The sequence below is a fragment of the Eurosta solidaginis genome, chromosome 3 (assembly GCF_040869045.1).
Source record: "Eurosta solidaginis isolate ZX-2024a chromosome 3, ASM4086904v1, whole genome shotgun sequence".
Lineage (NCBI taxonomy): Eukaryota > Metazoa > Arthropoda > Insecta > Diptera > Tephritidae > Eurosta > Eurosta solidaginis.
Genome location: NC_090321.1, coordinates 67,912,433 through 68,174,542, shown reverse-complemented (window position 1 = coordinate 68,174,542; position 262,110 = coordinate 67,912,433). Strand labels below are relative to the sequence as shown.

General features: G+C 38.2%; 4 protein-coding genes across 27 annotated transcripts; 2 read left to right on the top strand and 2 right to left on the bottom strand.

Moving 5' to 3' along the window:
- Positions 1 to 26,695: 26,695 nt before the first annotated feature.
- Patronin (calmodulin-regulated spectrin-associated protein patronin) lies at positions 26,696 to 134,710 on the top strand. 20 transcript variants are annotated; one of them, XM_067772163.1, is made up of 27 exons: positions 26,696 to 26,758; positions 27,204 to 27,825; positions 42,712 to 43,023; positions 47,784 to 47,872; positions 47,939 to 48,077; positions 48,142 to 48,392; positions 48,463 to 48,563; positions 51,147 to 51,296; positions 56,726 to 56,803; positions 61,863 to 62,009; positions 64,891 to 64,953; positions 66,488 to 66,637; positions 66,707 to 66,836; positions 67,072 to 67,307; positions 67,371 to 67,516; positions 67,604 to 67,714; positions 67,837 to 67,983; positions 69,677 to 70,855; positions 72,266 to 72,814; positions 95,687 to 95,923; positions 95,987 to 96,179; positions 101,983 to 102,060; positions 106,293 to 106,364; positions 109,791 to 109,889; positions 115,292 to 115,480; positions 126,285 to 126,567; positions 126,646 to 134,710. In XM_067772163.1, the coding sequence occupies exons 2-27, from the start codon at positions 27,796 to 27,798 to the stop codon at positions 126,788 to 126,790; spliced, it is 5,304 nt and encodes a 1,767-aa protein (XP_067628264.1). In that variant the 5' UTR covers positions 26,696 to 26,758; positions 27,204 to 27,795; the 3' UTR covers positions 126,791 to 134,710. The 20 variants fall into 20 exon arrangements, with proteins under 20 accessions (XP_067628264.1, XP_067628263.1, XP_067628265.1 ...); XM_067772162.1 differs by having other exon boundaries at positions 26,697 to 26,897; XM_067772164.1 differs by having other exon boundaries at positions 26,697 to 27,825; positions 115,298 to 115,480.
- Positions 134,711 to 150,320: 15,610 nt separating this feature from the next.
- On the top strand, positions 150,321 to 153,684 carry LOC137246427 (U3 small nucleolar ribonucleoprotein protein IMP3). Its single transcript, XM_067777528.1, has 3 exons — positions 150,321 to 150,549; positions 150,607 to 150,818; positions 153,282 to 153,684. The coding sequence occupies exons 1-3, from the start codon at positions 150,413 to 150,415 to the stop codon at positions 153,479 to 153,481; spliced, it is 549 nt and encodes a 182-aa protein (XP_067633629.1). The 5' UTR covers positions 150,321 to 150,412; the 3' UTR covers positions 153,482 to 153,684.
- A 12,143-nt stretch (positions 153,685 to 165,827) lies between these two features.
- Positions 165,828 to 198,630, bottom strand: CtsK2 (Cathepsin K2). Its single transcript, XM_067772161.1, has 4 exons — positions 198,500 to 198,630; positions 187,413 to 187,624; positions 166,727 to 166,923; positions 165,828 to 166,668 (listed from the first exon to the last, which is right to left on the bottom strand). Exons 2-4 carry the CDS (start codon positions 187,617 to 187,619, stop codon positions 165,963 to 165,965), a joined length of 1,110 nt encoding a protein of 369 aa, XP_067628262.1. The 5' UTR covers positions 187,620 to 187,624; positions 198,500 to 198,630; the 3' UTR covers positions 165,828 to 165,962.
- Positions 198,631 to 213,770: 15,140 nt separating this feature from the next.
- Positions 213,771 to 252,447, bottom strand: nw (narrow). Of its 5 annotated transcripts, none has more exons than XM_067772156.1 (4): positions 252,137 to 252,447; positions 227,230 to 227,605; positions 223,112 to 223,264; positions 213,771 to 216,899 (listed from the first exon to the last, which is right to left on the bottom strand). In XM_067772156.1, the coding sequence occupies exons 1-4, from the start codon at positions 252,186 to 252,188 to the stop codon at positions 216,023 to 216,025; spliced, it is 1,458 nt and encodes a 485-aa protein (XP_067628257.1). In that variant the 5' UTR covers positions 252,189 to 252,447; the 3' UTR covers positions 213,771 to 216,022. The 5 variants fall into 5 exon arrangements, with proteins under 5 accessions (XP_067628257.1, XP_067628258.1, XP_067628259.1 ...); XM_067772157.1 differs by having other exon boundaries at positions 223,112 to 223,261; XM_067772159.1 differs by lacking the exon at positions 213,771 to 216,899 and having other exon boundaries at positions 222,603 to 223,264.
- Positions 252,448 to 262,110: the final 9,663 nt, after the last annotated feature.

Here is a 262,110-nt window from a genome sequence, read left to right as displayed (position 1 = left end):
TTATTTGGCCCATTCGATCCATCAACCTTCGCCCGATCTACTGCCTTTAACTTTGGTGGTTTTTGCCCAATCGCCTCCACCAGCACTCGCTTACTGCTGAACCCTTTCTCAAAACTGAAGTTCAGTGGTACATCCTGGTTCTTATAACGCATAATCCTTCTCTGCATATCGATCCTGATGTCATGGTCAACTAAGAAGTCCACTCCTAATATGACTTCAACAACAATCTCCGCCACAACGCTAAATATTTAGTCTTGCGTCAATTGGGGCAGCAAAAGCATCGTGAACAGCAGGTGTTGAATTGAATTCAAACAAAATTTCGGTAGTAAAGTCAGTTTGAACGGTAGTGGAGGCAGTTTGAACGGCGGTGACGGCAGTGGCGGCAGAGCAGACGGTAGCGGCGGCAGAATGGTCGGCAGTTGCAGCAGCGAAAACATCGTGAACTGCAGGTGTTGAATTGAATTCAACCAAAATATTGGTAGTAGAGGCAGTATGAACGGCGGTGACGGCAGTGGGGGCAGAGCAGACGGTATCGGCCGCAGAATAGACGGCAGTGGCGGCAGCAGAAACATCGTGAACGGCAGGTGTTGAATTGAATTCAACCAAAACATCGGTAGTACAGGCAGTTGGAACGGCAGTGGCGGCAGTATGAACGGCGGTAACGGCAATGGCGGCAGAGGACTAAATAGAAATGGCAGCGTTTATCTCAATCATTTCGTCCGGAATGTTCTCCAATATATTTGTGTTCGGAGTGGTATTCATCGTATTTGCGGAGCTATTATCTCCCACGCCAACTATATTTTTCAGTAATCTGCGTAATTGTATAATGTTGGCAGTAGGAGGAAAATCCACATTATTTTCAGTTAAAAGTTTAATAATGCCTTCTCGAGCATCCATTTATAGTTGTTTATAATAGTGCGCGAAGTTCGTTAACACACCTAAGATGTAATTTCTACCTTCGATGGTTAATAAAATAGCAGAAACGTCCGGATTAATTATCTTAATAATTTATTCTTCAGTCGTAAATCCAATAATGAACCGGAAGTCCACCATCTTTTCTTTTCTTCCTTTACAGTGATGTATTTTTGCTTATTCTATTAATTAGTTGACATGGTTGCATTTATGATCTTACAATACGTATACGTTAGATCTCATGCATAGGCTCAAAAATCATGAACTCTACTTATTCCTGAAGGAGGTACTTCGGTTTTACAACGGTAACAACGGCAACGAACGAGAGATCTTTTTCAACTCTTAGGCAAGGTGCACACGAGGCTACGTGTCATAGACGCTGCAGGCGAAATTTGTACGCTTTGATTCCGAACACATGTATTTGAATGGAGAGCTGCATACGAGGCGTCAGCTGCATGAAAGCGATGTGTAGCTAATTTTCGTGTAGCTAAGCGTACAGCAATGTTAGTCGCTGAGCATACGTACGCTTGAAAAAAGGAAGAACAAGATGTTTGTTTACATTTTTTTGTATGCAAATTTGTGTAATTAGTTAAAAAATTTTACTTTAGTTAATAAAAGTGCGTGAAAGGTATATTACCAACGTGAAAAAGAGTATTAAACACCACAACAGCTTGGTTAGACATTGTTGAAGCGTTTAAAAGGCTAAACAGTGTAGGTGTTACGGTCTGCTGCTACGGTCTACGGTTACGGTCCACTTGGGAGCGTGTCCGCGCGAACACATCTAGTGACTGGCGATGGGGCGAAAGTTGCGATACAAAAGTATCGAAAAACAAGGAAAAAAACAGACCGGCCATCATTAGCGAAAATTGCCACGAGTTTCCGGCAAGAAAAAAAAGAGGAAGGGTGGAAAATTTCGTGAGCGAAATTTTGGCGGCCCTACAATTATACAAATGGGAATATATAACATCTAGGAGCATAACTTCAGCAGCAAAGGCGTCAAGCTCCGCTAATACACTGCTTTAGTAACCTCATTGCTCACTTCGCATCCCCAACGATATTCAACTATACTGCTTTGGTAACCTTATTGCTCACTGCGCATCCCCAACGATACTCAACTAATCACAAAACATCCTCGCCGGCTGTGCGCGTAAGCAGGTAATTGTCCAGAAACTAGGAAAGAGTCGATAGCGCAAGGCACCGAAACCGTTCTTTCCGACAAATCTCGTTTCTAAGCGTCTATTTTGGGTGGTAATAAACCTTGCACCGGTTGTCTTGTGTGGACACAAGATCCAGTTGAAGTAAGTCGGCGTTCGCAGTCACACGTAGTGAGATAAACCCCTTCCTCTACGTTTACGAAGAACACTACCACTTGCGGAAAATCGTCCGACACCACCTCCGCCTCCAGGGCCAGCAGTACGCTGCCGCGTAATACAATCAACGTCAAAATAGCCAAGTCATCCGGCTCGTGAAGGGTAGCACGAAGCTTTATCGCCACCCGGTTCACTCGGTTACCTCGACCCAAAGCGCCAACCACCACCAACGGCGCCTACTATTATCACGGGCATCACCATCGGTAGTACCTCCCCCAACCCCTTCATTAGCGCCAACCACGAGCGCAACAACCACCAAACGTACCGCCACCACCTGTTGCAACGCACGCAGCAGGGCCGCGAACATAGGCCTGCGGCCACTAATGTTAACACCTACAACAAGCGGTACCACCGACAACAATACTAGCCGCAACCTTATCCGCTACGACCATAACGGCTACAACAATACTAGCCGCAACCCTATCAGCTACAACCATACCGGCTACAACAATACTAGCCGCAACCTTATCAGCTACGACCATACGGGCTACAATAATACCAGCTACAATAACAATCACAGGGCAGCGAACATAGGCCTGCGGCCATCCCAATTTCGACAACGAATATCAGCGGTTAAAGCGGTGAGTTCGTTCCAATACTGAACTAAATATACGTATTTGTAGCCTCAACCTTGTTCTTTAAATTTTTTTTTGACTCTGCAACAACATATATTGTTAATATACAGACATATTCAAATTCAAGGCTATCACCCTAGTATAGAATCTTAACACATAATACATATATACATGCATATACCTACGTTAAAGAGAGCAAGCTGCATCCACTTGTAGTAAAGTTAACTTATTATACCATGCAAAAAAAAAGGTAGACGTAACGCAAAGTTAAGTAGATAGGTTTAATTAACTTAGAAGCAAGAAAAAAAAAAAACAAAACAATACCAGCACTGACTGATAAATGCAAAACAGTTTACGTTTTACCTGAACATGTAAAACGATTTCATTAATTTTACTATAATTTTAAAAGTTCACATTTTGCCTGAACAGGTAAAACGATGTCGTTAATTTTACCATAAATTTAAAGGTTCACGTCTTACCTGAACATGTAAGCGATTTCGTTAATTTTTCTATGAATTTAAAGTACACGTTTTACCTGAACATGTAAAACGATTCCGTTAATTTTCCTATAAATTTAAAAGTTATGTTTTACTTGAATATGTGAAACAATTTCTTCGAGGAGTATGATTTATCCCAAGTTTAATCTTAATTGCGTTTATAACAAATTTTCTTAGTACATATTACATATTAGTGTCATACTATGCGCTATACCGAATTGATATTTTGTTAAACTCAAAAATAAGTGCTACTACAACAATATATTAATTTTGTAAGGGGGCCCCAATTATCGGAATTTTATCCAAACTGTATAGCCCTAGAATAGGTTTGTGAATGAAACGAAAACGGGCATTTAACCAAATTTTTACTTTGTATGTAATATATCTACTATTCATAAGCACATTTATTTACAATTTTTTTTTCACACCAAGCGCTTATAACCCTTGTCAAGAAAAAAGGGGGTGACATAAATATAGGTATAGCTTAAAATATTTCTTTTATAGCATACATACGTTAGTAAAAATGAAATTTGAATAAACTTGTAAATAATATGGGAATGCTGGCGTCGCCATTTATTTAGAAGGCACGTAGGGTCTACAGGTAAGGGGCCACCGAAAAATAGGTGCGTCGGTGGCCATGGATTTTGAGGGTGGGTAAAAGCACCGAGCGTCGCAACAACACCCGCGGCGCCCCTCTATATATTCGGCCCTTTTATTTGTATTTTTATTTTTCAGCCGCTTTTTTTTCATTTTGATTTTGAACTTGTGGTAACCGGTCATTTCCGGTTCGGTATTTTTTTTTTGCTGCGTTAGATATTTATACTCAGTTGAGCAGAGCTCACAGAGTATATTAAGTTTGATTGGATAACGGTTGGTTGTACATATATAAAGGAATCGAGATAGATATAGACTTCCATATATCAAAATAATCAGGATCCAGAAAAAATTTGATTGAGCCATGTCCGTCCGTCCGTCCGTCCGTCCGTTAACACGATAACTTGAGTAAATTTTGAGGTATCTTGATGAAATTTGGTATGTATGTTCCTGAGCACTCATCTCAGATCGCTATTTAAAATGAACGATATCGGACTATAACCACGCCCACTTTTTCGATATCGAAAATTTCGAAAAACCGAAAAAATGCGATAATTCATTGCCAAAGGCGGTTAAAGCGATGAAACTTGGTAGATGGGTTGATGTTATGACGCAGAATAGAAAATTAGTAAGATTTTGGACAATGGGCGTGGCACCGCCCACTTTTACAAGAAGGTAATTTAAAAGTTTTGCAAGCTGTAATTTGGCAGTCGTTGAAGATATCATGATGAAATTTGGCAGGAACGTTACTACTATTACTATATATGTGCTAAATAAAAATTAGTAAAATTGGATGAAGAACACGCCCACTTTTTAAAAAAAAATTTTTTTTAATTCAAATTTTAACAAAAAATTTAATATCTTTACTGTATATAAGTAAATTAAGTCAAAATTCAACTCCAGTAATGATATGATGCAACAAAATACAAAAATAAAAGAAAATTTCAAAATGGGCGTGGCTCCGCCCATTTTCATTTAGTGTGTCTAGAATACTTTTAATGCCATAAGTCGAACAAAAATTAACCAATCCTTTTGAGCATAGATTCTATGACGTTAACTGTTCTCTGTGAAAATGGGCGAAATCGGTGGAAGCCACGCCCAGTTTTTATACACAGTCCACCGTCTGTCCTTCCGCTCGGCCGTTAACACAATAACTTGAGCAAAAACCGATATATCTTTACTAAACTTAGCCCACGTACTTATCTGAACTCACTTTATCTTGGTATAAAAAATGGCCGAAATCCGACCATAACCACGCCCACTTTATCGATATCGAAAATTACGAAAAATTAAAAAAATGCCATAATTCTATACCAAATACGAAAAAAGGGATGAAACATGGTAACTGGATTGGTTTATTGACGCAAAATATAACTTTGGAAAAAACTTTGTAAAATGGGTGTGACACCTACCATATTAAGTAGAAGAAAATGAAAAAGTTCTACAAGGCGAAATCAACAGCCCTTGGAATCTTGGCAGGAATACTGTTAGTGTTATTGAATATATAAATAAATTAGCAGTACCCGACAGATGATTTTCTGGATCACCTGATCCACATTTGGTCGATATCGCGAGAACGCCTCCCATATACATCTAAGGGCCACTCGCTTTTAAAACCCTCATCAATACCTTTAATTTGATATCCATATCGTACAAACACATTCTAGAGTCAACCCTGGTCCACCCTAATGGCGATATCTCGAAAAGGCGTGCACCTATAGACCTAATGCCCACTCCCTCTTAAAATGCTCAGTAACACCTTTAGTTTGATACCCATATCGTAAAAACATTCTAGAGTCACCCCTGGCCCACCCTAATGGCGATATCTCGAAAAGGCGTCCACCTATAGACCTAATATCCACTCCCTCTTAAAATGCTCAGTAACACCTTTCCTTTGATACCCATATCGTACAAACATTCTAGAGTCACCCCTGGCCCACCCTAATGGCGATATCTCGAAAAGGCGTCCACCTATAGACCTAATGCCCACTCCCTCTTAAAATGCTCAGTAACACCTTTCGTTTGATACCCATATCGTACAAACATTCTAGAGTCACCCCTGGCCCACCCTAATGGCGATATCTCGAAAAGGCGTCCACCTATAGACCTAATGCCCACTCCCTCTTAAAATGCTCAGTAACACCTTTCGTTTGATACCCATATCGTACAAACATTCTAGAGTCACCCTTGGTCAACCTTTATGGCGATATCTCGAAAAGGCGTCCACCTATAGAACTGAGGATTACTCCCTTTTAAAATACTCATTACCACCTTTCATTTGATACCCATATCGTACAAACACATTCTAGAGTCACCCTGGCCCATCCTAATGGCGATATCTCGAAAAGGCGCCCACCTATAGAACTGAGGATTACTCCCTTTTAAAATACTCATTACCACCTTTCATTTGATACCCATATCGTACAAACACATTCTAGAGTCACCCTGGCCCATCCTAATGGCGATATCTCGAAAAGGCGCCCACCTATAGACCTAATGCCCACTTTCTCTTAAAATGCTCAGTAACACCTTTCGTTTGATACCCATATCGTACAAACATTCTAGAGTCACCCCTGGCCCACCCTAATGGCGATATCTCGAAAAGGCGTCCACCTATAGACCTAGTGCCCACTCCCTCTTAAAATGCTCAGTAACACCTTTCGTTTGATACCCATATCGTAAAAACATTCTAGAGTCACCCTTGGTCCACCTTTATGGCGATATCTCGAAAAGGCGTCCACCTATAGAACTAAGGATTGCTCCCTTTTAAAATACTCATTACCACCTTTCATTTGATACCCATATCGTACAAACACATTCCAGAGTCACCCCTGGCCCACCCTAATGGCGATATCTCGAAAAGGCGTCCACCTATGGACCTAATGCCCACTCCCTCTTAAAATGCTCAGTAACACCTTTCGTTTGATACCCATATCGTACAAACACATTCTAGAGTCCCCCCTGGCTCACCCTAATGGCGACATTTCGAAAAGGCGTCCACCTATAGACCTAATGCCCACTCCCTCTTAAAACGCTCAGTAACACCTTTCATTTGATTCCCATATCGTACAACTAGAGACACCCCTGGTCCACCTTTATGGCGATATCTCGAAACGGCGTCCACCTAGGGAACTAAGGATCACTCCTTTTCAAAATACTCATTAACAGCTTTCATTTGATACCCATATCGTACAAACATATTCTAGAGTCACCCCTGGTCCACCTTTATGGGGATTTCTCGAAAAGGCGTTCACCTATAGAACTAAAGCCCATTCCCTTTTAAAATACTCATTATCACCTTTCATTTGATACCCATATCGTACAAACACATTCTAGAGTCAGCCCTTGTCCACCTTTATGGCGATATCCCTAAATGGCGTCCATCCATAGAACTATGGCCTACTCTCTCTTAAAATACTTTTTAATACCTTCCATTTGATACACATGTCATACAACCACATTCCAGGGTTACCCTAGGTTCATTTTCCTACATGGTGATTTTCCTTATTTTGTCTCCATAGCTCTCAACTGAGTATGTAATGTTCGGTTACACCCGAACTTAGCCTTCCTTACTTGTTTTTTTTGAATTTAAATTGTGAATGTTAACGGTCTGTCCGTGACATCCGGTTCGGCCGGATGTTGTTTTAGTTTGAACTTATAAGCGTTTTGAGTCGGTCTCTGCGCTTCTGTCAGTTTTTTTTTTGAATTTGACAGCTGCTAGTTTGATAGGCATGATATGACTTTTTTTTTCTGTTTATGGCGCAGGAACAGTAAGGTTGGCAAGGACCCGCCCCAGCCGACAATGACTAGCCACTGTGCACCACAACATCATGCCGACCGCCTTCCTTACTGCTTCCACTGTAAATGCGTTTGCATAACAGATGGCGCCCAACGTGCTTTGGTGCCTGAGGCGCTGTCGCGCTGATCATTCCAGGTCAACTTGTGAAGTTGACCATCCCACCAGTCCGAGGTGAGCAGCCACAGGAGCAGCCACCTGCGTTGCGGTGGGATGGTTGGACGGATCAAGTTGTCTGGAGTGATCATCGTAGCACGTGGCGCCTGAGGCGCTGGCCGCGAGGGTCAGTCGGGTCAACCTGTGAAGTTGACCATCCCACCAGTCCGAGTGAGCAGTCACAGAAGCTGCCACCTACGTTGCGGTGGGATGGTTGGACGGATCAGGTTGTCCGGGCTGGTCATCTGGGGCAGTAGCTGACGGAGCCATGTGACTTAACGTCAGTTATCCGGACTATGTATTCACCCGGTGAGGCAGTGCTGCACGCACTTTATTTTTTTTGTAGTTGGGGTTTTTATGTTGCCGGAATGTTGTCTGTTAGTCGGCGTGGAATAATGAATGTCCGCTAATTGGGTTTATTTTTTTTATTTAAATTTTCTATTTCAGTCCCCATGCCGAATTAGTGTTGTCTAGGGTGAATGTGGGTGAGTGAGTTGTAGGACCCCAGCTCATCCCACGTCGCAGGTGGCAACCCAGAGCGCCACCTGGATTGTGACGGGTTGGGCTGGGATTCCAAGTGGTACCCCTTCCTGTCCCACCAGACTGGGGGTGCGGTTTCGAAACCGCTCCACCCATTGCGGCGGAGGCAGGAGGGGTGTCCAGAGAGAATGGACGGGAGGCCCCAACACCCCCAACCAGTCTCAGGGGCAAGCCCCTGGAGACTGCCCCTGCGTTGCGGCTGGGCGTGTTGAGACCTACCCGTGTGTGTCTGGAACCGACCCTAGTGGCCCCAACCAGTCTCGGAGGGGGGCCTTAAGACCCCCTCGCACTGCGGTTGGGAGCACTAGGGCCAAGTAAGAATGTATTTGTGTTTATTTTTTTTCTGTAGCCTACTGCCTTTTGGGAATGGGATGTCAGCATTCCCATGGGTTACTTAAGACATATTTAACTAATCATTTTTTCTTGCAGCTTGACTTTTTTTTTGTACGGCTATCAATCGTAGTAATTATTATTTGCGAGTTTTTTTTTGTATTTCCTCGCGCACCTGTAGATATATATATACAATTTTTTTCTATCAATCATCGTTAGGTATACTAGGTGAAGGGGGTGGACTTTAACTTTTTTTCTCCCTCCAATCCCTAACTGCCTTACGTGGAAAAAGTTTTTTTTTAATCTACGATTTGACCTTTTTTTTTAATATGTCGCGCGACCAGTCTTTCGGGCAACCGGGCCGGAATACTCCGTTCGGGAGTGCGGGGAATTTCCGGGGAAACCAGAACCGGGGCGGTAATAATAGAGGGGCTTTCTCCAAGGCCAGCGTCCCTTGGTGGTGCACACCCCAGTAGGGGGACAATACGGAGATCCCGCGGTAATGAACGTGGGCTCGGACCTGAATGACCCTCGAGATAAAATGGACAGACCTGTAAGCACCAGTAACCTTAATGCGCCCCTATTAAACAGGCATGATATTTCGGGGCTAATGACCAATGTGTCGACCTATGCACCGGATGGAGCTGGTGCCTTACCATTACACCAAGGAGTTGGAAACTCTGGAGAAGCTGCAGGGGATCGGGCGAATACCATAGGAATGCAGGACGAAGCTACTCGTGGAGGCTCGTGGGTGGACGTGCTACACCAGCTGTTCCAGGCTTCGCAGGAGGAAATGCGGAGAGAGATGGGGTCAATCAGAACCAACATGGACCAGCTCAACGCCGCTCTCGAATCCGCGCAGCAATCAAATCATCAAAACCGGAACGCAAAAAGGATGGACCGCAACCCACTTCCAACAGTAGCACCACCAATGTACCCGACTCCGAGCAGCATAGTAGTGAAACCGCAGGAGTGGAAAATCTCGTTCGACGGCACTGGGAGCGTAGCCGATTTCCTTTTTAAGCTGAACACCTTGTGTGAGCGCACTCAATGCACGGACGAACAAATCATGGCTAGTTTCCACCTGTTTCTTTCCGGGCGGCCCGAAGAATGGTACTGGCTGTTCACAAAACAAAACCCTAATGCGACATATGCCTTTTTATGCTACTAATTGAAAAGAGAGTTTGGCACTTTGAAAACTGACCACGAGATCATGATGGAGATCTCCATGCGGAAGCAGAAAGCAAGTGAGTGTTATGACGTGTTCCACACGGACATAATTTCCTTGAACGCGCGCTTAAGAGAACCCATGTCGGAGCTTCTACTGATTGACATAATAAAAAGAAACGTCAACAGTAGCCTTAAGCTGCTGCTTTTTAACGCAGATGTAAGGACCCTTCATGATCTACGCGATGTAGCACGCAGAGGTGAACAAGTGCTGAAAGAAAGCAAGCTGTTGGGAGCCACTTACCCAGGACGGCATGTAAACGAAGCACGCGTGACAGCCCCGGACATAAGGATGGAAGGCGAGGACGGCGAAATGGATCCACAAATAGAGGCGCTGGAATATCGATGCAACAGGAGACCGGACTATTCGGGAATCCAATGCTGGAATTGCCAGGCAATGGGCCACTCCTATATATATTGTGAGTAACCCATTAAAAATCCTTTTTGTTTTAAATGTGGGTATAAGGGTGTATTTACTCCTAAATGCCCTAGGGACCATCGCAGGCAGGGAAACCAGTACCCGAGCGAGAAGGCGGGGGAACCTCGTTCGGCTTCATAGCTCCCACAGCAGCCAGTGCTCGAGACGTCGTCCCGTGCACTGAACCAGAGGGTGATCTCTGCATGGAGGTGGTGAGCTTCCGAGGTGCAGTAGTACCCTGGCAGAAGAACCCTCAAATGTGATAATAACTTACCCTGACAGTACGGACAATTCGAATCGTTCTGAATCCGAGAGTCAAACGTCCTCATCCGCGATGGGCGAACCGACCAGAATTCTACAACGCCAGCATAGGGATGTCGCTTGCCAAACGCAGTTTCCACCAAACCTAGAAGAAAGGGAACATAGGTATGAACAAATAAGACATACCATTTTCGAACAATACCCGGTATCGGACAATATTTTGAAGTGTAGGAAGAGATACCACAGGAGAGTACAGGAGCGTAGACTGCTGCAAGCCACCACGTTAACGCTTACAGAGGATGAAAGGCCTCTCGTAAAGGCTAAAATTAGAGATAGCTGTCTTGTAGGGCTGTTGGACTCGGGAGCCAACGTCTCCATCTTAGGGAAAAATGGATTAGAATTCCTAGATAACGGCTTCGAATATCAGCCCTTACATGCGTTTGTATACACCGCGGGTGGCAACAAGCAAAAAATTTTAGGCTCAGTATCTCTACCGGTCACCTTTAAAAATGTCACTAAGGTTATTCGTTCTTACCTTGTCCCTTCACTTCTCCAAGAAGCCTACTTCGGGGTAGATTTTTGGAGAGCATTTGCGTTAGCTCCCGAAATATTCCCAAGCGTAGAAGGCATAGAGATTAGACTTGAAAAGGAAGAGGAACTTAACCTCCATGAATTGTCACCAGAACGAAAATTAGAATTGCAAAAGGTCATCGAGACGTTTCCTTCGTACGAGAAGTTAGGCCTAGGGCAAACTAAATTAGTGAAGCATCACATTGACACCGGTGATGCAGTTCCCATAAAAAGCAAACATTTCCCTCTTTCGCCACCGAGACAAGCCGAAGCTTTTAGCGAACTAGACAGGTTACTCGAGTTAGGAGTTATAGAAGAATCAAACTCCCTGTGGTGCAGTCCTGTAGTACTGGTCCGGAAACCAGGTAAAGTTAGGCTGTGCATAGTTTCCAGGAAGGTCAACGCGGTGACTAAGAAAGACTCGTACCCCCTGCCTCATATCAACGGGTTATTGAGCAGACTGAAGGATACGCATTTTATTAGTGGTATTGATCTGAAGGACGCGTTCTTCCAGATCAAATTGACAAAGTCCTCCAAGGAAAAAACAGCATTCGCAGTTCCGGGGAGGCTTCTGTACCAGTTCAAAGTAATGCCATTTGGTCTGTGCAATGGACCGCAGACTATGAGTAGGCTGATGGACAAGGCAATCCCTTCGCGTTTGCGAGAGAACGTCTTTGTCTATCTGGACGACCTGATGGTATGCAGCACTAATTTTGAAGACCACCTGAAATTGCTAGCGGAAGTGGCCCAATGTTTGAGAGACGCAGGGCTGACAATAAACGTGCAGAAAAGTAAATTTTGTCAGAAGGAAATACGCTACTTAGGGTACTTGATAGGCAGCGGGCGTCTGAAAGTGGATCCGGGAAAAATAGAAGCAATGCAAAACTTCCCGATCCCTAAATCCCCTCGGCAAGTGCGTAGGTTTGTGGGCATGGCGAATTGGTACAGGGCGTTTATTACCAATTTTGCTGACTTGGCAGGTCCCTTGACCGACTGTCTCCGTAAGTCAGCAGGCCCGTTCAAGCTTACCTCTGAAGCTATAGAGGCCTTCGAAAAGCTAAAAGTAGCTTTGAGTTCCGCCCCTGTTTTGACCCAACCAGACTTTTCAAGGGAATTCGAGATACAATGCGACGCTTCCAAAATAGGTGTTGGCGGAGTGTTGTTCCAGGTCGATGACGAGGGCGCTGAACATCCGATCGCGTTTGTATCGAAAAAACTGAATAATGCTCAACGCAATTACACGGTAACCGAGCTGGAATGTCTCGCCGCCATAATCAGTGTAAAGCGTTTCCGACCCTATGTGGAGGGATTACCGTTTCGTATTATCACGGACCACTCCAGTCTCAAGTGGTTAATGACACAAAAGGACTTGAGCGGGAGGTTGGCGAGGTGGTCGCTCTTACTGCAAAGATACGACTTTAAAATGGAACATCGTAAGGGCACCCTGAATGTAGTACCAGATGCGCTGTCGCGGTTTGATGCCGATGAGTTGACTTTCACTACCACACCCGGGGAAATAGATTTAGTCTCTCCCGAATTTAGCAACAACGAATATTTAGACTTGATTCGGACCGTCACCGAAAACGAGGAATCGCTTCCGGATTTACGAGTGGTGGACGGGGTAATTTTCAAACGAGTTAAATTTCGTAAGGGGGTGGAAGGGGAAGAAGACTCGCTGTGGCGATTATGGTTGCCGAAAGGGTTGACTGAGGAAGCAGTGAGATTAGCACATGACGCTAACCGGAGTTACCATGGCGGGTGGCAGAAAACCTTAGAACGTGTTAGGCAGAAGTACTTCTGGCCGCAACGGGCTAAGGACGTCAGGGACTACGTCCAGCGTTGTGATACCTGCAAATCAGTAAAACCTACTAATCAGCAGTCGAGACCGCCTATAGAGAATACCTTTGCATCCGAGAGGCCATTTCAGCGATTATATTGCGATTTCCTAGGGCCGTATCCGAGATCTAAGCGGCGAAATCAATTTCTTTTCATAGTACTAGACCATTTTTCAAAATACGTTTGGCTAAAGCCCATGCAGAGAGCCACCACTGTAAACGTTATAAATTACTTCGCTTCAGAAATTTTTCCGGCTGTAGGGGTCCCTGAGTTTATTCACAGTGACAATGGTAAACAGTTTATCTCGAAGGAAATGAACCAATTTTTTGCAAATTACGGGATGACGCACGTGAGGACGGGGTTATATTCTCCTCAAGCGAACGCATCCGAGCGCGTTAATAGAGAAATTGTTTCGAAGATTAGGATTTTCCTGAAAGATAAACCTGACCATACCGATTGGGATAAGCATATACCCGAGATTTTATCAGTTTTGAGAAGTGATTTTCATACGGCGATTCAGTGTTCTCCATACTTTGCATTATATGGCCAAAATATGGTCCAACATGCCTCAACGTACAACATTTTAGGGAAACTCGGCAGTCTTCTGGAAGACCAGGTTACGGTAGTAAGCCGAGCTGACAAGTTGACTAATATTCGTGAGCAGATCCGTAGAAACTTAGATCAGGCCAAGGATAGGGGAGTAACCACCTATAACAAGCGCTCTAGGCAAGTGAACTATAAGAAAGGTCAGGAAGTTTTTCGGAGAAACTTTACCTTAAGTAACTTCAAACGGCATTAACGCCAACTTCCTACCAAAATACCTGAAGTGTCGCGTGCTTCGAAAAATAGGCAATGCACTGTATGATCTCGAAGACCTAAACGGGAAATTGATAGGTCGCTTTCACGCTTCGGACATTCGTCCGCAATGAACCAGAAAGAACGTTTCCTTGCCAAATTACAATTTGAATTTTTTTTATATACCTACCAATTGGACCTTTTTTTTTTGTCTGGGCGTTTTGGCGGTCGGGGACATCTCGCCCAGTATTCTCCCCGAGCACTGACCTCATAGGATGTTCACGCGCGTACTCTCCGAGGACCGTGAACACCCTGGCAGTCCACGCTTGGGTCGGACTAGCCTTTCGGAGTTTGGACGAGTTCTCCAGATCAAAATGTCTACGCCTTTTTTTTTTGTTTTGCCTTCCTGTGGGAGCGATACCCACTAGAAATCATCTTTCGGAGTTTTGACGAGTTCTCCATAACAAATGTCTAATTGCCGCAAAGCCCTTGCAAACTAGGAAACAGAATTAATTCCCAACTTGACTTAGTTTTTTTGATGGACCTATGTTGCCCGGCTAGCTTCGTAGTAGGACTTTGAGACTCTTATCTCAGGGGTGAGTCGTGCCCCACGTTGCTTGTCGTCGGAGATCCCTGGCAGTGGCTTCTCACAGATGATCCGGTTTCCTGTTCGATTCATCGTCAGGTCTTCTAAGCGAAGCAGGTTTGTTAAGGTCTGCTGCTACGGTCTACGGTTACGGTCCAATTGGGAGCGTGTCCGCGCGAACACACCTAGTGACTGGCGAAGGTTGCGATACAAAAGTATCGAAAAACAAGGAAAAAACAGACCGGCCATCACTAGCGAAAATTGCCATGAGTTTCCGGCAAGAAAAAAAAGAGGAAGGGTGGAAAATTGCGTGAGCGAAATTTTGGCGGCCCTACAATTATACAAATGGGAATATATAACATCTAGGGGCATAACTTCAGCAGCAAAGGCGTCAAGCTCCGCTAATACACTGCTTTAGTAACCTCATTGCTCACTTCGCATCCCCAACGATATTCAACTCTACTGCTTTGGTAACCTTATTACTCACTGCGCATCCCCAACGATACTCAACTAATCACAAAACATCCTCGCCGGCTGTGCGCGTAAGCAGGTAATTGTCCAGAAACTAGGAAAGAGTCGATAGCGCAAAGCACCGAAACCGTTCTTTCCGACAAATCTCGTTTCTACGCGTCTATTTTGGGTGGTAATAAACCTTGCACCGGTTGTGTTGTGTGGACACAAGATCCAGTTGAAGTAGGTCGGCGTTCGCACATGCCAAAAAAAAAAGGTAGACGTAACGCAAAGTTAAGTAGATAGGTTTAATTAACTTAGAAGCAAGAAAAAAAAAAAAACAAAACAATACCAGCACTGACTGATAAATGCAAAACAGTTCACGTCTTACCTGAACATGTAAACGATTCCGTTAATTTTCCTATAAATTTAAAAGTTATGTTTTACTTGAATATGTGAAACAATTTCTTCGAGGAGTATGATTTACCCCAAATTTAATCTTAATTGCGTTTATAACAAATTTTCTTAGTACATATTACATATTAGTGTCATACTATGCGCTATACCGAATTGATATTTTGTTAAACTCAAAAATAAGTGCTACTACAACAATATATTAATTTTGTAAGGGGGCCCCAATTATCGGAATTTGTATCCAAACTGTATAGCCCTAGAATAGGTTTGTGAATGAAACGAAAACGGGCATTTAACCAAATTTTTACTTTGTATGTAATATATCTACTATTCATAAGCACATTTATTTACAATTTTTTTTTCACACCAAGCGCTTATAACCCTTGTCAAGAAAAAAGGGGGTGACATAAATATAGGTATAGCTTAAAATATTTCTTTTATAGCATACATACGTTAGTAAAAATGAAATTTGAATAAACTTGTAAATAATATGGGAATGCTGGCGTCACCATTTATTTAGAAGGCACGTAGGGTCTACAGGTAAGGGGCCACCGAAAAATAGGTGCGTCGGTGGCCATGGGTTTTGAGGGTGGGTAAAAGCACCGGGCGTCGCAACAACACCCGCGGCGCCCCTCTATATATTCGGCCCTTTTATTTGTATTTTTATTTTTCAGCCGCTTTTTTTCATTTTGATTTTGAACTTGTGGTAACCGGTCATTTCCGGTTCGCAAATTTTTTTTGCTGCGTTAGATATTTTCTTTTGAATTTAAATTTTGAATGTTAACGGTCTGTCCGTGACATCCGGTTCGGCCGGATGTTGTTTTAGTTTGAACTTATAAGCGTTTTGAGTCGGCCTCTGTGCTTCTGTCGGTTTTTTTTTTTAATTTAACAGCTGCTTGTTTGATAGGCATGATATGACTTTTTTTCTGTTTATGGCGCAGGAACAGTAAGGTTGGCAAGGACCCGCCCCAGCCGACAATGACTAGCCACTGTGCACCACAACATCATGCCGACCGCCTTCCTTACTGGTTCCACTGTAAATGCGTTTCCATAACATAGGAAACTAGAAATCACCCTTTTCTCTAGTCCGCGGTGGTTTAAAATTGCCTTTCATAATTTACAAAGGCACGGGGATGCAAACAACGTTTAATACCTATTTTCCTTTGGTTTCGGGGACGGATTTAGCTGAAGTAATTTAATTTTTTATTTTTTTCAATAATTGTTTGCTTTTTGTAGCGACGCTCGAAAGTAGCTTCGTGTGCAGATCTTCAGGCGTAGAGAAATTGTAGCTATATGAAATATCTTGTACGCGCCTATGATGCGTAGCCTCGTGCGCACCTTGCCTTAGGCTGATTAAAAACTATTTGAGAAACACGATGAGTGAAAATCGATGGAATGGCTGTGCATCCAAGCATCCACCGTGATCAAATTGTTACCGTTAATGAAGTTTTAGATGAAATGGCAAAGAAAAGCCGCCGCATGCGCTTGAGTTTTTAATGTAGCCTTTTTCATATCATATTCTAAATACACGTACTTTAATGTTAAAGCTAAACACAACATTTTTTTTTTTATTTATTTAACTGAAAAAAAAAAATTTTGTTTGAACTCTCCCCAAGGCAATTTTCTGGCTACGCCCCTGCTTAATGTTGTCGCCAAGATTGTAACAGGCTTTGATATATAATTGCAATTCGATACGCTTTGAAAAGAGGCCCATGTTTTTCATAAGAATTCGTCTGTAGGGAGTTTATAGGTATAAAATTTAAGAGTTACAGCAGCCAACCGACTTTGGTTTTTTCAAACTGTTCACGAAATATGAGCGTCTAAGGCCCGGGTTTTCAGTAGTTGGTTAAGCTAAGTTTAAACTAAGTTTGCTTAAACTCTAGTCAAATTTAAACTCCAGTTAAACTACTGAGCAGTTTTTCAGTCACAGTTTAAGGCCGCCTTTGGGGTATGCTTTTTTGTGCGGTAACATTGGTTTTTTATTATCTAGATAATTTGTAGATACGGCAACAGCTGGATTTTGTTTACCCAACAAACATGGAAAAAAAACTCCAGTGAAATTTATATATATATGTAGTTCCTGAAGTGATATCCAACTTCATTCTCCAATCACTATCCAACCTTTGAGAAATTTTGTAAAATTAAAGGTTATTAATGCACAGTCCTCAAATGAATATTCAACAAGTTTCTCCAGTTGATATCCTTCTCCAGATGGATATCGAGTTGAGGTGAAGTTGAAAAAAATCTCCTAGGTGGTACCACCAAAGCAAATAGCTATTTATTGTGAGAAATAAACACCTAATTGATAGCGTAAGTAATCAAAAATAAATTATATAGGCGGTGGCCGTGGTATGATGGTAGCGTGCTCCACCACCACATACCCCGAGCAAAGCAACAAATCAAGCGCCACTGATCAAATTCGTTAACTATAGTTGTCCCGATGACAATCTATCGTCGGAATAAAGCGCGACGAGTACACCAGCCAATACCGTGGTCGATTACGTACTCTCTTTTTCTACAGGTAGATTTTTGTTGAACGTAAAATAATCGACCGGCAAATTTAATGGAATGGTGTAAAAGCGAAGTTCTGGTGCCCAACTGTACCAGATCGTGGCCAACCCATTGCTTTTCACAAATGGTGGATATGACCAAAACATCATTCCGCAGGGAGCGCCTTGCCATCTTTAGCATAATTCCACCATCTCGAACGGTATTTCCAAGCTTACAGTAAAACAACTCAGGCCTTGTCATTAGGAAAATATGGAAATCTGGACAAAACATCAAAGTCGTATCGACCGATAACACAGATATTGGAGACGGTTCTGCTCCTGTAAAGCCTTTTTAGACGAGTTGGTTTTCTTTTGATAGGGGAAGATGACAACCTTTGAAGCACGTGTAACTTCCACTGCCAACAAAACACAGAGCCGCTACATTATTCCGAAATAACTCGCCTTAAGCATTTGAGCACAGAAGTTCGTGTCTCCGCTATTAAGCACAACTCGTTTTGTAGGGAGTTAGTTAACCACTACGGCGAGTCTTAAATAATCGTCGCTAGATGGATCTAGCTCTCCATTGCGCGCCTAGCTTAGAGATTTACAAACAAGCATACATACAAGTGAAGCTAATGTAAGCGTGTTAAAAAGAGACCTGGCTGGCTGATCATGAGCCGGCACATCATTGTAAAAGTCACACCAGCCATTTCGCGATAGCTGATGTCATTGGGGACGCCAAGGGTGCCAAGTCTTCTTCCACCACAGTCTCATAATCCAATGTAGGTTTTCCCTTTATCTTCTTCAAAAGCCAAATACTTTATCGCTAAAACAACAACCTCATCAGCTTTGCAAAAACTTTGCAGAGAACCCAAATAGCATAGAAGCAACTCTTTTTCGCGCTATCAAAAGCTGCTTCGTAGGAGTAAAAATGTGGAGAGTGTCACTTGTGAAGATGTTATGGTCCGCTTGGGATAGTCATCATTTGAACGCACCTAGTGGCTAGTGATGGCAAAGAAAAGGACCCAGGACAATTTTAATCGAAAACGGACACTAGAGGTCGCCACGGCCGCGAAAGCGATGATCTCTAGGAAAGAACACGCTGTTTCCGGGAGAGGAAAAAAGATTGACAGCGCCGGCAGGCAGAGGAAAATCGCGGCAAGGAAAAAATTAAACATTCCTGCCGAAAAAATCATATATTCTCATTTTCACATGTGCTACGGATACTGAAAATATTAGATTAGTGTTTGCAGCTGTTAAAGATACAATCCTTCAATCAAATCTGAAGGAATATAATTTGGTCTGAAGTGTATTCGGATGTACGGGCAATTTTTGTGATTTTATTATATTCACGATTCCCTTTTCGTATAAGAATTAACTAATTGGGTGCTGGCAGCAGAGTTTATAAGCCAAATTACCGAAAACGTACAATCACTAAGTTATTAGTGAACCGGCGTGGTACTGCTGTGGTTTTGGCCTTTTTACGCTAAACGACTTGTATTGCGCAGTCCCATTCCGACGCAGGAAAAGTTGAGAATCAGTCATAAGAAGACAACAGCAAACCGAAGTAGCCAAAAAGTAACACGACCGCGAGAAAATTAAAAATCAAACACTTTGTATATGCTTGGAATTGTCTGGAGCAAAGTTTAATCGAGGAAATCGGCAATTGGAATAAATGTTTGTCCAATCATGTTGAGGTACCACTTTCACGATTGAGTGTATACGGATGTAGGTAATCCCTGTGAACTGCTCCCGCTTTGCGCCCTCTACACGGCATACAGTATCCTTGTTAACCTATGAATACATATATGGGCACTCTTGTAGTCAGTGTTATAATACCTAAACAACGGTGGGGAACATGATAGGTGTTCCACGTTGAAACTCATACCAGCAAGATGTCATATCGAGCACGACAGCAATTGAGCATAAATAACTTAAGATACCCATACTGCTTGACTCACCACCCTAGAACGCAACTACCACCAACCGCGTGTTAACACCACCATTGCGTGCAACACCGCGCGCAACCACCAGCGGGGCTATAACATCGACTCTTACCACAACAACCGGCAGGGCCGACGCATATGGGCCGGCCGTAACAGCCACTGGGGCAACAGCAACCAGCAGACCCAGCCGTGACACCAAGACCAGCACGAAAGCGGTGAGTTCGTTCCGGATACGGAAAACCAAGTTTTTTTTACCTACCTTTAAATTTGATAACTTATGTTAGATTCAGTAGATAATACTATTTAAATTATGCTTAAAATTATGTATATACATGAGATGTAAAGGCGGGGGATTACTTGTACTTATACCCAGTCAGCATTTTGGAAGAGTATCGGGAAGTTGCTAGAAGACGCTCAAATTCGAAACTCAAGGTACCGTCGGGAGAAGGGTGTACCCTGGATGGGATTATTCTTGACTAATCAGTTGCAGGCCACATTTTCTTTTCCCCTTTATTCGTTTTATCATCATATTTGATATGACATTTTATTAGCTTTCACAATTTTTTTTATCGTATTTAACAACAATTATCAATCATATAAAGTAATGTTTTGGAATCATTTGTGAATATGATTACGATTCAATTTTCCATCATATTTAGTGCGTAATTCAATATTATATTGTAAACATATTTCATCAGCGGATGGAAGTGTCCGGGAGCTCGAAGGTGAGCAAATTAAAGCCTCAGGTAATTGCCGATAGTTAACTTGAACGAGGTTCACACACGACTACAACATCCAACATTATCTATGGTCATCATCTTAAATAATGGTAGTGTGATGTTTTAACAAGCGTAACCCATGTAGGATGTTGAAGCCGGAACATATCGAGCTCAAATTACCAGCGGTTCAAACACATCAGAGCTTCCGTACCACGGTTTCATACACTGTAACCTTTTTTTTCTTTTTTTTTGGAAGACGTGTCGACATAAATGCTATCGGACCTCGTAGTCTAGGAACAGCATCCACATTTCTTTAGGTCTAAACATATTTTTGGTATAGCCATAATTTTTTTTTTTTTTGTTGGTTCAATTGTTTAACAAAATCGATATTTAGTTGCAAGGAATAATCAAGGCGTATTGATACGGAAGTAAATTGGTCATCCAGATGCTGGGTGGGTATGAACTCCATTTTAGATTTTTCATGTATAAAATTTAAAGGAGTGAACTAGGCTCATTATAGAAGCGTAAATAATTACGGCATACCCGATTTGAAATCTCGGATTATTAAATTTTAAACTAAGGTTAACATAGTTAAGGAATTAATGTCAACAGCTGAAGCATGATAAGCCTATTAGTACGTAAATACATACGAACTTCAAACGTAAATTATGAATAAAAAGAATACTTCAATGTTTTTGAGAAACGTAAGAAGCGTTAATAAGCTTAAAATCTATAGCACTTGCGTTGTTTGCATATATACGGATATGCATACATACATGAAATTACATACATAAAAGTGCATATGTTCATAGACATGCAAACCTTATTATACATAACAGTAAAAGTAGGCAATTTAAAGACAGTTTCTGAACTTCCAGCCACAGATACAACTATATATTACAATCAAAATTAATTAGTCATATATGTTCAGAAACATTTTATTTTTAGAGCCGAATAAAATAAGATAAAATAAAATAACATAAAACAAAATTATATTAAATCAAAAGGAAATAAAATGAAATTAAATTAAATAAAACTAAGATAATATTACATGCCACAAGGTACAATAAAATTAAACCAAATATTCCCTAAAATCACAGAATAGATAGTAAATCACAATATAATGGGATAACTAAGACTATAAATAACAATAATAAAACCTTTATGTCTTGGCTTACCAATTATCTGTTGGTTATCTACGTATTAAACTATTTTGGAATTTTCACCTTGTTCTCTGTCACTGTTCTAACTATTAATATAAACTACTTTTGCCAAATTGTTGTGTTAGGAAGAACTTAATAAAATACAAAACACAAATACAAATCAAATGTAAATTATACTAAAATACCCTAAGATAGCTTAATATGCCTCCTATTTGATTATTGCTTGGAATTAAGTCGTACCCTAAGTTTTGTAACCTTGGATTTTTTTATAATAAGTTGTAAATAAAATATAGTAATAATGGGAATGCTGACTTCCTTAATTATGTAGAAGACATAGGGTAATACAGGTAAGGGGCCACCGAAATACAGGTGCGTCGGTGGCCATGGTTTTGAGGGTGGGTTATGTACCGGGCGTCGCAACAACACCAGCGGCGCCCCTCTATATATTCGACCCATTTCTGTTTCTTCTTTTTCCTTTTCATTTTCAGCTTTTTTTTTTTGTATTTAGTAACCGGTCATGTCCGGTTCGGTAATTTTTTTTTTGCGTTTAGTTTTTTTGAAGTTTTAGTTTCTTTTTGAATTTTAAATTTTGAATTGAATTTAACGGTCTGTCCGTGACATCCGGTACGACCGGATGTCGTTTTAGTTTGAATTTATAAGCCTTTTGAGTCGGCTCTGCGATTTTGTGTCAGTTTTTTTAAAGGCATGCCCTGAAGCAATACATAGCTTGGATTTTCTAGAGCGTCTTGAGAATACCGGCGAAGAAAGCGCGAGTTCCTTTCGAGTTGAAGATGCGCCATAATAATGGTCAATAAATTAATTTCTATGTATGGTATATTACTTAAGTTCTTGAGTCTCTTCGTTTCCGTCTTTATCTCTCCCTATCATACTTGTAAACAATCATTTATGTTGTCTTTATTGTTACGCATCGCAGAGCATTCTTTATATCCCATAGATAGTGATGGTCCTAGACTATAGGTTGTCTAGTTCCAAAGACTGCTTACATAGACTGTTGCGCGTATTCAGCAAACGTACTAAAGGGCTCAAAGTCTTCCATCTCAATGCGCAAAGCCTATATAAAAAGCTGGATGAATTGAGATTCATATCTGAGGGTTCTGATATAGATGTTATATGTATTTCCGAAACCTGGTTTTCTTCATGTCACAAAAATGATTTGGTGCAACTAAATGGATATCAAATTTTCACGGCTGATAGACGTGGTCATAGTGGTGGTGTTGCTATATATGTCAAAAGTAGTTTATCCTGTAAACTTTGCTGCAGTGCTAGTCCAAGTGATTCTGTCGAATATGTGTTCGTAGACGTGTTCTCTGTAAATAATGAAAGGCTTCTTATCGGCTGTGCATACAGACCTAATCGTGGAGTTGACTTCTCTGGCTTTATTGAATTTCTCGAGCCTCTACTTATAAGCTATGATAATATAATCATTGCTGGGGATTTCAACTCCAACCTTCTTGTCGACTCAACTCTAAAGCTAAGTATGGAGTCTCTTGGACTTTTTCCCACCAATTTAACTTCACCTACACACTTTACTGACTCAAATTCTTCTTTGCTGGATTTATTTTTTGTGAATGATCCCCTGAAATTGCTCCACCACAATCAATTGTCGGCATCTTGCTTTTCAAAACACGATCTGATATTTCTTAGTTATAACTTTCAAACGTCACACATCCAATGTTCCTTTACGTATCGTGATTTTAGAAGCATAGATTACAGTTCCCTTAATGCAGCGGTGCAGTCGGTCGAATGGAGCTTGATTCGTACGCTGACATCGGTCGATGATCAGGCATCATTCCTACAGAACCATATTAATAGGCTTTTCGACGACCATGTGCCAGTGAAACTCAAGGCTGCTGCACACAATAATACCCCTTGGTTTAGTGCCAATCTAAAACACTTAATTCACCGGCGTAACCTTGCTTACTCACGATGGAAAATTTACAAAACCCTGGAGGCTCACAACTGCTTCAAAGCAGCTAGGATCGCTGCAAACAAAGCTATTAGGTCAGCAAAGCAGAAATTTTATAATAACAAGTTTAGTGCTGCTTTGAGTTCGAAGGAAACCTGTAAGTCGATTAAACATATTGGTATCGGAAAATTCAAATGCGATATTTCTGTCCTCCCTGATGTAGACATTAACGAGATAAATATAAATTTTGTAAATCTGCCAATCTCAACTGACAATATATGTGCTGACAATTATTGTATTCGCGCTAATGTTGATTGTGGTCCTCTTGAGTTTGCTAGTGTCGATGATTGTGATGTTCTTCAAGCCATTCTTTCAGTAAAGTCTAATGCTATGGGGTTCGATGGTATATGTCCGAAATTTTTAAAAATAATTCTTCCTAAAATCCTTCCTCACTTAACCTACTTGGTTAACTCTGTGCTGACGTCCTGTGTATTTCCCAAATGTTGGAAAGTTGCTAAGGTAATCCTAATCCCCAAGCAAAACAAGGAGTATAGACCTATAGCTATTCTGCCTTTCCTTTTCAAGGTCGTCGAACGAATTTTGCACTGCCAGATAAATACTTATGTGCAGGATAATAACCTTCTCACAGATTCCCAGTCTGGATTCAGGTCAAATCGTAGCTGTAAAACGGCGCTCCTATCGGTGATAGAGGATACTCGAGAACAAGTTGACAAAAATTTTACTGCTTTCCTGACTCTTCTCGACCATTCAAAAGCGTTTGACTCGGTCGACCACACCGTTCTCTGCAAGAAGCTGGACAACCTATTTAATTTCTCCAACTGTGCAACAGCCCTCATCAGATCGTATTTGGCCGACCGAACTCAGGCAGTAAGTGTTGGTAGCAGAAAGTCTGACTTCGTCAGTGTTTTAAGAGTCCCACAAAGCTCAATCCTTGGTCCCCTGTTATTTGTTTTGTATATAAACGATTTGCCTGGTGTTCTCAAGTATTGTAATATTCACATTTATGCTGACGACGTACAATTGTATATGTGCTGTCCTAGTGATCGTACCAGTTCATGTATTAATAACTTAAATTACGATTTATGTCAAATTGGTACGTGGGCTTCTATGAACGGCTTATGTCTTAACCCTAAGAAGTCGAAATGTATAGTCATTCATAGAAGGTCACTAGATAAAAGTGGAATGGAAAATTTAATTTTAGACAACACTATTATAGAATACGTTGACACAGCAAAAAATCTAGGTGTAGTTTTTAACAAAACCTTGACATGGAAAGATCACATCTTCCGCACAGTGGGAAAAGTGTATGGGATGCTTCGTACACTCTGGCTTACACAATATTTTACTCCGTTACATATTCGTCTACTAATAGCAAAAGCGTACTTAATACCTACGCTGCTTTATGGTTGTGAGGTTTACTCTAATTGTGACTATGTATGTAATAGGAAACTTAATGTTGTTTATAACAACATTGCTAGATACGTCTATGGGTTGAAAAGACTTGACCACGTCTCTCATCATGCTTACAGGTTGCTAAACATTTCTTTCGATAACCTTATTAAACTTAAAACGCTCACTACGCTACATAAATTAATATATATGAAGAAACCTGACTATTTGTATCGGAGGCTAAATTTTCTCCAGTCGTCTAGATCTGTTCTCCTTACCCACTTCAGACATCGTATGCTAATATCTGATCGCCAGTTCTTCATTACTTCCATACGTCTTTGGAACTCGCTCCCTTCTAGACTTACGCTTATAAGCAATGCTCTGCTGTTCAATAAAGAATTACCAAATTTCTATAATAACCTAGACAATTAAAATACTGATTTCTTCTAAGCAAATGTACTCTATCATTCGTTTATATTATTTATTTACTATTTATTAAATATATTATTTATTGTAACCTTTTCTTAGCCATAGTCATTAGCTTTAAGTTTCAAGTTTAAATTGTTCCTATTTTATGCCTTTTACCGACTAGCACTGTAAAATAATTTTTGCCAAATTGTTGTGCTGGGATGAATTGCCTAATAAATACAAATACAAATACAAATGATAGGAACTTTTTTTGTTAAGGCGCAGGACAGCAAGGTTGGCAAGAACCCAGCCCAGCCGACATGACTAGCCACTGTGCACCACAATATCATGCCGACAGCCTTCCTTGCTGCTTCCATTGTAGATGCGATACCATAACAAAGATCTGGTTGATAGTGGACTTACCAGGTCTGAAACCGCACTGACAAGGTATAATTATTTCGTTGACTTTGCGCTTCAGTCCTTCGCGCAATAATCTATATAGAACCTTATAAGTCATACTTAGTAGACTGCTTTCCTGGTAATTGACGCGGTTTGCGGAATAGCTTTTCTTGTTGATTGCGCAGAGCACACTCAAATTCCAATCTGGATGCATGCGCTCAGATAGTCCGCCATTACCCGGCGCGATGTTATTCTCTCGACGGGATATTGCAATATTCACTTAGTCATAGTCGGGTGTCGGAACGTGTTTTCCGACATCGGCGATTAGGATATCGAGTTTGTCTTCTCCCTAGCTAGCTAGCAATGAGGAGAAGTGCTCCCGCCGCAACTTAAGCACACACTGTACATCAGTTATCAGGTTGCCATTATCATTCCTGCAGGAACCTGCCCTGGTCTTGAACCCTTCCGTCATCCGCCGGTTTTTTAGTAGACCTTTCGGGCAGTTTTTATCAATCAGCATTTGAAGCTCATCGCACTCACGTTTCTCTTCCTTCTTGGCGGCACGATAACGCTCCAATTTGACGCGCGTTAACGTACACGTACGCAGCGTGGGTCCAAGGACAGCGTGGCCCTTTAGACCGCATCTTTTTTTGCCGAGGCAGCGCAACATTTCTAAACCTGTACTATGCATGAACTAATTGTAAGTGCGGCGCGCAAATTTAGAAAATATACTAGTTACAGGAAATACAGGATTGCAAATTTAACATCCGTTCTATTGCCGTTTTTTAAAGCCACTTCCTGTTGTCAATTAACTGACATTTCTTATTTGCATATCTTACACAAATCTGGCAACATTACAGATGACGTTTTCTTTTACTTGATTTCTTCGTTCGACCAAAGAGGATAGATATAACGAATCGAACTGGCAAAGTTACATGAAAATTAGTAACATTTTGTGTGGAAATAAATTGTGAGTAATGGTGAATGAATGCTAATTAACAAGCGTTTAATAATCACTTGGAAATCGAAGTGAATTTGCAATTTTCTAATGAATTAAAGTAACTTTTCCAGCGGCCAAAAAAAATTTCACTACGCGACTCTCATTTCAGGTAGGGTCGTGCCTGGCGTATACAATGTATATGTGTAAGAAAGAATACGCCATTACATGCGATTTAATGTAATACGAGTGCGTGTGAAAGAGAAAACGAAGTGTTTTGTTGTTTTTTTCTTTTTGAAGGGAAGTTGAAGAAGAAAAAATTTTTTTTATTTGAACGAAGAAATTAATAATGAGATAATCTATGTATTAAAACCAAATATCCTAAACGAAGTGAAAGAAAAGCTTGACAAATTGATAATTGTTGATCTATCTAAGCGAAATTTGTATAAATATGTTGAATGAAGTGCATTTTATATAGCCAAATATCGATAAGTCGCAACAGCTGATGCACTGGTGCGTTTAATCTCTTGGTGGCACACACTAAACCCCCACGCCGGTGGGCACTGGCACTAGCTGGCTGGTTAGCTGGCATATTTGTAAAAAGCACCAAAGAGTGAGTGAATGAATGAATCATAAATTTTTAAAGCAGGCGTAGCACCTTTCCAAAACTGCACTACAGGCTATGTACTACAAACGCACATACATATGCTGATGTACCACTAAAGGTGGAATTTTGTTGTTGAAAATACCAATTAAGCAAGTTGTTTGTGTGTGAAATGAAAGAAAGTTTCGTTTAGGAAGGCTTTCTTGCTTTTTTTGTTAAAAATTTGTTTGTTGTTACATCAATCAAAGGATTGATTGCTGCTTGTTGGGATTACATACTCCGCTCATAACTGAGCGAATAACGATTGCTGCGTCAACAGCAACAACGACAACGGAGCTCACAACGGCAACCAACAACAACTGTGTTCACAACGCCAACCACGACAAAGACTACAACGGATCGGTACTTAAACGACCCGCTGCTGGTCAATTGGAACATTTAATCTGGCCTGGATATATATTGCATTATGGATGCTGGACAGCAAGAAAGCAAACAGGTATGTATGTATACATGCATATATACTCTTATCTATTTTTAAGCGACACCAATTCCGCCCATTGAAAACAAGCGCATAAATATTCAGCAAAACATTAAGCATATGCATTGCCATATGAAGAAGGTATTTGCGTTTGGTTATATGTTTGCACATAAATATGCAAAGCACCGCAGTCATTGGATGGCACTTGTTTACCTACGAATTTCGGTGCGGCAGCATAAAAGCAAAAAATATGATATCATCAAATGCCAAGCAGCACTTTTTTACTCTTTTTTGTTGGTCTATCTTGACTGAGCTTTTGTGAAGTTACTACAAGTGGATGGATTATTTGTATGTATTCATTTGTGTATGTGCTCCTCCTTAGTACTTATATACATACATAAAACATTTATATTGTGGGCAGCAGTTTTTCAAGTTGTTTTTCTTAATTGCTGCAGCTGCTGTGTGCTGATGGCTGCAGCTAATAAATGCATTTAAGAAAAATCTGAAAGCTATTGGGAAATCGCAAGCGTAAAGACTGCAACAATTGGTAATGTCAATCAAATTGGAGTGCTCCTACACATACTTACACACCAATACAAACATGTATTTACATATTTTATAGGTAGTGTGGTTCTTAAAAAACTACTAAAATATTAGATGAGTCCCGTATTCCATACTCTGACATTTTTTCAGTTCTCATCATTTGACATTGTCATATACCAAACCCACGGCCACCATGTTCACCACCTGGACCAAACAGATGACAACACTTGGGTTTGTTCAACTACACACAGGCCTGCTAGCAGCCATTTCTCTGTTGTTTAATGTGGTTGAAACTGATGATAACGTCTTTGCCGTGGTATTGGGACAAGGCCACTGTTCAGTTGTGTCAAGGCACTCGAACAAACTTGGATAACAGAAGCCCCATTTTGCCAGATAACTCCCTGACTCTCGGTAAGAATGGTACTGGTGTTTGTTCTCTTATAATCGCACTCGAGCTATTTCCGACAACCGTTCGATAACACTGCCAAAAACTTTGGAGCGTGTCTACATAGCTACAAAAATAGCAACACTTTTATAACACTGCTGTTGTAGCGATAAGGACAATTCCACGAAGATTGTTGTTGTTCCAGCGATAAGGACACTCCCCGAAGGCCGTGGGGAGTGTTATCGAGTTGATGGTCCTTTGCCGGATGCAGATCCGATACGTTCCGGTACCAAGCCCGACCATCTCGGGAAAGATTTGTTATGACCACATGCGACATTCGAGGCTCTCCCCCAGCGCATTGGGGGGGTCAAAATATACCCGCGGTAGGTATGCCTGTCGTAAGAGGCGACTAAAATACCAGATTCAAGGGGCTGTGTAGCGCAACCCTTCAGGTTGCCAGCGCAATATATAGCTTCTCCACACCCAATTGCCAACCTCACCTATCCGCGGCGAATTTTGTTCTTGTTGTTGTAGCGATAAGGTTGCTCCCCGAAGACTTTGGGAAGTGTTATCGATGTGATGGTCCTTTGCCGGATTTTCACTAACAGACGAGGCGACCCCAAGCTTCTGTTGTTGTTGTTGTTGTAGCGATTAGGTTACTCCCCGAAGGCTTTGGGGAGTGTTATCGATGTGATGGTCCTTTGTCGGATACAGATCCGATACGCTCCGGTAACACAGCACCATTAAGGTGCTGGCCCGACCATCTCGGGAACGATTTATATGGCCACATTAAACCTTCAGGCCATCCCTCCCTCCCCACCCCCAAGTTCCATGAGGAGCGTGGGGTCGCCAGAGCCTCGTCTGTTAGTGAAACGGGATTCGCCGCTCGAAGGTGAGGTTGACAATTGGGTTGGAGAAGCTATATATTGCGCTACACAACCCCTTGAATCCCACCCCAAGCTCCTCATGGAACTTGGTGCTGGGGAGGGAGGGATGGCGTGAAGGTTTAATGTGGCCACATAAATCGTTCCCGAGATGGTCGGGCTAACACCTTAATGGTGCTGTGTTACCGTAGCATACTGGATCTGTAGGACCATCACATCGATAACACTCCCCAAAGCCTTCGGGGGCAACCTTATCGCTACAACAACAACAACAACATTATCAAGTCCTCCAGGAAACTCTTAATTGAACGGAACCGCTCTCCTAAGTCATGCGGAGTGTCTTTATAGTTAACACATCAACGTCGGTATGGCCTAGAAAGTTCCATGTGGGCATATTAAATCGTTCCCGAGTGGTTAATACCTTAATGGTGCTTGCTACCGCAACGTACCGGGTCTTTATCCGGCAAAGAGCCACCAACATCGATAACACTGTTGCTGTTTTTGCTATAAAGACACGCTCCAATGTTTTGTGGAGTGTTATAGAAGGGTTGTTGTTGTATCGATGAAGACCTTCCCCGCAGGTTTTGGCGAGTGTTATCGATATTGATGGTCAGGTTATCAGCCCTTGAATTCCACTCTATGAAGAGTTCACTGCTGTTTTTGTTGTAAGCACAAAAAACAATGATATAAATCCGATACGGTTTGATCCTGTCGGCTTCTCATGCTAGCCCGCGTCTTCGGCTCTTTGAACTTCAGTCGCCTCTTACAACAGGCGAGCCTTCGACGCAAATATTTTAAGCGCCTTAACCCGCTGGAGGCTTATTGGGTCACTCGTTAAATTAATTTCACGAGAACGTATGGAAAGTATTGCCAGAAATCGTTAGGAAATTGATAGATGTGAGGTAGCCGCCTTTAAACGACCTGCTAAATGAAAAATTACGTGTGAAAAGCACAAGGGTTTTCTTATAAGAGCAAACAGTAAGCTTACTAGCAGAGAATGTCGTGTTATTTAAATAATGCTAAACAGTTGGCCTCTACCGGCCATATAAATAGTTCCCGAGATGGTCTGGCAAGCACCTTAGTGGCGCTGTGTTACCGGGGCGTGCCGGATCTGTATCCGGCAAAGTACCATCACATCGGGGGAGCAACCTTATCGCTACAACAACAACAACAACCTTCTAGGCCATAGCGCTCTCCCTCCCCCTAGATCCATGAGGATTTCGGGTTCGCCAGAGCCTCTGCTGTTAATGTAACAGGATTCGCCACGGATAAGTGAGGTTGACAATTGGGCTTGGAGAAGCTATATATTGCGCTGGCAACCTGAAAGGGTTGCGCTACACAGCCTTTTGAATCTATTTGGTATTTTATTCGCCTCTTACGACAGGCATACCTACCGCGTGTATTTTCTAACCCCCTTATCCGCTGGGGGGAAGAAAATGTCGTTATACGGCTGTAAACAAATCACCCGCTAATTACATATCTATACACTGGCAAAGTTGTTTTCTCTCTCCACCTACTTAACTTTGCAAGCTTGTGTTAAATATAAGCCAAGCACCTCATTTGGTATTCCACCTACTCATAAATGTGCCAGCGACCAGTTTAACTAAAACTTTTTCGAAATAATCTTTGTTATTGTTATACTCAGTTGAGCAGAGCTCACAGAGTATATTAACTTTGATTGGATAACGGTTGGTTGTACAGGTATAAAGGAATCGAGATAGATATAGACTTCCATATATCAAAATCATCAGTATCGAAAAAAAATTTGATTAAGACATGTCCATCCGTCCGTCCGTCTGTCCGTTAACACGATAACTTGAGTAAATTTTGAGATATCTTGACGAAATTTAGTATGTAGGTTCCTGGGCGCTCATCTCAGAACGCTATTTAAAATGAACGATATCGGACTATAACCACGCCCGCTTTTTCGATATCGAAAATTTCGAAAAATCGAAAAATTGCGATAATTCATTACCAAAGAGGGATAAAGCGATGAAACTTGGTAGGTGGGTTGAACTTATGACGCAGAATAGAAAATAAGTAAAATTTTGGACAATGGGCGTGGCACCGCCCACTTTTAAAAGAAGGTAATTTGGAAGTTTTGCAAGCTGTAATTTGGCAGTCGTTGAAGATATCATGATGAAATTTGGCAGGAACGTTACTCCTATTACTATATGTATGCTTAATAAAAATTATCAAAATCGGAGAACGACCACGCCCACTTTAAAAAAAAATTTTTTTTTTTTAAGTGAAATTTTGACAAAATATTTAATATCTTTACAGTATATAAGTAAATTATGTCAACATTCAGCTCCATTAATGATATGGTGCAACAAAATACAAAAATAAAAGAAAATTTCAAAATGGGCGTGGCTCCGCCCTTTTTCATTTGATTTGTCTAGGATACATTTAATGCCATAAGTCGAACAAAAATTGGCCAATCCTTGTGAAATTTGGTAGCGGCTTAGACTATAGGACGATAACTGTTTTCTGTGAAAAAGGGCGAAATCGGTTGAAGCCACGCCCAGTTTTTATACACAGTCTACCGTCTGTCCTTCCGCTCGGCCATTAACACGATAACTTGAGCAAAAATCGATATATCGTTACTAAACTCAGTTCACATAATTATCTGAACTCACTTTCTATTGGTATAAAAAATGGCCGAAATCTGACTATGACCACGCCCACTTTTTCGATATCGAAAATTACGAAAAATGAAAAAAGTGCCATAATTCTATACCAAATACGAAAAAAGGGTTGAAACATGATAATTGGATTGGTTCATTGACGCAAAATATAACTTTAGAAAAAAACTTTGTAAAATAGGTGTGACACCTACCATATTAAGTAGAAGAAAATGAAAAAGTTCTGCAGGGCGAAATCAAAAGCCCTTGGAATCATGGCAGGAATACTGTTCGTGGTATTACATATATAAATAAATTAGCGGTACCCAACAGATGATGTTCTGGGTCACCCTGGTCCACATTTTGGTCGATATCGCGAGAACGCCTTCACATATACATCTAAGGGCCACTCGCTTTTAAAACCCTCATTAATACCTTTAATGTACAAACACATTCTAGGGTCACCCCTGGCCCACCCTAATGGCGATATCTCGAAAAGGCGTCCACCTATAGACCTAATGCCCACTCCCTCTTAAAATACTCTTTAATACCTGCCATTTGATACGCATGTCTTACAAACACATTCCAGGGTTACCCTAGGTTCATTTTCCTACATGGTGATTTTCCTTATTTTGTCTCCATAGCTCTCAACTGAGTATGTAATGTTCGGTTACACCCGAACTTAGCCTTCCTTACTTGTTTTACATTGATTTTTTTTGCTGTTATGTATTTTTCATCACAGCTTAAATATGCTTCGTATTTGTATAAAAAAGATGTCATAGAATTCAGTCATATTAGATATTTGTAAAAGTAACAACAACATCTAATTTAACCATTAAAGTCTTAAAAGGGATTTGGTTGATACTTCTAAGTAAGCGAATTCGCAAAAATCCATTAAAAATAGATGAGTCAAAACTTGTATAGAATCAGAATACATAATTTGCATTTCCAAACATTTGTACATGTGCATATATGCACATACATACAGACATATGTATGTGTGTCTTGAACAAAAAAAAAAAATTAAAAATAGTTTACTAAAAGAAAAGCGTACCATCTTCAATATTAATCGTCATATGTTGTATATTTATATTTTCAAGTATTACATACATACATACGTCTGCGATAGCCATCAGTAAATTTTGGTTACACCCAAAAAATTAGCTTCATTATGGCATCCCAAAACAGACCGTGGTGCTCCCTTATTCGCTCCCCCCCCCCCCGCCCACTTCTCTTGCGCGCAAAAGTTGTATACAAAAACTTGCTTGTGTTGGTTTTGTTGTTGGCCATTATTGCCGGTCGATTTTTTGTTGTTGTGGCTCATTCTGCTGATTATGTCAACGTTAGCTGAAGTCTAGCGTTCGCAAAAAATATTCTTATCGTCAGTAATCGAAGAAGGTTCGTGGTGCGCAGATTAGGCACGTTTACGAACTATGCATTATTACATATTAATATTGGGTAGTTCCATATCAAATCGTCTTAAGCTTATGAGCATTTCTTGAAGTTTTGGGTAATGCTTCTGTTAATAATCAGCCTTGTTAAGATTTTCGTTCGAAGGTTAGGTTAGGTTGAACTGGCCGGTCCATGAGGACCTCACATAGACTGATTGAGTCAGTAGTGTTACCAGAAGTTTGTTTTAACGACCAAACTGAAAAACCCTATCAAAAACCAGGACCTACATATGTTATAAAATAACTCCGTCCTCTTGGCAAATACTAGAAGTTTCCTAGGACTTAAGCCACTTGCTGCTTCTAGATCTGACAGCTGTATCACTCCTAATAGCTGGAGTCTTAGCCTGGCAAGTGCAGGGCACGAGCACAGAACGTGCTCGATCGTTTCCTCCTCCAACCCGCACTTCCTACATCTGCTATCACTGACCAAGCCTAATTTAAAGGCATGTGACGCCAGAAGGCAGTGTCCAGCCAGAATACCCGTCATGAGTCTACAGTCCTCTCATTTTAATGATAGAAGCAACTGTGTTAGTCTAAGCTTGTAAGACCTACACATAATCTTCGACACTTTACGCGCTTGAACCCACGTCTTTCCCGCTTGGTCGATCATGTGCACCTCTCGCTTTCGCTTAATCTCGCCCAATCTAATTGGGACGTCTACGGAGCAAGCTTCAAGGGATGCGCCCTTTTTAGCTAGTTCGTCCGCTTTTTCATTCCCATCTATTCCCATATGCCCTGGGACGCAATATAGATGTATGCTTCTCCCTGTCCCAATTCTCTCCAGAGACTGCTTACACTCTAACACGCATTTAGATGCTGTGCTATGCGAGATTATTGCCTTAATTGCTGCTTGACTGTCAATATAAAAGTTAACACGGTTGCAGCTTAAGCTATTCTCTTCCAAGGTTTCTACTGCTTTGGTTACGGCTAATATTTCCGCTTGGAAAACGCTACAGTAATCCGGCAGCCTGTAGGATCTGCTTATTTCCGGATCAGCGCGGTATACCTCAGACCCTACTCCTTCCACTACTTTGGAACCATCGGTGTACACATGTATCGCCTCGTCCGCCATTTGCGCACCCTTGCGCAAACCGTCCACCTCTATTGTGGCCTTAAGATCTCCCTCGAAGTGCAGATAGGGAATCAAGTAGTCTTGTGATTGATGACGCTATACTACTATGGCCATATGGTCGGCGCTCAAGCTGCCCCGAAGCACCGAGCCTGGTTGCGGTCGTTAATGCTTTGTTCTTTGCTACCAGGTGTACAGGTGGAATGTGCAGAATGGCATACAGTGCAGCCGTCGGGGTTTTTCACGGCTCCCGTAATGCTTAGCATCGATAGTCTGCATACCCCTTCTAATTTTTTGAGGTATGTTGTTTTTTGTGTGGCTTTCCACCAAACAAGAACTCCATAGTATAGAATAGGGACAATCGCTGTAAAACCCCAATGAGAAAGAGAGGGTGGATAGGACCCACGTACACCCTAGCATTCTTTTACATGCATATAGTGCCGTTGAGGCCTTCTTGACCCTCTTCTCCACGTTGAGCTTCCATGACAGCTTACTGTCTAGGATGATTCCTAGATATTTTGTGCAAGGTTTCTCCTGTAAGGTCACCCCTCCTAACTTAGGCCTGGTCCAATTTGGGACCTTGTACCTCTTTGTAAACAAGACCATATCAGTCTTCTCCGCATTGACTTTCAACCCGACATTAGATGCCCAGGTATGAATATCCCGAAGCGCCCGGTCCATCAAAGAACTAATCGCAACGTGATCTGCGTAAGCCGTAAGTTTTACGGGCCCCTCATCGAATTGCCTGAGCAGTTGGTTGATGACCAGCGTCCACAGCAGAGGTGATAGTACCCCTCCCTGCGGCGTGCCTCTATCCACTGATTTCGTTCGAAACGATGAATACTTTTAACCTTAGGTTAAGGTAGGTTAGGTTTGGTGGTAGGTTCCCTGATAGGGGAAGCTCACTTGGACAACATGAAGGTCCGTTGTGATACCACATACAATAAAATAAAATAACGGTGACGTAGATATAACTAAGAGAATCGTTGTAGCGATTAGGACACTCCCCGAAGGCCTTGGGGAGATGTAGATATAGGGGCTATCTAACAAATCAAATTGTAAAACAAAAAAATTATTAGAAAAACTGCAGTGTTGGCTAATATATAAATTACTATTTAGTTACATGACCCTTATTCTTTAGAATTGCAACACAATCGAAATCGACTCACTTGTGCTTTTGACAGTTTCACATATTTGCGTATTCAATGTTGGGCTACTTCCTCCTTGACATCAATCCACAAATTTTCAATGGGGTTTATGTCTGGTGACTGTGGCAGCAATTTCACGACGTTGATCTGGCTCTCCTCAAACCATCTTTTTGTTACTTTGCTCGTATATTGCGGGTCGTTGTCTTGCTGGAACGTCCAAACAAGTGACATTTCATCCCTGGCATACGGCAGCATGATGAGTACTTGTGTATATCAACGTAATATGTATTACGAAGCACCAGTCATAATTCCCCTAACCCAACGAATGGGTTGCAAGCGTAGCCAAGAAAATCATGCCCACACAATTATAATGAAACATCCATATGTTAAGGTTTTTGTTGTATATGGTATTAGCTGCCCGCTTACATATTGGCGTGATCCTTTTCGCCATAGATGATAATCTACGACTCGTTTGGTCATAACATGTTGCGCAATTTGGACAATTCAAATTTTCTTAAGCAAATCTAAGTCTTTTTTACATGCTTTTTAGTAAACAACGGTACTTTTCTTGGACTGTGCGTACCCAGGTCGTGCACACTCAAATGGCCATGAATAGTCTCAACACTTGGAGACACCTTTAAGGCATCTTTTATCCCAGTAGCAGTCGCAAATAAAAACTACTTTGAGTATCTGACGACAGACCTTACTTCCCTTACCGACAGTGCTGTCTTTCTACCACGCTTTTTATCACGTGCTTGGTACTTGATGGCGTTGCGTAGCAAGCACTGATATTGTAACGAATTTTGGGGATTTCCTGATAATTTTGCACCTTCTACTAACGTTCGAATCGCTGAACTGTCGAATAAATAACTCCAATATTCAGTATTGCAAAATGGTCTTTATTTAGACTACTTTTTGAGTAGTACAATTATACTTCACAACTAATAGCGTGTTTAAATCAAACTGATTAGTTATTCCTCAGCTTGCGCTGCTTTTATACTCTCTGTTGCCTCGTTCGCATATTTCTCCTAATGTCTAGACTTTTCACGTACATGGAGCAGTTGTATCGCATACTTTGTTATTTAGCTCTATGCGTATGTATGTGTGAGCAACAACTTCTGCTCTTAGCTGATGACTACATGTGTGTATGTGAGGTGTCTCTTCACTTCGAGCTGCTGGTTATGTGTGTGGAATATTCTTCGTTGCCTTGTGCATAAGTGTGGCTGCTTGCTGTTTTTGTTGTTGTGATTATTTACTAACAGCATAGTGATGTCAACATTCGCCACAATATTTTGCACTTCCACATAAGTTTTGCCATAGCAATACTTTTTTTTATAATTAAATTTCATACAAGTTTAACAAAACCAAAAAGTTAAGCCTAAGAGTGATTGCATGCTTTGAAGCGAACTTCTTAATCTAATGTATTTTAAAGTGTATACCGGAAACCTGTTGTGATAAAAAACTTCCCAACTTAAATGGAACGAGCCATAAGCACTTACTACTAAGATTTTGACCGCAACTGTAGTTTGGCTAGATTTTCAGAATAATGGTTTTTTAACGCCTACCAATGTCATGCGATCATCGGAAGTTAATCTTATAGATAGTATTTTAAGCTGTTATATTATTCAAATTGATTCTATTTTTAATACGCTTTCCAGGTTGCTTGTTCTTGTGTTCGTTGACGAAAATTTAATAGTTTGTATCTCTGAGAGCACTTTTCCAATATATGGGTCTGATAAACATCATGTTACGCTTGATATTTTCTTGCTAAACTTTGATGCTGTCCCTTCCTCAACTCTGTTGAGGACTAATTCTTTTAATTTTCAGACGGCCGATTTCGATGAGCTAAACAACATTTTTAATAGATTAGATTGGGAACGTCTTTTTTCTGCCAGTAACTTCAGGGTCTGTTTTGGTATATTCTTATCGGAGTTGTGCGAGACATTTTCTAGCAAGATTTCCCTTTTTGAGCCTTAGGTGCGAAAGTCTATTCCGTGGTATAAAAAAACCCGTAAAAAGCCCCAAAATAGACGTAAAACGAATTTCATAAATATATAAGACTGTTACAACTACTGCTTTTCTTAGACAACGGTACACGAATAGTGTGAAACAATTTAATTTACTGGTTAAATATCTTTACAATAATTATTTCCAAAAATTTTAAAATGAGCTTAAAGATAATCCAAAAGGTTTTTTGGAATTTTTATCGGTCCAAGCGTGGATCTTCTTATATTCACATTTGCACGAATTTCAATGGTTTATGCTTCCATCGCTTCATGAAATGGTTGAATTCTTTGCTGAATTTTTCAAGTGCAACTTCGAAGAAGACGCTGCTGCTCAGAATTGCTCCCACGCCTGCTCAGGTCTTTTTGATGGCAACGATTTTGGATCCCTAACAATTTCCGAAGAAGATGTTAGCAATGCTATGTTCATCCCAAAACCCTTGGTAAAGTGCGACAGTGACGGCTTTGTGCGTCAATTTGTGTCATGTCTAATCTATATCTGTCATCAGTTGGCTTTGTCAATAGACGGCAGACAACTTTTATTACTCCGATGTGCAAATCCGTTAACAAAAATTATGCGGCAAACTACAGGCCTATAGCCTCACTACATGCTCTTTTTAAAAAAATTATATAAAGTACAAAGTATGTGTTGTGATCAATAGGATTGTTGAGGCTCACCAGTATGGTTTTGTAGCTGTCAAGCCTACTATCACTAATCTAGCATCATTCTCTGGTTTCTGCACATCTGCTTTCAAGGACGGCTGTCAGATAGATACCATTTATACAGATTTCTCGAAGGCATTCGATAAAGTTTCCCACCAAATTTTACTACACATAAGTAGTATTGGATTTCATTCTGCGTTATTAAGGCCCACTTGCAAAACGGCAAGTTAACTTTTTAACTCAGAGTTAACCTGACATGAGGGGTTAAACTCGTACATTTTTTACAAATTTTTATACTCAGCTGAGCAGAGCTCACAGAGTATAATAATTTTGTTCGCATAACGGTAATCCGTAACGGCATAAACTAATCGAGATAGATATAGACTTCTATATACATATCAAAATGATCTGTGAGAAAAAAGAAATTCATTTAGCCATGCCCGTCCGTCCGTCCGTCCGTTTGTCCGTTAACACGATAACTTGAGTGAATTTTGAGGTATCTTGATGAAATTTGGTATTTAGGTTCCTGGGCACTCATCTCAGATCGCTATTTAACATGAACGAAATCGGACTATAACACAACCCACTTTTCGATAACGAAAATTTCAAAAAAGCGAAAAAGTGCGATAATTCATTACCAAAGACGGATAAAGCGATGAAACTTGGTAGGTGGGTTGACCTTATGACGCAGAATAGAAAATTAGTAAAATTTTGTACAATGGACGTGGCACCGCCCACTTTTAAAAGAAGGTAATTCAAAAGTTGTGCAAGCTGTAATTTGGCAGTCGTTGAAGATATCATGATGAAATTTGGCAGGAACGTTACTCCTATTACTATATGTTTGCTAAATAAAAAATAGCAAAATCGGACAACGAACACGCCCACATTTAAAAAAAAAAATTTTTAAAGTCAAATTTTAACAAAAAATTTAATATCTATATAGAATACTTTTAATGCCATAAGTCGAGCAAATATTTACCAATCCTTGTGAAATTTGGTAGGGGCATATATTCTTTTTCTGTGAAAATAGGCGAAATCGGTTGAGGCCACGCCCAGTTTTTATACACAGTTGACCGTCTGTCCTTCCTCTCGGCCTTTAACATGATAACTTGAGCAAGAATCGATATATCTTTACTAAACTTAGTTCACGTTCTTATCTGAACTCACTTTATCTTGGTATAAAAAATGGCCGAAATCCGACTATGACCACGCCCACTTTTTCGATATCGAAAATTACGAAAAATGAAAAAAATGCCTTAATTCTATACCAAATATGAAAAAAGGGACGAAACATGGTGACTGGATTGGTTTCTTGACGCAAAATATAATTTTGGAAAAAAACTTTGTAAAATGGGTGTAACACCTCCCATATTAAGTAGAAGAAAATGAAAAAGTTCGGCAGGGCGAAATCAAAAGCCCTTGGAATCACCCTTGGAATACTGTTCGTGGTATTACATATATACCCGACAGATGATGTTCTGGGTCACCCTGGTCGATATTTCGAAAACGCCTTCACATATACAACTAAGGGCCACTCCCTTTTAAAACCCTCATTAATACCTTTAATTTAATACCCATATCGTACAAACACATTCTAGAGTCACCCCTGGTCCACCTTTATGGCGATATCTCGAAAAGGCATCCACCTATAGAACTAAGGCCCACTCTCTTTTAAAATACTCTTTAATACCTTCCATTTGAAACGCATGTCATACAAACACATTCCAGGGTTACCCTAGGTTCATTTTCCTACATGGTAATTTTCCCTTAGTTATTTTCCCTTCTCCAAAGCTCTCAGCTGAGTATGTAATGTTCGGTTACACCCGATCTTCGCCTTCCTTACTTGTTTAAATTAATTCTAAGCTAAAAAAGTAACTTCCCGTTCTGCAAGTGGGCGCAGGGTAGCATTCTTAGCCCACTTTTGTTTGTGCATTCAAAACTAAAATATGTTTCTATTGTCTGGAGTCATATCTATCTAAGTCATACCGACACATTAAAAAGGGTTCAAAGAAAATTGCTTAAGTTTTGTTTTATTCCATCCTATTACTTTCGATGCAAGCCTATTAATCTGCAGCCGTTTGAAACAAGGAGAAGTGTGCAATTGCTCATGTTTGCCTATGACCTATTTTCCGGCTCATTGGATTGCTCAGCTCTCATTGAGAAAATAACTTTTAATGTGCCTAATTTCTACTATTTCGACTCTTTCAGCTAGGATATTAAATTCTTTTCTGTTTTATACAATCTATTGGGGAATTCATGTGACCCTGGTTATTATGTTGTCTGCTTATGTCGTTATATTTTTTACACATCCTACAAAATACAAAATACACTGGAGACAAATAATTTTTAAGCAGATATGTTCATAATGCGGAGACTCGAATTCTTAATACATGTACTTACAGTTGCGAACAAGAAATTATCAGTGAAAATTCTTAGCACATTTGCACACTGAGTATATTAACTTTGGTAGCATACCGGTTGGTTGTAGAGGTGTGAAGGAATCGAGATAGATATAGTCTTCCATATATCAAAATCATCAGTATTGAGAAAAAATTTGTATAAGCGATGTCCGTCGGTGTGTCCGTCCGTTATCTGCACCCTGAACAGATTGATATTGAAAATGAGTGAAATCGGATAATAACCACGCCCACTTTTTATATATATAACACAAAAAAGTTGATTATTTAGTAAATAATACACCTAGATTGTGGAAATTTGATATGTGGACTTATATTGAGACTCTTTGTAAATTCGAAAAAAAAAAATATTTAAATGGGCGTGGTACCGCCCGCTTGTGATAAAATCAATTTTACAAATACTATTAATCATAAATCATAAACTGTTAAACCTACCATAACAAAATTCAGCAGAGAGCTTGCCTTTACTTTAAGGAATGCTTCAAAGAAAAATTAACGAAGCCTGTTAAGGACCACTTTTATGTACACGATTTTTAAAGGGGTCGTGGACGAATAAAATAAGCTATATCTTTGCAAAAAATAGCTTTATATCAATAATATTTCGTTTCCCAAGTGGATTTATAAAAAGAAATAGGAAAAATTTCAAATTTTTTAAAATGGGCATGGCACCGCCCCTTCAAGGCAGATGAGTTTTCATTGCAGAAATACATTCGGAGTGCTTGCCAAACACTGCTGAGGGGTGACCCCGCTTAGAAAAAATCTCTTCTAATTGAAAAAAACCTGTTTCTAAAATTTTGATGTTGCTTTTCCCGTGGCGTGAACCCAGGATCTTCGGTGTGGATGACGGAGCATGCTACCTGATGGTACCACGGCGGAGCCATAACTCGAAGAAAAATTACCGGATCGTGATAAGATTGGGTACACATATTTTCCTTATAGCAGGAAATATTTCTAAAAAAATTGACTAGATCGATTAAGGTCCACCCACATTTATATATAAAACTTTTGAAAAAGAGCTTAATATTTTTACTTTCTAAATGGAATTGCCACAAAAAGTTAGAAAATATTAACATTTTTTAAAATGGGCGTGGCACTGCCTTTTTTTGACTCAGCAATTACTGTGCTTCGGGAGCCATGACTCGAAGAAAAATTAACATATCGTAATAAAATTGGGTACACATATTTTCCTTATAGCAGGAAATATTTCAAGTAAAGATGGACGGGATCGGATAAAGACCACGCCTATTTTTATATATCAGAAGTTAAAAGCTTAGCGAAAATTAGTTTTGAATCAATGATATTTCACTTACCAAGTTTTATTGCAAGAGGAAATTGAGAGAATTTTTTTTTATGGGCGTGACATGTAGAAAAATAATTTGTCTGAAATGAACTGTACAATTGAAGCTCAAGCTGAGTATATAATGTACGGTTACACCCGAACTTAAAAACCGTTACTAGTTTTTTTTCTTATTTTTGTTAGTTTTAGATAAATTGTAATGAATAGTGTAATTGAAACTATGCAAACCAATTCCAAATCGTTGTGGAAAATTGCTTAAAAATCTGCATAAAAATTTCGAGTTTTCAGAGTTTTCTCAGCACGCAGTTTTAGAAATCGAAGTTGATCGATTCCAAACACTAATTGAAATTACTCTTTTATGATTTTTATTATACCTTTTAGTACTCACAAATTTGTTTCTTTCTCTTTCTTTCCCTACAGGCACATCAACGTGCTTCCGTAAAGTGGCTTCTAGCGAAAGTGTTCAATAATAATGTTCCAGATAATTTACGTGAACCCTTCTATACGGATCATGATAATCACGAACGGCTGAAACCACAAATTGTTGTTGAATTGGGCAATGCGACATTATACTGTCAGACATTATCCAATATATACTCGGATCCAAATTATCAAAGTCTGAATCATTGGTCTATATTACAGACATTAACACGTAAGGGTGTGCCAGTTGCTGAGTCACCAGAGATGCCATTAACCGAAACGGTTTTAATACAAACGAATCCTTTAAGGATTGTAAGTATTGCAATTTGGATTCAAATATTTTAATACAATTAAATTTTTAATGCTTGAAGTAATCGAGAGAAAAGCTCTTCGGAATATCCTGTACGATGACTACGGCTAGTATCGAAGGAGATTTAATGACTACCTGCATGCGCTTTACACATTAGCATAGTGCAACGAATAAAAGCCCAAAGCCTTCGCCAGCTAGTTTATGTTTTGATAATGAAGGAAGACACTCAGATAGTATTCCTATCGGCACCCGTATTCTGAAGTAGAATATAGGGGACACCACTGAGTTTGAGTGGATAGGTGGAGAAATAATTGAAGTGCCTTCTTCTTAGTGTCAGTTATCGGAAAACGGGTATAACCGGCTCAACTTGGTTCACAATGGGCAAAATTCAAATACTCACTTCAAATCCTTCAAATTTTATAGTAAACCTTATTGACAATGTGTAGAATGCCTATCGCATTTGTTGTTGTTTACAGAGTAACTGTCGGTGGTCCGATAGAAATACGTGGCTTTTCATTACTGAGCAATGACCACCGTAGGAAATCGAGTGTCTGGGAGAACCCTTGTGAACCTGCCCAGAAGGGGTATTGCCAATGTCGGACCAAACTCTGCCTTTCGGCTTTTGCTCAAATTCATAAAACTTAGATTGTAGCTTTGTCAAGCCGCCGTAGATATGGGTGATTACATATGGCGCATGCAACAGCAGGTGTTTGTTGCAACATTGCTTCTAGTCCTTGACATAGTAACAAAAAACTCGCGGTTGTTGAAGGCAAAGAAAGTGAAAAGTTCCCCTTTGGGTGTAAGCGGAAGAAGCAAACGAAATTTTAAAGAGTTCAGGAGGTCGACAAGTGGTAAAATTCAACTTCGGGTGGTGTACCATCCTTTTCACGAGACACACTGGCAAAAGTATGACCGTTTTCAGCATATATTTCTCTAGCCAGCAGATCCATTCGCTTGGTACGGGATTAGATTCGTGCCACAGTCGCGTGCAGGTGTGACTGTCATTGGCTGCCATGGTTCCAGTAAAAAGTTCCCGATGACTTTCTTAGTATTTGATTGATAGTGTAACGAATTTACTGCAAATCTTCTTATTTGCAACCCTCTGCTAAGTTCGAATCACTAAACTGTTGAATAAATAACTCCAATATGTAATAATGCAAAATGGCCTTTATTAAAGTACTTCACAATAACACTCAACTCAAATAACCATACTGATTGATAGCTCAAATGTAACTCTCCTATTACCCGCCAGATTGCGTGCTTAATCAATAACTGCTTGATAGCTCAACTCAAACTGAATTCCAGCGCCTCTACATTTGCTGCCTTTTATACTCTCTGATTTCAACATTGCATCTTCTAGGCGCTTCGTCCCGATCAGACAAATCTCTCGATCTAAACGCCGCTAGTATCTCCAGATGTACCACTTTTCTACTCCGTGGTTGCCCAGTGGTTTGTATGCGGTAGATGGTATCACTGATTTTCTTCACAACTTTGTACGGGCCTTCCCAACTGCACCGAATCTTGGATGGAACACCTTTCCGCCGGTGAGGCTTGTATAACAGAACCAAATCTCCTTCCAAGAAACCTTCCGAAGTTTTGTTCTCATTGTACCTGCGTTTCATCTTACTACTCATTATTCTTGATCTTTCCCTCGCACTCTGTTGTTTGGCCAATGAACTTCTTCGCAGAGCTTGCACTTGACGGATTGAGTTTACATCATCATTATCGTCTGGACGTTTCACAGTAGTGCGCGCTGGCTTGAAACCACCCTTGCATTCTTTCTGAAAAATTCTTTCAGTCGTTTTAGTGCGTCCATTAAGGTTTGTGGATGCCGGTCTTTTTCTCGCAGGTACTTTTAATTTCTCTTTATTTGACCCATTCGATCCATCAACTTTTCCTTTTGACTTTCGTGGCCTTTGTTGAGTCTTCTCCACCATTACTCGATTACTACTGAACCCTTTCTCCAACTTGAAGTTACGTGGTATATCCTGGTTCTCATAACGCATCACCCTTCTCTGCATATCGATCTAGATGTCATGGTCAACCAAGAAGTCCACTCCCAATATGATTTCATCAACGATCTCCGCCACAACGAATTTGTGTAAAACCATGACCTTCCCAATTAAGACCTCACAGATCACTTATTCCTGAACTTGGTTATACTCGCCAGTGACCGTACGCAACTTTGCTCCAGGTAACGGTTTTATTCTCCTGTTGACCAAGTCAGATCGGATCAAGGAATGAGATGCGCCCGTATCTACAGTCAGTACACGTTCTTTACCATCCACATTCCCTCTGACGGTAAGACTGCTCGATTTTCTACCAATTTGCAACACAGATATCACAGGGCATTCAATAGCTGAATCTAGCTCTCGATCTCTATCTCTTACTTGCTCTTGCTCATCTCCTCCAGCTTTGCGCTTACGGCCACCCACATTGTTGGAACTATTAGGACCAAGATCGCAATGACGTGCAATGTGACCGGACTTCCCGCATTTGAAGCATTTGATAACTCTTTCACTCCGCTTTTGCGATCTCTTCAGCGCCTCCAATATTGCGTCTACCCACTCTGGCCTTTCTACCTCCACACGGCGTGCTTTGAAAACTGGCTTACACAGAAGCAATGCTGTTTCTTGAGTCAGTGCATGGGATACCGTTTCTGCGAATGTGTATTTTGGGTTTGCATATGTCGCTCGCTTCGTTTCTACGTCCCGTATGCCATTCATAAAACTCTGGATTTTTACCCTCTCGGTGTACTCCACGGGTGCGTCCGCATTTGCCAAATGTGCCAACCTTTCAACATCCGAGGCAAACTCCTGCAAGGTCTCATTCGCTCTTTGGTGACGGTTTTGCAACTCAATTTGGAATATCTGTTTCCTATGCTCGCTTCCATAACGTCTCTCGACAGCGGCCATCAATGCTTCATAGTTGTTCCGCTCTCCTTCGGGAATCGTCTGTAGGATTTCGGCTGCTGGTCCTTTCAATGCCACGAACAGAGCTGCAACTTTATCTTCAGCATTCCAGTTGTTCGCTGCCGACGTCTTCTCAAATTGGAGCTTAAATACCTGGAAAGGAACAGAACCATCAAACGTTGGGGATTTTACCTTCAGAATAGACGTTGACGTTATTGGACGGTTCCCTTGTAACTCCTGAATACGATCTTTTAAAGCATCTATCTCGGCCTCCATTTTATCTTGTCGACCACTGAACCCTTCCTGAAACTGCGTTAGTTTCTCTTCCATACGCGATTCTAGTTGTGCAGAGATCTGCGATGATACCTGTGCTGAAATTTGTGTCGACATTTCTGATATACGTGCCTCTTGTGCTTCAATTTTAGATGTTATTTCTGAGATGCGTGCCTCCTGTGATTCAATCTTCGCTGTTATACGGTTCTCCTGCGATTCTAGTTGTTTTTCCATCTTGGATGTTATGCGGTCCTCCTGGGATTCCATATATGTCTTCTGTTCTTCCAGTTGTGATGACATGTTGGTGGGTATTTGTGAGGACATTTTGGACATTTGTGCCGATATTGCAACCAATATCATGTTCAAGTCTGTGTTCGCCATTGTCTGCGGTGTTTCATTTTTCTCCTCCAATTTTGTTGTCTCATCGCCATCAAGATGAAAGACATACTCTTCCACGTCAATTCCTTCTAATTCCATTGCCTCTCGTAGTCGTGCCTGAAGTTCGAGTTTAATGCCGATTGTATTCAATCCACGGCTCTCCAACTCCTTCTTCAGTTGCTGGATCTTCAATTCACTGAACTTTGCCATGTCCTTGTTGTCCTCTGGAATTTATTCAACAATTCCTCTTCTGACATCAATTGTAACGAATTTACTTGCAAATCTTCTTATTTGCAACCCTCTGCTAAGTTCGAATCCCTAAACTGTTGAATAAATAACTCTAATATGTAATAATGCAAAATGGCCTTTATTAAAGTACTTCACAATAACACTCAAACTGTGCAACGAATAGCTTGCTTAATAACCAAACTGATTGATAGCTCAAATGTAACTCTCCTATTGCCCGCCAGATTGCGTGCTTAATCAATAACTGCTTGATAGCTCAACTCAAACTGAATTCCAGCGCCTCTACATTTGCTGCCTTTTATACTCTCTGATTTCAACGTTGCATCTTCTAGGCGCTTCCATTTCCAGAATCTTCTAGTCCATCAGCTCTCAAACTTCTCAGCTGTAACTACAATTGCACGATTTTATAACTTTTCTCATTGCATACTTTCAGGAGTATCTCAGATATATGCATGTGTTTGTGCATTGACTCTCCGCTGCTCGTATACGTACATGGTACATATGTGTAGACGCAATTATTGTTTCGTTTATGTAGATACATAATGATTGAATTATTGATGTGAATTCACGTCACTGCTTAGCATCGGCTTAGGGATAGGAGCACCCCTTAGTTTTGCTAATATTCGTAACAATAGATTATCTTTCAATAAATTCTCCATTTCTGCCAGGAAAAGACGTTACATAAATAGTTAAACCACCGCGTTGCACGTCACTACGCTTCTGTTATTACGATCCATGCTGAAATATCTGCAAAAGTCATAATTTGTCCACTTACTAACTGCTAGTTAGAGGGCGATTTGTTTTTCTCCATTCTATTATGGCTACGTCTACTGTATGCCCTTAAAGGAACTAATTTCCCTCGCCCATGATTCGGCTTGACCTAAATTTTTTATATACATATATGTATGTATGTTTATTTAGTACAGTATACTTAAATTTACTTTGTTTTTCAGAACGCGCACATGTCTGTGATAAAATCACTAATGACATTGTATGCAAAAGAAATTACGTCAGGTGATCGCATAGCTAACGCTGTTGCAAGGTATGATAACTACAAGGAATACATTAAACCAATTATTTTTAATTCTTCTTATAATCATTCCTATAGAATTACCGGTAATAGTGGCCAAACTCTACCGCATGATCAGCCTTTCGAACAGTTGCTATTATTGTGGATCTCACATGCGTGTACTTCATTGAAGAAACGCATCTCGAGAGAGGTTGAATTGGGCGCAACAGATGAAAATGTATAATACGGCTGAAGTTATTAATAAATCTGCCATTCATTTTTCTATATTTCTACATTTACAGGGTGTACGCTTGCAAGTGCCCAATATACCAGCAGTGCATGATTATCAAAGTTTATGTGATGGCGTTTGTTTAGCTTTATTTATATCGTATTATTGTCCGAAAGCGCTACCATGGACGCTTGTGCGTATTAATTATTTGCCAGCCGTAGAGGATTCCATACACAATGTGTCTTTAGTCAGCAATTTTTGTCAAAAACATTTGCCATATAATGTGTTCCATATGAATCCAGAGGATGTTACTTACATGAGAAAGTAAGTATTTTGCGCGCTTTATTTTCCAATTTATACAGTTTTAATGTTATTTTTATTTTTTGCGTTACAGTTCAATGAAGCTAAATTTAATTGTCCTACTCGCCGATTTATTTCTCTTATTTGAAATACATCCAGCAAAATGTGTTTGTTATCCAGGCATGGATGCGCCAGGTAAATTAAATTATCAAAATAAAGTAACAGCTCATGCAGCATTTAAAATTCATATTAGCTGTAATTAGCGCATTCCCTATCAATCTTTCGTTTTATTTTTTGTTTGCACTTATGTATTTACTACATATTTACTCGTTCATGCGCCTTTATACAAATGTTGGAAGCAAAGCGAAGCGTGCGAAATATTGTAAAATACATAATTTTATTTTAAGTGATGCTTATTCTTGTTTGTCTAAAGTACGTTAGGGTTACTTCATGTCAAATCGATCCGTTTTTATTTTAATCCAGTGGGATTGAAACCTTTCTGTCATGTTGTTGTTGCTGTAGCGATAAGGACACTCCCCGAAGGCCTTGGAGAGTGTTATGTTGTTGTTGTTGTAGCAGTGCTTCGCCCCATCCAATAGGTCTGACCAATCACAAATTGTCATCAATGTCCTCTAACGGGAGTCCGAGGAAACTTGCTGTTTCAACAGGGGTGGACCATAATGAGAGAGGTGTTTGAGGCGTTGGTTCCACATTACAATTAAAGAGATGGTTGGTGTCATGTGAGGACACATTGCAAGCACGGCATACATTTTGCATGTCGGGGTTGATTCTGAATAGGTAAGAGTTTAACCTGTTACAGTATCCAGATCGAAGTTGGGCTAGAGTGACTCGCGTTTCCCTAGGGAGTGTGCGTTTCTCTTCCGCAAGTGGAGAGTGTTATCGATGTTGATAGTCCTTTGCCGGATGCAGATCCTGTACGTTCCGGTACCAAGCCCGACCATCTCGGGAACGATTTTTTATGACCACATGCGACCTTCTTGGCCATACCGCCCTCCCACCCCCTAGATCCATGAGGAGTTCAGGGTCGCCAGAGCCTCGGCTGTTAATGAAACAGGATTCGCCCCGCATAAGTGAGGTTGACAATTGGGTTTGGAAAAGCTATATATTGCGCTGGCATCCTGAAAGGGTTGCGCTACACAACCCCTTGAATGTGGTATTTTAGTCGCCGCTTACGACAGGCATACCTACTGCGGGTATATTGTGACCCTCTAACCCGCTGGGGGAACCTTTCTGTCATAGTTTGTTGTTATCTTACTAACTACAACAATATTGTGCTTTTTGAAGAATCCAAGGCGTTTGAAAAGGGTTTTCAATGTATTTAGTGTATCTTGTGATGAGGGTATCTTAATTTGTATCAGTATGTAGATGTTATTAAAAACGACCTGCAGCCCTTGATTAATATAAGATATCACAAAAAAAGAAAAAGCAATATCTAGAAATTTCCATATGGAAGTGAGGAATTATTTCGTCTACAAATAGTAGTACAGAAACATTTTTTTTGGAAGTAAGGGCTTAAGCCTATCTGTCCGATGTTTTCTCAACACGGAACCCAATTCAAGATGTATTTAGAGCAATCAAATCTCGAAACATCCCGTACCATTTTTTCGGGAACCATAATAAACCTAAACAAAAACATGGCAATATTACATGATATTACGCTGCCCTCTCCTTATATCGAAACGTCATTCAAATTAAATGTTCAACAGCAGAACGACACACTTTATTGAAGCCTCCTTATTAAGCTAATGGGGGGACCAGCCTACACTCTTGACTTCTATACAATAAAGTCATTAAGAATGTTGTATGGGAGGCAAAACCTACAAAAAATTTTAATTACAATTAAAAGACAATTGAATTAAAAGATAAAGGTGTCTAATGATCCCGAATGAGGCTCTCGCCTCGTTTCCCCTGCCCTTCTTACAGACTATTCCACTTTCTCTCCTACACTCTATTGTTCTCTTTTTCTTACACTTTTTCTTACACTTCCTCTCTCCATCGTCCCAGAAAAGGATACATAGATTGAAATGCATAACTATAAAGGAATTTCAAGACATTTCAATCGCTCGCCCTTCGTCTAACTCTCCCAGCCAAATCGTTTCCAAATCGAAAAGGGCCAGTTTGCCGATATGACGTGGAGCAACGTATTTCTAATATTCATTCAGTATTTATTATGATTTCTATTTAGAGGCTTTATTATTTTCCATGGTGGCCTGTGCTAAGATTACATAATTAAATTGTTAGAAAACAAAAACTTCAAATTGTACTAAGTGATAAATTTAACACCTACACATGTATGTAGATTGGAGACTGGTTTGCTCCAAACACTTCACCTTCACCTTGAATCATACGCGCGCTCATAATTTTTTTAATTTACTACCGAACTCACCTAACTTAAGGCTCGTCAAAAATATTTTTATCAATTGAGTTATTTACTAAAAGTAAACAAAACAAAATTATATATATCTTTCTTTTTCAAATAACTTTGCTTTCAACTTGTACAGTCACGATCCCTACTTCCCTTTTGAATAACGTTTTATAAAACTGTATACACCTTCGCTCTTCTTATCGTATATTGTCCACCATCTAAAGTGATAAGATAAATTTGTATGCTTTCACCATAAAAAATTTAAAAATTTATCTTTTTGTGTCCCAAATTCAATAAAAAAAAGAAGAAACAAATGCACACTTATATCACATATTTCTTTCTCTCCCTCTCTCTGTCTTATGTATAAAAATGTGTGTGGCAACCTATTGTAGAGGTCATCAGAAAACGTTACTTTGGCGTTAATGAGCATGGAATATGTCATCGCAGGGGCCTAACAATGCAGCCAGTTATACCAATTCCAGATTTGAGAAGCGATTCCGATTCAATTTATGGCTCGCCAACGAATCGACCTCCATTTCAAGGTCTTTACCAAAACAAAAAAACATACAAAACACCAAATTCAATATTATTCAATATTTGTTTAGCATTGTTCTGTGTTACATACTATATACACATACAGTTTTTTGTTCGTTACATAAATTTAGCTAATTGTTATTCAAATGTGTTGCAGTCTTTTAGTTAGTGCATGTATTTTTGTCTTCGTTCACTTGTGTGCATTTTTTTCTAATTTTGTTTTGATTCAGCACACGTGTTTCTTGTTACTTTAGTGCTTGTCATTGCGTTTCTAATACTTCTGTATGCGTTTAGAGAATTTCAATAACTTTTTTCTATTTGTTTTGTATATCAGACGGTTTTTTAATTCATTGAAATAAGTGAATTTTTAAAAATTGTTTTTATCCATATTAATATTTTCTCATTTGCCTATGTGAAGCATTCCGTTTTCATAAATGTTCGATTTTGAATGCGTTCGAATATATTTAGTAGCGTTTTTTGCTCATGTCAAAGCAGCCGCACTCACGAATCTTCCCAAATTGCCGCAATTCCTTTCGCACACCTTTTTCTCCGATATCTAACAGCTTTGCCAAATAGCACTTGCTGCGCTGAATTTGCACTATGACTCACTAAGGCTATTAACTAACAAATTAAAGAAAAAAATAAATATCTGCCAATCCGCACAAGAAACGGTTCAAGTGGTGTCTTAGTTATAATGAAATCACTGAAGTTCAGATTTACACATCAAACGTACATAACTCGAGCTTTACGAATTGTGAATGCAAGCATGGAATTTCAAATATATACTTCAAAGAAAAAAAGTCGGTTTTTTGCCTAAATTCTTACAAACAAACCTCGAAAAAGAGTGTACCATTTTAAAAAACTTCGTTTAAAATAGCTGAATATTTATAAAAATACAGAGCACTGAAATCAAACCTAAGAAATTCTGTTGGTGCCCTATTAAATAAAAATTTTTTTCTGAAACAGCGCTAAAAGTATTTTTACCAAGCTTTTATTATAAAAATTTTTCATACTAAACATTTAAAAGTCCAAATTCGCACATATTTAAATTTTTTTTCCAAGGTGCATTTTAAAATGTGTATGTATAAAACCTAATGTTCCGCACCGAACAACTTATAAAATCGACTCCGAAAATTATTCGAAATTCGAATTGTTTTCGAAATTATTGTATTTTATTTATTCAAAAGCTAAAATTATAATATGAAATTATAATATAGCTATAAAACCATAGCAGCAAGGGCCTTAGGCTACGAAATTATTGTAGCTTTCTCTTTTTTTTAATAATCAGTAAGATTTGGTTTAAAATCAAATGTCAATAATTTCGAAATAAGCGAAATTTTTGAAATTTTTTTGAAAATTTTCTCATTTTTCGATCATCATCAAGGCGTTCATAGCAAACTAACTTTCTGGTTTCCATGAGAAAATAAAAATTCAACTTCGAAAAAATTGTAATTATATTGAAACTATGATGAGTCAGTTTTTCTGTATAAGTAATTGGTTAACGTTTCGTATATGTTTGAAATATCCCAAATAGAGAATTTAAAAGAGTGTTCAAGTTCTATTATTAATTTGTTACTTTGTTAAAATTCAACGTCAACAATTTCCAAATAACTAAACTTTTAAACTTTTTATTTGATAAGTTAAAACCTAATTCCAATCTTCGACAAGCCCTTTCGCCTTCCAGGCCTTCCTGCTAAAATATTCGTTCTAGTTTACGACTTCGAAAATTTGTTAAATTTTTTTTCTGTTATTTAAAAATTATTTCAATTTTCGAAAAGTATCTACTATTATTATTGTAGCTGTTTTTTTTTTTTTTTTGATAAACTCAAAATAAGAATGTTTTCGTAAATGTTTTGAAAAACATAACAATTTTCAAAAACCATTTTCTTTTCCAGTTCTTAGCAATTTAGTCTGTCTAGCTTACTAGCCTTAGATATGATTACCGAATATGATCAGGAAAAGATTCCGAATACCGCATTAACTCCAAACGGTACGAAGATGGTTCGAATAGACCATTGCATAATGTTATTGTTTTTTGTTGTAGTGACAAGGATACTCCCCGAAGGTTATGAGGTGTGTTATCGATGTTGATGGTTCTTTGCTGGATATATGTAGATCCGGTACGTTCCGGTAACAAACACCTTTAAGGTACAAGCCCGACCATCTCGGGAACGATTTAATATGACCACATTGAACCTTTTAGGTCATACCCCCTATAGGAATTTGGGGTCGCCAGAGCCTCGGCTGCTAAAGAAACAGGATTCGCCACGGGTATGTGAGGTTAACAATTGGGTTGTTGTAAATTGCGCTGACAACCCCTTGAAAGGGTTGCGCTACACAATCCCTTAAACCATTCGGGCATTGAAGGCGCCTCTTACGACAGGTATACCTGCCGCAGTTCTATTCTAAGCCGTCTAACCCGCTGGGGTACCATGGCATGATCTTAAAGGGTCCGGAAACCGTTCCAATAATATGGTAAATGGATACAGAAGAATTCATTGTTGAAAATGCCCTCGTCGACAAATAGTCTAAATTAGGTGAGGCCACATAAGGTCAATGAATATAAGGTCAATTAACCTTATGACCATTAATTTTATAACCTTTTTTACTTTGATTTTATGATCATTTATGTAAATTCTGTTTGACTTAAGGTTTTTCGGAAAAAAGCCAAACCCATAAAGTTATTTACTGAGATCAACACAAGAACAAAAAAGCTCCGCAGCATAACTAGCTTTGACGTTTAGTTGGATATGTTTTTATTTTAAAGAAATGCTCACCGTGCCAATTAATTTAATTTCACTGCCATGAAACCAGGTATAGGAAAAAATAGCGTCGGATTTTAACTAAATTTTAGTTGAGTGATTTCTTATTAGTTCTGTACTTTATGTCCACCTAAGAAACTTACGTGTTGGCTTCTTGGCCATTTCAGTTTACATTGTTACCATTTAAAATTTGACGTTGTGAATATAACCACTTGGAAGTTTATATAAGGTCAATTGACGCTATGGCCGTTGACCTTATGACACCTCTCCCTAAATTATCAGAAAAAGATCAAAAATAATAATTCTGAGCTAAAATTCTTCCCTGGCCGTCATCCTTATCTGTCGGAAACTGTTCAAAAGGAAAAGTTTTGTTTACTTGCGCACCCTGTTAATGTTGTTGTAGCGATAAGGACACTGCCCGAAGGTTGTGGGTAGTGTTATTGATGTTGATGGTCTTTTGCCGGATACAGATTCGTTACGTTCCGGTAACAAGTACCATTAAGGTACTAACTCCACCATCTTGGGAACGCATTAGTATGACCACATGGAACTTTCTAGGTCATACCGTCCTCCCACCCCCTATATCCATGAAGAACTTGGGGTCAGACTCTCGGCTGCTAAAGAAACAAGATTCGCTACGGGTAGGTGAGGTTGACAATTCGGTTGGAGAAGCTCTAAATTCCGCTGGCAACCCATTGAATCAATTTGGTATTTTAGTTGCCTCTTACGAGAGGTATAGCTATAGGTTATAAGTTTTTTTTACAATATTTGTTTTGCTTTTATTACATTTTACATTTGTACGTATTATTTTTTATTATTCATTTGCAATTTTTGGAATTTTTTTTTTTGTTTAGATGTAATCAAGCGGCATGCAGTGCTCAAAGTATTATAAACGCTCTGAAAACAAAATAGTTTTTTTTGCTGAACAGTTACAGTACAGACATATTGTCATCTTAGAGTGGAAACCTGCTAACCGACGGAAAAAAATTTACATGGCAGACAAAAAACCATTTGACTTTTTCATTGAAAGCATAGAAAGCGAAGTCATGGCTGAATTATGCGGTTGGTGCATTTCATTCGATGATATTATTTTTTTCATTGCACTGGCGTAGGGTGTTAAAAGGATATACATTCAAAATGCAACCAACATTTCGATAATCATTTACAGTCATGGGGATCAATTCTTTATTAATAAGTAGTTTCACATCGGTTTAAGTTATTCTATTAGTAAATGCATCTTATTTAGCGCGCTATTTTCCCACAACAGACAAGACTTGCAAAGTTTTATGTTTTCTTTCCATTCTATTCGCCTAAACCAGAACCATGCTTTGTGTGTGGCCTGAATTTGATTTTCCTGTTATACCTGGTTGATAGAGCTATTGCTCTGCGAAAGTGGATCACAAAGTAATTTTTGGAAAACTCTAAGATCTAGTTTACATATAACGAGATTATGTTCATTTTCGTACTTAACTCCTTTTCTATAATTATATAACTAGATTTCTCATATAAATTTTTTCTCTGGATAATCGGTTATTATGAACAAATTGTAGATGCGGATTTTGTTTTATAGAAAAAGTTTCACCCCTAAAGTGTAATCTCTAATTGGCAGCACAAAATAAAAGAGAAACGTGAAAATTTTACAGAAAATAATCTAGTTTCCAGCGGCGGAGCATATGTAAACGCGGATATTATCTAATTACGATTTTTTGTAAATTATGGCATGTGTAAACGTGGTCTAAGCCGATGATATAATATTTGTTGTTGTCGCAGCGACGATTTATTATTGCTTTTGTTATAGTTTTTATTATGTATTTTTTTCCCTAATATTTGTTTTTTGTTTGTGTTATCTGAACTGTTTACTTTTATTATTTACAAATTCCGTGAGTATTTAATTTTTAATGCATAAACTTTTTTACATTTTGAAAACTTAAACACTATGTAGCGAGCACCGACTTACATTTTCTTGAAATATTCATCACCAATCAGCCCCAAGTGAAAATTTTTTATTAACTTCTTTTCATTAAAGCTTTCTTAGTAATATAGTACGCTGTATTCCTGAATAAAAGATTTAATTTGACGCCCCTTAAATCAATATAAACCATACCTCTCTCTTAATTGCTTTGCACTTTTTTGTGTACAATTTTTGAAAATCAAGTGTTTATAATTCCTACTGTGTAAATCTGTGCAAAACCATCTCGTACACACTGAGAAAATCCAAACCACTCGAACCGTTCCAAATATCTGTTTCCAAACTATTTTACACATAAAATGCCCAAGCTTATCTTCCGTGCTATTAAAATTAAAAACTAAAACTTGTTTTACAACTCCCTAAATCGATGTATTTTGAAATGATTTTCCCTAATCTTTTGCCAAATTTGATTTGGAGACAAACCTGTTACGGAGACTTGGCATTTTCAGTGTAATTTTTCTGTCGAACGAACGCGAATGACACTGAACAAACGCCGAACCCGCTTTGTCTCCAAACCAAATTTGACAAGGAATGATGGAAATTCGTTCCAATATCTTTACATCAATTATATACCTTGTCGGAAAATCAACAATCCCAAAATTCCTTTTCCTCAAACTCCCAAGTTTGTGCAAAGGTGCCATACTTTGTTTGCTTATGTTGCAAAATTTGAAACTTTTTTGTTTATTACTTTTATTTTTTATTTTAGTTTCTTATTCAACTACGGCAGAGTACGGAAATAGTTCGCCAGCGCAAAATATGGCGGTGAGAAATTTGGAGAATGAAGGTAAACAATTTTTGAAAATATGCAAGCGAATTTTTGATGGACATTAAAGCCCCGTCACATAAGCAGTTATTCATATAGATGCATTTAACACAATCTTATGCATTATGAGATTGCACGTATTTTTTATGGAGAACGGCAGATCCAGCGACATCAGCGCCATCTGACATGAAAAAGTAGCCATCCTCCAACTTTTGTAGCAAGCACAGCATAAGAAGAATAATTTGACATTTGATTTGGCTAAGGGCGCTTTCACACTTTGTAAGTGAAATTATTTTTCCGACTGGTTGGTAAATTTTCTAACATTTTTCGCAAATAAAAACTGCAATATAACAATCGAATACGACACAAACTACGTTAGCAAGTATTTTTGTTGTATATGGAGGATGTTTATAACAGTGCTCCATGAAATTTTGTATGTGGATGGGCAAGGCGAAATAAACTTCAATTGCCTGGCATGCATAAGAATGTGTTGAACGCATCTATTTGAAACACTTCATTGTATATCGGCCATTAATTATAGAATTGCCTTCCTTGCTTAATTTTGTTTAATAGATATGCATTTTAAATAGCTCACACCTATGTATGTATAGCCAAGCTTTTTTCTTACAATAACTAAATGCTCTGTTTATATAACTTAAGAATAATATGTGAAATTTTCATGGCGAGAGAAAAATTATACAAAAAATGTCGATAAGAAATAGTTTACAAACGCGTAAATGTCTCTGACTTATTTTCACGTTTATATGAGTACCATGAATAATTAAATACAAATAATAAGTTTAACTCGAAATTTCTCATAAGCTGTCCACCCAAAATCTGAAAATCTGATATCTTGTTTATCAAATTTACGGGGCAAGGTCACCTTCACGACCAAATAAGAGATTTTTAAATGAAAACGGAAAGATTGTTGAGCAAATTCAAAACAATAGCGTTAGTTGTTGTTGTTGTAGCGATAAGGACACTCCCCGAAGGCCTTGGGAAGTGTTATTGATGTTGATGGTCCTTTGCCGGATGCGGATCCGGTTCGTTCCGGTAACAAGCACCATAAAGGTACTAGCCCGACCATCTCGGGAACGATTTGGTATGACCCCATGAAACCTTCTAGGCCATACCGCCCTCCCACCCCCTAGATACATAAGGAACTTGGGATCGCTGTTAAAGAAACAGGTTTCGCCACGAGTAGGTGAAGTTGACAATTGGGTTGGGGAAGCTATATATTGCGCTGGCAACCCCTTGAATCAGTTTGGTATTTTAGTCGCCTCTTACGGCAGGCATACCTACCGCGGGTATATTCTAAGCCCTGTAACCCGCTGGGGTTAGCATACGTTAGTGTATTTATTGAACAATTTTCGGAATTATGGAAAAATAACGTGAGTATAGTCATTTGAATGAAGCCTCTCCAACAGGTCAAGTACAACTGGTGCGCAGTGTTGTAAGTTGTAGTGCTTTTTATTATAAACAGGCCATTAGCTATAGCCTGACGTAGGATTTTGTTAAAATTCTCAATTCTCTGAAAACTGCGAAGGATTCCACAAAAACCCTTTGGAAGAGCTTGGCCTCAAGCGTCAAAAAATCATTTTGCGGATCGGATCGAATTGTTCTAAATTAATAAACTTTGTGTATGCAGCATTTCGAGAAAAAAAAACGAATTTTCAAAAGTTCTAAGTGGCGTAACCCCTTAAGTTTTAATGCTATTTCAAACCACACCTTATGACCTTATGTTGTTGTTGTATTAACGATAAAAACACTCTCCGAAGGTTTTGGGGAGTGTTATCGATGTTGATGGTCCTTTGCCGGATATATATCCGGCACGTTCCGTTAAAAAATACCACTGAGGTACTAGCCCGGCCATCTCGGGAGCGATTAATATGACCACATTAAACCTTGTAGGCCACCCAAGCACCAGTCGCTACCGCGCCTCTCCCGCGACTTTTCTCGCACAAGCATTCGCGTGAGAGAAGATCATACGGTTCTGGCCCTTCACGCCGTGTGCACCGTATGCCAGCACTGTACTTATAGGACTTTGACCTCATTTCTCCATCGACTTCACTTTCCTAAATGCGTGTAGGTAGGAAGACTCCACTGAAGGATGCTTTTGGCGCGCCATGCTGATACATCGCCTACAGAAGACTAAGCGAATCATCTGAGAAGTACCTTAAAACGTTAAGGGAATAATTATTCGAATGTCGATCAAACCCTAAAAATAACAAGTAAGGAAGGTTTAGTTCGGGTGTAACCGAACATTACATACTCAGTTGAGAGCTATGGTGACAACATAAGGGAAAATAACCATGTAGGAAAATGAACCGAGGGAAACCCTGGAATGTGTTTGTATGACATGTCTATCAAATGAAAGGCACTAAAGAGTATTTTATGAGGGAGTGGGCCATAGTTCTATAGGTGGACGCCATTTAGGGATATCGCCATAAAGGTGGATCAGGGTTGACTCTAGAATTTGTTTGCACGATATGGGTATCAAATGAAAGGTGTTAATGAGTATTTTAAAAGGGGGTAATCCTTAGTTCCATAGGTGGACGCCGTTTCGAGATATCGCCATAAAGGTGGACCAGGGGTGACCCTAGAATTTGTTTGTACGATATGGGTATCAAATTAAAGGTATTAATGAGGGTTTTAAAAGGGAGTAGGGCTTAGTTCTATAGGTGGGCGCCTTTTCGAGATATTGCCATAAAGGTGGACCAGGGGTGACTCTAGAATGTGTTTGTACGATATTGGTATCAAATTAAAAGTATTAATGAGAGTTTTAAAAGGGAGTGGTGGTAGTTGTATATGTGAAGGCGTTTTCCAGATATAGACCAAAATGTGGACCAGGGTGACCCAGAACATCATCTGTTGGATACCTCTAATTTATTCATATATGTAATACCTGCCAAGATTTCAAAGGTTTTTTATTTCGCACTGCAGAACTTTTTCATTTTCTTCTACTTAATTTGGTAGGTGTCACAACCATTTTACAAAGTTTTTTCTAAAGTTATATTTCGCGTCAATAAACCAATCCAATTACCATGTTTCATCCCTTTTTTCGTATTTGGTATAGAATTATGGCATTTTTTTCATTTTTCGTAATTTTCGATATCGAAAAAGTGGGCGTGGTCATAGTCGGATTTCGGCCATTTTTTACACCAATACAAAGTGAGTTCAGATAAGTACGTGAACTGAGTTTAGTAAAGATATATCGATTTTTGCTCAAGTTATCGTGTTAACGGCCTAGCGGAAGGACAGACGGTCGACTGTGTATAAAAACTGGGCGTGGCTTCAACCGATTTCGCCCATTTTCACACAAAACAGTTAACGTCATAGAATCTATGCCCCTACCAAATTTCAAAAGGATTGGTAAATTTTTGTTCGACTTATGGCATTAAAAGTATCCTAGACAAATTAAATGAAAAAGGGCAGAGCCACGCCCATTTTGAAATTTTCTTTTATTTTTGTATTTTGTTGCACCATATCCTTACTGGAGTTGAATGTTGACATAATTTGCTTATATACTGTAAAGATATTAAATTTTTTGTTAAAATTTTACTTTAATAAAATTTTTTTTTTAAAGTGGCCGTGGTCCATATATAGTACATATAGTAATAGGAGTAACGTTCCTGCCAAATTTCATCATGATATCTTCAACGACTGCCAAATTACAGCTTGCAAAAGTTTTAAATTACCATCTTTTAAAAGTGGGCGGTGCCACGCCCATTGTCCAAAATTTTACTAATTTTCTATTCCGCGTCATAAGTTCAACCCACCTACCAAGTTTCATCGCTTTATCTGTCTTTGGTAATGAATTATCGCACTTTTTCGGTTTTTCGAAATTTTCGATATCGAAAAAGTGGGCGTGGTTATATTCCGATATCGTTCATTTTAAACAGCGATCTGAGATGAGTGCACAGGAACCTACATACCAAATTTCATCAAGATACCTCAAAATTTACTCAAGTTATCGTGTTAACGGACGGACGGACATGGCTCAATCAAATTTTTTTTCGATCCTGATGACTTTGATATATGGAAGTCTATATCTATCTCGATTCCTTTATACCTGTACAACCAACCGTTATCCAATCAAACTTAATATACTCTGTGAGCTCTGCTCAACTGAGTATAAAAAATAAGTCATACTACCGTCTTTGAAATGTAAAAGGTCAGCAGAGCACAAGGGCGGAAGGCCTAATAATATGCGACACACTAGACAGGCCTTTAAATTGCAATAGGTTGCCCATTACACCCGTTTGGGGTTGTTCTATTTCTCGTAAATTTTTAAAAATAATTTCAGATTGTAATTTGTAAAAGTGACAATGAAATTCGAAACACCAAGGAAAACCGTCTAGATTTTTCACTCCATTAGGCATTCATTGAAGCAAGCAATAATGAGATAATTAAGAATTTTTATTTTGTGTGGAAGATTGAGTCAATAGGAGTTTTAGTATAGAAAACTTTACTAATTGTTTCATTAACTTTCTGTTTGAAATTTCTCTTAAGAAATTAAACTAATAATAATAACAGACACATTTTTTTTATCGAGTCACGCTGAAAGGTTTTGATTTACGACTTAACTTTTGGAACAGTGGTGCTTACAAATGTGATACACGCAAAATGGTAGTAAATTAGACAAGCGTGAAGATACTATAATTAATATATTCGCATTTCATAAACAATTTTTACAATGCGGTATTACTAAGTTCAAAAATATTTATGTTCAAATTACGAGGCCGAATTTACTTAATTTTAGCAAGCCTCTCGGAAATTAATGTTATCTTCGCTGAAATCAATTTTAGCGACTCAGAAATATATTGTAGCTTAGACTTTTCTGAAATGCCGCTGCAAAAGGTATTGTTTTTTAGTATATAATTTTAAAAAATTTAAAAAAAATTTTTTTTTTTTATATTTATTTTGCAATGCTTTTTTAAAAACCTCGTATGTTATATATGTATATAATTAGCACCTTATTTATTTGTATGTATTTACGTTGCTTAATCACAAACTAGTATTCTTTCAATTTAAATTTATTTTATTTTCCTTTTTCAATTTGACCAATTGCATTGCGTAGCTTTTGTTGTTCATAAGTCACGTGGCATCACAACCCTATCATCGTTGCACTCACAACAAAACCAACAACAACAGGAGCCATTGGTTCCCGCACGTTTACGTCAAGCGAAAGAAAAGTCAAATAACGAGACAAAGGCTGATGAGAGAGGTTTGTAAAAATATATATAAAAAATCTGTTGGCATACATACATACACACTTTCCCAAATTGATAAAAATGTATGTGTGCATGTGCGCGATTAAATATTTAATTTTGTTCAAAATTTTTAAGTTCATTTTATTTGCTCAATAAGCTAAGCTTTCTAAACTGCTTTTTCAAATTTTTTGTCTTAAGTTAGTTGTAGTTAACTTTTTGTTTGTAAAGTCGATTTTTTTAATACCGTATACAACTTTTTCACTACTTTTTCTTTCGAAAGTGTTCGCTTAAACTATTATTACTTCTTTTTTGTAATTTATTGAGAGCTTCTTGGTTAGCATATAACAATTTTAAATAAATTATAATTTTTTCAAATATTTTAAACCAGATTCTAAAAATTTTATACTTTGTAGTTAAGTCAGAAAACAACATTTAACAATCTGAACAATTAATTTACATTAGTCAAATAAAATACTTTCTTGTTTTTGCTTATGCCGAAATTCGTTTACACTAAGTATTTTCTTAGATTAGCAATAATTGTATCTTACTCATAGATTGTAATAAGCGTAATTTAAAGCTCTGTGAAGGAGTCAATTAAGCGGTGAAAATATTACTGTTTTATGCTGTGTTCCAAAGGTATAGTTTACAAGTTTACTAGCGCCTAAAAGTATGTTACAATTACAAGCTATTTGGCCAGCGTTCTTTGGCTACTTCTTGTGTATCTAACTTTTAATCATTCAGAATGAGGTCTTATTGATCGACCAGTTCAATTTAGTGAATCAGTTCTTCCTCTTTATTGATTTTTAGGAATATCATTCTTTTTCTATTAGTACATCTTAAAAAAGCGTAGAAAAAATCTGAAGCGTCTTCATGTTAACGTATCAGCTGTGGCCTTAAATCTCTTCAAACAGAGGTCTTACAACAGTGATAGTTGATTGGGGAACAGTTGGCTCGTAAAGTGAACCTTTCGTGGCAAGATCTGCATTTTACCAACACTTTTAGGCTGACGACATAGTGAAAGCGAAAAATGCAAAAGATGTCAGAGTGTCAGAAACGTTTCAAGCTTGTAAAATGTATGAAAATAATAATAATTGCTTCGCGCCTAGCATTACTTATAGCGAGCACTCCTGTCAACCTTAGAAATATTTTGATTCGAATGCCATTTACCGGATACATTGTGATTTCATACAAGTGAAAAATGCTCTATTCCTACATTGCCTTTCCTACCTGTCAACTAATAGCTGACAGGGAGAATGGCTGTTGCGAATAGCCAGAGAATTGAGAAAGTTTTGCGGAAAAAGCAACATCATAATTTTAGAAACAAGTTTTTTCAACAAGAACAAAATTTTTCTAAGTGAGTTAGCACCTCGGCAGTGTTTGGCAAGCACTTCAAGTGTATTTCTGCCATGAAAAGCTCTCAGTAAAAACTCATCTGTCTTGCAGGTGCCGTTCGGAGTGGGCATAAAATAAGTAGTGTCCCGCCAATTTGTAGGAAAAATTAAAAGGAGCACGCCGCAAATTGGAAGAGAAGCTCTGCCTAAAATCTCTTCGGAGGTTATCGCGCTTTGCATTTATTTATAGTTCATAGATAAAATATGTGCAGCCAGTTTTTCAAATATGTAAAAAATGCAATATACCGGTCGTCTATAAAAATGTTTGAAAAACACTGTTTAGCAAATGGTTTAAGTAATCGAACAGCGATTGAACAGGTGATCCAGGCTGTTTATTATTGTGGACGTTTTTTACAAACATTTGTCACTTGTATGAATTCACAATGACCGGATACTATGCTTTACAGTCTTATATCCCATTTTACGTTTTCACATTTAAATACACGTGTTTCGCAAGCTAGTTTATATTAGAGGCGATATTGATGATATTGTGGCGGATGTTGACATCACTATGCTGTTAGTAAATAATCGCAACAAAAAAGCACAGCAAGCAGCCAAACTTATGTACATGCACACACATCACTAGCAGCTCGAAGTGAAGAGATATCTCACACACACACACATGTAGTCATCAGCCGAAGTTGTTACTCACACATACACACGCATATAGCTCAATTACCAAGCGGGAGATGCAACAGTTCTAGAAGGTTAAACGTCTAGACCTTAGTAGAAATATGCGAACGAGACAACAGAGAGTATAAAAGCAGCGCAAGCTGAGAAATGACTAATCAGTTCGATTTAAACACGCTATTAGTTGCGAAGTGAAATATAATTGTGAAATACTCCCAAAGTAATCTAAATAAAGACCAGTTTGCAATACTGAATATTGGAGTTATTTATTCGACAGTTCAGTGATTCGAACATTAGCAGAAGGTACATAATAACCAGGATTTCCCTAAATTCTTTACAATATTTAAGTGTAGCATACTTTTAGACGCATACTCTTTATGGAGAGCAGAACAGCTTCCTTTGTTTCTGTTATTCGATGAGCAGGGCAGTATGCTAGATGTTGAATGTATTGTCAAATCTGAAAAAGCATAATAGAAAGTCTTAATCCAATTGCTGTCAATTTTGTATAAAAAATATTTTTGTGTATCGATATTCAAGAAAACATTGCATTCATTGATCCAATTCCGCACGGATTTCTTGCTAATACTTGCTTTAACTACTTAACGCTTACTAATAGATTTTGCTTAATTTCAGTTCATAAAACTTATAATAAACTTTGTTGTCAATAAAGAAAAACAAAAATAGAACTTGCTTCTTAAAAGCTATTGTATTGAAATGCTTCGTTAGTTCAAAGAAACTTTGTTTTTAACTACTTATGACGTAATTTTTAATTCCCAAAATACAAAACATCACCTTTTTATACGCATTATGTACATATACAAGTATGTATGTACATACTATATTAAAAGTCGAACTCATCATTCCACTAAATTAGGTGATTACGTACCAGCAGGCAGACCCAGCAATTGGGAACAAAATCGGCGTCCCAGTTATGCAGGTAATTATACAAAAAGTATAATGCAAAATTTTTAGAATGAATGTATGTATGTGTATATATGTATATATTTTTTGTATAAGTAAAACTAGGGAGCGGCAAAAATGTGAAAAGATTTTACAAGGTGTTTCAGAAATCAGAAATATTATGCCCAGACCTCCGTGTAGTTCTCTTGCCACACATGCTAGATTGCTTTTTTTCGATGTCGCTTTCGAATACGTTAAAGCGGCTGTTTTAAAAGTACGAAGCTGCAAGTTTGAATATCTTAAAATAAATGAAGGATTGTGTAGCTTAAATAATCGATGGAGGGGGAAACACGGCCACAGTAAGAACGGAGATTGCCAGTATTAATAAGAAACGAACCGCCTCTATCATAAGTATGATGGTCCGAAACCAAAAAATATAAATGCCATTACAAGGTACTTAATGCTGAGGCTAAGTAATAAGATCATTTTCAAGAACACTTTCAGGAAACCAGACGAAAGAGGCTTCTATGCGCGTCAGTTTTCATTCTCCTGTAACCTATAGAAATACTATTTTGGAAGTAACGAACGGGTATTACCTCAACCGCAAGAGCTAGAGGTTCCTTTCGCTTACCGTGTTGGCCAGTATCATACTAATATGCCAGCTATCTGAGAAAGGAATTCACAAAATAAAGAGAGAAGTTGGCAGATAGGCTGACGTCAAATGCATGAACGCAATGCATTTGGCACTGGAAGCTGCAATTTAGTATTGGTACTGGAGGAAATTAGATCGAGGAACTCATTCAACACCTAGTTCACCTGGTAACGAGATCAGAATACCCTGTTTATATATAAACCATCTCCCGCTTCTACTGAAGCTAAAGAGAAAAAATACTTCTGAGAACATCGCCGTCGATAAAAATTATTTTCCGTAACAACGGCGCCCAACATAGGGCACCATATATTATGGGAGTAATGTTGGCTGAAGTAGGCTCTTGCCAACATTGCACTTCTTAGATATAATTCTACCCGATTGTTGATAAATTAGAGGATGGCATTTAGAAATGGATAAGAAACAAAAAATTTACTCAGGCCTACTCATAGTCCACAAGCTCCACCTTTTGGACAAATATACCGCTGGAAGCTACGTTGAAATGCTCCAACAAAATTTTATTTTCTAAATAAGTTTGACTATGATTACGCCAAACTGTATTGAAGATTTGCTTGCGAAAATCGTCCTTTTTTGCCGTTTTCCTAGAATATGACGTGAATGTCACTTTAAGTCCGTTTTATCACGGTAATCACTTAACATCACACATTTTTATATATTTAAGCACGTTACTTGCACTTTAATATTTAAGTAATGCACGCTTTTTTTATTGTCATGGTTTAGTTACTGCCAAACGCAAAAATTTTATTTTTATTTTGCTTTTTTGAATTGCATGGCATTTATATTTTGTAGAAAAATGCATACTAATTTTATTTTTTTGAAACTCAAATGATCTGTACAAATAAACAAAAGCTAAACAATGCTCACTCTTTTTACAATTTGTCTATATTTTTTCATATTTTAGGGCGTCGTTCGCGCAGAAACTCGTCCAGCGAAGATTCTCAACTGACAATTGAGAATTTTGGGGGCTCTCAAGATCAGTTGAATGCTGTGGGACGTTTTGAGCGTGAACGTGAACGGGAAAGAGAACGAAAACTGTCGAACGTTAATGTTGGTAAGCAGAAAACCTTTTTTGTTAAATAAAATAACTATACTAATCTTGAATACCTTTTTGTGTTTATAGAGCCTGCTGTTGCAGTACGCTCTTCCATAGCAGATGCGCGTGGTACTCTGCAACTAGGCTATGATACCGATTCTGGTTCGGAGAAACAAGACCGCGAAACCGAAAAATTTTTAATGAAACGGCATGCAAGGTAACTATATGGCAATCAGAAAAACCTACCTCAACTAACTCGTGTTCCACCATTAAATAAATAAATAAATGTAAGGCGCGATACCCTCCGAAGAGATCTAAGGCCGAGCTTCTCTTCCAATTTGCGTCGTGCTCCTCTTGATTTTCCCTACAAATTGGCCGGACGGGACCTACATGTGTTCCACCATTATTTTATACAATTTACACTCTGATCTTGTATTCTGTTTTCATTTCAGTACTGATAATGTCAATATGAATGCCTCTAATACTCAACTCAATAGCAATTTAAGCACAGTAAGCAGTCCAATACCCACGACACGTAGACAACATCCAATTGAAAAAGACAATATGGAAGACCAATATGCTGAACGCAAGGATAGTAGTACGAATGATTACGATCACACATTAACCAGACGATCCACACAAAGCTCTGGTTCGAGTAAGGTTGAGGCTTGGAATAACAGCAAAATAGGTATGAATTGCAACTAAAGTATAAATTAAGCAAACACACAAATAACATATTTTTCCAATACAGTTCCAGATCCCTATGATGACGATTTACGTACGCTTGAAAATGCTTCCAAATTGTCCAATATACGCATGAAACTTGAAGAAAAACGTTTGCGCATTGAACAAGATAAACGACGTATAGAAATGGCACTATTACGTCATCAAGAAAAGGTATTGAAATCATATATTATTTTTATATAATACATAACTAACATTACTTACTTACATAATCATATACATACACTAATAATTTTGAAGCTTGCACGCGAGGATATGGATGCCTCGTCTGAAGTATTAAAATGGGAGACTTTAAGTAATGATTCAAATCGTACACCAGATTTAGATCCGCTCGACTTGGATAAGTATCAGGTAGTGATTAAGATTTTATTTGTTTGGAAATATTTATGTACTCACAAACATCTGTGCATATGTGCTAACTAACACCTTAATGTATTAACATTTGTTCCATTTTGTTTTACTTTGTAATGCAGCAAAGTTTGGCTATTATGAATATGAATTTGCAGGATATACAACAGGATATTCAAAAGCTAACAGTCCAACAAAATCAAATACAAGCACAACAATTGCAAGCGCAACAACTGATGCACGCACAGCATATGGCCAACATGTTAAATCAGGTAGCATATTCAAGAAAAACAGGAAAAAGTAGTTCGGTTGTAGTTGCGTATTTACATAAATAGAAGTAGTAAGGATATGGATGAGTCAGTAAACAATGTAATAGAATTGGGGAAGGTTATTAATGCTGTGCCAAATTTCCAATAGTAGGAAAAAAATTAAGTATTTAGAATACTAACCTAACCTATAGAATAATAAAAACAAAACCAAAAATCAGAAGTGGAATCTATATAAGAGTTTTTCATCTATGTACGACTGGTTGATGTCCTTAGGAAAATTTAAAACTGCACTTTAGTAAACCGTGTCCTTCTATTAACTAGTCTCATATTATCAATTGGACAATTTGCTTTGGAGCTGAATTGTGAGCAATCGGCTTAACCTAGCAGTTTTCTTTAAATTGTAGAATAATGTTCGTGATTAAGGTTCGAACCAGTCGATTTTTTTACTGGTTTAAAAGATTTACAACGGTCGTTGAAGAGTTTTTCTTTCTTGCTGTTTTTGGTCTGAAATCGCGCGTAGTTATATTGCACTATATGCTATTTGAAGAGATATCAACGCTTATGAAGCTTAGCCTTAACATGACAGCGCCCTTGCGTTTTCAAATTATGTGTTAAAATTTGGAGAATACGACAGCAAAAGTGTCTTGAAAATTGTTGCTACTTTTTTGGTGCGTTGCTTCTTCGATGGCATTGTTACTTTTGTTTTGTCCTTTGTTAATCCCTTGGCTTCAAGTTTGTTAGAACAGTTTGAAGAGATCCGGAAAATAAATCTGTGTTATAATTTTGATGTAGCCCCGATATGAGTTGATATCCGTATGTTTCGTGTAGTCTCTTTTTTTTTCTATCTACATAGTCGAATATTCATGTTTGTTTGCTTCACTAGATTCGAAGGACAGATGGAGCGCTTCCTATAAATATCAGCGTAAAATAGATAGTTTTATTTTTTTTTTTTTTCAGTCATATTCCATGGGCAAGAACTGTCTTCTCGCTGACCTTTCCAAATTTCTACTAGACCAATGCTGAGAAATTCGCGTTACAGGCATAGCCAGCGCCGCTTTTTACTTCTAAATTTAGTTCTCAGTTCAAAGTCATACTTTTTTTACAGAAAGCTTAACAAACTTTAGAACCTATTTTATTTTGACTATGAATACTCGCTATTGATTCTACCTTGATATTTTAAGTTGACATTTTTTTCGCTGTTAACGCTGGTTCTTAAACAGACGAAGTTCTTGAATTTATGTCTGTCTTTGACGACAACAAGAACTTAGCATTGTCGTCACAAATGAAAGTGGCCTAGTAAGTATGTTTTATTAGGAAACCGAACTTTTTTCCGAAGATTTGAACGATTCCTTGCACTCGGGTAGTGCAAATGGAACAACTAAGAAGTGTAAATATTTTTTAAATGTTGCCTTTTAAAATAAATTAGGTGCCACTTAACCCTAAGCGAAATTTTATGTGCAAGTCAAACATTAATTGCTTATTACGTTAAGATTCATTAATGATTTTATAATATAAACTTAATATGCAAAAATAACTGGATAACACAACAATTTATTCATGTATTAATGTATATCTCAGCCACATATACCCCTAAATGCTTACCAGTAAAATGTGCACTTGCAAACTGTATTATTATTTACACTTCTCTAATTGGTTTTTATATTCACTAACATAATTTTTACTCTTCCCTTATCAGCCACCATATGGCTCACAACAACATCTCAGCGACAATTACAGTCAAATGCCAATGCAACACAATTTCGGTTCCACACCACATCTTGCACATTCCTCATTTAATCCGCATGCCAACCTCTACAATTCTCGTCCACCCAGTCGTGATCCCTATCAACAACAACAAATGCCATCAATGCCAATGCAATTCATTAATGAACATGGTCAATATGTGCCTCAACAGCAGCAGCAAGCTATGCCACCAATGATGCAACAACAACCGCATTATATGCAACAACAAAAAATGTACGCTGATAATATGGTTCCTTATAACAACCATATTTATGGTGGTGGCCCACCTCAAGGTCCCCCACAATATGCACCACACCATAATCAAACACCTCCGCAATATATGAATCGTGCTAGTATGTATGATGATTACGGGCGTGATCCAAGTTCACCACAACCAAATCCTATGTATCCACATGAGATGTCACCACAACCAACACACCCGCAACGACGCACGTGGAATCAATCGGTATATGAACAACAACAGCAGCAACAGCAACAACAGTATCAGCAATCACAAGCGCCATTGGTGGATGTGAATGCATGGCAACAACAAAAGCAACGTTCTTGTTTACCAATAGAGGGAAATTACACTTGGAAGAAAACGAATGATATGCAAAATAATCGTGGACGTGAAGGCTTCGTGTTGCATCAAAATGATGGTGGTGGTGAATATCAACATCTCTTCCGATCTTCACCGCAGCACAATAGTGATGGTGGCGGTAGCGGCGTATTCGGTAACGGCGGCGGTTTACAGCGTCAACATTCTATTAGCAATATGCCACTGACAACGAAACAAGCGGCAACGACAGCAGCGTCTTCTTCCAATTCTTCGGGTGGTCAACAATTATCCGACGATATGATGGCACCGCAAAGTATATGTTTTATTGGTGATGAAGATGATGTTGAGGAATTAGAACGTAATATTATCGAATCTATGCAAAATACACGTATTGCGGACTATGCACATCAACAGCAACAACTGCACCAACAGCATTACCAACAACATGGTAGTGATGGCGGCTACGATGGTGGTAATGAAATATTACCACAAAAGGTACATATAACGAGTGGTAATCTTACATACCGTATACCGTCACCGTCCAGACCCGCTGTAAATGCCAATAGTTTTCAGGTAAGACGAATGTTGAATGCAGTAATTGCTTTTAAAACAAAATTATTCCCTTTATAAATGAAAAACATAGATTTGGTAGAAGCTCCAAATCGTGTTGAGTAAAATTTGTAATAGGGTAAAGCAAACCAGATTTTCAAGGAGTACAATCTAGACGAAAGATATGTACGTAGGTAGTTAATTATCCTTTAAAAAATGTTAAAGGACCTTTCTCAAACTTTGATTAAAAAAAAATGTACAACTCCTGTTTGGAAAAACCCCCTATTATCGTTTTCCAAGCGGGATGTATTACATAAGGAGTGAAAATGTCTTGTCCCGATTATGGGGCTCGTAACTGTCTCATTATTTTTAACAACATTCGCTACCAGCTTGTCAAAATTTTTCTAAAAACACTTAGACCCATTTGCAGAACTTTTTAGCTCAAAGTTAATTTTCAAATTTGTCAAAATTATATCAGTTGAACCCATCATGAAAAGTTAAGTGCGCTGGCATCTCAGACCCATTTGCAGAACTTTTTAGCCCAAAGTTAATTTTCAAATTTGTCAAAATTTTATCAGTTCAACCCATCATGAAAAGTTAAGTGCGCTGGCATCGCCTATTGCTCTAAAATAATGAACGTATTCCTTTTCTTTAAAGGTCAAATTTAATCTTTTGTTAGCCAGCATATAGAGTTATTCTCAAAATTGAACGTTGAAGCGATTTTCGGCTGGAGAATAAACAGCCTTGGGAGGTTTTGCTTTAAGGCTGCCCTCCGATTATGGAATAATTATTATCAGTCATCTATATTGTTACGAATATTAGCAAAACTAAGGGGTGCTGCCATCTCTAAGCCGATGCTAAGCAGCGCCTTGCATGCACATCCATAAATCAATCATTATGTATCTACATAAACGAATCAATCATTATGTCCACACATATGTAGGTACACGCAGCTGAGAGCAACGCACAAGCACATGCAGATATCTTATCTGAAATGCTCCTAAAGGTATGCAATTGTGATTGTGGAAGTGTCGCTCACACATACAAGCGCATGGGGTATGATAGAAGCTATAAAAATTATACATATGTAGTTGTAGCTGAGAAATTAATAACTAACTAGTAAGTTCTGGAATTAGAAAAGCCTAGAAATATGCAACGAGGAGGTCGGACAGTATAAAAGGGCGACAACAGTGGAGGCGAGAGATCAGTTTCATTTAAGCTATCAGTCAGTTTGGTTATTAAGCCAGCTAGTTGCAAAGTATAAGTGTTATTGTGAAGTACTTTAATAAAGGCCATTATTCAATATGGGAGTTAATTATTCAACAGTTTAGTGATTCGAACTTAGCAGAAGGTTGCAAATAAGAGGATTTGCAGTAAATTCGTTACAATATTCTAATACAACTTATTTTTTATCAAAATCTTTTATCCCACCAGGATCCACGTGATGCGAAAACTGAAAAAGGCTTTTACATATCATTCGATGATAACCAACCTAAGCGTCCTAAGCCACCTTTGCGTGCGAAACGTTCACCAAAAAAAGAGAAAAGCATGGATAGCACTGATCATCAGATTGTCACTAAAATGGAGCCGCTCAATCGTTCGCATAGCATAAGCGAAGATAACAATCCTATTTATAATGGTAACAGTGGACGGCAATTTGGTGGTAGTGGCGCTGGTGGTAATATGGATGTGGTTAAAAATGGTGGCAATAAAATGAACGAAATTAATACGGCAACGTATAATAAATACACTGATACGCCAATACAACCACTACGCCATGATGAAGCTAATAGCCAAAAATCGTCAACGCAGCAACCACGTTCGCCAGTGCATCAATTTAATGCAGCTGCAACGGCGGCAGCAACACTCTCGTCATCACCTACACGTAATAGTCAACAAAATACGCATGCCGCTGGTATTAGTAGCGGTAGTAGTCAATCGAAAGCCTTGGTCATTGGCACTGATGTGAGCACTTTGGATCGGGTGAGTATGAATGGGGAGAAAATACTTTGATTTCGATTTTTTTAGCGATATAATTTAATGTGCTTGTTGCTAAGAGGGCACTCTGTCCAGTTTTTGCTTGAAGACACCAAATTTATTTTTTTATAATCAGTTTCTTTGAATAAAAGTCGTGATATATATAAAAAATAACAATGCTGAAATGGAATAGAAAGTTCACACCTCTATTTTAAAATTCGGTTAAAGAACGCCCTATCTCAGAGCTTACCCATACATGGGTATGCAGTTAGGGCATTTTTGAGAGAAATTCTGGTGTCAATCCTTCTTACATAGGGCGTTCTTCAAACTGGAGTAAGAGCGTTTTCAACCCGGATGCCAATGTGGGAAGTTGTTGTTGTTGTAGCAGTGCTTTGCCCCATCCAATAGGTGCGACCGATCACAAATTGTCATCAATATCCTCTAACGGGAGTCCAAGGAAACTTGCTATTTCAACAGGGGTTGACCATAATGAGAGGGGTGTTAGAGGCGTTGGTTCTACATTACAATTAAAGATATGGTTGGTGTCATGTGGGGACACATTGCAAGCGGGACATACATTTTGTATGTCGGGGTTGATTCTGGATAGGTAAGAGTTTAACCTGTTACAGTATACAGATCGAAGTTGAGCTAGAGTGACTCTTGTTTCCCTGGGGAGTGTGCGTTCCTCTTCCGCAAGTTTTGGGTACTTTTCTTTGAGTACTAGATTCACCGGGCAATTCCCGGCATAAAGGTCTGACGGCTGTTTGTGGAGTTCTCTGAGCACCTGCTTGTGTTTTTTGACTTCATACGGCTGAGTTCTCAGGTGCCGTATTTCCTCATAATGCTTACGGAGATGACTCCTTAAGCCCCTGGGCGGTGTTGGCTCATCAATCAGATGCCTGTTGGGATTCCCAGGTTTCTGGGTATTTAACAGGAACTGTTTGGTTAGCATCTCATTTCTCTCCCTGATGGGGAGTATTCTCGCCTCATTATGTAGATGGTGTTCTGAGGACATAAGAAGACAGCCCGTGGCGATTATGAGAGCAGTATTTTGGCAGGCCTGTAACTTCTTCCAGTGAGTAGTTTTTAGGCTGGGCGACCATATAGGGGACGCGTAGCACGCAAACGGCTAGCCAATTGCTTTTTATGTAGTAATGAGCGTTTCTTTATTTTTTCCCCAAGTACTGCCAGAAAGGGATTTGAGGATTTTATGACGGCTCTGGATTTTCGGTACAATTGCGGCTGCATGCTCACCAAAATGTAGATCTTGATCAAACCGCGCACCCAAGATTTTGGGGTGTAGGACAGTCGGTAGCGTAGTGCCATCGACGTGGATGTTCAAAATGGTCGACATTTGGACCGTCCAGCGCATCGGGCCTGTGGCCATTATTGTGCAGTCATCGGCGTAAGAAAGGATAGTAACTCCTTCTGATGGCGAAGGTAGTTTTGATATGTAGAAGTTAAACAAAAGTGGGGATAGGGCACCACCCTGTGGCACCCTTTGTTTAATTCTTCTTTATCTGGGTGCTAATGGTATTTAGCTCGGTGGTGGTGCTATGGAGTTTTCTAAAGCCATGCTGATGACAGGCTAGTTGCAAATTTGCTTTGAAATAGGGAATGGCTTCAAGCGTCTTGGCTACTGGCGATAGGAGAGATATCGGGCGATATGACTCTCTTATGTTAGCTGGTTTCCCAGGCTTTAGTAGCGGGACGACCTTGGCCATTTTCCATTTTTCGGGAATGACAAAGGTGAAAAGAGACAGGTTAAAGACATGTGCTAAATATTTGAAACCCTCTTTCCCTAGGCTTTTAAGCATCGGCATGGCTACGCCGTCTGGTCCCACTGCTTTGGATGGTTTAGCATGACCAATGGCATCCTCAACCTCTTTGGCGGTGATGGTAATTGGTGACGCGCTGAATTTATATTTATGTGCGTGTCTGTTGGCCCTCCGTCTATCTTTGTCGACCGTAGAACGCATTATATATTGTCGGCAGAAAGCGCTCGCTCATTTTTTCGCATCCGACAGCACTTTATCGCCAAAGGCGATACAAATTTTATCATTGTGCTTAGACGGATTCGATAGGGACTTTACGGTGGAAAAAAGCTTACCTACACCGGCAGAGAGGTTACAACCGCTTAAGTGCTCCTCCCATTTCGCCCGCTTGTGTTCATCCACAAGCAATCTGATGCGTTGGTTTATATCCCTTATTTGGGGGTCGCCGGGATCGAGCTGTTTTATAAGGTCACGTTCTCTCGCTAAAGTTGCGGCCTCCGCCGGAAAGTGGGGCCGAATTTCGGGAATTCTACCGGCGGGAATGAAGCGAGCCGAGGCGGATTCAATGACCTTGCGAAAAGCACGCTCCCCTTAGCGGGCATCAGTTGGGATAGGGAGGGCAGCAAAGCGGCTGTCTGTAAAGGATTTGTATTCGTCCCACTTTCCCTTTTTAAAGTTTATGAAAGTGCGTTTTTCTGCGATGAAGGCGGTGGTACGCTCGAGCGAAATAAGTATAGGCAGGTCGTCGGATGCCAATGTTACCATCGGCTGCCAGTTGACGCAGTTTACGAGTCCTGCGCTCACGATTGATATATCTGGCGAACTGTGACAGCTTCCTACCATATGTTTGGGAGCGTCTCCGTTTATTGTGCAGAATGTGGTTTCTTCTCTTTGATCCGCCAACATCTCACCCCTACTGTCTGTCTGCAAGTTTGAGTGCCATAGATCGTGGTGGTCATTGAACTCGCCCAACCATTAAGGGATACTATCATCTCTAAGCCGATGCTAAGCAGTGACTTGTATGCACACCAATAGATCAATCATTATGTCTACACATATGTACGTACACGCAGCGGAGAAGAGACGCACAAACACATGCAGATATCTTATCTGAGATGCTCCCAAAAGTATGCAATTATAATTGTGGAAGTGTCGCTCACAAATACAGGCGCATATGAGAAGATATACACATGCATCTGTAGTTATAATTATATAGCAGTAACTAAGTAAATTCTGGAAGAGCCTAGAAGTATGCAAACGAAAAATCACAGAGTATAAAAGGCCGCAACAGTAGAGGCACGACAATCAGTTTGATTTAAGACGCTATCTGGCGAGCAATAGTAGTGTTATTGTGAGGAACTTTAATAAAGGCCATTTTGCATTATTGAATACTGGAGTTATTTATTCAACAGTTTAGTGATTCGAACGTTAACAGAAGATTGCAAATAAGGGGAATTGCAGTAAATTCGTTACAATATGATATTGCACAGTGGTATATGATAAACACGAGACCGCCTCCATTTCCGCTCTTTTCTATGGACATTATACCCAGAACAGGTCTGCAGAGCAGATCTTGCTGTGAGTTTAGTCTCTTGAATCGCAGCAATGCGGATGTTGTGCCGCTTCATGAAATCAACTATCTCCGTGATCTTCCCAGTTAATCCATTACAGTTTAACTGCAGAATTCTGAAGTGCAACGGTGGAGACGTCGTCACTCTAGGAGTAAGTGATGGGTGACTACGCCTGGGTTGTGAAAGGCTAGGACGCAACTGCTATTGTAGGCCTTGGGACTGGACGTCCTTGGGTAAGCATTGGAGTACCCGGTGTATTTGGGTGGGAAGATCTTAGCCGTCGATATGTCATCGAAATGCAAAGTACTTACTTGCTGTATTTCTTCAAATTTCAGTTTAATTAATTTCCATTTGAATCTCGAAAATTCGAAATAAACGCATTTTTTCGGTCATGGAAAGTTTTTCACCAAAAATCAAAAGGACTGCCTCACTTGACGTAAATTGTTACCTCCTGCTACGTGGCCTTCTTTTTCTTGTAGCCAAAGTTGTTGTGAGTTGTTATCTAATTTGATGGTCCTTTGCCAAAATAGGTTAGGTTAGGTTTGGTGGTAGCTACCGTGATAGGGGAAGCTCACTTGGACACCATAAAGATCCGTTGTGATACCACATACAATAAAATAAAATAAACGGTGACGTAGATATAGCATCGATAATCATTGGGTAGCAACGATAAAGTTCCGAATGATACCGATCTCAGCCTTGGATATGGAGTCGCGACCGAAGTACTTTCGCCTTGTTCTGACAAAAGCTGGGCAATCAAGTATAAAGTGATTTAATGATTCCACCTCATCATCCTCCATACAGCTGCAGCAGCATGTATATACTCTATAGTAAAATTATACTCAGATAACTCTAAACGTATTCTAAACAGTTTTGACGTAGGATCTTTCATATTAAATAAATAAACTAACGGCCGACGAAGTCTATTGCTGCATTTTGTAAACATAAACAGAGATCGCTTGTGCTGTCGGATATTAATATACCTGGCTATGGATCTGTTTATATACATGAGAGTTTGCCAAAGAGACTAAGAGAAGTTATGTCTTATACTACGAAGATGAAGAAAAAGAGGCTTTTAGCATCTGCGTTCTCAGTTCGTGGAAAAGTTTTTGTACGATTAAAGCCCAATGAAGAGCCTAAATTGATAGCTAGCAAAGAGGAAGTGGATTCTCTTTTGAGCACCGTAGATCGAAAAGGAGCAGCTGATTAATATGACCATACTTTTAGTTATATTTCTTTGTTCTTTTGCATTAGGAATATTTATTAATATGTTTAAGTTTTTATTTTATTCTTTAACCACTTTTCATATGTACTCTCCTGTTGACCCTTCTCTGTTATGCACTCTAGTATGTTGGCAATTTGAAACGCACACTTGTGGATTTATTTATGAAGGTAAATAGCTCAGCTGTTGGCTCTAATGAATGCAACAATAAGATAGTACTGAAGATTTTGAGTGATTGTCATCCTGGATTTCAGGTTTGTCATTTTAACTCGAGAAGTTTAAATCAAACAAAACTTGATTACTTAAATCACGTTTTTAGCTCTGCGTGTATTGATGTCTTGTGTATTACTGAAACTTGGTTTCAGAATGATATGGCTGATTATAATTACCAATTTCTTGATTACGGTATTGTAAGGAATGACAGACAGCAAGACAAGCGCGGTGGTGGTATTGCGATCTATTATAAAAAGGCATTGCAGGGAAGAGTAATTGACAGGTCGGATCAACTTGATCCTGTGGAGTTTTTGATGTTTGAGTTCTTCAATAATTTTGAGCGTTGCCTTGTTGTATGTGTATATAATCCGAAAAAGTCATATGATTTGGGTAACTTTTTTAAGAGTTTCGATAAATATAGTGCAATTTATGAACACATACTCTTGTGTGGAGACTTAAATATTGATTTGCTTGTGGAAAACGATCGGTCCAAACATTTTGTTGATAGCATTTCAGGCGTAGGATTGGAAGTTGTAAATAAACTTGCTACTCGTTTCGGACCCCATTGCAAACCTAGTTTACTTGATGTATTTTGTGTGGCTGACATGGGCAATGTCTTACATTTTGATCAGCTTTCTCTGGGAGGTATTAGCGACCATGACTTAATTTTTTTGAGTTATAATGTAGTTTTGCAATCTACGAATACTATCTCCATTAGCAACCAGTACGTTCGTGATTTCAGTAGAATCAATATCAGAGCTTTAGCTGCTGAAGCATCTTCACTTCCTTGGAATGACAGTTGGTTTGAAGCAGACATAAATAAAAAAGTTGAAAATTTTTCCAATTTGGTTAACTACCTATTTGATAAATATGTCCCACTTAAGAAAATTAGAGTGAACAAAAATAAGCAACCATGGTTCAGTCGAGATGTACTTCAGGCAATAAAAGCAAGAAATAAAAGCTATTCACTTTGGAGGAAATCTCCTTGTGAAGAAAACTGGCAGGCTTATAAGATATTGCGAAACAGAGCTACGAAAATTACTAGGGATGCCAAAAGGGGTTATTTCCGAAGCAAACTTGATCTATGTCTACCACCAAAGATTCTCTGGAATAATCTAAAACAACTTGGTATTAAGAATGATTTAAAATCGGAATGCTCGATTGAGGCTGATGTAATGAATGATTTCTTTGCTACCAAGTTACCGAATGAGAGTGAGTCAAATATTTCCAACGACGATTCTTTGCTTGATTGGTGCAGTAAATTTAACTTTTCTAATATTACTGAATCTGAAACAATACAATCCATATTTTCAATAAAATCAAATGCAACAGGGGAAGATAAAATAAGTCTAAGATTTATTAAACTTATATTACCATATGTGATTGCGCCATTAACGCATATTTTAAATTTTGCTTTAACATCTCTAAGTTTTCCTGATGCTTGGAAGGTGGCTAATATTATACCTATTCCAAAAAAGGTTAATGCTTCCCAACCATGTGATTTTCGGCCAATAAGTATTCTTCCCTGCTTATCAAAAGTGATGGAAAAGCTCTTATCGAACCAGATTAGGAAATATCTGACTGAAGAAAATTTGCTTTCGGAAAATCAATCAGGTTATCGCATTGGACATAGTTGCTCAACCGCTATGCTCAAGGTTTTAGAAGACATACGACCAAAATTTGACAATGGCGAACTCACAATTCTTACGTTATTGGACTTCTCTAAGGCATTCGACACGGTCTGCCACAGAATTCTCCTGCATAAGCTAAAAAAATATTTTGGATTCAGTAGCGATGCTGTGAAGCTGCTTGAGAGCTATTTGACAAACAGGTACCAACGGGTAATATGTGGGGATCGTGGATCCAGGTTATTACCAGTAAAATCTGGGGTTCCACAGGGTTCTATTCTTGGTCCAATTTTATTTAGTTTGTACATTAATGACATAGAAAAATGCTGTCGTAAAGTATCCATTCACCTCTACGCGGATGATGCTCAGATATACCTTTCTGCCCCTCTTGGCTTAATAGAGGATTTAGTTTGCCGATTAAATGAAGATTTAGAAGCTATATTTCAATGGTCTAAAAAGAACAAGCTACACCTTAATGCATCCAAAACACAGGCGATCGCTATTTCACATTTTTCCTACAATCTGAATGGCATTTCTCCGCTAGTTATAAATGGAAGTGTTGTGAAATATGAGAAGAATGTCAAAACTCTTGGATTTATCTTAAATAAGCACCTAACTTGTGTTGATCATGTGAATTCCTCAATTAGTAGGTTATATTATATGTTAAGGCATTTATGGAAAACGGCTTATTTTATTCGAGAAGATATAAAACTTAAACTTGTCAAAAGTCTATTAATACCAATAATATCTTACCATGAATTGATATATGGTTGCCTGGATAAAGCTTCCATGAACAAATATCAACTACTGATTAATAATTGTGCCAGATATATCTATCTTAAACGGAAATATGATCATATTTCGAACTTCTCAAAAACTATTCTTGAATGCAGTTTATCAGCATTCTTTGACCGTCGTTTACTAATATTTATACATAAGATTATCTTTTCTCGTACGCCGGAATGCCTTTTTGTAAAACTTACTTTCGCACAATCATCCCGTACTTGCAATCTAATTGTACCGTATTTTAAGTATTCAGTAACATCGAGAATGTTTTTCGTTAGGGCTGTGCAGTTGTGGAATGCTTTGCCTAATAAAGTAAAATTAGAATCAAATCCTAAGTGCTTCAAATTAGCTGTACATCGCACCCTTTGTTCTTGAACATTCTTTTGTATTTTACTTTTTCTTTTTCTTTTTTACTTACCTCCATGGAACATATGCTGTATGGTTTGAATGTTACTTCTATTTTTGTTTCTAGCTTTTAAACTTACTTTGTACTAGTAATAAGAATAATAGCAAATATGGCACTGTAAAAGACTATGTCTTATATGTGTATTTTAAATAAATAAATAAATAAATAAATAAATAAATGATCTGATCTCACTATAAAGTGTGCACCATAAACGTATGGCCGAAACTGCTTAACTGCATAATATATTGCCAAAAGTTCTAATTCGATAATTGCTTTATTTTGTTCAGACTTGCTAAATGCTTTTGAAGCGAAACAAATTGGTAAATCGTTACCATTATGATCCATTATGACATTAAACTTTTTCTTAGTTTCTCAAATGCCAGCTCGCACGAGGTATCCCAATTAAATTCAACATTTTTCCGACTCAAACGATTCAAACGTGCCGCTAAACAAGCAAAATTAGGTATAAATCTCCTATAATAGTTTGCAAATGCAACAAATCTTCTAACTGCGTCTTTGTCACGCGGCTTAGGATACTTTTTAATGGCCTCTATTTTTGAATCATCAGGTAACAAACCCTTTGCTGAACATTTATGCCCCAAAAATGTTACCTCAGATCTAAGAAAATTACATTTATTAGGATTAAGCCGCAAATTAAACTTTCTACATTTCTCAAAAACTTTCTCTAAATTTTTTAAATGATGGGACTCACTACATCCAATGACTATAATATCGTCTATATACATAAAGGCTTGATTAGGTGCAATACCGGAAAATGCTATTGACATCATTCTTGAAAATGAGTTAGGAGCAACATTTAGTCCAAATGGTAAAACTTTCCAACGAAAAGATCCACGATCTGTACTAAATGATGTTATATTTCTCGAATCTTTATGTAATGGAATTTGATGGAAACCCGAAAAAAGATCCAAAGTCGAAAAATATTTAGCTCGACCAAGGTTATCCAAAATATCATCAACACGTTCCAAAGGAAATTTATCTGTAATAAGTTTTTTATTGACTGCTCTAAAGTCTACACACATTCGATATGCTTTTTGTCCAGTTGGGTCGTTTTTCGGTACTAAAATCAATGGGCTGTTATAATTTGAACAACTTCCTTCAATTAAATCATTTTTTAACAAATTATCAACCTGTTTATTTATTTCAGCACCCTGTGAATATGGCAATCTATAATTTTTATGTACACTGGTGTCTTGTCCGTTAGTCTTAATTTTTGTTCGTAAAAATTATTAATCGTCATTAAGTCTGTTTTTAGAGCAAAAATATCTGAATATTTCAAACATAAGTCAAGTAATTTATCTTTTGCATACGAAGGTATTTGTTTTACTAAAACTGACGTAAGCTCTTCTATGCGTTTTGAATCAACAGATGTTTCATTTATGCGATAGATAGCAAAATTGTCTATGTCCTCAGTTTGAATATTGAAGTTTTTAACATACTTCACTTCATCAGTAGTATTAATAATTTTTAAAATAGGATGTTCCGTATCAATGACACATTTTGCGGTAAAAACACCACTACACAGTTCATGAGAATCGACAAAAACTGGATTTTCCGATTTATTCAAACTAAAAACACGAAAAACTTCACATCTTGGTGGAATTACAAAAGTATCTGTTGAAGTGCTATGCAAAATTGAAATATTAACTCTTTCTCTCCCTAGTCCTATCGTTATTGTATCATTCGAATAATTGATTATACATTTGCTTGCTTTTAAAAAGTGTTTTCCTATTATACCATCCGAAGGAATATTAAAGTTGTCATCAACAACATGAATAGTCAGAGGAAATAATATATTTGAAACTACTATGTTCGTACTAACTCTGCCTAAAGTTGTTACTGTGTCTGTTGTTACACCTGTTATATTTATTACATTACTGTTTTCTACTATTACGTCACTTGCTAAACTAGAAATTTTTATAAGTGAAATATCTGCCTGAGAATCTACAAGAAAAGAACATATTTTATAAGAATCACTACAGTTGACTTCGATGAAGTCAGAATAATTTAAATTTTGACAATATATTGATTTAAAAGAATTTAACCCAATAGCACCTGCTCCCTCAGTGTTCGCTCCTGAGGGGCTTCGGCATTTAAAGAACGAACATTGACTGAATTCCTGTTATTTAAACGTTGATTATTTGAATTACTGTTATTTACAGACCGATTGTTATTTCTATTGTAATTGTTGTTGTAATTATTAGACCTATTGTTGCCTCCATTGTAATTAGTATTTCGAAAATGTAAATTATTGGTAGGCCTAGTTGCATTACCATTGAATCTAAAATTGTTATTGTATCCGAAATTATTATTACCTCTAAAATTCCGGCGAAAACTATTAGATCTTATCGGACGTGAGCGATACGCTAACACCTGCCGCTCTTTTACCTCCTGTTCACGCTCAATAATCATTTTAGCAACAACATCCTTTGAATCCTTAAAAGTTGTTGATGCAAGGATAGACTTCACCATATCTGAACGACTGTTCAACCTACAAACAGTAACAGTTTGCTCAACCGCCATCTCATGATCTTTTGCCTGTGTCATACCTTCGATGATCAAAGAGCGTTCTAGCGAATCAGAAAGATCTTCTACTTGTTTTGAAAAATCAGTAAAATTATTATTGTTTACCCTTAAGGCCGCAATTTTACCCCCAACAACCTTCGAGTTATCTGGCCTAATTCTGCTACGTAATGCATCTTTAATCTGACTAATAGAATCTATTTGCGTTGGTATAGCTTCGCGAGCTTTGCCTTCGAGTTTCGACTTTAAAAATGATATAAATGTAGTAGTTAAAGATACATCAGTTAAATCTTCTATTAAATCAATTTTATCTATAAACGAGGCAAGTGATAACGGATCACGGCTATAGTTTTCTCGAATAATCGAGGCACAAGTACTAATGAATGACTTCTTTTGCTCAAGAGTAGCCATGTTTAAATCGTTAAAATTTGAAATAGTATCAGAAGTAAAATAAGAACTAGAATTTGAAGTTAGGTCAAAATTAGAAATCGAACTAGAAGATGAAGTTTGTGTAGAATGATTTGTGTTATCAAACCCTAAAAAGCCTTTAAATAAAGAATCTCTATCTGCACTAAATTCTATTCTAGCATTTGAAAATGTATGTGGACTATTAGAATCGCACATGTAAAAGAAAAACAAAACAAAAGCAAACTTTGATATCTAAATTGAATATTGAATATGTAAAAGAATTTCCGTGTAATTTATCGTAATAAAATGAAATTTCCGCTGAGCTTACAAAATTTGGGGGAAAAAAAAACATTGTTTCGGAGACACTAAAATTTTAATACTATATATATAAATAATTTTTTTTTTTTTTAATACTGACACATCGCTTTCAAGCCACATCTTTGAAAATTGTATCGTTTTATTTCAAAAATAACATATTCATTTTACACACACACTGCTTTATATAAAAAGCTTGTATTAAATTAAAGTAAATTTCACCACATGCGAATATAGGACAGTAGGGCAAAAGTAAATTTTCAAAAAGAAAAATTAAATAATTTGAATTCAATTATTTATTTCAATTATTTTGTTTTAATTTTGTCTTCAAAAACAAATAAAAACAAAAAGAAATATTTTAAAATTTTCATCAACACCAGCCCACTGTCATTAACACGTACACTTGTACATACATATGTTAATATATTTTAATATATTTAAAATAAAATTTTAGTAAAATGTTAATTATTATTATTATTATTTAAATTTTATTTCTTTTTTTTTCAATGTTTTATTGTTAAATATTTAGGTGAATTATATTAGTAATAGTTTGTATGTAAATATGTAATGAGTACATGTGTGTGGTGGTACTTTAATAAATGTGCAAAAGTGTAAATAATATAAATTAAGAAAATTTAAATTCAAGAAAAAAAAATTGATTTTATATTTGCTAAACTACATGTTTCGCACACTGTGCGCCATACCCAATGCTGCAATCATTATTATTTCCGCTGTTGTTGTTGTTGTAGTACTGTATGATTTCCTCTCGTAATATATTGTTTCATTGTTGCTAATATTCAGTGCTGACTTGTCCCATTCAATAGTTGACTACCCTGTTGCAGTTGAGTTGAGGGACATTATTGATTTCAGTAGCTTCCTTTTTCCAAAATTCTTCCACTAATTTTCACTTTCATTTTGTTCCACACTTGTTCATATTCCTTAATATTCATATTCCGATTTCGTTTTGTTCCGCTCACGACTGTTTACTGAATATTTTTATGTTTCTTTGACATTTCCGTTTTCATTTAGTTCCTCTTCTTTTTATACCATTTTTAATATTAGTATTTCTCTCAGTTCCGCTTTTCGTTAACTTAATATATTAATATTAGTATTTCTCTATGTTCCTCTTTCGTTCACTTAATATGATAATATTAGTATTTCTCTTCGTTCCGCTTTTCGTTTTGTTCTACTGTAAACAGTATTCACGGATTATTGTTACAACTCAATGATAAAAATTTTTTTTTTTTTTTTATATATGAATATATATATATATATTTAAGTTTTCTAAAACGTGGATATTAGTTCATATATTAGCTCTTATTAACTTATTTCTTTTGTAAAATCTATATTTTCATAGATTTTTTTTTTTTTTTTTGTAAGATTTAAATTTAATTTTGTATTTCGATAGTATAAAACTTTTTTTCATTTTTATACTCAGTTGAGCAGAGCTCACAGAGTATATTAAGTTTGATTGGATAACGGTTGGTTGTACATATATAAAGGAATCGAGATAGATATAGACTTCCATATATCAAAATAATCAGGATCGAAAAAGAATTTGATTGAGCCATGTCCGTCCGTCCGTCCGTCCGTCCGTTAACACGATAACTTGAGTAAATTTTGAGGTATCTTGATGAAATTTGGTATGTAGGTTCCTGAGCACTCATCTCAGATCGCTATTTAAAATGAACGATATCGGACTATAACCACGCCCACTTTTTCGATATCGAAAAATTCGAAAAACCGAAAAAGTGCGATAATTCATTACAAAAGACAGATAAAGCGACGAAACTTGGTAGATGAGTTGAACTTATGACGCAGAATAGAAAATTATTAAAATTTTGGACAATGGGCGTGGCACCGCCCACTTTTAAAAGAAGGTAATTTAAAACTTTTGCAAGCTGTAATTTGGCAGTCGTTGAAGATATCATGATGAAATTTGGCAGGAACGTTACTCCTATTACTATATGTACGCTTAATTAAAAAAAAAGGACCACGCCCACTTTTAAAAAAAAAATTTTTTTTAAGTAAAATTTTAACAAACAATTTAATATCTTTACAGTATATAAGTAAATTATGTCAACATTCAACTCCAGTAATGACGTGGTGCAACAAAATACAAAAATAAAAGAAAATTTCAAAATGGGCGTGGCTCCGCCCGTTTTCATTTAATTTGTCTACGATACTTTTAACGCCATAAGTCCAACAAAAATTAACCAATCCTTTTGAAATTTGGTAGGGGCATAGATTTTATGACGTTAACTGTTTTCTGTAAAAATGGGCGAAATCGGTTGATGCCACGCCCAGTTTTTATACACAGTCGTCCGTCTGTCCTTCCGCATGGCCGTTAACACGATAACTTGAGCAAAAATCGACATATCTTTAATGAACTTAGTTCACGTGCTTACTTGAACTCACTTTATCTTGGTATGAAAAATGAACGAAATCCGACTATGACCACGCCCACTTTTTCGATATCGAAAATTACGAAAAATGAAAAAAATGCCATAATTCTATACCAAATACGAAAAAAGGGATGAAACATGTTAAGGTAATAGGATTGTTTTATTGACGCGAAATATAACTTTAGAAAAAACTTTATAAAATGGTTGTGACACCTACCATATTAAGTAGAAGAAAATGAAAAAGTTCTGCAGGGCGAAATAAAAAACCCTTAAAATCTTGGCAGGTATTACATATATAAATAAATTAGCGGTATCCAACAGATGATGTTCTGGGTCACCCTGGTCCACATTTTGGTCGATATCTGGAAAACGTCTTCACATATACAACTACCACCACTCCCTTTTAAAACTCTCATTAATCCCTTTAATTTGATACCCATATCGTACAAACTCATTCTAGAGTCACCCCTGGTCCACCTTTATGGCGATATCTCGAAAAGGCGTCCACCTATAGAACTAAGCCCCACGCCCTTTTAAAATACTCATTAACACCTTTCATTTGATACCCATATCGTACAAACATATTCTGAAGTCACCACTGGTCCACCTTTATGGCGCTATCTCGAAAAGGCGAACACCTATAGAACGAAGGCCCACTCCCTTTTAAAAATACTCATTAACACCTTTCATTTGATACCCATATCGCACAAACAAAGTCTAGAGTCACCCCTGGTCCACCTTTATTGCGATACCTCGAAAAGGCGTCCATCTATAGAACTAAGGCCCACTCCCTTTTAAAATACTCATTAACTCCTTTCGTTTGATACCCATATTGCACAAACGAATTCTAGAGTCACCCCTGGCCCACCTTTATGGCGATATCTCGAAACGGCGTCTACCTATGGAACTAAGGATTACTCCCTTTTAAAAAACTCATTAACACCTTTCTTTTGATACCCATATTGTACAAATTCTAGGGTCACCCCTGCTCCACCTTTATGGCGACATCTCGAAACGGCGTCCACCTATGGAACTAAGGATTACTCCATTTTAAAATACTCATTAACACCTTTCTTTTGATACCCATATTGTACAAACAAATTCTAGGGTCACCCCTGGTCCACCTTTATGGCGATATCTTGAAAATGCGACCACCTATACAACAACCACCACTCCCTTTTAAAACCCTCATTAATACCTTTAATTTGATACCCATATCGTACAAACACATTCTAGAGTCACCCCTGGTCCACCTTTGTGCCGATATTTCGAAACGGCGTCCACCTATAGAACTAAGGCCCACTCCCTTTTAAAATACTCATTAACACCTTTCGTTTGATGCCCATATTGTACAAACATATTCTAGGGTCACCCCTGGTCCATCTTTATGGCGATATCTCGAAACGGCGTCCACCTATGGAACTAAGGATTACTCCCTTTTAAAATACTCATTAACACCTTTCTTTTGATACCCATATTGTACAAACAAATTCTAGGGTCACCCCTGGTCCACCTTTATGGCGATATCTCGAAACGGCGTCCACCTATGGAACTAAGGATTACTCCCTTTTAAAATACTCATTAACACCTTTCATTTGATACCCATATCGTACAAACGCATTCTAGAGTCACCCCTGGTCCACCTTTATGGCGATATCTCGAAAAGGCGACCACCTATACAACAACCACCACTCCCTTTTAAAACCCTCATTAATACCTTTAATTTGATACCCATATCGTACAAACACATTCTAGAGTCACCCCTGGTCCACTTTTATGGCGATATTTCGAAACGGCATCCACCTATAGAACTAAGGCCCACTCCCTTTTAAAATACTCATTAACACCATTCGTTTGATGCCCATATTGTACAAACAAATTCTAGAGTCCCCCCTGGTCCACCTTTATGGCGATATCTCGAAACGGCGTCCACCTATGGAACTAAGGATTACTCCCTTTTAAAATACTCATTAACACCTTTCATTTGATACCCATATCGTACAAACGCATTCTAGAGTCAACCCTGATCCACCTTTATGGCTATATCCCTAAATGGCGTCCACCTATAGAACTATAACCAACTCCCTCATAAAATACTCTTTAATGCCTTTCATTTGATACGCATGTCATACAAACACATTCCAGGGTTTCCCTCGGTTCATTTTCCTACATGGTTATTTTCCTTATGTTGTCACCATAGCTCTCAACGCTTCCCAAGGCAGTCGCTTCTATGTACCGGAGCGACTCGGAATTTTTCCCGACCAAGGACTGTCATTTCAGTGTGACCCCATTTAATTTGTTTCGTCCCACAAATTGTCATCCTCCCAGCAGCTCCTTGCAGCAGGACTGCTACATATTCTCTTACTCCGGGAAGGTATCGAACCCAATCCGGGTCCGTCTCCTGACCCCGGTCATGAGAAATGGTTTTGCTGCATTTGCCAGAAAGGAATCTTTTTAGGACGGTCATACTCTGTTCAGTGTGTCTCGTGCAAGGGATGGTTGCATCGGACAGGTTGTTCTGGGCTTGATCCCAAAACCCGACGTCCACGCAACTTTTATAAATCTTTTGTGGCTCCTTGCTGCTCACGCCCAAGGGCGTCCCGTAGTCTACGCCTAAGCGTATCCCCACTACCTTCCAGCAGCTTCGCTGCTCAGCAAGCCACAACAAGTACCCGCTGCTGCTCGCGCCCCACGGCGCCAACAACTCAAACAGCTGATACCACTCATAACTACTACCTTCGTAGTAGAGCTGGTTGCAATGCTGAGCATCAGCCCCTGCCCCCGTCTTCTTCTCCCCCCCTCTTTTCTGGCAGCAATCGTGCAGGTCAGGGAAACAGACTCTTAGTCCCTGCCTCCGTTTGCACCGTCTGCCAGCACAGAATATATAGGTTTGCGACATCCGCTCAATGCAGCTCCTGCCTTGGGTGGTGCCACTTTCCTAGATGTTCTGGTCTCCGCGACGGCAACCCCCCGACGGGTTTCATCGCGCCATGTTGCCAGGTCGCAAACCCAAATCATCCGGGTACCCCAATGCTTGCCCAAGGGCGCCCAGTCCCAAGGCCACAACAGCAATTGCGTCCTGGCCTTCCACAACCTAGGCGTAGTCACCCCTCACTTACCCCTAGAGTGGCGGCGTCACCCCTCATGCACTTCAGAATTCTGCAGTTCAACTGTAATGGACTAACTGGGAAGATTACGGAGATAGTCGATTTCATGAAGCGGCACAACATCCGCATTGCTGCGATTCAAGAGACTAAACTCACAGCAAGATCTGCATTGCAGACCTGCTCTGGTTATAATGTCCACAGGAAAGACCGCGAGAGCGGTACACCACTCTGTGCAATATCATATATTTGATCCTGGCATCGACCGCAGTGACAATGTCTTAGAACGTCAAGGCCTATCTGTCCGGTCAGGCGATGCAAATCTAGAAATCATCAACATCTACATCCCTCCTGTCACCTGTTGCCCCAGTGGATACCGCCCTAATATCGAGGCCTTACTCACTGGCAACAATCGCATTATCTTAGGCGATTTTAATGCCCATCACGACCTATGGCATTCAAACTTGCGGGCGGACAGTAGGGGTGAGATGTTGGCGGATCAAATAGACGAAACGACGTTCTGCACAATAAACGGAGACGCCCCCACACGTATGGTAGGAAGCTGTCATAGCTCGCCAGATATCTCAATCGTGAGCGCAGAACTCGTAAACTGCGTCAACTGGCAGCCGATGGTAACATTGGCATCCGACCACGTGCCCATACTTATTTCGTTCGAGCGTACCGCCGACTTCATCGTCACCGAAAAACGCACTTTCATAAACTTCAAAAAAGGAAAGTGGGAAGAATATAAATCTGCAACAGACAGCAGCTTTGCTGCCCTCCCTATCCCGACTGATGCCCGCCAAGGGGAGCGTGCCTTCCGTAAGGTCATTGAATCCGCCTCGGCACATTTCATTCCCGCCGGGAGAATTCCCGAAATCCGGCCCCACTTCCCGGCGGAGGCCGCGAGCTTAGCGAGGGAACGCGACCTTATAAGACAGCTTGATCCAGGCGACCCCCAAATAAGGGATATAAACCAACGCATCAGATTGCTTGTGGACGAACACAAGCGGGCGAAATGGGAAGAGCACCTAAGAGGTTGTAACCTCTCTACCGGTGTAGGTAAACTTTGGTCCACCGTAAAGTCCCTATCGAATCCGACTAAGCACAAAGACAAAGTTTCCATCGCCTTTGGCGATAAGGTGCTGTCGGATGCGAAAAAATGCGCGAGCGCTTTCTGCCGGCAATATATAATGCATCCTACGGTCGACAAAGATAGACGGAGAGCCAATAGACACGCACATAAACACAAACTCAGCGCGTCACCAATTACCATCACCGCTAGAGAGGTTGAGGACGCCATTGGTCGCGCTAAACCATCCAAAGCAGTGGGCCCAGACGGCATAGCCATGCCGATGCTTAAAAACCTAGGGAAAGAGGGTTTCAAATATTTAGCGCATGTCTTCAACCTGTCTCTTTCCACCTTTGTCATACCCGAGAAATGGAAAATGGCCAAGGTGGTCCCGCTACTAAAGCCTGGGAAACCAGCTAACGTAGGTGAGTCATATCGTCCGATATCTCTCCTATCGCCAGTGGCAAAGACGCTTGAAGCCATTTTGCTCCCTTATTTCCAAGCACATTTGCAGCTAGCCCCTCATCAGCATGGCTTCAGAAAACTCCATAGCACTACCTCCGCGCTAAATGTCATTAGCACCCAGATAAATTGCGGTTTGAATCAATATCCCCACCATAGAACAGTACTCGTAGCGTTAGACCTATCAAAAGCTTTTGATACGGTCAACCATGGCTCGTTACTGCAAGACCTGGAAGGGTCCACCCTTCCCCCATGTCTTAAAAGGTGGACCGCAAATTATCTGGGTGGTCGGCAGGCATCGGTGCAATTCAGAAACGAAACATCAAAACAAAGGAGAATTAAACAAGGGGTGCCACAGGGTGGTGTCCTATCCCCGCTTTTGTTTAATTTCTACATATCTAAGCTACCTTCACCACCGGAAGGAGTCACAATCGTTTCCTACGCCGATGACTGCACAATAATGGCCACAGGCCCAGGCCCAAAGATCGATGAGCTATGCAATAAAATAAACGGCTATCTCCCTGATCTCTCCAGTTTTTTCGCCTCGCGAAACCTGGCATTGTCACCGACTAAATCTTCCGCGACCTTATTTACAACATGGACGCCCCAAATGTCGACCATATTGAACATCCACGTCGATGGCACTACGCTACCGACTGTCCTACACCCCAAAATCTTGGGTGTGACGTTTGATCAGGATCTACATTTTGGTGCGCACGCAACCGCAATTGTTCCAAGAATTCAGAGCCGTAATAAAATCCTCAAATCCCTTGCTGGCAGTACCTGGGGAAAAGATAAAGAAACGCTCTTGGCCACATACAAAGCAATTAGCCAGCCGATTACATGCTACGCGTCACCCATATGGTCGCCAAGCCTAAAAACCACCCACTGGAAGAAACTACAGGCCTGCCAAAATACTGCTCTCAGAATCGCCACGGGCTGTCTTCTTATGTCCCCAGAACACCATCTGCATATCGAGGCGAGAATACTCCCCATCAGGGAGAGAAATGAGATGCTGACCAAACAGTTTCTGTTGAATACCCAGAAACCTGGGCATCCCAACAGACATCTGATTGACGAACCAGCACCGCCTAGGGGCCTAAGGAGTCATCTCCGTAAGCATTTTGAGGAAATACGGCACCTGAGAACCCAGCCGTATGAAGCGGAAAAACACAAGCAGGTCCTTGGTGAACTCCATAGACAGGCGTCGGACCTTTATGTCGGGAATTGCCCGGTGAATCCAGTACTTGAAGAAAAATATCCAGAACTCGCAGAAGAGGAACGCATACTCCCCAGGGAAACGCGTGTCACTCTTGCTCAACTTCGTTCTGGATACTGTAACAGGTTAAACTCTTACCTATCCAGAATCAACCCCGACATACAAAATGTATGCCCTGCTTGCAATGTGTCCCCACATGACACCAACCATCTCTTTAATTGTAATGTGGAACCAACGCCTCTAACACCCCTTTCCTTATGGTCCACCCCTGTTGAAACGGCAAGTTTCCTTGGACTCCCGTTAGAGGATATTGATGACAATTTGTGATCGGTCGCGGCTATTAGGTGGGGCGAGCATTGCTACAACAACAACAACAACTGAGTATGTAATGTTCGGTTACACCCGAACTTAACCTTCCTTACTTGTTTTTTTCTGTCTTTTTTTATTACGTCACAACACATATACACATATAATTTGCATTAATTCATTTTCAATGCAATTCTTCAAACTTCATAACTTTTCTTATTGTAGGGCTCCGGCCCACGGTCGCCATATAAAGACTCCATAAAAGGAATGTCTTCTTACGTGCATTTATGCACCAATACACACACATACGCTTTAATTGAATAACACACACATACACGTATATTTAGTAAATATTTATATTAATATTTTATTTAATAATTAAAATATGTTTTTAAAATTTGTTAATTAATTTGAATATCAGATGAACACGATTATTTCCGTTCGATCACATCAAATTCAAATTCCAAAACTCAAACAAACTATTTTTTCACCTCGCCTACTATGCATTTGAAAAATCCAAATATTTTCAATTGCATACTAAGCTCAATACACACAAGTGCGCAAGGTGGAAGTGTATTATGCTTTACTGCTATCTTCATCCGGTTCAGTTGTACCGACGCGGGCTAAGAGATCCGCTTGACAGTTGCCCGGGATGTCACTACGGCCCGCGACCCAGATAATCTATTATAAAATAGTTCGATGCAATCTCAAGCGGGGTCAAGCACTCCCAGACCAGCCTCGATCTCACTGTAGTTGAACTCAAGGCCTTGATAGCCGCTTGGCTATCAGAATAGATGTTGAATTCCCTAACCGTAGTAACACTGGATAGCATTTTATCCACCGCCACCCTAATCGCAGAAACTTCCGCTTGGAATACACTGCAGTGATCAGCCATCCACCAACCTTTCCGTTCAACTTCAGCCCATCCGTGAACAAGTTAACCGGTCCCATGCCCCAGATAATTTCTCTTCCCCAATCCTCTCTCGATATGACTGGTGTGAAGGTTGTATAGGGAGCAGTTATCGGCATACAATAGTCCGTCCTGTCCGGGATAAAGTCGAACATAGTAAGAAGGCTAGAGTGTCCGAAGTCAGAAAGCCCATAGCGCATATCACGAACCCTGACCAATGACCGGGCCGCGGCAGCCTTTCCCGCAATATCCACTGGATGTATGTTCAGCATGACATTTAGTGCCAAGGTAGGTGTTGTTCTGAGGGCGTCACTGCTACCGATCAGCGCAGTCCGTTGCAATGACACTAACATTTTGTAGGTGCTCGCCGTGTCCAGTGTTTTCCACCAGACCAGCACCCCATAGAGTATAATCGGTTTGACCACCATCTCATAAAGCCAGTGTACAACTCCTGGCGAGAGTCCCCATCTCTTTCCGATAGCCTTTGCCAAAATATATCGGCTACTTTTCGGCAATGTGCAACATTAAGATACTAGCCCGACCAATTCAAGGGATTCAAGGGGTTGTGTAGCGCAATATATAGCTTCTCCAACCCAATTGTCAACCTCACTTTCGAGCGGCGAATCCCGTTTCACTAACAGACGAGGCTCTGGCGACCCCAAGCTCCTCATGGAACTTGGGGGTGGGGAGGGAGGGATGGCCTGAAGGTTTAATGTGGCCATATAAATCGTTCCCGAGATGGTCGGGCCAGCACGTTAATGGTGCTGTGTTACCGGAGCGTATCGGATCTGTATCCGACAAAGGACCATCACATCGATAACACTCCCCAAAGCCTTCGGGGAGTAACTAATCGCTACAACAACGACAACAACAACTAGCCCGACCATTTCGGGAACTATTCAATATTCTAGGCCATCCCGCCCTTATCCATGAGGAACTTGGAGTCACCTTTGCCTTGGCTGATTAATATGAAGGCTTTATTCCTTCCAACTTACAAATTTCCATTGTAATTTTTTAATTTCGAAAGTTCAAAACGAACATTTTTTTTCGAACATGAGCAACCTTTCTTCCAAACCAGTTTTTTCCAAAATTATTTGAACTTTTGAGAACATATTGTTTATTTTAAAGTTGTTTGATGAGGTTCCTTATTGTGTCTTTGAAAATGCGATTCGAAAACCGTCAAATCACATATAGGTTTTTTCAAATCCGAAGGAAATTTCTTTCGAATCGAGTTACAGAATAGAACCCTTGAAGAGCGCACGAGTTTTCGAACCGGCTACCTAGAAAAAAGTGATCTTTTCATCATTTGACATAGTTTCTTAATTGAATGTACTTTCTCTGTTAAGTCTAATTTCAATTTTATTCATTCCGACGTATAAATTTTTGAATTTCGAAAATTCGAAATTAAAATATTTTTTCGAACGTAAGAAACTTTTCGTTCAAACTTATTTATTCCAAAATAATTTTGGCTTTTGAAATAATACGGCTCATTTCGAAGCAAGTTGTTCGATCAGCATAGCAATGATGTACATAAGTAGTTCGAAAACTCGCAGTAAAGTAATAATAGTTGTTTTTTTCCAAGCGAGCTTGAAAAAAACGCTTCAACTAGCTAAACCGTTTCATTATGGCAAACCCATACAGATGGTGGAAGTTTATCAGCTAAATGTTACTTTTTTTAGCTGCTATGACATTTCTACTTCTAGCGCAGTATGTTTTTGACACTCAACCAGCGAATTACAAAAACAAAATACATGAAATGCGTGTGTTTGATTGTATGTATGTCACCCTACCGCCACGCTGTTATTTTGTTATTTTTGTTTATCTGCACATTCGTATGTTCATTTCATTCGCTCGTTCACAATAGTGCCCTGTTTTTGAATATGCATCACTATACAACACCATCAATCAGGTCGACAATTACCTAAGCGGTTTAAACTGAAACCGCTTAGCCAACTCAACTCGATAACTTTTTATTGTTGCTTTCCATGCAATTCGGTAAGCTAGCTAGTGTTTTAATTGTAATAGCTAGCAAAGAAATACAGCTAATGAAACATCTTTTTCAGGCGTATGCTTTATATTGAAAGAGTAGAACATTCACAGTTGATACACTATAGTTGTTAAATTTGTACTTTTTCCAACTATTCCTGGACGTTTAATTAAAATATACATTTATGTCTCATACATGAAGGATTGGCTAGGTTGAAATGGCCTGCCCGAAAGGACTTCACGTAGACTTCATATTATTGCAAGAAGTTTGTTTGGATAAGATATAATACTTCGATATAAGTTTCCATTTTCAAAAAAAAAAAAAAAAACATTTCATACAACAGGTACCAGGCAGATGAAAACATATGTGGAAATTCAATTTTTGACTGATAAAGAGTCATGAATGTTGAAATATAAATGTTTAAAAATTAGAAATTGAACTGTTTTTTTTTTTTTTTCAAAATTATTCTTGATTTCAATTCGCATCATATGCGAAATTCACCACCGTGTGGATCTTATTTAATTTACTGAACCTTTTCACTACAGGACTCTATCGATGAAATGGAGCGTCGTAAAGAGAAAATTATGCTGCAATCATTGCAACGACGCCAGCAACAAGAAGAAGCGAAGGCGCGAAAAGAAATTGAAGCAGCGCGTAAGCGCGAACAGGAGCGCGAAAAAGAGGAGGAAAAAGCGCGTAAAAAAGAAGAACAAATGGCGCGAAGAGCGGCGATATTAGAGCAACATCGTCTAAAGAAGGCTATTGAAGAAGCCGAAAGAGAGGTATTCCGATTTTTATTTCTTATATAGGCCTATCTAATATGTGCTGTCGTCTATGTCTTACAGGGTAAAACGCTTGATCGCGAAATAACGATGAAACAAACAACACAACATAATTCATCAACGCCGCGTCTGCGACAGACGCGCATTACTCGACCACGTCCCAAAACCATACATGTCGATGATGGTTCGGTGGACTTGAGCGAGGCATCGAGTATTTCTAGTCGTAGTAAAAAGGGTTCTAGTACCAATTTGACAGGTGAGACTAATTAAATGCCTTTTAATACATCAAGCTATGATTTGGACCTCTCCTTTTACTTGTAAACTCTTGCTTGCTATGTTTTGTAAATGTATTAGTGTATAGCTGCCCGATACAATTTCAAAACTACTACAAATATATCTTACATGCCTTACATTCTTCTTGCTTTTTGCAGTTCCTTTTTTTTATTTAACTTAAAATTGTACATATAAATATGCAGCTTTACAATTATTACATTTGCACACAAGTAAACACATTACTTACATTCACGAACGCAATTTTATTATTTTGCACATTTTGAAACACTTTTTGGTTTACCAAGAAGTCGATTTTGATGAATTGAATCGAACGAAGGAACGTGACATTATTCATACAAGGGTGAATTGTACAGTTCGTAATGGAAAAGGCTACAAATATCGGCATCATATGCTCTTTTTGTCCATACCATAATGAATATGGTAAAGAACATCAATAGTAATAGAATTAAAAATATGAATACGAAGAAATAGTGAAGAGACAATAGTATAATTATAGGAGTACGAAAGGAAATAGTAAGAGGAATGGAAAGAGGATGACGAATATTCAGAGAAGGTAGAATAAAAGAAAAACTAAGAGGAAGAAGAGATGAGCGGAATCTTCTCCGATTTCTCGAAAGCTTTTCATACAGTCTCCCGCTACACAAACTTGAAGATTTCGGATTCCATTCACTTTTTCTTTCATGGTTGAAGATCGTTTGTAGAAATAGGAAGTACAAAATCTTATTTATTTCTCGCCACTTCCGGAGTGCCTGAAGGCAGCATGCTTGGCCCTCTCCTTTATACTCAGCTGAGCTCACAAAGTATATTAATTTTGTTCGCATAACGGTACCCCGTAGCGGCATAAACTAATCGAGATAGATATAGACTTCTATATATCAAAATGAACTGGGCGAAAAAACAAATTCATTTAGCCATGTCCGTCCGTCCGTAAACACGATAACTTGAGTAAATTTTGAGGTACCTTGATGAAATTTGGTATGTAGGTTCCTGGGCGCTCATCTCAGATCGCTATTTAAAATGAACGAAATCGGACTACAACCACGCCTACTTTTTCGATATCGAAAATTTCGAAAAACCGAAAAAGTGCGATAATTCATTACCAAAGACGCGACGAAACTTGGTAGGTGGGTTGACCTTATGCCGCAGAATAGAAAATTAGTAAAATTTTGGCCAATGGGCGTGGCACCGCCCACTTTTAAAAGAAGGTAATTTAAAGGTTTTGCAAGCTGTAATTTGGCAGTCGTTGAAGATATCATGATGAAATTTGGCAGGAACGTTACTGCTATTACTATATGTGTGCTAAATAAAAATTAGCAAAATCGGATGACGAACACGCCCAATTAAAAAAAAAAAAATTTTAAGTCAAATTTTAACAAAAAATTTAATATCAACTCAGTAATGATATGGTGCAACAAAATACAAAAATAAGAGAAAATTTCAAAATGGGCCCTTTTTCATTTAATTTGTCTAGAATACTTTTAATGCCATAAGTCGAACAAAAATTTACCAATGCTTGTGAGATTTGGTAAGAGATTAGCTTCTATGGCGACAACTGTTCGCTGTGAAAATGGGCGAAATCGGTTGAAAACACGCCCAGTTTTTATACACAGTCGACCTTCTGTCCTTCCGCTCGGCCGTTAACACGATAACTTGAGCAAAAATCGATATATCTTTACTAAACTTAGTTCACGTACTTATCTGAACTCACTTTATCTTGGTATTAAAAATGGGCGAAATCCTGCTATGACCACGCCCACTTTTTCGATATCGAAAATTTCGAAAAATGCCATAATTCTATACCAAATACGAAAAAAGGAATGAAACATGGTGATTGGATTGGTTTTTTGACGCAAAATATAACTTTAGATAAAACTTTGTAAAATGGGTGTGACACCTACCATATTAATTAGAAAAAAATGAAAAAGTTCTGCAGGGCGATATCAAAAGCCCTTGGAATCATGGCAGGAATGCTGTTCGTGTACATAAATTAGCGGTACCAGACAGATGATGTTCTGGGTCACCCTGGTCCTCATTTTGGTTGATATCTCGAAAAGGCCTTCACATATTCAACTAAGCCACTTCCTTTTAAAACCCTCATTAATACCTTTAATTTGATACCCGTATCGTACAAACATTCTAGAGTCACCCCTGGTCCACCTTTATGGCGATATCTCGAAAAGGCGTCCACCTATAGAAGTAACGCCCGCTCCCTTTTAAAGTACTCATTACCACCTTTCATTTGATACTCATATCGTACAAACACACTCCAGGGTTACCCTAGGTTCATTTTCCTACATGGTGATTTTCCCTTATTTTGTCTCCGAAGCTCTCAGATGAGTATGTAATGTTCGGTTACACCCGAACTTAGCCTTCCTTTCGGAATCTGCCTCTGACCGGGATCGTTTAGGTGGAAAGTGATATAGTTGTGATCGCTGCCAGTCAGATCCTCTATGAATCTCCATCCAGCAGCGGTCAGCAGCAGGCTTTCTGACACTAGTGTTACATCGGGGATCGAGTATCCAAAGCCTGGCCGTCGGTATATAGGGGTCGTACCAGTGTTAAGCACGTTCAAACCGAGCCTGGCTGCCATCTCAAGGACTAACCTTCCACGGGTGTTAGTCTGCGGCATTCCCCATTCGACGGCTCTTGCGTTAGAGTCTCCCGCCACAACCAAGTTACTAGTTAAGTCCCTCAAGTCGTCTTCAATAAGTTCAAGCTTGTCCCTGAACGTTTGAATGAGATGATTCGTGGACAATTAGCAGCTTACTATTGTGGTATTATTCGTAGTTAGGTGGACGTAGCCTTGTCCGGCAACACGATTCACAATATTGGCATTTGCATCTGCCATCCAGATTGCGGCGGTGCCGGTGTTGTCTATGTGCCAATCATTTCGGGCTCTATAAGGTTCGCTGATGATAACGCAGTTAGCTTTATGGTCTAAGATCAACTGTTGTAGTAGCTCATCAGCAAGTCTGCTCCGGTTTAGGTTGCCTTGGATAAAACTAATCACTATTGAATTGAGATTTTGGCCTTTGCAACAGCGAGTGCCGCTCTGAAAATGCTGCATGCTCCAAATTCCAGGGACATGATCGAGCTTCTGTGTATTACACAGGTAACATTTTGCAGCTGCGGTACAGGCCGAAGCTTTGTGGCCGCTTTGCCCACACTTCCAGCAGGCGTTACTCCTGTCTGAACCCTTGCATTCAGCCTTCCGGTGTCCGTAGCCGAGACACCTAAAGCAGCGTTGCACTTCTGCTCGCTGTCTGATTCGGCACTCTATCCATCCGATAGGAATTTTACCTTTTTTGAGTAGGACGTTGCCAATATTCTCGTCCACTTCGTTGACCGCCATTTTCCGTTCTCTTTGGTTTGCTGCGAACACAGAGACACGGAGGGGTCTAGTAATTTCTTCTTCTCCGACCTCCCTTCTTATTGCGTCTTGGATTTCTGTTTCAGTTGTGAGACAGTCCACGCCAAGTACTTCCAACTTCATCCGCTTGGAAAGCTGTTGTGCTTCACCGACCTCTCCTACTGCACTACCTATAGCTACTCTGAAGGCCGTCTGGTCACTGCAGCGCGCCGTTTCAATCAGTACGTTATCAGATTTGGTTTTTGGTTCCGACCATACCACCGTACCTGTGTCATTAGGACGGAGCTGGCCGCGTATGGCCCCTAGTACCTGGGCATAACTTTTGCCTTCCACAGGTTTTACCACAAAAATTGCTGCTTGTCTCCTCTTTCTCGCCCGTTTTTGAGCTTTAGGAGCTTGGACGGGGGTTGCCTGCTTGGCTGGCTGGGCCCGCTGTTTCAGCCTCCGGCGCGCTACATTGGACCAGGACTCACCTTGTGAAAGCGTATTTGTTCTTTCATATCGTTTTTTTTTTTTGGCTTCCAAGTCATCTGAATGGTAATCTGAGCTCGTTCGTGCCCTCGTGTTTTTTCGGCCCGATTTTCTGCTCTCATCTACCTTTTGGGCCCTTAACGATCCCATGCAGCTTAGCGCTTCTTCGAGAAAAGCCATACCGTTTTTTATGTCCTTGGACACGGTCTTCTGCTTGAGAGCGGTTTCCTGCATCTCGCACAGCACTGATACTGGGTACTCCAGCAGCTCGTCGAAGATGGAATACGCTTTCATTATCTGGAACCCTTTTTATACTTCCCATTCTGGTAGGCTGGAGCGTGTGCAACGTAGTTTCCCTTGTTTTGCTCTTCTACCGTTTCACTTAACTGAACATTTTCCATCCTATAATGCCCGATGTTTGCTCATAAATTTTAAATCTCTCGCTAGTAGAGTACAATTCAGTATCTTATGTTCATCTATGACATTATAAATGGTTTAATTGAATGTGCAGTTTTGCTAGAGCGAATACGCTTTAATGTCCCAAATGAAATCTTTCGTTTTCTTTTCCAGTTTCATTCAGTTTCTGTTAGATCTAGCTATCATTATTTTGCCCCTATTACTAGAGCTGTAGTTAATAATATTCACCAAGAGCTAGCTCTTGACTTTGCAATGCCGAGAACTCAATAAGATCTTCAAAACGCAATGTACTGTAAGATTTTGTTATCATTTACTGAACATAGAAAGAATAATAATAATTTTTGTAAAATGGGCATTAATTTTTAGAAAAATTGTACACTATTTAAAATCTTTGGTCCGAGCCGAACTTGGATTTTCAGACCGAGGACTACGATATTTTACTCTTTTCATCAAAATCGACTTTCTGTTATTTCTTGGAAACACCTCATTGAAAACTTGGAAATTTATTCCCTTTAAAACACAATAGAAAGCACATTTACACGTACCTTCAAGTTGGGATGCGTTGTAAGGTTTTGGAATGTTAATTTTTGTGTTGCGCGACCTGTATTAAACTGTTATTCATTGCACTACGACAAAGTAAATTTTTTTTTTTGGATATTAGCCTACCTATTTTAAGATACTGTGAAGTGAGCAAAAATGTGATTTCACCGATTTTCGAAGTTAACCTCCCAAACATAGGTCGAAGTTTCAAAGGTTGAAATTTATACTTTCAAAATTTTTTTTGTAAAGGAATGTAATACAAAAAAAGTATGTAATATGGGCGGGATTCGCCTTTTTTCGCTTTTCAATGATATAAGTTTTTTCTCTGTATTATACTGGTTCGAAAGTCTGATCTTCAAAAAATTCAAACTTAATTTATTTCTGAAATTTTTTGTATCTGTTGAAAGAACAAAAATGTATGCCATTCAAATGAGAAAAAAAGCCAGACTATACCCTTACTATTATTTCATTAGGTTTTTTAAATGAATAATATATAAAAATATATGTTGGAGAGCCCAATTCCGAACTTTGAAAGCCATTGATATTTTTCGAAGTCTAACTTCGAAAAACGCAAAAATCATTCTTTTGCTTATGACTCGACTCTTCTCGTCAAATACCGTCCAGCTTCCTCTTTTTTTTTTGATAAAGCGCATAGGTAATGTCTATATTTTTATATTTCCAATTCCTATAATTGTGTAAATTTATTTGTGCTTATTTTTTAACTATGTGTTGTTGTTTTTTTTGGATATGGATTTTTTGTTTTAATTTTATAAGTGGTGTCCATGAGCAGAATGCGAGGCATGCAAGCAACGTACCTTAAACTTGTATTTATTTCTGTTTAAAAATATATGTTTTTTCACTTTCTTATTTGTTTATTACTTTAATGTTAACTTTTTTGTTTCGTTTCGTTGTGTATTAATAATGCCGAAATTGGCTTTCATTCGTTCGCTGCAAAAACATTTTGTAGCCTATGGTACGTTGAGCAATTCCAACACTCTGAGACGAGATTTTTATAGAGGCTCGCACGACTCTCTAACTGTGAAAGGTAAATAATCTAATAAATTCTCAAAATAAATGCTAAGAAAAAAATTCGATATGCATACATTAGGCCGGGTCGATTTGTGGGGAGGCAAAAAAATCACCCATTGCTATGTGAAAATCATATTGTAGGGATCAAAATAAAAAACTTTGCCGAAGGAACCATACCTCTAAAACGAATTCTGATGCCCCCCCCCCCCCTTTGGGTCGTAGGGGCAAATTTTGAAAAATCCCACTTTGAAATGCCTATGTTTTTTCTTTTTGGAGTTTATTTTTCTCTTTAGAAATTTATTTAGTCAGAACATATGTAAATGCAAAAATGAATTTAACTTAGTAATAGAAAAGAAATTTTAAAAAATTATTAGAAATTAGCGTTTTTACAACCCCCTTTTAAAACCAAGGCATCACTGTGATGCATTTGCATGTCGTAAACATAGTTGTGTGGGTTTTTTATTCAACCGTTTTAAAAAATGAAGGTATCACTGTGACACAATTGCAGATCGTAAAATTGCTTGTGTTGTTTTTTTAAGCCACCACAAGACACAGCAGGTAGAATTGAAATTGCCACTACCCAAAAGTTCCACCCAAAGGGGGGGGGGGGGGGGGGGGGGGGGGGGGACATCAGAATTCGTTTTAGAGGTATGGTTCCTTCGGCAAAGTTTCTTATTTTGATCCCTAGAATACGATTTTCACAGAGCAATGAGCGATTTTTAAATCGACCCGCCCTAGCATACATACATATGTATGTATATATAATATTTCGCATTGTTATGCGCTCACTTTTTGTATGCCTGCACAATATGAAGAGTAAGGCTCATGATACATTTAAGATTTCACCGGTAAAGCCATGCATATTATATTTCTGTCATTTAAATTTAACAAAGGGAATGTTATGTCATCTACTTACTTAAAATTATGACTAATTTGCCACGAAGCAACGCAAGCAAATTTACTATGCAAAGTGGTCCTGCTTTCAGGCCTTGCTTGGCATATTTCTTTAATATTATAAATAATTTTTTTTTATCCGCTGGCAAATTCTTAAATATTTGTATTTCGTTTTATATTCTATTTTTTTTTTTTTAACTTTGGTATCTACCAATCCAATTATAACATAAACTTTCTTCGAACTTTTGTAGTTTCAATGTAACAGTAAAACACTTTGAAATGTAAAGATTTGATTAACTCTCTTGTTTATAGTTACGAAAATATACCAGTACAATTTGAAATATATTGGATTCGGTAGGTTTTCAGTTTAATTTAAATTATTCCTTGATTACACCTGTGGGCACTTAAATAGCAGTAAGAGTTGTTAATAGTTGTTTATTGTTTTCTTTATTTTTGTTAATTGTGTAAAAAAAATTCAACTGAATTTCACAACGAAAATCATACCTATTTTTTAAACAAGGTTTCGAAAGTCGATGCAGTTTTGAAAACCTTCATGAAAATTTCAAAATGCTACTTACTTAATTAGCGCTTAACCGTTTAAACGATCCAAGAAGGCGCGTCAGAGGCTTCTTCGTTGGGATAACGGGCGCCAATTGATCACACCAAGAGAATTTGACTCGTTTTCCATTTGATCTTTCCAACGGAGTGGGGGCCACCCCTTCCTCTGCTTCCATAGGCGAAATCCGATAAGAATATTTTTTTAGCCGGCGGATCATCATCTTCAATTCGCATAACATGACCTAGCCAGCATAGCCGCGGTGTTTTTATTCGCTGGACCGCATAAAGCTCGTATAGCTCATCACTTAATCTTCCGGTACTCTTTTCTCTCGAATACTCCCACAGCATCCTCATATGATGTTGTCATGGTCCATGCTTCAGCACTATATAGCAGGACTGGTGCGATAAGTGACTTGTAGAAGATAATTTTCCTTTGCCGAGGGAACATTTAGTAGCAAAAGTGATTCTTCGCTGACTTTCAAACCTGATGTTGGTGTGTGTGTTAATGCTGGTTCCCAAATAAACGAAGTATTTTACTATTTCGAAATTATCGCTTTCAATAGTGCCGTGGTTGCAAAGCGGCAATCGCGCTGACTCTTTGCTTGGTGAAAGCATATACTTCGTTTTAATCTCATTTACCATCAAACCCAGATTCTTTTTTTTCCAGTATAGAGCGCGCAAAACTTACGGCGTGGGTGTTCAGGCCCATGATGATACGCCAGTAATTACTGGCTCTTTTTCCACTACTTGGCGCATAGTGTGTAGCCACACTAATAAGGTCCAATCAGCCGATTCACGATGGGTTTAAATCTCTATAAATACAGTTAAGCCTCTCGCTTCACAGGACCTTATGTGCGATACTTATAAGGCTGATTTCGCGATAGTTGGCGCAGTTTGCAGGATACCCCTTATTGTGGACTGGGCAAAGAACACTTGGCTACCAATCGTCGCGCGAGCACTCGTTCGCCCATATGTTGCAAAAAAAGATGAAACATGTGTCTTACGAACTCCTGGCCGCCGTGTTTAAATAGCTCCGCAGGTAATCCATTAGCGCCCGCAACCTTGTTGTTTTTTAATCTGGTTATCCTAAGTCTTGCTTCTTCATAGTCGGGTGGGGGCGTTTCATCGCGCTCACCATTTAGGAACACAGAGACGTGTTCCCTCCATACTCTAAGCATCCTCTGGACATGGGTTACCAGGTCGACGTTTTCGTTCTTACAGGAGTTATATATTTTGAAATTTTCATAAACTTGAAATTTCGAATTTTTTGTCAAAATTGGTTTACATAATTAACTCAAGTTTTTTTTAAGTTAACAATAAAAAATGACACATAATCTGTTAAAAATTATCGTTGCTATTATTTTGTGCACAGGTGGTTAGACAAGTATAACAGTTAATTTTGTTACGTACTCAGTGTAACAGTTTAAATTAAAATTTCGTTTCAATTATCTATAAGTTTGCGTTTGTTCTGTGTCGTAATCATACATATAACAGTTTCAAATATTGAATTATTAGCAAAGTTACGTTTGCATTAAATTGAGCTTATGTTAGGCATTGTATTCTTTTTTAAATAGTTCCACAACTTTTGTTCGATGTAAAGGTATTCTTATCGCTGTTAGAAAAAAAGCGCGTTCAAAGATATGTAGATCAACGGCAGATTTATGGAGGTAGTTTCTTTTTAACCTTACTACTTAAGAACATTTTCATGCGCTAAGAATAAGAATAGCTAGAAAGTTGTGGAGGTAAAGAATCTCAGCAAACTTGAAGTTTAAGCCCCACAATTAATTCATATGAGCTCTTTTCCGAACTCTCAAGCTAACTCTTAAAAATTGAATTTCAAGAAGCGTAATACTCAATAGAGGCCATTAGTTACGCAGTTGGAATACCGAAAAATGTGTAAGCACTAATAGGCCAAAGGCTAATAAGGATTTGGTATTGTAAATTTCCTTTTTCAAATTATTTCGTAATCATTACTGTTTTGGTCTCGGTTATGTAAAAAAAAGTTCAAAAGTATGTATATTGGAACGATTTTACATTCTGAAAATGAAAAATCACACTGAAGATGGCACAACACCGAAATTGGTTCAGCTCCAAATCAAATTTGACAAGGGATGGCGGAAAAGCGTTCCAATATACGTCAATTACCTACCCTGTCGAAAAATCAACAAAAAAAAGTGAACCAAACATGTATTTGTAAAATTTCTGGAAGGTGCAAATCCACTAGAACTCATCTCCTCTTGTTCTATGGACCGAAAGATGCCAGAGGCTTGAATGCACGTCGTAGTATATGGAAAGCATATACTTTAAAGTGTCTCGCGAATAGCTCATTTGCAACCAGTACAACACGGGACTGGTACATCGTTTTACTGCACAGTAATAATAGGCATGCCTAAAAGTATGCAATATTTTCATAAAATTCCCAGCACTTTTGTTCAAGACTTATTTCGAACGTCTTCTTAACTAGAATTCTATTGAAGCTGCAATATTCGATCGTTAATTATTTTTGAGACGTACATATCTATCTGCATCACTTAAACTTTGAGTCTGGTCACATACATGTGTTGTTGATCTATTTTTAGGCGCATTACTTTCAAAAGTTTAGGTCGTATAATAGACATGTTTTTTTGTTTTTATGCATGACGACGTTAACAAAAATATGATGTTACATAAAAATATTGTAATAAATATCAATTTATGTGTGTACATATAAAATTACGTATTCTTTACATATAACCCTATTTCATTTCTGTAATTTTAATCAACATCTGCATATACTTATATGTATTTTTTAAACAGAATCACCTGATGAATACCCAAGCACAAGTTCAACACCGATTGGGCGCAGGGGATCATATAAAGCATCAAGAGGTTGGTGTTGGGTATTAATTTAAGATATATATTTTTACTTTGCATTCTTTGGTTTTTGTTTTTAAAACAAAATACATATATGCCTATATTTGTATTATTTACACTGCAATATATTCAGAGTCATTGTCTGGGGGCAAAAAGAAACCAATTCAGGTTGGAAAGTAACCATTGTTCTGAGTACATTTTAGAAAACATCTAATGTATTCAAGAAAGTGTAAAATATATTTCCGGATAGTCAATGATATTTCAGAAACCTAGAATTAATTCAAGTGGACTCTTGAAACTGTGGTGTACTTCAGAATCCGCAAGTTGTAGTTGTTCTGCAAGTTGTTCAAGAAAAGAATTTCAGAAACAATAAAATGAACACTTTACTAATATTTTTTTCTTAAAATGTTTCTTATTATATTTCTGGTAACATAATTATGCTACGCTATTTGGACCAGATCCCTATTTCCTTTTATGTGTAAATAGAGTTAAAAGCTAATTCGATGGCAAACGGTATTAATTTATTAGATGAGAAACGTGAATAGAATAGAATAGAATAGAATAGAATAGAATAGAATAGGATATGAATTAAGGTAAAGCCACGTCACATAAGCAGTTTTTCATATGGATGCGTTCTTATGCATTATAAGTAGATTGCACGTATTTTTATGGAGAACCGTAGATTGAGAGACACTGGCGCCATCTGAGATGAAAAAGTAGGCAACTGGCAACTTTTGTTGCAAGCAAGGCATAAGAAGAAGCATTTGACATTTGCTTTGGCTAAGGGTGCTGGCACACTTTGCAAGTGAAATTATTTTTACACTCGTTGGTAACTTTTCTAAAGTTTATCACAGTTAAAAACTGCAATTTAACGGATGAATAGGCCCCAAAATATGTTAGAAAATATATTTCTTGTATCGTTAGAGTGTATGTAACAGTGATTCGCAAAATTTTGTATATGAATGGCTAAGGCGAAATAAACTTCAATTGCCAAGTCTGAAGTTCCTTCATATTTACAAACACAACAACTTGGGTGATTGTGGCGATGTTACTGGAATACATAAGATTGCGTTGAACGCATCTATGTGAAAAGATTCATTTTGTGTGGGCCATTAGCTGCGGTTGAACGTGGCAAGGTTGCATTTAGGCCTACCCTAGTTGGTATGACTTAAGTAAAACAGTGTTTACATATGTAAAGTTATTTTCGTCCTCCGAAGTACTATAGTCTCTAAAGTAATTTTAAGAGTTTTTAAAATACAATTTAACGTTCGGAAATTACTTTTAATTTCTTAAATATCATTGAATGTTCTAAAAATCAATTTACGACTTCTTAAGGACATTTGATGATATATTTTGAGCTATTAGGCCCACTTGCTGAACTGTAAGTTATAATTTTAAATCGGAGTTGTCGGCTTAACTCTGAGGGGTTAAACTAATACATTTTTGTCAAGTTATTTTTAATTAACTCTTCATTAAAAAGATAAATTTGCCTTTGGCAAGTGGTCTTTAGAATACATATTAAGATTTTCAAGAACAGTTAACTATTTTGAGGCACATTTTACGGTTTCTGCAGTACATTTGACAATTTTGAAGTATATTAGATGATTTCTGAAGGAAGTTGTAATAGGGCTGATTACATTGAACACTATGGCTCAATTATATGGTTGTCTCAACTCATCAGCAGATCTATTTTATTTTTCATTTCACTGGCATAGGGATTGTCAAAAGGAGATGGCAAACGCAAAATATAACCAATACATTAACAATTATTTACTGCCGTGGTGCTGAATTTTTTATTAAGAAATAGTTTCACATCACTAAGTAATTTTTTTAGTAAATGCATCCAATTTAGCGGATTATTTTCCAACCTCAAGAATTGCAAAGTTGTGTGTGTTCTCTCCATTCCATTCGCCCAATACCAACACACAGATTTTGACAATCTGAACAAAGGTGTGTTGTTGCTGTAGAGATGAGCCAACCATATAGTTCAACCATGATTCAACACGGTGTCTATAGACCACAACCCCAGTAAGGCATAGCTTGACGGCAACCATGGCATCCATAAATATAAATTATAGCAAAAAGTAGCAGCAAATTTGGTAAAAAGTATGTTTAAATACTCCGAAAAGAATGATTTTATTATTTGATTGACAAAATAAAAAGGACGCCACTCACTTTCGCTACCCAAAAATAGAATTAGGTTTAATCTGGCTACAACGGCATTCATGATTGATTGTCATGCTGCTCTGTCGCGCCGAAAATAACGACCCTCATAAGAACATCTGTAAAAATAGTTTAACAGATGTCGCTTTCTAGTCAATTTCCTATTGGAAAAGTATGAGAAAGTGTTGCATACTTTAAGAGAGCATATTTAGATGTGTGGCAATTTATGGCAAAGTAGCTTTGAATCGAATTTTTCGTTTTCTTTTACCACAATAAAAGAAAAAGGTCAACATAAAACCTTGATATAGTTTCCGGCCAAGAATTTTATTATATTTTATCGACTGCTAAGTGGAATATCACCCTCTCTCGGCTGACGTTTCGAAAATGTACAATCTCAGTTATATTTGAATAACGCTCTTCATCACTTTTTTTTTTAAAAACGTCCTAAGTCGCAATTTTGTTGAATAACGTCTTATATCATAATTCAGTTGAAGTTTATAAAGAAATTTTAGGATAGGGCTTTTATCAACCGTATACCGAGATAGGGTGTTTTTTCAAAAATAATCTGTGATGGGCATTTCGAACTGGCAGTCGAGTAATTTTATATTCCACTCGACCAATGAAATCAGCAAAATCGTCGACTTAATAAAAATCTAAAATTATTTAGTTTTTTAAAATACTTTTGTAAACAAAAAACTTTAGCTCGAATATATAAAACCTTTTCATCCTGAGCTTGGAATCATTTAAGCCCTCAGACAATCCCGCTAAAATCGATGCAGAGGGTTCTAGATAATGTAATTATTTTACACTACATAAACACATACATACAAAAACACAAATGCAAATGCATGTAACTGTGGTGAATTTAGACTTTTAGCAGATGACGACTAAAACTTTGTCGGCAAATTGTATATATGTATTTATTTTCTATATCATTTAAACTATATTATATAATTACGTACGATATTATGTATTAAGCAACAATATTTTATATAAAACAAAAAAAAAGGTGTTGGGGATTGGTTCAGGTTTATACAAAATGATTTAATCATTTAAGTTGTTATTTTAACACAGTCAAGTTTTTTTGTATTTTTCTTTTTCATATGCCTGCATATTTATTTTAACAAATTTCTATATTATTATAATTCTAAGAAATTTCGCTCTATTACCAAATTTTGCCACAATATCGTATATGATTAATACTTTTTATGAAAAAAAAAAATTTTTATAAGTACATATAAACCAAAACAAACGCCTGTATTATGGGCCTTTTTCCAGAACCAACCGTCGATCGAGGCCGCTCACGTATATCTGTAGCTAAAGGAAGTAGCCTTAATTTCCGTGGTCGCAAGTCGAATTCGCTTATGAATCTGTGTGGTAAGCAACGAAGACCATTTACAAAACAACAAAAAAAAAATATTGAAACAAAAATTTTGAATTTTTTTGTGTACGCTAAAATAAATCAGCTTTTATCAAATAGCGTAGCCTTAAAAACAACTTGTACAACAAGACAAAATTTGCTTACTCCTCTCTGGTGGTTGGTGATTTGGTTATTGTTTTGGTTTTGGGTTCTTATTTTTTACACTCGTTGTTGTTCAAGTACTTTAATGAGTCAATGACACTTACATACATATGTGCGAACGTCATTTTGTGTTGCTTTTAATATATGTGACCCGGTCTATGAAAAGGTGGCTTTTGACTCAAAAAAAATGTTTCCACTTTTTTTCTGGTCTCGATAGTTTTCGAGACGCCCTTTCACGTGGTGAAAACTAGAAAGTCCTAACTTGCTTAGAAGTGTACTAAAAATGTAGAGAAAGAAGAGCACAAATGAAAGACGATGAAGCCTTTGGTTCCTTCGATGCCACTTTGGTGGCTGGTGAAGCATCCTCAGATTTTTTGATAGCATATTTTTCGATGGCAATGGAGCCAAAATATCGGTCAGAAACTGGTTTGTGCTTTGCTTTTTGGGCATGACTGTTCATAATGCAAAAGAAAAACTACTAAGAAACTGAAAAAATGCATTGTTTATCTTTAACAGCTGTTTCTCGCAATTTCTTTTTTGAATCATAAGCCACCTTTTCATAGACCGGATCACATATATCTACATACTTAATATTAAAAAAAAAGTAGCTGACAACATTTATCTTGTGATATAATAAAAAGAATTTTTAGATACATGTGTACAATAGTTATGTATATTAGGGTAGGGTGGAAAAATAACCCTTTGCTTTTAAAGAGGAATTTATAGCTTATAAAAATTGCAAACTAAAAATGATCTAAATTTGGGATATCCATATAAACAAATTTTATTAATTATTTTCTTCGTTTATTTATTTTCGTTAAGATATTATTATTTTAAGGCCTTCCATTATTTAGATCTATTGTACTTGACCTTTCAGTCAATTACTGTATGTGAAGGCTTTGAATGTATTTAAGTAGTTCTTCAGGCTTTTTATTGCAAGGGATTAAGAATAGCGCAACATAAATCGAAGAGTATTTGCCCTGCCAGAGCGATGAAACCGCAGATAATGTGAACCGGAATTTCATCCTCCAGCTCACAAAAGCGAAAGATTTGTGTATCGGCTAGATTTAACTTACTAAAGTGATATCGTAGCTTACAGTACCCAGTAAGAGTTCGTAGGTTCTCTCTCCTTAGATTAATGAGTTTGGCTCGTGTTGTCTGAACTGCTTTGTCCCCAGCTAATTATGGCTTCCATAGTGTGTACCTTTATGAGTCTATAGAAGGGCTCTGGAGGGGGGTATTGCCACTAAAGCACTAAGTGCATCTGTAGGGTACGTTCTCATTGCACCCGTTATGTCAATGCAAACTAGTCGATGCAGTTTGCGTAATTTTGCTCTTGCTGTACTTTGCGTGGTCTTCGGCCACCAAACTAAGGAAGCACAGGTGACAATTGACTTCACAACAGTGTTAAACGTCTCGTAAACCATTTTGGGAGATAGCCTCCATGTTTTGCTATAGAGTTGAGTGCAGGCAAAGAAAGCTCATATTGCTTTGTTCAAGGTAGCATCTAGATGAGAATTCAAGGTTGGGGTTCTGTACAGTCTAACCCTCAGGTATTTTGAAAAGCGGATTTTGGTGCCACCCAGGGATGGTTTTTGCATGGATAGTCCTTTGTTTGTACACCAACTTTCTATGATGCGCATGGCTTGTTGCATTGTTAATTAGATATAGATTCCTCGTGCATCCCTTTTATATAGATAATAACTATTCTGCATATCCTAGTGTGTCAAGCCCATTGGGTTTCGGTGATTGATAGAGGTCATCTATGACTAGGGTCCACATGTGAGAACATAGTACACTCCATTGAGGGCATCTCCCAGTGGCCACGATTTATTCAGTTGTCCCTCCCAGCTTCCGACTGATTTTTCTTTTCTTTAGCATGGATAGCACCCAGCGAATAATCATTGGGCTTATATCTTTGCCAATCATAGATTGTTCGATAGCCTGGTGTGTCGTGTTATCGAAAGCCTCTAAAATGTCAATTATAGCTCAGAGTGCCAGATTTTAGACTCCAACGCTTTTTAAATTTTCTCGTAAGGTTATAAATAGACGTCTACGTTGATTTCCCTGATTAATATTGATTGATTCCTACACAGGGGAGTTTGTACATACTTTAGGTAAACGTTTCCAAATTCATATGAAGGTTGTTAAATGCTTCTGAAATTTTTGAAATGTTTATAATTGACAAGAAAATAACGTAAAGAGAAATAGCTTATAAAAGTTGTTATTAATTTCTGCTCTTGTTTTCGTGTTCACAGCTGAATGTAGATTTGTTTCTTCTTATACTACAGATTTTACCAAATTTCCCCTCCACCCTAATATACATACATACACTTTTTGAAAGTTGATTTATTAAAACTAGTGCTCTTTCACAGGGGGCAATTCGTAATAGCATACAAACCAGCCTCCTAGTTAGAAATATGATGCTATATTACATAGTGTTTTGTAAATTTTTGTTCTAATTTGATCTACTTTTTTGGTTGTGGCTAATGACATTCATATATCATATATAAAAATGATTTTATTGTGTGCGCACATTCTGTATACATTTGAGTTGAGTAACACTTTTCTTAATTCCATTATTAATATACATTTTCGTAATCTTATAAAAAAAATTGAAAAATTAAAAGTATGAAATTGAAAAACTGAGAAAAGTTTGGTATTAAAGATCCACTTTACGATAAGCATACATATGAATTTATCTAATCTGTTTTCTTTATAAAATATTTCCTTGTAAATTTGTTTTTGATTATGCTCTAATCTTCGAGCTATTTATTCGTGAATGCCATTTTTTAACAAAAAATATTCTAAAAAAACTTAATACAAAAGTAAATTTTCTTGTGGTAATGTTAGAAGCAACGAGTTCATTTTGTTTTCTTTGTTATTGTATGTTTATAATATTTTAATTGTTCTGCGTTAGAAAATATTTAGTTAAACTTTAAAATATTCAACTTTTTTGTAGTTATTTCTAAAACTGAAGTAATTGAAATCGTACCCAAATCGGTATAGTAACCACGCCCATTTATAAAAAAAAACCGAAATGTCTCAATCTAAACGCTACTTGATTTTTGCAGTATGAATCTAAATTCTAAATACAACTCTGCAATCTTCGAAAAAACAGTACGAACTAAAAATTATTTTGTATGAAAAAAAAGCAAAAATCACGTTGCCTACACTTAGGCGCATTTCTTTCTTACTGAGGACTTGGTCACACTTAGAAATTCATAATACTTTTGGACTTATTTCGCAATAACAATTAAAATTTTTTTTTGTAGTTTCGATTTTACTTCCTTAAGTCGGTTTCATGTTTGTCAAATTTCAGTAAAAAAGTAGTGTATGTTGCAATAGATTTTTGAGTAACTTCCCATGGATTTGTTGTCTTGAAACTTGGAATATACTTCAGAGCTCGATAGCAATGCAATAAAAGGGGAAAGAATAGTTACTACGTGGTGGCGGGAACGTAATAATTAAAAACTCGTCCGAATTCGAAAATTTTTAAGTAACTTCACTTAACACAGATATAATGCTGATGAATTTTGATTTCAAAATTTTCAAGATAGTTTTGTAGACAGAAAAATATCGTTTTGTCATCGGAAACTTTCGATTAGTTATCGACTTTTATAGTCAAATCTATTATCGATTTCTAATCGAAAAACTATCGATTTTCTATTGAAAATTTTCGATTTGTCATCGGAAACTTTCGATTACAAATCGATATTTTTTTTGATTAAGAATCGATATTTTTTAACAAAATTATTTTTTCGGTAGTATTTTTTAGTGGTAACTTTTTCGATAAAAACCCGACAACTCGTCGCTAATTAATCGACAATTCTTTGATAAAAGTCGTCAATAGCAAACCAATAATATGCCGATAACAATCCGTTAATGATAAAAGCCCGATAATTTTCCGTATTCATAAATGAGTGTCGCTAATATAATCCCGAAATTATTTGAAAAAAAATATTCCGAAATGATCCCGAAGTAAAATATTCTCGAAATTATCCCAAAATTATCCCCGAAAAGTACCGAAATTATCTATAAGTGGCCCTATAAAAAGTCCCTGCATAACCACAATAATTTACTATAGGACGAAGTATGGTTTTTGAGGTAGTTTACATTAGTTAATTCTAACAGAGCAGCGAAGGATTTACCAACTTATTTCGGTCGCAAAAAAACACACTAAATGACCTCAGTGGTAGTGAGAAAACATTTGAAAATAAAAACCACTCTCTAAGACCGAGAAAGATCAAAAATAAACATATCTCACTCAAAAAGCAACAAAACATTTGATCTTGGATGTTGATTTTTATCCGTGATAAACCGAACTGCTTCTCCTCGTTAACCGTTAAATGCAGTCTCTGGAAATTTTTTATTTGAATATGCAGCAAAATCGATTTTAAGACTTCAGGGTTTATTGCAAATCAAAAAAATAAAGCAAAGAATTTTTCATAAGCGTCAAACTTTTATTATTTCTTTATTTCAACTAAATCGTTTATATATCACATAAGTACATAAATATACAAGCTCGTCTATTTTAAAAAGTCACGAGCTTAGTTCTGTGAGTACCATTCTACATACTTACATACATACAATCCAATTATTTCTAATATTTATCAAATTGTTTGTGGTTAACTCATTGCACAATAGCCATAACACAAATTATGTACATACATACTAATCAACAAATTTATTTTAATACTAAAATTTAATTTAAATACTAAAATTAAATTTAAAAAAAAAATATTAAATTCAACTCAAACACACTACTTAAATTATGTAAAAAATAAATTTTTCTAATTTTACTAAAAAAAAGGCACAGCATATCACTTTAAAATATTACACAAAAGCTCAAAACAACTTACCAAACTTAAAAAATATTTTAAAACATTTTCATAATATTTGGCAAATATTAAATTATGCATATGCGTTGTTGTTTGTTTTTTTTTATCTTTTTTCCAAACTAACATCATACAATTCCGCAAACTAAACGTACTCACTCACTCGCTCGCCGTCATTAATGAATTGAAAAACAAAACAAACAAAAAAATGAAATTTTATCAATCGTATATTGAACATAAACTGTACTACTACTACTTTACTCAAATTTAAAACAAACAAACCAAAACAAAAAATATTTAAATCATCCATAATATGTGTATGCCTGTGTGCCTGCCTGCCTGACTGCCCATTTAACAACTTTAAATTCGTTTGTTGTTGGTTGTATTGAATGTTGTTTCGAAAACACACCTTGGCCTAGATACAGATTCTGGATTGGGTCGTGCCACTCCACCACGTCGTGCACCATCACCAGGAATGGCTTCAGGTAGGCATATGCCATCACCATCGGGACCGGGCTCACTGCCACCAGGTTTGATATCGAAACGACGCGGCTTCGATGATGGAACGGGCTTACTCTCAGCCAATCTTGGCTCAATGGAATATTCGGGTTTGTATTTTTTCTCTTCGTTAGTGCATAATAAGAAAACAATATATGTTCAAGCATTTCATTTTGATTGAAACTACACATTCACGTTCGCACTCATACACACAAAAAAGAGCATTAAAGCACACTGATGCATTACATCGATAATTGTAAATACACAGATTTTTTCATGATTTTATCATTTCATATCATTATTATATCAAACTTCGTAAAATTTTATTTTGTTTTATTTGCGAGTGTGGAAGTCCATATTCACTATAAACTTCTTTTGTTAGTTATTCAAATATTGTGTATGATTGGAAGGTTAACCCTTTCGCCACTACTGGACAATACATCCCACATTCGAACAACGAATATTTTTTATATATGAAAACTTTTATCTGAATTGCCACAGTTTTGGTTACATTTACCAACCAAACCATATTTTCCCCGTTATGTCTTAATTTATCAAATAAATAATGAAGAAATAAAAGGTACATCTATTGAGTTGTTATTGTTAATCATGTGGCCCCTTATATCCCTACCAATTTCTTAAGTATTTTGAATACTATTTTTTCAAATATTCTCGAATTTTAAAAATAGATGTCAAAAAACTATAAGGAGAGTGAAGAGAAAACTCGGCAGCTAAAGGGTTAACATAATTTAAAATTTTTAAAAATAGAAACCCAGTTACTCAAACCCGTAGCTACTGTACGGTACATACTTCATTCAGTATGGTGACAAATCACCCAAAATACAAAATTGTTAATACAGTTGCGAAAACTAAAATAAAAGTTTCTATTTTTAGCAATTTGTTCATCAATTATATAACTATTTTATCTATCCGACAATGTAAAAAAAAAACCATAAGTATGCAACCGGATACCAAAAACGCTTCCGAAAAATTTCTAGAATTTTGCATGAAAGTTTTGGTTTTTTTTTATTTGGGGGTTTTATGGCCCCGTGGAAGAAAATTTAAAACACCGTTCGGAACTTTCCTGCAAAATTCTGGAATTTTCGAAATTTTTCGATTCTTTTGATATTAGATTAGGCTGAATGGCTGTCAATGTGCCACACTTAGGCGAGTCAAACTAGGCTCGTTGTGATACCACGAAAAGACACACTTAGCGCCGGGTAATTGCAGATGAGGTGAAACACCGTTTCCTCCCCATGCCAACCTATGAGGCAGTGCCCAGTAAGTACTCGTACAAGTGTGGAAATATCCCTAATTAGGGGGACTAGATTTCCTTTGATGTCCGACACCCCGCTGTTTGTAGTCATCTTTCGTCGGCTTGATGGTGGATGTGCTCCTTTAGCATTAGCTTGCATGTGGCAAGAATCATACCCAAGCGTTCTTGGTCAGGAAGAATCTGCCTGGCTGTGCCCTGTATGGCGGGTTGTCTGCAATGCAATTTCCCTCGATGTAACTGTGCCCGGGGACCCCTGTGAGATGTACATGGTTCTGTTGGGCCATCTTTTGAAGATATCGGTGTTTAGTATTGGCTCTTAATTAAACGAGTAATAGACAAAAGATTTGATAACAGCTTGGCTGCTCGATTATGCCTATCCTAACCACGGCTTCGATAATAGCTGATACTGCTGCCTGAAAAGCAGTGATCGAGTAGTTTGAAGGAGGGTTTGAGATCTAGGTATCTTGAATAGAATCCACTTCTAACTCTGCCGTTTAGCTAAGAACCGTCAGTGTATATGGAAATGCTGCCGCCAACAGCAAAGCACCTATCCGACACCACCCAATCATCCCTACAGGGAATTTTTGCCATAAATTGTTTTCCGGAACTGTTGTGGCCCCTCTGCTCAACATTCAAATTTTAAAAATAGAGAGATGTTTGGCGATTCTGTAATGCAAATCGAGCCCTTTTCCGACAGTAACCAAAACTATTTTTCAGCTCTTACTGGTGTCGCCGAAATTAGCCCTTTAAACCCAATATCTCACTCCTAGTGCTATTATAATTTAAATAAAAATAATAATAATTTTATTATTTATCTGTCTCCTTTTTAGTTAATTTTATGTTTTTTTCTCTTTTTTCGAATGACTGGTGTCAAGTACAAAAAAAAAAATCTTACAAAATATACTTTCAAATAGAATCTTCGAAGGAAAGAACCCCAAATAAAAGTTTTTTCTTGTGGATTCCCTTTTGAACCTTGAATACTCAGAAGTTTACACCTAAATATCGCGATATAAAAACATATTTAGCTTTAAGTTTAAAAATGGGCGTGGTTATAGAGTTCAAATTGCATACCTCAATTACTAAAATATATAAATGTTATCCTAGAAATTATTAAATAAAAATACAATCTGAGAAATAGTATACATAAGTAGACACTTGTGTGCACAAAAACAGCAGCAACAAGAAACCAAAGAAGTTTTACCGGTCATTTCTTTTATTTTTAATATTTCAGTAATTTATGAAAAAACCTTCAATGGATTGAATACGAAAACAATGTAAACTTATTTCAGAAACGTTTTCGAAAATATTCCAGAACTTTAAGGCCCGGTTTTTCAGTAGTTGGTTAAACTAAGCTTAAACTCAGGAGAAATTTAAACTCCACTTAAACTATAGAGCAGTTTATCAAAGTCACATTTAAATGCCGCCTGTGGGGTAGGCTGTTTGGTACGGCAATATTGGATTTTTCTTATCTAGATAATTTGTAGATACGGCAACAGTTGGATTTTGTTTCCCAACAAACACCGAATGAATATTTCTCTAGTCTTAAAGAAATATATACATATCTATCTATTGAGTTGATATCCAACATCATTCTCTCATTATTCTTAAACCTGATAGTTCTCATGTTAATAACAAACATCAATTATCCAAGCACTATACAACCTTTGAGAAATTTTGTAAAATTTATAGCTCTCGAGTTCATCTCCAACCTCACTCTCAAATTATTCTCCAAACTTTGAGAAGTTTTTGAGATATGTTTCGTTTTGAAATTAATATCCTGCACATTTCTCTAGTTGATACTCTGGATATCGAGTTGAGGCGGAGGTAAAAGGAAATCGATTAGAGAACCACACTTGAGTACAATTTGGGAACTATCTTTTTTTCAACTTTAGTAACAGCATATTCTGCTTTATAAAAAATTCCCTTTTTTGCTGAGAAGGCTATGACTCAAATAGAGCCCCTGTTAATATAGAGATACCTGATTTCTGCACGGTTGCTTACATCGTTGAGAGACATGCAGTCGTACATTTTTTTTTACTTATACCAATCTCACAGAAAAACTTTAGGACTTTTAATGAAATAATAAAAGTTTGGATTTCACACAGATCCATTTGCTTCGTTAAGGAAAATTTTTCAGCTGCTTTGAACATTCACAATAAAATCCTAAGAACCAAGCAAAGTATCAGGCACTCATTATAGCAATAATTAAGAATTTTTATTGTATCAGATGTAGAAAATTTTACAGAACATTTAATTAGCTCTCTGTATGGAACTAATATAGTAATTTAATAGCAACAGTTGTTCGTATCAAAACAATTTTTTTTTGTTGTATATCGCTCATTCGGCAAACCTTAGATTTTAAATTGTACTACAAATAAGTTGAAAATAAATTAGAAATAACTGGGATTGTGGTTAGTTTTTGGAAAGTGGTAATTTACGAGAAGTATAGAGCTTTAAGTAAATAAATTTTTAGTTTTTAAAGGGTTTTATTTGCCTTGACTCTGTGTAGCGTTGTTTACGAATTTTGTAATTGAAATTTAAGTAACTTCCCGATAAGCTACAAGATTGAAAATTGGAATATAGTTCAGAACCCCATTACAATGCAATGAGAGGAACGAAAACTCTGCTAGGTGGCGCATGGCTCGATATATTTCAAAAAACTCGTATTTATGGCCCGATTTGGCTCATATTTGGAACAAATAATAGAATGAAAAATAATAGGCATTTAAATAAAAACTAAAAACTTGAAAATCGAATAATTAGAAAAAATGTTAAATTTTTTTTTTAATGGACGTTGTGCCCTCAAGTGGCCCAATGAAACCAGGCTAATCCTGTTCACACGTGCGATTTACATATATATATATTAGGCCGGGTCGATTTTTGGGGAGGCAAAAAAATCGCCCATTGCTTTGTAAAATTCATATTCTAGGGATCAAAATAAGAAACTTTGCCGAAGGAACTATACCTCTAAAACGAATTCTGATGTCCCCCAATTTGGGTCGAACTTTTGGGTAGGGGCAAATTTTGAAAAATCCCACTTTGACCCATTTAGAGTGATCCAATCGAGTCCAAATGTATGACCGACCCCCACTAACTTTGGAGGCCAGTGGGATCCCCCCTAGAACCCCCCTGGGGGTTCACCATGCAAACATTTCAAAAAATCACCGGTTTTGCACTTTACATGAAAAAATCAGCGAAATGCCTATGTTTTTTCTTTTTGGAGTTTATTTTTCTCTTTAGAAATTTATTTAGTCAGAACATATGTAAATGAAAAAATGAACTTAGTAATAGAAAAGAAATTAAAAAAAATTATTAGAAATTAGTGTTTTTACAACCCTTTTAAAACCAAGGCATCACTGTGATGCATTTGCATTTCGTAAACATAGTTGTGTGGGTTTTTATTCAACCGTTTTTAAAAATGAAGGCATCACTGTGACACAATTGCAGATCGTAAAATTGCTTGTGTTGTTTTTTTTAAGCCACCACAAGACACAGCAGGTATAATTGAAATTAACATTTCATTCTTATTACCTCGTCTCGTAGACCATATATAACGCAACAGTTTTTGTGAATGCATTAAGTCGTTGTGAAGAACTCAAAGTGTGAAGTGCTAATTTCAGATAAAAGAAATATTTCAAAAAAATAATAAGTGAAGTGACCATTCCAAATCAAAAAGTTTACAATGAATCCACCATCCTCTACACCGCAAGATGAAGCAACTACATCAACAACTATCGAAAACCCAATGAGTCATATACCCAAGCATGATGTTACTGTTTTTGGTGTGTCTACTGATTTAACTGATCTTAATTTACCAACCCATCTGGATATCTTGAGATATTATTTTTACTTAAGCGAACGTGTTAAAACAGAACAAAAAAGTTTTCCCATAAATCATTCACTATTCAAGTACAAGATAAGTTGATTGGAATTTGGGAAGAACTTGGTATGGAAATAATGCTGAAAAAAAGTGTATTTAATAAATTGAATAAATTGCTTGACAAGTTTCAAGAGCAAATCAAGAGAAGAAACAACACACCACAATTTACAGAGTATGTAAAATCTCTGGAAACAATTTTTTACATTGGAACATGTAAATGCGATTTGAAGGCAGCTCCATGTGCATGCGGCTGGGTTCCCGAACGCCTCAAAGAGTTCATGCACGATCAACATAAAAAAAAAAAAATCGAAACTTGTGAAACTCTTCCGGTAAGTTATTGCTATCACTCATTTATTATAATTGTCAACCATTTTTAATTATTTTATTATTATATATTTTCAGGTGGTGGACGGCTTCCAGAAAATTGAGTTGCAAATTATGCCCCCTGCTCCAGAAAAAATTAAATTTTCCACCGATACGAAGTACTTACCATGCAATTTCTAGCGGCGTGGTTCCGGTGGATCTGGCTAACATCAAACCAGGGAAAATTGTACATTCTCGGTGGCTCACCAAGGCCGCTAGATTATTGCGATTATATGTGGCAACGGAAAATCCAGATGCAAATTTAAGAATTCTGGTTGAATTTATAATTAAATGTTATGTGCCAATGTACTTCAATATCAAGTATTACAGCTCTGTCGTGTACGGCAGTGCATTATTTTACAAGTTCATTGGTTGGTCACGATTTCTAGAATCTCGGTTACGCAAAATTGTCAATCAAGTAATTAAAGATAATTCATATAATGCGCATTCGGAAAATATCTTGTTATCAATGTTGTTTGATGATAGCAAAGAAAAGCGCGACTGTGCAATCAAGAAAATTCTACGCTATCGAACCGATGTTGACGAGCCAATGGAACTTAGAGTTTATAAAAAACCAGATATAAACTTTAATTGCACATGTTATACGGAATGATATAAATATCGTATTTGAACCACCATTCACGCGAAGCATTCCGTGCGATACATTGAAAGAATATTTAAATCAAGATGATCCACCGTTTAATGATCCAAAAACTCCATCACACATACAAGGAACGGAACGACATGTTCAATTGCTAGCTAGCGTTTCCAAATGGGTTATACCGGAAAATGTAGAGGCTGTTATGGCGACGACATTAGAGAGCCGTGCGAAATTGCCCAGACTTGAAAGTAAAAAAGACTTCAAACAATAATTTTTTTTAGTTTCTTTTCTATAACTCACTTAAATTAAATTTTTCATTTACATATGTTCTGACTAAATAAATTTCTTAAGAGAAAAAATAGATATTATAAATAAATAATAAATATTATTATAAATAAATAAATAAAAATAAAGAAAATACATAGCCATTTAGCTGATTTTTTCACGTAAAGTGCAAAACCGGCGATTTTTTGAAATGTTTGTATGGTGAACCCCCAGGGGGGTTCCAGGGGGTGTACCACTGGCATCGGTGGGTCGGGCCTCCAAAGTTAGTGGGGATCGGTCATACATTTGGACTCGATTGGAGCACTCTAAATGGGTCAAAGTGGGATTTTTCAAAATTTGCCCCTACCCAAAAGTTCGACCCAAATTGAGGGACATCAGAATTCGTTTTAGAGGTATGGTTCCTTCGGCAAAGTTTCTTATTTTGATCCCTAGAATATGATTTTCAAAGAGCAATGGCCGATTTTTTTGCCTCCCCACAAATCGACCCGGCCTAATATATATATATATATATGTATATCATAACTTTTTTTCGAGTCTTTGATGGGCAGCGGTTTGTCAAGCGTCGTGATCTGAGACTGCTCAGCTACAGAAGAGATATCATCAGCCAAGTGTAATGCTTAAAGAGAACAGAAGCAATCGTTTAATACATTAATTATTAAGAGTGCTGAGAACAGTCCTTTTTATAGAAAAAAGGGAGTCCGAGCTATCAAATGTGCTTGCGTGAGAGCTATAATCTTGGCATAAACACCGAAAAGGTTCATTTAGTTCGAAATTCGTTCTACATTGTTTCAGCAGGAGGGGTTTGAAGTATCTCGAAGTCCGAGAGGGAACACAAAAGCTCTCTTCATTCAATGGGGCTTGAAATTGATCCATTTAAAAGTTTTGTCATAAATATTACACCAAGCATTTCCCTTCGACTATCAAGAGTTGGAAGAATGATAAGCTTTAATCGATTAGTATACGGTGGAAGATTATATAAAGAGTCCCATTGAAAATTTCTTAAGGCAAATAGTAAAAATTGTTTAGTAAAAATTGTTTAAACGGTTTTATTGAAAACAATACTTAAGTTGTTTTCATTACTAAAAGCTAGAGAATAATTTTGTAGGTACTAGGTACTAGTAATCACACTCCTCATCAATCTAGGAGGTTGACAAATAAAACGTGAGGCGTAGCATAACACGATTAAGGTTCAGTTGGTCTTACTTATACATATATGAAAATATCATTTGTAAAGATATGAACGGTTGACTGTTAACAGAACGTGGCGCACGCTTTTATTTATTTGTCTGTTCAACGCCCTAGATTAACGAGGAGTGAGATGACTAGTACCTAGGACCCACCTAATTATTTTCTGGCTTTTAATATTATTATTACTTCATTTAAATATTGTTTTCAATAAAACCGTTTAACTTAAAAATTTGTTAAAATTATTTTATTGTTTAATTAAACACTACAGATTAGTGTGGCCTAGAGCTCTATAATTGTATAAAATTATATAAAGAATCAGTGTAAAATTTTCTATTGCAAGCAAATAAAAACCACCTAGAGCTAATCTGCTCATTTGTTGGTTTTGCGACTATTAAGCGAATACCCTTACTATATTTTTGCTGTTTCTTGGACTGGGAGTTAATTTGTAATGTTTAGTTTTAAATCAACTACAAAATACTAGATAGTTATCTAAAACCAGAAAAAACTAAATTTTGAGTTCAACGCAAGCACAAAATAAAATGGTTCGTTTTGTGTTTTAAAATATAAAATTGAAATTCTACAAGTTTTTAAATTTCAAATTTGATTTTCATTTATTAACATAAATTTTTAACGAGCTTAGAACATATTCAAAAGTTTATTTAAATCACTGCATGGTGTTACCAAATAGATATACCTAAAAAAAAAAAGCAACACAAAAACTATCAGTGCTGCATGAAATAGTTCTGAACATCTGTTTTGGGCTCTGTGCAGTGACTGTCGAATTAAATACTTTTCGAAATCCGTTTATAACAAATAAGATAAATAAATGATAACGAGAACAACTATTTACAGCTTAAAAACTGCGTCTGATTACAGTTGTATTTAAATTACATAAAACTTATTTTATCTTAAGCTTCGTTTTGTGCCTGTACTCAGCACCGATTGCAAAGAAGTGAAATTTGGGCAGGCATGCTTAACGAACGAAACGATATCATTTCGTTACGATAATCAACGCTAATAAACGGAACGAAGTCACTTCGTTTCGTTTATTAACGTTAAGATCGTCAAATTAACGTTAATTTGACGTTCTTAACGTTAATAAACGAAACGAAGTGACTTTTCCCAAATTATTAAATAAATTATAAAATTAAAAAATTGCTTCAAATAAATGCTTTCATACATTTAAAAAAAAAAAGCAATATGGGCAATCCCCGATTATTAAAAATCATACAAACAGACAAAATTGGTTAATTCGTTGTAGTTCTATAAATAGAACGAAAACAGCAACAAAACCAAAGTTTCTTTGAAAACCGCCGTACCAAGCATAGCTTTAACACATAATTGCATACGAAGTATGCAATGTGTAAAAGATTAAAATATGCAAAAAGAAGGCAATTGGGAAAGACTTCACAACAGGCATGACGTAGCTGAATGCGTTTACAACCATTTCAACTATCGTAGGGGTGCGAGTTCGACTCCCACTCCCGGGAGAAAAGGCTTTGAAGAGATTTACAAGGTATAATCGAAACAGCTGTCGCCTTGTCCGTCCTGATGTCACGTTGTTTAAATTTTTCCCAAATTATTAAATAAATTATAAAATTAAAAAATTGCTTCAAATAAATGCTTTCATACATTTAAAAAAAAAAAAAGCAATATGGGCAATCCCCGATTATTAAAAATCATACAAACAGACAAAATTGGTTAATTCGTTGTAGTTCTATAAATAGAACGAAAACAGCAACAAAACCAAAGTTTCTTTGAAAACCGCCGTACCAAGCATAGCTTTAACACATAATTGCATACGAAGTATGCAATGTGTAAAAGATTAAAATATGCAAAAATAAGGCAATTGGGAAAGACTTCACAACAGGCATGACGTAGCTGAATGCGTTTACAACCATTTCAACTATCGTAGGGGTGCGAGTTCGACTCCCACTCCCGGGAGAAAAGCCTTTACAGAGATTTACAAGGTATAATCGAAACAGCTGTCGCCTTGTCCGTCCTGATGTCACGTTGTTTAAATTTTTCCCAAATTATTAAATAAATTATAAAATTAAAAAATTGCTTCAAATAAATGCTTTCATACATTTAAAAAAAAAAGCAATATGGGCAATCCCCGATTATTAAAAATCATAAATCATTATATTCGAAAGTAAAGATCCGAAGCGAAAATTCCGTTATTTTCAAAAACATATGCAAACACTTAAATTATTCGGAATTTTTCGAACCGGCTTTGAACCTGTTTTGCATAGTTTTCTTTGTACAATTCATTCCTGCTATTTATGACGAAAATAAAAAAAGGAAAAAGTAAATCATAAAGTTCGAAGCGAAAATTGTGATACTTTCATGAACATTTTCAAACACTTCGAATTTTCGAAATTTGTCGAAAACGTTTTTGAACTTGCTGCCATAATTATCTTTGTACAATTCATTTCTGCATTTCTAAGTCGACAGTAAAGATGAGCATTTCAAATACTTGAAATTTCTCGAAAACGGTTTTAAACTTGCTGGCATAGCTTTCCTTACAGCTTCAGTTTTTTCTAACGAAAATAAATAATAGAAAAAAGTAAATCATTTATTGGAAAGTAAAAATTCGAAGCGAAAATTACATTTTAAAATACTTCGAATTTTCAAAAACGTTCTTGAACGTGATTTGCATAGCTTCCTTTGTATAATTCCTTTACGTTTTTTCTAAAGAAAAAAATAAAAATAAAATTCGATACTAAAGGTTCGAAGCAAAACTCCGATATTTTCATAAATAAACACTTCCAATTTTTCGAAAACGTTCTTGAACTTGACTTGCATAGTTTGCTTTGTACAATTCATTTCAGTTTATTTAAGCTAAAATAAATAAAAGGAAAAAAATTAATTTTACAACTCGAATATTTTCAAAAATTTGAATTTTTTTAAATTTTTAGAGAATGTTTTTTATGAACATTTTCGAACACTTCGAATTTTCGAAGTTCCTTAAATTATCGAAAATTAATGGAAAAAATAACCCATAAAACTTGTTAGTAATTTTTGGCTGCTGTTTTTTTGTTCACAGCTGTAGCTGTAAGGTTAATATAAAGATTTCTGTATTTCGTAGTTTCAGCGCGGAGTTTTCGATTTGCTATTTACGTTTGCCAATTCAATTACACACATATGTATAAATGCAGGTTTTGTTGCTACACTTGTATTGTACTTACATTTTTTACATAAACATTTTTTTATTCTTATATTGTTGTATGTTTAAATTAGTTTGAAAAAAATCTATTTAAGTAATTAATTTGTTTTTAAATACATTTTATTCTCTCTCAACTTCCCATCACACTAAAACAGGTCCGAAACTCTACAAGCAACCAGCTACAAAATCCAATCGTGGCATCATATTGAATGCCGTCGAATATTGCGTTTTTCCGGGTGCAGTAAATCGTGAGGCGAAACAAAAAGTGCTCGAAAAAATTGCACGTTCCGAAGCGAAACATTTTCTTGTGCTCTTCCGTGATGCCGGCTGTCAATTTCGTGCATTATACAGTTATGTGCCCGAAACGGATCAAGTATCCAAATTGTACGGTACAGGACCTAGTCAAGTGGATGAAGTCATGTTTGATAAATTCTTTAAGTGAGTTTTGACATACATATTTAGAATGAATTTGTGTATATTAATTTCTTTCTAATAATTTCTTTTCTTCCTCCTTAGGTATAACTCAGGCGGCAAATGCTTTTCACAAGTCCATACAAAACACTTAACGGTCACCATCGATGCATTCACGATTCATAACTCGTTGTGGCAGGGTAAAAAAGTGCAGCTACCTAGTAAAAAGGATATGGCGCTTGTTATTTAAAGTTAAAACAAAAGGATATAAATGCCAAAATGTACGCTTGCGCGAACACCAATAAAATTTATGTTGGTGTAATTGTGTAGCTCAATAAAGGAATTGCAAATAGGTTGCAAAATTAATGAAAAGTATGGGAATCATCAACGGGGACTTTCTCGTCTACTGATTTATATACACACACACTCATACATTCATATATATAATACATATGTGTAGCTGTAAATTTTGTTGATTCGAAAATTAGTTATGTACTCATATGCATACCTATTGGCATACTTAAATACAGTATACATGCAGATGTGCATGTAATTGCTGATATTGATCTGCGTACAATGTAACCTACAACAAAAAGAAGGAGAACAAGATTTAAAACTGAAGATTGAAGACGAAACAAAGGGCAAACAAAAAGATATATAATATAAGTAATATGTTCTAACTGCAAAACTTTAAGTTCAAACACTTGCAGCGCTGTAATATATTGTCGCACTGTGGGGTATTTTGAAGAAATTGTGCCAAAGCCAAGCATCGAAAATACATTTTAATAAGACTCAAGATTTAAGAATATGAGAAGAATCGAATGTTTGTAAAAGCTTATTTGATAAATGCATATTGAAAACATTTTTGATATTGAGATATTTTTGTTTTTAACGTATTTAAATGGCTGACTCAGCAGTCAGTATTTTTATTAGTTTAGTGTATTTGTATCAGCATGAAAAAAATTTTTAATTTTTTGGTAATTCCACAATTGAAAATTTTTAATAATAATGATTTAAAAAATTGTTCAATCTCAAAAAAACTTCATTAATTTTAATAAAAAAAAAATATGTTCATTTATCGACTGCTGAGTGGAATTTAACCCTATCTCGGCTGCCGTTTCGAAAACGTCCTATCGCAAAAACGTTTCAATAACATCTTATTTCAGAATTCGTATCAAAAACGCTTCATCCTAGAATTCAAAAACGCCCCATCAGAGCTTAAATTCAGTACATTTCGACATTAGCTGGGGTTGTTAAACTGAATTCTGAGAAAGGGCTTTTTTGAAACAACCTCTGACATTGGGTGCTTTAAAAATTTTCTCAGAAATTGCGTTTTTGAACTCGAAGCTGTGATAAGGAGATACACCACTCAGCCGTCAATATTTAATAAGAAGAGTTGAATCAAATTTTTGTGAAAACTTCTAAATCACTTTTTTGTGTCTTCTTCGTTTTTTATAACTGGCAAAATAACCGAACTCAGTATTTTCGTAGTTTTTGATCATTCATGTTTGAAGAAAAATCACAAACTTTGTACAACTTTTATAAAAATACAAAAATTTTTAAAATTAACTTAAAAACTTGTATTACAAAAGTTTTAGAATATACTTTTATAAATCGTATAACGACAAACATATAAACCAATTTCGAAAATTCCAGTTTTTAAAAATGTTCGTCTCAATTTCGAAATCGTCACTAAGAGCTTTTAGATAAACGCAAAATATGTCAAGCAATTTCAAAAAAGTTTTTGAAAATTAAGTTTTACAAAGTTTTCATATCAATTTGGAAATTTCTATTTACAGCTTATAGAAAAATATGTAAGCCAATTTCAAATACGTTTTCGAAAAATTTCGAAAGTTTGTAAAGGTCTTAAAATATTTCTTTTCAATGTCGAGTCTTCTTCAACACTTCTCAAAATTTTAAATTAAAAAAAAAAGAAAATAGTATTGAAAAGCGCTATTAACCTCTCCTAAGGGTTACATAATTAGCAATAGAAAAAAAGTAAATATCTGAATTCTGTAATATTTGGTTTTTTAGATTTTTTAATTAGCAAATTAAATAAATGCAGCTTAATATTTGTTTGTTGGGTTTGAGTATTCTTATAATGCTTGTTTTGTTTTTTTTTTTTTGTTTTTTTTTTGAAGCAATGTATAAACTAATTTCAAAATTTGCGAAAATTCAACAACATTGAAAAACATTAGTTTGAAAACTTTCTCCAAAACTTTTGAAATGCTTCTCATTTTGAAACTATTTATTTCTAGGCTTTTTAATTCTCAAAAAATAAACATTGATATACGCATGTATGTATCTTGAAAGCTTATTTTTTTTTTTTTGGTTTTGAGGTGCTAAGTTCGAATATGTCGAAAAAATTTTAAACGCGAATTACAAACTTCAAAAAAAGTGTTGAAATCTCAAAACTTGTATTTTCAGAAACTGTATATTTGAAATTGTATTCAAATTCGAGAGTAATTTAATAAATATTGACTTTTTAGACTTGTTTCATATTCGAATTTAGCATCACATAAACACTTGTGCATTGGCATACTGAAAATTTTCAAAAGGCTTTTCAATAACTTTTCGGACTATTCATTCAAGGTTCCAATCGAGCTCAAGGCCAGAACAATAATTTTTTTCTAATGATAATTATTGTTATTTTTTACTTTTTTTTTAATTTGAAAAATTGTATTTTGTTTTTGGAATAGTAAGTACAAAATTTTTCAGACAACCTGCCATAGCTGCGCAGATAGATCCATTCACATTTACGGACTATTTTCAAACAATGCGCTAGCCCTTTTCACAAATTGTAAAACTTTTTTCTTTCAAAAACTATATTTGAAAGTATATTGAAATTCAAAAACCATTTAATAAATTTTTTTTAATATATTATTGATTTTTAAAACTTTTCTGATTATTTGAATTGGCATAGAGAGGTGAAAGGCATAGAGAAATTTTCAAAAACAGTTTTCAATACTCTAGTTTGGAATATTTGCAAAATATCCACTTATTTTATATTGATAAATGTTTGGTCCCCAATTTGGTTTTAATTTATGTTATTCATTGCCGAGATATTAAATTTTTGGATAGATATTTTCAAAATACCCCACTGTGCGCATAAGCGGAGAGAAAATGATGGAAAGAAAAAAGAAAATAGAGTGTATGTGTGTCGCAAAGACAAAGTGGCTTATTAAATGGCAAGTTTTGTATGAATGAAAGCATGAGCTAACGCTGACACATACACCCTTATCCAGCACACACATATAAGCATACATATATATATAGGGTATTCAATATATATGTATATCTGATATATTTATGTATACAAGCATATATTCCATATATATATGAATACATACAATTTATGTATAAATATCATATGATTATATATACAGCTATATATATTTAATTAATTATCTTTTATAAGCTTCATAGTATAAACAAATACACCTGTTGAACTTATTTAAAAATAATCACTATATAAAAACCAATGTTCATTTATACATGCGTTGCGTAATTGTGTATTGTGTAATTTCTCTTGTCAAATTTATATACTTCTTTTGCTATTCATATAAACACACAAATACACACACATACATAATCAACACAAAAAGCAACTCATACTTGTCTTATAAATTAAATAAATTTTGTATTCTAATTAATTCTTTTTTCTATAATCTTAAATAAAATATGTACGAAAACTAATAGTATTCACTATAAACTTATTTTGAGCGAACTCTATTATTATTATGTTTTTTTTTTTTTATTTTTTATTTTAAATATTGTTTTACTTTAAACTTTTTTTATGAAAAATATACACTTACTACATACTTACTAAATATGCAGAGAATGGAATTTTTTTAAATGTTATTTCATAGAAATAATTTTGTAAAAATATATACATACATAAAAAAATGTGGAAGAGCTTCTCTTATAAATAATACATACATAAATATTTACATCAAACTTAATGTATATGCTGAGTAATAGCTTAACATAAAAATCATAACAAATAAATGTATTCAAATGCCTAAAAGATCATGATGAAGTTGATTATGATATTTATGCGTCAATTCGTATGACAGACACACATGCGCCACATACAATGTATACTGTGTATTGTTGTTTTAAATGTTTACATATGTATATATCTATGTACATATAAATATTTGCATGTATTTTTATTTTTTATTTGAGTTAAAAACTGAAAATTCGATATCAATTGGGTGAATGTCAAGTTAGTTGCTGATTTTTTATGTATTATTTTAATTTGGCAAGAGTTCCAAGCCAAGTATCATAAACAAACTATTCAGAAAAATAAGTGGTTTTGAAAACTCAAAATCAAAACAATCGCTACAATACTAAGTATTGGACTTAACACATTTTTTTTTTGAAGAGATCGGGCCAATAGCAAACAAAAATTTTCGTTCTTCGAAGTTAGCCTCCAAAAAATATGGGGTTTCGAAGTGCGAAATTCCACGCTTCGCAACATATTTTTAAAAAATATTTATTTACAAGCTTAAATAATACCTACATATATGACACTACTTTAGTTTTGCTTGGTTTCCAAGCATAAAATAATGACGAAACTTTATCGGAAAATCAAAATGCAAAAACAATTTCCAACGAGAGCAAGGGAGACCAATATTGCCCACAAAAGGAATAAGTTTGATATGTTATTGTTGTCTTTTTTTCATTTTATTTTTCGCCAATTTTTTTCACAATAAAACTATGAAAATATAACCAAAAAAATATTGCACGATTGTTTGGTTGTATTTTTTTTAACAAGAGCGCTGATTTTCGTTATATATTTGTGCACAAAATTTTCAAAATAAAACTAAAAGTTTAAATTTGTCAGAAAAATAAAGAAACAGCGGCCAAATGCCAAAAAAACCTATCGAAAAACATACTTGCTCGCTTGTTTTTAATGAACTAGGTTGAATTTTTCTTGTATTTCGTTGGGTTTTTTGGAATATAGTTTACACACTCGCACCAGTACTGAAGCCGTATTAGGAGAGTAGGCGACAAAAAATTTAAGAAAAAATACAAGAGAATAGAGTAGTGTCATATAGGTATAAGTAAAAACATATTTTTGAACGGCTTCTTTTTACTTGAATTTTATAATGATTACCAATGGTAATGATTACCTGTTCAATTGATTTTCTTTAAAAACCATTTAATGATTACTTGCCATTATTTTATATTTTTAATGATGACTTTCCAATTGATTAAAAAAAGAATCAAAAAAATCATGATTTTTCCCGATTATTGAAAAAAATTATTATTAGAGCTTACGATTTCTTCCCGAACACAAGCAAGATTTTGGAGACCCGAGAAATCGAGAACTCGACAATATTTTATTTTTTTAACGAGACATCGAGAATACGGCTTCTCGCGAGATTCTCGAATCTCGAAATACTCGTAATACTCGCGAGTTTCTCGACTTTCAATTCAGTCGCTGCGTTTACATTTCGGTGTTTTTTAGTTGTGGTTTTGTGGAAATTTTCGCTTGTGCTTCAGAAGAAATCCTAAGCTCCAATGAATCGATTAAATTGAATGTCGAGAAGCTCTCGAGTATTTCAAGATTCCAGAATCTCGCGAGACTTGAAAGTCGACAAGCCCGCGAGCCTTACGAGTAATTCGAGATTCGAGAATCGTACGCTCTAATCTATATGCCTCGATAAGCGCTTACGATTTACTATTGCATCCTAAAAGTATGTAGAAATTATTCCGTGAATGCAACAAATAAGCATTTTCCTTATCATTTTCTAATCAAAAAAAAAAATAAATCAAAAATTCGTTTTTTGATTAATTTTGATTATTTTTGATTTTTTTCAATAATTAGAAAAAAATATAACTTTTTTGATATTTTTCTAATAATCATTTAGTAATTGTTTTTTTCGGAAAACAATTGAAATAATCATTGGCCATTAAAACAGGCATATAACTAATTACTAATGCTAATTCAAATTTAACAGGTCTGCTTGCAATAAATTTAAAATTAATAAGTATAACAAATAGAAAAAAAATTTAAAATAAACATGTTTTAATTTTCCTAAATTCTTACTTTCGAATGCGCGTAACCAGCAAAGAAAGACTCATTCAAATGAGGAAAAAAGTGAATCGCGTTCTAATTTTTATTTTCCATTTCCTTTTCGTTCGTAAAATTTAACGTATTTTAAACGTATTGCACAATCATTTCTTTATTAAATTATTTTACTATAATGGAAAAACTGAAAAGAATTAAACATAAATCCAAGATAAGTTCTTTATTTTGTTCTTGTAATACGTTTTAAAATAAAATCACGAAAGGTGCGTTTTTAACTTCGAATTGCCATAACTATGTTTATATTTTTGCTTACAGCTCAATCTCTTCAGAAAAAACTGGTTTTGTGCATTTCACAGAAAAATAGTTTAATTTAGTCTATAGTGTTATATGTGATTTCGAAAAAATTTTCAGCAAATAATTTCTAAAAGCATTAATTATAACTAAAATCATTAATAGTTATGAAATGTTAATTTATTCATAAAAACGCCGTTGCTCACATGAGTTAAATACATTTTTAGTTGAAATACTGTGTTTTTTAAGCGAATCTGAAATTAGGCGTACTGTAAAACTATTCTGCTATGAAATCGTAACATACGATCACGGATCGGAAACTATTTTTACTCAAGCGATAAAAATTAGGCTATCCAACAATTTAAAGAAACAAGAATATGTTATGGATCTAGTGAGTACGCATTGTCCCTAGTTCTTATATTTCATGAATCCGATACACCATTTCGGGGCTATTGTGATTTTTAAAACTGCATTCGATCACCGATCTTATGTTACGATTCGGCCCCTGAGCTTAAGCATTTTCGAATTTCGAATCTGCTTCCTAAATAAGACGACTTTGTTGCTATTGTAACGACAAACCTTGCGTTCCAATGAACAGTGAACCAGATACCGATAAAAATTTAAACTGCAAATGCATCAACAAATTTATCCATATGGTTCACATTTTTGTTGCATTTGCATGGTAAATTTCTTTCCATTCATTGGAACGTCACAAAAGTCTCTCCAGGGGCCTATTCGCTAACTGTGAGTTTTAAAGTGTACACAAGCAATTGTGTAAACTTTGAAATTCTGATTCTGTAAAGCAAAAATGTGAACAAAAAAAACTCACTGATAAAAACTTCGTGAGTTTTCTTGGCAGCCAGTGTACACTATTCTGACATTCAAAACTCATACGCACTGTTGCAGAATGACTTTTTTGTTTTCATGGCGTTTGATGAATATTTTCTCACTGACATAAGACTTTTACATTCAGCGCTCATTCAGCAAAACAATGTACACAATAATTTACAGAATCGCATGAAAATTTAGAGTGTAAATTGTGTGTGCAAATGAGTTTTCAATGAGCGTACATTTTTCAGTTTTTCACAGTTACGGAATTGACCCCCAGAACTAAAGGTGGACTTAGATAACGCTTTGGTTGCTTGAAAGTGGAAAAGATTTCATTGTTATCAAAGCGTCAAAGCGAAGCAACGCAACCAAATCAGCATTAAAACTTTAACTTTCTAATAGGCCAACCTAATAAAAACGCACTGCGGCTGTTTTTTGTCAAACATTTTTCATGCACATACAATTTGTATGAGAGCAACTTGAGTTTACTGCGTAAAAGGCTTACTAACTTTTTGTTCTGTGTCACATTTAGGTTTGACGTTTGACATTGTCGCAAAGCATGCTTGTTTCGGTTCGGGCAAAAAAAGTCGTTTATGTGCATGCACTACACAAACGCAATGCGTTTTTATTAGGTTGGCATTTTATCATGTTACCACGCCGGATGTTTCTTGCATAATTTTAGGCGCAAAAAAATTTAGATTCCGTTTGTGTTGTAGCGAGATGAGTTATATAAAACTACAAAGCCACATTCACTAATTGTATTCAAATAATTATAACACGTTTTTATAAAAACAAAATTGTGTGGTATTACTTGATTCTTAACCTGCGAACAGCTAGCAACTAAAAATTTTTAACAAATCTTTTGCATGAATTGAAAGAATTTCATAATTTTAGGCATTACTCAAAAACTTAATTATTTAACTTTTTTTCTTTAAGATCGCGGGTTCGAATCGAGCTCAAGGCCTAACAATAATTTTTTATCATTATTATTGTTATGATAAATTTTTTCTTAATTGAAAAAATTTTTAAATTAGAATAGAAGAAAGAAAAAATTTTAGACAACTGCCAAAGCTCGTTGTATAGATCCATTTCGGGAACTGCTAAATTCCTTCATCGGCAACGTTTAGGCGCCGCTGCTATAACCATTCAGCCATCACAGCGGTTTTTTGTTTGTCTTCATTAATCCTACTTCTATTCTGGTTCGTGCCAATTGATATTCACAACACTGCGACACCTGTTGCAGAATGGATGTGAAAATTGGACTTGTTTGATGGCAATACCGCCATAGTGTCATATTTTATTGACACTTTTTCCCCGTGCTCTGGGATGTATTAACAATTTTTGTTGTTATATCGGCCTACTGATTTTAAGATCGCGGGTTCGAATCGAGCTCAAGGCCTAACAATAATTTTTTATCATTATTATTGTTATGATAAATTTTTTCTTAATTGAAAAAATTTTTAAATTAGAATAGAAGAAAGAAAAAATTTTAGACAACTGCCAAAGCTCGTTGTATAGATCCATTTCGGGAACTGCTAAATTCCTTCATCGGCAACGTTTAGGCGCCGCTGCTATAACCATTCAGCCATCACAGCGGTTTTTTGTTTGTCTTCATTAATCCTACTTCTATTCTGGTTCGTGCCAATTGATATTCACAACACTGCGACACCTGTTGCAGAATGGATGTGAAAATTGGACTTGTTTGATGGCAATACCGCCATAGTGTCATATTTTATTGACACTTTTTCCCCGTGCTCTGGGATGTATTAACAATTTTTGTTGTTATATCGGCCTACTGATTTTAAGATCGCGGGTTCGAATCGAGCTCAAGGCCTAACAATAATTTTTTATCATTATTATTGTTATGATAAATTTTTTCTTAATTGAAAAAATTTTTAAATTAGAATAGAAGAAAGAAAAAATTTTAGACAACTGCCAAAGCTCGTTGTATAGATCCATTTCGGGAACTGCTAAATTCCTTCATCGGCAACGTTTAGGCGCCGCTGCTATAACCATTCAGCCATCACAGCGGTTTTTTGTTTGTCTTCATTAATCCTACTTCTATTCTGGTTCGTGCCAATTGATATTCACAACACTGCGACACCTGTTGCATAATCATAACAATAATAATGATAAAAAATTATTGTTAGGCCTTGAGCTCGATTCGAACCCGCGATCTTAAAATCAGTAGGCCGATATAACAACAAAAATTGTTAATACATCCCAGAGCACGGGGAAAAAGTGTCAATAAAATATGACACTATGGCGGTATTGCCATCAAACAAGTCCAATTTTCACATCCATTCTGCAACAGGTGTCGCAGTGTTGTGAATATCAATTGGCACGAACCAGAATAGAAGTAGGATTAATGAAGACAAACAAAAAACCGCTGTGATGGCTGAATGGTTATAGCAGCGGCGCCTAAACGTTGCCGATGAAGGAATTTAGCAGTTCCCGAAATGGATCTATACAACGAGCTTTGGCAGTTGTCTAAAATTTTTTCTTTCTTCTATTCTAATTTAAAAATTTTTTCAATTAAGAAAAAATTTATCATAACAATAATAATGATAAAAAATTATTGTTAGGCCTTGAGCTCGATTCGAACCCGCGATCTTAAAATCAGTAGGCCGATATAACAACAAAAATTGTTAATACATCCCAGAGCACGGGGAAAAAGTGTCAATAAAATATGACACTATGGCGGTATTGCCATCAAACAAGTCCAATTTTCACATCCATTCTGCAACAGGTGTCGCAGTGTTGTGAATATCAATTGGCACGAACCAGAATAGAAGTAGGATTAATGAAGACAAACAAAAAACCGCTGTGATGGCTGAATGGTTATAGCAGCGGCGCCTAAACGTTGCCGATGAAGGAATTTAGCAGTTCCCGAAATGGATCTATACAACGAGCTTTGGCAGTTGTCTAAAATTTTTTCTTTCTTCTATTCTAATTTAAAAATTTTTTCAATTAAGAAAAAATTTATCATAACAATAATAATGATAAAAAATTATTGTTAGGCCTTGAGCTCGATTCGAACCCGCGATCTTAAAATCAGTAGGCCGATATAACAACAAAAATTGTTAATACATCCCAGAGCACGGGGAAAAAGTGTCAATAAAATATGACACTATGGCGGTATTGCCATCAAACAAGTCCAATTTTCACATCCATTCTGCAACAGGTGTCGCAGTGTTGTGAATATCAATTGGCACGAACCAGAATAGAAGTAGGATTAATGAAGACAAACAAAAAACCGCTGTGATGGCTGAATGGTTATAGCAGCGGCGCCTAAACGTTGCCGATGAAGGAATTTAGCAGTTCCCGAAATGGATCTATACAACGAGCTTTGGCAGTTGTCTAAAATTTTTTCTTTCTTCTATTCTAATTTAAAAATTTTTTCAATTAAGAAAAAATTTATCATAACAATAATAATGATAAAAAATTATTGTTAGGCCTTGAGCTCGATTCGAACCCGCGATCTTAAAATCAGTAGGCCGATATAACAACAAAAATTGTTAATACATCCCAGAGCACGGGAAAAAGTGTCAATAAAATATGACACTATGGCGGTATTGCCATCAAACAAGTCCAATTTTCACATCCATTCTGCAACAGGTGTCGCAGTGTTGTGAATATCAATTGGCACGAACCAGAATAGAAGTAGGATTAATGAAGACAAACAAAAAACCGCTGTGATGGCTGAATGGTTATAGCAGCGGCGCCTAAACGTTGCCGATGAAGGAATTTAGCAGTTCCCGAAATGGATCTATACAACGAGCTTTGGCAGTTGTCTAAAATTTTTTCTTTCTTCTATTCTAATTTAAAAATTTTTTCAATTAAGAAAAAATTTATCATAACAATAATAATGATAAAAAATTATTGTTAGGCCTTGAGCTCGATTCGAACCCGCGATCTTAAAATCAGTAGGCCGATATAACAACAAAAATTGTTTTTTTCTTTAAATTAAACCAATAACAAAAACATGTTTATTTCTGATTCACATTATTAATTTTCTATTGCGCGAATTTAAACAATTTTTTAATGCTTCCAATAACTGAGTGTATTACAATAGAGAATTGAGAGAGAGATAGAATTGAGACATGCAGTATTGTTAATAAAGTTAATGGATTCAATATGGATTTGAATCATCGAGTTTATATAAAAACTTGGAATTCCCCGAATATGTTTGCTAACAATATAATATTATCAAATAAGCTCAAACGAAAATAGCAACAATGCATTAACTCGTCTCAACTTTTATCTAACTTTGTAAATATAACTTAAGTTCAATTTATAAATTTGTTTCAATGCACTGTTCACACTAAAGTTACTGCAAATAAATTGCTGCATAGTTTTCGAGAACATTTAGACAAAACTGCTGATTTTAGTAAATATAATCTAATTAATTAATTTGTGTAAACAACAAAGTCCAAAAAATTGTCTAGTTATATCGACTAAGCGGTCGGTGGCTGTTTCGAGAATGTTGATTCAAGGGTGCCCTATCTGGGCATTTGGCTCAAAATTCTGAAATATGTTAAACCCAGTATATGGACCGCTTAAATATAAACACTATTTTTTAACCAATTTCCCTAACTCTTGCTAAGACAAGGTTTTTTTCATAAAAATTCTATGATGGGTAGCTTCCTCTCCAAATTACATACAATAACTAGTTCAAAATAAAATGCATCAAATCAATAAGTAAAAAGTTGACAATCCCATTAATTTTGGTAACCAGCTTCCATTTAGTTTTAGTGCAGTTATGAATTTCCATATTTTCAATAAGTTACAAAAAAAATATTTGGGGGATTCACTCACGTTAGCTGAAAAATTTTTAACAAAAAAAAAAAAAAATACAAAATGCAATCAACAAAACTATAGCTCAACACATATTATTTTATTCGAAGCCGTGACGCTTCACTGCTCATTTTGTTTTTTATTTTAATTTTTATAATTCCTCTAATTTATTAAGTTTTTTTTTAAACAATCGTAAAACATTTTACTTCAGTTATTTATGTTTGTTTTTTAACTTTTATACTATCAACTAAATACTATACAATATACATACATAAATAATATTTAAAAGTCTTATTTTAAGTTATATAAAAAACGAACAAAATAAATCTAAAACAAATAACAAGAAATATTTGTTTGCAAAAATTAAATAACCGCATAGCGCGAAAATAGCAGAAAGTTGTAGAGAAAAAAGCACGCGTGTGTATTTTTATTTTCAAAAAATATAAATAAATAACAAATTGAAACAAAAAATTAATAACTTTTTTCCAAACTGTAGAAGCAATCCTACACCTTTATAGGAAACGAGTAATATCACCCCATCTCAGCTGTGGCCTCAAGACCATGGCGGAATCACCAGGTGAAGTAAATAAAAAAAGACAGAAGATGTACGATATCTGAAACGGTAGTGATGTATTTTCGACGGTCAGAAGAGGGTAAAATTTTTACCCGCTTTGAAAAAATAGGAGTAGAAAAATAAATACCTTGCTACGAAAGCCATTACAGAAATTGCTTTTTTCAGCATATCAGTGCCACCTAACGCCAATGCAAAATTGAATACAAAGGACCAGTGCGAGTTAACATTACTTTTAGGATCGAATAAAAATAAAAAATTCAATTTGGCCACTTTAACTGATCTCAATTTAAACTGCAGTTGAAACTTTCATTGAAAACCCGGACATAAAAGAAACGTATTATTCATATAAAGTACATATGTACGTCGGTTAATTAGTTAAACTTTTCTGCCTTTCGCGGAACTTAAATGGGTTTCGGGTTCGATGAAAAGTTTTAGTTATTAAATTTATAAAGTCACACTTGGAAGTCATCGTGATAGCCTTAATTGTGTTTCCGTCCCTTAAAATTCATTGACATGTTCATCTGCTTTATTGATTTGTCGTTGAGAGTCGGGATTAAAATATATGCTCTTCTAATATATTGTAACGAATTTAGTGCAATTCCTCTTATTTGCAACCTTCTGCTAACGTTCGAATAACTAAACTGTTGAATAAATAACTCCACTATTCAATAATGCAAAATGGCCTTTATTAGACTACTTTCAAAATAACACTTCTATTGCTCGCCAGATAGCGTCTTAAATCGAACTGATTGTCTTGTCTCTATTGTTGCTGCCTTTTATATTGGCTGGTTTCCTCGTTGCATACTTCTAGGCTTTTCTATTCTAGAATTTACTAGTTAGTTATCAGCTACAAAATCACCAGCCACAACTACGTTTATAGCTTCTCATATGCGCGTGTATACGTGAGTAATACTTGCACAAATTATTGCCTTCTTTTGTGAGCATCTCAGATAAGATATATGCATGTGTTTGTGCGTCTCTTCTCCGATGCTCGTATGGACATATGGGTAGACATAATGATTGATTTAATGATGTGCATACAAGTCACTGCTTAGCATCGGCTTAGAGACGATAGTATCCCTTAGTGTTGCTAATATTCGTCACACTGCCCTCCACCTAAGTCTGATCGTCCCGATATGACAAATTTCCTGATCTAAACGCCGCTATCATCTCCAAATGTACCACTCTTCTACTTCGTGGTTTCCCAATGGTTTGTATGCGGTAGATGGTATCACTGATCTTCTTCACAACTTTGTATGGGCCTTCCCAACTGCATCGAAATTTGGATGGAACACCTTTCTGCCGGTGAGGTTTTTATAACAGTACCAAGTCTCCCTCCAAGAAACCTTCCGAATTATTGTTCTCATCGTACCTGCGTTTCATCTTACTACTCATTTTCCTGGATCGTTCCCTCGCACTATGTTGTTTGGCCAATGAAGAACTACTTCGCAAAGCTTGATCTTGACGGATTGACTTTGCATCATCAGTATCGTCTTGACGTTTCACAACAGTAGTACGCGCTGGCTTGAAACCACCCTTGCATTCTTTTTGGAAAATTCTTTCAGTCGTTTTAGTGCGTCACTTAGGGCTTGTCAATGCCAGTTTTTTTCTCACAGGTACCTTTGGCTTTGATTTCTTTGGCCCATTCGTTCCATCAACCTTTGTCCGATCTGCTGCCTTTGACTTTTGTGGTTATTGTCGAATCTCTTTCACTAGCACTCGATTACTGCTGAACCCTTTTTCCAAACTGAAGTTAAGTGGCACATCTTGGTTCTCATAGCGCATAATCCTTCTCCGCATATCGATCCTGATGTCATGGTCAACTAAGAAGTCCACTCCCAATATGACTTCATCAACAATCTCCGCCACAAGGAGTTTGTGTAGAACCATGACCTTCCCAATTAAGACTTGACGGTTCTGTTCCTTTCCAGGTCTTCAAGCTACAGTTTGAGAAGACCGCAGCAGTGAACAACTGGAATGCGGAAGATAAAGTTGCTGCACTGTTCGTGGCATTGAAAGGGCCTGCAGCGGAAATCTTACAGACGATTCCAGAGTACGAACGGAACAGTTATGAAGCATTGATGGCCGCTGTCGAGAGACGTTATGGAAGCGAGCATAGAAAACAGATATACCAAATTGAGTTGCAAAACCGTTACCAAAAAGCAAATGAGACATTGCAGGAGTTTGCTTCGGATGTTGAAAGATTGGCTCATCTTGCAAATGCGGACGCACTCGTAGAATACACTGAAAGGGTAAAGATTCAGAGCTTTATAAACGGCATACGGGACGTCGAAACGAAGCGAGCCATATACGCGAACCCAAAGCCGAAACGGTATTCCATGCACTAACTCAGGAAACTGCCTCACTTTTGAGTAAGCCAGCGTACAAAGCCCGTGTGGAAGTAGAAAGGCCAGACTGGGTGAACACAATATTGGAGGCGCTGAAAGGATCGCAAAAGCGGAGTGAAAGGAGTTATCAAATGCTTCAAATGTGGTAAACCCGGTCACATTGCACGTCATTGCGATCTTGATCGTAGTGATTTCAATAGCATGGGTGGTCTTAATAACAAAGCTGGAGGGGATGAGCAAGAGCGAGTAAGATGTAGAGATCGAGATCTAGCTCCAGCTATTGAATGTCCTGGGATATCTGTGTCGCAAATTGGAAGAAAATCGAGCAGTCTTACCGTCAGAGGGAATGTGGATGGCAAAGAACGTGTACTTACTTTAGATACGGGCGCATCTCATTCCTTAATTCTATCTGATTTGGTCAACAGGAGAGTAAAACCGTTACCTGGAGCAAGGTTGCGTACGGTCACGGGCGAGTATAACCAAGTCCATGGAGAAGTCTGGCCTTTCTACTTCCACACGATGGGCTTTGTACGCTGGCTTACTCAAAAGTGAGGCCGTTTCCTGAGTTAGTGCATGGGATACCGTTTCAGCTTTGGGTTCGCGTATGTGGCTCGCTTCGTTTCGACGTCACGTATGCCGTTTATAAAGCTGTGAATCTTTACCCTTTCAGTGTATTCTACGGGTGCGTCCGCATTTGCAAGATGAGTCAATCTTTCAACAGCCGAAGCAAACTCCTGCGATGTCTCATTTGCTTTTTGGTAACGGTTTTACAACTTAATTTGGTATATCTGTTTTCTATGCTCGCTTCCATAACGTCTCTCGACAGCGGCCATCAATGCTTCATAACTGTTCCGTTCGTACTCTGGAATCGTCTGTAAGATTTCCGCTGCAGGCCCTTTCAATGCCACGAACAGTGCAGCAACTTTATCTTCCGCATTCCAGTTGTTCACTGCTGCGGTCTTCTCAAACTGTAGCTTGAAGACCTGGAAAGGAACAGAACAGTCCAAAGAAGGAGTTTTTACCTTCATATTACTCGCTTAAGCAGCCGGGCGATTAAGTTGCAATTCCTGTATACGACCTCTCAAAGCATCCACCTCTGCCTCGAATTTTTCTTCAAACTGCATTATTTTTTCGTCCATGCGCGCTTCGAGTTTTGATGATATACGCGCCTCTTGTGCTTCCAGTTGTACTGTTATGCGTGTCTCTTGTTCTTTCAGTTGAGTTGCCATATATGTCTTTTGTTCTTCCAGCTGTGATGAAATGTGTGTTTCCTGTGCTTCAATCTTCGCTCTTATACGGTTCTCCTGCGATTCCAGCTGAGATGACATTTGCGACGACATTTCGGATATGCGTGCCTTCTGTGCTTCCATCTTGGATGTTACTGTCGACGTTTGTGCAGATATTGCAGCTAATATTGTGTTCAAGTCTGTGTTCGCCATTGTTTGCGGTGTTTCGTTTTTCTCCTCAATTTTTGTTGCTGTCTCGTCGCCATCAAGATGAAAGACATACTCTTCCACGTTAATTCCTTCTGCTTCCATTGCCTCTCGTAGTCTTGCCTGAAGTTCGAGTTTATTGCCGGTTGTATTCAATCCACGGCTCTCCAACTCCTTCAATTGCTGGATCTTCAATTCACTCCACTTTGCCATGTCCTTGTTGCACTCGAAATCTTCAGAATTTATTCAACAATTCCTCTTCTGACACCAATTGTAACGAATTTAGTGCAATTCCTCTTATTTGCAACCTTCTGCTAACGTTCGAATCACTAAACTGTTGAATAAATAACTCCACTATTAAATAATGCAAAATGGCCTTTATGAGACCACTTTCAAAATAACACTTCTTTGCTCGCCATATAGCGTCTTAAATCAAACTGATTGTCGTGCCTCTACTGTTGCTGCCTTTTATACTGTCTGGTTTCCTCGTTGCATACTTCTAAGCTTTTCTATTCTAGAATTTACTAGTTAGTTATCAGCTACAAAATCACCAGCCACAACTACGTTTATAGCTTCTCATATACGCGTGTATACGTGAGTAATACTTGCACAAATTATTGCCTTCTTTTGTGAGCATCTCGGATAAGATATATGCATGTGTTTGTGCGTCTCTTCTCCGCTGCTCGTAAGGACATATGGGTAGATATAATGACTGATTTAATGATGTGCATACAAGTCACTGCTTAGCATCGGCTTAGAGATGATAGTATCCCTTAGTGTTGCTAATATTCGTCACAATATAATAGCAAACTTAATCAGAAGATCCCCAAAAAATTCTTGACAGTTGAATTCATGATGTATTACTAATGTTACCAAGTTATTATTTACCAAAATATATCAGGGGATAGACTAGCCCAGTGGCATTCGGCCTAGAACCATAAGATGCTGATCCGAAACGAGCTGAATTTATATATTCTAAATTACAATCCTTAAGTGTAACATTCCTCTCATCTTCGTGTTCTGATTTTTAGGGCCAAACAGCAACAGTGAGTTACAATTTTTTGTATATTTAGAACACCACTGTTTAGGCGAAGTTTTTTTTCAAAATTAGGTATATGACAATTTTAGGGTTCTTGTACGAATGAGAAAAACATTTTTCGAAAGTCTTCAGTAGCTCTGTACAGGGGAAGATCTTTGTTTGAATATGACGCGTCATGACATCAATGCAAATAGTTTGTTTTAACAAAGACCTGTTTAAATTTTTTTGGAACAAATCAAACATATGTATATAATGATAATATCAAAAATATGGAAGTATTAGTTTAGCACGGCCTTACTTATGGAAGCCAACACCTTAGATACCATAAATGTTGATTTTCTGTAATTAAATCCAGTAAAGGTCATCGATATTCATCTAATAGTTTATGTGAAAAAAGTACTAAAAGTGGCATATTTTACTCCTGAAAAATCCAAAAAATCACACTTTGTCGGGGACATCATTGGTGAAGAATTTTCAAATAGCCGAATGACAGAACAAAGAAGAATTTAGAGCGAGACAATTGACGGCTTACTTCACCTGGTTAATCGACCATGCCCAAGACTTCGTTTACATATAACGAGATTATCTTCATTTTCGCACTTAACTCCTACGCCCCGATTCTAGTGTGGTAACAACATTCTTCACCACGGTAACGAAATCATGTGGAAACTTTTACACCCTTTTGGTATTCTACCCGCAAAAGTAGTCGGATAATTTTTTATACTAGGTTCAAACACACACCAAATTGGCAATTTATACTATTTGGGCAATTTATTACGCAATTTGCCATATAATAAATTGCCAATTTAAAAAAAATTGCGTAATAAATTGTTTCAAACTGCAAATGCAACATTGTAAAGTGTGTTTATTGAGTATATTAAAAGACAGTTACGCATGGCTGAACTATATGGTTGGCTCATCTCATCAGCTGATTTTATGTCTTTCATTTCAAAAGAAGATGGCAAAATCAAAATGAAACCAAAACATTGAACACATTTTCTTACAACACACAAAAATTTCAAAGTTTTATGTTTCATTTTATTCCATGCACCTAATACTGTTTTCACACAGAAACTTAATGATCTCATTTCACCTGCTAATGAAATCGTAAATTTTTTTAGTATGAAGGATGAGACAGACAATCATGGCGGAACGACACAAGGTGGGAGCATGGTGACATACCTACAAACAAAAAAAATTCCATGTTCTTGTAAATTCGATGGACAAATGTCAAAATCGTAGTTGATGTATCAAATCAAATAAAAAAGGTTATAATCAGCTGTTCGATGTGGCCACCTTGTATCGTTCCGCCATGCAGACAATGACATTTACTTTGACAAATGACATTTTTAAGCACTGAACACACCAAAAACTAAGAAGCGGAACGCGGCCAACAGAGTTGCTTTGTGCTGTTGACTTCATTAGGCATTCGATGAAATAATTATAGATTCGAATTTTGTAGGGAAGATTGAGTTCAATAAGCGACTTAATGTAGAAAACTGCCTTTATTATTCAATAAGCCGTCTGTGTGAAATTAGTATAATACCAACACGCACATTTTGACAGTCTCAACAAAGATATGTTCTTACTGTAGAGATGAGCCAACCAGCTATAAAATTTCTATTGTGTAAGCTAAATAGAGTTGTATGAACACCACTCAAGTTAAATCGAAATAGCCTCAATTTATTTTTCTGTTTGAACATAGTATTATTACCCACAAAAGTAGGTGGTTACATCGTAATAACCACTCAACAGCTGTTGTTTAGAAAAAGGCAAAACTGAAAAATAAAGAATTGTAAGCGCAAATAAGTAAGGATATTAGTAAAAAAAAGTGTTGCCTCTTGGTATACTTTATATATTTGTTTACATTATGTACTTTCACAGAATAAATTCCAATATAGCTATGTAAAAACGTATGCATGTATGTACATATATACACACCTACTCGTTTATTCGCTAACCTCGTACCTACGAGTGACACATTTTCGGTAAAGCCAAAGCGGAACCATACAAGGTGGCAGCATGGTGACATACCTACAAACATAAATAAAAATGCCATGTACTTTGTTTTTGTAAATTCGATGGACAAATGTCAAAATCGTACTGCGCCGGAAGTTGATGTATCAAATCAAATAAAAAAGTTTATATTCAGCTGCCGCATGCTGCCACTGTATCGTTTCGCCATGGGTAAAGCGAAGAAAACCAACTTTTAAATTTCACCACAGATATTGGTGAGTTTTTCGGTGATGACAGCGTTACCACTTTGGCCAGAATCGCGAATAAAAGAACTGGTAACGATTTTCGGTTACATAATGTTCTGGGTACTATTTTACCGGTAACGCTCAGAATCGGGTCGCTAATCGTTAATTATTTAAATATACAAATTTTCCCTTCGATAATCGGTAGTTATGAACAAATTTTAGAGACGCGAATAAAAAAAGTTCCACCTCTAGAGTGTAATCCCTAATTGGCAGCAAAATAAAAGATAAACTTTAAAATTTAGCAGAAAAAAAACTAATTCCCAGTGATGGAACATATGTAAACGCGTTGATTATCTATTGATGATTTGTTGTATATTTAGGCATATGAAAACGTTTTCTAGATATGTTAGAATCATTTCATAAACGCTCTATCTGATCTCAAAATTTATTGAATTTGTGCTGAGGAAGGGCGTTTTTGAAGCAAGTTCTGAGATAGGTCATTACTTGAAATAGTCTAAGATAAGGCATTTAAAAAAGGCGTTAATTATGAACAAATTCTACACATTTTCCAGTTTAAGTTCAGAAATTTACAATTCAAGTTCAGAATTTTATAAAGTTCAAAACTCCCAATTTAAATTCAGAAAATTTCAATTCAAGCTCAGAAAATTAGAATTTAAAATCAGAAATTCCAATTCAAATTTAAAAAATTACAATTCAAGATTAGAAAGTTCTTATTAAAAACTCAGTATTTAGTCACAAGGAGTGATCAAATTGTATTGATAAAGGAAAAATTAAAAGGAGCCCGACGCAAATTGGAAGAGAAGCTCTGCCTTAAATCTAATCGGAGGTAATCGCGCTCTTCATTTTATTTTAATTTGTTGGCTATAGTATGGTTAAGGCTAGGGCGTTATGGTATGGCACCATTGACCAATTACATTGATTTCAATAAGGTTGGTTGGATCAGTTGTTTCATACGGATATGGATACGTCAACTTTGCCAGGGCTTTAAAACTACAATTAAAGTTGATTAGAGTTTAACCCTGCTACTTCGACCGCTTAAGCTGAGATAAGCAGTAACATTGTATGTTATCGACCAAATGGGGCAAGGTTAACCTCCAGTAAACATTTACTGGAGTTTAAACTCGCACTGAAAACCTTGCCTCAGGGCGGCCTTCACCATCTCCGGTTTGGGTCTTTTACATGATATGACGTATTGTGAAAATCTGGTAGGTGGTCGATTTATTAGCCCCAAGGCGCACTTATAAGGTCCAGTCAATTATTTTTGCAGACACGTGCCCTTCCGACCATATTTTGTGAGTTGAGCACTGCAATAGCAGCTGGGGTCTACAGTGAGAAAATTAATTAGATGATCACTGCAACTACCTCGGTGTTTTCAGTTGGTGTAAGATATCCCAAAAGAAAACTGTTTCGCTTCATTGCAAGAGCTAGAATCATGTAGACTGCTAAGCGTCATTGAGGGATTCAAGGGCTTGTTAGCGCAAACCTTGTATGGGTCTACCAGCTTAGTTTCTCCAACCATATTGTCAATATCACCTATTCATCATGTTTATTAACCAGTGAGGCTCTTGTGACTCCAAGTCCCCCCTTGAAGGAGGATGCCTGGCTAGTACCCTGATGGTGCTATTCACCGGAACTATCCGAATTAACATTGGGAAAACCCTAAAATCTTCGGAGTGAATTTGCGCGAAGAGTTTAAGGGCTAACATTTTACGCGTTTTTCGGTGTATCTACCCAATGCTCACAAATCACCTAACCAGATTGAGCATTCAGGAGTTCAAAATTTACTTCGTTCTGCGCATCTACGCCATAGTTGACTCTTGAGCGAATAAAAAAAAGAGTGAGAAAAAAAAGAGCTAAAGGAAAAGAGTCAATTCATACTTCATAAATAACAGCTGATCTACTGTTTACATGCGCAATGCGCAATCTTCTTGTGTGATTTGTGCCCAATCACAAATCACAATTACAAGATTGCGCATTGCGCATGTAAACAAAAGATCAGCTGTTTTTTATGGGCAATTTTTACGTCATTTACCTTAAGCTATTGTTTTTTTCTCTCTTACTTTCATTCGCTCAAACAGTCAAGTGTGACGTCTTTGCGCAGAACGAATCAATTTTGGACTCCTGAATGCGCAATCTTCTGCTAATGATTTCTGGTGCCCAATTTTCTACTGCACCCTGTGCTTTATGCGGGAGTCATTGGTGCCGTATGTCGTATCCCTAACGTAATCAGCTGTTTATCGTTACGATGGTAAACCAAAACCCAATTGGTTGGCTACGATACGGTTATGACCTTAAGCGCCAAATACACGACACGAACATTTCCGCGAACATTCCCGTTATGTCATGTTTCTGCGACCTTTCTGTCGTGTATGGTGGTGTTTGCCAGTTCGCGCAAATGTTCGCCAAACATCAAAATATTTTAATTTTTGGCGAACATTTGCGCGAACTGTTCGTGCGTGTATGGCGAAATAGCTCATAATCGTAGTAATTTCTGAACGGAACAGACGTGCGCGGAAAAGTAAAATGGACAATAAAAAATTTCTGAGTGAATTTATTGAAATGTATAAATCTTTGCCATCATTGTGGCAAGTAAAAAGCAAAGATTATTGTAATAGCATTAAAAAGAATAATGATTATGCGACTTTAATCGAAAAATTAAAAGAAGTAGATCCTGATGCCACAAAGGAGACAGTTATAAAAAAAATAAGTAGTTTGGGGCGCAATTGCTGTCAAAAATTTTAAGTCTTCAAAGCTATTGCCACTAGCTAGAAAGCGCAAAGTTAAAGCAAGGCGGTGATGAGGGGGAATCGCTTCTCTAATTATTGTATCCCGTCTCGTTATGAGTAGCAAAATTTTTTGTAAAAGTTGGTCAAATGTTGCCTTGCTCATACGAACGTAATTTTTAAAATCATTTTGTGACGTGAATTCCAGTTCTTTAATAAGCTCACTTTGTCCAAGAACTGCTCGTTTTTTAAACCATTCTTTGCACCAAATTCTTTTTTTGCGATCTTCTCTCTTTTTTTACGCTTAATTGCCACAGCGAGCAATATTGCTGCAGCACAATTGTTGTCCGTATTCATCGCTGTCTGAAAGAGAACTAATGTTCGGCCAAAAGTTCGTATGGTGTATGGCCAAAGCTGCGAACAAGATTGCGGAATGTTCGCGGAAATGTTCGTGTCGTGTATTTGGCGCTTTAGCGGCACCAATAATCGATTGCATTGATTCTCATAAGGTTGGTCGAATCAGCTGTTATAAGGTTACCGATACGGTTACAGATAAAGCACCAATGTCTCCAGCTAAAGCAATCGATTATTGGTGCCGCTAAGGTCGTAACCGTATCGTAGCCAACCAATTGGGTTTTGGTTTACCGTCGTAACGATAAGCAGCTGATTACGTTAGGGATACGGATAAAGCGATACGACATACGGCAGCAATGACTCCGGCTTTAAAAACAGTTGCCGTCTTTCAGTGAGTTATACAGCTCCGGCTCACGCTCAATTCTCTTGGGAATGATCTGGATCATTGAGAGACTTGAGAAGCAGATGTCGTGAAATTTTCGCACACGTGAAATGTGATAGGCAGATGTCGCCGCTGTTTTTCATTTAACTCATACGGCGAAAGGCTAAGCAGCGACATTTATTTTTGAAAAAGTAGGTTTATTAAAGGCAGCGTTGCCAAACTAAAAAGAAGTAATTAACAAATTATCTGGCTCACAAATTGAACCAAAATTCTATCTGGATTTATCTCGCTCAAATCGTTGTTGTTGCATTTACATGCAAAATTATTTATCTGGCTCAGGATTTTGCCACCGGATGATAGCTAGTGATGTGTTTCTGCATATGCTTGAACTTGTGCCGTCTTTCAGTGAGTTTTACAGCTCCGGCTCACGCTCAATTCTCACGGGAATGCTCTGGATCATTTAGAGGCTTGAGAAGCAGATGCCGTGAAAGCCTAAGCAGCGACATCTATTTTTGAAAAAGAAGGTATATTAAAGGCCGCGTTGCCCACCTAAAAAGAAGTAAATAGCAAATTATCTGGCTCACAAATTGAACCAGACTTCTATCTGGATTTATCTGGCTCAAATCGTTGTTGTTGCATTTACATGCAAAATTATTTATCTGGCTCAGGATTTTGCCACCGGATGATAGCTTTGGTGGTCGACGTAATTTATCGACTGACTGCATCGATTAATAAAATCTCTCATCGCAATGGAAACAGCTGATGTTTTTTGCACGGTTCTTTTTAAGTAAACAATTCTAGAAGCTTTCATTTATTAAACCAAACTAAATATAAACAAAAAATGGTGCGCAAACTAAAATTTCACGAGCAAAAATTGTTGAAGAAAGTCGACTTCATATCATGGAAAGTTGATAACTATGGTAAAGAAGCGAAAATTTTACGAAAGTTCCACATACGCAAAGCGGCCGATTATACCAAGTAAGTACGTCTTCGTGCTAACCATGCGAAACTTTTTCATCATTTCTAATAATTAAGATACAACAAATTATCGCGAGAAGTTCGTGAACTTTACGAGAAAATTTCCAAACTGGAAAATACAGACCCATTTAAGAAGGAAGCGGGCACAATGCTGGTGGAGAAGCTGTATCATATGGGCGTTGTAAAGCATAACTTGAATTTGGAAGTTGCGAGCAAAGTTTCGGCAAGTAGTTTTTGTAAGCGTCGTCTGCCGGTGGTGATGGTGAAAAGTAAGTTAAAAAAATAAATGGCTAGGAACAGATAAGATGATACAGAACAAAATTGCAAAATATACGCTACTTCAGTGCCCTTTGTTGTTTATGTTGTTGTTGTGTTAACAGTGCTTCGCCCCATGCACGACCACTCACAAATTGTCACCAAAGTCCCATAACGGGAGTCCAAGTATACTGGCAGTTTCAACAGGAGCGGACCATAGGGCGATTGGTGTTCGAGGCGTACGTTCCACATTAAAATTGAAAAGATGGCTGGTGTCATACTCCATCGACGTGAACGTTCAGTATTGGCGACATCTGTTCCTTCCACGTCGAAAACAGAGTGGATACTGGCGAAAGAAGTGATATCGGTCGATGTGAATCGCCTTCGTTAGCTGGTTTAGCAGGAATTATCCTTGGCAAAGGACTTCAGCGACATGTTGAAAATGTGCGTTAGGTAGTTTATTCCCTCACCGCCAAGGTGCTTTAGAATTGGCATGGCTATTCCGTGTGGGGCTATGATTTGGAGGGCTTGGCATTGTTGATGGCCTCTTCATCGTCTGTGGAGGTGATGGTAATGGTTGGGACATCGTCTTTGTGTGTATATGCTCCTCTGTTTGCACGAAGTCTGGCTTTGTCTATAGAAGAATGCATTATAAATTGTCGACAAAAGGCGCTCGCGCACTTCTTCGAATCATATAAAATCGCCGAAGGCTATGGATACTTCATCCTTGTGTTTAGTTGGATTTGACGGTTAACCACAATTTACCAACACCCGCACAGAAATTCCAGTTCTTCAGATGCTCCATTTGGCACGTTGGTGTTCATTTACCAGCCGTTAGTATCCAAGTTGAGAATCCTAATATGGAGGTCTCTGGGGTCGAGATGTCTCGCCAGGTGTTTGCAGCTTCAGCCGGAAAATACGGTATGATTTCAGGTATTCTACCGGCCGGAAAAAAGCGTGCTGAAGCGATGACCTTTCGGAACGCACGCTTGCTTTGCCGGATATCAGTCGGGATGGGGAGAGCACCAAAAGATTGATTAGTGAAGGTTGTGTAGCTTTTCCAGTTCACTTTTTTTAAATTAATAAAAGTCCGATTTTCAGAGGTGATAAAATTGGTAGGTCGCTGTATTGAAAGCAGTATGAGCAGGTGGTCATATGCTAAAGTAAGCATGCGCTGCCATTCAACTCAGTGTATAATCCCTGCGCTTTCGAAGAAATGTTTCACTCTGGCAGTCAGATATGGGTCCGATTGCTGCTGGAGTACCTGGTGTCGATGACGGTTGCCATTTCTAAGGCCAGAGTATTTATGAAGGTGGCATCGGTCAAAGCATGAGCTGCATTTGACCAATATCACGTTCGTAAATATTCTTAGCTGGAATACGGAGCACACGGAGTGGGGAACTAGGAGTTGAGGACTCATTCTTTCGCTAGTGCGTGGTTCGGAAAAGGGGGGAGGGAGGGGGATAAAAGCTAGCGCTCGGCATTGCTAGATTGTAGATTGTAATGATAAGTTGTAGAGGCTGCGTTAGCTGGAGGCGCAGTTTGGAGCGAAAAACAGCGGGCAGTTGATGTGGACTGCTGGGTAACGTTGCTGCTAGAAGGTGACGGAGCTACGCTTGAGAGTGAAGCGAGGGACGTCCTTGGACGTGAACAGCAGGGAGTCACAAAGGTTTTGTAGAAATTTCGGGGCGATGAGCGCTGAGTTCTAACCTAGAACACACCGAACGATGTAACCATCTTTTACACGTGACACACTGGCAAGAGTATGACCGTGTGAGATAAATCCTTTTCCTAAATATGCAGCAGAACCACAGCCTGGGACCGGGTTTAAGTTCAATACCGTCCCAGAGCAGGAGGATATGGACCACAGCGGGTTAGGGGGTAAGAATATACCCGAGGTAGGTATGCCTGTCGTAAAAGGCCACTAAAATACCAGATTCAGGTTGTCAGCGCAATATATAGCTTCTCCAAACCCAATTGTCAACCTCACCTATCCGAGGCGAATCCTGTTTCACTAACAGACGAGGCTCTGGCGACCCCAAGCTCTCATGTAACTTGGGGGTGGGGAGGGAGGGATGGCCTGAAGGTTTAATGTGGCCACATGAATCGTTCCCGAGATGGTGGGCTAGCCCTTAATGGTTCTGTGTTACCGGAGCGTACCGGATCTGTATCCGGCAAAGGACCATCACATCGATAACACTCCCCAAAACCTTCGGGGAACAACCTTATCGCTACAACAACAACAAGGAGGATATGGAGCAGTCCAGCTGCAAGGAGCTGCTCGGAGGATGACAATTTGTGGGAGGGACGCAACAAATTAAATGGGGTTACGCTGAAATGATAGCCCTTGGTCGGGAAAAAATCCCGAGTCGATCCGGTGTATAGAACTGGCTGCCGTGGGAAGCGTATAATTTTGTATCTCTTATATCTCATTATATACTTATTTTATGCTCTAGCGCTGATTTCCAATATTTTAGGTCGCCTCTCGGAAAATTTGAAAAATGCCACTGATCTTATTGAACAGGGTCATGTACGTGTGGGCCCCGATATGATAACCGATCCAGCTTTTCTGGTTACACGAAACATGGAAGATTTCGTTACATGGGTGGATAGCTCAAAAATTAAGCAGCATGTGCTTGCCTACAATGATCAACGTGATGATTTCGCACTAGCTTAAGTGGGGATTTTTTTCTACTGATATATTATTTCTTTTACTAAGTAAAGTGCTTAAACTATTTGGAAGTCCTTTTACAAAAAGTTTTTTTTAACGTAGAGTTCAAATTGCACATCATAGAGATAGTTGTATAAAGAACAATTGTGTAAATCTAGTCTAAGATCTAACCCATGCGTTAAATGGTTAAAATATATTTGCAAAACAGACGAGTGCTATTAATCCAATTGTAGTTCTAACAAATGAGTACTCGTTCAAGCATGGGGTTAAATCGAACAACCAAACATTTGTGGTCAAGACATGCACTATTCATCGGTATGGCCCACGCCTTCCCTGCTAGGTCGATTTTGAGGGCTAAAATCTTAATGTAACTTCGTTGGCATAGTCAAATTAAGACAGCAGTTCGTTTAAGCGCAGTCAAAAGCAACTTTGAAGCGGTCAAATAACTGATGCTTATATTCTCTTGCCGTGCATCTTCTTCAGGATTTGGCATAAATGTATTGTAATGAAAAATCAGGGCGGAAGTATATTGCACCCGCACTGTTGTTGTTGTTGTTGTAGCAGTGCTTCGCCCCATCCAATAGGTGTGACCGATCACAAATTGTTATCAATATCCTCTAACGGGAGTTCAAGGAAACTTGCTGTTTCAACAGGGGTGGACCATAATGAAAGGGGTGTTAGAGGCGTTGGTTCCACATTACAATTAAAGAGATGGTTGGTGTCATGTGGGGACACATTGCAAGCGGGGCATACATTTTGTATGTCGGGGTTGATTCTGGATATTTAAGAGTTTAACCTGTTACAGTATCCAGACCGAAGTTGAGCTAGAGTGTTTCGCGTTTCCCTAGGGAGTGTGCGTTCCTCTTCTGCAAGTTTAGGATATTGTTCTTTTAGTACAGGATTCATCGGGGAATTCCTGGCATAGAGGTCCGAAGCCTGTTCGTGGAGTTCTCTGAGGAGCTGCTTGTGTTTTTTCGCTTGTTGTTGGTTGTTGTTGTTGTTGTTGTAATGCAAGGGGTGTTAGAGGCGTTGGTTCCACATTACAATTAAAGAGATGGTTGGTGGGGTCATGTGGGGACACATTGCCAGCGGGGCATACATTTTGTATGTCGGGGTTGATTCTGGATATGTAAGAGTTTAACCTGTTACAGTATCCAGAACGAAGTTGAGCCAGAGTGACTCGCGTTAGCAAGGACCCGCTTGTGTTTTTTTGCTTCATACGGCTGAGTTCTCAGGTGCCGTATTTCCTCAAAATGCTTACAGAGATGACTCCTTAAGTCCCTAGGCGGTGCTGGCTCATCAATCAGATGTCTGTTGGGATGCCCAGGTTTCTGGGTATTCAACAGGAACTGTTTGGTTAGTATCTCATTTCTCTCCCTGATGGGGAGTATTGTTGTTGTTGTTGTAACAATGTTTCGCCCCACCTAATAGCTGCGACCGATCACAAATTGTCATCAATATCATCTAACGGGAGTCCAAGGAAACTTGCTGTTTCGACAGGGGTGGATCATAATGAAAGGGGTGTTAGAGGCGTTGGTTCCACATTACAATTAAAGAGTGTTATGTATGAACGAAGATGGCAGCGCCACGATAATAAATTATTCATATATATATCTCGCAACTGTGTTGCCAGAACATTCTTTATCTTCTTGTTTATTACTTTTTTATCTTTCAATTTATATACTTTGACGCATTAACTTAAAAATGTAACAATTAACTTATTTCATTAATTAAATAAACACTCATATACAAAAGTGGTGTCAGAAGTGTATTTAAAAATGAGCCTTACAGCGGAGGATTTAAAAACAGTGTTGGATGCACTAGCAGGAGCAATCCGAGGAGCTGTGGAGGAGGCTGCACAGAATGCTGCGGCAAATACAAATGTAAATCGTTCGGTGTCACCCAAACCGCCACCGTTTAGTATTACGGAATACAAATCAGAAGATAAATCCTCTGTACAGGATTATTTCATACGTGTAGATTGGGCATTACAGTTGAGTAAGGTTCCAGAAGCGGAACAGCACAAGTTCGTACGTGAACACATGGGGGCAGAGCTTAATACAGCGCTAAAAATTCGTGTTAGCCCGAAAACACCAGACTCGCTCAACTACAGCGAAATAAAAAATATCTTGATTCGCCATTTTGATGGCTGTAGGAATAAGTATGCAGAAAGTATCAAGTTCCGGCAAAACAGACAAGAAAAGGGAGAGCCGATTTGCAAGTTCGCACTTCGGTTAAGAGAAGCGGCTATACACTGTGAGTATGGAGAATTCTTAGATAGAATGCTACTAGAGCATTGTTGTATGGCGTAGAATCACGAGTTATTTGTAATGAAGTTATTGCAAAGAAACCAAAAAATTTTGCTGAAGCATACGATATTGCGCATACAATCGAATTAACACAAAACGCCACAACAGACCTAAAGTGCACAGAAGTGATACAAACAAGCGAGCCAGCGTATAAACTGGGATACGCACCAATTAAAACAAAAAGAAATACAAATTCGAAAAACCCGAGTGGCGAAAACCCGATGCAGAGGGCAAAAGAGAAAGGGTCCAATGTTTACGGATGTGGGGGGAAGTACCCTAGAAAAGACTGCAAATTTAACAATTCCAAATGCTTTGCATGTGGAAGAGTGGGCCACATCGCCAAAGTGTGTAAGACCAAATTAGATCAGATTTCAGAGGATGAATGCGAATCAGTTCAAAAACTAAACAGTGTTAAAGCATGGAATTAGATACGGGTGCACCATGTGTAGTAATGAATTGCAAAACGTTGCGTTCGATTAAACCCAATTTTAGGTTGTTAAAGACAGATCGACGATTTACAAGCTATACGGGCCACATTGGACGGGTCGTAGTAACTGCGACAATGGGGAAAACTTCACGACGACTTAACTTGTATGTCGTTCAAGGAGATTGTGATACACTTTGCGGCCGAGAATGGATATCGCAATTCGCACGACAAATAAACTTCACTGAACTGTTTTCATCGTCTAACCGAATCAATACTATAAATTCAACAGTACCAAAACTATCAATAAACCAACAAACGCGACTGCAACATCTCATTACACGTTTTGAGTACATCTTCAGTACGACAGCTGGGAAGTTGAGTGTGCCACCTGCAAAAGTAAAGCTCAAAGCTGGAGCAACACCAGTTTTCGCGCGACCGCGTGATGTACCGATGGCGCTGAGAGAGGAGTATGCCCAGGAAATAGATCGCAAAATTCAGTCGGGTTTTTACAAGAGAGTGGAGCATTCAGAATGGGCCTCAACAAAACACGTAGTAGCGAAAAAGAATGGGGGTATTCGCATTACCGGTAATTATAAGCCCACTGTCAATTCAAAAATGATCATCGACGGACACCCGATTCCAAAAGCAGAAGATTTGTTTAATAAAATGAAAAACGCTACAATATTTTGTCACTTAGATATAACAGATGCATATACGCATTTAACAATTGACGATGAGTTTGCGCATGTATTCCCCTCACTAGGGTAGGCACCTTGCCGTTGGTGTGAGGGCTTAGCCGAACTCCATAGCGCCCGACTATGAGGCGGAGCTGGTTAGGAATGACATCTACGCCGTTTCGCCTCATACGAGGGCGACGGGATGTCGGTGACCAAGAACTGCCAACCCACTAATCCAGGGTGTTATGCGGACCGTGCCTATTGGACGATTTGCAGCCAGGGGATAAATTCGGCTGTATTCGAACGGAGCCTTCCCGATACCGGGCCACCTCGGGAAGTATTAATGGCCTTACCACAGGAGGCGAAACGGCGTAGATGTCATTCCGCTGCTGTGGCGGACGGTTCTTTCCCCGTATATAATACTGGACCGCTGAGCCCACCTTGTCGGGCAGGTGGTCGTACGACCAAGATGAACGACTCATTAACTGACTGTAATAAGGACGATGTAAAGAGGAGGACTGAGTCGCAATCCAAGGACGACAAATACGAATTAAGCGATACGTCGGACTCGGGGAGCGAGAGTAGTGCTGATTCAATGAACTCCGTGTTGGAGAAGCACACAAATGAAAACGGAGTAGAAGAGTGGAGAAGGGTACGGAGCAGAGGAAGTAAAAGAGCTCTCTCGCAGTACCGTGCAGCACTAAGAAGTGTTCAACGCTTGGGAGCAGTGGTCGACCCAACAGAAGTGGAGATCGAGCGCTTGGAATGGGCCCATGAAGCGGTAGAAGTAGGTCGAAGGCAGTTCAAAAGGTTTGCTGCGAGAAACCCTCGGTTCTGCAACCGGTACGAGGAGGAAGAAGCGTCGAATGGCAGAATGAAGAGGCAACGGTCGGCGGAAGGCAACAAGCCTGCTTTCAAGAGGCAGAAAGGATCCAGTCCTAGAGCCGCGAGGCAGGGCAGTCGCATAGACAAGACAAGTAGGCCCAAAGCTGTAAGACAGATGGGCTCCAATAGCGAGGTAGCAACTACCTCAAAAGCTGCGAGGCAGAGGGAAGTTCCAATTAAGGAAGTAGGAGATAAGCCAAAGGGAGATAACGCTAAGACTCCGGCTTTCTCGGAGGTGCCAAAGGGAGATAACACTAAGACTCCTGCTTTTCCCGAGAAGATGAGTGATGTGGCAAAGCAGTCACTGACTGTGGCGCTGGCTGATCGTAGCAGTCCTTTCGGACAAATGACTACTGAAAGGTGGAGATCTGTGGAAAGGGAGCTTATTAGCTTAATGTTAAGATGATGCGGGAACAACCAAGTAAGCCCCTTCCAACTTTTGATTCGGGGGGATGGTATAACGGTGTGAACATGATAGCGTGCGACAACATCGCGAGCTTGCAGTGGCTGGAGGAAGTGGTTCCAAACCTCCGAAGGCAAGGCACGAACGCGCGGTTTGAGGTGGTGGATAAAGCGCAAATCCCCACGGTACCAAAAGTTAAGGTATGGATACCATGCGTGATGAAGTCGGAGGATACACTGCGACTTCTGCAGAATCAGAATCCGAACATACCGACACAGGATTGGAAGGTACTTACTGTATCTCGGCCTACCGAGGATGGTCAGTTCTACATCTTCCAAATAAACAAGCAGGCGGAGGATATTTTGTACACGCAGCTTGGTAAAATTTCTTTTGGCACTGGCAAAATTTACATCCGACTCAGGAAAAGAAGTCCCGAGGATAAAAACCCTAACACGCTAGAGGTGGGCGAAGTCGAAAAGGACCTCAAAAGCCTAAGGGAAAAAAGACAGGTGGAGGTCCCCGACGTCACCACGAACATGCTAGAAGAGGATCAACCGCTAAATGGTGCTGTGACTCGCACAGAGGAACACCCTGCACAACAGTCACGAGAGGCTGAAGGGGGCCTCGAATACTCTAAAACAAAAGGGCAAGGGGAGGACGACGACGTCAAGACGAAGGGGCTGGAGGGGGACAAACAGCCCAATGGTGCTGCGAGTCCTACAGATAAACCTCCAACACAGTAAAGTGGCGTCGAGCGAACTCCTCCTAACCCTTGAGGAGGGTTCGTTTGACGTGGCGCTGATCCAGGAGCCGTGGCTCTCATCGGGAGGGAAGGTTTCTGGACTTAGCGCGCGCGGGTTTGGCGTTTACTACGCGCAAACGGAAGGACGGGTGCGAGCTGTAGTAATGGTAAGGAAACATCTGCATTCATATATGCTGCCTAATTACACCACTGAGGATCTCGTAACGGTGGCCGTTGAGCAAAAGAATAAGCAGGCATTTATCCTGGCGTCCTGCTACATGGCCCATGCTGCGGAGGTCCCACCGATGGAGTGCAAAAGGCTAGTACAGGAGGAAGGGCGCAAAGGGCGGTTGGTCATAGGCGCAGATGCAAATGCGCACCATAATGCGTGGGGAAGAGCAGATACGAACGAGAGAGGCGAATCTCTGTTTTGTTACATCCTGCAAACCAATTTGCAGATAGCCAACAGGGGAAATGTCCCTACATACATTGGTCCAACAACCAGCAATGTTCTGGATATTACATTGAGCTCCGAGCGTGATATATCAAGGTATGATTGGATGGTTCTTGATAGACCATCCTTCTCCGACCATGCGTATATCAGCTTCAACATCCCCCTAAAGAGGGCAGAGAAGGGAGGAACCTTTAGAAACCCTAGGTCAACGAACTGGACTAAATTCCAGAAACATGTAGAAACAAAACTGGGACAACCCAAAGAGGTTGCTAATGAAGAGGAACTGGAGGAGTCGAATGAATTCCTAACAAGGACGCTTATGACTGCGTATAACAAAGCTTGCCCTCTAAGAAGATTCAGAGGAAAAGCAAAGCCGCCATGGTGGAGCAATGAGCTGAGTCTTCTAAGAAGACAGGTTAAAGAAATGTTTAAGCTAGCAAAGACCGCGGAAAGCGAAGCGTGTTGGGACGAGTACAGGGATCTACTGAGGATCTACAAGCGTGAAATTACCAGGGCGAACTCATGGAAAAGTTTCTGTACGGACATAGAGTGCTCCAGCGAAACAGCACGGTTGAAAAAAGTCCTAGCAAAGGGAAACATAGTCCAGGGACTAATAAAGAAAGAGAACGGGGAATGGTCACGTAATAGTGAGGAATCCCTTGAGGTGCTTCTCGATACACATTTTCCATCGGGAGACGGTTTAGAGGAGCCAGCAGACATCACTCACACTTCGATCACGGAGTTAGTAGTGCCGGGCTTGGTGACCGATACCAAGATCGAGTGGGCAGTGACGACGTTTTCTAAGTTTAAATCGCCGGGCCCAGATGGTATATTCCCGGCCATGCTACAAGTCTCAAGTAGGGCGGTCGTGGAATGGGTTAAAATAATATTCGATGGGTGCATACGACTGAATCATGTACCGCACTCTTGGAGAACTGCTCGTGTAGCTTTTCTACCAAAGGCGGGGAAGATCGGTCACATGTATTCCAAAGACTATAGACCCATTAGCTTAACATCATTTCTGCTCAAAACCTTTGAGAGGCTGATAGATGTGTACATAAAGTCCAACGTGGATGAAAAGCTGCTCTCCACAACAGAGCATGCGTACACCAAAGGCAAGTCAGTAGACACCGCATTGCATATGGTGGTAATAAGCATAGAGAAATCCCTGGAATATAAGGAGTATGCTCTAGGAGTCTTCTTGGACATTGCCGGGGCTTTCAATAATGTTGCAAAATGGGCGATTATGGATGGTCTTAATTACATTAAAGTACATCCTGCCTTAATCAGATGGATTGGCTGCATGTTAAATTGCAGAAAGATTACATCACAATGGGGATTGTACCAGGCCACGAAATAAGTGGACAGGGGCACGCCGCAGGGAACGGTGCTATCACCTCTGCTGTGGACGCTGGCCATCAACCAACTGCTCAGGCAATTCGATGAGGGACCCGTAAAACTTACGACTTACGCAGATGACGTTGCAATTGTCATAAATGGAAAGTGCCTTCCAACGATTAGTTCTTTGATGGATCGGGCGCTTCGCGATATTCATACCTGGGCATCTAATGTCGGGTTGAAAGTCAAGGCGGAGAAGACGGATATGGTCTTGTTTACAAAGAGCTACAAGGTCCCAAATTGGACCAGGCCTAAGTTAGGAGAAACAGGAGAAACCTTGCACAAATTATTTAGGAATTAGATTGGGCGAGATTAAGCGAAGGCGAGAGGTACACATGATCGACCAAGCGGGAAAGGCGTGGGTTCAAGCGCGGGGCTGTAAAGTGTCGAAGATTATGTGTAGGTCTTACAACCTTAGACTAACACAGTTGCTCCTATCGTTAAAAAGAGAGGACTGTAGACTCATGACGGGTATTCTGACTGGACACTGCCCTCTGGCGTCACATGCCTTTAAACTAGGCTTGGTCAGTGATAGCAGATGTAGGAAGTGCGGGTTGGAGGAGGAAACGATCGACCACGTTCTGTGCTCGTGCCCTGCACTTGCCAGGCTAAGACTCCAGCTATTAGGAGTGATACAGCTGTCAGATCTAGAAGCAGCAAGTGGCTTAAGTCCTAGGAAGCTTCTAGTATTTGCCAAGAGGACGGAGTTATTTTATAACATAGGTCCTGGTTTTTGATAGGGTTTTTCAGTTGGTCGTTAAAACAAACTTCTGGTAACACTACGGACTCGAATCAGTCTATGTGAGGTCCTCATGGACCGGCCAGTTCAACCTACCTACTTACCTTGCGCATGTATTGACATTAAATACAGTGACGCATGGGTTAATACGACCTGCTCGTGCGGTATATGGAGCAGCAAATATTCCAGCTATCTGGCAAAGAAAAATGGAGGCTGTTTGACAGGGAGTCCCAAATGTTTTAAATTTTTTTGATGATATCTTGGTGTTTGCTGAAAACTTCGAGCAGCTACTGATAGTTTTGGAAACGACACTAAATCGCATTAAATCACATGGTTTGCATTTGAATAAGTCAAAGTGTGTCTTTGCGACACCATCGGTGGAGTTCCTTGGCCACCGCATCGACGAACAGGGCGTACATAAATCCGAAAAACACATTGAAGCGGTACTAAACGCTCCCCAGCCGACGACTTTCGAAGAGTTACAGCTGTTTTTAGGAAAAAAACCACGTATTATAGCGCATTTATTCCAGATTTGGCCACAAGTGCACGGCCATTGCGGACATGCTGAAAAGAGAGACATTTTACTGGACTAAGGAGGCAAACGCAGCGTTTGCCCGATTGAAAGAGACGTTGGTTTCACCTCAAGTGTTGATGCCATACGACCCAACACTACCTGTAGTACTGGCAACAGACGCGAGTCCAACAGGACTGCCGTGCTTTCGCACCGTTTAGAGAACGGGACTGAACGACCAATTGCATACGCAAGTCGAACATTGAATGCTACAGAACAACGCTATCCACAGATTGACAAAGAGGCATTGGCAATTGTGTGGGCGGTTCAGAAATTTTTCAAATATTTATACGCGCGTCATTGGACACTAATCACCGATCATAAGCCATTGTCACAAATATTACAATCTGACAAATCGCTTCCAGTATTATGCATAAGTAGAATGGCGAACTACGCGGACTTTTTAAGCAGATTTGATTTCGAGGTAGTGTACAAGAGCTCAAAGGCGTACGCGGATGCCGACTATCTTTCACGCGCCCACTTTCAGCCACCGAAATCATTACAAATTAAGCAGTTGCAACAGACAGCCATGACGAATCTAGACGTATATGATGAGTTCGATCACTTCATGATTCGCCAAATCAATCAATTACCACTAAGTTCAGAACACATAGCAAGAGAGTCCAGAAAAGGTGAACGAATGGGTAAAATAATTAAACTACTGGAAAGTGGCCAGTGCTTGAAAAGGGCAGGGTACAAATCCCCAGAAGTCAATTATAAGTTGTCCTCCGGATGTTTGACGTTCGAACATCGTGTTGTTATTCCACCAAAATATCGAAACAAACTGCTTGACAATTTACACACTGGGCATTTAGGAATTGTTAAGATGAAAGGGATTGCTCGCTCATTCATATACTGGCCGGGCATAGACAATGATATCGAGAATATTGCGAACCAATGTGATGCATATGCAATACAAGCAAACAAACCGGCAAAAAGTGAGGATCATCATTGGGAATACCCCAAGGGACCATGGGAACGTATTCATATTGACTATGCGGACCTTTCGAGGGAGCGATGTTGCTGGTAATCTCGGACGCATACAGTAAGTGGTTAGAAGTGAAAGTTACTAAATCTATAACAGCAACGGCGACAATTGCGTTGTTGGACGAAGTGTTTGCGGCTTACGGCGTGCCGCTAACTGTCTTTTCTGATAATGGAACAAATTTCACTTCTGCAGAATTTAACAACTTTCTGACAGCAGTTGGTGTTAAATATCACAAATATTCAGCGCCGTATCACCCAGCAATTAACGGACAAGCAGAGCGTAGCGTACAAACAATCAAGAAAGCATTGAAAGTGATGGGTACTACGAGTAGTTCATTAAAGACAAATTTGAATGAATTTTTGAGGCAATACAAAAACGCACCGCATGCAACCACAGGGTCATCACCAGCACTACTGTTTATGGGGCGACAGTTGCGCACAAGGTTGAATCTGATTCGACCAGAGGAAATTTCAAAGAAGGTAGAAGAGAAGAAATACGTAAAGTCCAAGAAAACTATTAGAGAGTTTGAACCAAATCAAAATGTTTACTTTTTGTCTGGAAATCCACGAATTTGTAAGTGGCTCAGGGGAACCATAAACGCACGTCTAGGTGATCTGCACTATGAAATACTCTTCAATGGGAAAAGTGTAAAACGGCATGTGGAACAAATACGCAAAGCCCCGGTTGGACCTGATAAAACAGCTCGGGAACTTGATTATAACAAGGCGAGGCTGTCAACCGAAGACAACACTAATAAAACCGAGGCATCAGCTGAAGTAGATAGCACTGAAGCAATAACGCAACCGGTGGTTACTGAAACGGCGCAAAACGAATCGTGGGGATCAAAAGATTTTGAAGGCTTTGCTTCGGCCAATAGTACAATAGCGCAAAATCCTACATCGACACCGCATACAACACCCGAAACAAGTAGGATACCTCAAATTCCACGGAGATCAACCAGACAGGGAAGGGCACCTGTCGGATACTCACCTTAGCCCTTGCAGAGGAGGGAAAAATGTTATGTATGAAACGAGATGGCAGCGCCACGACAATAAATTATTTATATATACATACATACATACAACACAGTTGCCAGAACATTCTTTATCTTCTTTATTACTTTTTTATCTTTCAATTTATATACTTTGACGCATTAACTTAAAAATGTAACAATTAACTTATTTCATTAATTAAATAAACACTCATATACAAAAAAGAGATGGTTGGTATCATGTTGGGACACATTGCAAGCGGGGTACACATTTGGTATGTCGGGGTTGATTCTGGATATGTAAGAGTTTAACCTGTTACAGTATCCAGAACGAAGTTGAGCCAGAGTGACTCGCATTTCCCTGGGGAGTATGCGTTCTTCTTCCGCAAGTTTTGGGTACTGTTCCCAGAGTACTGGATTCACCGGACAATTCCCGGTATAAATGTCCGACGCCTGTTTGTGGAGTTCACCAAGGACCTGCTTGTGTTTTTTGCTTCATACGGCTGAGTTCTCAGGTGTCGTATTTGGGGAGTATTCTCGCCTCATTATGTAGATGGTGTTCTGGGGACATAAGAAGACAGCCCGTGGCGGTTCTGAGTGCAGTATTTTGGCAGGCCTGTAGCTTCTTCCAGTGGGTAGTTTTTAGGCTTGGCGACCATATAGGGGACGCGTAGCACGCAAACGGCTGGCCAATTGGTTTGTATGTGGTAATGAGCGTTTCTTTGTCTTTTCCCCAAGTACTGTCAGCAAGGGATTTGAGGATTTTATTACTGCTCTGGATTTTCGGAACAATTGCGGCTGCGTGCTCACCAAAATGTAGATCCTGATCAAACGTCACACCCAAGATTTTGGGGTGTAGGACAGTCGAGTTAGAGTAAGAGTTTAACCTGTTACAGTATCCAGATCGAAGTTCAGCTAGGGTGACTCGCATTTCCCTGGGGAGTGTACGCTCCTTTTCCGCAAGTTTTGTGTACTGTTCTTTTAGTACTGGATTCACCGGGCAATTCCTGGCATAAAGGTCTGACGCCTGTTTGTGGAGTTCACTGACGACCTGCTTGTGTTTTTTTGCTTCATACAGCTGAGTTCTCAGGTGTCGTATTTCCTCATAATACTTACGGAGATGACTCCTCAAGCCCCTGGGCGGTGTTGGCTCATCAATCAGATGCCTGTTAGGATACCCAGGTTTCTGGGTATACAACAGGAACTGTTTGGTTAGCATTTCATTTCTGCCCATAATTGGGAGTTTTCTCGCCTCATTATGTAGATGGTGTCCTAAGGCGCAGTCTAGGGGACGCCCTTGGGAGTGCGCAGCAAGGAGCCACAAAAGATTTATAAAAGTTACGAGGATATCTGGTTTTGGGATCTAGCCCAGAACAATCTGTCCGATGCAACCATCCATTGCACGTGACCAGCTGACAAGAGTATGACCGTCATAAAAAGATTATTTTCCGGCAAATGCAGCAACATCATTTCTCAGGACCGGGGTCATGAGACGGACCCGGATTGGATTCGATACTTTCCCGGAGCAGGAGAGTATGGCGGAGTTACGCAGCGAGGAGCTGCTGGGAGGATAACAATTTATGGGAGCGACACAACAAATTAAATGGGGTTATACTGAAATGACAGTCCTTGGTCGGGAAAAATCCCGAGTCGCTCCCGTACATAGAACCGACTGCCTTGGAAAGCGATTGAACCTGCACTATTGAGTTCATTGACTCATTATAGACCAGATAAAACTTTTTACTGTTCTAGAAAGAAATACGGAGAATCATGGAATTTTTGCCTTTAATTTTTATTAGAAAGCCACACCACGGACATGGCAACGCCTTCGGAGTTTAGTTGCATACATTATTGTTATTAAAACTTTACTATAAGCAGCTACAAATTTATTAGTTCAAAGCATTTAATATATTGGATAACTACATTCACTGGCAATACCGCAGAAATTGCTGCCACGTGGCAACCTGAAGTAACCGTCCTCGCCCCATGATTTGTCCCATGAATTCTTCACGATCCAATAGTCTTTACCTTCTTCACTGCCATAGCCCACAACCAACACGGCGTGATTCACTTCACCTTTGTTGCATTCCTCATCCGCATATATGCCACGCTTATAAAGTAAAAGTGATTCCAAACCATTAATAGAGCATGCCAGTGGACCCAAAGTAGCAACCACTTCTTTCATCGTTTTCTCGTCTTGCGGTTTAATTGCAACGAAACCTTTCATTGGAGTTAACTTAGTTTCGGGATCGTATCTGCATGTTTCCTTCCTATCCAAATATGGATATTCTTCGTTGTATGCCACAACACCATTTTGTATGTCCTTAATAAAAGCGAAAGCATATTCTTGAAAACCACCATCACAACCGTCGAGACCATAATCGATCGGACCACAATCGACCAAATTTTGCTCAGAAAGTACAGGCAGATGACCAGTGCTACGGAAAATATGACCCTCCATAGCGCCAACAGTAGCAAAAGTCCAGCACGAGCCACAATCACCTTGAAATTTCACAGGTGTAACACCACCTTGCGTACGCCAATCAAATTCATCCGGTACATTGGTGGTGGGTGTTTCTGTTTCCACGCGCTCTTTGCTAGCTTTGGCACTGAAAAGATATATAAAGTCTATAATTTCGAACTAACCGAAGGATATTGCTAACTTACTCTCCACTATCTGACTTTTTGTTGCCAGTTAATTGTTTCAAAAACTCTTCTTTTGTCAAATCGGCAAAAGCATTGATGGCCAGTTCGTAACCTTTACCGGCGGCATTTTGTGCATTTACTAATTGTTGACGAGCCGCAAAAACACCCTCACGTAATTTTCGTTCAGCAGCAGTAGCGTAGGTTTTGCCGGTTTGTGCCTGTTATTTTGAGGTGAAAAAGTAGAAGTAATTATTTTTAATTTCTGTTACATATCGTTAGCTTAATGTGAAAATGTGCTAAGTCACTTTTTACGAATTTTACAGGAGACGAAAAAAAATGAATAATTTTTGAAATTTTTGCCGGATGATGCGCAGACAATAACTTATTATACTCAGCTGAGCTGAGCTCACAAAGTATATTAATTTTGTTCGCATAAGGGTACCCTGTAACGACAAACTAACCGAGATAGATATAGACTTCTATATATCAAAATGATCTCGGCGAAAAAATTAATTCATTCAACCATGTCCGTCCGTCTGTCGGTAAACACGATAACTTGAGTAAATTTTGAGGTATCTTGATAAAATTTGGTATGTACGTTCCTGGGCACTCATCTCAGATCGCTATTTAAAAAGAATTTGGCAGTCGTTGAAGATATCATGATGAAATTTGGCAGGAACGTTACTCCTATTACTATATGGGCAAACCCCAAAAACTTTTATACTTTTTGGATACTCGGGTTTTACACACTGGCAAAAAACTTAAGGCCAGAAAAAAGTACAAGGACATTAAGTTTGACCTTTTGACTATCCGATCTGATGATTTTAAAAATCAAGAAAGTTGATAGTAAGTTTTTGCAGAACTTCGAAACGTAAAAAAACGTCGATTTTATACTTTTTCAAGCGATACCCTTAATTTTTTGTTTTGAATTTTTTCGATAAAATTTGAGGCATCGCTGAAACGCTATGGAATTTAAACTGAATGTTGTTTTTGAGACGGAGATTCTAAAAGGCAATCATGACGGAACGACACAAGGTGGCAGCATGGAACAGCTGATTATAAACTTTTTTTATTTGATTTGATACATCAACTTCCGGCGCAGTACGATTTTCACATTGTTATGGTTCCGCATTTACAACGGAGCAGTAAGGAAGGCGGTCGGCATGATGTAGTGGTGCACAGTGGCTAGTCATTGTCGGCTGGGGCGGGTCCTTGCCAACCTTACTGTTCCTGCGCCATAAACAGAAAAAAGTTCCTATCATGCCTATCAAGACGAGCAGCTGTCAAATTCAAAAAACCTGGCAGAAGCGCAGAGACCGACTCAAAACGCTTATCAATACAAAATAAAACAACATCCGGCTGAACCGGATGTCACGGACAGACCGTTAACATTCCAAAAATTTAAATTCAAATTCAAAAAAAAACTGACGCAAAAAAGTACTACCGAACCGGACATGGCCGGTTACTAACGCTGAAAATCAAATTAAAAAAAAACCGCTGAAAAACCAACCAATAACAAAAAAGCTGAAAAAATTAAAAATAAAAAAGAAAAGGGCCGAATATACATAGGGGGCGCCGCGGGTGGTGTTGCGACGCCCGGTGCTTTATCCCACCCTCAAATAACCATGGCCACCGACGCACCTAATCTTTCGGTGGCCCCTTACCTGTATACCTTAGGTGCCCTCTAAAAGAAAGGAGACCTCAGCATTCCCATTTACAATTTAGATTTATTGACAGTTCATACTAATTAATAACTTATGCATTAAATTTTTAGGATTCTATCGAGAATTTCTAAGTTTCACATGTGATGCTAGAGTTTACGTTTATTCCGAATTACATTTACATCGCATACAATTATTCGGATTCAACTCCTTATATGTCTTACAGCCTAGTGGTTTCGTATATAGTGTAGAAAATATTTTGAATGTACTAAATATCTTTTGGTTTTTAATTACTAGTGCAATTACATTAAATTCATTTTTATGTATTTCATTTAATTTGGGGAATTCTTCCTCTTCTTCCTTTTTTTTTTTTTGTGCAAGGGTTCATTCGCGACGTTATTTGAAAATACAAAAAAAAAAACGTCTGAAACGAGTTTATTGTTCCGGGTTCAAAAGGACATCGCTCCCCAACCCCTGTTGCATCTAGGTTATAACTCTCGCAGAAAGGCCTATGTCGCTAATGTGTAATGCATTACCCATTTACATGGCTTTCGCAGGTAAGTATAAAAAAATTTATGGTTCCGAGTGACACATTCAAATATGTAAGGTATTATATATATACTAGTGACACTATTCTGTAACTCGACTGGAATAAAATTATCTGCAGAACTCACACTTTCATAATTTTGGTTTTCTATTTCTTGACTGTATTGACCTTTCACAAGCTTTACAGAACAATGGTTCTTATTCGCAAGATTGCAGAACGGGTTTTACATTGCACTTATCCGACGGGTCAACAGAGTTAAGAGCACCAAAGTGTCCGAATGCATATACCGTACGTTCGAATCGAGTTACAGAAAGGGGTCTTTAGGTTCATTAAGCGTGCTTGGAATGAATTACAAAAATTTGAGACGATAATCTGTAAGTGACGAATTTTATCACTTCACATAGATACATAATACAATTTCACCGAGTTGGAACGGACTCACCCAGTTTCAACCGTTGTTGTTGTAGTTGGTGTTGGTACTGTTGTTGTTGCTGTTGCTGCTGCTGAACCTGCTGCTGCTGAGTGTGCGTATGTTGCTCAGATGTTGCTGGCTGGCGTTAATGAGGTGTGATTATCGTGCCATTAGGTAGAATGTTATAGGGCAATGCTTGGCCATTGGACACCACCCAATATTTGCTCAGCTCGTTTAGATGATGGTTTTGCGTTTGTTGTTGCAATTGTAATTGTTGCAATTGTTGTGTATCATTAATATGTTGCTGTGGTGAATGGCGCTGTGTTTGTTGATATGTCACTCTAGGAGTGGTACGTCTGGCGTCTTGGCATATGACGGTGCCGGGGTCACTGGATATGGTTGGTGCTATTGCAGTTGGTGTGGATGGAAATGACACCGCTAAGCCAACACCACTATTGCTAAGTTGAGGAACCGTGTATATTACGTGGCAATCGTTGGGAATATTCCAACATTCCCGCGCTCCTCGCATACGCGGAGAAGGCAACGCCGATGCCTTCCAATTACTATTTATTAGTATTCACGATGTTCGGGAATTTAGCACGTCCTGAGAGTAGGTTAAAACGGTCTCAACGTGGCCACCGGCTAGCTTACTTCGTTTTTAATTGAATTCACTCATTTCGGAGACAATTTTCGGGTTAAAACGTTAAAATGTAAACTTCCCGTATGTAGCTCCTTAGCCTTTCAAAATTTGGCTATGTATATAAGCACGGCTTTGAGGAATTCCGAAAATACGATGAACATATGTAGAGGAGTGTTTTACGATTGCTATAAACCGCCCAAATTTTGATGGTGAACTATCTGTATTTGAGAACGCGCTCGTCAGTTCCACCAACTATATGTGGATGCACTTAAGTATCCTGTAATTTTTCACTTGACCACTTTTTGGTCACGAGGGTTGTGTGCTCTACCGCTTCAGACCGCCAGCAAAAAGGAAAGGGAAGTTTTTTCTTCCTCGGAAACTCGTGGTGGTTTTTTCTTCCTTTTTTTTTTTCCTTTTTTCCGTCTTCTAGTGATGGCCGGTCTGTCTGTTCCCTTCTTTTTCGATATTTTTCATCGCAACCCTTTCCACATCGCTAGGTGTGTTCCCGTGAACACGCTCCCAAGTGGGTCGTAGCCGTAGACCGTAGCAGCAGACCGTAACAAACCTGCTTCGCTTTGAAGACCTGACGATGAAGCGAACAGGGAACCGGATCATCTGTGGGAAGCTATTGCCAGGGATCTCCGATGACAAGCAACGTGGGGCACGACTCACCCCTGAGATAAGAGTCTCAAAGTCCTACTACGAAACTAGCCGGGCAACATGGGTCCATCAAAAAAAGTTAAGTCAAATTTGGGAATTAATTCTGTTTCCTAGTTTAAAAGGGCTTTGCGGCAATTAGACATTTGTTATGGAGAACTCGTCAAAACTCCGAAAGGTTTTAGTGGTTATCGCCCCCACAAAAGGCAAGACAAAAAAAAATTTTCGTAGACATTTTGGTAAAGGAGAACTCGTCCAAACTCCGAAAGGCTAGTCCGACCTAAGCGTGGACTGCCAGGGTGTTCACGGTCCTCGGTGAGTACGCGTGTGAACAACCTATGAGGTCAGTGCTCGGGGAGAATACTGGGCGAGATGTCCCCGACCGCCAAAACGCCCAGACAAAAAAAAGGTCCAATTGGTGGGTGTATAAAAAAAATCAAATTGTAAATTGGCAAAAGAAACGTTTTCTAGTTCATTGCGGGCGAATGTCCGACGCGTGAAAGCGACCTATCAATTTCCCGTTTAGGTCCTCGAGATCATACAATGCGTTACCTATTTTTCGAAGCACGCGACACTTCAGGTATTTGGGTAGGAATTTGGCATTAATGCCCTGTTTAAAATTACTTAAGGCAAAGTTTCTCCGGAAAACTTCCTGACCTTCCTTATAGTTGACGTGTCTAGAGCGCTTGTTATAGGTGGTTACTCCCCTATCTTTGGCCTGATCTAAATTTCTGCGGATCTGCTCACGAATATTAGTCAACTTGTCAGCTCGGCTTACTACCGTAACCTGGTCTTCTCGAAGGCTGCCGAGTTTCCCTAAAATGTTGTACGTTGAGGCATGTTGGACCATGTTTTGGCCATATAATGCAAAGTACGGAGAACACTGAATCGCTGTATGAAAATCACTTCTCAAAACTGATAAAATTTCGGGTATATGCTTATCCCAATTAGTGTGGTCAGGTTTATCCTTCAGGAAAATCCTAATCTTAGAAACAATTTCTCTGTTGACGCGTTCGGATGCGTTCGCTTGGGGAGAATATAGCCCCGTCCTCACGTGCGTCACCCCGTAGTTTGCAAAAAATTGGTTCATTTCCTTCGAGATGAACTGTTTACCATTGTCACTGTGAATAAACTCAGGGACCCCTACAGCCGGAAAAATTTCTGAAGCGAAGTAATTTATAACGTTAACAGTGGTAGCTCTCTGCATGGGCTTTAGCCAAACGTATTTTGAAAAATGGTCTAGTACTATGAAAAGAAATTGATTTCGCCGCTTAGATCTCGGATACGGCCCTAGAAAGTCGCAATACAACCGCTGAAATGGCCTTTCGGATTCAAAGGCACTCCCTATAGGTGGTCTCGACTGCTGATTGGTGGGTTTTACCGTTTTGCAGGTGTCACAACGCTGGACGTAGTCCCTGACGTCCTTAGCCTGCTGCGGCCAGAAGTACTTCTGCCTAACACGTTCTAAGGTTTTCAGCCATCCGCCATGGTAACTCCGGTTAGCGTCATGTGCTAATCTCACTGCTTCCTCAGTCAACCCTTTTGGCAACCATAAACGCCACAGCGAGTCTTCTTCCCCTTCCATCCCCTTACGAAACTTAACTCTTTTGAAAATTACACCGTCCACCACTCGTAAATCCGGAAGTGATTCCTCGTTTTCGGTGACGGTCCGAATTAAGTCTAAATACTCCTTGCTGGCGAATTCGGGAGAGACTAAGTCTATTTCTCCGGGTGTGGTAGTGAAAGTTAACTCGTCAACGTCAAAACGCGACAGCGCGTCTGGTACTACATTCAGGGTGCCCTTACGATGTTCCATTCTAAAATCGTATCTTTGCAGTAAGAGTGACCATCTCGCCAACCTCCCGCTCAAGTCCTTTTGTGTCATCAACCACTTGAGACTGGAGTGGTCCGTAATAATCCGAAAAGGTAATCCTTCGACATAGGGTCGGAAACGCTTCACGCTAATTATGGCTGCAAGACATTCCAGCTCGGTTACTGTGTAATTGCGTTGAGCATTATTCAGCTTTTTCGACACGAATGCGATTGGATGCTCAGCGCCATCATCATCGACCTGAAACAATACTCCGCCAACACCTATTTTGGAAGCGTCACATTGTATCACGAATTCCCTTGAAAAGTCTGGTTGGGCCAAGACAGGCGCCGAACTCAAGGCTACTTTTAGTTTTTCGAACGCCTCTATAGCTTCAGGAGTGAGTTTAAACGGGCCTGCTGACTTGCGGAGACAGTCGGTCAAGGGACCTGCCAAGTCCGCAAAATTGGTAATAAATGCTCGGTACCAATTCGCCATGCCCACAAACCTACGCACTTGCCGAGGGGATTTGGGGATCGGGAAGTTTTGTATTGCTTCTACTTTTCCCGGATCCACCTTCAGACACCCGCTGCCTATCAAATACCCTAAGTAGCGTATTTCTTTCTGACAAAATTTACTTTTTTCCACATTTATTGTCAGACCTGCATCTCTCAAACAGTTCGCCACTTCCGCTAGCAATTTTAGATGATCCTCAAAATTAGTGCTACATACCATCAGATCGTCCAGGTAGACAAAGACGTTCTCTCGCAGACGCGAAGGGATCGCCTTGTCCATCAGCCTACTCATAGTCTGCGGTCCATTGCACAGACCAAATGGCATCACCTTGAAGTGGTACAGAGGCCTCCCCGGAACTGCGAATGCTGTTTTTTCCTTCGAGGACTCTGTCAATTTGATCTGGAAGAACGCGTCTTTCAGATCAATGCCACTAATAAAATGCGTATCTTTCAGTCTGCTCAATAAGCCGTTGATATGAGGCAGGGGGTACGAATCCTTCTTAGTCACCGCGTTGACCTTTCTCGAATCTATGCACAGCCTGACTTTGCCTGGTTTCCGGACCAGTACTACAGGACTACACCACGGGGAGTTGGATTCTTCTATAACTCCTAACTGTAGTAACCTGTCTAGTTCTCTAAAAGCTTCGGCTTGCCTCGGCGGCGAAAGAGGAAAATGCTTGCTTTTTATAGGCACAGCATCACCGGTGTCGATGTGATGCTCCACTAATTTAGTTTGCCCTAGGCCTAACTTCTCGTACGAAGGAAACGTCTCGATGACTTTTCGCAATTCTGATTTCTGTTCTGGTGACAATTCATGGAGGTTAAGTTCCTCTTCCTTTTCAAGCCTAGTCTCTAAGCACTCTACGCTCGGGAATATTTCGGGAGCTAACGCAAATGCTCTCCAAAAATCGACCCCGAAGTATGCTTCTTGGAGCAACGAGGGAACAAGGTAAAAACGAATAATCTTTGTGATATTTTTAAAAGTGACCGGTAGGGATACTGAGCCTAAAATTTTTTGCTTGTTGCCGCCCGCGGTATATACGAACGCATGTAAGGGCTGATATTCGAAGCCGTTATCCTCTAGGAATTCTACTCCATTTTTCCCTAAGATGGAGACGTTGGCTCCCGAGTCTAACAACCCTACAAGAAAACTATTTTTAATTCTAGCCTTTACTAAAGGCCTTTCGTCCTCTGTAAGCGTTAACGTGGTGGCTTGCAGCAGTCTACGCTCCTGTACTCTCCGGTGGTATCTCTTCCTACACTTCAAAATATTGTCCGATACCGGATATTGGACAAAAATGGTATGTCTCATTTGTTCATACCTACCCTCCCTTTCTTTTAGGGTTGGGAAAAGTTGCGTTTGGCACGCGACATCCCTATGCTGGCGTCGCAGGATTTTGATTTGCTCGCCCATCGTGAAAGAGGACGTTCGACTCTCGGATTCAGAACTATTCGAATCGTCAGTACTATCGGGGAAGGTTATTATTACAGTCGAGGGTTCTTCTGCCAGGGTACTACTGCACCTCGGAAGCTCACCACCTCCATGCAGAGATTCGCCCTCTGGTTCAGCGCACGGGACGACGCCTCGAGCACTGGCTGATGTGGGAGCTATGAAGCCGAACGAGGTTCCCCCATCTTCTCGCTCGGGTACTGGTTTCCCTGCCTGCGATGGTCCCTAGGGCATTTAGGAGTGAATACACCCTTATACCCACATTTAAAACAAAAAGGACTTTTTATGGGTTCCTCGCAATATATATAGGAGTGCCCCATTCCCTGGCAATTCCAGCACTGGATTCCCGAGTAGTCCGGTCTTCTGCTGCGTCTATATTCCAGCGCCTCTATCTGGGGATCTATCTCGCCGTCCTCGCCTTCCATCTTCATGTCCGGGGTTGTCACGCGTGCCTCGCTTACATGCCGTCCTGAGTAATTGGCTCCCAGCAGCTTGCTCTCTTTCAGCACTTGTTCACCTCGGCGTGCTACATCGCGCAGATCATGGAGGTTCCTTACGTCCGCATTAAAAAGCATTAGCTTAAGGCTACTGTTGACGTTCCTTTTTATTATGTCAATCAGTAGAAGCTCTGACATCGGCTCCCTTAAGCGCGCGTTCAAGGAGATTATGTCCGCGTGAAACACGTCATAACACTCACTTGCCTTTTGCTTGCGCATGGAGATCTCCATCATGATCTCGTGGTCCGTTTTCAAGGTGCCAAACTCTCTTTTTAAGGAGTAGCACAAAAAGGCATATGTCGCATTTGGGTTTTGTTTTGTGAACAGCCAGTACCATTCTTCGGCTCGTCCCGAAAGGAATAAGTGGAAACTGGCCATTATTTGTTCGTCAGGGCATTGTGTGCGCTCACACAAGGTGTTTAATTTGAAGAGGAAATCGCTTACACTCCCAGTGCCGTCGAATGCGATTTTCCACTCCTGCGGTTTTACTGTTATGCTGCTTGGAGTCGGGTACATTGGCGGTACTACCGATGGCAATGGGTTACGGTCCATCCTGCTTGCGTTCCTGTGTTGCTGGTGTGCTTGCTGCGTGGATTCGAGAGCGGCGTTGAGCTGGGCCATGTTGGCTCTAATTGAGCCCATCTCTCTCCGCATTTCCTCCTGCGAAGCCTGGAACAGTTGGTGTAGCACGTCCACCCACGAGCCTCCACGAGTGGCTTCGTCCTGCATTCCTAGGAGGTTCGCCTGATCGCTGGTAGCGTTCCCAAAATTTCCAACCTCTTGATTTGGTGGTAAGGCACCCGCTCCATCTGGTGCATAGTTCGACACATTGGTCATTATCCCCGAGATGTTGTGTGTGTTTAGCAGCGATGCATTTAAATTGCTGGTGCTTACAGGTATGTCCAGTTTGTCGCGGTCGTCGTTCGGGCCCGAGCCTATATGAGTCCCCGCGGGATTTCCGTAGGATCCTCCTACTGGGGTATGCACCACCAAAGGACGCCTTGCTTTCGAAAAAGCCCCCCTATTAGCACCGCCCCGGTTTTGGTTTCCCCGGAACCCTCCCGCACTCCCGAACGGAGTATTTCGCCCCGGTTGGCCGAACGATTGCTCGCGTGACATAATCAAAAATAATTATATAAAAAAAATGTAGCTCGTTACGTAGTAGTTAGAAAAAACTTTTGCCGCGTAGCGCAGTTAGGGGTCAACAAAAAAAAATCAGAATTCCCCCTTTTACCTTATATTTTAGGCGATGCCTTGAGAAAAAAAAATGTGCATATAAAAATTACGCGAGGAGTTGAGAAAACTTGGTAGCAATTGTAATGGGAACGCTGACATCCCATTCCCAGAAGGCACCTGGGCTACAGGTCGAGAAAAAAAAATTTACTACAAACACATTCATACTTGGCCCTAGTGCTCCCAACCGCAGTGCGAGGGGGTCTTAAGGTCCCCCTACGAGACTGGTCTGAGGCCACTAGGGTCACTCCAGGCACACACGGGTTGGTCTCAACACGCCCAGCCGCAACGCAGGGGCAGTCTCCAGGGGCTTGCCCCTGGGACTGGTTGGGGGTGTTGAGGCCTCCCGTTCATTTTTACTGGGCACCCCTCCTGCCTCCGCCGCAATGGGTGGAGCGGTTTCGGAACCGCTCCCCCAGTCTGGTGGGACAGGAAGGAGTGCCACTCTGAATCCCAGCTCAACCCATCACCATCCAGGTGGTATTCCAAGCTACCACCTGGGACGTGGGATGAGCTGGGGTCCTCACTACATGCGCACACACATTCACCCTGGACAACACAAATTCGGCTAATAAACAAAAAAAACTACTTTACAAAAAAAAATTAAACCCAATTAGCGGACAAAATTATTCCATAGCCGACTAACGGACAACATTCCGGGAAAATAAAAACCCCAACTACAAAAAAAAAATAAAGTGCGTGCAGCACTGCCTCATCGGGTGAATACAAAATCCCGATAACTGACGTTAAGTCACGTGGCTCCGTCAGCCACTGCCCCCGATGACCAGCCCGGACAACCTGATCCGTCTAACCATCCCACCGCAACGTAGGTGGCAGCTCTGTGGCTGCTCACTCGGACTGGTGGGATGGTCAACCTCACAGGTTGACCCGACTGACCCCCGCGGTCAGCGCTTCAGGCGCCACGTTGGGCGCCATCTGTTATGGCGCCCTCAGCAACTGTCATCGATGATCATTCTGGACAACCTGATCCGTCCAACCATCCCACCGCAACGCAGGTGGCTGCTCCTGCGGCTGCACACCTCGGACTGATGGGATGGTCAACTTCACAAGTTTACCAAAATGACCAGCGCGACAGCGCCTCGGGCACCAAATCGCGTTGGGCGCCATCTGTTATGGCGCCCTCAGCAACTGTCAACGATGATTACTCCGGGCAACCTGATCCATCTAACCATCCCACCGCAACGCAGGTGGCTGCTCCTGCGGCTGCTCACCTCGGACTGGTGGGATGGTCACCTTCACAAGTTGACCCGGAATGACCAGCGGGGCAGCGCCTCGGGCACCAAATCCCGTTGGGCGCCATCTGTTATGGTTACGCATTTACAACGGAGCAGTAAGGAAGGCGGTCGGCATGATGTAGTGGTGCACAGTGGCTAGTCATTGTCGGCTGGGGCGGGTCCTTGCCAACCTTACTGTTCCTGCGCCATAAACAGAAAAAAGTTCCTATCATGCCTATCAAGACGAGCAGCTGTCAAATTCAAAAAACCTGGCAGAAGCGCAGAGACCGACTCAAAACGCTTATCAATACAAAATAAAACAACATCCGGCTGAACCGGATGTCACGGACAGACCGTTAACATTCCAAAAATTTAAATTCAAATTCAAAAAAAAACTGACGCAAAAAAGTACTACCGAACCGGACATGGCCGGTTACTAACGCTGAAAATCAAATCAAAAAAAAACCGCTGAAAAACCAACCAATAACAAAAAAGCTGAAAAAATTAAAAATAAAAAAGAAAAGGGCCGAATATACATAGGGGGCGCCGCGGGTGGTGTTGCGACGCCCGGTGCTTTATCCCACCCTCAAATAACCATGGCCACCGACGCACCTAATCTTTCGGTGGCCCCTTACCTGTATACCTTAGGTGCCCTCTAAAAGAAAGGAGACCTCAGCATTCCCATTTACAATTTAGATTTATTGACAGTTCATACTAATTAATAACTTATGCATTAAATTTTTAGGATTCTATCGAGAATTTCTAAGTTTCACATGTGATGCTAGAGTTTACGTTTATTCCGAATTACATTTACATCGCATACAATTATTCGGATTCAACTCCTTATATGTCTTACAGCCTAGTGGTTTCGTATATAGTGTAGAAAATATTTTGAATGTACTAAATATCTTTTGGTTTTTAATTACTAGTGCAATTACATTAAATTCATTTTTATGTATTTCATTTAATTTGGGGAATTCTTCCTCTTCTTCCTTTTTTTTTTTTGTGCAAGGGTTCATTCGCGACGTTATTTGAAAATACAAAAAAAAAAAACGTCTGAAACGAGTTTATTGTTCCGGGTTCAAAAGGACATCGCTCCCCAACCCCTGTTGCATCTAGGTTATAACTCTCGCAGAAAGGCCTATGTCGCTAATGTGTAATGCATTACCCATTTACATGGCTTTCGCAGGTAAGTATAAAAAAATTTATGGTTCCGAGTGACACATTCAAATATGTAAGGTATTATATATATACTAGTGACACTATTCTGTAACTCGACTGGAATAAAATTATCTGCAGAACTCACACTTTCATAATTTTGGTTTTCTATTTCTTGACTGTATTGACCTTTCACAAGCTTTACAGAACAATGGTTCTTATTCGCAAGATTGCAGAACGGGTTTTACATTGCACTTATCCGACGGGTCAACAGAGTTAAGAGCACCAAAGTGTCCGAATGCATATACCGTACGTTCGAATCGAGTTACAGAAAGGGGTCTTTAGGTTCATTAAGCGTGCTTGGAATGAATTACAAAAATTTGAGACGATAATCTGTAAGTGACGAATTTTATCACTTCACATAGATACATAATACAATTTCACCGAGTTGGAACGGACTCACCCAGTTTCAACCGTTGTTGTTGTAGTTGGTGTTGGTACTGTTGTTGTTGCTGTTGCTGCTGCTGAACCTGCTGCTGCTGAGTGTGCGTATGTTGCTCAGATGTTGCTGGCTGGCGTTAATGAGGTGTGATTATCGTGCCATTAGGTAGAATGTTATAGGGCAATGCTTGGCCATTGGACACCACCCAATATTTGCTCAGCTCGTTTAGATGATGGTTTTGCGTTTGTTGTTGCAATTGTAATTGTTGCAATTGTTGTGTATCATTAATATGTTGCTGTGGTGAATGGCGCTGTGTTTGTTGATATGTCACTCTAGGAGTGGTACGTCTGGCGTCTTGGCATATGACGGTGCCGGGGTCACTGGATATGGTTGGTGCTATTGCAGTTGGTGTGGATGGAAATGACACCGCTAAGCCAACACCACTATTGCTAAGTTTAGGAACCGTGTATATTACGTGGCAATCGTTGGGAATATTCCAACATTCCCGCGCTCCTCGCATACGCGGAGAAGGCAACGCCGATGCCTTCCAATTACTATTTATTAGTATTCACGATGTTCGGGAATTTAGCACGTCCTGAGAGTAGGTTAAAACGGTCTCAACGTGGCCACCGGCTAGCTTACTTCGTTTTTAATTGAATTCACTCATTTCGGAGACAATTTTCGGGTTAAAACGTTAAAATGTAAACTTCCCGTATGTAGCTCCTTAGCCTTTCAAAATTTGGCTATGTATATAAGCACGGCTTTGAGGAATTCCGAAAATACGATGAACATATGTAGAGGAGTGTTTTACGATTGCTATAAACCGCCCAAATTTTGATGGTGAACTATCTGTATTTGAGAACGCGCTCGTCAGTTCCACCAACTATATGTGGATGCACTTAAGTATCCTGTAATTTTTCACTTGACCACTTTTTGGTCACGAGGGTTGTGTGCTCTACCGCTTCAGACCGCCAGCAAAAAGGAAAGGGAAGTTTTTTCTTCCTCGGAAACTCGTGGTGGTTTTTTCTTCCTTTTTTTTTTCCTTTTTTCCGTCTTCTAGTGATGGCCGGTCTGTCTGTTCCCTTCTTTTTCGATATTTTTCATCGCAACCCTTTCCACATCGCTAGGTGTGTTCCCGTGAACACGCTCCCAAGTGGGTCGTAGCCGTAGACCGTAGCAGCAGACCGTAACAACATTTGTACATCGAATTTGCAAAAACAAAGTACATGGGATTTTTATTTATGTTTGTAGGTATGTCACCATGCTGCCACCTTGTATCATTCTGCCATGAAGGCAATCAAAGTAGGGATACTTTTTTTTGTCATTTTCAATATTTACAGTTTTTTGCTTATAGGTTTTTGAGGCAACTGAGTATTGAAATTTGGATTATGCACGATAATAACCAGGTTTTATTTAAAAGTAAATGAAAAGAAACACAAATTTGGTACAAAAATTAAAAAAAAAAATTTTTTTTCTACACTTTTTGACGATTGCCAATTTTTGGCGAAAATTTCGAATATTTGCCCCATGTCCAAACATCAATAACATAACTTTCCTTGGGTGAATATCCCAAGATGAGGCAATTGATGGTTTACTACTGTGGTGTAGAGAAAAATTAACAAACGGGTATGAAATATTTGACGGTTACCCGGTTTCATATTTTTGCCGATATCTCTAAAACCGGGTTTCGGGTATCAACAAAATTTTACCTAAATATACCCCACATAGATGTGTACATCCTGCTAAAATTTCAACACAATCGGTTAAGAAGTGTTTAAATAAGTAAAAAAATTAAGGTTTTCCGGGTTTATATTTTTATCAATATCTCCAAAACCGGATCTCGGGTAATAAAACGTTTTTACCTAAACATATTTCGTTCACATTTTAAAAGAATCGGTAGAAAGGTGTTAAAATAAATTGTTGCAAACTTTGCAGTAAAAAATATTTGGCGGTTATTCGGTTTTATATTTGTATCGATATCTACAAAACCGGGTCTCGTGTATCAAAAAAATTTTACATAGCTAACAGCTGCATACATCTCCATATTTTGTTAAAATTTTGATATAATCGGTACTGAAGTGTTGAAATAAATGCATATTTAACATTGCGACCTCAATTTATATATATTTTGCTCGATCTTTTGATTATATCTTTTTGAGGCATTATGTAAGATGAGTAACGGCGATGCACAATAGCTCCAATTTACCCCTCAATGTTCCTAACAAAAAGATATTTGCGTGATACCATGTTTCAAAAAAATTGTTTTCTCTCCAAAAAAAACCAAAGTTTGGCGGATGGGATGACAAACACGCCCACATTAAAAAAAAAAAAATTTAAGTCAAATTTTAACAAAAAATTTAATATCATTTCAGCTTATATAATTGTGTCAACATTCAACTCCAGTAATGATATGGTTCAACATAATACAAATATAAAAGAAAATTCCAAAATTTTCTAGAATACTTTTAATCCCATAAGTCGAACAAAAATTTACCAATCCTTGTGAAATTTGGTAAGGATATAGCTTCTATGACGATAACAGTTTTCTGTGAAAATGGGCGAAATCGGTTTGAAGCCACGCCCAGTTTTTATACACAGTCGACCGTCTGTTCTTCCGCTCGGACGTTAACACGATAACTTCAGCAAAACTGATATATCTTTACTAAACTTAGTTCAGTTACTTATATGAACTCAGTTTATCTTGGTTTTGAAAATGGGCGAGATCCGACCATGACCACGCCCACTTTTTCAATATCGAAGTTTTCAAAAAATTAAAAAAATGCCATAACTCTATACTAAACACGAAAAAAGGGATGAAACATGGTGATTGGATTGGTTTTTTAATTCAAAATATAACTTTAGAAAAAACTTTTTAAAATGGGTGCGATACCTACCATATTAAGTAAAGAAAATGAAAAAGTTCTGCAGGGCGAAATCAAAAGCCCTTGGAATCATGGCAGGAATACTGTTCGTATATAAATAATAATAGGTACCCGACAGATGATGTTCTGGGTTACCCTGATCCAGATTTTGGTCGATATCTCGAAAACGCCTTCACATATACAACTAAAGGCCACTCTCTTTTAAAACCCTCATTAATACCTTTAATTTGATACTCATATCGTACAAACACATTATAGAGTCACCCCTGGTCCACCTTTATGGCGATGTCTCTAAAAGGCGTCCACCTATAGAACTAAGGCCCACTCTTTTTTAAAACACTTTAATACCTTTCATTTGATACCCATGTCATACAAACACATTCCAGGGTTACCCTAGTTTCATTTTCCTACATGATGATTTTCCCTTATTTTGTCTCTAAAGCTCTCAGCTGAGTATGTAATGTTCGGTTACACCCGAACTTAGCCTTCCTTACTTATTTTTAAATTCAAACAAATGCTGTGTTGTGTCTTATTCCAAAACGACAACTGTCACATACTTTATCTACAAACTAAATGCTAAATCTCTTAATCGTTGTCAAGAGAATAAAGATTTGGGTGTAATTTTTAACTCCAAACTCTCTTTCTCCATTCATATTGACTTCATTGTTGCAAAGCCCTTTGAATTAATTGGGCTGATTAGACGAAACACCAGTGACTTTAAGGACCCTATGACGTTGAAGGCACTTTATATATCCTTGGTCAGAAGTGGTCTTCAATATTGCTCATTAATATGGAACCCTTTCTATGAATCGAACTCCTATAAAGTTGAGGAAGTTCAAAAAATTGTTACAAAAATTGCTTTACGTATGCTTCACTGGCCAGACGGCCTCCCATCATATACCAGCAGGTGCAAATTGCTCGGTCTTCAGGCTTTGCATGACAGAAGAACTTTTATCTCACTCATTCTTGCCTATAATGTAATATACGAATTGCTCTGATTATCTAATTTGTTCATTCCATATATTCCACTGCGTGATCTTCGGCATAATAGATTATTTATCGAATGAACCTCTAACTAGGACTATACATCTAGCAAATCGATTCAGTAGTGTTATTAACTTTAATAACAGCTTATATAAGTTTCAGCTTGAATTGTTTTCTATCTGTCTGTAAGAAAGCATGTAGTTATCGACATGTAAGAATTGAAGTAGATTATGGTCAGCGCAAAGAATTTATCAAACATCAATGGGGTGAATCCGATTTCAAGGGGTTGTGTTGCGCTACCCTTTCAACCTCACCTACCCGAGGCGAATCCTGTTTCCTTGACAGCCGGGGCTCTGGCGACCCCAAGTTCCTCATGGAACTAGGGGGTGGGGAGTGCTGGATGGTCTAGAAGGTTTAATGTGGTCATACTAAATCGTTCCCGATATGGTCGGGCTTATACCTTAATAGTGCGTTGTTAGCGCCATCAACATCGGTAACACTCCGCAAAGTCTTCAGGGAGTGTGTATCGTTAAAAGCACAACAACAACAACAAAGCATGTACTTTTAGACTGAATGAATTAAATATACATATCAATAAAATGCGCGCACAAAGAAATGACTAGCGATTTCTTTTCTCTGTACGCGCATTTTATTTATTTATTTAATTCTTTCAGTCTAAATGTCAAGAAAATACTAGTAATTCAGTCCCCACATGACACCAACCATCTCTTCAATTCCAATGTCGATCCAGCGCCTCTAACACCCCTCTCATTATGGTCCACCCCTGTTGAAACAGCAAGTTTTCTTGGACTCCCGTAGAGGATATTGATGACAATTTGTGATCGGTCACACCTATTGGATGGGTGAAGCACTGCTACAACAACAACAACAATAACAACAACAACAACAACTAGTAATTCAGATTGATATTATTGACAGGTTGACTTAGCACATTTACACATCATTGCCCACAGCACATAAAAATGAAAAATTAAAATATATTTTTTTGTGATCGATGTATTTTGAATTCAGTTTTAAAACTGCATTAAAATAAAATTTTTCAAAAAAATTGACTTAGCACATTTTCACATTAAGCTAACGATATACTAAAGATAGCTGTAGAAAAAAATGTAGTATTTTAGATACTCCTGGTTGTGGATTGATGACATATGACGGGGCTTTCCTTATTTGAAGAGATAGATCTTTTGGCGAAAACCCAACTTGTGTCTTGCGGTTCAATAAACACTAGACTTGTATATTCTCATATCTCACTGTCTGGAGGTCCTCATAAACCCCGTTCGACTCTTGGTACCCTCGGCGTAATCCTTTGACCTAAAATGTGATTTTTGAATTGGATGTACCCAAGTGTAAGGCTTTTCCACATCTCTACTATAAATGCGGAGGAAAACTAATCTCACTTCAGGTCCAGGTATTAGCTCCACTGTCGTAATTTGATCACATTGAACCTTCTAGATCGTATTGGGGCCGTGTGAAGTCGTAACTAATAAAAATATTGCACTACCAGCAGTCCGCTAGCCAGACCTCATATCTTTAAGTCTGACTAAAGTACAGACCCCGAGAGGCGTGAGTACCATGACCATCGTGCGTATCTGCAGCATTATATGTAATGTCTTTGTCGGTTTTGTTGTATTCCAAGCTGCTGCAAAGATTTGATGCAGTGAAGCTAAAACCTCGCAAGATGATCCAGCTTTGCCGAGGGCTCCCTAACCCTATCCCAAGTTTCATGACAGCTTCCTGTTTTATCTAATCTCGAGAAATGGAACTCTATTAAACAGTGCTAGTGATGTTCTCCCAATCGGGAGCAGCCCTCTTACCTTTTTGCAGGTTCGAAAGCCACTTTTTAAGACTCACTCCAGCGAGTGAGGGGCTTGGTAGGTAGGCCTGTGGTAAGAGCCAAATAAAATGAACTTGGTCATGTCAACGTTCAAGGCGACAAGAAATTCTATTACAAAGCAGTCGATCAAGTACCAAAAGCAGGGCACCCTTTTCAATCCGACAAAGGTACTCTGCATAGGCAGTAACTCAGCCGTCACTGCCTTCGAGGTCTACAGGAGACATGACGACGGTTACTATCCAGATTAGAGGAGCTTAACTTATACGACGTACCTAAATACGCTCTTCACAGCTCTTCTAGGGGATAATCTAGCGCACCGTTGTTCGGGAATAAGAGTTGATGCACGTCTTTTATCTACTCTTCGTCTCAGTGTTTGAACCCAGCATCTAAAATATCAGCGTCCTCAACCTTGCTGATTGCGAATCACGTACGCATTACTTCGCATAGACTTGTAGGTAACTTTTTTAGTTCTTACAAGAGTTCCTTCCGTCTTTCGCCGTATATTTTTGATGCTATTGTCAGACGTTTTCACGCTGCCCCCGCCGGATTGTTATTTATTATGGATGGGTTCCAAGCTCAATGAGAAGGTAGAAGGGGTCGTATTCTGTCAGAAATTGGTAGTCGGTAATTTAGGCTCCTCGACCACTACAGCGTCTTTCAAGCGAAAGTCGCCACTTTATAGGATGAGATGGCCGGAGTGCTATCAAGTACGTCATGTGTTAGGAAGTTTAACATTTACTCGAACAATCAGGCGGTTATCAAAGTACTGAGTCCCAAAATTGTGCGGTCCAGCTCAGACATCCCTTGAAACTGTCATGCGTGCGTACTGGAGGTGAATGACAGCAGATATTTTGGTACACCGCTGGCTACTTGCAATCTGCTGGGTTCCTCGGTATTTCCAAGGTTCACTAAGACCCATCTTTCATTTGTGATTGAATCGTTGACGGGGCCCGGTCCTAGAGGAATCCGTGCAGTGCCGCTCGTTGAATTCGAAGGCATTTTTCTGTATATGACGAGCTTTCCTAAGGTTAACGGCATTCACAAACTTCATCAGCGGCGGTACAAAGTACTCCTGAGACATGTTGGCACTGCGAATATATGCTATAGGGTGTATTTGTACTCTTAGAGAGCCGAGTTACGAAGTTAATGGTGGTCTGCCACGATTACAACTTTTTGAATGCAATGGCCCATGCGCTCATAATCTCACGTAACTTTGATGTGTTCATTGTGGACAGAATTCTTTGGGAAACGGGAATCCATATATTGATCCTGATTCAGAGGTCTGTTTCACAGATGGCTCGAAGTTTGATGACGGAACAACGGGAGCTGGTATCTATGGGCGAAACTTCAAGGATGGTACCACATTTTTCCCACATTTTTCAGACAGAAATCGACGCAATAGAAGTTTGCTGATTAGGGGGCTTAGAATACACCCGCGGCAGGTATGCGTGTCGTTAGAGACGACTAAAATACCAAACTGATTCCAGGAGTTGTGAAGCGCAACACTTTCAAGGGGTTGCCAGCGCAATATATAGATTCTCAAAACCAATTGTCAACCTCACTTACCAGTGGCGAATCCTTTGTTCAACAGTCCAGGCTCTGGCGACCCCAAGTTCCTCATGGATCTATGGTGGTAGTGCGGTATGGTCTTGAAGGTTAAATGTGGTCATACTAAATCGTTCCCGAGATGGTCGGGTTAGTACCTTAATGGTGCCGGAACGTACCGGATCTGCGTCCGGAAAATCACCATCAACATCGATAACACTCCCACAGAACTTCCGGATACCCGGAGTGTCTTTATCGCTACAACAACAACAACTAAGAGGCTTATCCTCAAGGAGTAAAAAAAAATAAATAAATGTAAGGCGCGATAACCTCCGAAGAGATTTTAGGCCGAGCTTCTCTTCCAATTTGCTTCGTGCGCCTTTTTAATTTTTCCTACAAATTGGCGGGACGGGACCTTCGTGTTTTATGCCGACTCCGAACGGCATCTGCGAGGCAGATGGGGTTTCACTCAAGGAGTATCATCAGCCTTTAGCGCCTTGCAGTCCTACATAATAACTTCCAAGCTAGTGGATGAATGGAATCCTAAATGATCTGGAAGCTAAAACCAAAGTTTTATTAGAATGGCTTCCTGAGCATCAGCAACATATAGGTAAAGAAGATAGGCCTACGAACTCTCACTGGGTATTATACGGGACACTTTAGTGTACTATATCCCCTTAGTAAGTTAAATCTATCCAATACACAAATCTGTTGCTTTAGTGAGCTGGAAAATGAAACGTCGGTTCACATTCTCTGCGAATGCATCGCTCTGGCAATTCAGAGACTCTCCCATCTATGTGGTGTGACTCTTAATCCCTTTGCGTTATGGAGTTAAAAGTCTGAAGAGGTACTTAAATACTTTAAAAGCATCCACATACAGTAATAGGCCGGCCGAAAGGTCAAGCACAATAGATCTAAATAAAGGACGCAGTGCATCTAGGCCTAATAATAATAATAACAAAAGTCGCGGGAAGCCGCGGAACTTCCATTTAAAAAAAAAATTGAGCAAGAAGGTCAATTCGGACTACTAGTTATATGTGGACCATAATTTCTCCAAAACCGTCCAGTCGCTCTGCCCTGATTGAGTAACACACAAAAACATTTGGATACTCTAACATACATATAGACATTGATAACAATAATCTAAACAGATTTAATTGTAGTATACCTCAAATCAAACTTACCGCAAAATCAGCAAAATCCTTAACATTCGATACAAATGGCACGGATTTCAGAGAACTGCCAAAACGATTAACGCCCTGTTGGACATTATCGGTTACTCTATTCAAACCGCTACCAAATCTGTTAGTGAAACCACCGCCAAGTCCACCAAACTGTGCCGCAGCGAATGCAAATAGAAACGGCAAAAAATAAATTGTACCCAAACGCATATTGACTAAAAGTTTCAAAAGATATGAAATAAAATTAAGAACAAATATTTAAACTGGGTTTAATATGCATGAGCATTAGATAATATTTATATATTAACGTCATAGCTTTATCGATGGCCAGAAAAACGAGTTTAGATATAAAATCTTATGTTCATTGTTTATTATTCCTAATTAATTATGTAAATAAAGCATTATTCAAATTAGCCTCATGTTTGAGCCGGCTGTTATTTAAAGATATTATCAAATCCATAAAATAATCGTAAATATTAAGTTTTTGCGCTTCGAAATGAAATAACCTCGTTAAATAGTGAGGAACAAAAAAATGTCTATGAAACGTTTTGAGAAATACAAAAAAAAACAATTTTGGGGTGAATGCCGGTTTCCTACTTTCATTTGTTGAATTGAAGAGAATGTTGTTTAATAGTAGAATAATAAATTGACCGCCACCGCACTAGGGGGCACTTTGAAGAAATTTGACACAAGTCTTGCCCCAAATCAAGGTTAGAGTTAAAGCAGGTTCTAGAAATAAACCCTTCATACCATTACAGCCGCGTCACAAAGAATGCTGCCCAAGCGGAGGTTCACGTGGCCATTGTGGCACGTTGTGATAACACGAAGGAGACCTTGTTTAACTTCTGTAGAATGTGGTTCATATAGTGTTAATTATTATAACAAAATATACTTTGTAATTTATACTTTAATTTTTGAATAATTTTTTAATAGAGTTTCCTTTTTAAACATGAACATTTTTGATTACATCAAAAAGAAAATTCTAATAGTTTAAAAGATTAAAACTCAAAAAAAAAAAAAAAAAAATACATGTTAAATCATTTAAAATCTGTTTTCAAAAGACTTGAAGAATAGAATTTAAATATCAAACCTTCAAAATGTACTCTCGGTGTAAATAAATTAAATTTTTTAAGTTACGAAATTTCAGGCCAAGGTATTAAACCTTCTTTAGATCGAATTGAAAACATATGGAAAACCGATTTCTATAAATAAGTTACAAAAATTTTTAAGTATGGTAAATTACTATCACAGATATATTAAAATGTTAGCAACATGAAATGTTAACACATGCAATTAAAAACGAACTCAAACAATTAAATTGGAAAAATGAAACCATAACAGCTTTCGAAAGTGTTAAAAAACTTTTTGCTAAAAATACTTTACTTACACATTTCGACAAAAATGTTGCTATTGTAGCAGTTCTTCAACAAACTAGCAATAATATACTATAACCCTTAGATTATTTTTCAAGAAAATTTACTACAACAGAATCTAAATATTCAACATTTGATCGTGAACTTTTGGCAATTTATAATTAAATTAAACATTTTCTTGAAGGTAGAAATTTACAATTTATACTGATCATAAACCTTTACCTCATGTTCTAAAGTGGATAGATCTGTAATGTATATTGGAACGATTTTCCGTCATCCCTTGTCAAAGTTGGTTTTGAGACAAACCGGTTTCGGCGTTGTGCCATCACAACGATTTTCGTTTTGATCTGTTGTTGTCGTTTGTCCTGTATTTATAGTTCGTAAGTACGTGAGCACGTATTGTCAAAAATTAATGCTTGTGTATATTTAGTTATGTGTATGTGCTGCGTGTTCATTCAGAACCGAGGGTGGTTTTTACTGATCGATTTGTGTGGCTGACTGAGGCAGGTAAAAATCCGTAATTTTAGTCGTTTGACCTTCCTTGTGGGTTGTTGTTTTGGTGCGTTAATTGTTTTTTGTGTTTATTGTCTCCCTTCCTCCTCCTTCGAACTGAAATTATGAGCTTAAAGGAAGAAGTAAATTTTGATAAAGAACGCTCAGTTGGTCCATTACTAGGTTTCAGTAGAAGAGTATTGAAGCCGGGGATTGTTGTATATTGGATGTATATTGGAGCGATTTTCCGTCATCCCTTGTCAAATTTGGTTTTGATACAAACCGGTTTCGGCGTTGTGCCATCATCAGTGTCGATTTTCGTTCTGATCTGTTGTTGTCATTTGTCCTGTATTTATAGTTCGTAGGTACATGAGCAGTTATTGTCAAAATTTATGCTTTGTTTATTTAGTTATGTGTATGTGCTATTTGTTCATTCAGAACCGATGGTGGTTTTTACTGATCGATTTGTGTGCCTGACTGGGGCAGGTAAAAATCCGCAATTTTAGTCGATTGACCTTCTTTGTGGGGTTGTTGTTTTGGTGCGTTAATTGTTTTGTGTTTATTTGTTGTTGTGTGTTTGTCTGTTGTACCTGTGTGATTACTTTTTTTCTTGTAAACAAGTTTTAAAGGCTCGAATATTGTGTCAGAAATTGTGTTTATTTGTTCGTTTATTATTCTACCGTCGAATGTTTTCTGTTTGTAAATTTCCATGTTTTCGAGTACGCTAAGACGTCGGCTTTTTGCTTGTATGCGAAGAACCCTAACTGTTTTATTGATATTTGCTGGCGAACATTCATTCTCGACTATGTGATTCGCGAAGTTAGACTCGGGTATAATGTTTGGATTCCGATTTTTTTTTATTGTAATCTCTAATATGTTCTCTGAATCTCGTTCTTATTTGCCGTCCTGTTTGTGCTATGTAACTATGTTGGCATCCGCAGGTAAGCTTATAGATATATCTCCTCGTCAGCTACGTCATCTTGAATATATAGCTCAATTTACAAATGATATTTAATATATACGTGGAAAAGACAACATAGTTGCCGACACACGTTCTCGTATTCCAGAAGTAAATGCAATTTCAACTCTAGATATAAATTTAGAATCTTTATATAAAGAACAACAAAGTGATACATTTTTACAAAAAACCTTAAAAATAATTTAAAAGAAATTCATATTCCAGTTATTAATTTAAATATATGGTGTGATGTTTCTCTCCAACCTTTTCGACCTTATGTTCCACATTCTATGAGAAGAATTATATTTGACAAAATTCACTCATTATCTCATCCGAGAATAAGAAGAACTAGAAAATTAATTCAAAATAAATATTACTGGCCTAACATGCGTAAAGAGATTAACGATTGGACTTCATCAATTGTCAAAAATCCAAAATTTCAAGACATACTAAATCTCCTATTCAAAAAATTCAAATACCATCAGGTCGTTTTGAACATATTCATATGGATATTTTTGGACATCTACCAGATTCAAATGAAAATTGTTATATTTTAACAATTATTGACAGATTTTCACGTTGGCTTGAAACTTATCCACTTAAAGATATTTCAACAAATACTATAGTAATAACTTTTATTCAAAATTATATACCACGATTTGGTATACCATTAAATATTACAGTAGATCAAGGTTCACAATTCACTTCAAATTTTTTTACGGAATTAACTAAACTTTTAGGTTCTCATAAAATTCATACATCTTACCATCCCCTGGAAGCCCTGGAAGAGAATAGCTTAAGCTGCAACCGTGTTAACTTTTATATTGACAGTCAAGCAGCAATTAAGGCAATAATCTCGCATATCACAGCATCTAAATGCGTGTTAGAGTGTAAGCAGTCTCTGGAGAGAATCGGGACAGGGAGAAGCATACATCTATATTGGGTCCCAGGGCATATGGGAATAGATGGGAATGAAAAAGCGGACGAACTAGCTAAAAAGGGCGCATCCCTTGAAGCTTGCTCCGTAGATGTCCCAATTAGATTGGGCGAGATTAAGCGAAGACGAGAGGTGCACATGATCGACCAAGCGGGAAAGGCGTGGGTTCAAGCGCGGGGCTGTAAAGTGTCGAAGATTATGTGTAGGTCTTACAACCTTAGACTAACACAGTTGCTCCTATCATTAAAAAGAGAGGACTGTAGACTCATGACGGGTATTCTGACTGGACACTGCCTTCTGGCGTCACATGCCTTTAAACTAGGCTTGGTCAGTGATAGCAGATGTAGGAAGTGCGGGTTGGAGGAGGAAACGATCGAGCACGTTCTGTGCTCGTGCCCTGCACTTGCCAGGCTAAGACTCCAGCTATTAGGAGTGATACAGCTGTCAGATCTATAAGCAGCAAGTGGCTTAAGTCCTAGGAAGCTTCTAGTATTTGCCAAGAGGACGGAGTTATTTTATAACATAGGTCCTGGGTTTTGATAGGGGTTTTCAGTTTGGTCGTTAAAACAAACTTCTGGTAACACTACGGACTCAATCAGTCTATGTGAGGTCCTCATGGACCGGCCAGTTCAACCTACCTACCTACCATCCCCAAGCAAATGGCATGATAGAGAGATTTCATCAAACTTTAAAAGCAGCGCTTATAGCATAAAACGACTCGGTCCACGATCTGACATTTTACCATTCATTCTTCCTAATTTATTGCAGAATTTCGTTTATATTTGCGTATTCTAACTCCACAATGCACCCAAAGAAGTGTCTGTGAAGACATCGGTACCTGGTCTTGGACAAGACGGAACAATGGCATAAATAATGTACTACGCTTTCTATCTCCTCCTCGCCCTGCAGCTGCGGTTGAAGTCATGTGTGTGCAGGCCCATATGAACCCCCGGGCGCCCATAAGTGACACAGAATACTGAGAAATGGGCTGATAGAGAGACGATTCAGAAGTATGACCGATTGAGATCTTTTTTCCTCCAACTTGGACCAGATTTGCCTGAACACCCTACATGTTGGTTCATCTCGCGGTTCACAGCAGCACAATTTCCCGAGAAGTATTATACGGCACATAACTAGCTTGATACATCTCAGCGGCACATCCACGGTTAAAACCACACACAGTGATATATCTGGCCAGGCTATGAACAAGTCTAGTAGAATACAAAAAACAAAATTTCGTGCCAAAGTTCTAAAGTAGGGGGTCGTGGTTGTAGCGCGCATACTTAATTACAACCCGATGAAAGGTATGACTACTTTCACCTTGATCTGGTCGGAACAGTGCTAAACGAGCCCGTTCTACGGAATACTTCCCAGGCTTCTTCTTTTTGTAGCGATAAGGAGACCCCACAAGGGTTTTGAAGGTTTTATCGATGTTGACAGACATAGCTCACACATTCAGTCTTTGTGATGTCTTGATTGACCGATGATTGATGAGAAATGTTGCCCGGAATATAAAAAGCTAAACGTTTCCTACTGAACCACTCTGAACATGGCCACGGCAACGTTTCGTATATGTGAGCGTTATCTTTATATGACGAGAGAAGAGTGAAGGCCAATGAGACTCACACGAGTATATCCAGATGATGGCTCATAGAAATAAATTTGGAAAATTCTACCACAAAAATGGGGGTTAACGTACAGTATGAACTTAAATTACAAAGAGAATACTTCTCGTTTTTGCTGAAAACCGAAATCTTACTTATTTATTTAAATCCATAACGCTGAAGATTATGCTAAACAAGTAAATAAGCCCAAGTCCGGGTAAAACTGATCTGGATATACCCATTCTTCAACTAAATATGGGCAGTGACTTGCCCATTTTCCCAAACTGTATTAAACTTGTATTTTGCGTCATAAAATCATTCCACTCCCCAGTGATAAATCATTTAATCAACATTTGTTAATACATTGTAAGATTTTTGTTATTTTTAAAATTTTCGATATCGAAAAAGTGGACCTGATTTCGGTCATATTTTCGATGCCAATAAACTATCGGATTTTATCCAAATTTCGAAATTTTCAATATCGATATGGTCAATTTTTATCACATTTCACTGCCAGTCTATCATGGGTCGAGAGAAGTGTATCAAATTTAGCCATGGATCAATCAAAATTATTTTCGATGCTGATAATTTTGATATAAAGAAGGCTTTATCTCTCTCGATTCCTTTATGTCATTACAAACAACCGTTATGCCATCAAAGTTATAATACCCTGTACAGTCAACGACGGACTACAAGCAAACTCGGAGGCGAGTGCATTCATTAAAGTCTCCGCGAAAGTTTTTTTAGTTAGGCACCCTAATGTGTTTGAGTAAATGTGATACATATTTACATTTAATGCATTTATTGCTTAATTTTAGGTTTAAAGTATTTAATTACAAAATCTTTATTAACTGTAAGTATGTTTGTACACGGTTAGAAATTTGAGCCCAAACTTTAAACCAATTATCGGTTTAAGCAATTTTTGAAACTTTTTGTACTAGATTTGAAATTGGAAACCTACTAGTTTACTACTATGTTTTTTAATTTTATTCAGTTTCATTTTAAAACTTATTTCAAAAATAAGTCTATAATCTTAAAATTGTTTTAAAACAACCCCAAAAATGTTTGCAAAAACCAGGAAATAGAAACCTGTAATCTCGTCCGGTTTTAAAACAAACCCCAATAGTTTAAACTTGGTGCTGAAAATTTTAAAATAAGAAAATTTCACTTGGGAAAATTGCTGAAAGTCATATTGCTTTTTCGAAACATTTTGTTATACATAGTATGTGGTGTTTTATATTGTGGAAAATATTAGCAGTTTCGCTAAGTCACTAAGCCCGCTAGTAATAAATCGAAAACAACCCCAACATATATATAGAACAAGGCTACGAGAATATGAGATGCAGCAATAACGACATATACAAGCAGCTATGAGATGCAGAAACGAGAAATAAATAAGCAACTAGTATTTGAGAAGGCGCGAAAAGTATAGACCCTGGGAGAAATAAAGAGGCGAATTTAGAATATAAAAGCAGCACAGTTCAAGTTGACCACCATAAAAGTTTGATTTTAAAGCGGTGTAAGTGAAGTACGCGGGTAATCTAATTGTGAATACTACTACCGTAGTCGTCTGAGTAAAGAACATTTTGCTATACTGAATATTTGAGTCATTTATTCGACAGTTCAGCGATTCGAACGATAACAAACAATCAATAAATTCCTAAAATTTGTTACAATACATATATTTTCTTACAAAGATTCATACCTACATAGATAGCTAAGTAGGTAGAGCAAGCTACTAGAATCCGTTTGTTCGAAACCAGGCCACCGCCCACTAGATTTTTCTTTTTTTTCTATAACCGCAAGTGTAGATCTCTTGTTTCAAATTGAAACCTGGTGCCGTTTAATAATTTTCAGGAATACTGTTATAATCTATATTTGAAACTAAATTTGGTTTGGTCATATCTCTAGCACAAAATAGTTTAGTATTTAAGCTCAAATTTCTAACCGTGTAGTTCAGTGTTTGCATCTGCTTGTTTGCCTTCATAAAAAAGATCTAATCGATTTATTAGAATCATCATTTTAGCTGATAACTCGTTTGTATATAAATGCATATTTAAGATTAAGTTGTTTATAAATACACTAACAACAAAAAGCAGCCATTAATTAAAGGCAGAGTTCGAAAATAACGAACTGAAAGATCATATCGGGCTTGGACTCAGAGAAACTTTTTAAACAAACAAGTAGGGAAGACTGGGGTGTAACCGAACATTACATACTCAGCTGCCAAATTACAGATTGCAAAACTTTTAAATTAATTTCTTTTAAAAGTGGGCGGTGCCACGCCCATTGGCCAACATTTTACTAATTATCTATTCTGCGTCAAAGCTAAATCGCTTTATCAGTCTTTGGTAATGAATTATCGCACTTTTTCAGTTTTTCGATATAGAAAAAGTGGTCGTGGTTATAGTCCGATTTCGGCCATTTTAAATAGCGATCTAAGATGAGTGCCCAGGAACTTACATACCAAATTTCATTAAGATACCACAAAACTTACTCAAGTTATCGTGTTTACCGCGGGCGAACGGACGGACATGGTTAAATGAATTTATTTTTTTGGCCCAAATCATTTTGATATATAGAAGTCTATATCTATTTCGATTAGTTTATGCCCTTACGGGTTACCGTTATGCGAACAAAGTTTATATACTCTGTGAGCTCTGCTCAGCTGAGTATAAAAACTGAGAGTGGTCATCAATTATAAAAAGTAACTTTCGCAGATTTTCCATAAAGGAACTTCCGAAGGAAATAACACACACATGCTTCACTCGAACTTCGAATTTACACAGAAAACGCTCCACAGTCTCTCTGGTAGATATGTCTTTACAGCCTCTATGTCTTCGTGCAATGATCAGAGCTATAAGATTATGGGTATCAGTTGTTCTTTTTGTTGAAGTTTGGCCAAGTAGTGATGTGTTTTGGCTTTTGCGTAGAAAATTTCAATTTGGCCCATGGCTACATTGATGCTGATTACATCCTCGTTTATTTCTACTGAGCTCATACGTGCCCCAATGCACTTTTCTTTCCGGCCTAGCTGTCAGAACTGGTGCTTACCTAGCTAGTTATGTTCTTGTCCTCGAGTAATTTGCCAGCTTACCAAATTTCTAGAAATCCACTGCAATTTCGCATTCGAGGACTCCAAGCAACACCTTGTATATTATTGAAGATTTGTATGCCATTTTCAACTAAGATCGTGTTTTTTTGTTGGTATAATTTTTAGCCAGATTTACAAAAGTTCCACAGTTTGGAAATTGGCCAAGTCTAAGGGCAAGAAATCCAATTTGGCATTCAACGATTTACTAGGGGCAGTTCTAGGCGCTCTGTTGATATATATAATACCAGATTCTTGCAATTTCGAAAAAAATATGAAGGTTTGGCGGCCAATGCTTACGCTTACACCCCACAGCTTACTCATAGCTATTTTGCAAGTATAAATGACTATAAATTCCATTCCGCTGAGAATCGTTTATCTTCTTTATCAAACCATTTAGCATGAACGGAGTAAACACCGGCGGCCACCGTGGTGTGATGGTAGCGTGCTCCGCCTACCACACCGTATGCCCTGGGTTCGCACCCCGGGCAACGCAACATCAAAATTTTAGAAATAAGGTTTTTCAATTAGAACAGAATTTTTCGAAGCGGGGTCGCCCCTCGGCAGTGTTTGGCAAGCGCTCCGAGTGTATTTCTGCCATGAAAAGCTCTCAGTGAAAACTCATCTGCCTTGCAGATGCCGCTCGGAGTCGGCATAAAACATATAGGTCCCGTCCGGCCAATTTGTAGGGAAAATCAAGAGGAGCAGGATGCAAATTGGAAGAGAAGCTCGGCCTTAGATCTCTTCGGAGGTTATCGCGCCTTACATTTATTTTATTTTTTTTTAAATAGCATTGGTTAGACTTTGAGTGCGTTGTAACTGAAACCACAGCCAGCGGACCACTCTGATACTTCTATCTTTGAATAGGAAGCTAGCCTAGTGTGTGTGATCGCTGTTATCAAAATATGCTATGATCTTACCGCCTCAACTTTCAAAAGTGAGTTAAGAGTGAGGCTCGTTATCAAACGCCAACTGTATTGTACTGTACTGTTATGCAAGTTTTCACGTACAGATTCAAAGAAGATTTCTTTTTAATCTCTGCTTTTAACTGAAAGCCGCCGTGGTGTGATAGTTACTTGCCCCGCTTACCACACCGAAGGTCCTGGGTTAACGTCCCGGGTAATGCAACATCTCAATATAGATATGGCTTTCAATTAGAAACAAGCTTTTCAAAGCGAGGTCGTCCCTCTGCAGTAGTTTGGCAAACACTGCCACAAGCTTCTTATGCTTAGTTTTAACCAGGTGAAATTTGACCACAAACTTGGTCATATCAATGAAAAGCGCTTGTCATACAACGTGGCATTTAAATAAATCGGCAATTTCCTATCTGGGTGGCGAATTTGACATTAATATTTCATTTGCTAATATGTTGACACTTAATATTAGTTTGAAACTTGAATAATGCCACAGGGCGTGGAATAATGGGAAATGTAAAGAGTTGAGAAAAAAATTAACACAAAATTTTAGGGTGGGTTTTGACAATGCACTACTTTATCGACTTCGAGTCAGTATTGTGAAATAGTGGAAACGTCTTTGCAACAACTGACCAGCAGGTCAGATTAAGGCAGGTTTGGACGTCAGTCGTTTTGACCTAAAGAGAGCCAAACATTAAAACCCATTCAAATGATTAAAGAGTTATACTAGAGCTCTGCCTGAAACACTATAATAATTAAAAAGAAAATAATACATTCCCCCTATATGCTCACTTCATTACAAAGAATTAACTATTTGATTTTTCTTTCAATTACTTCAATTAAATATTGCTAATATAATTATATATTGCTTGGAAATAGCTGCAAGGTGGTAGTAATTTTGTTTATATCGATGATCGGTGTTCATTTTTGGTTACAAAAATTGTTTTTGTTAAAGTAATTTTGTAGTTTTCGTAAGGTGTGGAATTCGAACAGGTTTAAAAATGTTTAGTTCTATCGTTCCGGAACTCCTGGAATTTATAAGCGACTAACATCCACTACTTCAGCGACATCCAACTACTTCAGGGATTCAAGGGGTTGACAAGCAAAATACAAAGCTTCCGCAACCCAATTGTCAACCTCACCTACGCGAGGGGAATCCTGTTACAAATAAATGAATGTATCATACACATATTTAGCAGTCGAGGCTCTGGCGACCCCAAGTTTCGCATGGAACTAGGGGGTGGGGCGGGATGTGGTCATATTAGCCGTTCCCGAGATGATCGGGCTAGTACCTTAGTGATGATTTGTTACCGAAACGTAACGGATCTATATCCGGCAAAGGACCATCAACATCGATAACACTCCCCAAAATCTTCGGTGATCTTAATACAACAACAACAACCTCAGCGACACTCCGCAAGACTTCTTGCCGTTTCTGCTGCCACAATATTCTCTTTTTCTCAAAGCAAAATATCACCTATCATAAAAGGCCATCTAATTCGATTTGTAAATATTATTTGATGTTCCCAAATCGATAAAACATTCCGATTTTAATTCGAGCAACCTTGAAGAAATGAACTTAATGTAATCGAAAAATTTTAAAAGCGTCTCAAAATTGTTTGTGAAAGCCGAAACAAGCCAGGTAATTTTCATAACAAAGTACAGTTATTGATTAGGAATTCCCCAAATTTTAAACTTCTTCTTCACTTTCAAACACTTGCCTTTGCAAAATCACAAGAAACACGAACAAGTTAAATCGATTGTTAGATTTGTGGTTAAGAACGATTTATTCCGAGATATTGGCAGTGGAGTAAACACGGAACTATTGGCGATTGGCGCAGCTGGGATTCCCTTTTATAGCGCAATAAAGTTTAAATGAAACAAAGTCGAGAATATAAAAAAATTATACCCAGCGTATGTTTTTCTTGTTGCCATTATCTGAGCGGCTTAAAACGTATAACAAGAAAACACAAGGAAACCCAGACATCGAGAACCTGTAATTGTCACAATAGCTGCGCAACTGCGCTCTCGCACCTGCTCTCAGAGAGTACAATTCAATGTGACGGAGGTCATGAGAAGTTAGGTTGAACTGGCCGGTCCGCGAAGACATCTTACGTAGACTGATTGTGTTCAAAAGTTTGCTAGACGACCAGACGTAAAAAAACCCTATCAAAAACGAGAAATGGGCGCATGTCTCTAGCGCAATTTGTACCGCTGCCTAAGGAGGAGCTTGAATTCCGGGAATCACGAAAAACCACTTGTTAAATCTAGTTTACATATAACGTGATTATCTTTATTTTCGTACTCAACTCCGAATCGGTTATTAAACAACTAGAGACTCCGATTTTTTTTCATAGACAAAGGATCACCTCTAGGGTGTAATATTCAAGTGGAAATACGAAATAAAAACTAGTATGGAAGGCTAATTTCGGGTGTAACCGAACATTACATACTCACCTGAGACCTTTGGCGACAAAATATGGGAAAATCACCATGTAGGAAAATGAACCGAGGGAAACCCTGGAATGTGTTTGTATGACATGGGTATCAGATGGAAGGTACTAAGGAGTATTTTAAAAGGGAGTGGGCCATAGTTCTATAGGTGGACGCCTTTTCGAGATATCGCAATAAGTGTGGACCAGGGGTGACTCTAGAATGTGTTTGTACGAAATGGGTATCAAATTAAAGGTATTAATGAGGTTTTTAAAAGGGAGTGACCCTTAGTTGTATATGTGAAGGCGTTTTCGAGGTATCGACCAAAATCTGGACCAAGGTGACCCAGAACATCATGTGTAGGGTACCGCTAATTTATTTATATGTGTAATACTACGAGCAGTATTCCTGCCGAGATTCCAAGGGGTTTTGATTTCGCCCTGCAGAACTTTTTCATTTTATTCTACTTAATATGACATCATTTTTCTAAAGTTATATTTTGCACCAACAAACCAATCCAATTACAATGTTTCATCCCTTTTTTTATATTTGGTATAGAATATGGCATTTTTTTATTTTTCGAAATTTTCGATATCGAAAAAGTTCGCGTGGTCATAGTCGGATTTCTGCCCTTTTTTATACCAAGATAAAGTGAGGAGTTCAGATAAGTACGTGGGCTAAGTTTAGTAAAGATATATCGATTTTTGCTCAAGTTATCGTGTTAACGGCCGAGCGTATAAAACTATGTGTATAAAACTGGGCGTGGATTGATCCGATTTCGCCCATTTTCACAGAAAACAGTTATCGTCATAGAATCTATGCCCCTACCCAAATTTCACAAGGATTGGTAAATTTTTGTTCGACTTATGGCATTAAAAGTATTCTAGAATAATTAAATGAAAAAGGTCGGAGCCACGCCCATTTTGAAATTTTCTTTTATTTTTGTATTTTGTTGCACCATATCATTACTGGAGTTGAATGTTGACATAATTAACTTATATATTGTAAAGGTATTAAATTTTTTTTTGAAATTTGACTTAACAGTTTTTTTTAAAGTGGGCGTGGTCGTTCTCCTATTTTGCTAATTTTTATTAAGCATGCATATAGTAATAGGAGTAACGTTCCTGCCAAATTTCATCATGATATCTTCAACGACTGCCAAATTACAGCTTGCAAAACTTTTAAATTACCTTCTTTCAAAAGTGGACGGTTCCACGCCCATTGTCCAAAAGTTTACTAATTTTCTATTCTACGTCTTAAGATCAACTACCTACCAAGTTCCATCGCTTTATCCGTCTTTGGTAATGATTATCGCACTTTTTCGGTTTTTCGAAATTTTCGATATCGCAAAAGTGGGCGTTCTTATAGTCCGACTTCGTTCATTTTAAATAAGGATCTGAGATGAGTGCCTAGGAATCTGCTTACCAAATTTCATCAAGATACCTCAAAATTTACTCAATTTATCGTGTTTACGGACGGACGGACATGGCTGAATAAATTTATTTTTTCGCCCAAATCATTTTGATATATAGTAGTCTATATCTATCTCGATTAGATTATGCCGTTACGGATTACCGTTATGCGAACAAAATTAATACACTCTGTGAGCTCTGCTCAGCTGAGTATAAAAACGTAAAAATTTTACAGCTAATAATCTAATACCAAGGGATGGGATACATGTGAACGCGTAGATTAACTATCGCGGATTTATTGTGGGTAGGGCATGTGTAAACGTGGTCTTAGGATGAGGAATAGTACGAAATTACACTGTCTGCAGCCATTAGAACGAAAATGGTGACATAATAACCAATATAAAGAGAAAATTATGAATGGAAAACTTGTCTACCCTTTAAATTGAGGCAACGATGAAACACCTAATGAAGGAGCTGAACCCAACCTAATAATAGAAGACGATGGAAGGAAAACTATTCTTCTATGACAATAACAAAACAAAGCTGCGGCCAATGATGGATTATGTGCTGAAAAATTCAAATACCGCATCGAAAAACTGGTAAGGCGCTTGCACCAATTTCTATCAAAATATGGTCGGCCGTGTGCCTGACGAACTAAATGTTCTTGTCTCCTATCCACAAGAGAGGAAATTTAGGAATCTTGGCAACTATAGCAAAGTCAGTCTTCACAGTATCGCATAAAAGGTCCTCTCAAGCATGTTGTGCGAAAGTTTGAAACCTTGCGTTAATTGACTGATAGGACCGTTTCAGTGTCGCTTAAGACCTGGTAAATCCACCATCGATCTTTTGAAAAAAGAATTGGACCATATTACCTCCTCGCTGGATTTTAAGAACGCTTTCGACAGCACGAACCTCGTATAAGTCTCTACCTCTTATATGAACCTATCTATATACCTTTTTGTCTGCAATTGGTTTCTCCCCAAACCGTATGCGGCTGTGCAGTAGAGAAGTAGAGGAATACATGATGATGTGTGGTGGAGGGTGACTTTGGCTCTTACGGTTGTTATTTTGGTTTCAGTTATCCCAAAAAAGAGGTGACTGGCGTGCTTTTCCGCGGGGCGGTTAAAATTCGCTAAATAAAATATATGTAGACAAGGGAAGAAACATATAAAATATATTTTAAATTAAATTAATGCGGATATGAAAAACGCTTTTCGTAAAAATATAATAGCGTTGGGCTTCGTGTTTTGAAAGAAATATTAAATTTCGTTTGGGGTCTTATTTCCGCAACAGTTCTGCAAACGTCGAATATCAGGAATCTTGCCACCGCATAATGGGATGGATATAGGCATCGGAAATGTAAAGATAATGATAATTGATAATGTGGATTGTGTTTATTTTTACATGGAGTAACACGTCCAAACATGTACTGAATACGTTCATATACGGACATATGTATGGAAGCACCCTGCAAAAAATGCGATTAGTCTAGGATAATTTTGGGAAGAGTAGCAAAGGGGAATGCGATTATAGCTAGTTGAGATCCCTTCATATGGGTTAATGTGGTCCATTTTGTTAGAGCATGTTCTATGGGGAGAGTAATTGTACTTTTTTATGCATGAACGAGTACTGTGAGACAGATCGCTTTTGTAACCCTACGAGTATTGTCGGACAGGACCTCTTTGTACCCCTAGATTGAACTGGCTGGTCCATGAGGACCGCACATAGACTAAATGAGTCCGAACCAGTCCTCTTTATTCCCTTACGGGTGCTGTCGAGCGGGTTCCCTTTGTTCGCCTACGGGGTACTGTGTGACATGTTTGGTCTTTAGGGATTAGTAACACGGTTTTTTTGAAGGGTATGTTAATAACTTGACACATGACCGGTATAATATTTGTTCTGGTATCACCTGCTGCATTTCCGCTAGACAGGTTTCTAAATTGAGTTAATAACTCGATTGTATGTAAAAAAAACCTCAGGAAGCTAGAATGAGTATTTTGCACCAATTCAGTGGTAATTTTATCACTCACATGTATAGAATTAGATAACATATCGTAATAAGATGGTTATGTCCATGTGTTGGTGCCATGCCGTCAAATCACCTTGCAAAAAATGCGATTAGTCCAGGATGAATCCGGAGAGAGTCGCAAAAGAGTATGCGAGCAATGCCAGTTTTGATCTATATGTATGAGTTGGACTGTTTCCTTTTGTTTGAGCATGTCCTTTTCGATTCAATAAGAACTCAAATAGGGACCAGGCGCATTTTGCATGGCAGAAACACAATCGAATGGTTTGCCAAGCCACCAAATATATTTGCCGTCAGTTGACCGCCTACTTTTCTAAAATGAATAAAAAATATTCTCCGGAAAATTAACCTTAACTGCGGCGTAGTAGTTAAGTCTACTAAACCTAAACTGACTAATCCCAACTGTACCCGAAAGGGCCAAAATGTGATAAATTATGCTCAAATGTAGACAAAAGAGATCAATAGGAGACCGATCTCTTTAGGGATTAACAGACCAATGAGTCGTCATAAGCTACCTCGCCTGGTGATATCTATGTGACTCTCTCTTCTGGGTACCAGTTACAAGCTTACATCTTTAGCATAGTGACATGCATGAATACACCGATGAAGATAGTAGTTTAAAATGGACAAACAAGTACTAGTCGAATTATGCTACGCAAGGAAGCCATTTAGGCCAAATCGCCAATTTCAAAGCAGCTTCTAACAATAGGAAAGGGAGTTGCAACACCAACAGCTCCGTAAGAAATAGGAAAGATCACTCCGATCCATTCGCAACCAAAATTTATATTTCTGTCATTGATGACCACACTGTGTATGGAAAAAGTTTCAATGATGAGCTAGCTATAAGAGCTTTAGTACAAAGTGTTATAGGTAAGAGAAAAGATGCTACAGCGCGGAAAATATTCCTATCGGCACGCGTATTTGTAGGTAGAGGAGAAGGCGGAACACCTCTCGTGCGTTGGAAGGGCCAGGTAGAGGAAGCCTCCGAACTCCCTTGATGCTCGAAATTGGCTATCGCGAAACAAGGATAGCTCACGTGACGTTGTTGTTGTTGTGGTAGCGATGCTGATGCTCCTTTGCCGGTTATACATCCGGTACATTCGGGTAACAAGCATCATTAAGGTACTAGGCCGACCATATCCTGAATGATTTGAACTTTCTAGTTCATGAGAAACTTGGGGTCCTCGCCTATGTATAATGCATTCATATTTGTAACAGAATTGCCCTCGCGGTGGTGAGGTTGAAAAACGGTTTGCGGAAGGTGTGAATTGGCGTGACGTACGTAGCACGTGTTACGCAACGGCCAAAATCGTTGCAGTGCTTATAAATTGATGATTCTACCAAGTTTGGTCTTTTTCGGAGTAATTGGAATTTATACATTGTTGTAAATAGCCTCGTGATAAGACTTTCGTTTGACTGCTGGGTAATGCATATATGTAAATACTAAAAGAAGACGAATTTAAATCGCACCAACTAAAATTGTGAGATCTAAGAGAGGAAAACAAGTTGTTTAAGTTAATAAATTGTCTCTGTGATAATTAAGCAGCCACATTCGCTTCTTAACATTTTTTTGCAGTTAAATTGGAATAAACTTTGTTTTTAAATTACCGATTATTTCAAATCAAGAGTAAGTATATGTATAACAGGGGCGTAGTGAGGGGGGAGGAGGCAAGGGAGCATCTTGCCCCGGGCGCTACTCACAGTGGGACGCCAAATGGTCCTCAAAGCATGGATAATTTGTATTTTTATTATAACTGATTTCTGAAAAAAAATACTATATTAAACAAGTAAGGAAGTCTAATTTCGGGTGAAACCGAACATTACACACCCAGCTGTACACTTGAAATGCTGTTGTTGTTTTTTGTGTGCTTAATAGTGTAACAAGGCTGCGCATTAATACTGTTACGAATGTTAGCAACACTGAGGGGTACTGCCATTTCTATGCCGATGCTAAGCAGCGACGTGAATGCACATCAATAATTTAATCATGTTGTCTATACCTATGTACGTACACGCAGCGGAGAAGAGATGCACAAACACATGCAGATATCTTATCTGAGATGCTCCTAAAAGTATGCAATTGTGATTGTGGAAGTGTCGTTCACACACACAAGCGCATGGGGTATGAGAGAAGCTATAAAAATAATACATCTGTAGTTGTAACTGAGAAATTTATAATAACTAGTAAGTTTTGGAATTAGAAAAGCCTAGAAATATGCAACGAGGAGGTCGGATAGTATAAAAGGGCGACAACAGTGGAGGCGAGAGATCAGTTTAATTTAAGCTATCAGTCAGTTTGGTTATTAAGACAGCTAGTTGCAAAGTATAAGTGTTATTGTGAAGTACTTTAATAAAGGTCATTTTTCCATTATTCAATATTGGAGTTATTTATTCAACAGTTTAGTAATTCGATCTAAACAGAAGGTTGCAAATAAGAGAATTTGCAGTAAATTCGTTACAATACATATACATATCGTTCTGTTCTGAACTAATTTTTCTTCGAGTTATGGCTCCCGAAACATGGAAAATTGCTGAGTCATAAAAGGGGCGGCGCCATGCGCCTTTTTAAATTTGAAGTTTTCCCTATTTTTTGTTATAAATCTACGTGGGAAATGAAATATTATTGATATAAAGCTCTTTTTGGCAAAGATTTAGCTTATTTTATTTGTCCTCGACCCTTATAAAAATTATTAAAGAATTATTTTTGAAATAACCTTTTTTTCAAAACTGTGAATGAGGATACCTTAGTTACAATACTTTTGAGTGTAGAAGCTTTGAAAAAGATTAATAAAAATCATGCATGCTATTTTATGACTTAGCACAATTTCCTCACTCAAAACAAATTTTTTCTCCTGACTTAGCACTTTTAACTCAATATCCCCCTCACTCCTCACCTTTAATAATTTAAATATAACACTAAAAATATATATTTCACAAAAAGTAGTATTTATTTGTCAAACTATTTCTAACGGTTCTGATTTTTAAATTCAAACAAATGCTGTGTTGTGTCTTATTCCAAAACGACAACTGCCACATACTTTATCTATAAACCAAATATCTTAATCGTTGTCAAGAGAGTAAAGACTTGGGTGTAATTTTTGACTCCAAGCTCTCTTTTTCTAGTGACATTGACTTCGTTGTTTCAAAATTTGTTGCAATGGTTGGGTTCAGTAGACGTAACACCAGTGACTTTAAGGACCCTATGACGTTGAAAGCACTTTATATATCCTTGGTCAGAAGTGGTCTTGAATATGCTCATTAATATGGAATCCTTTCTATGAACCTAACTCCTATAAAGTTGAGGAAGTTCAAAAAATTGTTACAAAAATTGCTTTACGTATGCTTCACTGGCCAGACGGCCTCCCATCATATACCAGCAGGTGCAAATTGCTCGGTCTTCAGGCTTTGCATGACAGAAGAACTTTTATCTCACTCATTCTTGCCTATAATGTAATAAACGGTTTGCTATGATAACTCATAAAACGAATTATGCTATGAATGCTGCGAACCTATAACTAGGACTATATATCTAGCAAATCGATTCATAGTATTATTAATCTTAATAACAGCTTATATAAGTTTAAGCTTGAATTGTTTTCTATTTTCAACTAGTTTGTAAGAAAGCATGTAGTTATCGACATGTAAGAATTGAAGTAGATTATGGTCAGCGCAAAGAATTTATCAAACATCAATGGGGTGAATCCGATTTCAAGGGGTTGTGTTGCGCTACCCTTTCAATGGGTTGTCAGCACAATATATAGCTTCCCCAACCCAATTGTCAACTTCACCTACCCGAGGCAAATCCTGTTTCGTTTACAGCCGAGGCTCTGGCGACCCCAAGTTTCTCATGGAACTGGGGGGAGGGGAGGGCGGTATGGCCTAGAATGTTTAATGTGGTCATAGAAATCGTTCCCGAGATGGTCGGGCTAGTACCTTAATAGTGCTTTGTTACCGGGACGTACCGGATGTATGTATATCCGGCAAAGGACCATCAACATCGGTAGCACTCTTCAAAGCCTTCGGGTAGTGTCTTTATCGTTAATACAACAACAACAAAGCATGAGCGCACAAAGAAATGAATAGTAATTCAGATTGATATTATTGACTGCTTGACTTAGCACATTCTTTTTCGCAGCTGGCGAGTTAGCACATTTACACATCATTGCCCACAGCACGTAAAAATGAAAAATAAAAATATTTTTTTGTGATCGATGTATTTTGAGTTCAGTTTTAAAACTGCATTAAAATACAATTTTTCAAAAAAAGTGACTTAGCACATTTTCACGTTAAGCTAACGATATATCTTTTTTTCTCACTTCAACGTTACGATGAGAATTATTAAAAAATGCTTTAACAAAAACTGTCAAACGTGAATCTGAAACACGATGGAGCGCCAGAATACAAGCGGTTAGCGTTATCGTCGATGGGCTAGAGAATGTAGTAGAACACTTAGAACAATTAGCAGGGGACGCTAACACCACAAGTGACACCAGAGGCTAAGCTACAATTCTGTTGCAAAATACACTAAATTTTAGTTTCATAACATTAGTTCATTTCTGGTATGAAATTTTAAGGAGGATTGATCGTGTGCAGCTCAGATTACAAGATGCGGGGATGAATTTTAGAGAAGCGTGATCTTAAAGCATTAGCGGCTGAAATATCCGAAATTCGAGACACTCTCTGTGAAGAAGCAATAGAAAAAGCGAAGTCTCCTTGTGAAAAATGGGATATTGATATAGTAAAACGTGTAAGAGGGCGCCGCAAAATGCCCCAAGAATCGGCTAGAAATGTTGGTCTTTCCGCAGAATGTGAGATTTCTCGCGTTATGAAAAGTGTTATCGATCGTCTCCAACAATAATTACGTACAAGATTTACATGAATAAATGACCTTAATTTTAAATTTGGGTTTCTCCTGGACGTTGGAAATTTGTTGAACAAGGATAATAACGACTTAGAAAGAAATTGTAAGAACTTGGGTGAATTTTATAATACAGACGTCGATGGAACAGAACCTTTTTTCGCAATATGTGACTGCAAAAAATTACTTCGCAGTAGAAAGGAAATTGAGCTCCGTTAGAATTGCGCGCCAAAAAAATATTTTGTGCCGGGCACAAGAAAACCTCACTACGCCACTGTGGATAATGAAGAGAATAGCTGCTAAGAGTAGAAGAAGCATTCGCAAATATAGAAGTAGTGGAGAGTAATAAAACACTTAATTGTATGCAAAAATATTTATTTGTATAATTATACCCAATGCATGTCTTATTTTTTCGTACACTAATTGGGCCTTAATCGGGCATAACAAGAGCGGCCCAGTCGACGGTGCCGACGGTAATGTGAAAGCCGAGGCGCAGATCGTTTTGTCTTCGTAACCGTAATACCACCTTTTAACACCCTTTTATTGAGATCAAAAGAAAGCAGAACTTACAGCGCGACGGATATGGTCTTGTTTACAAAGAGGTACAAGGTCCCAAATTGGATCAGGCCTAAGTTAGGAGGGGTGACCCTACAGGAGAAACCTTGCAAAAAGTATCTAGGAATCATCCTAGACAGTAAGCTGTAATGGAAGCTAAACGTGGAGGAGAGGGTGAAGAAGGTTTCAACGGCACTTTATGCATGTAAAAGAATGCTGGGGTGTACGTGGGGCTTATCGCCCTCTCTTTCTCATTTGGTTTTTACAACGATTGTAAGCCCTATCCTATACTATGGAGGTCTTGTTTGGTGGAAAGCCACACAAAAAGCAACCTGCCTCAAAAAATTACAGGGGGTATGCAGACTATCAATGCTTAGCATTACGGGAGCCCTGAAAACAACCCCGACAGCTGCACTGTATGCCATTCTGCACATTCCACCTGTAGACCTGGTAGCAAAGAACATAGCGTTAACAACTGCAACCAGGCTCGGTGCCTCGAGGCAGCTTGAGCGCCGACCATACGGACATAGTAGTATAGCGTCATTAATCACAAGACTAACAGACTACGTGATTACCTATCTGCGCTTCGAGGGCGATCTTAAGGCCACAATAGAGGTGGACGGTTGGCGCAAGGGTGCTCAAATGGCGGACGAGGCGATACATGTGTACACAGATGGTTCCAAAGTAGTGGAAAGAGTAGGGTCTGCGGTATACTGTGCTGATCCGGAAATAAACAGATACTACAGGCTGCTGGATTACTGTAGCGTTTTCGAAGCTGAAATAGTAGCCGTAACCAAAGCAGTAGAAACCCTGGAAGAAAATAGCCCAAGCTGCAATCGTGTTAACTTTTATATTGACAGTCAAGCAGCAATCAAGGCAATAATCTCGCATAGCCCAGCGTCTAAATGCGTGTTAGAGTGTAAGCAGTCCCTGGAGAGAATCCGGACAGGGAGAACCATACATCTATATTGGGTCCCAGGGCATATGGGAATAGATGGGATGAACTAGCTAAAAAGGGCGCATCCCTTGAAGCTTGCTCCGTAGATGTCCCAATTAGACTTCGAAATTAAGCGAAGGCGAGAGGTGCACATGATCGATCAAGCAGGAAAGGCGTGGGTTCAAGCGCAGGGCTGTAAAGTGTCGAAGATTATGTGCAGGTCTTACAACCTTAGACTAACAAAGCTGCTTCTATCATTAAAAAGAGAAGACTGTAGACTCATGACGGGTATTCTGACTGCACACTGCCTTCTGGCGTCACATGCCTTTAAATTAGGCTTGGTTAGTGATAGCAGATATAGGAGTGCGGGCTGGAGGAGGAAACGATCGAGCACGTTCTGTTCTCTTGCCCTGCGCTTGCCAGGCTAATACTCCAGCTATCAGGAGTGATACAGCTGTCAGATCTAAAAGCAGCAAGTGGCTTAAATCCTAGGAAGCTTCTAGTATTTGCCAAGAGGGCGGAGTTATTTTATAACATAGGTCCTGGTTTTTGATAGGGTTTTTCAATTTGGTCGTTAAAACAAACTTCTGGTAACACTACGGACTAACCTAACCTACGGCGCGACTTATATGGTCAATAATATCAATGCCTTCCAGACCTATAAAGTACTGAGTACATAATTGTACTACTACCAAATAAGTAACGGTACTCAAGTACTTCAAATCTAAGTACAAAGTATAAGTACTACAGTACTTTTACTTCGAATCCGAAAGTACAAGTAGATATACATACTTACGAAATACTTGCAAGTACACGAAAGTACTTTTTCTGATAAAATATGTCAGTTTGATTCATAAATGGAAAATTAAAATATGAGTATAAATTGTACAACAGCTAACAATATTAAACTAATTTTGTGTTTGCCTTCATTATTACTAGTTTTTCAAGCGAAAAGGCTCATTGATTGCCTTCTAGGAATATTAACAATGTCTGCAAAGGAAAATGAACGTTCTACTGGGTCGGAGGAAGCTAAGGGCGTATTCATTTTGAGTGATAGGTCCATCATAAGAGGATAAATCTGAATCATATTGAAATCTGTTGATTATCATTGAAATACCTGTAAAACTCTTCTTCAACCATTTTGCCAAATACAGGTGATCGTAAGGGTGCTGTTTGATCCGCTTCAAAACCGGTCTATACATATAAAGTATTTCGAAAGTACTTTCAAGTACTTTACTTGTACTTCAACAATTCAAGTACAAGTACTTCGATACTTATACTTGTACCCATTTTTCGAAGTACTGAGGTACTGATACTTATACTTGTACTGGTACTTTTTCTTTACAGGTCTGATGCCATCAATACTTATCCGCAACTAAAACTCTTGTAATAGAGTGCCCTCGCGGCTCAGTTCCGCTACTCGAAACATCTTCTCCAGTATGAGGTTAATGGAATCAAAAGCCTCGTTCGGTCTCTAATGGGTCGAAGGGGTCCTTTCCAAGGCCAATGTCGCTAAAAAAGTTATACATTCATTCGGCATAACCGTCTAAGTTCTGCAGGAAAACAAAATTCAAACATAACAGATATCAAGCGTTGATTCGGTATTGTTATTCAGCCAGCAGCCGTCACCTTAATTTTTCTACCTAGGCTGCTGCCAGTTTCGCATTACGATAATATTACCTGACATGTCGGAGCCCTGCTGTACCCGCGAATGGAAATGCTGGCATCACCACGTCTCAGATATTCCAAAACACGGAACAGGACTCAAGTCAATCGAGCATAACGTCGTCTATAACAGTGAACATGTAAAGGAGAAAGGAATTAAGCAGCAAAGCACTCTTCAGCGCGTCTGTGCTGTTAAGCCAACGTGCTGACAGTAGAGAAGAACGTGCCGGGTATGGAATGCTTCTACGATAATTCAGAAAATACATTTATGTATAAGGGCTGTCCTGCCTCGATTAGCTTCCGCTAGAGCATGGGATCAATGTCCTTGATTTAGATATCATTGCCTTAGTTCGATCATAGTGATTAGATGTCACATCCTACAGTACAAAAATTCCTCTGCTTTTACTAATAGTGGTAGATCTGGAGGAGATATCAGACCTGCAGCTGTGAGCAATTCTGACGAGCTCATGGTGGGATGATACTACATAAATGTGGAAAAAGCAGCAAACAACGGTGAAGGATTCGCTAATTCATAAACAATGGTTGGACAATGTTTGGATAAGGGTCCTGGGCTGGCGGGCGGTATTCCTGCTGAAGCGGCTAGCGGGCTAATATCACTGCTGTGTATGTCCCGCTAAAGCCTTTGTAGGCCTCAGAGTACGTTTTGGGTCCGTTATCATTAATTTTTTGGTATATTTAGTTGCGGTTGAGGATTTTCCCTTTCACTGCTTCTATATATAAACGGCAGCACAGGTAGCGGTCCTCAGTGGGGATTAGTTTTGAATATCACTACAAACAGCAACAAGATATAGGTACAAAACGGAGGATAACAACGAAGACCACGACAAAAATTAAAAAAAAAATGAACATTTGCCCAAAAAAGCTACTGACAAAGAGGTCAACATGGACGTGGCTAATGGTGTTCTTCTTCTTTTTATGGTAGTGTTTCGACTCATGGTAACTAACGTTTGACTCCGTCGGGGAACCCCAGAAACAGGGGCAACACTGGAAGTCACAGGCCCAACGTGACAGGGCCTGACCAGAGAGTAGAACTCACCGTAGGAATGAAATGGGGGGTTGCAAGCAACCTCAACGAATCACATCGGGGGCTACACAGAATAGGAAGATTTCTTGGAGTGTCGATTCCTTGGATGTCGTCGAAACCGACACCCGAACATCCTCTGTATCTAGATGGGAGACTCAGGGGAAGTTCAATAGGAGTGGAAGGGGTTGGCGAATTCAGAGAACCTTGGTATCACGGTATCGGCAGGCGCGGGTTGGGTTCCTAAAGTAGTAACAGCAGTGGAGATGAGGGAGCTAGCTCATGCAATAAAAAGGAATATAGGGGCAACTCCTAGAGAGAAGGCGCACTGTGGTCGGCGCCAGGCTGTGAAACGACCAATCACATTTATGCTTGGGTTCTGCACTCACCAGGCTAACCTTCCAGCTATTAGAAGTGAAGCAGCTATCAGATCTAGTAGCAGCAAAGCTTCTAGTATTTGCAAAGAGGTCGAAGTTTTGTTGTGACATATGTCCTGGCTTCTGCTAATACTATGAACTCATTCAGTCTATATGAAGTCTTCAATACCGGTCAATTTAGCTTCACCTTACCTACCTATCCACTAGCATATCTTGCTTAATCATCATCATCATTAATAGCGCTTCATCGCCCAAGCAATTGTGGCCGTTTTTTAACAAGTCACGACAGCTATTCCTGTTTCGCGATAACTGACGCTAATTGGAAGCACCAAGGGAGGGAGGTCAAGCTTTCCTCCACCTGTCTCTCCCAACTCAGTGGAGATCCTTCCTCCCTTTCTCTGCTTCCAAGCTGCGGTTTCGACTGAAATACTTTCTTCACTGGAGCGTCTTCGTTCATTCCCATAACATGACGTAGCCAGCGAATAAAAAAAAAAAAATTTAAGGCGCGATAACCTCCGAAGAGATCTAAGGCCGAGCTTCTCTTCCAATTTGCATCGTGCTCCTCTTGATTTTCCCTACAAATTGGCCGGACGGGACCTACATGTTTTATGCCGACTCCGAACGGCATCTGCAAAGCAGATGAGTTTTCACTGAGAGCTTTTCATGGCAGAAATACACCCGGAGCGCTTGCCAAACACTGCCGAGGGGCGACCCCGCTTAGACAAATTTATTTTAAAATTTTGATTTCTAAAATTTTGATGTTGCTTTGCCGGGGTGTGAACCCAGGGCATACGGTGTGGTAGGCGGAGCACGCTACCATCACACCACGGTGGCCGCACATATAGCTCATCATAATACCTGCATCGATACTCGCCGTAGGGAATCACGGAGAGGACCATACATCTTCCGGAGAACTTTTCCCTCAAACACTCAAAGAGCCATATCATCCTTTCTCGACACAGTCCATGATTCGTCGAGAGAAGACTTTATTTTTCAATTGCCTACTTCGAAGTAGCACTTGCTGGCAAGAGTTATTCTTCGTTTGATTTGTAAGCTGACATTGTTTTTGCTGTTAATGCTGGTTTCCCAATAGACGAAATCCTCCACAGTCTCGAATATATATCCGTCATTAGTGACTATTTCTTGGATTAGCGCAAGACCCCTTTTCATGCTTCTTTAACTAATCTCGAGAAGGCAGAACTCGCAATGCGTTTGCCAATAATATCAATATCATATGCCAGTAATCGGACCATTTTTTGCGGCCGGGTGTGGGAACGGGTTTTCCATCATTGGCAATTAGGGTATCGGGTTCATCTTCTCCCACGCTAGCTAGCAATGAGGAGAAATGTTCCCGGCACAACTTAAGCACACTCTGCATGTCAGTTGTCAGGTCGTTATTATCGTTCCTGGATCTTGAAACCTTCCGTAATCCGCCGACATCAGCCTTCCATCTATGCAAAATATTTTTAAGGCCTTGAGCTTGACTCGAGTCCATGATGTGTTGTTATTTCAGGCACGTACCCTTATAGGAAATATAAGGAATTATTTAAGCTTTTTCTTCATATCTGCATACAGACCTTAAAGATTCAAATTTAAAAGTGACATTAACATGTATAGTTTTTGTTGTATATTTTTTAATTAAATACACATACTCACACATATTTGTTGTGTATGTGTATGCGTTAATTTAAACAGTAAATTGTTTTAAACTTAAAAATATAATTTTACTGCTGATTGCAATCGAATGTTGGTACTTAGTATTGTATATCTATTGTAACTATTATTGTTGTAGATATATTTAAAACATATTATATAATTGATAAAACTACATATATGTGCGAATTAGAATATGTTTGTGGTAGTTAATAAAATAATTTATTTATTGTAAAAAATGGATTTTAGAAAAATTGTACAAAAAGTGAAAGTGTTTTAAAAAATTTTCAAATAATATTTTTGTTAATATTGTATATACGAAATTCGGTGTTTAAGTAACTTGTCACGAAATCATTATATAAATCATAACTTAATAGTTTTAATAGTTTTTTCTTGCTTTTTTCGTTTATTAATGCTAAAACCATGAAAGTACTCGTACGCTTTGGCAGAGAGTGAGAGACAGACCTTTTAGTACCAGTTCAAGTTTCCATACTTTAAAGATTCTAGTAAAAATACATTTGAATCAAGTAATCGGTCAACTTAAATTATTGAACATAAATCGTAAACGTAGTACGTAAACGTAAACCGTGGACGTAGAACGTAGACTTAACCCCTAAACGTAGAACATAAACGCATAAAGTTACCATTCTTTTGCTTAGAATATTCAACAAAACTAAAGCCGTCATCATTAAACGTAAACTTAACTCGTAATGGTAGAACGTAGGCGCTGCCATAATTCGTCGAGGCTCCTATAATTCGAATATTCAACAATACTAGGGCATAGCTTTATGTTTAACCAGTAAACTTAAGCCGTAATCGTTCAATAATACGAGAGCAACTTTTTCTATAGCTTTATTTTTAGCCAGCAAACTTTAGCTGAAATCATAGAACGTCAACCTAAGTCGTAATCGTGGAATGTAAATTTAAGCCTGAAGCAATCGCTCCCATACTTCGAATGTTCAGCAATGTAAAATTAACTATATCCATAGCTTTATATTCAACCGGCAAACTAAAGCCGCCAACGTAGACGAGAGACATAGACTAAAATCCTAAACGTGGAACGTAAACGCATTAAGTCGCCGTCCATTTACTTAGAATGTTCAACAATATGAGGCCAAGTTTCTCCATAGCTTTTTCTTTAACCGGTAAACTTAAGCCTGAAGTCACCGCTCCTATAATTCGAATGTTCAACAATACCACATCAACTCGATTCATAGTTTATGATTAACCGATAAACCTAAGCCGTTGCGCAGGTCGTGGGAGGTTAGGTTTTAGTGGGTAGCCTTCCATGGAAGAAGGGAGTCCTGCACTCGGAGAGTCTCGCAGTGAGGCTTATATATCCCGGTCAGTGCATAAAGGTTTTCCTTCTTTCACGCAACAAAAAAAAAAATAAATAAAAATCCGCCGTAATCATAGAACGTAAACCTAAGCTGCAATCGTAGATCGCAATTTTATCCATAGCTTTATGCTTGACCGGTAAACTTAAGATATAATCGTAAAACGTAAACCTTATCCATAATCGCAGAACGTAAGCCTAAACCATAACCGTAGAGCATAAACGCATGAAGTCACCGTTGCCATATTGAAATTTTCAACAATACCAGATCAACTCTATACATAGCTTTATGTTTAACCAGTAAACTTAAGCCGTAAACTTGGTACGTAAACCTAAAACATAACCGTAGAACGCAAACTGAAGTTATAACGTAAACTTAAGCCCTACGTAAGAAATTCACTTTTTTCATATTAGAAAAGTTCAAGAATACCATAGAACTGCATTTCTAAGCTTTCAATGATTTGTCTCTCTAAACATCGTTAAGTGAATAGGTTTGCTACGTACATCAGCTAAGTCTAATCCCAAGCCAAAACGTACAATTGGCAATACTTTACAGGTTTGAAAATATACAAGTTTTCATTATAAAAAATATTTAATTTAATTATTAAGGCATTTCCATATAATTAAGGCGCTTTAGCACGGTTACTACATTAAACAATTACATACTAAAGTTATTAATTTTTTATATTTTTTTCTAAGATCAAAATTTACTTAGAAGAATTGCTCATTATTAGAGGTGGGAACATTTTTTATATAATTTTTTTGAGCATGATTTTGGAAAATTTGATCGAAATAAGTCGAGATCATAAGATCTACATGTAATTAGTTGTAGTTTATTATTTCTATCGATTTTTTATATTTCTTTCATTGCTTCGCTCTAACTACCGATCGTGCTCTCTACCTATCGTTGTTTTTCTTTCTCGTCAGCTCCCTCTATATCTCGCACAATTTTAAAACTTATGCGCTTCCTCATTATTAACCACTTCGGATGTCTCACCAAGCACACGCATAGCATTTGAGTAATCCGAATCGATTTGTGGTATAATTTGTTTGTTATTAGGACGTAATGTACGTATAAGATCGGTAAGTGAGAGGAATGATTGACGATCAACATCGTTATTATCGTGATGCAATACACCTGCAGCAGCTGCATTGTTATGACGTTGATTTTCATTACTGGCAGCAGCCATTTTTTCAATCTCTTGTGAAATCTGCTTCAGACGTACTTCAACGGTGGGCACTTCAGCGTGTGAGGGTGCAGCAATTGCAGGCACATGCAAAGTTTTCAATTGATTTTCGCCCAACACATTACTTTTATGATCAAGATCATCAGCGGCTGCCGATTCGTCATGCGAAGCTGCAGCAGAAATATTTTCATCATTCGTAATCCCGCCCTCTTCATCTTCTTGCGCTTCACCACCATCTTGTTGGTTATCTTGTTCGTTATGTTGGTGCTCTAATGATGATGAGGATGCTTCCTTACCTAGACCAGCATGTAAGTTATTGTTCTCATAAACGGGTAATGTACGTTTCTTATCATCTTGTTCATCTTCGTCATCATCACCAACATCAGCATCAAAAATGTCGTGCTCATGTTCATTTTCATCGCTTTTCAATGCTGCTGCTGGTTCACCTTCGCCGCCGCTCTCAAGATCATGATCAAGATTGAGTGAAACGAATGACAATTGTTGTTCATCACCTTCATCCTGATGTGAACGCTTGGCGAATGGTGTGTATGTGGACATTATGAGCGGTAAGGGTGTGGTGGATAAGCTGAACTTTGTTGAATCGATAGTGGGACGTGATGTGGTTGAGGTGACAGGCCGGCTGTTTTTTGTAGGCGTGAACATTTTTGATGAAAAGAAAAGCAATAAAAATACAATTAGACGAAATGGTTGGAAGCACTTAAAAGAGGAAAAAGCAATAATGAATTATGCAATAAATATTTTTTTTTTTTAAAGAAAATTGCAAACGTTTGTTGCATATGTGCGTACATGTGTGCCAATGACGGTAAGAACACTAATCTACCATAACGACTTTTACGATCGTCTGCATCGGTGCACTATGGGCTACGAAACCTGATTTTGTGAACAAAAGTGAATAGACATTGGAATTAGTCATAACTTTTTGTTCTGTAGTCTTTTTATTCTGATTATGTACTACTTCTTTTGTCTAAGTTTAAAAACCGGAAACAGTGGATCCAATATTGAGGATATAAACTCTTACAAAATCGCCCGTTCTTAAACGTTGTTTTCTAACGATTTCTAATACCAAGTAGTCAGAAATTTGATTGAAATCACTTTTCGCAAAAGTGAATTTTATGGAATTAGAGATTCGATTACTTCGAATTCGATACCAATATTGCCAAAAATAAAAAAAAGCAAATTTAAATTCCGAGAGATACAAAACTGTGCCGGTTCGTGATATACGATCACGTATGAATAAACAATTTCATTCAAGCGATAATTTTGAATCTGTCAAACTATTTATTAAAATGATAATAAATTATGGATCTAATGAGTACTCGTAGCCGCTATTTAATATATTAACTTAATTCGATTTCTTTTTTTAGAGCTATTGCGATTTGAAAAATTGATTTCGATCACGGCTTGTATAACACGATACGGGCCCTGTTTGGTTTTTCGCGAAAATTTGAGTTTTTTCCTCAACTAATCATGATACACACTTTTCATACATTTAAAGCAATGCGGGCAATCCCCGATTAACTCATACAAATAGACAAAATTGGTTAATTCGTTGTAGTTCTATAAATAGAACAAAAACAGCAACAATAACCAAGTTTCTTTGAAAACCGTCTTACCAACAAGCATAACTTTACAACATAATTACATACGAAGTATGCAGTGTGTAAAAAGATTAAATATGCAAAGAAGACAATTGGGAAAAGCTTTACAACAACTAAGGCGTGACGTGGCTGAATGCGTTTGTAACACTTTCAACCATCGCAGGAGTGCGGGTTCAAATCCGACTCCCGGGCGAAAAGGCTTTGAGGAGATTTACAAGGTATAATCGAAACAGCTGTCGCCTTCTCCGTCCTGATGTCACGTTGTTTAAATTTTTCCCAAATTATTAAATAAATTATAAAATTAAAAATTGTTTCAAATACATGTTTTCATACATTTAAAGCAATACGGGCAATCCCCGATTAACTCATACATGTAATATTTCTAATTCCACACCATGGTTAGTGGTAATGTGCTCACATAACTAACAGAGGTTGAACAATCCAAACAATAAATTAGAAAAGTAGTCGTTTTTTGTTTAGTTGGTAGTGGCACAGAATGAACCGACCAAGTCTTGGCGACCTTGTTTATAACATGGACAAAGCAAATGTCGGCAATATTGCACATCCACGTCGATGGCACTATTCTACCGCTTGTCTGGCACCCAAATAATACCCGGAGTGACGTTCGGGAATGATCTGAAACTCGCGGTAGAATAAAGGGCCAAACCATAAATTACGTAACGCTTACCTTGCTTCCTTTCAAATAAGAAGAAGTCCGAATAAAGAAAAAGAAATGAACCTAGATTGATCGGTTCCTTGTGGACATTCATAAATGTTCGTTTAGGAAATTTTTTGACTACGTAGATTAAACCAGTATAAAGAGCTCAGCTTTAATAACCCATACCCTTACACGAACACTTTGGTTCTCTCGGGTCAGGCAGTATCATGTTGGTGTAAGTACTACTACAATGTTTTCACCAGTACAACAAACGCGGTCATTGTTTTTAGACCTTATAAGAGTCAAGTGGTCTACACACTGAGCTTCGGCATACATGAAACTGTTTTGGAATAGTCATAGTATTAGTTTTCTCCATGCTAATTGAAGCAATTAATAACAGTTATGAGCAGGGACGTCAACCGTTTTTCTGTATTCACAGTAGACTTTTGCGATTTGTTCTACAAAATATTCATAATTCTCGATTTAACCGGTGATTGGTCACCCTCAGTTGGCGAAAACGAAAATTTTGAATGAAGCTTTCTGATGGATTGCGCTAAATCTAACTCAACTGGAGTGATGAAATCGGCCCTTAGTTATTTACCTGTAAAAAAGTAAAATTCTCGTTTTCTCCATGCTAACTGAAGCAACGACTGATAGTTAAGTGGAAGGAATAACTATAAATGAAAGTCAGCTGTTGGTGTTCGTCTGTTCACAATAGAGTTTTGCGATTTGTTCTACAAAATATTCTCAATTATCGATTTAGCGGGGATTGGTCACCTTGTGTTGGTACAAACGAAAATGTAAAATGAAGCTTGCTGATAGATTGCTATTTTCAAGTAAAATCCAATGCAAGTGGGGATGATGAAGTCGGTCCTTATTTATTTATTTATAAATAAGTGAAGAAGTTCTCGTTTTCTCCATACTAACTGAAGCAGCGATTGCCAGTAAAGTGCAAGGAATAAATTATGCATATTGGAACGATTTTCCGTCATCCACCCTGTCCGAAAATCAACGAAACAAAATTAAATGCAAGGAGTAAGTATAAATGTACCTCAGCTGTTAGTTTTCGTGTATTCAGAATAGATTTTTGTGATTTGTTCTACAATATATTCACAAATAGCGGCGATTGGTCACCCTGTGTTTGTGAAAATGAAAAGGTTAAATGATACATTGTTATCCTCCAGGTAAAATCTAACTTAAGTCGCTTTAACTAAATATGCCCTTAATATTTTCTACCTCTTGCTATATATACTTGCTTTATCTAGAGCAATTTTAGTCGTCACATTAGACATCTAGCATATCTCACGAGGCTAGAAAACGAGAATAATTAGAGTACTACTGCAAATTTTAGATTCTTATGAGAAAATTTCATTAAAATTCGATTTTAGAACTACTTTAGAAGTACTTTGTTCGAAAGGGCTATGTTTTTCCAGTGTTTCTCGAGTCGTTATTTAACGTTTAAAGTAAGAGAACGAGGCTAATGGGAGCAACATATAAATTTTCAAAAACTCTGGATCCGCTCGTCATCTAATGGATTCTTTTACACACAAATAGGTAGCATAATTTTCCAACTTTCCACTAAAGAAATTATATTGACATTCGTTTCATTATTTTCTTATCAGTGATTCAAATAGTATATACGTGTTTTGAAAAACCAAAAAAAAAAAAATTTACCCATCGCAACATGTCGTATGTCCCATAGTGCAGCGGTGAATCAGTGGTGATGTTAGTGTTGCAAAAAAAGAGTATGAATTTCAATCAACTACTAGCGCATACATACAAATACTCTTATATACAAACAAAATCTACTTAAGAGCTACGTGTAATAAAATGGCAAACAGAAGAGGTGTGTGTGGTATGTGCTACTTAATGTTCAATTTATTGATAGTTAATCAGCGATAGATGATACGAAAAAAAAACATGAAAATTTATTATGTAGTTGTTTTAATTTTTTTATTGTTTATTGCAATTATGTTTTAGGATTTGATTTTTTATGTTGTTGATTTGTAGATACAAGCAGCTAAGCCCCAAACCATGAAATGTGTTATCACTAATTTACAAAAAAAATCTTAAAGTTGGTTAGTAAAATCAATAATATTGTAGTTTTTGTGTAGGCGTGTATGGTGATGGAAAGAGGGGTGCTAAGACTACAAAAATGATTTATGGGAAAAACATAACAAAAAAAAAAAATATTTTTTAGCGAATTATAATTTTTTTATATTTTTGTTGCTGTTGTTTTGGTTTGTTAGTAGAGAAATGAAAGCGTTATTTAGACATGAAATTTGTGAAACTAATTATTTAATACAAAATTGTTTTTGCTGTGTAGCTAATGCCCACTAAGCGCATACAGTGACTCATGAAATTGTTCGCAAAATCAGTTTTATTAGCTTAAAATATGATACAAGAAAACAAGGTAATTCCACATTGACGTATTTGACATAAACTGTGTTAGTTGTCAGCTATACAATTTATCAAATACTAGAAAATCATTGTCACCTTAACAAAATAATGTTTTGGAAATTGTTTATATTTTATGGGGTATTTTTTATTTAACTCACGGTATTTGAAGGATAAAATTTTACGTATCTGTTAATAAGTGGAACTGCAACCAAACTCCAACTAAACGCTAACGCTAAAATCCATCGCCAAAAAACTCTAAAACAATATCATCTGCGCAGAAAAGTATAGGTATACACAATAACCGCCTAGATCCCATGTAAAAGTATGGGCGTTAGGCTGTTATTCCTTGTGACAAAATGTTGCATACTTTTCTACTCAACTGATATTGTTTTAAAGATTTTAGGTGATAAAGTTTTAGGCTAGCGAAAGCTGGAACTTGGGGGCTTTAATCTGGCGAAAAACCCAAACAGGCAGTCACTTTAGATGAGACTTGGATATTGAAGTATGAATCTGATTGCGTAAACAAATTCAACCGTGAGTGGAAAGGGGTGGGAAGCGGCCAACGAAGGCAAAGGCAATGTTGATTGTTTTTTTTAGATATCCAATACATTATTCAACGGGAATATGTCCCCGTTCTACGTTGGCGTTTGGGTGAGGCTTGCTTCACGACAATGCACCGGCCAATTCCTCGTTCGTTGTGTACGAGTTGTTGGCAAAAAGGACATTCCAACGTTGCATTACCCACCCAATAGCTCCGATATTGCTACCTGCGATGTTTTTCTTTTCCTCAAGGGCACTCATCATGACGGCGTACAGGAGGTCCAAGAAGCTGTAACCGCGCTGCTAAATAGGCTTATTTCCAAGAACTAACACGGGTGCTTCTAATCATGGGAGAATCATTGGAACCGTTGGGAAGAGTTAGAGGGGGGGGGGGGGGGGCTAATGTGAAGGTCGATAAGGTAAGCAGATGAAATAGAAAACAGCCACACACATATACACATCAATATGAATAAGCAACTAATCGAGAAGTCTGTTCGCGAAAAGTATACACCCTGGGAGAAATAGGGGAACAGGGCAACTGAGAGCATAAAAGCAGCGCAGTTTAAGAAAATGGTAGTTAATCAATTTGATTTTAACACGCTATAAGTGAAGGACGCAAAAACATTAAATTGTGAAGATCTACTACCATAGTAGTGCTGTTAATAAAGAGCATTTTATATACATACAGAAAATTTGTGTGAATTTATTCGACAGTTCAGTGATTCGAACGATAGCAGAAGGCATAGAATAATGTAGAATTCAAGAGATAAGCAACAAAATGGTACCGCTGCTTCAATAGGGAATGTCAAATAGGGGCAATGACGATCAAGAAGAAGAAGTGGAATTACCTCTTTTTATATTTGTATCATGGTTTTAAATTTAAATTTTTATCTTTTGAGGCATTTTTAGGGTTAATGTTTTCGACTTTCGAGCCTCATAATCAGGCGTGGATATTGCGTATACGTTTTTCGCGTTAAAATTAAAAAAAAAATGTTTATCTGACCGAACAATTTTTTGAGCCACTATATCGACTTCAATATAGATTTACTTTTACAGTGCTACATATTATAACTCTAGTTGTTATCGTAGTTATTTTTTTATGATTTGGGGTTTAGCTCACCTATATTTGTATGCATTTTTTTGACGCTCTTTTGATGCGCTTGTGTTGGTGAATTTTTTTTTAAATAACTTTAAAATACAATTTCACAAGCTCACTCTGTTCTTACTAATTTTTTTGTTTTTGTAATTATAATTTATTAAAAAGTTTCTTTAAGAAAAAAGATAATTTATTATATATTATCAGTGTTTTTTTTTTAAATACTATTATTTAGTTATTATAAAATTATATTAAGTACTTTGCTCCTTTTTCTTCGCCTTTCAGTTTTACTCCATCAATTTTTTAATATAATTATTTTTACTTAATTCAATTAAAAGTGATCTCTCCCCTTTCTCTTCATTTTCTGTTTTGCTGATTTTAGTTAATTATTTATTTCAATTTTATTTCAATTGTTTATGTTTTAATTTTGTTTTTATCTGCCAGAAAGTGCGTGTGATTTTTTTGCTTGTTTCATAATTTGTTTTTAAAAATTTTTTGTTGGCTGTTTTGTTCTGTGATTATTGCTTGGTTGTCCTTACCCCTGCGCCGACGATACTGGAATACTGCCATAATTATAATAATAACATCTTGTTTGTTCACAAATGAAATCTTTCACTGCGGAACAATCTTCGGGCATCCATTTCAATGTGGGTTGTTTCAAGATGACACAACCCTTCTCAGCGCCGCTACTGCTATAAGGGGAAAAAGTAAGGTTAAAAAGTGAATGAGTTAAAATATGTGAAATAAATAAAGTATAGATTAAATAATATTAATAAGGTTAATCATAATTGAGTTACTTTCCCTTCAAGGCAAGGCGAAACCATACCAGGTGGTGGTAAAGCGAATTATAACCAATTCGCCGTGAAGAAGAATGTTAAGTCAAAAGAAAATTTTAATTGATCTCTATTAAGTGACATATTAAAGTACAAGGCGCTGTATGGAAAATAATCAAGAAAAAGCAATCAGCTGTTGGGGCAACAATACCTGGTACTGAATTCGCCTTGAGTGATACTGTTCAAACTCCTTTTTGTATAATATTGGAGCAATTTCGAGTTAACTTTGATTCGTAGATCGATATGAGACCAGTTGGGGGTAATTTTGGTATGAATTAAAATTAATAAAGGATATGACCGGAAGCAAATGAGGTCCCGGATTGATCCCGATTTGGCCCTGAAATGAACCTGTAAGCACTTCGAAATAATCTCGAAAGATTTCGGGCTTAATCACAAAATGGCAATGGCATCCTACAGGATCCCTTCGTATCTAAAATATCCCTTATGGATTATTCTGCAAAGAAGGAAAGTAGGAAAGTCCTAAATATATACCGAAATAGAACAAAGATAGCCCCGAAATAATCTCAGAATTTACCAACAAAAACTATTCCCGAATTTTTCCCGAAGTAATTTGTACCGAATTAATTCAAAAATTATCCCGAACATTTGTAACTTGTTTTTCTAGGGTCTATCTTGGTTTCTAGGGTCTATCGTGGACTAAGTATACCGAGCCATTTTGAGCTAATTTGAAGGTTGATTTCAAATATATTTCCCATCACCTTGAACTATAAGAATTATTTCTGAAGTAATACAAGATTATATACGGTATTATTTAAATGGGTTTCCGCTAAGTTTCTTGTACCTTTTTGTGATAATTTTAATAATTTATTAAAAAAGAAAACATAGTCTCAGTTTCATATAGACATAGACTAACATATTTCAGAAATACATAGTTCCGCAAATACTTTGAAAGGATCCTGGCGTAATCCCGAAATGATACCAAATTAGTTCGGAGGCTCCGAAACAATCCCAGAATTTACCGATAATATTCCCATGCTATTACAAATTTTTCTCGTATAATCACAAAAATATTTCCGAATGAGTTACAAAATGATTTCTGAAAGTCTTGGCCTACCTAATCTAGAACCCAACTATTCAAGAATCATTTTTGAAAATTCTCCATACAATTTTAGAGTTCATTTGGAGATTATCTCGGATAATTTCGTACAATTTAGTGGTACTTTCCGGATCATTTCCAGTTAATATTCGAGATTTTTCGGTATTATGTCAAGAGTACCTAGGGTAGGAGTTCTTTTCGGTTGATAAGGCCCCAAAATTATGGGAAATTTCACACCAAATCGGAGTACTTATCATTATACATTTCGATTTTATTTAAGGTGGTTCTTTCGAGACTATTATACCCATTTCGCAGTAATTTTTGGGATGAGTTTAAAGCTTTTATTTCCGAAATCTCCTTAAAATAGTGTAGAAATGATCCTTATCCAAATAGTTTTGAGATGAATAGATGGATCCAAAGTAGTCGCATAAAAAATTGTCCCGAATTCCAGACCAAATCTAAGGGAACTTGAGCTGCTCCATATCTATTATTTACCTAAGCAAAGTAACGGGGGGTCTTTCTATGTAGAAGTTTCAAAATATGGTTTACTCTAGTACTTCCATTAGCTTTAGAACCTCCGAGTCAGCATTGATATATTATTTATAGGTTACAAACTCAAAAGTAGGAAAGGAAAATCTACAGTCAGAGTTGTTTTGCGCACAGTAAATGCTAATAACAAGAGTTTCACTATGCGGAAGCTGACCAAGGTTCAAAGTTTAGCTTGAGGGTTGTCAAAGCTCCACTGACAGCCTTTTCTAGACTTTGCTTCTTGCTCAATAAAATATACCTAGCAATTTCCTGATAATGGAAAAGTGTCGACTGAATTTTCGATATGCCCCTGCATTTACTTATCCCCATAGATGGACTTCAAGGATAGAGTTCCGTCCAACAAGACCCTCCTTTTGTTCTAGTATGAGCAGATATCCCTTCAATGATGATGGCCTAACATTCTCAAACGGACAATGAATAGAACACCCTCATGGTTACTTTCTTCTCATATTCCCATACAATTATTCACGTTTCGATGCTAAGCCAACGCCTTATCAACTTAATGATGCTCAGCCTAAGCACATATCTTTAGAGCTTTCAAAAGTTGTGTGGACATAACTGTCAACTGCTTATTTACTCATTTCGCTGTTCTTCCCGTATAGGACGTATGTTGCGAAAAAAAGTACCAATAACGTTTTTTAAATAAAATTAAATAAACACAAAAAGGTTCATAGGTCAATAGTCTCTCATTTGTAGATGAAGGCTCTTTCCAGGCTTTGATAAAGTAGCTCCTGTTAAACACATAGTACACACCTACAATAGTGGCAGTTCATTACAGAACATATCTATGGATCTTTGAAATAGCTCTGAAAATTGTTATGGCTTAAAAAGTTAGTACTCAATACCTGCCAACACTTTCCGAGAAGGAGCCGCAGTTGGTCTCGTCCGATTATTAGATGGGAAAATAATCGGTTCATTGAGCGTAATGTCGAAACCGGGTTGACTCCAAACTAAATTACATAAGGGATGATGGAAATTAGTTTCAATATACATTAACTCTCTATCATTTTGGAAAATCAGCAAGCAAATCGAATCGATTTAAAACGATTATATAATGAGTTCGAGAACGACTCTGCCCGACAGATAAGATTGAAGAGTACCGGAAAAGAACACATCCACGACTCGAACTAATCTTCAAAGTGAGTCTTATCTAAATTGGCGTTACGCACACGATTTTTAACTATCTACGCAAAGTATTATCCCACGCAATCAAATGGCTCAGTGGATGGGGGACATGTTAACCGTTATAAACTTTCCTGCTAAAATACGATGGCTTAGAAAGAAATATGAGCTTTTGGCTTTATTACTTGAGCAAACGACAAATTTGCGGCCGCTGTGGTGTGATGATAGCGTGATCTGCCTACCACACCGAAGATCCTGGGTTCACGCTCCGGTCAAATCAACATCAAAATTTAAGAAACAAGTTTTTTCAATTAGAAGAAAATGTTTCTAAGCGGGGTCGCCCCTCGGCAGTGTTTGATACGCACTCCGATTGTATTTCTACCATGAAAAGCTCTCAGTGAAAACTCATCTGCCTTACAGGTGTCCGTTTGCAAACGGCATAAAACAAGTCGGTCCCGTCCCACAAATTTGTAGGAAAAATTAAAAGGAGCACGACGCAAATAGGGAAATAAGCTCGGCTTAAAATTTCTTCGGAGTTTATCGCGCCTTACATTTATTTTATTTTAAATGACAAATTGATAAAAAAATACTTGATAATCGCTGGGTGTATGCTTCTGTTGCACGAGTTGTGAGGACACGACTTTTTCTGGTGGACAAATCACCGAAGCAGCATAACCGTCGACTTTCTACTTATTAGTTAGTACGTGAAAGTCTAGAGGAGTCCACAAAACCGGTTTACCAATACGTGCCTCCCCACTCCTTTTCTTCTATGGGTCTTTAAGAATACTAACTTTGCCGGAGAATCGCCATCTTGGCATTTGTTCGGGTAGTTAAGAATATTCTTCCTATAACAATGATATCGAGTCATTCATAAAACTACCGAGAAGAGGTGGTTTTATTTTAAGTAAGTTCAAATATAGGATTTTGAAACTCTTACAAAGTGCAAGTTAATTTGCGAGATTTGTGTTGAATCTACGATAAGCTGACACTAAACCTTCTATATTTCATTTCTCTTCACACAATTTTAAGTTATTACCTTTTTAATTACCCCATACATAAACACATTTTTGTTGTGTTTTTTTTGTTCTTCACTTACCTGTCGCGCGCTGTTCGCTGTGGTGATGTGTTGCTATTATGATCGACTGGATCCAGCAGACCAGCTTGAATTGCATCAGCTGTATTCTCAAAGAAGTCAAAAGTCGCATTAAATGGCAAGCCGGTACTCATCCAAAGGAACATGCCAGTACCCAAGCGATTACCGGAAGTCCAGAAGTCATAATTACCATAACCGGCATTCTTTAAGTATGTAGTCATAGATTCAGCCTTTTCTTTCGTTTCAAAGGACGCCAATTGCAAACCCAATGAACGGCAATACTGATAGGCAAGGAAGTAGTTAAGTTCAGGTGAATAGGGATTCATGCGACTAATAAAATATTGTACGCCATCCAGATGAATGGTTGTGATGCGTTGCGCTGCGAATACCAAATTTGATATGTTTGCACACATTAATTTCATATGTTTGTGTAATTGTACGTGTGGTGAGTGATGGGCATAGATGGACATATTGCGTTAATGTAAAAATACACTAAACTATATATTTGAATGCAATTCTATTAACATTCAAACTTTATTTGGTTCGCTTCCAAATTCAATATATACGAGCGCAGAATAGTGCATTTTAAATGTACGTGCAAAGTGCCCATCTATGATAAGGTGATGATGAAAAAAAAATGTTAATGTTGCACAAAGTATTCAAACACATTTATTAAATAAATATGTATTTATATAAAACATTATCAATTCAATGTATCATTATATATTAAAATTTGTTTTATTTTAAGACCTTATAACATCACTTTGTTTTTGGGTCGATTTCTTGACGTTCAATGATCAATTGTCTTATAATTTGATTGAGCGTCAAGAAATCGACCAGAAAATCAACGATGAAGATCACCCCATCTCGAAATTAGTCTTATCTCAACTGAAAATGTATTGAATTAATTCCGTAAAAAACCGTTTTGGGAAAATAGGTCTAAACCGACAATAAAGGTGTGACCACCTCCTATTCAAAAGACCTTATCTTCTGATTAAAGGTTATGAGTAATTCTTCATAATGTATACAATGACAACCTCGATATTTATTTTAATGTTTACTAAGATGTTAAGTTTGCATTAGGGAGTCTTGAGAACTTCTGCTAATCAACTGAACATTACCAAGCTTGCCATCGATTTTTAAATGCCATTTTCCTGATGGCACATTGCTTCTACTTTCCTCGAGCTAATGGTGGTTAGGTTATTCTTCAAATGGGACTATTTCCACTTAGGTAGTTAATATTATCCTTATGACTACTCCCAACATAAGACTTCCAGAACGGCTTGGTATATAAAGCCATTTTAAAATATTTGTTTTACGTGCGAATGCGCAAAACGAACGACGGGCATGCTCCTTTAATGGTTAGCTAGCTAGCGTGACTTAGAAGTCTGTCCTAATTGCCTGTCAAGACAAGTCAGTTCAAGTCTATAATAAGTATAAGTATTAGAAGCTTTACAGTCGATTTGGGCTAAAGATAGGTTTTCCTATAGGAGCTAATTCCGCAGAACAATTGGAAGTGCCATTTGAAAGTGGTGTAGGAAATAGCGTTTTTCGTAACCCTTCTATGGATGCAGAGGAAGAGGGCGGTCTCCAATCTGCTGGAAGGACCAGGTGGGAAACGATTTACACTCCCTTCGTGGGACCAATTGGCGGCAGTTAGTAGAGCAAAGAAGCGACTGGCGCGCCTTGTTGGACGGCCATAACCGCTTGAACGTAAGTAGGAAAGAGTTACCTTACCCACATCGAAGTTGGTACTCTCCCTCTTATAGCGGCATGCCCCGAGCTTGAGTTTACAAGAAAAAAAAAACGTACCTACTCTACATGAAAGAGTCAGATGACCTACTTATGTTTTTCCAAATTAAAAGGATGAATTATATGTGGCCAAATTTCATTAAAGTAATAGCGCAAATTACTCCTTATTTGCTTAATAGAAGAGTCTTCAGTTCAGGAGGAGCTACTCTCTAGAGAAACCCTCTAGTTCAAAACTAGTGCGCTCCTACTGCATTCGGAATTGCTACTAGTTCGACCTCTATCTCTTTTACATATTTTCAACTGGCGAATTCAACATGGTGACGTCCTAGGCGGTGGAAATTATCCCTGTTGCATTACTTTTTCTGTAGTTTCGAACTAGTTACAAATTACCACTTCTGAACTAGAAAGAAGGCATACTCATAGTCGAAGCTCCTTAAAGCTAGAAGCTAACCTAACCTAACCTAGACTGCCTTTTTATCAAATATATATCACTAAGCTATCCACATAAAAAAAAAAAAACAAAGTTTCCATAAAACAACGCTTAAGAAATACTCAAGAAAAATTTCGTTTCTTAAGTAGTATTCACCTCTAAACAAACTTTATATGTGGTTTGCTTTTTTTAAGCGAAGGTTCACAGAGGACACCTGCCTGCGCCAAGAAATATATGTGCATCTCATGATTTCTTCAGCAACGGCCCAGTAAGAACATAGTCGGTTAAATACCAGTGATAAAAGTGACTGTATCTTTGAGTTTTTTGAATGGAATTTGCAATTATATTTGACCACAAGTGTTCATCTGATCCGTTGCTGAGTCTTAGCAGACAAGTGACGCCTCAAGAAATATATGCGAAATTTTTCTTCAGCGTTTTCTTGTGATGTGGATAGCGCGCTTAAATATGAAATATAAAAACCCAATGTGGCTGTAAAGTGTCGAAAATTATGTGTAGATCTTACAACCTTAGACTAGCAAAGTTGCTTCTATCATTAAAAAGAGAAGACTGGAGACTCATGACGGGTATTCTGACTGGACACTGCCTTCTGGCGTCACATGCTTTTAAATTAGGCTTGGTCAGTGATTGCAGATGTACGAAGTGCGGGTTGGAGGAGGAAACGATAGAGCACGTTCTGTGCTCGTGCCCTGCACTTGCCAGGCTAAGACTCCAGCTTTAGAAGTGATACAGCTGTCAGATCTAGAAGCAGCAAGTGGCTTAAGTCCTAGGAAGCTTCTAGTATTTGCCAAGAGGACGGAGTTATTTTGTAACGTAGGTCCTGATTTTTGATAGGGTTTTTTTCAGTTTGGTCGTTAAAACAAACTTCTGGTAACACTACGGCCAGTTCAACCTAATCTAACCTAACCTATGGGCGATTTTTAAACGAGAGAAAATCTAGTTACTATCTAACTAGTATTTCGTTCCTGGGGGGTAGCTCTGAACCAGACAATTTGATCTCTAGTTATTGACTTCCCTTTAGGATGTCTATATAGTATTTCAATGAGCTTATTAACATTGAGCATTTTCGACTCATTTTATAGATGTTATTCAGATGTCACCGTAGACATTCTGTAGCAGCTCCTAATGTGGTACATCAGCAGGACTATAGCTGCCTCTAGCGTTTGCCACTTAAAAACTGCTGTCAGATTGACAATGCGTTACATACGATCGGCTGGCCAGTTACCAAATTTTTCTTGGATTGTATCGAATAAAGTAAGTCGATTAGAGGAGAAGCAAATCTTTTACTCTCGAAGGTGTATTTGTTTAGAAATTTTATTGTTACTGTTTAACATTGGGATTTAAAAGAGGAGGAGAGGGTTGAGATTCTGCCCACTTACAAAAAGATTTAATTTAACACTGTACATCATGCACTAATCAATAGCAATCCGGTGATGAGAGGGGGAATAGAGGAATGTGTTTGTAAGAAATAATTTAAACGTTGTAAACTTAACAAATATCGATTACGATAAAATTATTTGATAAATTTATTTGCGCAGCTATGAGGAAAAAGAAAATGGGAGACTCTTTCATCAGGTTTAGCTAAAATGATGGAGACTAATTAGGCACAGATGGCAACCCTTCATTTCATATGTTCATGAGCGTAAAAACGGGTGCAGGTTGACGTTATATATACATTTGAGCGACGTATATAGCGCAATCTCGCGGTCATCGCATTTGAAAGGAGGATTCATGGCGGAACCAGGAACATGTGACCGCGGGAAATCAGCGGAATGGTACTATTTTTAATATGATTTGACAGCTCAACTTCTAGCGCAGTACGATTTTGACATCGAATTTTTATTTATGTTTGTATGTATGTCACCTTGCTGCCACCTTGTATGGTTCCACCATGAGAGGAGCAAAATGTGGCCGCATGCAACGCTAAAAATTTTTATTAAAGCAACTCGAACTAAAGAATAGTTATGTTAATGTTCACTAAAACAATGGATTTGATGAAACCAATTGCATACAGTATTGATGTGAATAGGAAGCTTAAATTTGTTTGCCATCCCTAGTCAATTAAGGGTCGTTTGCACCATCTTCAGTTAGTCACTTAACTATATGTTATTGAAATATTCCTTTTCTCCATGTGAACTGATGCTTCGTGTCTCAGTTAAGTGCAAAGCAAAAAGTGTAAAAAAGTTAGTTATTCACACAAGATTTTTGCAATTTATTCTTGAAAATGTTCATGTGGTTAGTCACCCTGTGTTCTTGAAAACGAAAATGTCAAATGAAGGTTTTTGATAGATTGCTATCCCCTAGGTAAAATCTAACTAAAATGACCGCTTAGTGGAGCATAGAAATCGTTCAGATAGCTTCATTTAACATTTTAGTTTTCATCAATACAGGGTGACTAACCAATTAAACCGATAATTGTGAATATTTTGTAGAACAAATGGAAAAAATTGATTATGAATACACGAAAACCAATAAAACAGCTGACCTTTATGCTATTTTCCTACACTTAACTGACAGTCGTTGCTTCAGTTGGCATGGCGAAAATGAGTATTGCGATAACTTATAAATAACGAACCGGACCCGTGCGCATCTTGCGCAACCAATATAAACGTCTTTTATCAAATATCAAAAGAAATCAGCTGTTCTATCAATCAATTAAAACATGCGCTGCCATCTGGCGTATGGTAGCAACTGCCGTATGATAGCAACTGCCGGTAATGCAGAGCAACTATTCGTAATAGTGCCATAATACAAATAGATTTTTTTTGTGTTCTCACAATCGTTTATTTTTAACAAATTATTTTAATAAAATATAGCTAAACAAAAGCACTACGACCAAAATTGCCCAAAGCTCGCTAATAGCCTGAATATCCATCTTTACAACCAATTATAGATTTGGATTCCAAATAAGAGCGAAAAAGGGACCCGTACATAAAAACAGCAATTAGAAGTAATAGATATAATTAAATAAAAGATCAAATTAAAGATGATGAAAATGGCCTTTAGTGGACAATATCACAAGTTTTGAATAAAGTGAATGAGTAGTTTTCAAACTGAGTTTTAAAATGAAATACTCACTTGTTTGTTAAAGGCAACATTTTCGGACAAAACTTTGCAGTAACAAAAGTGAAGGTAAGTTTTTTTTCGCACCTATAAGCGAATCGGCGAAATGATTCTATCAAATATGGTACTTGATACATGTGGTAAGCTGACGTCGCACTAGACACTCTTCGAGTCACACGGTTTCTTTTTACTGCTTTGAGTAGGAAGTTTTGCTGCATAAAGACGGAAATATCAGATGACGGTGGAATGTAGCAGACATATGAATATAGATGCCCTTATACTCAACGAAAACCATGATACGTATCCCGCGATCATTTCTGAATGCCTGACATTCGGTAGACAAAAATTCAGTATGCAAAACGCTGTCGAAAACTACAATCAATTCAGAATGCCCCTTTCAGCTTACCTAAAGATATTAGAAAAGTATCGACATATTTGTGGGTCTAAAAATTGTCGACCTGTTTATCTGTACCGCTTTGTATGCATCACCCTGTACTTGTCTGTTTCTGCACATATGTATTTGAGTTTAGGTAATAAAAGCGAAATTGAATCGTGGCGATTGTTTGATCTTTTTTGTACATTTCAAGTATTCGTTAAATAAATTTTACATTTTTTGTTTCAATCAGTCTTTGTATCTAATATAAGTATGAACAAGAAAAAAGTCTAAGTTCGGTTGAAACCGAACATTACATACCCAGCTGTGCACTTGAAATGCTGTTGTTGTTTTCTTTGTGTGGTTAATAGTGTTATAAGGCTAGTAATAATACTGTAACGAATTTTGGGAAATTCCGCTTATTTGAAACCTTCTGCTAACGTTCGAATCGCTAAACTGTTAAATAAATCACTCCAATATTCAGTATTGCAAACTGGTCTTTATTTAGACTACTTCACAATTATACTTCACAACCAATAGCATGCTTAAATTAGAACTGATTCGTTATTACTCAGCTTGCGCTGCTTTTATACCCTCGGATTCCTCGTTCACCCATTTCTCCATTTCTAGCAATTTCACGCATGTGTTGTTTAGTTACCAGCTATATACATGTATATATATAGTCCACGCCTCTCCCATAGCCATTTGCGTGTGTATGTGTGAGTAACTACTTCGGCTGATGACTACATATTTGTGTGTGTAAAATATATCTCTGCGTCGCCTTCTACATAAAAGTGGCTGCTTTATTGTTGTTGTGCATTTATTTAGTAGCAGCTTAGTGATGCTAATATTCGTCACAATACATATATGGCTCTTAGATTATGGAGGGAATACTTCTCTGCTCTCCTAAATGGAGGCAGCAATTCACCGCGCAGAGATGAAGAACCCGATCCCGCAATCGATGATGATGGAATATATGTCCCTCCGCCCGATTATGACGAAGTTAGAATAGCAATAACCATATTGAAAAACAACAAGGCCGTGGGCGCTGATGGATTGCCTGCGGAGCTATTCAAGTACGGCGGCGAGGAGTTGGTAAGGCGCATGCAGTAGCTTCTTAGTAAAATATGGGCGGACGAGTGCATGCCCGACGGTTGGAATCTAAGTGTTCTTTGCCCAGTCCACAAGAAGGGGGATACTGCAAAATGCACCAACTATCGTGGAATCATCCTTCTTAATATCGCATATAAGGTCCTTTCAAGTGTATTGTGCGAAAGATTGAAGCCCACCGTGAACCGGCTGATTGGACCTTATCAGTGTGGCTTCAGACCTGGTAGATCTACCATCGACCAGATTTTCACAATGCGCCAAATCTTGGAAAAAGCCCGTGAAAAGAGAATCGACACACATCACCCCTTCGTCGACTTTAAAGCCGCCTTCGACAGCACGAAAAGGAGCTGCCTATATGCCGCTTTGTCTGAATTTGGTTTCCCCGCAAAACTTATACGGCTGTGCAAAATGACGTTCAGCAACACTATCAACTCAGTCAGAATTGGGAAGGACCTCTCCGAGCCGTTCGAAACTAAATGAGGTTTCAGACAGGGTGACCCCTATCGTGCTATTTCTTTAATTTGATGTTGGAGAAAATTATACTAGCTGCAGAACTTAACCGCACTGGAACAATATACTATAAAAGCGTGCAATTACTGGCATATGCTGACGACATTGATATCATCGGCCTAAACACCCGCGCTGTTAGTTCTGCTTACTCCAAACTAGAAAAAGAAGCGGTAAAGATGGGTTTGATGGTGAATGAGGACAAAACGAAGTACCTGCTGTCATCGAGCAAAGAGTCAGCGCAAACGCGCCTTGGCAACCACGCTACTGTTGGCAGCCATAATTTCGAAATAGTAAAAGACTTCGTTTATTTGGGAACCAGCATCAACACTAGCACTGAAAATCAGCGAAGAATCAATCTTGCCAATAAATGCTACTTTGGACTAGGTAGGCAATTGAAAAGTAAAGTCCTCTCTCGGCGAACGAAAATCATACATATTGACAAGTCAGTTATCGTACCCGTCCTATATGGGGCAGAAGCATGGACCATGACAACAGCAGATGAAGCGGCTTTGGGAGTGTTTGAGAGAAAAGTTCTTCGAAAGATTTATGGCCCTCTACGCGTTGGCGATGGCGAGTACCGAAGAAGATTTAATGATGAGCTGTACGAGCTATACGCAGAAATCAACATAGTCCAGTGTATTAAAACGCAGCGACTGCGCTGGCTAGGCCATGTTATGCAAATGAAAGATGATGCTCCGGCCAAGAAAGTGTTTCTATCGGAACCCGCCTATGGAAGCAGAGGTAGAGGGCGACCGCCATTCCGTTGGAAGGACCAGGTGGAAAACGATTTAAACTCCCTTGGTGTGACCAATTGGCGCCGGTTGGCGGAGCGAAGGAGCGACTGGCGCGCCTTGTTGGACGACCATAACCATTTAGATGGTTAAGCGCCAATTAAGTAGGCAAGTAAGTAACATATATGGTTCTATTCTGAAATAATTTTCGTTCAAAAGAAGCGAAAAGGATACAGAGGCTACCACTAATGAATGAAAAAAAAATGTTTATGCCAAATTTCGTTAAAATTGGGCGATTTTCGTTCGACTTATAGCTTTAAAAGTATTTTGGAAAGGGTAACAAAAAAGGGGCGGGTCACGCCCATTTTTAAAATTTATTTAAGTTTTGTTCTTAGCTCAACCACTACTGAGGTAGAATATCAGTCATATGTAGTTAAATATCATAGAGTTATTGCAAAGTGGGTGCGGTCTTTAACCGATTTTGATTATCTTCACTCAGTCTATATAATTGGCAAGAATAGTATCTCTGTCAAATTTCAATGTAATATCTTTAACGGTTTTTGATTTACGGCTGGTTAAACTTCCAAATTTTCTTCTTCTAAATGTGGCTGGTGCCACGCCCATATTCCAAAATTTTTCAGAATTTATGTTTTGCCTTATAAAATCAATGCACCTACCAAATAACATTAGCTTAGCGGTATTCGTTTTTGAAGTATCTCATTTTTTCCATTTTCCTAAATTTTCGATAACGAGGAAGTGGGCGTGGTTATCATCCGATTTCGCCAATTTTCAATACCAATCTATTCTGGGTCCAGATAAGCCCGAATACCGTATAGTGTGGTGAAAATATCGCAATATTTGCTCTAGTTATCGTGTTAACGGACGAAGAGACGGACGGACGGCATGGCTTAATCGAATTTCTTTTCGATACTCATGATTTTGATATATGAAAGTCTATATCTATTTCGATTCCTTTATACCTGTACAATCAACCATTATGCTATGAAAGTTATAATACCCTGTGTACAAGTGCAGCTGGGTATAAGAACATACATACATACCTATGGATATAAGATATTCTGAACATGAAATGTGCACTTCCGATGAATGTTTTGTGCACCTCGAAGTGTGAGCATAGTTTTAATCAGCAATCATACAAACAAACATATTGTTCATATAAAATTCTATGTTTCTTGTTATCAACCAGCAAAAAACCAACGTACCGCATGGAGTGCAGCTTGCAACTGGGTGGCGAAAAAAAAAAAACAAAAAATTATAAATGCCAACAGGCTTGCGTGCATTTATAAATGCAACAAGCACACTTTTTCATACATACACATAAATAAATACACATACACACATACATAAACATCCAGTCGGTTTGTAAAAGTCGTATCGTCTTTTCATTGATATTTTTACTTCTTCAGCTCAACAAAAATTTATATATTCATGTAATTGTTTTTGTTTATTGTCCTATAAGTACTTCCATATATATAAATATGTATGTTTGTTGACTTCTTTTTGTTATTTTTTCAATATTTTTTTGATGAATGTGAAAGATGAGGAAATGTGACAATCAACTGCTGTCACTGAAGCTCATTGAATGAATGTCTGACTGTCTGATTGTCGTTCTTAAGTATTGCACTTATGCATATGAATTTACATATTAAAACATACATATGAGTTTTTAACATGATGCACATTTTTTTTACTTTACACACACATGTACATATGTACATAAGTGTGTTTATTCGTACGCTTGTGCGTCTTAAGGAATGCCCGTACATGTAAATGGTGCCGATATGTGAGCACGCACACCTTTCTGGAAAGTGCATTGAAAAAGGTCAACAAAAAAAACAAACACAAATCAGGGAAGTAAAAACACAAAAACAAAAGTAAACAAAAAACAAAAAAAAAAAACGACTTCAAATATGACTCATTCAATATTTACCGCTCTTATTTGACTTCAAGTGTGAAATCTAGGAATGGTGAAGAAAAGTCAATGGATTCAACACTTTTGTAATAATACACACAATAATATAAATAATTATTTTTTGTATGTTATCTGTGAAGGTATGTGGCTGCATTTTTCCGACAAAATGTGCATTTGATGGTTGTGAGGTACATCGCATAGTTTTAACTCATTTTTCTAATAAACGAATGTAGATGTGGCATATAGACTAGTATAAGTAGGTTTCTTTCAAATAGATTTATTTAGCTTGCTTACTGCATCATTATGTTGTTGAACACGTGATTACAGCAACAAAATACTGCAACAACGAATGTTGAGTTGAGGTTTTCCTTAATAAAGATCAAAAGACTTAGGAAACGAACTTGGATATCATATATGTGACAACAATTAACATGAGATGAAACATTTTTCGATTTTTTTTTCGCATTATATGTGGATAGCTACAGACAACTATTAACCTCATTTAATATGAACTTTCTTTAAAGTATTGGAATATCGTCGACAGTTACTAGACAATGGTTTGACAATTGTCGGTCTAACAAAATTGTCTTGACATTAGTAACAAAACTAGATAGCTCTGTCGAAATCAAAGGGAAGGTAGCTCAGCAAAATTAACTTGCATAGTAATGAGTCGATATTTAATGCTTTTTAATAATTATTTGCGAAAATGAATAAGAAAATGAATTTTGATTGGCGACAGTTTTGTCAGCTACAAGTTTGAAACTCAACAGGGACGACAATAGTACGCGAGAAATATTTAAATATTTTTCAGAACAGATCACTATTATTAAAAAAATGCAACACCTATTTCCCAAAAACATTTACATTTTTTCAAAAACAAAATGACGGAATTCTAATTAACAACGTTGTCCGTAAGAGTTGTCCTTAACAGTTCTGTGAAATAGGCTCCTGCTTTCCTCGAAATAATAGTACAGCTTACGAATTTGTTCCAGAAAACATTTGCCGTAAGTATCGGCTTCTTGTAAAATTGTCGAATCTCGATATAGCCGTTAGGCTCGCAAGCTTATCGACATTCAATTTAATTGTTGCATAAGCAAACCCTCTCGGGAAACCTTTTATGTTTTCCTTTTAACACGATAACCTACTCTCAGCTTTTGCCTGGACTAAAAACTCTACAGCATATAACAACGTTCGCTCTGTAGCAAATATTTCGAAACTATGACTATTTACCTATGGAATCAGAGGAAAATTCCGGCCCCACTCCGCTGAAAGGATCAGGTGGAAAATGATTTTAATGCCCTTGGAACATATATATATGTATAGTAAGAGGGAATGTTATTGTATAGGAAAGTTCAAGCTATATTCTTGATGTGAATAACACAAAAGTGTGGTAGAGCTAAGATTTTCCAAGTATTCCCTTAAGTTTTTATCATTCAAATACACCCCTGCTTATTCTTCAAATGTACATCTAATTGCATTACTGAAAGATATTTTCCTCAGAAAATTTGCTTTAATACATATAAAAATATAAAAATATCCTATGGTTATCCTTTTTATGGGTAAAGACGAGAGGGAAGTCGGTCGAAAAATATGGTTTTCACCTATATGTCGAAGACAGTGGTCGCTTAGGGTGACCTAATAACCCAACAGTGTGAAATATACCTCAGAAATGTGGATATTGGACTAAAACAAGAAGCTGGTGCGCTGATCTTCCACTTGAGGCCTCTGTTTTAAAACACATTCTAGGGATATCCGTAGTGCCCACATTTAGATCAATATCTTCTAAAGAGAGAAATTAAGATATTGAAATGAAAATCATCACACACTCGTGCATACCTTTTACTTGATACCCACATCTTAAGAAAAAAACTTTCTGGAGTACTCCTGATCCACATTTTGGCCTATATCTCGGAAACGGGTTGATATATCTCAAAAACTACATGTTTGTTACAGCTCCCGCCAACAGCTATAATGTTATAACTATATTATACAAACTTATTCGAAAGATACCGGGAACCATATATTGGGTCTCAAGACCTAAGCAGTCTAGAGTTCTAAAATATACCCTTTCTTAAATACCTTAAATGCACAAACGTTGACCTGTTAGACATTTTTACTACATGTAAAGATAAAGTAGGGCAAAAGCTACAAATCTAACCAACGACATAGAATCAACTCCTGGGTCAAATAAATTTGAGTTAAGAATTTTTAGTTCAAAAGCTTTGTGTCAAGTGCAAAAGACATTAAATAACTTTTTGTCATTGTTGTGGCGATACAAACTAACTTAAAGGTTTTGAGGAGTGTTATCGATGTTGATAGTCCTTTAACGAATATAGATCCGGTATGTTCCGGTAAGAAACATCATTAAGGTACAACCCCGATCATCCCTGAAACGATTTAATATGACCACATAGAACCTTCTAGGCCATTGCGCCCTCCCATCCCATAGCTTGGATTCGCCAGAGCCTCGGCTGCTAAATAAACAGAATACGCCACGGGTAGGTGAGGTTGAGACTTGGGTTGGAGAAGCTATAAATTGCGCTGCCAACCCCTTGAAAGAGTTGCGCTACACAACCCTTTGAATCATTTGGGAATTTTAGCTAAATCTCTTTTAACAACTGTTCCTTCGCACCTGTTAGGGGTGGGGGGGGGGGGGGGGGGGGGGGGGGGAATTTTTCAAAGAAGCCCTTTTTATGAAATAAAAACTTTCGGTTGCCTATACTAAGTGAATTTCACACCGAGAGACTTTTTTGATCCTCTGGTAAAATCTCAAAATCGCCATTAAAAAAGCTTACAAAATGTGCATAGTTTTAGGCGTAAGATTTTGCATATATCTTTTTTTTATCAAATCGATAGACTCAAGCAACGAAATTGATGTGACAAACCTTCCTCTCGGGCTTCTCTTCAGTTGCCCAACAAATCTTTCACCGTTTTACAAAAACAAAACCTTTAACTTCAAACAAATTATTTGCGTTAATAATCTAACTCTGACCGGTACTATTCTCTACCTTATGGAGTCCTATTTGAATATAATTCATTTAGTGTAAATTTTTTGCAGACTTTCATATTCCCCCATCAAGGTCGATGTCGGTGCCTGACAAATAGTTATTTCTATTTTTGTTGAAGTTATACTTCGTTAGGAGCACTATAAAATATGATTTGAGTGAAATTCTAAGGTGTAACACAAAAGTAGCAGGCAGAAAATGCAGTTTGTGCGTATGTTCGCTGTGAACTGTAGGAGCAAACTTGCTTTGAGTGTGAATTTCACCACATCACGTTATGCGTCACATACATACATACATGTTGTTGTTAAGTTGAATGGTTAAAAAGCTAGCAGTTGCTGGCGTTATTTAACATCGGGATATCTTCACAGCAATCCGGAAATGAAAGTGGACCAGGGATCAATCTATTCGAACAAATCCTATTGACGGTTCGATTTGCATGAAATCTGGTATTTTCCTAGTTTAATAATGCCTAAGATGTATAACTTCTCACGCGCGTACATAAGTACACACACTCTTTGTTTTTTAATATATTGGTAAATTTTTTTTGTTGACTCATAACTTCCTCATATTTAGCCTCGCACCATATAAATTAAACACAACCAGCCAATTAAGACTTGCGCCTTATTTGTCTATGTTAATGGTAACGGTACATACGATTAAAATGGCGAATAAAATAATTGGTTCGTTATTAGAATATTAATAATTTTTATATTAGATGAGACACAAGTAGCTAACATAAATATATGATAAATTAAATTTTTCTAAAAGCTAACAAGAATGGTATAATAAATGATGTCACATAGCTACCGGCTTTACATGAACATGCCGTAAAGCAAAAATACATTGGTAGGTACAAATGTATGTAATATCAATTTTATATACTTAAACATACTGTGGCGAGTATTAGCATCACTATGCTGTTATTAAATAATAACAACAACAAAAACAGCAATCACACTTATGTACAAGGCAAGGAGAAATAGTTCATACACATAACCAGCAGCTTGAAGCAGAGATATTATGTAGCCGGCAGCTAAGAGCAGAAGTGGTTACTCACACGTACACACCCATATGGCTAGAAGAAAAAAATAAACTACAGAGATACATGTATATTGCTAAATAACCAAGCATGAGATACATCTAGAAGGTGAAACGTCTAGACCTTAGGAGAAATGGGCGAACGAGGTAACCCAGAGTATAAAAGCAGCGCAAACCGAGGAATCAGTAATCAATATGATTTAAACAAGCTATTAGTCAAGTATAATTCTGAAGTTCTACTCCCAAAGTAGTCTAAATACAGACCATTTTGAAAAACTGAATATTGGAGTTATTTATCCGACAGTTCAACGGTTCGAACCTTAGCAGAAGGTGCATAGTTATCAGAAATTCCCAAAAATTCGTTACAATACATATGCGCAGAAAAAAAATGGACTTTAATACCATATTTCCCCACATATTGGCTTTGATGGAGTTTGTTTATATTCAACCATCATTTATTTTCTGCTGCACTCACAAGCCACACAGCATCAATATCAGACCTGAAAGTGGTAAAAAGAAATAACCTCAACTATAAAGAGAGAAATCTGAGAACATCATTTTCGCTTTCAACTCCCAGTCCGAGCACAAAATTAAACATAATTAACAAAAGTTGTAAATATGTAAATCACTTAATCTGTAGAAAGGTGTATGGGTGCAAAGTAAGTGGCCCTTATATACCAATATGAAATAACATAATAATGTGGTTCATATACCGCTTAAGGGAGTAATACCAATTTCACACAGAAACATAATTGAATCACAATTTTTTCAGTGAAATAATTATGGTTTTCCTTTCACACAGGGCCACTTGCTTCACAAAATGTATAGCAGCCGTTTCCTCCTTAGCTATTAAGTCCCGGTTTTTCAGTATAAGTTCAACTCAGTTTGTCAGTTAAACTACGCTTACACTTATTTTGCAGGCTTTCAGTCTACTTTAACTCAAGTTTAAGCTTAGCTTAAGCGGTCGATCTGACAGGGTTGACTTCTAGTTAACCTATCAGTAATTCGTGTTCATTCGAAATGGCGTCGAATATACCCAACAAGCATTTGGGCTTGAGTACCATTAGAGCTCATGTTGATGAACTACGCATACTTCTAAAATCTCAAAAGTTGTTTCGAAACAGTGGCTCAACTCGAGAATCATAACGTACTCAACAAAAGAGGGAATTTTTTATAAAGCAAAATATGATATTACTTAAGTTGAAAAATTTCAATTCCCAACTTATGGTTCTGTACCTGGACTCGAATGTAAGATTCCATACTACAGTATTTTCACGAAAATAAAATAAATTATATATAGTTTATTTTGAATTAATTACGCTTAATTACTGGTGTTTATTTCTCACAATGATGGTACCACCTTGGAGATTCTTTTTTTTTCAATTCCACCTTAACTCGATATCCAATGTAGAATATCAACTGGCGAAATGTGTTGAATATTCATTTGAGAACTGTATATTTCTCAAAATCTCTCAAAGGTTGGATAATAGTTTGATAATGATAATAACGTTGGAGATCAACTCGAGAACTTTAATTTTTACAATATTTCTCAAAGGTATCGAACCAGTGATTGGAGAATTATGAATATCAACTTGATAACTATCTGTTTTAAGAATAATTAAATAATGATGTTGGATATCACCTCCGGAGCTAGATATATATTTCGCTGGAGAAATATTTTGTCCATGTTTTTTGGGTAAACAAAATCCAGCTATTGCCGTATCTACAAATTGTCTAGATAATAAAAAAACCAATGTTGCCGTACAAAAAAGCCTACAACGAAGGCGGCCTTAAACTGTGACTGAAAAACTGCTCAGAAGTTTAACTGGAGTTTAAATTTGACTAGAGTTTAAGAAAACTTAGTTTAAGCTTAGCTTAACCGACTACTGAAAAACCGGGCATAAGACAGTCGAAATAGAATGCATGCGCAAATGCAGCGAAATTAATATGTTTAAATTTTTTGGTGCTATTCTATTTTTCGTAAATAATGGAAAAACATTTTTTTCATTGTCTTTTGTTACATTCACAACATGACGCAATAAAACCAAAGGGATGAAGTCTGTAGAACAACAACAAAAAATCGACGGCCCTCATAATCCAATCATGAATTTTGAAGTAATAGGGAGGGAGAATTCTTGTACTATTTTGCTACTTTTTTATTACCTTAATAATGTGATTTGCGGAAAAATGCCAAACTCGATGGATTTTCACATCGGACACTAGGACATGAAAGAAACAAGAAGAAAAAACACAAGAAACGGAAAGAAAAAGAGGAGGAAGTTGGAGGGAAGTCCAAAGGGTATAAGGAATAAGAGGAAGAAGGAGAATAAGAGTAAAAGTAGGAATAAGTGTAAAGGTTTGAGACAAAGTAGTAAAACGAGGTTAACAGGAAGATTAACAATAAGGATAAGATTAAGAATAATAGTGAGAGTTAGACTTGGATAAGAGCTAGAGCGGTAAGATTTATGGAAGACTGAAAGGAGTAGGGAAATCTAAGGAGCAGATTAATGTAAACTAGGAAATACAGAAGAGATAAAAAATAAGATAGGAAGAGGGTTAGACAAAGGAGAGGCTGGTGTATAGATAGAGAAAGTCAGAACAATGTCTGTCGGGTTGGTGCATACGACTTGAAGTATTTCAAGCTTGTCTTAACATTTACAGGGTTAGCCAGAGCTGTTTCAAATAAAGTTGTGATAAGCCAAAATTGTGTTACCATCAGTTGAATATATAAAGCTCTGACATATATGAACACTGGGAAGATGGTTTTTATGAAGATGACGTTACGAAAGCATATAGCCTATTTCAAAATACACTTACGAGTTACATAAACCTTTCCAGTCTTTCTTTTTTCCAAAAAAAATCCACTCTATCTCGTAAGCCTTGGGTTACTAATTCATTAATTAAAAGGATACAACTAAAGAATAAATTACGCAGAAAATGCAACAGCCACCCAACAAACACTGAACTTCGGAATCGTGCACGTCGCTTATCTAATAAAATAAATAAAAGCATCCGTTCAAGGTGCAAAAAATATTTTCAGGATTTAGTATTGTCAGCACAAAGTGACGCTAGAAAAGAATGGGACGCTGTTAATAGAATTATGAACAGGAAGTTAAAAGTTAAGCATGACCCACTTGTGTTGAGCTTGAATGGCGTGGACGTTCGAAACTTTTGAAAGTTGCTAAAGTTTACAATAACTTTTTTGTAAGTGTTGGAACATCCTCTGCTACAACGAGTAACTTAATGCCTTGCATGTGTCACTCTGACCCAATGCTCTTAGGTTTTCCACCTCCCAGTAATAGTTTTTTTTTATCCGATTTCAGGTTCTGAAATACTTAGTACAATCAATTCATTGAACAATTCCGGCTCAAGTGGTTGTGATAATATATCAAGTCGAACGTTGAAAAGTATATCCCTATATATTTTCGGTATTTTAAAATATTTATTTAATTCAAGTATAGCCTCTGGGGTTTTTCCAGAAGACTTAAAATATGCCACTGTAATACCGCTCTTCTAAAAAGGAAATAAAAAAGGCCAAGATAATTACAGGCCTATATCTCTGCTATCATCTATTTCAAAAGTGTTCGAGAAGGCAGTCAAAAGCAGAATATTAGCCTATCTAGAGAAAATAAATTATTTTAGCTCAATGCAATTTGGTTTTAGATCCGGTCATTCTACGGAAAAGGCTCTGTTAGAGTTTTGTTCATTTATTTATAAGGCAGTTGATGATATGAAAAGTTGTGCAAGTCTTTTTGTGGACATCACAAAGGCACTTGATATGGGGGACCGCAATATTCTAATCAAGAAGATAAATTCCGCTGGTTTTCGAGGTAACATCCTCAGTTGGTTTGAATCCTACCTTATAAATAGAGTTCAAAAAGTAAGAGTTGGTAATAATCTAAGTAAACTGAGGCTTATAACACTAGGAGTACCCCAGGGCTCGGATCTTGGACCACTTTTGTTTTTAATCTACATTAACTCTATATTTTCGTTACTATTTATTGGTAAAGTTACAGCCTTTGCTAATGATCTTGCCATCGCATACGCGTCTAATAACTCTTTTAACCTTTTTGCTGATATAAATTATGATGTTTATTTGTTAAGATCTTGGTTTGCAAGCCATAAACTCGTGGTAATCTGCAAAACTAAGCTAATGTATTTTAGTCTTTGCGGTAAAGAAATAGCAAGATACGAAATAATCTTTCATGCGTCAGATTGCATGCGTCACAGGTTGTGCTCAACAAATTGTACTCAGCCGAACTCTTCTGTAATTTTTGACCAGATAGCAAGATGCGACAAGAAATCCTTCGAGATAGAAATTGTTCCTAATTTCAAATATCTGGGTATTATAATAGATCAAAATCTAAGTTGGTCATCGCATATCTCTATTGGCAAGCAATATGTGCTATCAGCCGTACGTTCTTTCTATACTTTAAGAAAAGTATGCTCTAATAGATTACTGACATTGGTGTATCATGGATTAATCCACTCAAAATTGCAATACGGGGTCAGTTGTTGGGGTGGTGCCTACAACACTAAGATTAGATCTCTGTTAGTCCTTCAGAAGTGTCTTATTCGAAGAATTTGCAACGCTGGTCGTCTAACGCACTCTATAAATCATTTCAGAAAACTTAATATCCTTCCCTTACGTCACTTCTATTATTTTAAAGTTTTAAAAATTTTCTTTAATAGAGGCCCAATGTACAATCGCTACGGTCTAAGAAGCAAATCGCCTTCTCACATAACCGTGCCTAGCTTTCGGACTACTCTTTTTCGTAACTTCTACACCACAATATCATGTAAATTATATAATAAACTACCTGCAGAGTTACAAACGATTAGAAGGCAAACTGTGTTCCTGAGGGAAGTGAAGCAGTGGCTTCTTGGTTTCAATCATGAGGATATTGAAATTCTGCTGCGACCTATAATGTTATTTCTCGCTGTCTTTAAAATATAGTAATAACTAATTATATGAAAGTATTTACTTTGCTTCAGTTTTTTTATATGCAATAGTTATATTAAGCACACTTAAAGATATTTCCCTTTTCTTTGGTTTTGTTCTTTTTTATATATATGTTCTTGTATTATCATTATGCGCCCCACAAGCATCTATAATACAAAATGAAGGATACGACATTTCCACTGTTCTTAAAATGAACATTTAATGCCATTAACTATTTTCTTATTGTTATTACTTTAGTAATATTTTTATTAAAATTGTTAACTATTATACGAAAATAATGAATAAACAAACAAACGAACAAACAAAGAAACAAAACATGTTGAAGTATCGTTCCTGCAAAATTTCTGCCGCTATATATTTTTACACCAGTCACCTCTTTCTGCTCAATGAGCCTACCAGAACACTTGGTTTACGTAGATAAATGCTGGGTCTTGGGAACGTATATCGACAATCCAAAGTTTCCGTATTACAAGCCTCCCGGACAATTAATCCGCAACTTCATGATATTGTTCCAAATTGTCAATCATCTCATAACCCCATAACATGGGTCCCAGGCCACAGTAGCATCTGCACATCAGAAACTGCGCTCTGATGAGCTAGAAAAGGAAGGCACCAGCAAACGATCACCTGTGCTGGCTGGGTGAGTCCTCCTCTGAATATTTTCAAGCACTGGTTGCGAACTCAGTTCATGCGTTCCCGAGATGGTCGGGCTAGCACCTTAATGGTGCTGTGGTGCCGGAGCGTACCGGATCTGTATCCGGCAAAGGACCGTTACATCGATAACACTCCACAAAGCCTTCGGGGAGCAACCTTATCGCTACAATAACAACAACAACAACAACTCAGTTCACGAAATAAGCTAACGAGAGATGGGCCATGTAACCAATATGTAGGGTGTCTAGGTAAACCTGGCCCAAGTTGAACGAAAAAAGACCGCAATCGTTCATACTTTTGACTAAGTACCCTCTGTTAATTTTTTTTCATCTCCGTTTTCTCTCTCTCCCTAAACAAAGGTGACTTAGTGAGAACAAGCCAAGAAGTGGCCGCCCAAAGCGATCAGCAGTCGCCCAGTTGGAGAATAATGTTCTATCCCTAATAAGGAAAACCCGCTCCATGTCAACAATTGATGTAAAAAAAAGAAAAAAAAATTTCAAAACGAAGTGAAAAACAGACGTCCAAAGCATTTCCCTTGCACGTAAGCTTTATGAGACTAAATTGGTATAACAAAATTTTTGTGTTATTATGTACGACGAAATGTATTTGAAAATGGACCTAAGAAACCTGTCACCCCCATTTCTACTGCTTGTAGTGCGAAGAAAACATTCCTATTCTAAAAAAGCTACCTTGATAAAAGAGTTGGTCAGAAAGTCGCTGATTTGGCAAGCTACGTATTTGCGAATGTGGGCATAAATCCACGCCGCTCTTTACTATGGATACCATCAAGCAGAAATTTACGTGAAAGTGTGTCTTCAAAAAATCTTCTGCCATTCTTACGTCGTCAGCACATCACGCTCTATCACCCAAAAGTGGTTCGAGTATAACAATGTAGATTACATATGTAAGGAAAAACTTGAATCCGCCCAACGTGCCAGAGTTGCCTCCAATTGAGCGGTATTGATTTTTGATGAGAGCAAAAATTTTGAGAACAAATAAATAGTGGCGAACAGCATCGCTAAAAGTGGACAAAACCGTTGTCGGGTATTTCCGGAAAAGCTCGGTCATACGGACAGCAAAGAATAAATTTATGAAATTTCTTTATCTTTCATTGATATGCATATATGTATATTAGGGCGGGTCGATTTAAAAATCGCTCATTGCTCTGTGAAAATCGTATTCTAGGGATCAAAATAAGAAACTTTGCCGAAGGAACCATACCTCTAAAACGAATTCTGATGGGTCGAACGTTTGGGTAGGGGCAATTTCAATTCTACCTGCTGTGTCTTGTGGTGGCTTAAAAAAAACAACACAAGCAATTTTACGATCTGCAATTGTGTCACAGTGATACCTTCATTTTTTAAAACGGTTGAATAAAAAACCCACACAACTATGTTTACGACATGCAATGGATCACAGTGATGCCTTGGTTTTAAAAGGGGGTTGTAAAAACGCTAATTTCTAATAATTTTTTAAAATTTCTTTTCTATTACTAAGTTAAATTCATTTTTTCATTTACATATGTTCTGACTAAATAAATTTCTAAAAAGAAAAATAAACTCCAAAAAGAAAAAACAAAGTGGGATTTTTCAAAATTTGCCCCTACGACCCAAGGGGGGGGGGGGACATCACAATTCGTTTTAGAGGTATGGTTCCTTCGGCAAAGTTTCTTATTTTGATCCCTAGAACATGAATTTCACAGAGCAATGGGCGATTTTTTTGCCTCCCCACAAATCGACCCGGCCTAATGTATATGTATGTGTTTTCATACTAATAAAAACAAAAACAAAAGAAAATTGAAGAAACTGCCACTCGCCACAAAGAAAGGGTAGAAGAGGAACCCATGTATTAAGTTTAAAGTAAATCGCACAGTAAAAAAAATTTAATAGGTCAGTCACTGGTTCACTTCTCGGAAAGGAAAGTTTCTTACACCTTGAAGCCTGATATAGGGGTACTCCTGTACCCAATTTCAAGAACATCACACCATAGGTAAGATTGTTTGGAATTTGTACGTCCTTGGCCCTTTTTCCGAAAAACAAAAAATGTTTCTCAAATAATAAGCCAGTCATGTAAGTACCCTGGGCCAAGTTTTAAACCAATTGTACCGTAAATAAGATTTTTTGGGAGAGGTCTGTCTCGGGTCCACTTCTCGGAAACAGAAGCTTCTCAAACAATAAGTTAGTCCAGGAAGTACCCCCGTACCAAATTTGATTATTCTGTTAATGACTTAAATTTTATTATATGTAATTTTATTTTGAATAAATTATTTGTGGTAAATTAATTAAAAAACTATTGCAATTTAACGTAAATTTGATCCTGCGGTTGGTCCTGTGCTATGGCCTTTTCCCGAAATGGTCACATGGTCAAACGGAAATTTCCTAAATGGTGACTACATCAAATTTTGAAGGGCCCAAAATCAATTGGCAGTATGATGACTTTAAATGGGCAATTGAATTGGCCATTTGAATTGGTTATAAGATAAATTGACCTTATGACCCCTTTGAAATTGACTTTATGACCCCTTTGAAGTGGTCGTAAGGGTAACTGACCTTATGCCCGTTGATATTATGTCACCCAACCATTGTGTGGTGGTAGCGTGCTCCGCCTACCACACCGAAAATCCTGGGTTCACACCCCGGGAAAAGCAACAGCAAAATCTTAGAAACAAGATTTTTCAATTAGAAGAAAATTTTTCTAAGCGGGGTGGCCCCTCAGCTGTGTTTGGCAAGCACTCCGAGTGTATTTCTGCCATGAAAAGCTCTCAGTGAAAACTCATCTGTCTTGCAGATGCCGTTCGGAGTCGGCGTAAAACCAGTAGATCCCGTCTCGCCAATTTGTAGGAAAACTTTAAAAGGAGCACGACTCAAATTGGAAGAGAAGCTCGGCCTAAAATCTCTTCGGAGGTTATCGCACCTTACATTTATTTATTTTTAACCATTAAGATATGGCATTGTCATCGGTCCTCGATTCGTGTGCAAAGTTTCAAATTAATCAAACTTCTGGAAGTTGGCGAAAATTATGTGTTAAAAATTTCCGTTACATACAGTGTTGTGCAAATCAAAAGCAACAAAATCAATGCAAATATGTAATGGACTGTATTTTTCACGCCAATAAATTTAAACGAACGGTTTTTTATATAAAATATGTAATGGTCCTTGACAGGTCAACTATTTATCAAGCATTCACTAAAACAGCAACAAGTGAGCACAACAACAAAAATGTGTATTTTGCCTAACATAGAGCTGTGCAAAATTAAAGCAACAAACCAATATCATGGAAACAAATCGACTTTTCTTTGTAGGTTAGTATAGTTCCAGTATGTATTAAGGTGTGATTGGGCTTCGAGCATTGATCTCAGCTATCAGTCCCCATTTATGTTCAGAGCTGGGTAAGTTCAATTTCTTTACATTACCCATTACATTCCTCAGTAATTGGAAAAAGTAATCAATTCCTGTTCTGCACAGCAAAGAAATTTGTTACATTTCAGTTCCCCAAAAAAATATCAAAAGTAATTTCGTTCTTTTGAGGCTCAATTAAAAAAAATTGAAAAAAAAAAAATACTTTGCGCAATTGTAGTTTCTTTCCCAGTACTTTCGAAAGGAATGGGAAATGTAATCGAAATTACTTTCAATTGTATTACAAGGAATGGAAAAAGTACTTTCGAATTTCCCATTCTATTCCTCAAAGGAATTGCGAAAGTAATTGAAAAACCACAAGTTAGTCCATGTGTAAGAACTTACTGATGTGGGTGACTTTTTGGGTCGCACGTTATTATTTCATCAGATTTTTCTTGTGAGTGGTAACTGAAGGCATTTGGAAACACCAATGAATATCTAATCATTATTCTCTTAAAGTTCCCAGCTAGTTAAGGGCATATCCTTTCCTTTCTCCGCTATCAAAGGGGGTGGCTATAGGAAAGCAGCATACTTTTCAATTTTCTTTGAAACATTCAGCTGGCATAAAGTAAATGCCATTAATGTTCCGGAAAACTTTTTTCTCGTATTCTTGATCTTTTGATATCATCCATAGTTGCTCCTCTGAACCATATTCTAATAAATAATATTAGAGCAGACAGTGGCAAAGAGTGGTCCGTGTAAAACCTCAGAAGCGTTTGAAGTGAAGTGTAATTAAGGTATAGCGGTACCAGGTGCAACTACATTTTTCAGTGCCAAAAGCTTCTTTATATTTAAAAGTTTACGTAAAAATGGTGCATCGTTTCGCCCCCTTGTTTGAAAAGTTTAGTGGTCAGATGTTCTTCTGTGCCTCATTGTTATTAAGTCGGCTTGGATGAGGTGCTGTGAAGAAGATGATGGCACAATAGACCAATGCAAATTATCTGAACCAATCCGACCAAATCCACTGTCACTCTGTTTTGCGAGGTGGAATATTGGACCCTCATATCGATGGCGTTGCGCTACCGAATGTCAGTCATCCAAACATCTTAGGGATAACATTCGGTGACACTCTCACCTTCTAGACGTATGCCATTGAAGTTGTATCTAAAGTGCAAAAGCTCAAAGTCCCCATGTAACTTGTCAGCAGCACTTTGGGGAAAATATAAAGAAATGTTGCTAGCCACGTAAAAAGCAATTGGCCGGCAAATCTAAACTGCAATGATACAATCTTACCATACCCGTCCTCATATATGGCGAAGAGAAATGAATTGCCAGTCATAGAAGACAGTGCTTCTGTTTTACAAAAAATGTCTTAGGCTCCAAGGAGTTACTGTGACCGCCGCTTGAATCGAAAAAATATTTTTTACATTAAGAATTTTTCAATTACTTTTGCAATTCATTTGAGGAATGGGAAATTCTTAATTACTTTTGGTATTCTTTGTAATGTAATTGGAAAATCCCCAATTACATTTCCAATTCCTTTCCAAAGTACTAGGGCAAAGTATTTGTTTTCAATTACAAACAAAAAGTTATAAGTTTTTTTGCGATACAAACTATTTTGTGTAATATTTTCCTACAATGAAAATTCAAAAAATCGATACCTTTTACATTAGTGATTTTAGTACTACACTTTGATAGTGAAAAAAGGAGTTAAACTCTATCATTGATATCCTTAGACAAACCTACTGAACTTCATACACAGTCCAAAACTTTTTCACTTAATACTGAAAACCACATTTTTGATTGGGTTCTTTTAAATATATGTATATATGTTTTGTTTTTTAAAAAACTATACAATTGTTTAAATTTTTATATAAATGTTTTTTTTTCACCAATAATTTTTTAAAAATTACTGCTCCTTAAAAACTAAATAAATTTTTATAAGAAAACCAAAAAATATCAACACTAAATATCTTATTTAAAATTTGTACAAACCTGAGACGCAGGCAAACAAACTCAGTAAACAGAATAGAATAATTTTCGCCATTTCTTCTTCTTTTCAAATTTCTTCAAAGACAAACACAACAAAACCGAGATACTCTTTCCGCCAATTAATCAAACACAAATAACAAATTTTTTAACTTGTTGCACTTTTATATATAAAAAAAATTGAACTCAACTATAATAGAACACTCAATTCAATTGAAGTTGTAGGTGTGTGCGAGTGTGTGTATTTGTGTGTAAATGCTATAGGAATTAACAAAATTAATTTTTTCCGTATACGAGCGAAAGACACGTTCTTTCAAGATCCCTGCAAAACACCAACTGACACAAACTATTCACGACCAAGAACACCAAAGCCATAAAACGAATCTTGAAGCTGACATGAAGTTGAAGTTGGAAGTCAAAAAAATAATTCTTTTAACCAACGACAACGTCGACTGCGACTTCGTGTCTTTAACTTCTTTCTTCTTTGACTCCAATTTCGACTTCTTTGACTTTGGCTGCGTTGCGTGTGTGTGTGTGTGTGTGTGTGTTTGTGTAATGTCGCTTTGTCGCTTTGTTTAGGCTCGCGGCTGTGAGATACTCATACATATATGTGTGTATGTGTGTGAATGTTAGTGCGCATGCAGTTTGTTGTTTAATCCTTTCGACCCAGCGAATGTGGCAAGCAAACTCGCATAAAAAAACATACCACACACATGCACACAGACATAAAATGCAAACATGCAAAGAGATGCACTTTTTATTGTTATTGTTGCTGTTTGAGGACAGGTAACAATTGTTATACTTGCTTAGTTATTGTTATTGTAATGATGCAAACCAATATTCTGCTGCTCAATACCTCGCGACAGCTCCACAGCATACAAAAGACTTAAGACACAAACTCGCACTCATAATATTACACACACAAGCATAACAAATTTCGTATACATACACATTGATATTTGAATTTGTTTGTGTGTGTGTATGCGGCGGCTGGGCGCACGTTTAGTGAACTGAGTGATGTGCGAAATGCTTTTTAACCAAGTTCACGGTTGCTAAGGTTAAGAATGAAGTTCGTTACATGACTTCAACAAAAAATGAAAAGTACAACAACAACAAAAACACACGAAACATATAAAAATAAACAATTGAACAATCGGGTATACAAAAAAAGGCGTTGTTGAATAGGTGGATCAGCGGATATGCGGATAAATGCGAATGCTGGACAACGGCTGGGAATGCTAGCATATGCACACACAAAAACACATACGAAACAACAACATATATACTTATACATACATATGTATATAGAGAAGCTGACTTTCAGCTCCGTGCCGTGAAGAATTCAAGTGAGCTTCATACGCGCGTTGAATGGGACTCATCGTTACCGAGCGAAGGTGGTTATGGGATGACCGCGTGCTGGCGTCTTAACGTAGCGCATAAGACAAATATTGGTAAAAAAGGAAGCGATTTGAGAATAGTAATATTCCGGGAGTTCACATGTACAGTGTTGAGCAGAAAAAAAAAATATGAAAAAATTGGGCTAAAGATGGACGATATAAAATGAAGAAAATTATTGAGGTAGGGCGGTAAATTCTTTGTTAAGAGTACCAGCTTTACTCAGCTCTCATCACATCTATAGGAGTGGCGCTACGTTAAACTTGCAGGTTCGTAACTTCACAAAACACTGAGATAAGTACGGTAGGTGGGTCTAATGAGTGGAGATTAGCATCAAGACGATTGTTCGCGCATCTTTGCCTTATTTTGCAATGAAAACCTGATATAGGAATGACGTTCTTAGGAAAATATGAACTTTTCTGGCTATCTGAGGTGCTTTTGTTTATCAGTTTATTGGACCTTTGCACAGTTCAGCCCGCAATAGCACCACATAGCCCTTCCGGCTTCTTCGTTGGTCAGTAGAGGATGTATTTGCTGCGAGAAGAGAAATTTCCGCCGCCAAGATAACTTGACCCAAAACTGCAGGCGCTGAACAACAGACACCGTTCATAATTTAATACAATTGCCTGACGGGGAGGCAGTATTCTATGGTATGTTGCAACTTTGGGCACCATAGGTTGGTGTACTGCCACCGTTGCTCCGGCATTGTGTTATATTAAGCATATTTTGTAAACTCAATGTTGGAGCAGCTGTGATAGACAGACATCGTTACCTTTACAAATAAGCCGACCCGAACTTTAAAGAATATGACGGTTGGGAACCAGCAAAACGAAACACGTACTTCAACGAAATACCTGGTGTGAGACCACGCAATAAGCTCACCTTCACATCCGATGAGCGAGAGGGCTGCGCACATAATAATGAATCTGAGTAGAATATTGATGAACACAGACGGTCAAAAACCATGTACAGGGAAGCTGCCTGCATCATCCTCGGACTCTGTAATCTTATATAGTGCAGAAATCTGGGCGGACACAATTTAACACCTAGGTCCAACGCAGTGGGGCGCTGCGAATGGCTTCGGCTTACCGCACAGTCTCGGCAGAGGCTGCCTTAGTCGTTGCCGAAGCCATTCCGTTATACTTTGCTGCTGAGGAAGGAAAAGCAATATAAAACAACGGATCGGAAATGAATAGAGATTGTTGCGACACAGGCGCGAGAAGAATCGATCCGATGCTTGCAAAAACAGCTAAACAACAGCACCGAAATAAAATGGACCAGACAATTAGTTCCTGTCTGAACCCATGCCTAACATCAAGGAAGGGTAAACGAGATACGAGTAGCCATGGAGCTTACGTAGCGCGCAGTCGTACCCTAAGTAATGCTAAATTCGGTCCCAGGCACGGGGAATCGCGCTGGGCGTGGTTTTAACGGGTGTCTCTTCAGGGTAGGAGGGAGTCGTACACTCGGAGAATATTCCAGCGAGACTTTAAATATTCCGGTCAGTTCATCAAGCCGTCTTTCTTCCACGAAACTAAAAACAAAGTATTTAAATCTGAACAGAGGGCATAAGTGTTCACCAAAATATCGGAGTTAGAACCGAGGAAGGAAGCAGAGCGGAGGGCAGAAATCGCAACAATTAGTGTAAATCTTTCTAAGGCAGAGTAAGAGCTTTTCACCAATAAGACAAAACTCACGTATTTCTATGAATTCAATACATCTTAGCCTTTAGAAAGCAATCGGGAATTCCGCAAAACTTCCAGCCATCTTAATACATATACGGTTCGAGCATAAAACTTGTATGTGAACAGAGTTAGCCATCTTGTCACATAGTCTGACGGATCCTAGGGATCTTGGGTTAACCACAATAACAAGGAGTCTGGGTGAAAATTTCACGTGGCATGACTCGCAGAACTGGCTCTACAAGGCTGCTGTTGTTGTTGTTGTAGCAGTACTTCGCCCCATCCAATAGGTGCGACCAGGACGCAACAAATTAAATGGGTTACACTGAAATGACAACCCTTGGTAGGGAAAAATCCCGAGTCGCGGCGGTACATGGAACCGGCTGCCTTTGGAAGCGGTTCTACATGGCTAAAACTATGGGGTAGCGATTATAGAGTCACTAGGTTTCTGTAGTCTTCTTGCAATGGATGCTTTTAGAACAGTGGCAGTATTCGCCAGGTAGTCTGCTATTGGTATTCGTTCGAATCAGGCGGAACCGAAATACCACATGTCCCAGCCACAAGATTTTGGGAGCAGCAAGAAAAATGGGTATCTATGCTTCACTGCCCAGCACTCTGTCGCAATGAAATTTTTAGAGAGGCCTTTTCCGAGAGCATCACTCCTCTCCTCTCCTCTCCTCTCCTCTCCTCTCCTCTCCTCTCCTCTCCTCTCCTCTCCTCTCCTCTCCTCTCCTCTCCTCTCCTCTCCTCTCCTCTCCTCTCCTCTCCTCTCCTCTCCTCTCCTCTACTCTCCTCTCCTCTCATCCCATCTCACCTCACCTTACCTTACTTCTGCTCATCTTACCACTCCTCTCAGCCCCCTCCTCTCCCCTACTACTTTGACGCCACTGTTCCTCAAAGTTCCTCTAAGTCTAAAGAAGGCCATTGATGTTCCGTTCCAGTGGGATTCTTTTATGGCATTCCTATTCCAACTTGCTGCTACCAAATTTGTGTTTGTTTCTTTGTTGTTGTTTGTTCTTACGTTTAGTATACTTTTATATCACGTTTTTGTGGTTTTGTGGTCGGAAATAGTTTTTTCCATAGTTAGTAGAATACCAAACAAACGCACACATACCCTCATACACCCATACATATGCACATAAAATTAATGCTTAGTTAGTGGGGCTAGAATATGCTTTTGGCTTTTAAATACTAAAGCCAAGTTGATGTATATAAATATATGTTTGCGTGTGAGCGCATGTTTGTTTGGCTTTGTAGATGGGATAATGCGTTTGGTTATGCCCCGCGTATCGCCGTCTGCATCATTCAACATTCTTGGCCTATTCTTTTTTTTCTTCTTGCACCCGTTCCTTTACCAGTGGACATACTGAGCTCATATTTTTATCCACAGTTACTATAACAACGCGTATGTGTGTGTGCGTGTGTGTGATTGCGGTTGTGTGCAAGTTTGGATGTGCGTTTGGTCATACACGCACGCGATAATATATTTTCTTGTTTTCTCGTTTATTTATTTATTTAATTTTTTCCATAAGTATTGTACAATTTGTCGTTGTCTTCTGAATTGAACTTCAGATCTTATTGTTCATTTAAAATTTTATTTGATGGACTATTTTTTATATTTCGTTAGTTCGCTTATGAGACTTCTTTCTTCCTTTTTACCTTTCATGGAAGATAATTTTAAATGACTGCCCAACGTAATGTAATAAAATAAAAATAGGTTTTATTCGCGCGCTGTCTTACAATCTCCATCCACACCTAAATAAACTAGGAGCCATAAGATGAATTTGGAGTTTTCAAAAGGCGTACAAATATGCTTTTATGCCATGGTCGAGGCTTTTATTTTGACGAGTAAGACGAAGGTAGAGGCGAAGACAGCGATGGCGATAGCAATGGTAATGATGACGACGACGACGACAGATGAAGACGATGGATGAAGGCCAACGTAAGAAATTCATCTTGCTGACCAATGTTCTCGTCTTTTTTATCGTTCTATTTTTAAACATTTTTATAGTTGTTATCCAAAGATTTTGAAAGGTGGTTTTATTGCAAATGTCAATCTCGATCTTGGTTTCTTTGTGTAGGTGTGCACTTGTGTATCTGTGTGTGTGTGTGTGTGTATGGTAATTATTATTGCAAATAAAATTATTGTAACGATGTGCCATTGCAAATGCAATTTTAAGTACTGACCAATATCTGTGGAGAGATCGTTAGCAAATTGTAGGAATTCATAAAAGACGAAGATTCTGCGAAATGTTCGCTGCTATTAAAATTTAGTTATGTCGCAAAAATTATTGAATAAAGTCATAAAAGAGGTTAAACATTCAATAAATTAAGTGAATGGGTTGTACAAGAATGCACTCTATGCGTATGGAACTCAGTTGAAGTCGAAGTCAATGAATTCGAATTTCAAATGCAGCCAATGACTAGTTGTTTGATTAAAGACTAAAAAATTAAGTCTGCAGTCTTTTTTGGAGTCGTGAGTTATGAGTCATTTAGAAAAGTCACTTACTGACTTCGTTTCCACTTCCTTTATATTAGTTTCGTTTCATGTTTTTTCGCCAATTTCCATTTCGTAGAGCTAGAGTCTTGAAACTTGAAACACATATCGAAACTTGGTGACAATTTAGCATGAGGGAAAAGAACTTTACTAGGTGATTTAGGGATCGTAAAAATTCTAAAAAACATCCTAACTTGAAAAGTTTGCTTTTGAGTTTTAAGGAGCTTCTCGATAACTCAGAGATGTGAAACTTCTTGAACTTGAAATAATGATATGTGCTATATTAGGTTTGTAATATTTAGGATACAAAAGCTTTCTAGATGGGACAGGGATCGAAATATTTAGGAAATCTTACAAAATGTGGAATCTTGCGACCGCTAATTGAGTAACTTCACGTAGAGCTAGACACCTGAAACTTAGAACATATTTCAAAACCCGGTGAGGATGCAACATGTGAAACAAATTTTCGCTAGGTTGTCCAGGGATCGAGAAAATTCAAAAAATAGTTCGAGCTTGGAAATTTTGCTTTTGAGATTTAAGGAACTTCCCGATAACCCAGCGGTCTGGCACTTTTAACATTTGGGCTCTACTAGTCTGTAATATAAAGGATAAAAGAGTTTTCTAGATGGGTAAGGGATCGAGATATTTAGAAAATTCATTTACAACATGTGGGATCTTGGGACCGCTAACTGAGTAACTTCCCTTAGAGCTAGATTCTTGAAACTAAAAACATACTTCAGAACTAGATGACAATACAACATGAGGGAGCAAACTTCTCGCTAGGTGGTCCCTGGATAGTGAAAATAAAAAAAGTTTTCCGAGCTCGGAAAATTTTTTTTCGAGCTTTAAACTTTTCGTAAAAGTTTTTAAAGTAGTTTTGTTTAAATTGGAATATCAAAGTTCAACAAAATTATGTCTTTGACGACTCGGCTAATCGTCATATCTTATCTGTATTTTTCATATAACGTCGTCGACGATACGCTTACAGATCCACAATAATGAGACAAATAATCGTCAATTAAAAAATCGCAAAAAAAAAGTCGAGGCTTGCCAAGCCTGCTATACAAAAACAAAGTATCAAAATACGTCAATACATTGGTTTCGGGACCTGAAGCGCTTAACTATTAATTTAGTAGCTCCTTTGTGTTGACAGCGCATCTATCGGAGGGCTTGAGGTTTCAATGGATTTGTAGTCGTCTTCGTCGTCCCTACTGTCTCCTTAATTTGCTGTTTCCCTGGTTTATTGGAGGTATTACGGATATAGATTCAAGCCATGCATCAGATAGCTTAAACCCCTAATCAAAAAGTTGGTTTAAAATGGGCCAAGACTATTGGATGGCTTCCGGAATCGCAAATTCTTAGCAGAAAGTCCTTGTCATTATGTTTTGACGAACTTAACAAAGAATTCACGGCCATAGCTTACGACACACAGAGTGAGGCTTCAGCTTCTTAGGCGTTCTTTCCATGTGGTTCTTTAATAGTGTTCAACTAGCTATCTCATATCCATCACAAGGTACTTTACTGGACGATCTCTTAAATTTCTCTCGCTATAACTGCAGATGCAGCAGGGAAATTTCGGTGTTTTTTCCGATACTGAATCGATGAACTTTTGAATCGGCCAACAGTCAAAAAGGAGAGGGGAGTTCGTCGTTTTTAAGTAATGAAGTCGACTGGTCGATCAATTGTGAGGAGACAGGTGGCCAGATGCTGATATGATATCGGCCAGCAGGCAACACAGTTTATAGTCTCTGAGCTGAGATATAGTGAGCTGTATTTTGAATTCTCTGCATGGCAATGTCATTTTCAGCTTTCAAATTTTAGACGTTTATAATTTCTAGGTCTGCATCGCTTGTCCAAACTGCCGGCAGCAAGAGCAAAGACTTAAAAGAAGCACACTGGCAAAAACTGCAGGCCTGTCAAAACACCGCGCTCACAAGTACCACGGGACGTCTTCTTATGTCCCCTAAACACCATCTACACAGCGAGGCGGGAATACTCCCCATAAAGGATAGATTCAACCTCGACGTATGTCCTGCTTATAATGTGTCCTCACATGGCATCCGCCATCTTATCAATTACAATGTGGAACCAAAGCCTCCAACCCTTTCGAAACAGAAAGTTTCCTCGGACTGTCGTTAGAGGATATCGATCACAGTTTGTGAGTGCTCGCACCTTTTGGATGGAGCGAATCACTGAAGAAGAACTGCGTACCCAACTTTTGTTTAGCAGACTCTATGTCAATTAACACAAGAGCAGACTACAGGTGGACAGTGGAACTCAGAATCCATTATATACCACTTCGCCTGGTTCCATGTCACCTATTTGGACTAAGACATCCGCGTATCAGTTGCCTTTGGTATTGCTGTGCTTGGTCACCGAGACTACCCAATTCTTAAAGCAATAGGAAACAATATAATCTAAGGTCAGGCACTCCAGTTAAGTTCAACGCCTTGACTTCAGCTTGGCTATACGAATAGGTTTTAAATCTCTAACGATCGTAGGACAGGATAGCCTTCCATCCAGGAACTTACGGGCAACCTTCCCTTTCCAAATTCGATAAATCCTTTTACCAGTAAACTAGTCATTAGTTTGCGTATCTCATACCTGTCTTGAGGGATAGAAGATATAAAAGCCCACACAAAAGCTAGTTGTCAGGACACAATAGTTTGTCCAGGCGGAAACAAAGTCGAAGTTGATAAGATTGCTGGAATGCCTAAAATCATATCGCAAAGTCTGATTAACGGCCGAGCCCTGCTCGAAACATTTTCAGGAGCTTTGTTCAGGGCCATGGCGGATGTTGTTCTCAGAGTGCCGTTTATTCCAACCAATGCTTATCACAGTACGGACACAACAATATAGTTATGCCTGCGGTCCCACTGCGTTCCACCAAACAAATACCCCATAGGCGAGTATATGCGGAACCATAATCTCGTAAAGTCAGTAAACAACCCCTTTTCATATGACCTCCACCACCCTGACAGCTGCAAAGCAACCGAGGCCCTATTTAGACCTATCTTAAACACGGAATTTTCAAGACAGCTTCCTGTCATGTTATCATATCGTATGACCTTCGGTACTTCCCAAAACGAGGAATTGCACAGATGTTTGTTAGAGAAATGAATTAGTAACACATCGACTCCAAAATGAAGCATAGCTCTTTCGATAGCCGTAGGCAGGAAAGTTATAAACGCCATTATATGTCTTAAGGGCACCAAGATTAAATTGTTTGTGTTCTAGAGACTTATTTTATTGCCTCTTTTTGGAACTCATTGTTTTGTAGTAATGTCGGAAGTTGAAAGGACTTAGTTGTGGGTGAAATCCCAACTTTTACGTCTTGACTCCAGCACTCTAAGTATTTTGAGAAAAATAGCTGCGGGGTGCGGTAATCAGCTCATTTCATTTTAGAAGCTATGGGAAGAAAGCGACGGAGTTTCGGGGCAAGGGAGTGGAGGCTGCAACCGCGGGAAAGTTTGTCTTGGAATCCAAACATAAAGCAGAGAAGACTCACGCACGATCTTGTTGGGGACTTCAAGGGCAAAAAGGGCTATTTCTGCTTGGTAAGCTGTAGTCTTCTCTCTGTATATCTTTTTTTCTACCTGTCCTATGGACATATTCAGTCTATGTGACGTCTTTATTGACCAGTCAGTTCAATCTGTCCTGTGTTGCTCTGGAAATATTCGAAAATAATAATGAGAATAAAGAAAAATGCTTTCTCAAAGGAAGTGGGAGACCCCCCACCTGCGTTATGAGGGCATGTACAGAATCACTTGATTCCCATTTCTACTCATAATTGCCGTCAGTTTCGTTACGCAATCGTCTAGACGCTAAAGCTAAAATAAATGATGATGATGATTATGGAATAGGAACTTCTTTTCTCGAACCGCCGACAAATTCTGCCTGTGCCCCAGGACTTTTTCCTAAGACGTGTGTATACCATATCTTCCGTCTACTTGTTCATATGGAAGATGTAGTACCGATCCTCCTCCGTATGCCGATATACATTGCGTAACTGACAATAACTTTTCATTATATTCAACTTCGGACTGTGCAGAAGGCTTATCGTTTCCACCACCTTCATCACGCATGGGATCCATTGTTTAACTTTCCGTAAACATCTGTCCAAAGGAGTTGCTACTATCAATCAGCGCCACAGTCTGTGACTGTTTAGCCACATCACTCATCTTCTCGGAAACAGCGGGAGTGTTAGTGTTACCTCTCTTTGGCTTATCACTTTCATATCTCTTGTTTGGCGAACTTCCCACCAAAATGGAAAATTATCGATTGTCTTACCCATTGCTTTGGATATGTGTTATGGCGAATCCAAAACCTATAGAAAGCATGCTGCGATAATTTTCCGAATCGATATTCTATAGAAATCGAATTTTGTTTTCGTGAGCCAAATAGAG

What these genes read in the sequence shown, in the direction of transcription:
- Patronin (XM_067772163.1), top strand. Translation starts at nt 27,796, where the DNA reads ATGGATGCTGGACAGCAAGAAAGCAAACAG. An exon ending in AAACGAATCCTTTAAGGATT is followed by an intron (nt 43,024 to 47,783) that starts GTAAGTATTGCA and finishes TTTGTTTTTCAG; the next exon opens with AACGCGCACATGTCTGTGAT. An exon ending in ACTGTCGAACGTTAATGTTG is followed by an intron (nt 66,638 to 66,706) that starts GTAAGCAGAAAA and finishes TTGTGTTTATAG; the next exon opens with AGCCTGCTGTTGCAGTACGC.
- LOC137246427 (XM_067777528.1), top strand. Translation starts at nt 150,413, where the DNA reads ATGGTGCGCAAACTAAAATTTCACGAGCAAAAATTGTTGAAGAAAGTC. An exon ending in AAAGCGGCCGATTATACCAA is followed by an intron (nt 150,550 to 150,606) that starts GTAAGTACGTCT and finishes CTAATAATTAAG; the next exon opens with ATACAACAAATTATCGCGAG. An exon ending in GCCGGTGGTGATGGTGAAAA is followed by an intron (nt 150,819 to 153,281) that starts GTAAGTTAAAAA and finishes CCAATATTTTAG; the next exon opens with GTCGCCTCTCGGAAAATTTG.
- CtsK2 (XM_067772161.1), bottom strand. Translation starts at nt 187,619, where the DNA reads ATGCGTTTGGGTACAATTTATTTTTTGCCGTTTCTATTTGCATTCGCT. An exon ending in AGGATTTTGCTGATTTTGCG is followed by an intron (nt 166,924 to 187,412) that starts GTAAGTTTGATT and finishes TCAAAATAACAG; the next exon opens with GCACAAACCGGCAAAACCTA. An exon ending in AAAAAGTCAGATAGTGGAGA is followed by an intron (nt 166,669 to 166,726) that starts GTAAGTTAGCAA and finishes ATATCTTTTCAG; the next exon opens with TGCCAAAGCTAGCAAAGAGC.
- nw (XM_067772156.1), bottom strand. Translation starts at nt 252,188, where the DNA reads ATGGCGAAAATTATTCTATTCTGTTTACTGAGTTTGTTTGCCTGCGTC. An exon ending in TTTGTTTGCCTGCGTCTCAG is followed by an intron (nt 227,606 to 252,136) that starts GTTTGTACAAAT and finishes TGGTATTCGCAG; the next exon opens with CGCAACGCATCACAACCATT. An exon ending in CCAGTATCGTCGGCGCAGGG is followed by an intron (nt 216,900 to 223,111) that starts GTAAGGACAACC and finishes TACAAAAAACAG; the next exon opens with CCGGCCTGTCACCTCAACCA.